Source organism: Tyto alba, unplaced genomic scaffold (assembly GCF_018691265.1).
Source record: "Tyto alba isolate M040663 unplaced genomic scaffold, T.alba_DEE_v4.0 Super-Scaffold_14, whole genome shotgun sequence".
NCBI lineage: Eukaryota > Metazoa > Chordata > Aves > Strigiformes > Tytonidae > Tyto > Tyto alba.
Genome location: NW_024881276.1, coordinates 51,086,937 through 51,373,254, shown reverse-complemented (window position 1 = coordinate 51,373,254; position 286,318 = coordinate 51,086,937). Strand labels below are relative to the sequence as shown.

Genomic DNA, 286,318 nt, shown 5'->3' with positions numbered 1-286,318 from the left:
CTACCATAAGCACCTGTCCATTTCACCATGACATTAGTTCCATGTCATCTAGAAATTTATAACTTTTAGGAAATTGGTAAAAGACTTCAGTCTATTGCATTTTCAACTTGAAAATTTTTTACTGAAAATCCCCACAGATCTTGGGGGTGTGGGTGTTTAGCCTCATACAGACCCAAATGTCAGCTCCTACGATTCTTTCCCCTCTCTTCCCTGGTCCATGAGCGCACTGGGATTGCTGGTACACCAGTAACCCTTATTTTAAGCAGTATTTCTAGCATAAAATGGGCAACATGAATGTGCTTTGTTTTATTAGGGCAATACACACGAAGGCTGGATGCTCTCACAGTACCTGAGCCAAACCTCTGTGAAACATTATTAAACTCTGTACCAGAGACTCGGGTACAGTTTCCCTGCTATTTTCAGTGAAGTTAGCTGAGAATACACAAGCAAAGTCATCTATACAGTGGCCTTCAGGTACCCTGTTTCCCCTCTGAGTAGTTGAACGCAGAAGTTTGCTGGTCACCCCTTTTTTTGTTCAGATGGTTTTTAAAAAAAAAAAAAAAAATAATGAGAGCAAGAGCTCACCTGTTTCATAAAAACAACCACCAAAATTAAAAACAAGCTCACATAAAACTTACAGCTTTCTCACACTTCATATATTGGCATGTCCAACACCAATCATGGACAACGACTGTAGCAGCAGCAGGGCAGGGAGGAGGCAGAGGGGGCAGGGAGGAGGCAGAGGGGGCAGCCATTTCAGAGGCGAGCAGCCACGGCCACGGCAGGGTCTCAGAGGATGCCACGAAGGGGCGTGGGTTTGCTCTGCAGGGCCATTCACCTTTCAAAAATACAAAGCTGGCAGGACCGTTCACAGCTTCAAAACACATTTTCCTCACTCTACCATCATCTTCTCTGTGCTTTTCTCCCTTAAGCGACTGCTCATCTCACACCCCCATGTTGCCCATCTGCAGGGAGCACCACTTCTCCCTCTGCCACCTGCACCCCTTACTGATTCAGCTTTCCACTATACAAGCCCAGGCTCTTTTGAGTCTCCCTGATGCTTTTGACAAACATCTTCCTTACAGCTTGAACATGCTCAGGGTGGAACTGAGAAGTCCAAGAACCAAGATGAGCTTCTTAACAGCTTGTGTAACTAACCTAACATCCCTTGCATCAGCCTACTCATAGCTGGCTGCTAGCTGGAATTAATCTGACAGCCTGCTTTGTTTTGAGGTGTGTATAATCATGTGAGGTTGCAACTACCATCACTGATATTCTTTAGGCACCATGGGGAGAGGGAAGATAGCTGAAAACCAGCAGCACTTACCAGGTGGAAGGAAGCACATCTCACCATGGTGTTGCAAAATGGCTGCAGCTGTGCCAAGGCCTGCTGGGAAGGAGGGGGCACGGCATACGGGTGGCTGCATGGGGAAGAGTGGAGCTGGTTTTTAGTTCTTAGGTGAGTAATTTTACTTTTCTGATTGTCTGATCAATATTTATGTGTTTTCAGGATTATTGGAGTGTTTCCTAGTCTCTGTTTCTTTTGTAGAAGAAGTGTGGAGTGGACTCAGCATGTAGTCTGGGGGTTGGGGGGGTGTGGTGTGGTGGTGTTGTGGTTTTTGTGCTGTATATTATATAATATAGCTATGGGTACCATTTTTGTTGATAAAATAATTTTAATAAAATATTTTAAAGAATTGCATCAGTAGGTGCTTATAGTATGCTTGGGAAATTCTGAACCCACTTTTTTTGTTCCATATAGCTAAGTATCATTTATATTCAACTTTCTGAATTTCTCCTACTTTGAAACGCTCTCTTTCCTTCCGCTTCCAATGGTACCAAAGCCAAACTGTTCTTAATCTCGGTAGTTGCTACTCTCTGTATTCTTTTTAGAATGACAGTTAATTTCCATTATGTTCCTCGTGTATGGAAACCAGGCTGAGTTTGAGATCTGAGGGTGTTGCTTAATAGCTGCTTGGGCTGGAGCAGAGCCTGGGGGATCTGGAAAACCCAACCACATTATATGAGAGGTGAAGGGAGAAGGAAAATCAAAACGAAAGAATAAAAATAGAGATGGGTATAGAGGGAGGCTTATCATACTGTCAGAGTATGGTTCAAGGAAAGAGAAAGAAAAATGAGGCCAGAAGAAGTGCCTAAGTATTGGGAAGAGAGTATTAAGTAAGAAACTGGAAAATGTGCCTTGTGTGCCACCTGCTAGAGGAGCTGCTTACTCATCACCAACTTGAGAGGCCTCTTTTCTTTTTAAGGTGTTTCAGGCTGTATTTTAAATTTGAATGCATGTATGTGGTTTTGTGGTTGAAATGTAAAGGCATATTCTTGTTGTATGTGTAAAAAAAAATAGATTTTTTAAACTGTATTTTTCTTTTTCAGCTGAATGCCTACCTGTAAAATATTTATCTATTTTATAAAACACAGGTTCAATAGAAAATTTTACAAGAGTCTTTGAAAATGAACCATTACTTGATGATACAGATTTCAGATCTTAATTGAAAGGCGAGTTTTTTGCTTAAATTTGTAAACAGATAGTATTATACAAAACTGAATATTTTGCTGTACACAGTGCTTAGAGAGTCTAACTGAAGTTTTATGCAGGTCACTAGCATACCTAATTTATTTCTTACATTTTTCTTTACTCTAGACCTGTAGGGTGTTCAGAGCAATTGGGGACTTATGAATCATCAGTGTGTTCTTTACAGAATCCAGTGAGTAAAGAGCATGTTGTTCTTTACCTAACTATTGACATGGGGTCTCTTATTCCTATTCAAATTACTTAGAGTATTTTATGTATTTACAAAAGAGAAATGTCTAAAAAAAGAGACATTTGCTACAAATATTTTCAATTAATATATATTTAAATTTTATATCAAAGTTAGTTTTATTTGAGTGGCTTCCATGGAGGGTTAATGATCTCTTCAACTAAATTTTATGATAATTCACAATATGTAAAACTATTTCAAGTATATTTCTGTAATGAAAATTAAGGTCATATGGAAATAATCAAGATTTTATTTGGGTACTGAAGAGGTAAGGTGAAAGACTTATGGTGTTCTGTAGAAATTCTTCCTAGTGCATTTTAAAGCTCTTCTGGCAGTGTCTAAAGTTAGTTTGATCTAATTACCACTGAGAGGCTGTGAGCTGCAGGAAGTTCTATTTGGCATCCCATGTGGTATGCTCTCCGCCAAAAGAACTCTGGGCGCAAATCAATAATTATTTTCTAGGATCAGTTTGGTATTTCCATGCCCCCAGATCACTGTATCAGTATTTTGCTCAGAATTATTATTTTACCCAATAAAAAGTCATGAATTTCCTGGCTTCATGTTCCTACCCTACTATATTGTAACAAGATGCTTCTGACCTTCGAAAAAGGAATGTGCATGAAAGTTGCCCTGCTGAGATTAGCACTACAGTCAGGAAAAAGTCCAGCCAGAATTCTTGAAAGCCAGTCACGCTTTCCAAGAAGTTAAAGTATAAGTGAGTAACACATTTTCACTTTTTAAAATTGAAAATCTTTTATTCTGTTTTGCTCTTTAATATTGCTGTCTTACCTGAGCAGTAGATCACTTACGTTATTGAAAGTGTCTTTTCTTTTACATATTTGTTTCTGCTATGTATGTTCCCAGCTGGCAAATCAATGAATGTATGGTGTCTGGTCCAGTATAAGAGCAGAAGCCTTCACTCTTGCATGCATTGAGTTAAATTCAGATCATGCAGCTCTTTGAAGCCCCAAACTCTTGCAATGCAAATTTAACCTTTCTACCTCTAGTGTAACAATTATAATTAGCCTCATTGTGCTTAATATACATAATTATTGTCTACTGGGAAGAACAGAACTGTCACCGGCAGTCTTCAGACTAGAAGTAATATTCCACAAATGTGCTTTGCCTACCAAGTGTTAGAATTTTGCACACGCATTATATTTTTACAAAGAAGGTAGAATTTACTACAATACCATGATATCTGTGCAATTTTCAAATGAAGTTTATTATTCATATTCAAAAAGACAAGCTTTACTTGAGGCTTCAAAACTGTCTCTAGGTTGCCCAAATGTTAATATTTAGACTGGCAGGAGAAAACGTACAAATTGGCAAATTGCAGAAGATTTATGGTGAATGAAATACATTTTAGAGCAGAACAGCTAATGAAATTTACATTTTGGCTTTGTTATGAGTGAACTATGTTTTTTTTGTTTTAATGATTATGATACGGTTTTTCAGCTGTGAATTAAAACTACACACAACCAACCAACATGATGGGGAGCTTATAGGTGTCTACAAATTCTGATTCATTGTGTGTGGGCCCAAATAACCAATTTTGTATTTCTTTAAACTTGTTTCTGTGCAAACTCAGAAGAATTCCTGAGTGGGTGCAAACAATTAAAATATCCTATGAGGAGAAATAGGCTAGGTGGCTTAACCACTCCAGCAGTGAAGCAGATGCCCTTACCTGGAATTCTGAGAACTTCAGTGCTGAGCAGTTTCAGAGAGAGAGATTCACACAGTTGAGTACTAGACAAATGGCCTACAGAGCTTTGATATATCTACCCTCTATATGTCTGAGAGCTCTTTGGATGCCTGTGTGTTTGCTCATTAGTTATCAAACTTGACAGTAAAACTCCAGGGCAGGGGGTCATTTGAGTCCAGTTTCACTTTGCTGTGACTTTCAATATGTCGCTAACCTGCTGTTCTGCAGTTCTTTCCCCTACAATGTGAAGAAACTTACCACCATTGTAAAAGTGCTCTGGCATCTCTATATAACTTGCTGTTGAATGCTTTTTTCTTCTATTTTTTTTATGTGGTGGGGAAGCCTTTTCATTTGCATCCTGGTTTTCAACCAGTTTCTTGGATGGGTTAGTTTGTATTACAGTTCTGTTGGGGAATAAGCCTTAGCCCATCTAATTCAATGCAGGTTTTAGGAGGCCTCTCTTATTGACATGAACACTTATGTTGTCATGGTTCTGTTTCTTCACTGTGATTTTACTGCTGAATGGTAATCTTCTGAAAATTATTTGATAAGACAATGAGGTAATTGTTACAGTCCATTACCTTTCTGTGTCATTACACCAGCAAGAATTCCCCTAAAAATGTCTTGGAGTAAATCTACAGCCCTCCTAACATTGATGTGTTACTGTAATCCTGGAGTATTTTGAGAAATCAAAAAACACACGTATGTATTTGTAAGCTTCATTTATGTTCTGAAGTGTCCTATTAGATTCTTGGTCTAGAAGATGGTGCTCTATTTATTTCATGGAATCAAACATTGTGATCACTCATCATTCTAAGTTATGTTCTGATTTTTAAATAGACCAAAATATGATCTGATAAATTGAATTAACCTCTTAGAAGTTAGGATTTTAATTTTACTTTTTTTTCCTGATCTGTGTTTTAGTTGCTAGGAATCCACATGCTCAAGTTACCCCTAGATATGTTTAGCACAGAATGATGAAGAGAATGATTAAATGATAGTTTTATCTGAACAGTCTTTTGGCCCAACAGTGGTAGATGGACATTGGGTCAAAAAAGGCAATGTGAGAAGATTCCTCTGTTGCTGTTTGCTGTGCCCATTTAGATCTTCATGTGGAGGAAGCAGACTACAATAGTGGCTTAGGAATTTTAGTGGAAAGCTGTGTGACTTCAAAGGAAATTAAAAAAAAAAAAAAAATTAGTGACTTTCAGCAAGTCAAACAACAACATTTACCCAAAAGTGTTAGGAAGTACAATCCTTTTTTGATGAACTTTAACCACCAGTAGAGGCAACTGAGAATATTTCCTTGTGAAGACCAAACTGTCTCTCGGTGAGAGTGTCTCAGTTGCAAATCAGTCAGCAACACAGAGAGACTTCTGTGGTTTCCAAAGTAATGTTCACATGGTCATAACAAGTATGACTAAAGAAGTCTGAAAAATTATATGTTCTCTTTTCTTCCCACAATGTACCATATACTTGAGATACATGCTCACCCTTAATGCTACATGGAAATCCGTAAGAGGCAAAAATTGTGATTGATACTCTGTGTTCTTTGTGAATAAGGTCTTGTATTAATAGTCATATAACCATTGGTGTGAAATAAGAAAGAAAGGAACAAAAGGGAAGAAACCTGCAGAAAGTTATTTTTTGTTATTTAAATGAGTGAGCAATATTGGCCTTTGAAACCTGGGGTAAATATCCTAAAGAAAGACCATTACAGTGTTATTTTGTTCAGTTTCAAACATTTTAGCAACATATTCCTGTACTATATTAATGACAATGCTTGAAAATTCAGTCCAGTTATGATAAAATACACAAGCTTATTTGGTATCGTTGGAGACAGCTGTCTTTAAAGACATGTAAGGACAAATGTACTATGGTTAATAATTTTCTCTGGAAATTTACTTACATTGTGCTAATAAGTTTATAAAGTAAAATTTAAAAAAGGCTTAGGTCTAGGGCTTTGGATATTTCTCCACCATTTATTTTGCTGTTACTGTTTCCCTGTGCTCTTATATCTGATCAGCATTGCCTTGTTTTACATAACAATTGTTTTTTCCTGTTGGGCAAAACCCAATGGAACTCTGTTCAACTTCTGCTTTACTTCACAGATGTTACCCCTAGAGAGCTGATTTTTATGTTTACTTCTTTTTATATTCCAGGCTTAATGTCTTTTTCTTTACATCAGGTAGCTTCTAAATAAGTTAATAGAATGGCACGAGTGTAATAAAGCAGAATTCACTTTTGTGCAATATACCCAGCAGTTGTTCTCTATCTACTGTATGTGATACCTGCCTTCTTAGAAGTGCTGCTACATGGAGTGATGCAGAACTTCCAATGCAAGGGCTGGAAACAACAGCAGCAAAGAGAGATATTTTACAGGGAGAGTGTGCAGGCCTGGCTGCCTTTTGCAGTCCTTTCCCTTTTACTCTCTCAGCATTGACAATTGTTGTATTAGGGATGTTAGAAGGTATATTCCTGCTTGATCCCTTTTGTATCTGTTCATGAACCTGTTTTCCATTAATTTTTTGTAATCTTTCTTGAATCTCTTGATACAGTCCATGGCTGTCTGTGGGAGTAAGTCCCAGAAGCGGGCTACCTGCTGCATAAAAAAGTACTCTTCCTCCCTCACCCCTATCTTACATCAGCCTTAGTTCATTAAGTGTCTTCTACTAATGTTAAGTTGCATTTGTTGAACAACAATTTTTCATTCACTCTATCTGCTGTCTTAGTGGCATCTGCAAACCTCTATCATATTCCTCTCTGCCTAATCCTCTCCCGGCTGGGATGTTCCAGCCACTTTAAGCCATCCTTTTAAGGTAGATGTTCCATTCTGATTATTTTAGCCACCCTTCTCTAATTTCTTGATGTCCTTCTTGAAGTATTGCAACCCAAAGTACGCTTAGTATTCAAGATGCAGCCATGCTATGGTCATATAAAGAGGCCAAATGTCACACCGTGAATTTTCCTAAAGTGCTGTGGAAGTTACAAGGCAAAAAGGAAATCACATAGGGAAATACAGCTTCCTAGACAGTTACAGTATTTGGACATCTTTTGTCAGCTTAAGCTCTTACTCTGTCAGCTTAAGGTCCAAGAGTCAGGATACAAGTCTTGATAGTTCAGGCATCATAAGATGCAGATCATGCATGTAAAGACTTACCTTGCTATAAAGCAGCTAATTGTACGGTTGGTGTAATGACTGTACCTGCTGGTCATCTTTAGTGTATCTCATTATTTTTGGATCTATATCCTTACCTAAAATGATGAAGAAAAAATTCCTTCAGGTGTACTTACCACTACTTATTCTTGGCAGATGACTTTGTTACATATAACTAGGATTCTTGAAGTTTTATAAATCCTTTTTTATTTTCCAAATTAATGCTTTAACACACTAATTGTGATGTCTAGCACCAGTTTAGTCTAACAACTGTGTGGCGTAGAATTTAGACAAATTACTCGATATTAAATCAGTTCACAATTACTGAATTCAGATTGCTCTTAGAGGTGAGTTTTACTTCTTTATAAACTTGCCCCATCAGCATCAGGTCACCATTTAAATGTCAAGTATAATTAGGCAAGAAACTGTTTTCAGTTCTTCTTGATTTCATTACTATTCAGCCTCCTAGTAAACTTCCAAGCCAAGCTCACCCAAAGTGGTAGAATCCTTAATTTACAATCAAGTTCGAAGTTTATCTAGGATTAGATCAGTTCTGTTGAGCTGAAGCTACATGGTACCTCAGCTAAACATAAATATAAATCACATCAAGCTAAGTATTTATCTTGAGTATCTTTTAGTCTTCACATATTTTATATTAACATATTCTGGTTGTGAGTGAGAATAACAAACTTGTAATCATTTTGGGTTTTTTTCCCTCACCTTCAATGTTGCCAACATACTGAGTGTGCTTTTACTTTATGTACTACCTTTAATAAAAGAGCTAATTAAATATAACTGTCTTAATTCCTTGCCAAGTTTGGAATGGGCTAGTCAGACATGCCTGTGCTTTTTAGCAAAGATGGGAAATGCTATTGAGTATGACCTGCTTCCACTTTCAGTTCTCTTGGGGTCCTCATTACTTTTATTTAAAGACAGGAAAATAGTAAATTGATCATACTTCAGTGTATAGGGCTTGCAGTTCAATATGCCATAGAACTTAGGGTTTGCAAAATTGCTTAATAGTTGAGTAACCTTTATCTCAATGTTTTGACAGCCATGTAAATATGTTAATAAAACATTACAACCACAAAGAAACTCCAGTCAGATGAAGACTAAGCAACCTATATTGACCGAAGAAAATATTAATATGCTTGTTATACATACACATACATATGCTTTGAATTCTTGTGCTGTGTTGTAAGTTAGCTCACAAGTTTCTCTCACATTTTAGTTGCCGTGCAGTTGTTTCTTAAATAGCTTTTCCACACAGTCACTGTGTGTAGTTTGAGAGAAAAAATTAGAAAATAATTTATACCACTTTCTCCATTGGTTCTGTTATAAAATAGCTATCTCATTTTGGGAGTAAGGAGAAAGTAGGAGCTTTTCAAAACTGAAATGTGCAGTGTGCATAGCCAATTTTCAGCTTTAAGTAACTGTGTGTTGCATAAGACTCCAAGCTAATATGTGTCAAAGCACAGTTAGACTGTTACAGCAGTTGGAAATATAGACAAGGTGGTAATTGTAAATAAACTGATCATACTTTCAACCCAAATAGTGCCTTCTGAAAATTCTAATTCAGGCATCAGTCCCCAGTGAAAAGACTTATTTACCACAAGGTCTCCAAATAAAATACTACTATGAAATCTTTTCAATAGCACTGTGGTAGACGCTTCTGTAAGTATGTTTGTTATGATCAGGAGTTTGAAAAAGCAGGTAGGGGGACTTGCTTTTTAAGACCATCTGACAATCTCAAGAATATGGTACTATTTGGCTTTAAATCACTGGTCAGACATCTGTGGAACTACAGAGATTGTATATATATTTCAAATCCATCTCAAAATCCTTAGATCTCTAAAAATGAAGCTCAGATTGCATATGAAAACAAAAGTACTTATGTTCCTCTCTTAGAAGCTTATCCTCATTTTCTTGGATGTACCAAGACAAGATTTTCAGAGATGTCAGCCACGTAGAGAGCTTTCATAGTGTGTCTCTGTATCACGCCACTGTGACATGGGCTCTGAATCTGCATCGGAGGAAAGAACAGCTGTTACAAAGAAATGGACATAGTGATGAGATACAAATGATGATGCAAAGAACAAAGAATCACTGAACCTGGAACAAAATGGGTTGAGAAAGCAAGAAAAATTAATAGGGGGGGAAAAAAAAAGCAATAATATGTATGCTTAAACAATATTATTTGACCTCGAGAATGCTTGGGCAAAATACAGAGGCAGGTTGTAAAAGAGAACCAGCACCTTTCTTTAAAAAAAAAAAAAAATCAGATTGTGTTCCAGGTTTTTGGACTGTCAAACTACTTCGTGCAACCAGAATTCTATATACTTACAGCACAGCTGAAAAGCAAAACAGGCAAATTAAAGACATGTGCCCTATTTGTCAGAGCAACACCAGACAGTTTCAGTAACTCGATGAGGCCCCACTCTTATTGCTTAAAAGTACAGTGCTTATAAAACATCTCAGTCAATTCCAGTATATGAGCTAATGTACTTTAAAAAAAAAAAAAAAAAGTGCATGAAAGCAATACTACTGTTTATATTAAATGTAGTAACTACTTCTCAATATCCATTTAACATCCATGGGTTTTTTCCAGCATTCTGCAAAGATGGTTTCAGTCCGCCCACAAACCATTATTTTTTTTTTTTTCTCTTGATTCCTGCATGCTTGACCATAGCATACTTGAAATGATCTCTTCTATCTATGGGACATCAACTATTGCCAACTATTGCATACGGTTATGAAGAGAGAACATGCTCTTCTGAGAGGGAAGGAGAATGGAAAGGGAGGAAGTAAGAAGGAAAATTACTGTTGCTCTATGAGTGGGGAACCATGGTTAATAGAAGTTGTATTGGAATACTACCTAGCGTAGTTTTTATGAGAATGATGAGTGCTTGAAAATTAGTGAAATAATACATGTTATTAGCCATTAGATCTTGCAGGTTCAGTTACAACAACTATAGCCAGAGTATAGGTAGCTACGTGAGTGTTGCACAGGGGCAGTAGGAAACAGAGGCAGTGTGCTCCAGAGCACAGGCTGTTGGAATGCTCTTGGAGGTCGCAAGTGTGACAGTGGTAATGATGCGCTATTCAGCAGATAAATCAGTCTACAAGACTCCCTTGAGGACACAAATCCAGAGAATCATTTGAAGAATATATGCTTGTGCATATCTACTTATGTAGGTTTATAGTGGGGGAGGAAGAGGCAAAATGGGGAATATCTCTCTGTTTTTGAATCTCTTTGATTTTTGCCTCATATGCTTCCGTAGCACAATCTTCCTGATATGTTCTACTTCTGCCTACCTCAGCCCATAAGTGAAGCTTTGGGTTGCTTCTCCATTCTGGCCTGGGTATAAGAAAGGTCTCCTTGGTATTAACAGTACTATACAGTAAATTTGCAATGACGCTTGGCAAGCACTTTTAGTGGGCACCTGGTTATCTACCTTGTCATGGTCTGATGGATAGTAGTGTGCTGTGAAGAGCTTAGAAATGTCATTCTCCAGATTTCAATTCTGTGACTGGCTCCAGGATTTAAAAGCAGCTGCTTCTAAGATTGTCATGATTATTTTATTTTCTTTTAAATTGTCCTGGGTTTGAGTGAGTGGTGGGGCTTTTTGGTAGCAGGGGAGGGGGCTATAGGGACGTCCACCTGTGAGAAGCTTCTTGAAGCTCCCCCAGCTCCAAGTCAGCTCCACCTCTGCACCAAAACTGAGCCAATCGGCTGCGCCTCTGCGATAATGTATTTAAGAAAGGACATGGTGATGAGGAGTTAGACTTGTGAGGAGGAGTTGCTGCAGCTGCGTGAACACCAAGGTCAGTGGAGGAACGGAGGAAGAAAGGAGGGGGGAGGTGTGCCAGAGCAGAGAACCCCCTGGATCCTGTGGTAAGACGGCAGAGCGGTCCCCCCTGCCACCCATGAGGGTCTACAGTGGAGCAGACATTGATTTATGGCCTGTGTTTTTCACATGGATGATCAAGGTGTCTGTGCCCGAAGAAGGCCGGGGTCTTGTGGGAAAAGGTAGCCCCACTGCTGTAATTCAGCACTGAGAGGATTGCAGCATGTGGGGGTGTCCCACGCCAGAGCAGCTCGGGAAGGGCTGCAGCCATGGGAGGGAATCCAGTTGGAGAAAGGTGGTGTCCCACACCGGAGCAGTGTAAGGAAACACTGTGGCCCGTAGGAGGGACTCACATCAGAGAAAGTTTGTGGAGGACTGTCTCCTGTGAGAGGGGGACTGTGATGGAGCAGGGGGAGAAGTTCCAGAAGCTCCCCCCACTGAAGATGGAAGAAGTGGCAGCACTGACTGTACCCCCCATTCCCTGACCCTGCGCCACTGGGGGAGGAGGTAGAGATATCAGGAGCAGAACTGAACCCAGGAAGAAGGGAGGGGTGGGGGGAAGGTGTTCTCAAGATGTGGCAATGCTTCTCTGTCCTACTCTGTTACGTGTTGTTAGTGTCTGTAATAAATGTATGTTCTTTTTTTTTCTTCCGCTAACAAGTCTGCCTTTTGCCTGTGACCATAATGGCTGATTTTCTCCTCCAGGTCCTATCTCAAATACCAAGCCTGGCTCATTTGTCCCCTCTCATTGCCGGAAGAGAAGGGGGAGTGAGTGGCTGCGTGATGCTTGGCTGCCGACCAGGCTTGAATCACAACATAAATACAGTTATAGCTGTGATTTCCAAAATATTAGTCTCTAAATTTGCAATTAGGAAAAGTTATTTTTTAGTCTGTATGACTAGCAACCAGTAAAGAAATGTTGAATTAATACAGGTTCAAGAAGAGGTCTGTTTAACTGTCTAATCCACCATATTAGAATGGGCCATTGTAGGTGTTGACTGCAGTAACTTTTTTTAACAGTGTGTCTCTAATTCACTTCTTTTCTCTATCAGTGTATTTATACATAGTACTGCCCTCTACAAGAGTCAATATAGGACTGCTCACATGTTTATGGTTAGCTATAGGAGGCTGGAAATCCTAGGGCTAATAACTAATAAACACTTTGAATCATCTTACGGAAGTATTTTTGGTTCTGATATCCACAGTGATCTGTAAAATGCAACCAACTGTGCTGATGTTTGTTTATGGGAATATAATTTAGACAAGATTAATCTGAATCCTTCTACTCAACCCTTAAATTAATAAATTGGAGGTCTTGTTGGATATGCAGGCCAAAGATGTTGCAAATACTTGAAGGGAAACATTTTGAGCAATATTTTTAAGTCTTCTGACCCTAGTAGGCACTCTTTAAATAAATGTTTAGCAAAACTATAATGGCTAAACATTTATTGATAATAAAAATTTGTTTAAATACTGTCTATTTCTTTGTAGTGATACTTCACTACTTTATAAAGAAACTAAAAGCAGGGGTTGCAATTAGTTGACCTTGCAGAAATCTATTCCAAAATGGTTTAACAATCAACAGTTTATGTAAAATTGAGCTTAGTTACAACAGAAGAATAGAGGAAGGAAGAGAAGACTTGGCCATGTACATATCTGGAAAACTGTCTTGCACTAAACCTTATTGTTTTGGACAAAGTCAGTAAATGAGCATCCCATCTGGTATAGTTTTAAAGAAAAAGCAAGTCCTGTCTTTTCTGAGCAGCTGTACTCTTGTCCTCAGTGGCAGGCACAAAAGGAAGGGAAGCAAACAAATGCAGTACTGGCAGGATTTTGGAAGAAGTAATGGAGATTCCAACATCTGCAGGATTTATTGAACCCATTGAGAATTTGTATAATGTGCTTGTGTTGTCCTTTCAGCTTCACTATCCTCTGCTTCAGCCCTTTGTGTTCATTTCCCTTGACAAGTTACTCGCAGAAAGATGGCTGCATATGATCAAACCAGAAAAAGTGGTAGAAAGTACTTTCATTAGAAGACAGTATGATGATGGTAAATTTGGAACACTAAGTATTTACCTTAGTACTGCTTTAAGTTTTCCCCACTATCTAAGAAAGCCATCGTAATTAGGACATTTTAAGTCCTTGTTTTAAGCCAGTGTAACTTTTGTGCCCATACTGAACATATTATCAAGTGTGGTTACGAAGACCAGTAGCCAATACTTGTGTTTTAACTATAATATTTAAGAAGGTTGATTTTTATATGATGACAGTACCATAATTATATGATTAAGGATCTGACAGACTGTCAGAAGTGGATGGCCAAGCCTCAAGAGTGGTGGTGATTGGAGTTAAATCCAGTTGGCAGCCAGTCACAAGCAGTATTCCTCAGTCCTCAGTGTTGGGGCCAGTTCTGTTTAATATCTTTATCAATGACCTGAATGAGGGGATCAAGTACACCCTCAAGAAATTTGCAGACAACACCAAGTTGGGTGGGAGTGTTGATCTGCCTGAAGGTAGGGAGGCTCCATGCAGTAATCTAGACAGGCTGGATCCATGGACTGAGCCCCATTGTATGAGATTTAACAAGGCCAAGTGCCAGGTCTTATACTTGGGTCACAGCCACCCCACACAATGCTACAGGCCTGGGGGAGAGTGGCTGAAAAGCTGCCTGGTGGAAAAGCACCCAGGAGTATTGGTCAACAGCTGGCTGAACATGAGCCAGCAGTGTGCCCAGGTGGACAAGAAGGCCAACAGCATCCTGGCTTATATCAGAAATAGTGTGGCCAGTGGGACTAGGGGAGTGATTGTCCCTCTGTGATCAGCACTGATGAGGCTGTACCTTGAATACTGTGTTCAGTTTTGGGCCCCTCGCTACAAGACAGACATTGAGGTGCTGAAGTGTATCGAAAGAAGGGCAACAAAGCTGGTGAAGGGTCTAGAGCACAGGTCTTCTGAGGAGCAGCTGAGGGAACTGGGGTTCAGTCTGGAGGAAAGGAGGCTGAGGGGAGACCTTATCGTTCTCTACAACTACCTGAGAGGAGGTTGTAGTGAGGTGGGTGTTGGTCTCTTCTCCCAAGCAACAAGCAAGAGGACAAGACGAAATCGCCTCAAGTTGCACCAGGGTAGGTTTAGACTGGATATCAGGAAAAATTTCTTCACTGAAAGGGTTGTCAAGCACTGGAACAGGCTGCTCAGGGAAGAGATTGAGTCACCATCCCTGGAGGTCTTTAAAAGACCTGTAGACCTTGCATGTAGGGACGTGGTTTAGTGGTGGACTTGGCAGTATTAGGTTTACAGTTGGACTCTATGATCTTAAAGGTGTTTTCTAACAGAACGATTCTGTGATTCTAAGTGGGTTAAAATCAGACAGCTAAAAGGTGGCTGGCTCTAAACAATCACTGCCAGATGTGAGTAGTTTATCTTCCTGTGTTAGGCTGAAAACTCTGGCAATTCAGCAGCACATCTATGACTCTCCATTGGCCTGAGGCCAATGCCCAGGGGCAATGCCAGTTTCAGACATTTGATCTTCTGCTGCTGCTGTGAGTTCTGTTTGGAGTTTCAGGCTGTGGACAGATATCCTAATCCATTTTCTTCTGTATTGGCTGAAGAGTTTGATTTGTCCATAATGACTTAAAGAGACATCTGACAAGCCATTCATCCAGAAGATTTGGGAGGACAGTGAAATGGAGTGGGAGTCTAATAATGAGAACCTGGGGACAGTAATTTAGTTCTTACTGCATCTCAGCCAACAAAGATGTGCCTACAACATATGTGAGATGTAGAAGGGTTAGCACTGCCTCTGTTGTTTGGTTAAATGTTATTCGAACACCTAGTAATTCAGCAAATGTATTTTATTCTACATTATTAGCTAAGAGTAAAGGATAGTTCAGTCACCCATTATGACAATTAAGTATTTTTTCCAGCTAACAGTACTTGGGCTATACAGGGACTAATCTAAGCCATTATGCCATGAATGTTTTGCAAAAGTGACAGCAGACAACTCTACATAAATCTGTCTTGATTTGCTCATTAAATTAGTGATAATTTCTCCGTAGCTTTCAAACTGTAGGTACACAATATATGTACTGTGAGTGAAGTCATCAGCCATTCTTGATGTAAGACTAATGTTCATTTGCAGTACATGCAGTTCCTAATGGCATATTTTTAATACAGTGAAAAATGCAAAACCTATTCCTGATGCACCATGTAGGACTGTCAAAAGACAATTTAGTCCTTACTAAAACTCTTAGTATCATGATGATTAATTTTGTCTTTATGACCTGCTTTCCTTATGTACTTCAGATTTCTCTCCTAGCAGTGGATTTGTTTTGCAGATGTAAGGTAAAATCACCTAGCTGGTTTTCCCTTAAATCTGTTTTATCCTTTAAGATTTGATTCCATTGTTTCTTTGACATGGATATCCAGGATAGGTTTTGGATCTGAAATTGTGAGACAAGGGTATGAAATTTTACTTTTGGTATCAGCAATTATTAGTCTATTTACAGGAGGGCTTTAGTTGTTGATAGTACTTTATTCTTAGAACAGGTTAACTCTAGCAGTAAGAGTGTCACTGACAGACTGCTATTTTGTTGTTTCTGGCTTAATACCTTGTCCATGCTGGAAGGGTGAATGATAAGGCTAATTCAGATCCTGATTTTGCTAAATGAAGCCTAACTGGACATTACCGTATCTGACAGGTGAATTTTATACATTTTCTAAAGTTATTTTCAGGCCTGCAGTGCTATTCATCTTAAAAGAGAGGTGTTTTGAAGCAGACTAATAGGTTGCCAAACCCAGACTTTAGGCCTAAGCAGGAGGTAAGGTCTGAAAACTAAAAATGTCATTGTATAATACTGTGGGGAAGCTGTTTGGTCCAGCCTTTCAAATGATGGTAACTCCTTCAGTGTCTCACAGTAACTATTTTCTTCAATCTGTCTTTTAATCTTTCATGGCTTCAGTCAGACCTTCAATATGTGGGGGTTTTATTGGGATGATCAGAGGGTGCCTGATTTGTCTTACTGAAGATCGGGACAATTATTTGAAACAGAATTTCTAGACTGGATTCGAGAATAGATGCACAGAAATTGAAAAGATATTAATTTGTCTCTTAATAAGGTCTGCTTAACAACTTTCTGGCAGTTTACAATAGTATGTAAGTTCAGAAAGTTTATGGAAAGTAGCCTTTCAGTATCCATGTCATTCTGGAAAGATTGTAGGATTTGAGCATGGAGATGTTGCAGTTTAAATGAACTATGCAGGGCTCACCCTGAATGAAAAAATTATTTCTGGCTACAAAGAGCAATGACCAAACCATTCAAAAGGTATAAACTGTGTCAGCATGATTCAGAGGGCTTTTTGTTTGTCTTTTTTCTTACTTATTAAAAGCAATTTTATGGAAATAACTTTATTGACAGAAAAGGCTGTTCTTGTAAAAGTCTTGGCTGGTTGGAATTTAATCTGGAAAGCCAGCTGACACACTTAAGAGCAAGTTTCTGTTTCAGCATTTATATTAGCAGCTATAACACTTTTATCTCTTGCAGCAGAAAATAGTATTGTCAAATGTAGGCTCAGCAACGTGGTTTCAATAAAATGTTTCTACTAATCAAGCTAACTGCTACATAAGAAATTAATTTGAAAATTCCTTTGAGGCATGCTTATGTATATGAGTAATACTGTGACTTAGTTCTAGTCAGGCTTACTTTTAAAACTCTTTCAAGCCTGATGTCAGGTAAACACTGACAGTCTGTGTGTTGGGTTTGTGTGAGTGATGGGGTTTTTGTAGCAGGAGAGGCGGCTACAGGGGTGGCTCCTGTGAGAAGCTTCTAGAAGCTCCCCTGGATCCAAATTGGACCCGCCTCTGGCCAGGTCTAAGTCCATCAGTGACAGTGACTGTGCCTCTGTGATAATGTGTTTAAGAAGGGGAACCTGGAGAGGAGGAGTTTTGAGGGAAATACCTATGCAAACACAAAGGTCAGCTGAAGAAAGGAAAGGGGAGGGGAGCTGTGCTGGAATAGAGAACCCCCTGCAGCCCATGGTGAGAGGGCAGGCTGTGCCCCTGCAGCCCATGGAGGTCCATGGTGGAGCAGAAGCCCACCTGCAGCCCGTGGAGGCCCCCACGCTGAAGCAGGTGTCTGTGCCCAAAGGAGGCCAGGACTCTGTGAGAGAAGCCCATGCTGGAGCAGTCTGTTTCTGGGAAGACCACAACCTGTGGGAGGGACCCCCGCTGGAGCAGTTCGTGAAGAGCTGCAGCCTGTGGGAGAGACGCACACTGGAGAAGTTCATGGAGGACTGTCTCCTGTGGGAGAGACCCCACGCTGGAGCAGGGGGAGGGTGTGAGGAGTCCTCCACCCGAGGAGGGAGAAGCGGCAGAAACAACAGGTAGTGAGCTGACCTCAACCCCCATCCCTTGCCCCCCTGCACCACTGGAGGGGAGGAGGTAGAGAAATCAGGAGTAAAGCTGAGCCTGGGAAGAAGGGAGGGGTTGGGGGGAAGGTGTTTTTAAGATGTGGTTGTATTTCTCACTGCCGTACTCTGTTCAATTGGTAAATTAGTGGTGGTGGTGGTCAGATTAAATTGATGTTCTTTTTCTTCCCCAATCGAGTTGGTCTTTTGCCCGTGACCATAATGGGTGATTCATTCCTCCCTGTCCGTGTCTTGACCCTCAAGCCTTTTGCTTTACTTTCTCTTCCTGATGCCTGAGAGGGAAGGAGTAAGCAAGCAGTTGTGTGGTGCTCAGTTGTCCTCTGGGAAGCCACAACAGTCTGTTACATCTAGACTTGGAATTGCACAGAAGACTGAGAGTATGATTCTGGATCCATTGGGTCCGTTCTGGATGCATTGCATGCTCTCTAAATAAGGAGAGTAATGCCCATTGCTCTAGGCTGACTGTTGAGACCTGTTGACTATTAAGGCATCTTACCAAAGTCACCAAGCTGAACAATCTAGATTATGGCTAAGTGAAGCAAAACCTCAGTATTGGAGTTGTGTTATTTGAAGCCTTTGCAAAGGCCATCTGTTTATTTTCTTTAGTTAAAATATAGCTATGGAAAAGCTGTTTGCAAGCTAAAATGTCCTCAAGGGGATGCTTAAGCATCTGAAATACCTTGAGTTGGCCAGGAAGGGACTACAGCCAGTGGACCCATTGCTCCCAGTTCCAAGAAGGGGTAACAGATAGATAAATACATGGCTGTGCTCATCAATGGTGCTGAATAGGCCAAAAAAATATGCTGGAATCTACTGACACCAAGGGAATTTTGAGATTCATTTAGTACAGTTTTATCCAAAATCAGAAGCCACAGTAATTTCCTTCCCTGTCTCATGGAAGAAAATTGGGTTAACTTGATATCTGACCGTTCAAAAGCGATTACATAACCTCTATTGCTAGTTTTTTATAAGAAAACAGTATTAACTGCTTGAACTGGTGCATGCCTCTAAAATTTACTTTATAACTTCCTGCACCCATTCTTAAGAATAATTTTATGGAAAGGACATAATGGTGTTTTAATTAAGTTTGGAACTCAATACCACCAGGTACTCAGTCATTATTATCTATAGGAATCTATGATACTTCCTTTTGGTTGCTTTAGAAATGACCAGAAATCACATCTTCAGATGTTACAGAGGTATTTGGGAACAGTGTAGTTCCACATCAGACCAAAGTCTTTTGACAAGCTCTGTGTTTTAGCCATGTCTCCTGTCAATAACAATTAGAGGCATCTGTCAATAGCAATTAGAAGCATCACAGGAATGAACTGAAGGTGCACGGAGTTTACAATAGTCATTTTAATCACAATTTTATTTGAGAGAGCAAGTAGTGCTCTTTAAGAAATAATGTTTGGTGCCTTGTGGATGATCAAAATACTACAGAATTAGTCACGAGACCTGCTGCAGCTTTACTTAACAGATAATGGTTAGAGGTGTAACAGGCTTGCATTTTTACCTATTAAACTGAGGTGGATTTCAAAGCCAGTAACCTGTAAAGTCATGTATGTTGACAGAGTAGTTGCATGCATGAACAGCTAAGTGAATGACAATTAGCATTCATATTGGACATGCAAAGGCTTGATGTGCACAAAGGTTTGCATGTTGAAAAGTCTGGCAGCTTGGGCTGGGTCATAGGTTTACTGACAAATATGCTTCTTTTAGTAATTTCTTCCTGGAGATTGTGTGCATGTGCTTCCGCTTTCATAATTGTTAGATAAGTTCCAGTTGTAGATTTCTTTTTGTGACTTTTAAGAAATGAGTAAAAAAAGATCATAGTTTGACTTTCAAGATCCTCTGCTGTAATTTTAGGACTGAGAGTTTAAAAATAATATATATCCACTTGTAAACTGATCTAGTAAAAAAATCCATTAAGCAGGGAAAGGTAATGCATTCCAGGACATTGTTCCAACTATCTTCGCAAAACCCCCTCAATGTTTTACTTGGTGAGGATGAAGCAAGAAATAACAGCTGGGTTGCATATGGGTTGCCAAAGACTTCTAGATGATGCCAGCTCTGACTAATATCAGTCCTTCTTATCTTCCTAAAACACCCAATTGTCCTCACAAACAATTAATTGTTTCATCTGTAACTGTAGACATTTAATTATGTATTCATAAGCTTTGGAGGTCATGAAACAAGCAAGTGGAAACTTCGAGAAATGGGAAAAGGATTATACAGAGGGACTGTATTTCAGTATGGAGATCACTTCTTTTCACAGATGCTGTGCAGTAAGCTGTGGAACTTTATTTTGGTAACAAATGACAAGTCAAATAAAGCCCCATTAGACTAAGCCTGATGGTAGTGTGGTGAAAGGCAGGAACTCTGTCAGTCTTGTTAGTGGGTAAATTGAAAAGCAGTTCTGGAAGCTGATCTCACCTTTCTACCAGGCAGGTGCGCTTGTTACCAATCTGGTGGCAAACTGTTTAAAAGGCAGTGTGCATTTAAGGATTGATAGTAAGCCAGTGGCGGCCAGTGTAAGCAGCTCAGTGGACAGCCTTTATCAGTTTATCTGGAGAGTCCTGTGGCTGTTGCATGAAGGCAGTATCTTCCTAGCATTGTCAGGGCTACTAAGAGACTTGAAGATAGAGGACTGCTTATGGCCCGAGATTTGTTTTCTTTCTGACACAGATTGATCCTAAATAATAACAAAGCTTTTTCCTCCATATTACCAGCAGTACAGGAGGAAGGCAAGTGTGCAACTCTTGAATAGTTTGAAAGACCAGAATCTTCTTTACTCACTTATCCCTGTGGCTTAGTGCTTTAGTGCTCTAGAAACATGTAAGATAAAGATGAGATTCTGAAGGCTTCTTAAAAACCCTTGCTTGCATGAGTGGATTCAAGACTGTAGTTTTAGTGGCAGTTTCTCTGAAGTGTGTGTGTGGTGACGTTAGTTGCAATGGGCTGATAACAACTTGGAGTTTCCTTTCATGAGCCACTTAATTTTCTTTTACAGTTTAGTGGGTGTTTACTTTTTACCCCAAAGAAGGTGTGAAATGAATTAAAACAATATGTATATACTTTTCAGTTTGCCTGTGATGCTTGCTACTAAATCTGTATTGGGTTCATAGAACCAGCAGTAGAATAGAGTATTACTATACAAATAATGATTCTTCCCAGTAGCTTCTTCATGTGTAGCAAAAGAGCAAGCAGTACTTGCTCTTGTTCATTCATTCGTTCCATCGAATGGAGATACTCTGTGAGATATAGATGTTGCGTTTTTCCTGCTCTTGCCCATCTGTCTTGAGTAATTAGAGTCTTAGACAAATTACAGCTAATCTCTCTGTATAAATACAGTGCATAGCACTTTGTGGCATGTAATAAGAAGCATTAAACAGTATATAGAAGGCCATGAAGGCTTAACATGAGTTAGTCTGTGAAATGCATTTATACTGTATTCTGAATTTGAAGAGCAGAATAGTTTAAAAACATGATCATATTAAGCCTTATAACTATTCAGAGATTTGTTGTTGTTTTGTCCAATTTAAGGGTTCCTTTCCAGATCTGAGTAGTTTATTTCAGTATCCTCTCCTAACAAGGGGTTTGTTTTACCTCCTTAAAGAGTATCAGGGCTTCCATAAAGCAAAACCATTGCTGCTCTTTGGTAAAACTTAACCATGGAGTGGGGTTGTTTTTGCCTCAAGTTTAGCAGTATTATTGTTCTATAATGTTTTAGTTTCATAGATTCCAGTTTAGGATCATGATACTAAATACAACTTCTTTTTTTTTTTTTTGGTATATGAAAGGCCTATTCCAACTCTTTTGGTGTATGTCTGATTTTTGTTCATGACTCACACGTTTCCAGTTTTCACATTATTTTCTTGTCATGAATTGTTGTATAAGGGTAAACAAATGTCTTGTTATTTCTTGCATATTTGTTCCTGTTACCATATGGTTTTGGTAGGTTCTCTTGTGACTTCTCTCGGTTTAAGTATCTGTATTTAAACAGTAGTGTTAACATGAGATGTTGAACGAAGAAAAATACTGAAGAACTAGGTTAATATTGCAGTTGGATTGGAGCATGTCTTCTGTTTTTATTAAAGAAAAATTGTCTTGAATTTCTATTACTGCTGAGTAAAAAAGCTACTAAACCTCTTTTGATGGAAAATTGAGTTTCTCAGATGAGAAGATGTTGGACGGTGTGATTATTTGTTTTGTCAAACTGAAAAGTTCTCAGGAAAAAATTCCCTTTTTTTGAAAGGGTCTGATCTGGTGGTATTGGTCTTTTGACAATAAACTGGGTAGTGTAAAATCACCATCTGCTTTGTGAGATTTTTATTCAAGATATCTCATGCCCATATTTCCTTCTGGATTCTCAGCCAACTTGTGAGTTCATTTTGAGGCAGACATTTTTGGGTGTTTTGCTTTTTTTGTCAAAGGAGTTGGTGAACAGAATGTCAGGATTATTTGCGGTTTATAGTATCAAATTCCTGATGACTTCATGTCTGATCTCTGCTGTCTGTTTACATAGTGCTTTATACCCCAAAAGGCTACTATGGAATTTCTGCTATCATTGGAACCAGTGTTCATCCCCTAAATTGGCACATGGATATTTTTGTTCATTCACTCCCTCCTGAATCTTCCTGGATGTTCCCTGCACCTCTTCTGTTTGATACCTGTCTGTGTTCTGAGATTCTGCTATTAGCCACTCTCTGTTCTATTCTGCTTCTAGCTCTTGCAGAATATTTTTTACCTTCTTTCCTCATGACTTTAGCAAGAATTAGTTCTTTATGTTTTCCTCTCTTGCATTCCCTTCAAACAACTTGAATTCTTTTCAGGTCTGCCAATATCTGGTTATCAAAATTTTGCCTTCTAGAGAATATGCAGAGTTGATGAATATTTTTTAAGACAGAAAATATCTTTTTACTTAAATATAAACAGGGGCTTGTATTTCATGTGCAGGAAGTCTCTCTGAATAGGAAATTGAATATGGAATATCATCCTATCAACTGCTGGCTATACAGAGCTGTATTAGCTCACCTGCAGTAATTTGTCTTCTGTCTTTCTATATACCCAGTGCCACTGGTCATGGCTGCTTGTTCCAATCCGTTGTCTTCCCTTAGTGTTGCTGAAACAACTCTCAGAAAGTTTCCCATGATGTTTTCCAAGTTAAAATTCAAAAGCGGTGTTTCACTCTTCTCCTTGTTCCCTCCTTTGCTTTTAATACTGTCAGCATAGTGTTCCTGAAATGTCGCATTCATACTCCTGGCTTATACAACTTTGCCCTTTGAATTTCTACATCTCTAATCACTCTTCCATCAGAATATTTTTTTTTTTTTTCTCTTCACTAGTCTCACTTTCCAATACAAATTTAGCTCCCCCCTCTGATGACAAGTCATAGACTTGCCTTTAGACCAAATATCTGTCCTTGGCAATATTGCAATCTTAACCCATTACTTTGTTAGCTTCTCATGAATGGGCTGCAGAAACGTGAGTAAAACCTGAGGCCTTTCATCCACTGCCCCTCTGATTGCTGTAGAGTATCTGTGCTGTCATTCTGCCTGTCGTTCACTTCTACAATCAAGGTATTTTTCTTTAGTGAGAGCTTTTCCCCAGGACCTCATAACTAGGTCACATCTAAGAATTACCTCTTTTTTTTGTCCTCACAGCTGGCTACTAACTGTCTAGACCAATAGTGTCTGGCCTGCAGCAATCTGTCATCTGTCTTTTTATATACCCAGTCCCAGTGGTTGCGATGTCACTTTTTTTTTTTTTTTTGAAAGGGGAGCAATTACGTAATTAGTTTGGATTGAAAGCCAAAACTGTTGTCTACTTGACATTTAAACACTGTCAGTTCTTTCTGTTATGATACAGCTTTCCTAATTCCGCTGCACAGATCTGCTCTTCTCCAGACTATTTTGTCTTAGTTATTAGAACATCCGTTTTGCAGACTCTGAGAGATGGGAGTCTTTTAGTGCTTATATTAATGCAAAATGCAGCTTTAAAAACAATTTCTGAGGCCACTGTTTGATCCCATCACCCTTTTATTAGTGTCCTTCCACTTGCTCCCACTCTGTAGTCATACCCAGGTTGCATGTCTTTTGTTTTCCTAGCCCTTTCTAGCTGGTTCTTGTGTTTCATTTAATTTCTGAAGTTTGTTTCATCTTGTTGGAGGTGAGCTAGCATAAAAATGCAGCAATATAAACACATTAAATATTTCTATTGTAGAAAATACACCCATTAACTATGCTAGTGAAACTTTTAAAAGTAGACTAAGCTTAGGACAGAGTGGGTTTGTGGAGGTGGAGGGAAACACAGGGAAGTAATTAGGCAGCACTGATCAGCATGATCTCAGCATATTAGCTGCTGACTTGAGATGCCAGACACCTTATAAGTCTTGTTGTTGTTGCTTGTGCACTGGGTGTTTTGGCTTCATCATACAGGCTTTTAAGTGGGCGCTGGGTTAAGTTTTGGACCTTTGTGATATGCAAGTATGTGTTTTGTTGTTGTTGCATAGGTGATTGATACATGTCCAACAGAAAAATTTCCTAGCCATAACTTTCGTTTTCACAATATTGAGAGTTGGCTTAAGGATTCCAGTAAGCTTTAATGCAAAGCATGAACTTGGTCCTGAGTTACTTTTTTTATACATCTGAGCTGGATTGGCCATGACTCTTACTGGATCAGCAATACTAACAGATGTTATCCCTTGTGTAATATCCAAAGACAGCCACGCTGGTTGACACTTTCAAATAATAAAAACAAAACCAGTCATGCTAAAAGATTAGCCATCGTTGCTGTTTTACACTCAATTTTATGTGGAGGGAGAGAGGTTTTCTTTAAGTGTGCTCATAGAACTAATGAGAAGTTATTACAGCAGTAAATTACTTTGCGGACAACAATCATGTTTGCTGTCAGACCTATGGAATGACATAATAGAAAGTCGTTCCCAGTAGTCATTCCTGTTTATCAGGCATAAGTAAATAAAGTATATTCTTATTCTATATAGCAGCTTACACTTGTACAGCTGTGAATGTACTTCTGAAAGTAGATTTTTCTTTTTTCCGACCTGTTAGATGATCCGTTAGGTCTCAGATAACCAGGGATCTGTGTCTTTGTTTGTGGGGTTTTTGCTGTTTTTTACTGTAGGTCCAAATTTTACTGAAATTCTGCCCAGATTTGATCTCTGAAATGTGAGGTTTCTATTGTCTTCTGCTAATTTTCTGATGCTAGCCATTGTCAGCCAAAATTCCAGATTAAATAGCCCATTTCTGTATTTATTTGACTGTATTTGGTGTGGCGTGTCGATCAGAAAGTAGTTTGGCTTCCAAAATGCTATTCTAGCTTAGAAAAGAAATTGATCCTGTTCAGAGCAGACAGGATTTTTTTTTTTTTATTTTATTTTTAAACACTAAGATTTATATATCGTTTTGTTTTGGCTGGCTGCATCACTTATTATCCATAGCACTTCTCCCTCAAAGCCACCACCTCAAGAACTTTAACATGAACTGAATGCAAATTTTATAGTTCACATTTTATTTCCAATCTACAAGGAAGAGAGTGATTTAAATACTGAGATCAGAAATAGCTGTCTTTCCTGGCTTCCCACTGTGGGGCAAACAATCTGGAGTTCATTGCCCATAAAGCACTGTGATTAGTGAGAATTACATTTGAAGAGAATAAACCTTGCAGAAAGCTTATTATTCTGGAGCATTGCAGTAACTGGACTTGAGGTTTCTCTGCGGTTGCTTTCTTAACATCTGTGGGAGAGGGGAAAGAGAGTAGTACGTCCAAATGGCATGCCTAAGAAAGGAATGTAAATTATCCTTTCTGTTTGTTTGCCTTTAAAGCCTGTCTGCTAAAGTTCTTAGCATTCAGATACCATTGTGAGAGGTGCATTATAAATAATATAATACCTTTTCACAGTTTTAGTCAAAATAGAATGTGTCCTCACCATTTCCAAATTTGTCCAAATGCTATTGCTATATAGAAGGATAAGAGATCAAATTAAGAAGGGAGACTTAGAAAGTTGTTGACTTTATCCATTTTTAATGAAGAAGGGGAGTTTTGTGTTTAGTAAGGCCCATTCCTCCTCAGCAAATGACAGAGGCAAAATCAAATTCAGAGGAAGAGCTTGGCTGCTGCTATAAAATAGGTGGAGAACTCCCAGTGCATACTTACACTGATGCCTTCTGCATCTTGCCAGGCACTGGAAAAGGTTTATAACGGTTTATACACTTTATCCACAGCAGTTGGACTTGGATTGAAGTTGGCATAGTATACTCAAGCACGCATCGAATAAACTCAGCTGTGCCATTTGAACAAACTAGTATCTTTAGATTATCAAGAAATAGTTGCTATTTGACGTTACCCAAATTGCTTTGCTATTCCTGTTTTTTCTAGTTTTGGAATGGAAAGAATACTGTTTGCCCATAAATCTTACGATATTCTGAAAGCTGAAAGTCATGCAGAACTAACTGCTGTCACGGCCAACATACAATAGCTAGACATGAGATAAAGAGAAATACCATATTATTATTCAAAGAGCCCGATTCTTCAGTCTTCCAACTCTTTGATACAGGCAACAAACTCAAACTCTGAGACAACCTGTGTTATGTTTGGGAGCGTACGATAGCCCTCTGGCCACCTACCTCAACAGCAGTTCGTATGAAAGTGAATGATTCATTGAGAGATTTTACTCTGCATAATGGATCATTTCTTTTTGCAGAAAAGATGTCTAGTCCTTGGTATTGAGTGTTTTTCTATCTGACTTGGCCCCTGTCGACAGACACAAGTTTGTTCCTCATTTGTATTATAATTTTAAGTGGGATAGACCTCCCTCACCCCAGCACCAATATAGTTACACAGCAGTGATGTATGTCCTACATCTTATCTTTGCAGAAGAAGAGAAACAAGCGATGTCGTAATAAGGCGGTTGTCCTGTGATGATTGGCAGCTTCAGTCAGGAAAGGGGAACAGTCCCTGCCGTAACTTTAGTAGGACTTTCAGTAAGGATGGCAACCTTGGTGGGCACCCAGTGTGTTTCTAAAGAGCCAGCACAGACTCTTCAGTGTGAGGAGGGAGTAAGTGATAGGAATCTCAAGACTGTGCCCTGAATTGGGCAAGGGATTAACTTTGTTGGACAGAGGAATGACAATTTAGTAAACTGTCCTCATTGTCCAAACATATGAAGTAATCTCTAGATGGTAATTAAGGGCGTCAGTTAGAGCAGTTATCTATGAGAATATTTGTGTCTGAGTTGGTAACTCTTTTGTCATGGAGGGAGAGAAGTCTGTCTCTCCTCAGTTCTTCAACCACTACAGAAGAAAACACTTAGAAAATGCAACTTTGTTGTCAACTCCTTATTCCTCACTTGGTTTTCTGCTCTATCCCTGACTGGTCTGAACAAAGAACTAGTCTTGTAAAATCTGGAAAATACCATTAGCCTATTGTCCAGGAAAGCAGCTCTTGTTTTGTTTGTGGGTTTTTTTGGGTGGATTGGTTTTAGGGGTCACAGGGGCAAGGAAAGAGGAGAAAGTTGCAGGCTTTCAAGGACCTGAAACAGCCTTCCTGCGTAAAACTAAGGTGAAGACCCAAAGACTAAACTGCTTGTATGTTCGAAGTGAGATACTGTTACCAATTGCTGTAAGGTGCAAGGTGACTGCACAGCTTTTAACACAGTTACCATTTGAGTTAAAACTCTGCATACCCGTGGAAAGTATGAGAGGTTAGTAATACAGATTAATGAAATAAAATGTTAAACACAATCGACAGCAATTTGTCTTTCTCCTTACTCTTAGCTGGTGAGCAGCTAATGAAATGAAAGCGTGCTTACATCTGAAGCTGCACTGTATGCATGTTAATGGAGTTGATATTTTCCACGAAGTATGGAATGTTGGTCAGATTCTAGGAACTTGCCAGCATACTACGCAAGCTCATGGCTTTAGTTAGCTCTCAAACATCATCTCTCACGGTTTAAGTATCTAAGCCTCTAAATTCTGGCCAACCACAGGTGCTACAGGCGGTTAGTTGCAAATTATGTAGAAGTTAAGTCTCATTCTAATAGCAATTTTCTAAAAATTCAACAGGAGTCTGTCGTAATGTTGTGCAATGTAGTAGTAGGATAAAATGTACTTTAATCCATATTCCCTTCAGTCCACCAGCATGAATGAGGTTCAGATGGTAAGTATTGGCTATCTTGAAACCTCTACCTACATTCTTTTTATTTTTACTCTGTAATTATATTCTGTTCATTGTGTGTTCTTGGACAGTGTAGTCCCTTTCATACCAGAACTGTAAAGTAAGGGGTCATTTACATGCTATTTAGCAGGCAGACACAAGCTTGCTCTTGCCTGTGCCTTGGGCCAGGTGGATGCTGGCCAGCTCTGAGCAGAAGCCAGGCAGTGGATGTGGAGATGCGCCTCAGCGGGCACGCTCTCCTGGGAGGCAGGTGATGGTATCTCGGGCCCTATGGTTGCATTAGGGTGATGTGGGCTTACAGCATGGACCTGCAAATGCATGACGTGGTGTGCAGAAAATCCAGGGTCTGAAATTAAATAACTCCTTTTTCTAGTGCTGGGACAAGAGTGGTACGTAAGGCAGATCTGTGCTCTGCCTCATTCAATTTCAATAGATGATAATCTTAGAGCATCCTGCCTTCCCTGTTACAAATTCTTTCCTGGATAAGTGGTGCTGTTGCTGATTTTATCTGATGTGATTAAAGTTCTTACCTGAGGGTTAACATACAGAATGAATGTCAAGTATGGAAGACGTACCCTGTAAATGACCAGGTTTCCAACAGACAGGTAGTGCAAAGAAATATTAGAAAATCTAGCTTCATTGCAGTATTGTGTCCAGCCACCCTAATGCTGCTGTTTCTTCAAGCAACAAAAGCCCTCTCCAGTTCTTTCAATTCTGCTGTCACTGGTGAACATATTGAGTCACTTCACTAAATGAAGTTTCAGAAGCAACTCGGTTTTTAATTAAATATTTTCCATTTTCTAAAGGAGTGTGTATATAGCCCATGCGCTCATCTGTGTGCACTGAGCCACGGCGCTTGATGTGCCTTCTGCACAGGTAAAACAAATGAAATAGAATTCTGTCGCAGACACAGAGCAACAAAGGCGATTAAATAGTGGTGGTAGAAATGAAATGAGGCTTGGAAGAATGAAAATATTTCAAAGAAACAGAAATACAAACTTTGTCCAGAGCTGGGCAACAGACAGGAGTGTATGCAATCAGGGACCGTCGAAAGAAGGTAGATACTGAGTTTGCATGTCTTTATGTTGGTTGCAAAGACTTTTAGTCAAACACAAGAAGCAGGCTTCAGGTCGATTTACTTTTTTACCAAGTTCAGATAACCTCTGGAGTTCAATGCCATAAAACACTTAGTGCCAAAAGAGTTTCCTAGAGCAGGTGATACTGGCCATTGACAGGTGGCGTGGGGAGTTCAGCGGGTTGATGCTTTGCCTCCTAGGAAGGCAGGATTTCATAGGAAAGCATTACGTTTATACTAGTTTCGTACAATTGTGTGCAAAGATTTATTAAAAGGTGTTTTAATATGTAGCTAATGTGTAGGTATTGCTAGTATTCTCGTATTTATACGGCGCAGTAGATGAGGGACTTCTCACTGGGAGCGCCTGTTCAGCCCTGCGGCCGAGAAGGTGGCTCCCCCCCAGCCCGCGCTGCGCACCTTCCCTGCCCGGTGCCGCGGCCCGGGGAGCAGGGGGTGCCCGGGGCTCGGAGCGGGGGCGCCCGGGGCCCGGGGAGCAGGGGGCGCCCGGGGCTCGGAGCGGGGGAGCGGGACGTGTCGCGGAGCCGATGAGGGGAGCGGGACGGGCCCAGCCCCGGCGGGGGGCGTGAGGAGGGGGCGTTCGGGCGGAGCGGGACGGGCCCCGGCGGCGCCTCAGCCCGCGCCTGAGCCTCTGGCGCCCTCTGGCGGCCCGGCCGCGCGGCGCTGGGGTCGTCTGGGCCTTGAGCCCCCCCACCCAAAAACGGGGGGTGGGGTGATGTGTTTCCCCGTGGGCAACCCGCCCCGTGGCGCGGCCGTGGGAGGTGGCTGCTGCTTGGGACTCTACCGCCCGCCCCGAGTGGGGAGGGGGCGGGGGGGGGGGGGGGGGCTGTTCCTGCCGCGCAGCGCGGCTGGCTGCCACCACCGGGAGGCCGCGGCCATTTCCAGGCACGCCCGTGTCCGTGTCTCCGAGGTCCCCGCGGTGTTGCCCCAGCTTTGCGTGCATGCTGTTTCAGTTTCAGAGATAACTGAAGCAGCAGTAATGAGGTAGGTACTTAGGTGTCTCCTGCACGCAGTCTGGATTGGACATTAGGAAAAGGTTCTTCACTGAGAGGGTGGTCGGTCACTGGAACAGGCTCTGCCGGGGAAGCACTCACGGCCCCAAACCTGCCAGAGTTCAAGGAGCATCTGGAACGATGCTCTTACTGATATGGTTTAGTTTTAGGTAGTCCTGTGCGTTGGCCTTGATGATCCTGATGGGACCCCTCCAACTTGAGATATTCTGTGGTTCTATTCCTAGTTCAAATCAAAGGTGTTTCTCTCCTCTTACAGCAGAATTGGAAAGAGCACAGTCACAAATGTAGCAGAGGCAACATTTGTGTAGAGAAAGTCCCAGTGTTGGATGACTGGTATAATCACAAATGAATTGATAGGTCAGATAAACTAGAAGGTAGATTGATTTTTGCATCGCTTCCAGGTGTGCGTTTGTTCTAACAAGCAATTATTTTATCTGATAGCCTTGTGCATGTGTGACACTGCTCCATATAGAACGTGATGAGAAGACAAGAAGTAATTGGAACAGAAATTGTCCCAGAAGCAAACCAGTAGCTGATGATACAATAGCAGGGAAACAATACACACATGTATTAGTATCAGAATCCCCAAGTACTTGTTACTCCAGCCTTTCTTGGTTTTCATCTTAAATTAAGAGAGGAAAACCAAATTTAAAAGTCCTTGTTTTAAGCTGTTGGGCTAGAAATGAGTAACACAGGAGTTTCCTGCCCAAGATTTTCTAGTGATGTCACTCACAGGAATGTTACAGCTGGGTGAGGGAGTCTCCTGAGTAGTCACAGTTCATTTACGACTTTGTAGGTCAAAACTGCTAAGGACTTTGTAGGTCAAAAGCCTGTTGCACTGGCACTACAGCTGTCTGACAATACTGTGGTAAAGAAACACTCTCCTTTTTACTTACGTGAAAGTTACAGTGGTTTGCACTCCTGTGCTGTTTACATGATGGCTGAATCTCTTTTGAAATACTTAGGATGCACAGCTGACTTGATACAGCAATGTGATGAGTGTTCTTTGGTTCTCTGTGCTTGCAAGTTAACAAACATACTGTCCCTCACTAGGCTGCAGTTAAGGTGAGCCTTACTGGAAAACTTCAGTGAAATCAAAGCAGGGATGCCCTGAAGTTCTGTTTGCTGGATTTGAGTTTGGTGGGGTTTTTTAACCGAAGAAATGAAACTTGATCCATGCAGTCTCTGTACCAACACACAGAGAATATTTTCACAAATGCAGGCAAAGTGAGAGAGTGATGGGTAATTCAGCTAATTTTAAGGGACAAAAACAAGAGATGGCAAAGGCAGATGCTTTCTTTTATGAGGAAAACGTGTTTGTGGTAACATGTTTTATGGGCTGTCAAAAATGCTACATCTGTTTGGGCTTGCTTAGTGCACTTCAAAATGTTGTAAGGAGAACAAGATACTGCTTGCTGAAGTGTATGCTGAACACTTTTTTTTTTTTTTTCCCTTAAAACAACTGTGGCATAACTAAGCTCAATGAGTATGAAGGAAAAGCTCTTCATCTTGTTGTGGAGGATGTTAGAACTTTGAGTCTCCAGAAGCCAGAAGCTGGGTCAATAAAGCCTGGAAAAAAATTTGAAGGAAAGGCCTTTAACCTACTTAGCAGTCTTGGAAGTAAAGAGAAGGTAATGAGAACAGTGGTGGTTTTGAGAATTACAACAGCATCCCTACACTGTAGGGAGGGGAGTTAGTTGAAGAATGGAACTGCAGGGAGCAAAAAGAGATGAGAGTCTTTAAAAGAGATGGCAGGAGTGGGACTTTGTCCAGTTCTTACCATATGCTTCATGACATAGGTATTTCTGAAGTCTTAGTCCCTGTGTGCAACTGGATGCTAACATCTTCAGGCGGCAAGAAGCAGTATTGATTCGTCTGTTCTTTGTGGGAAGTTTTAATTCGCCAAAACAGATTGCTTGCTTTTGCCCTGAAAGCCTGGGATTGGATTAAGACCTGAAGCATGAGGTTTCTGTTCTTTTTTCCTGCTTTGCTGCCACAGGCTTTTAGCTGTGGGTACAACAGATAACTTGGCGAGTTGGGCCAGTGGTTTTGAGTGCTGAGGCACTTCATTTGCTTGGCACTCCAGTAAGCAAGAGTGTAGTATCGTGCCACAGGGGCGCAGTGTAACCACCCAGGCAGTGGCTGTACCCATGCTGGAGCTGGATGTGCGGTGTGAGCACACCCTTAGGTGGTGCAGCTTGCTGCTGTGCAGCTCTGTGCTGTCTCGGCGTCTGGGTGGGAGCAGCAGTCTGGCCATGGTACAACTCCACTTTGTCCAGAAGGGCCAGCCCAAGCGTTTCTGCATTGGGCTTTGTTGTGCAATACAGGCATAGTAAATAATCCAGTGAGTAGAAATACTTTTATTACTCCTGAGTATGTAAAAATAGAATTTTGGACTCATAATAACATCTTGGATCACTAAAAATGGGTGAAGCTTAAAGATGGGAGTCATTTTTAAGTGACAAAAAAGGGGTTAGGGAATCCTTTGTTATACTAGGATTTCTTGTTCTTTTAACTTGGATGTGACAGCAAGATTTCTTACAGTTTTTTGTTTTGGTTTGTTTTTTTTACATTGTGGGGTTTTAAATTATTTTTTAATTATGTGTGTATCAGTTACAAGAACAATTTAGTTTGCCACAATCTTCAAGAAAAACAGCAGAAATGTAACCAGAACAAGTTAGTGGAGCAGTGATTGCACTGCTATGTAATGATGTAGGAACTAAACGCTACTTCTGTGTTGGTATTGGCCCTGTGTGACCAACAGTCATGTAGAACTTCTTGGAAAGTAAAGTAAGCCTTCCAGTTATCGTGGGAAGCAGATCTGTGGATCAGCAAGGCATTATCTCAAATACCACTGTCTTCAAACACATGCTTGTGAAATAATGGCAACTTTACCAATAGATAGACTGTTTTACAAGCTGTATGTTATTTAGTCAGGGCCTTATACATTGCCAGGATGCCACATAGGCCTCCTAGGCAATTCAGTAGTGGAAGTTACTGAACTTTATTTTTTTGTGTGAAATCTGTAGCACATCATAAAATGACCCAGGCTGACTACAGGAGGTGTTCCTTGTAATAGACCTTTTTGTCCAGCCACTATGTGATGGCCACTCAAACTGAGAGGAGAAATGTTGGTGCCCAGTCTGGACTAGAAGCTCAGCTTTGCATGAACAGGAGAAAACTCTCTGAATTATTTGTCATTTGCCATCAGGCATCCACTTTCCCCTCTCCTCTCAGCTGACTCTCAAAGCATACTGATGAGTGCAGCGTTGAGAGCTGATGGAAAGCACACCCCCAAAAAACAGGTACTGGAAAGCACACCCCCAAAAAACAGGTACTGGAAAGCACACCCCCCAAAAAATAGATGCTAAAAGAAAAAAGAAGAAAATCAGCAATAGGACATGCTCTTTTTACTTATGCTGCTGAAAGCTGAGAACATGGTACAGTCAACAGCTCACATATCCTCTCTTCTTGGGCTAGGAGACAGTTATGACTCAAGTTCTCATGCCAGCATTTGCATTGCAGTAAATCTTTCCAATTTATACTTGTGCAGGTTTACTCACATCACTTGTTGAAGTCCAGCATGCCAGCTCTCATCTTCTCTACACACACACGCTCAGCCCCTGCTATAATTAGCTCAGTGGCTACAGGTTCTTTGACCCTACATGTTCATTTGATCCTCGTCAGTACAAACGCAGTAATTTAGTTTGACTGCATGCAGCCCCACAACTGGAATGAATAGTCCTTGCTGCACTTAAAAGGAAAAGCAGCATATGGGTGAGCCGGAGTCTCCCAGCAAATGGGAATTATATACTACAATAAACCTAAAATGACCTTCCTTCTAACAGATTGGAGTATCAGTTGGAAAAATGGGGAGCTCCCATTCTTGCTGTGATCTGAGCATCTCTTGCTCTTTACAGACTTTTCTAAGCAGAAAAATGTGATTCTTGGAAGAAAATGATTGAGACTCTCATTTTTTTGGTATCCATATTTAAAAAAAATGTGTATGTGGGCCAAGAATTAATAATCATATTTAAAAGGAAGTAAGTTTGAACTTTGCCTGCCTGCACTTGGATCTAAGGGAGTGTCCTCTGCAAGATTTGAACATTCATCATCCAGAAAAATGACATGGGGAGTAGGCAGAATAGGGAGTATTTAAGTTTAATATTTGGATCAAACTGGTCGGTACCATTTTGTTTGCAAAAGGATGTTATTGTTAGTTTTTAAAAAGCAGACAAGCAAACAAAACTTCCTGCAAATGGGTAGTGCAAATTAATTTAGCTCTTCTGTGTTGCAAAATGGTAAACAGATTGCCTTCTAGCAGCATTCAAAGGATCAGTGATGTGCAGTTTCCAGTCAGAATTTTTCTGTTGTGGAGTTTGAGTAGAAAGTGGCAGCCTTCCCTAAGCTAATTGTGTAGCATCTTGAAAATGTCTTTCTCTCCTGAAAGACTTCAGTAGAGGACTGAGACACACATGTTTTCTTCTATAATTCACATTGCTCTGAGATACTGTAAATACATGGTAGTTTTATAGTCCTGTGTCTAATTAATTGCTCACCTAGTCTTGTTGAAGACAATGGTATGTCTTCAAGAAATTCAATTAATAACAGGATGGGTAACAGTAAAAGGAATTTTCTTCTTTCCACCCTTCCCTCTGTGGATCATCATGTGACAAATCAATTAAATGAATACTGCATCTCCACATTTCTCTGGGAAGCTGTCTTTTCCTCTCATATGTAATACAGCATTTGTTTTTCTTGAAAGTTATCATTGAAGTGGAGTCCTCCATAGTGATTTAGAGGTAGCAGTCTAGAGGTAACAGTCTAGTCTGTGGTCTGTCCTTAAGGCAGTAAATATTGACTACTTACCTGAATTTTTCCTTCCCACGTGCATCCAAACTTGTGCTGTTTCCTAACTAAAATAATATATTGGTTCTTTGAAGTATAAGTACCCTGTCTAATGCACTTCTAGGGCACAATGATAACACTGAAAAATACAATACTTTTTATTATTATTTATAGAAGTATAAAAGTAAATTACTTGGAGAAGCATGAATGAAAGAATATTGCAACTTCTCAGTTAAGTATCAGCCCAGAAATTCCAGCCAAGATAGCTATGTGCTGTCGGTTATCTGCTTAAATACATTTGACAGTGAAGGAGTAGAAGCAGCGTTGGAAAGGCAGGTGAGGGTTTCTCTGTGGTCCAAAATGTGGAGTTGACGTCGCAAAGCACAATCTTTGTGAGTTATGCTCTGTATATATGCATCCAAAATTTCTCAGAGATTAGGCTTTAAAATTGGTAGAATTTTATATTTGTAAAGTCATGTTATTCTGAGGTACCACAAATTTTTTTCCAGCCTGAAGTAGTAGAATAGATTAAAACTTTATGTCAGCAGAGTTGCTTTCACTTAAGTTTTTTCCTCAAGGTTACCCAAATCAAAAGACTAAATTGATGAAGTATTTGTTGAGCAGAAGGGAGGAGTCTCTTTCACTTCAGTTACTTTATTGACTCTTTCTAGCTTGCGTTAGTGACTGATTCGATTTGGTTTTAAAAATTTATTTTAGCCAGAAGAAGTTTGTCCATAAAACCAAAATATTCTTAATACTGTTAGAGTACCATAAAATATTTTACTATCACAAAGACTGATCTGTATTTGTCCTATTTCCTTACCAACAACAGTTATTCCTGCATGTCAAACAGGTGGACTGATACGCATTACATCAGTCTTTACATAGAAATCTTTCAGGCCTTTTGAACTATGTTTGCTTTTGAGACTGTTATTTTTCCCTTCTGTCCCAAAAAGTGAAAGGGGAGAGATAAGCACAATCCATGAAAAGAAAATAGCATGAGACTTTCTACACAAAACTCCTGGTAAAGGCTCAAGTTAACAAGCCTTCTTTAAAATAGGGAAGCTGTAGTGTAGCCACTCCAAAAAAAAAAAAAAAAAAAAAAAACCAAACAAACAAAAAAACCCCACAAAAAAATATAAAAAAAACCCAACCAACCAAACCTCAAAACCCAACAGTGCTTGCTTTAATTTTTATTTTTTATTTTATTTTTTTTTAAATGCACTATTGTAAGAAGTCTCCTGTTTTCCCAGCAGCCATAAGGTGTTGCTGGAAAGGCATCATCTGATTAATATTCAGATCAGTTGCATTTCAGCATGTGTCTTTCAGTCTCACAGTTGCTTAGTCGGATGTCAGTCTATTTTTATCAAAGGTTTGTCGCCAAATGGGATAAAGGGGCTCATCTGACTGGCAGGAAAGCTTAGATTTTTCCAGGCCTGCCGGGAAAGCATTCTTGTAATAGGGGGAAACCTTGCAATATGCCATTTCCCAAACACAGGGCTGACAGGAGATAATACTCGTAAATAAATGGATCAGCTCTTTTTACTCAGAAGCTGTGCAGGAATGATAAACCATCTGCTTTCCTGTTTGTCCTTAACAGATAAAATTAAAGAGAAGTTGGGCCGCGTTTTCTTGCTTATTCTTTCTAATGAGCTCTCTTCCTGGTAGTTTAACATCCAGTTTTTAAGACAACAATTATTAGTTATGCCACTTGTCATCTTGCCAGACGCTGACATCATGGTTAATGAGACACAAGGTGAACAACATAAATGCAGAGAATTTTCTAGATGTAACTTGAGGGAGAAGCAATACACATCTGGCAGCTGACAGTATTTTTCATAAATCTTTATTTAAAAAATGAGAAACATCTCAAACCCACAATTGGGGTTTGAGGTGTTTCTCTGCTTTGTTTTATGCTTACTGTTGTCCAGATCTGTTGGGTTTTGCTGGATTTTAGTTTTACTCTTTTGCTGCAATTCATTTGTACAACTTTTGTGTGAACATTCCTTAAGTGCTTAATTGCCCTCTGCAGCACCCAGATGAGGTACTGATGTTATCCCTGTCTAATTATTAGAGAAGCAAAATTAACAGATGGGGAAACAGGTGTACAGATCAGAATTGTTTGCCTTATGAATCTGAGCAAGCTGAGTACTTCTGCTGATTCTAGAGGGAAGGAACCAGGTGCTCCAGGCTTCTAGATACTTAGTAAGATAAGGTAGAAGGCCTGTGACACAGCTAGGGCTGTGACCTAGAGCAGAGAAAACTTAGCATGATTCTGAAAACTAAACGTACAAGGCCAGAGGTCATTTCAGAATATGAGAAGGGTGTGTGTGTGTGTGTGTGTATCTATATTTTTATATAACTGGGAGTGGGGTATAGCTCTCTGTGTTATTACATACATTTCCTTTTCTCACCTTCGCAGTTGTTTTCTTAGTTTTTGTTAAGTTTGGATTGTTGGTTTTGGTTTGGTTTTGTTTTTTTGTTTAAGTTAGCGGCACTAGTTGGGTAGGTCTGTTGGGTAGGTTTCGTGCTGGGGAAGCATGTCTGTTAACGGGATTGGGGTGGGGAATCATGATTAGAAGTGGCTCAAAGAGCTGATTGGAAAGAGTGCAAGGAAGTATCTACCAACAGCTGTGGGCAAGAGTTTTCCATTGGGTGTAGTGCAGACAGTGGGACAGCAAAGGACGGCGGCACAACATGGGATAGAGGTGGAGGTACAGTGAAGTGGTAAAATGAAAGAGCAGGTGAGTATGTTCCTGGAGACAGGATGAGCCCTGATAGAGCTGCGAAGCTTGTGGGGGTGGCAGATCTGTTACGGAAGTGTAACTGAAGCTACCTGCTGGGGGAACTATCTAAGCAGTACTACACTAAATAGCTCTGAGGAAATGAATATAGAAAGGCCTATGGTGATTTTGACAGCTGTCACAGTCAGGAGTGTTATGGAGCTGGAAGAAAAAACAATAAGGCTGGTGAGAGAGATCAGATTCTATCCAGGGAAAGAAATAGTGGGCATGGATTAGACAGGAGAGAGAGAAAGGAAAAAAAAAAAAATGCTGTGATCAGTGTCACAAGTGTGGTATCTCTACAGAAGAAGAATAATCTGAGATAATTTTTGGCCATGATGTATTTAAAACCATTACAGAATGTCTGGAAAAAAAAAAAAAAAAGAGATGCAAAAGTCAGGTGAGGATACAGGACCTGATAAAAGATTAATGAAAACTCAATTAATTCCTTTGTGTACACTTTGTATAATTTGTATTTGAACCACGTGAGTAGATATGATTTCTGAGGTAAGAAGCCCCCTTTGGACCTAACAGAAGAATCTGAGCCACTGGAGGAGCTTCCAGCATAACATGTGTATGTGTGCATGCATTAACATTCAGTAGCTTTGTCCCCTTTGGTCTTTGTTTTCACCTCTGTTTCAGAGAACATTGATGGTGCAAACTTGTCTGGAATATCTCTGTGTGTGTACGAAGTTATGCTTTTGTACGCTTACTACACAGATATCCTGATTTTTATGCCTAGTGAACCCAGTTTCATGTAAGTTTCTGTACCCTGAGCGAGGCTCATCTATATTATGGTAGTCGTGTACAGAATGTAAGGCAGAATTGCCAAAAGTGCATGAGGACAGATGGTGAAGGCTGAAGCAGTATGTTGGTTTTGTGTGGTCAGCTGTATTGGGGGTGCAAATGAGGACAGGGATGAAATACACACGCTCGTGCAAAAAGGTATTGCTGTCAGATGCCTTCAGGAGTGGCTGTCACGTTTTTCTCTTACAAGTTAAATTCAGGCGCCCCTTTTTAGAAAGCTGGAGGTGGGGAGAGTATCTGCGTTTGAGGACTCCAAGTGGGAGTGAGTTCAGGATCTGAGCAACCCCTCCAGAACCACTGTGGGATTAAACACAGGAATACCACTTCTCATTTGTTGTCCGTTTTTTTTAAGTTCACCATCAGGTCACTGGATCTCGTTAAATGCCTTTGTACACAAGATGAAGACACCTCCGGTTTCAAACAGCTTCTCTTATTACAGGTGAATAGCAAGGCAGCCACCTTTTCCTTATAGAATCATCATAGAATGGATTGGGTTGGAAGGGACCTTAAAGATCATCACGTTCCAACCCCCCCTGCCACGGGCAGGGCCCCCTTCCCCCAGCCCAGGTTGCTCCCAGCCCCGTCCAACCCGGCCTTGAACCCTTCCAGGGAGGGGGCAGCCACAGCTGCTCTGGGCACCCTGGGCCAGCGCCTCACCACCCTCACAGGGAAGAATTTCTTTCTTATGTCTAATCTAAATCTACCCTCTTTCAGTTTAAATCTGTTACCCCTCATCCTGTCACAACACTCCCTGACAACGAGTCCTTCCCCACTTTCCTTAGTCCCCCTGTGAGCACTGGCAGGCCGCTATAAGGTCTCCCTGGAGCCTTCTCTTCTCCAGGCTGAACAACCCCAACTCTCTCAGCCTGGCCTCACAGGGGAGGTGCTCCAGCCCCCTGAGCATCTTCGTGGCCTCCTCTGGACCCACTCGAGCAGGTCCGTGTCCTTCTGATGTTGGGGACCCAGAGCTGGACACAGCACTGCAGGGGGGTTCTCACAAGAGCGGAGCAGAGGGGGAGAATCCCTTCCCTCAACCTGCTGGCCACACTGCTCTTGCTGCAGCCCAGGACACGGTTGGCTGTCTGGGCTGTGAGTGCACATTGCTGGCTCACAGACAGTTTTCCATCCACTGATACCACGAGGTCCTCGTCGGGCTGCTCTCAATCCGCACATTGACTGTATTTGTATTTTAGTCCTTGTTTTCAGCTAAGGTCATGCTGTTGAACTTAGGGTGTAACAATGCAATCAAGGAAAGACAACTGGATATAAGGGGACAAAAAGTAGTGTTTAAAGTTGAGACACCTGAGATGGGACATGAAAAAATCAAGTTAGGTGCCATTCAGTATGAAAGGCTCATTCAAGTCCCAATTTCTGAAGGGAAAAAAATGAAAGATTATACCTATACCATAAGAAATGCAACAAAAGGGTGGAAGAAGTTGGGAAAATTAAAGGAGAAAGCAAAGAATCAGAAACTTAAAGTGGGGCAGGGAAAATTACAAGAAAATGGAGAATATACTATTAGCACACACACCTTTTGTCTGTGAGGATTTTCTGGTACATCTAATAGCAGTGCAGTCTGCAGTTGGTTGGTAGTTGTGTCGTCAAAAAGAAAAAAAATCTGCATTTGAGGTTTGTTTTATTTATTTATTTCCCGCTCCTCAACTGGAGACTGAGCTGAAAGGGTAAAGTCTAGGCATGCTTGTATCCATATTTTTGAGTGATTAATGAATGAAAAGATTTTGCAGTCCTTCAGACTTTGTCCTCAATAACTAAGAGGATGTTCCAGCCTCAAACTGTACACAAACATGTGTGAAAGTATTTTTCTCCCTTGCGCTTTCCCTTCTCTCTACAGAAGAGGAGACTGGAAGTCTGATTGTTTTCCTCAGATATTCTGATAGTTTGAGGTATTGGTAAGAATCCCCCTTAGAGGGCTGGAAGGGAATATTGTAAAATACTGAAGAAGCAAATAGTAGAAATTTGGCTGTGTAGTCTGCTAGTCAGGTACCAAGCACCCACTGTGAGTTGTTGATTATGAAACAACACCTTAAACGTGTAGGTTGCTGCCAAAAAGAGAAGTGCCACCATCCCTTGTCCTCATAAGGCATTCCCCAGCCCCTTGCCAGCGTAGTCACCAATGAAGCCAGATGGGCAGCTGGTTGATAGGATACAGCTAAAATGCTTGTTATGGCTTGGGCTTTTTTCTGGCTTGGGCTCCCCACTTCAGCTGAGCTGTGTAACCTCTAGCCAAGTCACGCTGGCAGCAGAAGTGCCCAGGTGGGCACGGGGAGAAGGTGCAGGGTAGAGCTTTTAGGTAGATTTAGCACCCTCGGCAACTGCCCCTGCATTACCCAGAGTTTCCAGGGGGGCGGGTACCGAAGGCTTGAGGGATCTGGTTTGCCTGTAGGCTCCACTCTCTCTTTGCTGAGGGCTCTTCTGTTGCATGGGCAGTTCCACGAGCTGAGAGACTTCCTCTGAAAGTGAAGGTCCAAAAAGCTAATATCTGGACCTCCCTGGCTGCAAAGTTAGAGGCAGCTTTCCTTCTATATTACTACAGAGGTAAATCAAGTGATTAGCACTTAGGTCTGCAATCTGGGTTTCAGCTTTCCCAGAAGAATGTTAGTGGATCCGTGGTTATGATGATGTATGCTCCTATGTGGACCACAGGCTTCTAAGAGTTTACTGCAGGGGTCAACGTGCAGATGAACCAGTGTTGGGTTCTGAGTGGATTGTGAGAGTATTTCTCTGCCTTTTGGGAAGCATAGTCCCGGAGGAGCTGGAAACAGTGGGAAGACACTGATAGCTTACTGTGCCTTTTTTGTGAAATGGACAGTTTACCAAACCCCTTGGGAGCTTTGCTCTGGTTTTATGCAGCCTCCAGTAAGCTACCTGGCCTGCCTTGCAAATGCCACTGCAGGCTGGTTTGAGCTGGTTTTGCAGGGATGATGCAGAGTCCCTGGTACCTCCCATAGCTCCTGGTTCACCTTTTGTTAGAGCAGTGTAAGCTTGTGGTGATGTTTTGTGGTCCCTTTCAAAGCAGACTTTGTCCCTTTATCTCTTTTTCAGGAGTCTGTCGAGTCTCAGCCAGCTTGTGATTGCAAATAAACATGTGTTAAATGGCTAATTAAGCAATCTTGCCTCCTGTCTGTGCCACAAATATGTAGAAGAATCTGAAGGACAAAGGCTGTGGATTAAAATCTTAAATGGATAAGTGCCAAGCAAATCCTAAAATGGGTTAAGCCTTTCTAGCAGGTGGCGGCTGACACGACACCGTCTGGGCCCGTGCACTTGCTGGTCCTTTTGAAATTTTGGAGTAAATGCTTATGCATTGCACTTAGTTTTGAGGAGAGCACCCCTTGAAATGTGCACATTAATTCACCGTGACTCCCATGGTGGTTCAGCAGCTGTATAATCAATAACATACAAGAACTGGAAGTGGATGGAGAAACTGTTACAGAGACCTAGGTGTACACTGTGTTTAAACTAGGGCCTGGAGCTTGGCTGTTTTTAAATAATGCAAACTGTTCTGCAAACTGTTCTCTGTTGTACAGGGCCATTTTTGGCCCTGAATATTTAATGACTTAGTAGTCACTAATGCTTTATTTTAGTACGTGTCTGTTTGGCCGAGTAAGGATAAAAGTTCAAACATACCTGGAAAAATCTAGTAGATGCATGAAATTTTTCCCTGGGACGTCCTGCCAAACAGTGCATCCAGACACAGGTGGTCAGACCAGGGAGCTAGTGTGACTGGTGTATGAAGGGACAAAGTATGATTTGTAGGATGATGTTTCTGGCAGATACTTGGTTTAACAAATCTCTCTAGTTATTTCTAGCTTTGTCTAGCTTTGATGGGTGTTAATCATACTGTGAAAACAGTCAAAGGAGGAATAGTAGAAACTCTTTGGTCTGCATTACCATGCCTTTGATCTGTAGTGTTCAAAGTGTACATGGGGTAATAAGAATACTTACTGGGGTTTTTTGATTAAGAGGCTACAAAACAACAGGTGCAGTTTTGTCAAGGAAACAAGAGATTTCTCTGATACGATTTGTGCTCCTGGTCATTATGTGATGTGAAAGTTAGCTGCATTCAGCCTTAGCCAAAGAAACACTACTTGCCCCAGGATAAAAACAGAGCTTTAAAGAAGGCAAACAAATTATCTTCTGACTATTCCACCCACCCTTCAGTTACTTGGAGAAGCTCCCATACGCCACTAACAAAGATAAGGTGTATTAAACAGCCAGTAAATTCTGCTGTGCAAAAAGTGATTTCTATATCAACTGAGAAGAGGAAACTCAGAGGATATTTATGTTGCTCTTAAGTTCAAAAGTAATAGTAACTACTTGCATGTTTCATACAATAATAATAATAATACTTTTTTTTTTTTTTAAATCTCCTTTCTAACTCATAGGGAGAAATTGGAACATGGGAGAGCAAACTTACAAACAAACTGGGTAACTCAAACTTGGACAGTACTCTTGAATAAAAAGGGTAATGTTCAAATGAACTCACTGAGGTATTCATGCTGATTACTTCAGGCTTCCTTGTTAAGGGTGAGCTGAGGGCTGCTAAATGTGAAGTATTTATAGTAGTGCTGTCATAGCAGTGATGGTGTAAGAATACAAGCAAGATAAAGGGAAGGAGAATATTGTTGCACCTGCTGCTTTAGGAGATGAGGAGGAGGAGGGAGAGCAGCAGATGAGATTTCAGTTTGAAAGCCATAAATCCTCCTGTTACCTGAAAAAGACTGTTGCTGGAAACATGGTAGATCATATTTTCATTTCTGATAGTGGGTGGTAGTAGTATTTGGCATTCAGCTGTCCTTGCTCCTCATGTAAATAGACTAGTTATACTGGGAGAAAGGGTATTCTGGCCCTCTTTGATCTCTACTGAGAAAGCCAACAAGACTTCCAGTTATGGTGGTGGATTTTGTGTGTGTGTGTGAGAGAGAGAGGGATACAAACACCTGTTTATTTTCCATGAAGTAGTAAGTCACCAGATGGTAAAGGTTTTTATCCATGCTGCTCTAGCTGGATTTGTACCAGTAAGTTGGAGGTGAAAGGTACCATATGGCACTGTTAATCCCCAAAGCAACCATTACTCCTAAAATAATTTTCAACACCTTTTAGCGTTGACATCTCTCTTTCATTAATGTCCATTCTTATTTATGTGGACAGTGTTCAGATGAAGTGTAGTATTGGGGTTTGTGTTCTTTTTATGTGAGTGTTCTTGAGATTCAGTGCCAACTAGAAAATTAAGTGTCCTTGGATAGCAAGTTGGGGGCTTATGTGAAATGAGTTGGTCTTCTCATTGCAGTCTCCAGTGGATGTGGACTGTCACTGGCAGCCTCAACAGAGGGGCAAACTGCAAATAAGCGTGACAACTTGGGAAGTGATAGGTGTTCTTGTGGATAATATCTAATTATTACTACAAAAAATGTTTTATTGTGAATGATGGCCATTGCCTATTGTCACTGCGGCAAGAATCTACCAGACTGGGATGAGACTTCCGAGGTTCTGGGAGCAGGGCTTATGTAAGATATAGGGAGGATATTAAAGACTGGACCTTTGTGATTGTTTGGGTGGGTGGCAGTATTGGAGGGAGATTCAAAAGAAAAGATCAGGGTTGAAATAGTTTCCCTAGACCACAAGATTTCGAGACTGGCCCATGATCAACTCTGGAGCCATAGAACGTGTTTAGGGATTCAGTGGCTGAATGTTCTTTGGGCTGGTAAGTGTCCAGTGGGGGACGTTCAGCCAGCTTTCTGCAGAAAGCACCCTGACTGCAACACACTGCCTCTAGAACGGGGCTGAGGCGTGTTTAATTTGATTGTAATGAGGAGAGAGGTTTAACATGACTACATCACCCCTGGAACAGCTTCCGCTTCACTATAGATATTGCGATGGTAGGTGCAAAACACTAGTGCTTGAATTAAGGCTGTTTGGCTGAACAGTTCTGCCATCTGAGGAATGTCTTCTTTTATAAAAGCATGTCAGTAAATACCATTTATGTATAAAGAAAGAGAACCAGAAGCTTTTAATCTTCAGAAACACCTTGCAGCAGATTTTTCCGAAACGTGTCAGTATCTGAGTTGGCAAGTTGCTTATTAAAAGCGATAGGTTTAAGCATTCCAGCATGATTTAAAGAAATCATTTCAAAGCAAGAAAAGTGTCAGAGCTTATGCTGACACTTTGAATGGGACGGCGTTTATTCCGTCTTCCTGTAAGAAGCAAAGACTGTACCAGTAGTTAATGTCTTCTGCAGAGCGGTCAGTCGTGGAACCAGTTTCTGCAGTACGGTATGAGGAGAGCTGTCCTCAGACCACACTTTTGTCTCTGTGCCTCAGTCCGGATCGGGAGGCACTGGAAAATGCCTGTTCTGCAGCTGCTCTGTCGGCGTTACCGTCCTTGGCAGTGAGCAGTGCCCAGCACCCTCCCAGCCTGCCTGGTGTGGAGAACCAGCACCCTCCAGAGCTTCTCGGCCAGCCAGAACTGCCCTCTAGTTGCCCGAGGGAGGAGCGGGCTCGGCCTCCCGACCCACGGGAAGGTGCGGACGGGGCTCTGGCTGAGAGGCCGCCCGCTGTGGGTGCGGGTGCGGTGAGGAGGGGGACGCTGGCCGCCCTGGGGGATGATCCTTCCCGGGCCAGCAGTTGCTGCTGCCAGCCCCGGTTCTCCAGAGCTCTGTCGCTGACCAAGGCAGGGGATCAGCCCTGACCAAGCTGGCACTTGTGTTTGGCCTGTGTGCTCCCCTGCTGCAGGCCGGGAGCCGGCTTGGCCGTGCACGCACTAGCTGGGTGCTGGAAGCAGCCTTCGTGGCCTCGCGGCCCATGCGCAGTAGCTCACCCAGGAAGGCAAATTAACCTGCACTGAACCTGGGCCTGCGCTTCCCTGCCCAGGATCTTGACCTGCAGACCACTGGCCTGAATCCACGCTAAGCCAGTGGTCTCCCCTTTTAGTCTGAAGTTGACTGTTTGTGGTCCACCTATTATATGGCAACTTTTCTGAGCTGAGAGTTGCTTGGCAGGCTGGGACTGCTTTTGGCTTTCTTGCTGATGCTCAGGAGAACCACGTATGTCCATATGGTATTTTGAAGGCAGCTGCAAATGAGCTTTGGTCGGTTGGAGTCAACCAAAAGCCTTGTAGCTAGAGTAGGCTGATACATCTCTTCTTGCTTCTTGGGATGAAGAATGAGACTCCAGACATGTCTATTTTGTCACCTTTTGGTACCATAAAAAGTAGAGGAAGTGCAGTATCTCTGCCGCACACCAACAGGTACAGAGGTGCAGACTGTCAGCCATGCCCCTGAATTGGAGTGAATATGAGAAGCGCTTTATACATCTGGCATCTTAGGTAGTTATCAGTAAAACAATCCTGTATCTTAGTGAGATCCTCTGCTGCATTTTGATTTTAAAAACAAAAACCACTCCACTACACCTGCTTTGGAAAAAGCTCTTGCAATATTTTATTACGGAAAGATCGAAAATGTTGACATGACTGGGTTGATAGGAGGACATTCTGTTCTCAGCCTCTGAATAAAGGAAGTTTAGAGTCAGAGTGGTAACTGGGAGCTGCTGTGGATTAAAGTTTTGCCATAGTGGCGTGCAGGACTGGAGTTTGGGGATAGGCATCTGAATGTGCAGTAATTATGGGTAAGGGATAAGAAAAATACAAAAGTTCTTTTGTGAAGTTAAGGAAGGAAGACAGCCCATCTTTTGGGAAAAAAAAAAAATAGTGTTTGCTTTTTCTTTCTATGTTGGTGGAAAATATGTGGAAAGGTAGAGAGATTTCAAACTGTGAGTTTTGGCTGTAGTAAAGAACTTGAGTGCTCTTCCCCTCAGCCCTTCCTCCCCCAGTTTGAAGGTATTCTTTGCCTTGGCTGTGGTTCATTTCAGAAGTCAGATTTTTAACTCTGGTTTTACCACACTCTGTGTGTGGAAAAACAGAGCAGAAGTTTCAGTGCACATACCAAACAGACGCAAAGTTGAAATTAGTATTTCCTAGAGTGTCTCGTGTCCCACAGGGGAAACGTCCCTCCAGGCTTCCTCCAAAGCTCGAGGAGTTCTGCTCTTTTCACTCCATTTGTGAAAATACATCTGTCCTTTGTCCTGCCCTTAGCAAGAGTCTTTTGAAACCAGAGGTGGACAGGACTGCTTGCTTTCCAGTGCTACAGTTTCACTTAGGCTTCTGTTTCTGACTTCTTGTTGCTGACCCAGTCTGTAGCCAAACTTTGTCTTTTGTCTGTTTTTCTCCCTTCTTTTGCCCCTTCTTCCCACCCTCAAAAGCACCCTGGAGTGGAATCCAGTTTGCACAGATGTAGAGCAGTATTGCTGTTGCTAGTGGGCTGGGTTGAATGCTTCTTTAGTTTGTAGCAAGTTCTAATTAGGCCCTTCCAAGCTGAAGGAAGGTACTTTGGTACTGTTTCTACTCGCTAGAGGGAAGAAAGCTCAGGGTGGCAGGGTTTTGAGGCAAGCACAGTGTGGATCCGCAGAAGTCCTGAAACGATCAAGTAACTCCGGCTGTGTGAGACAGCTGATGATCTTAGAAAATCCCATCCAAAAGCAAGTAATTGTATTTTGCTGTACCAGATCTGTTTTTCAGAAATAATTGCATGTGGGTTTTTGCATGGTCTGACATGTAAAACTGGACAAATACTTTTGGTTTTCAAATTTGGTCCCTGAATGCATCTTCAGTTTGCTGATAGACCTTTGCTAGATTCAAGGTTTCCCAGTTCCCAGAGCAGAACGGGGACTGTGCATGACCGTTTTGACATCACACGTTAAGAGGCTTGGTTAACTAGAGCTGTGTTTAAAAATGTTCACGAGACATTCACATGAGGGTTAAAGAATTCGTATCTTTGGTTTTCTGAATTACCGGGCTGAATAGCTCTCCTATTTTTGCTGTGTTTTCTTGTGGTTTTTTTTCCCCATAATCTTCCAGCTCAAGTTTCTAATGTTATAAAATCATCTGCTTTTTGCACACAAGTAATTAAACAGTGGGAAGTTTTGTTACATGTTAATGGAACATACTGGTCAGCACGGCTAATCAGGTTTTTATATCATGACGTGGGATACTGTGCAGTGCTCCATCTGGATAGAGGAACAGTCAGTGGTTTACGAGTTTGTTCACAGACAGCTGAGCGTACTTGATAAAAGACAGTTCTCGAATAGGTGCTGAGCAGTGAAGCTGCAGAACCTCGGCTACACTCAGTCACACGCACCCCTCACTAATATTGCAGAAGTAAAATTTTCCAGTTAACCTCCTTTGCAAACCATAGTGATTATGGGATGTTTCTCCTCTTCCTTATATAGAAAAACCGCTAAAAATAATAACCTGATCATTTACTTTGTTGCTCCTAACATGACTTCCTTCCTTCTTTCCAGGTTAAATGATCCCTTTTTGGAGACTGGTTTGTGCTGCCTGCAGGCTGTGCACTGGTTCTCTGCTTCGAATGCCTTACCACCAGCTTCCCTTTCCTTTTTTCTCGGTGGGTAAGTGCAAGGCTCTTACGCGCTTTGCCCTTTGAAAAATGTCATTGGAGTCATGGGGTGTGCTGAGAGATGGCCCCGAGTCACTTTCCATCTGTCTTGCTCTTAGATTGTATACCCACTGATTCTGCTTTCTGTTAGCTTGGCATATTCAGCGTTGCGGTAGACGTGACGTGTCCCATCAGGACCCATATGCATAATGCAAAAGATCTGATGCTCCTGAAAGGTCAGTCTGTGCCCCTGCGAGGCTCCCAGCCGCGTTCGCTGCAAGCCTTGGGATGGGGTTTCAGGGTGGGGTTGGTTGGTTTGTTTGCTGTTTTTAAGCCGGGTGCATGGGCTGACCTGGTAAATGCTGGTGTGGTGGGGAGAAGGGCAAAGTGAGAACTCCTTATGGAGGAGCTCTGTAGAACCACACTGCCTTCCCGCCACGGGGGTGGGTTTCCATCCATGCCTAAGGGGAGCAGGTAGAAAGCAAACTCTAAAAAAATAAGTGTGGGAAGATTTTTTTGGTTGTCTTTTTGTTGGTGGTTCTTTTGGCTTGTTTTTTTAAATCAAAACTTTAAATAAGAAATATCAAAATAAAAAAAAAAAAAAAAAAAAAAGGAGCGAGTTGTGTAGCGGACTCTGGTTTACTGGAGAACTGCATAAAGCATTTTTGTGGATCAAAACCGTCTGATCTTCCAGTCTGAAACCAGGGACAGGAACAGCAGCCCCCCCTTACTGAGAAGAAGACTGGAGCTGTGCCCAGCAAACCGCAGCCAGCAGTTACCTGTAGGTCATGCAAGGAGCCCGGAGCCCTGCGCTGCTGGAAGTGCTTTGCATCCCCCTCCCTTTCTGGGCCGAGAGATCCTGTCATCACTGTGTAATCCTCTTTAGGTGGAGCTGAGTGCCTTCCCTGGTAGCTGGCTCCTCTGAGGAGATGGAGGTCTTTCACACTTGGGAGTGCTTGTGTGCTCACTGCTGAGAGTCTGCGTCTTCCCTTGCCCTCTTTCCCCCAGCCACACGCCCGCATTACTGCATCAAGTTTTGATGTATGGCCGTATCCATTATTGTTCCTGCCTTCGTTTCTGTTCAAGCTACGTCAGCCTTTCCAGAAAGGCATAGTTTCCCCATCTGGTAATCAGCTGCAGAGATGCAATCGCAACTCCAGTCAACACTAACTCTGATTTGTGTTTAATATGAGACTTTTGAATAACATTTCAACCTCCAGTGATTTGGGACAGTATTTTTTGTTGTTTGGGTTGTATAATTGAGAGCTGGTGAGGGGGGCGTCCCTTATAAAAGGACAGGCTTTAAGTTGCTTACTCCAACTTATTTAATACAGAACCATAGTCCTTAGATGTGCTGACAGTAGAATTGTTTTTATAAAACCAATAAATCGGCATGCGTCCCACAAAGTTCCAGTACTGAGGGTATTTTTCATCCTGAAACAAATAGGAGTCGAAATCTGGGTTTGTGTTGAATTGGAAACTCAGGAAGACTTAAAAGCACAGGTTGTGAGGTGGTGTTCAGCTGGCTCCTTCGGAAGAGCTGTAGCACCTCAGGCGAGTTGTCATTTTATTCCTGCAACCTGCTGTCACCCTCCCAGCAATGCTGCCGGCTGTGAGCGTGTTTCCCACTGCGAAGTGCAGTGGGTGACCCAGGAAGGGGGCTGAGAAGCAGCACGGGCACATGCCCAAGAGGACAGGAACTCAGGTAAAATTCCTGGGGGTCATCAATCATCTGGAGTTAGGAGAGCCAACTAGTGTTGAAGGTGGCAAAACCAAAACTTCCCTGCTTGCACTGACAAATGAAGAAAATTTCCTTCCCTGGCCCAGAAATAGCTTTGGCTATTTTTTTTTCAGTTGAGAGACCAGAACAAATGGATGAATATCATGTAGAACATAAAGCACCTGTTCCCAAACTTGATCATGTTAGTGGAAAGAGAAGGCAGAAAAACTGCTGGTGGTGTTACACACTTCAAGTAAACAAAGTATTTAAAACAGTAGCAGTGCCCCCTCACATTTCCTGTGCTGTACCAAGTCAGTCTGTGTCTGTCCAACGGTGCTTACAGGTAGAGAGATAAATTGCTGCTGGAGAGTATTTTTGCTCTGTGTTTCAGCAGGTTGAGATGCCTGTCCCTGCGCACGCCTGCTGTCCCCAGACTCCGTGCGGAGGAGTGCTCAGTCCCCTCAAGCTCCTTTTGCAGCCTTCCACAACAAGGACCAATCCAGTCTGATGAGGAATGTGAGTGACAGTCTTGATTGTTAAAAGCTTTTTCTATTTAGCAAATAAGCTGTAAGTTCTTAAAAATCTAAACTTTATCCATGCTTCCTTGTTGTGGAGGAGAGAGAGAAGAGAAAATCCTAGTTTCAGCTGTCTCTGAGGACCTGAAGAAATCTGTTTTCTGGGACCCAGTTTGCTAGAAAGCTCTCAAATAAAAGGCAGGCACACAGTTCCTGAAGTGCTGTCAGTCTTGCAGCACGGCATGCTTGATCTCAGTTAGAATTTCCAGCCTGTTTTGGAATTTACCACTGTGGACTGGTGCCTTGAGGAACCCCAGAAATAGTATAGGCAGAATTTACACCCAGTGGATTTTGCAGTATGTGGCACTGGGGTCCAAAAGGGATTGCGGTATGTTTGAAATCCTCTGGCAAAGGGGCAGCTGGCAGAGTCCTGCAGGGCCTTATTTTCGGCTGTCTCAAGCCTTGAAAGGGGCCACAGAAGCTGATAGACCCATCCGTGTTCAGTAAATAACTGCTTTTGTCTGTGTTCTTAAATCAAGCCAAGTCCTTCAAACCTGCACTTCGTACTTTTAGCAAGTGAAAAACTGCACATTAACTGACAAAAAGTACTGGTAGATTTGTACACAGCTGGTTTTGTTTTGTTTTGTTTTATTTATGGCAATTTAGAGTTCTTTACCTTGGATTGGGAAGATAGCAAAGAAAGGAAGTTCATTAAATCCATCTTGGGGTGTTGTAAGATGCATCATCAAACAGTTCAGATGAAGAGGTTTGAAGGGGAGGGGGAACATTTGCTTTTGTTTTTAAGACTTCAGGATCACCTAAGTAACAGCATGTTTTGGCTCTTCGTTTAGAGCTGCAACGTCTTCAAAATGGGCAAAGAGCTCAGGTGAAAGCAAAGCACTCAGTTATGTGTTCTCTAGCATGAATTTTCAGAATATAGCCTTGTAAGTGATAACGAACTATATTTGGCACTTTTTTTAGCAAAGAAGTTTAACCAACTCTGTTTAAAAAAACACCCAAACTTTCTGATCCTACACGCACAACTCAGCGTGACAAAGATACCTTCTCTCTCCATAGCAATCTCACAGTCTCTACATTAATTTTACAGAAGAAAATATTTTGGAAATAAATCTTTATTGTAGTGAAAATCAGATACCATGATGTTCGTATGTATACACACACACACACAAAAAATTCACTGTAGAGACACTGAAATACCTCCCTCTCTGCGTAACCACCACTCGCCTCGGCGTGTGCACAGCAAATAGCAGAACAGCTTTAAAAGGTGCTGGACCCCAGCCGCCGCAGCTCCCAGGGCTGGGAACCCTGCGCCGGGATCGCAGGGCCCTGGTGCTGCCACGGGGGCGGGAGCTGGGGCTGGGCCCCAGCAAGCGGGCCAGCGGCTCCGGGAGCCCCTGGGCCACCCGGCAGAACGGTGCCTCTGTCTCCTGCCACCTGGTCACCACGGTATTTGGCAGCACCACGTCAGTCATTCCCTGCTGTCTTGCATCATTTGGGCTTACAGGGGTTAATGTAAGCATTTCTTGGACAGGCGTGTGGCTCTGATACCCGTTCCTGCCACCCAAGGCAAGAAGAAGCTACGCAAGCGATCCGGTGAGGCTCTCCCGCCCATCTAGAAGCATTGCACCGAAACGTGCGCCCGGGGAGCTAGGCTGCCTACAGCCCAGTAAGTGATTCTCACTCTTGCTTAACTCTAAAAAGTAGCAGGTGGCTGTTGGCACATGTGGGCCGAGAACTACAGACTTTGTAGAAATAACAAACAACTTGGCTTTGTCTGCTCACAGAAGGTAACATGAGGCTGAGTGCCCTGCCTACCCCTGACAGCTGTCCTAATGCCCCAAAGAAGAGACAGGGGCTGACTGAACAGAGCCTCAGCATGCAGTCAGAACTTTCTTCATTAACTGAAGATAAAACTCCGTTTCTGTACCTCCGAGGTCTCTACCTCAATTCAGCTATTTTAAAATGTTTCAGGCTGACTACTTCCGTTTAAGGAATTCTACAGTGACTTCTACTAAGCCAAGAATAATCTCTTGTTTTCCCTTCCCCGTAGGAAAGTGCTGCCATCTACCAAATACGCATGCACTTAAGTACCAGAGCCTGAGTCTGAAACAGAGCTCAGGGCAGGCTGTTGCCCAGTTCAGCAAAGAAAATTCAAATATTAGTTGGCTGAATTCAACACTGAGTAAACGCTAAATGTGTTTTTAAAAAGAACGGGCCCAAATGCCACTGTAGTATTTCATCATTAAACTATTCATCTTTCTATTTCAACAATCAAATCCATTATGTAAATAAGCTGGTAGAGAAATACACAACAAATAAATAATGTGTATTAACTTATAAACTAGCAAACAAATTGTCTACATACAAAAAAAAGTCAGTCACTTCAGCTTCGCTCAACGTTTGTGTAGAAGCCCTTTGTGCCGCTGCTTGTGTGTCTGCCAGGAACAGCTGGAGAATCAACCCTCCTGGCTTCAAACACGCTGCAGGGGGGCAGCGACAGGCAGGGGTGATGCTGAGTGTTTTGGGGAGAGCCTTCAGGAGGCCCGCAGTCACCCTGCCGTGGTCAGTTTTGCTAATGCCAGGTGACAAAATGTCCATCAGGCAGCTGTCCTGCAGAACAATTTTTCCAGCGAGGTTAGGTTTGTGTTTGTAACGGGAATGCCTTAAAATACTGCTAACCTATTTCTAGCACAGTAGTTCTCCCCTGCAAAGCATCTGCATGCAAACCAAATATTTGTTTCCACTAGTGCTTTATACCTGTGAAATCTCTACAGTAGCCTCCAGTGAGGGGATAGATGCCAGACAGGGATTTTAAATGTGCCTTTTATTTTGGTTGTGCATGTATCTTCTCTGACTTGAGGAGATCTTTTGCCTTGGTATAGAGATTTCCACTGTCTGTTTCAGAGTTAAAGAAACATGGACTTTCATAACCTCTGCCACTTCTGATCACCTCTTAAAAATTTCACAGAAAAGCCAGAAGTAATTGAGATAAACAGACATCTGTACATTTTAGCCATTCATTTAGAAAACATCTGTATCCATCCATGCAATGTTAAGACTATAAAGTAACTTTGCAGTTACATCTGAGCCCATTGCTATGGCAACATGGTAGTCTTTATCTCCCACATGCATTCTACTGATTTCTTTTTTTCTTAAAGCAGCTTCCTGAAATGAAAAACAGAGAAGCAATGATTAAGTTAGTCTCTTTCAAACACTGGATTCAAGACTTACGTGAGGCAGCCCTTACTACTTTCCAGCTGTGGAAAATTTAGACACTGATCCTTTTCAAGATGAAAAAATGAACTGACATGGAAAAATGTGAGCTGCTGTTATTTTCAATTAAAAAAAAGAAAAAGTAATATAGTTGATGATCTCGGAACTCAAGATTTTTGCTACTGTAGCTATTTTTAATAGGATCCCAAGGAGAATTGTACTACAGTCTTTCAAACTAACCTAGCTAGCTGTAACATGCTGCTTGCTACAGTGAGAGTACCGTCCATAAGAGTGTGTATGCTAATGATTAATTCCTTGATGGCCTTTGTTATGGTCAGCTTCCAGCAGAGCACCCAGCTCAGCTGGGTTCATTTTTTGGAATTGTAAGGTGTGTATTATGGTAGGTGCCCACCATACCAGACTAATGGTCCCTCGGGTTTTGGTCAGTTGCCAGGTCTTGAGAACTTAAGATAAACTGCCATGCTTTTAAATTTCTATTTTAAGTAGAACCCTAGGCCATAGTAACTGCACTAGGAGAGTGAAGAAGGTTCCATCTGTGCCTTCGAGGACCTAAACTGCTGGCAGTGCTTCTCTGACACCATTAACTTCAGGATTGCTCTTCACTGGTTTTAACATACCTCCTGGGGCTATCTACTTTTGACACTGACTATTTTAAGTACTTTAAAAGGGTTGAACCTCTTCAGAAAGCACGTTGAAATTTTAACCCCTAATGTCCCAGCATTTCTAGACGCTTCATGTGAAAAATATACTAATGTAGTAAAGGTCACATGAGAAAACATCAAAGGAGTTAGTTATGCAGGCAAGACATTTCACTCACATTTGGTGCTGCCTAACAAACTCTGCAAACTGCCGGTCTTTGGTGTAGAGCTCTATAATTCGAATTCTGTCCTGAATTTCCTAGAATACAAAAACCACAATTGTAAGTACATAATAGAAATTACAATACTACTGAAATAACTGATTTTTTGGAAAAAAAAAACTCCTATGCTTTGCTATTTTGAGGCATAGAGCTTGAAATTGGGCACTCCAATACTAAAATTCTTCTTTATGTTTTTGTCTTGTTTTTTCAAAGCACTTAATTGGAATCCAGTAATACTTTTAAATCAAACCCCGGGTTTGGACAGACTGTGGCATTTCAGCAGGCTTTAACAAAACCACTTTTCTCTCGTTGATACTTTGCCTACAAGCCCAGCTACAGGCTGGATTTACATCTCTCTCAGTTTCTTAAGGATCTGTCCTTAGCTCCTGGATGTAAATCCCTTCTCTTTAGCCTTATGGAGTAAACCCTGGATACAGGAGGAAAGGAGGAGGATGTGATCTAACTTGCATGTTATAGAAAGACCTGAGCTTTAAAAAAAGCAAGCAAGCAACCAACCAAAAAAAACCCCAAACTGTAAAAAGGCCTGGATGCACCGGCTTTTCACTGTATAACTACTCTTACATAAGGTAATTGCCATTAAAATCTAAAGGCTGTGTCAAGCAATATAGCAAGCGTCCCCGACTCCTGTGAACTTACTTGAGCAGTCAGCTCCTTTATAGCATGAAATTCATTGCGAGTCAGAACACAGCCAGCCCTATCTCTATACCTAATAGCAAGCAGGGAAAGAAATCCTTTCTCTCTTCTCTTAAGTAGCTGCAGCAGCCCTAGTTGGAATTTGTTTATCTAGGGCAAGGCCACCGAGGAAAGACCGGGCTGACCTCTCAGGGTACAGGTGTGGAATAAAGGTCTCGTCTACATGATCTTTTCCATGCCATTGTGAAAACAAGGTCATTTACCTCCTTAGTAAGCTCACTGTTTTCATAAATGTGCCTGATCTCTTCACTGCTGTAGTCTGTGGATGTCTCTACACTGGTAGAACTGTAGGACGTTAGCTGAGGGTACCGCCGGTAATAATGGCTGTAGCCAGTCGTATCACTTTCATACATGGGGTTGTATTTAACTGCGTTCTCAATGGACGAGAGGCTGTCACCCTGCCTGGGGGAGCAATAAACAAACTGTGAGCTTCGCTGCAGCCCGGAAGGGATTAAGGAGGCCTGGCATGTGGAGGCACCTGTGCCTCTTCTTGCTTGTCAACTGTGTGATGTAAGACTTAGGACAGAATTATCCTGATTGGAGCAGATGTGGTTTAAAATGTAAGATGGTGTCACTTACCCCTGTGAGTACTCAGTGTCACTTTTTGAGTACTGGTCTCGAAGTGTCCTGGCCAAGAAGAAGATGACAGCAGACGCCACAAGAAGGAATCCTGCCACAGAAGCAATTGCAATGCCCACCACCACTGGCTCAGACACGTATTCTTCACAGTGCTCTCCTCTGTACCACCAGTTCTCTCCCACACGACACCTGCAACAAAGAAATAGGGGAAATGAAACACCCACAGAAGCTTTAGTTCATATAAATGTATTCAGCTTCCTGTAATGATGTGCCCTCAGATAAGTCACCTCAGTAAATACCTTTGCATGTTCAAGCATCAACTTTCTTTTAGTATTATTACTATTAGTATGAACAGCCTTTTAGGTATAGAATTATAGAATGGGAAGGGACCTTGAAGACCATCCTGTTCCAACCCCCCTGCCATGGGCAGGGACACCTTCCCCCAGCCCAGGTTGCTCCCAGCCCCGTCCAACCCAGCCTTGAACCCTTCCAGGGAGGGGGCAGCCACAGCTGCTCTGGGCACCCTGTGCCAGTGCCTCACCACCCTCACAGGGAAGAATTTCTTCCTTATAACTAATAAAAATCTACCCTCTTTCAGTTTAAAACCATTACCCCTCATCCTATCTCACTCCACTCCCTGACAAAGAGTCCCTCCCCACCTTCCCTGTAGCCCCCTGTGAGCACTGGCAGGCCGCTATAAGGTCTCCCTGGAGCCTTCTCTTCTCCAGGCTGAACAACCGCAATTGTTGAATTGAGTGAAGATGGGTAAAATAATAAATGGATAATGCATTTGTGATGGAAAAGGCCTTTGGTTTTTGCAATTTAGGGTATCCTGTGATATGTTAAAACTGGAAGGTGTTTAGACTAAGTAAAAAGTTAGGTCTTGATTGAACCTTGGTACATAACATCTCAAACACTGTAAGGGTAGAAATCAGGTGTCTTGATTATATTGCAATGTAAATACAAATGAAGGTATGTTAAATAAGCAGAGTGCTTATAGCGTAGTGAACTCCACAATGGTTAAACAAAGGCATAAAATAAATTACTAGAAAGAAGTGTGCATCCAAGATTGTATCTTTGGAACGGTTGCCCAAACGAGCATTCAGCATTTCTGCCTCGCTGGGGTTTTGAACATGAGAACTGTAGTGTTAATACTGAATTTAAATATACCAGTGAAAATCCTATCTTTGCAGTATGTGTGTTTGGGAGTTCTTGCTATAAAAATTCAAGGAATTGTAAGGTACTGTGGCCACCCAAAACAGTGACCCGCATTACTACGAAACATGAGTAAATTAAGTCTTCTAACATCTGAAATAGTTTCTGAAACTAGTAAGCAATACTTTAAATTTTTCAAAAAGTTCTTAATAAATACTGGCCAGATCATGCTTGAAACAGATACTCGTCTGTTTCTAGTTAACGCTGTTATACAAATGATAAAATTTATACTACATCTGTGATAGTATCCATTTTTGTAGCTTCAAAAGTATTTTTATTTCTCCTGTTAACTGCTAGGACTCTAAGTTTGACTTCAGAGACATTCTAGGTAAGCTTTTTAAACCAAAAAAAAAAAACCCAACCCACACCTGAAGTAGCATAAATAACAGCTAGTAGTAGTCGTATTCTTTTTTTTGCAGTAAGTCTCCTACCTTTTGTTGACAAGTATATTTTGTTTTTAAAAATAGGCTGTTACATTGCTTGAAAAGGAAAAACTTAAGTGCAATGTCAGAGGGAGCATCAATTTGTCTCTATCTTGTACTAAGTCTTTTCTATTACCTGTAAAATATAGAAATCCTGTTCAAATGCATCTGTATGTTTTTTAAAGCAAAAATTTGAATCAGGGGCCCTGTGCCTTGATTTTTTTATGAACCACACAGGGTTTTTCCCAAATGACCAGTGATTTACTTTTATGACTTCTTTTTAACCAAGAGCACTTTTTAAAATACTTTTATGCTGTATGAATGTGCCTTTCAAATATAAATTTTTGTGATGGAATTAACGCTCTGACATTTTATGACCTTATCTAACGCTTTGCTATTTGAGAAAATCTCTGGAGATCAGTCACCTTCGTTGACCTTTGGGGACAGAATTTAACACCTGAGTATGTTCCATTAGTACCATTTCCCCTAGTTAGTTTTGTTTCCTGATGTTTCTATTCTATTCTATTAAAGAAATTTGTTACCATCTCATTTTGATATTTACAGAGGAAAACTGACAATATTGAGACTCCCACTCAGCAGCATAACGTGACTGATAATCATTGTCATCTCACTCGTTACACGTTGTCTTACAGAATACTGCACAAATCTTGTCCAGTGCCACAACAGAGGAGGAGATGACAGGGGGTTCTCACCCAGGAAGCCCATGCTTCACACAGCAGGGTGACCTACCTACAGATGGCCCCTTGCCCAGGGCTGATGTCGCACTTCCCGTCGTTGAGGCAAAAGTTTGGCTGCAGATCACAGATGCTACTGCACGGCAGCCCGTCGATGCTCAGGTACCCAGGGTTGCAGACGCACTCGGCTTCCCCACTCCAGCGATTTACTAAGCATTCTGAGAACTCATTGCAGGCCTGGAACTTGCAGGGATCTGCTTGCTCACCTGAGAATACACAGAGCAGAAGATAGTAACGATGGGGGCGAGCTTCCACTGAGGCGAAGCGCTGGCTGTCCGCTGCCATTTTCTGTGGTGGTCTCTTAGTTAAAATAATCCGCAAAAATCCAGCGTGTGTCTGTCCTGCGTAACAAAAGGTTCTGCTGAGGTGAGTAAGCACTAGGGAGTGTTCCACTGTCTGCACAGTGCATGTCGGTGCTATGGCTAAGACCACCCAACAAGCCAATCGAAAAAGCAAGTATAAAATGTTCTTTTTTCTTACTGGAACGTGCAGTACCTCAGATGTTCTCTTGTCTGCTGGAACTGTATTTTGCAAATGAGTAAAACACAGCTGATCTCCAGTATTTCTTGTTTCAGAAAACCTAGGCAGCATACAGGGGAGGGCAAGGAGACTTGGAGCACTCAGCACCTGCTGTGGGGTGATGTGCCTCTGCCTGCAAGGAACACAAGCTTGTCGCATTTGAGATCTCTCACTGGTATCAAGCTTGAGAGGGCTGGCATACAGTTAAGTGATCAATATCAGAAGATTTGTCATGCTAATTAGACCATCTTTAGAAGAGAGCTGCCTCAGAAGAACAGCTACCATTTGCCAACAGGTCAGCTGGGGTTTTTTCTGGTGTTTTTCTCTAACCTTTAATGGGAAATATTTCTGAGTTGCTTCTGTGCTAAACTACTGGCTAATCTGGACAGGGAAAAAACTTCCTCCCTGTATCAGAGGAGTGAACTAGGAGGGCCTGGAACTTTTTAGTGCTCCCAAGACCTCACCACAAGAGTGATGCAGCAGCTGTTACCTGTGCAGGTGCCCACCTGGTATCTAAAGAGGCCCCTGGCACCTGTGGGAGTGAGCACCCCCCCCCCCGTTCTCACCTCCCCCTCACTGCCCAGTGAAAGTGCAGTGGCATTACACAGAGTATTACATGAGCCACGTCAGGCCCCGTATTTCTATATAAGCCCTCTACAGTTTGCTCAGTCTGGGTCCCATTTTGATTTTCATCTCATGAGTCCCTTAACAGATTTGTATTTGTTTGAACTCTGTGAAAGACTGCCCAGCCTGTGAAAAGCAGGGGGCAGGCTCTGAGCTGCTGGGATCCTTAGTAAGTTCTTAAGCAGAAGTTGCTCTAAATCCCTTGCTCTAAACTGCATTTCCCTGCCCTCCTTACCCGATTCCACATCTAGGGAGTATTTATCGATGGCCAGGTTCATGGTGTGATATGCAGTGTTGCAGAAGTCTTCCAGGATCACGTACACAGCATTGGTGACGTTCCGAGGCACAGGTTTGGCAAATTTCATTCGACTGTTCACCACGATGCTGCCATTTCTGAAGTTCAGGATTTCCAAATTCTGGAAGCCTGTCAGATTTGACTGGAGGTAGGGCACCAGCTGCAACACAGGGGACGTGACAGAAAAGCTGAATCTTTGAATCTCTACTCAAGACAGTTGCGCTGTTATTGCATCAGACAGCAGGAGTCTGAATTATTTTATCCAAATCCCACAGCAAGGGCGTTAAAACTTTACCCAGTTGAGGCCCATGCTGGCAGCCTGTCAGGAGCCTGAGTACTTCAGGCAGTTCTTAAGAGTGTACCAATTCGCAGACAATTTTCAAAACCCCACGACTCAGTGGTACAATTCTCAGGACACGCGTGGTGTTCTCCCTTGATCTAAGCACCAGGCATTCTCGCCATTTCACAGGTATTTCCTTCAAGCCTGTCCCCCCTTCCCCCTCTCTCCTCTGCTCCCTTCGTCTCCCAAAACAAAATGTTCGTTTCAGTCAGGAGAGGGGAATTTCCCAGTTAAAATTTGGCAGTTGCTGTGGTGTAACTCCTGGGAGGCTTAGCTACCCACCAGTCAGTTTAGCAACAGGTTAGTTCCCTGAACTACCTCGAACTTAGGATGGATTGAGTGTGTTGCAGAAAGGTTACCTCATCACAGCCCAGATTTATTTACTTCTCTCTCCTGATAGACTAAATACAGAGCACTCTGGAGGTAAGTAAGGGGAGCGTTGTAGTGACTTCAGGGATACTGCTACATTTATTGACACTAGCAGAGCATTTGGCCCATAATGCTAAAAAGTTGCACTTTAGAGAGCCTGCTAACTGAATAGAAGACAAATGTTTAACACACCCCACCCGCCCCCATTTCCAGACAGAGTTTTTCCATGGAGGGACACAATACCTGTAAACACCAGACTTGAGTTGCTCTCTGCAAAAGAGAGCTGACAAACTTACTTACCAACAATTTTTGCCTACCTGGTACTGGACATTTAGCACAGAAGTGATTCTTACCAGTTCCAGGAATCGCTGCTCCAACGCTTTGTATTCAGGAGAGTTTTTATTAAACAGGTCCTCTGAAAACATCATGTTGGTGACCCGAAGACTGAAAAACACAACTAGAGCCCATGACGGGACAAGAGTATTACTGCGATTTTCATGTGTGGCCCAAGCCAGACTGGCCATCTCTGTGGACTGGACACGAGTTGTTAGCTCCACGTGACTTTCAGTCATGCTCCTTCCCTCCTCAGGCAGCTCAGGAGAGGAGTGGACAGTGCTCACACGATCCAGGTCCACTGAAACACCCAAGTCGCTCGTCGTTTCTTCTCCCACATTTGTTGAGGCAGCCACAGACGATGACGCCGTGGATCCCACAGGAGGGAGATGGGATGGAAGCTCAGCAGTGCTTGTTGTTGCACTCACTGTTACATAAGAGTTCATGACAGTGCTGAAGCTCATGGAAACATGTGTGTCGTGATCTGTACCCCCCTGACCAGCAAAGGCCTCTAGAACAGTGGTCTGATCCATTACAGAAGGAACTGCAGTTGAAACTTGAGTAGCAGTTGGCATTGCTGATTGCACTGTCTCATCTAATGAGTTACCTAGTACTCTGTCAGTGGGCCAACCATCAGCTGGTTTCATCACTGCTGATCCAGTAGTGTCTTGGCCTGCCAACGATGAATCTAGGGTTTGCTGCTCTTCTGTGGAAGCATCAGGGTACACCACGGAAGCATCAGGGTGCACCGTGGAAGGTTCTGCAGTCAGAATAGTTTCTGAAGAGCTTGTGTCCCAGTGGCCTATCATAGCATCTTCAGTTACACCTGGCTGCTCCACTGTGAATAGTTCTTCTACCATTGTCCTGTCTTCAGTTTGGTGGTCAACTGCTTCAGAAATGATGTTCTGACCTACACTGGACTCTGTGGGCTGCTCCATACTGATGGTCCCTGTAGATGTAAGGAGACTGCCTTCCACAGACAGACCTGTACTGTGTGGTGAGACAGGGATCTCTCCGGTTGGCATGTCTACAAAGGAATGGTCCACTGAAGGCTCTAAAACCAGTGATGGTTTAACAAATGAAGAATCATATGTGCTGAATATTTCTGTCTGTGTAGATGGCTCCACAGATGATGGCTCTTCTGTCTGTAACAGAGGTACCCGCTGAGTTGCAGTCTCTGGAAGGACAAATATTTCAGACTCATCGAGGAAATCTTCTTTTATATTGGCCATACCTTCATTCTCATCTTTGGAAGGATCATTATCTAATTTACTCTTAGAGTTAAGAATATAGTCTAAGACCATGCCTTCAGGAATGTCCTTAGTTCTGATTAACAAAGACTCATTGTCATCTTCAAGCCAGCCATCAGGACCAGGGTATAAAACTGGTTCGAGTGTTGCATCTTCCCAAGGCCAATTGCTTGATTCCGTTTCTTTTCCTGAACCATCAAAAGCTGAACCAGACCCATCATCATATATAACTCTATCTCCAAGATATATATGAGTTTCATCTTCCACGGGGTGTACTTCTAAGGGAAAAGGAATTTCTTCCACAGACTCATGCAACACAGAGTCTGCATCATTACTGCCTGCAGGACTACCCGGAGTTACTTCTTCCTTCTCAGCAGATGCTGTTTCTTTAATATCATTCTCTGTGACTGTTGAAGAGGCCACTGTTGGTGCAGAAAGCAGAGGAACTCCATAATCATCTGGAGCTGGAAGTTCTTCAGGCACGAGGTGAGGAGGACTTGAAGGCAAAAGGTTTTCAGATAGTTCATTATCTTCAAACACTAAAAATAAAAATAAATTTTCAATTAGTTGTTGCTTATGATAAAAAGTGTCAAATTACATTAATTATATTGTCTGTAGATCTGTATTCAGCATGTTTCCTGTAATATATCCTGGCCTCTAAATGCCAAAGTCAGAAGGACCCCTGCTGACCTCTCCCACTTTTCATTCAGATGTTCTATGGGCAGAGTCAAGATGTACAAAAATACTTCTGTGCGATTACAAAAGTATCATGTGTGTACCATTTCCTGAAGGGATAAGCAGGCAGTATTAGCCGTTACAAACATTCTACTTTAGCATATTGTTCTTGGATACATGCACACGTGAAAGGTTAAAAACTATCAGAGAAAAATAGTCAGTTTTTTAGATCTTTCTGAAAAGTCACCTTAGTGAACTATACCTTGGGTGAGTGTCAGGAAACACTGGCATCCAGATTTAAGCTTCAGTCAATGGCATTAACTTACCATCTAAGGAATTTGGGGCTGAAATCCATTCCAGAGAGTCCACGGAATCATGCCCTAACACTGGTGCAGTGACCAAATGAGGAGTCCAATTCCCATCCTCTAAATTCAGCCCATCGGGCAAAGAAGTGACATCAGCCTCTGAGAAGAGCAGAGCTTCGGCTGCCAAACTGGCCTCGGAGTCCAGATTTTCTGGTCTTGGCCGGATTCCATTGTCGTTGGACTGTTCACTATCTGAAGTAGAATCTGGTTTGGTGAAATCAAAGGGCAAGGTATTGCTGACAGTTGACTCATCTGCCGAAGGCCGTTCAGCTAAAAAGGTGCTGTCCTGGAACATAAACCCACTATTAATATTTCCACTATTACAGGGGAAGTACTGGCTGCCCACATTGGGCTGAACACATAGAGGGCGTTTACAGCAGCCAACACCAAAATCTGGTACTGCTGCCTCTGTGAGAAGGTAACGCACGGCAGCAGGAGGGGCCACGCTGGGAGGACTGGCAAATATACACCCTTTGCTAATTATGGGCACTGTACGTGTAAAATGGATAGCCTTGTGACATACATTTCATGTACAGTCATGTCCACTAAAAAGCGGAAGAAGCTGTTCAGGTGGGTTGCTGCTTCACTTATGGTATTAAGAGATTTACCATTTATACCCACCCAATCTCCTTCCCTTTGCTGAAAAAAAAGCATCTCTCCATTTCTGCTTAAATCAAAGATGAACGAGCACAGTACTGCCTGCCTTCCTAAAGAATGAAGAGGTCTTAGCTGTTATTCCTCAGCTACATAATCATTACAGTTATTATAATATTACTGTGTTATGTAGAACAGTTTAGAAACTGAACGCATGCATGCCCTATGGTCATTTATTGCTACCTTTTGGTATGTGGGTATGAGAACCCAAGAGGGAAACAAAGACCATGATGTAAAGAAGAGTGTTTAGAACCAGGAATAACTTTAGTCTCAAAGCCAAGATGCCTGTGCAGGGAAAAAAAAAAAAAAAAGAAAAAGAAAATCTATCAGCAGTAATGATGAACAACAAACAGCATGCACGATGAATTTGCAAACTGTTTGAAATATGAAAAATGAATTTGTTCTTAAATCTCCAATTTGCATACCATTTACTTACTACTCCATACCTCAATCATCATTTGGTTTACAGTTAGGGTACTTAGCACATTTCATCTTTGAATAGTAATCTACTACCACTGTGTCACATGAGGTAATTATATGGGAAAAACCAATTAAGAGATTAAGTTATTTGGTCAAGGCTACAAAAGCAAGCAGGCTGCCCAAACCCCAGAAATTAGCGCTCTCACATGGGTACCTGCCCACACATCAGTGCTGTGCAATGGTCTGATACGGACAAAAAAAAACCCTTGGGGTATGAAAAGCTGCCAGACAATTTCAAGAAGCATCAATTCACTAAGAACTAACCAATTGCTGATGGTGACTTGTAAAGTTAAGTGGGCAGTGGACACAGGTTTCTGTAATACATCGTACAGTTCAAAACCATTTAACCATTTCTGTAGCTCACCACTCCTGTCTCATCTATTCCTTTTACTTGACCAGCATGAATAAGAGGAAGATTCCAAATACTTTTCGATTTGAACTTTTACTCCTGGTTGAAATGTGAGTAAATTAAATTTTCAATTTCATTCAAATGGCATTTGAACACTTTAGAAACAAGCCAGGTAAGGTATTTTTATTAATTTATTTGTCTGTCTGTATTAATCATATTTTTATAGGCAGTTGTTATTCCGCCACAGACTCCTCATATTTTTTAGTTTATATGGTAGCAATCAGTTGAAAAGTATATATACCATATAGACATGTGTTCCAGCAATTACCTTTTTTGGCAAAATTGACCACTATAAATAAAGCTGAAAAAGAAAAAAGTTACTGTGCAAGATTAGAAATGAATTACATATATAAATTCCATGAAGAATGAATAAGGACTACCAGCAATAGCTTCTCAATACTTTTTTTTTTTTTTTTTTTTTTAATGTGAGCATTTAGTTGCCAGGGATTACACTTCATCATTTATTTGAATGTGGATAGATGTTCCTATGACAACTAATATTATTCAAAGATTCTTGTTACAGTGCAATATATTATATTAACAAGTTTAATATCATATTGGCAAGTTCTGGTTTTCGCTAATGTCTTTTGAAAGCCTTACAAATATGACAGATCACTGCAAACACAGAACCTCCTCCCTGATTTTCCATTTTCTGCTGCCAGAAAGGCATTGTATTCAGCAAGCCAGAGCATTCTACCTGTTACAACTCAAGAGAAATAACAAGAAAATACAGATTTCAAAAACTAGACTTGATTTCGTTTCTTCACTTAAGAGAGCTGTAAAACTCAAAGAAAAGAATGACTGATTAGTTGGTACCATCTGCTAGCAATTAGATGGTGAAGTCAGGATAGTCCCACATTATGTCATGAGTACGTATGATAACACAATTCCAATTTATTTTCAAATCAGCTAAGAAAAACAATAGCAAAATTATTTTTCATAGGTAATAGTTCTACTTAACAGTATCTACTTGAACCATAAAGCTTTGACATCTGTGGAAGTAACTGACTTGTTTCAGACTTGTTTACTGTCTAAGCACATTTATGGTTTTCTGAAGTTTATCTGACGTTACTTCCCAAATTATCTGTGTATTGCAGACTCTACACAGCTGTTTTTCAGATATACTCAATATCCTCTACATAATCAGAGTTTTTGACAGAAGACATAGATGACATTATTCATAGTCCATGATTAGAAAAACGTAACTTCCTGAATTTTTTCTTGTACATACTATTCCCTAAAACTGGTTTAATATTTATTATTGCAAAGCTACCTCTACTCTAAAATCTTCTTGCCTGCACATCTGTCAGAGTATCCACAGATAGAATGTAAAGAAGGCAGAATTCTTTGTCTTACTAAAATAAACATCTGCAACATTTTAATCTAGCTAGATAGGTCTAATAAAGAGAAAGCCCTTTACTGAAAGTCAACTTAAACTCCTGTTTATGCACGCTATGTTTAAGGCATTTATGGCAAATCCATATAAATTTGCATTTTAGACATCAATGATTAGTTTTTAAAACTCAGGGAAAACTGGCATGAAATTAAGGATGTTATACCTGCGACCGTTCTGACAAGAATATTTGGGTTCTGTGCTTCCATTGAAGCTATTTTGCTTCCATAAAGATTTCAGACGTTGGCCTGAAATTAAACGTGTCTGTGTTTACGACATCATCTCATAATTAACCTAGCAAAAACCTACCGTCAAGCATAGGTGGACATGAATTCTGTGGCATGAACTAAGCTCATTTCTTCTTGGAAGGCACATCCATGTTTCACATGAGACTGCAGAGCAGAAACCTACAGGATAAATCCTTAAACCTAGACAATGCTCCACCACTCAGAAATTGTAGCTATTGGCAGAACTGATTTAATCTCAGTGCTGCTGGCACCTAACTTGGTATCTCTGCTCAAAGCCCCTTTGCATTGTACAGACATGGTCAGGGATACCAAGTCTCCTGTCCAAGGGGGAACTTCAGTCTATGTCCTGGGTTGTTCCAGAGGTAATCAGAGGAGATAATTACAATTTCAAGAGGAAAAAAAAATAGAAACCACTGCCTATTATTTTTCTGTGTTTCCTTTGCTGGCATTAAGGGGATGGACATACTTTTAAAACTGAACTGAGAACTTCCAGTGAAAGCAATACAGTAACAAAAGGAGCCCATGAAACTTACCATTTTAGCTCTTCTAGCAGCCAGTTTTAGTGCTTACATCTATTTCTGGCTTTCCAAAGAAAGGTAGTTTTGTGGGAAGAATCATGTCTTTAGAGCAATTTACAGTCTAAGCATTATGGGAAAACCAGTCAGAGTTCCTGTACAGCCAGGAACACAGTACTGCCATGTAATAAAGATGATCACAGAAAATGGTTGTGCAACAGATCTCAAATTATCAGATGTGAGATTTCACCAGAGGTTTTCCTCCAGTTTGAGGTGTGCCTTCATTTCTACTTATCCTGCATGAACAAGAGGATAGAGATGCTCTGGGTGCTGGCTGCGATTCTGCCTTGCTGAGTTAAGATGTTCAAAAGCATCCAAAGGCCACTGCTCAGAACCATACTCACATCAAACTCTGGGTGCTGCAGCACAACTGGATGCTCAGTAATCCAGGATGGGTCTTCTGGTGTAAGGTGCAGTATTTCTTTCACTGTGGAAATATAAATACTTGGGATCTAAAGGCTGCAGTAGCAGTGTGAGGAAGTCGTTTTGGAAGGCTGACTGAAAAACCCTCCATCAACCTTGGATTTGTGAGCAAAATCTTTACAAAGAGTTTACCAGAGATTTCGTTTCTGGAAATGCCCCCAGACCACTGACGGGAAGTACAGAGGAAAGATGAGAACAGAGGGGTGAACAGCACTCCTCTGCCACCTCTAGCAGCATCGTTGAATATTCAGCAATAAACCAGGTATTTCCATTGTGATGCTCAAGGCCAACACAGGCATACTAAGCTGAAGGTCATCTTGGTGCAACATGCCTCATGTGAACCACGCTCCCCCCTTCTATTCCTGTTAATTTTTGGAAGCGTTACTGAAATTGCACACCACAAACCTCAGTGTCAGAGGAAAAAAGAGGCTAATCTAATGGATTAAGAATGGGATACTATGGCTAAAGACCTGGCCTGGTTAAAATCAAAGCAAAACAACCTACACCACAGTTGGTTTGGTTGTTTCTTTTTAATTATTCAGAGGGCAGCTGAATAATTCACTCATCTGAGATTTATTTTATAAAACTTTAGATGTGTGGACCACTGATGCATCATAATTAATACTCACCATCAGTAAATTGGAGAGAGTTAAAGTCTAAAGTCAAGGAATTGTTTTCAAGCAGGGCATTTTTCTGGAGGATTTCAGCAATATAATCTCGGAAATCACTGATGGTGTAGACAGCTGTTGGATTATCCTCTATGCCCATAAAGGAGTTGTCCTCCACCTTGTTGGAATGAAGGTTAATCAGGTCCCAGGTGGCATTGCTGATGGCTTTTCCATCAAATGTGACAGCACAGTGAACTTCCACCCCACTTCAGTTGTACAAAGAGAAAGAGAACACAGATGAGAGATGCAAGGTTTCCTGATGTATAGCAAACACTGTGATATCCTTTTCCCAAGAACCTGTGTCAATACTCCTTTTAAATATAAAAATATATTGCTTTCAGAGTTTCTAAATCAAACCAATTTAATCCTTTTCACACCCGTGTCTGCCTGCCTGTGCTTTCCACTTATGCAAAGTTCTCAAGAAAAAGGCTACCAGAACCTGGCATCTGGTCGGGTCCCAGCCCTGTATTTCTACTAGCGAATGGGAGACAGACCACAAGCAGACCAAACCGTTGGCTTTCTGCCGTCATTATTAATGGGCCCACCGGCATACAGCGGTGTGAGTGATGACTTTAAGACATGCCAATGATGGGAATGGCTCCGAGGTACGAAAACAGCCAGGAGAAACAGGCTGGCTGTAATAGCAATCTGCAGTAGCAGCAGGGAGCCCTGATCACTGTCACTGTGCAGTGTCAATCTGCTTGAAATAATGTCTTTAATAGAAAGGAAATGGTATTTAATACATCTTAAAATTCTGAACATTTTTCTAGACTCATTTGATCATTATTCTTTAAGTTCTATATCTGTGTATAGCTTAGCTTTTTCCATATTAACTCTTCCCCCCTTTTCTTAATTTTCTTTTCTTGAATACGTCTGCATGTCCTTTCCCACCTGACAGCGTAGGCAGCAATCAGATTTACCATACACTGGGCATACAAACAAGGGAGCTTTAGAAAAATATGTTTTGGCTGTACACTGGGCACAGCAAGAAAATGAAGTAATCTATGAAGTGTTAGAAGAATGTGCTCCAAAGACAGGTTTTCCTCATTCCACAGAGCTGGCCTGGGTTACCGAAGTAATGGCTTTGTTCGGAGAAGTCTCTAAAGCCCCAGCACCAGATAGTACAGAGACACAATCAGCAAACACACTGACTAAAAGTAGGAGCCTGCTGGAGTTTTGCTGCTGGCTCTATCATTGAAATGAGCCCACCACAGGCTCACCGTGGGCACTGACTGTCAGCAGAGGAAATAAAAAAGGACAGCGGTAGTGAAAAGGCACAGCAAAGATGGAATACAGTATGCTCCTCAAGCGTAGCATTTAGATTTAATACAACTGTGCTGTCAGTTACAGTTAATAATTCCTAACCAATAACTACAACACCATCATCTGTCTGGAAAGGGCTAAAACATCTGGTGCTTGGAAGATAGCCTTTGTGAATAGTTGCATGCATCTTAGCCTGCAGAACTGCAGAGTAGTAGAGGGTGGCTTTAAGTCACTGTTGTTTGTGAAGAGATTTTTGTTTTCTAGCCATTCTTCTAAAATTAAAGTGCTTATTCTCTGTAAAACTGTTTGTGTAAACTGGTTATGCATTTGCTGAGAAAGACATAAAAGAAAATAATACATCGATTAAGTTAAAGGCTGTAGTTAATTTTCTGTCTTGTGAAATTCTTAAAAAACAAAAGGAGGAAAATTTTGGATGCTTAACCTGCATGTGTCTGACGAAAAACAAGTCCAAACTGATCCCATCATCTGCTAAGGAACTTTTATAAAACTATAGCTAAGATGTGCAGCACCTCTGGCCTTGAAGTAGCTAAGCCAACTACCGTTGCTGAAGAACTGTGGTTTTCTTACCTGTTTTAATTTCTATAATAATCAACATCCCGTATCTATTCAAGACTTTGCTGCGAAGTATAAAGACCCTGAGTCATCATTAAGCAATTTTGTTTTCTCCACAAAAGAGACTCCTATACACAGGTTAGCCCAGTAGCTGACTTGTGTTTAGGAAGATTTTCCCCAAGTCGATTTTTATGATTAGGACTTCAATAAGCAAATTAGGTTAATCCATAATCAAAACAGATCAGTTACTTGCAGTTTCTGGTAAGACACCACCCCCCCCCCCTCATAATATTTATGCTGGATAACTATCTCGCTCTGGAGCCAGAACTACAAATCCCCAAACCAGTGTCCTCCAGCTAAACATGTTTTTCCATCTGTATTATGTCAGTATCTATAAAAAAAGTTCTCTTTTACCTGTCCTCCTCAGGAGAGCTGAATACAGAAACAAAGCAAAACACAACAGCAAAACCTGTTAAATCAATTTTATCATTTTCTTTAATTTGTTTCGGTATTCTACAGGGCACACAGATTTGAAGAAGCATACAGCAAAATAGTTTTACGTTGCATAGTTATTCTGCTACATAACAAACTGTTCTGCTTTTACTGAACTGGTATTTCCTATTGGTCACAAGGAATCAGCAGAGCAGAGCCATCTCACTGTATTGCAAATAATGCAGCTAACTTGCTGTCAGTACCAAGAAAATCAAGGCTCACTAATTCTACCTAAAACTCTAGCTGACAATTTTTTTTGTCATGCACAGCAGAGCACAGAGCTCTTTGCCAGAAGTACCAACCTTTTACGTGCCTTCTCAAATGAACCAATAGCTTCCAAATGTATTAGGCTGCAGATACCAAGGTGGAAGGTTTTGCTGCCTTCCAGGCTGGAAACTGAACATGGTGTAGGATTCCAACCATAAAACCGTTCTCACTATAGCTGCTTTGTTACCTGCATATATTCTAGCTAGAATATTCCAGCCAATAAATTCTAAGAAACACAGTTTACAAAGTCTCAAAGAAAACACAATTTAGCTTAACTCATGAACAGTCTCGTTAGATCCTGAAAATTATATCCAGTCCACTCAAGAAAAATAATAATTTGTAATCCATGTACCCAAAACTCAGATGTCAGATGTTTGATGGGTAATATGCAGGATCCCCTTTTTCCCAAAAATATCTTAGAACACCATTCTGAATGACAAATTGATTTGAGGAAACTAGTCTTTAAAAAAAGTATTTATAATTTATAAGAGAGTTAAAACATTGCATATCATTTATCAAACTATTCACCCACCTTTGCTGTGATTAAAGGGAGAAAGACCTTTACGTATCCCAAACACCAACCTTTAGAGTTATCCTAAATTAACACTAAGAAGTTGACAAAAAATTTAAGTACACCACATTTTTCCAAAAAGGTTTCTGTGTTGTTCCTTGTTTAATTCTAGGACATGTCAACAGTACTAAGAAGTATCAGCTAATAATTTTAAATTAGAAAATCTCTCTCTTAAAATTAAGATAGAATCTTGAATAAGAATGCCTTGTCTTAAAATCAAGGCAAGCATATCATGTGAGATTCTCTGGTGGATGCCAGGAGCAAAAAAGAGATGATTACGTTTCCATACCGTTCTGTATTTCTATTTCAACCTCTGTACATAGAGGTACCAAATATGAAAGCACTTGTCTTTTGGTTAGTACATCCTAGGAACTCCCATGCACATTCCCGACATTCTTCCAAGTGTGGTGCCAGCACATCACACCATCATACATGATAAGTTTCAGTCACCACATATGCATCAGTATCTTCTTACCTGTAATCCAGCACATGGATGCTTTTGTATCCCGGTAGTCCTTCAAATACACTTTCAATCTATTTTGAGGGGAAAACAAAAAATTAACACAGATTTACTCCACCCTACTCATTTAATGAAAAATCAGAAAGTACTGTCAACATTTTCTAAAATGGTATCTAAGCTGTTACATCTAATAGAAAGAACAGTTGAATATTCTCTCTTTTTATGAAAGAGCTTTTGTGGCACTGTTTTATTATTAGAAAAGGAAAAGTATGAAGAATAGCATCCAGCATCCCCCAAGAACTGTATAGAAACATTCAAAGGGGGGGAAATTCAAAGACTCTGCTGCAGAGATCTGCAGTGCCCATAGCAGACTACGTTCTTTCTCTTATTTATGCAGTGTAAACCCTTCTCTGCCCAAAAGGTTTCCATTACCTCACAAACTTTTCTGGATTAAAAAGAATTCAGGAAAATGCTTTGGACCTTATTAACTTAAACAAGAGGGGCAGCAACCGCCACAGGCACAGGGACCTGTTGGACTCCTAAGTGGCACTAATGCATTACATAGTGTAAAACATGGCTCATCTCCACTGCCCTGAACGTGCAAAGGGCTCAGGAGTGATTGGAAGTGCTGCTCAAAAAAGACAACTGAGGGCAGCAAAATGGCAGCACATCCAGGTCTAATTCAACAGTCAACCGTGTTACACGAGACAAAAACCAGAAATAGAATATTGAAAGTTCATGCCGTTTTTGTTTTTTTTTTCTCCCAAAAGATCCTTGCCAGTTGAGGATTATTTTTTACTCCTCAAATTCTTCTTCCCCTCCCCAATCTCCCTATTTTTAAACTGTCTCTGGTGAGACTTAAACAATCAAAGTACTGCAGACTTGCTCTTTTTTCAAGAGCTTCTTTATCCAAGCACAGAGAAAACCAGGCAAGGGATCAAAGGAGTGGAACATCTACGCGCCAGGTGGACCCTGTCCCATCTGACATTTCTTCCACACACACACACACTATGGCATTGCTACTTGGCCACACAACTAGGAAAATTAAGATGTCTAGCCTATGCTAGCAACTTGTGACAGTTGTGGTGATGCTTTCTGGCTGCAGTGAAGAGTACATCTCTTTCCCATCTGGCCCAGGGTCTGGCCCAGGGTTAGCCCCAGTGAAAGGGATTCAGAGAACCCCAACTAAATGGGATTAAGGAGGAAGCAAAGCTAGAGGAAAGATAAGCCTCATGATATGCTGCTGTGTGGCACCCCAGATGCCTCTCCCAAGAGAAAGGAAGACAAACTCTCTGCCCCAAGAAAATGATGGCAATAAAGTTACCATCATTATAGACAAAACAGAAAAAAGTATTGTAAACAACAGGTAGAGGAAAGTTAGGAGACAGCAGTGTGATCGTATTTCAAATATGTATTTGTATTTTGGTGGGCCAGTAACTTTATTTGTAGCATACAAATTAAAACATTCAATTTTAATTAAAATGAAATTAACTTGAAATCGAGTTTTAATAAATAATGCATATATGTGTACATGTATCTATATGTTTATACACACATGTATTTTTCCTTCGAAGAAGGTGCACAGCAGTCTAAACCATGGTTCGTTCCCACTGACTCCAATGGGATTTACACACGTGTTTAAGAACTGGCTGGAGGGTTTCAAAATGTGCTCACATACACTGCTGATTCTAGGCATAAATGAGGAGCAAAAGTTGTCTTGGCAGCCTGGATTTCAGAGAGTATCTCACTGCAGTGCACAACGATTCATTCAAAGAAATGTCGCTCCTGAGCTGAAATAATGACTGAGCTCTGCTGTCTGCCACTTTTTTCCCCCATCTATCACCTACTCTGTACAGACAGATTCTCTAGACTGATGCCAGAGTTTCTTCTACAGTCCAAAACCTGGACACCGTGTCAATGTTAAGATATTCTATATCCCGTTTCACTGCTCAGCCCCTTCAGAAGATGGACCTGTACGCCTTCTGCCTGCACTCCGCGTCAGCACTGTGCCATACCTGAATTGCTGGAGCTGCTTTCCAGCACTGCCTCAGCACTGGCTGATGGCTCTGAACCGCAGTCGATTCGTGCCCTGCCAGCTGAGAGTGTGGGCAGCCTGGTTTGCTAATTCCTTCAAATTATCTTCCTCACTCCCCAGTTTCAAACCAGCTACATTACAGAAGAATTCAAACTGGACAACGAGATTAGAAAGCACCAAAATAAACTCTAGGCCGATTGGTCACTAGGGAGATGTTAAATTTATCTTTAAAATTGAAGATTTTCAAGTTCTAAAAGTCTAAGAACTAATGAAGTTGCATCAAGAGGCAAACGAGAATCATGTCACTTCTCTGAGAGTTTAAAAGCTCTACTGCAGTAAGGCAGACAGGGAGAGGTACCGAAAAATTCTGACAGGATGGTAAGGCCAAAGTCAGACCTGGTAGAAATAGGTCTTTAAAAGGACTAAAATAAGTGGAAATGTTTTTCATTTATTAATAACATCTGGCTTAGTTTCTTTTGCTAACATGGGGCAAAGCAAATCAAGGAAATCAGAAAGCGGGGTGGGGCGGGGCAGGGGGAGAGAGCGAGCTGTCCATCAGAAAGGTTCCATTTAGATTATGTCCCCATTCAGGGGTTCAGCATCATTTTCTATTCCTCCCAAAAGCATACTTTTACCTCTTCTTCCTGCAAAAATGATTGCAGGCTATTTCATGAGCAACACAGAAAGAAAACTAGAGTGATTGGTCTTTGGCAACTGGTATGCTACCCACAATCAAGGTATGGCACTCCTCAGCTTCAGAAAGGCAGCATGTCAGACAGAATGGTGTATTCTCACAGCGGGTGAGTATTTTCCAGCCTGCCTCAGGCAGCAAAATCCCTAAGCTGGTTCTGCAGATCCCAGGAGAAAAAGGCAGCCCTAACACAAGTGCCATGTGCTACTATTGCTTTGCAGAGCCAGCAAAAAGAAAAAGGAAGTCCAGGAAGGTAATCACCTGAGGAATGAATTGTGCAGAGAGCAGCTGATGCTTCACAGCAGCTGGGTCGCTCAGTTCCTCACTGTACTTTTCACCAGCAATCAAAATGCGGAACTCGATCATCTGCTCAGTTACAGGTCTCACTAGCTTCTCATCCTCCTTCTTTATCTCATTATTGATCTGGAAGGCGAAGAAGAAGGGAGAAAACAAGAGGTGATTTAATGCCTTTTGTTGTTGTTTTGCCCTCTGTTTTTTTTTTTTCCAATTAAAAAAATCCTCGTTACTCACCACAGATCAGATTCCCTATCCTGGATTTTCTCCATGTTAAAAGCATCCCTAGGTATGTATGTACATATGGTCTGCCATCTGTCAACAGCACACTACATTCCTAAGCTTGGATCCAAACATCTGTCTTATATGGGCCAGAAACTGCTCCAGCTGCTGCAAACCTGGATGTTTCTCTGGCTTGTGATGGGGCAGAAAACCTGAGCCTTCTCCATAAATGCAGTACGGACAGGAACACATCAGGGCATTATTGGTGGGCCACACTGCCGGTCACGGATATACTTAGTGGCGTGTGAAAACTGCAGTCCAAAGCACAGCATGCTTACTTGAGCCATCAGCATACCCGTTTGCCTTGCACTACAATGGAGTTCTCATGAAGCCTCTAGGGACAGAGGTGGCAATTAATGAGGCAATCTGCTGAGCAAGAATATTTTTTTTGAGAATTCCTGTATTGCAGATAATTCTATTTTCCATTTGCACATCTTTACTCTAGTACAAGGCCGTCTAGCTGACCTCAGCTACAAAGGGAAATTGTGTGGGACGTTCACAAGGCAATTTAAAGTGCAACTATGGCTACACGAACAGCTCACTTGAGCCCAGTCAGCAGTAGGGTGATTCACCCCAAATTTACTAATTTTTCACAAGGCTCCTATTTACTATCCCACCTGGACAAGTTACCTTTGCCAAGTTCTACATTCAGAACACTCCCCTGTTTTGTTCAGCCTCAGTAAGTGGAGGATGCCCCTGGATATACCAGGGGGATCTTCAGGGTCCTCTGCTGAGCTAAAGGAGTGGGCTTCAGCTGGTAGGTCTGCACTACAGTTGCCCAAGAAGCCTCGCGGCAGTGGCTGTGCAATGCATCAGGGAAGTGTGTAGCTATCATGGTGACCACGGGCTGCAGCGAATTCCAAGTTTTAATCTAATTTGAATGACTGAGCAACACGGGAAGAACACTTTCTGCTTAGTTCCCTAGTATTTTACAACCAGCATACTATTCCTCATGGTACACTGAAAGACCAGATCATGTTTCAGGGTTTTGTTCTAAAACAAAAAACTGAGATTTGTGGGGGAGGGAAGGCTGGGTTAAGTTACCTTTAGCCAACTAGCCAAATGTCTTTGACTATTTACATGCAGTTGTTGCTTTCTCCCCATTAAAAAGGAAAAAAGAGAGCCAACAAAACAGACCTTTTCAGCAAAACTGCAGCCTGTGCTATGTATGGTGCAGGAAATGGAAAACCCTTTTTCCAGAATGTTTAGCTGCCACCAGCGAGCATTACACAAACTTATACATTGTTTAGGGACCCTCTAAAATTTTTTTAGTTAAATACTCTTCCCCCCCCTTATCCCATTTTTACTAGCTAACTTTGTTAAGGACTATAATGACTGGTACACTACTTAAAGGTAGTTAGCATTTAAGATACACATACTTAGCAGGCGTGTGTATGCTGCTGCTATATGGATGTTTGCAACACCACTTAGTTTCAATCATTTATCAGCCCCCCAAAACTAAGAGTGCAGAAGATGAGCTTTGCTCACTCTTAGTCCCGTAATGCGCAATGCATTTTGGCTGCACAGAGCAATGATGAGGTGTGATGTAACCGTACAGAGTGAAAACACTGTAGCAGGAGCAATCTCACTTTGGTTTCTTTCTGATTTACTGAAAGGACCTATTCTCTGCTCAGGCATAATACTTAAGGCAGTTTTGTTTCAAAAAAGAATAATGGTGTACATGGGACCAAAGCACAAGTGTTCCTGGTATGTAACATCAAGCCAGACCCTGGACTTGAGTCAGAAGCTGTCTGCCTATTTCATATTCAGTATTTATTCTTGGAAGCGCAATATCAGAGCTCCACAGTCAGCCCTGAAAGCTCTAGAAGAGAGTACAGTTTGGCCCAGCTTTGTTGCACAGCCACACTAGGTTACAGAACAGTGCACAGTTAAACCCAGTACCATAAATCAGCTTCTACTTATATGCAGCATGTACAACTCTGACAGCTTCTCAGTAAATCAGCTGAGAGTTTCATTTATAAGAAAACAAAAGCCAGCTAATTCATAGCACTGGTTTGCAAAATTTCCTTCAGTCGTGTAGGCCCATGAATACTGCAGATGGATTCTGCCCTGGGTTTGAGTGAGTGGTGGGGTTTTTTAGTAGCAGGGGAGGGTGCTCTAGGGGTGGCCCCCTGTGAGTGTGGCTGCGTGGTGTTTGGCTGCCGACCATGCTCAAACCACGACAGATTCAAGAGTTTGGGCTTAAATTTTAATCCAGAGGAGCTGCTTCCTGGAAGCAAATACTTCCCTGGGACCTACGTGGTGGTCAGCAATTCTGAAAGCCAGCTCACAGAGACATTTTAAGTACTTGAGTGGTAGGCTTCCCTGTGTCGGAAGTTTTGCTTAAATATCATGGTAAGGGTGACTGTAAGATGATAAAGAAAAGTGCATCTATGTCGGCAGAGGAAAAGGAGCAGAGGATCAGAAGGAATCTTCAAGGCTATCCAGGCCACCTCTCTGCTGTCCTACGCAACTGTACCACGTGGACCCCTGAAACACCACTACAGAAATTTAAGGTGTCTTGTGTTTCCATAGAAATAATAATGCTCCACATTCTTATCGGGGCTCTCAGGAGCCCTTGGCGTTCCCTGTCTAGTCCTATGTCACTACCAAAATCCTCACCTGACAGCTCAGCTGATCTGTTCTCTCTCACTGTCAGGGAAGTGGCATTGCAAAGCCTCTGCAAATGCAGACACACCTACCCAGGAAATGATTTTAAAACTTTATAAATTTCATGCCCTGTTTTTATGAAATCTTAATTTGTGTTAACACACTATGCTAACACCACCTTCAAGTACTAGGAAATGTAAATGACCACAAACAATATTATTCATGAAAGGCAACAGAATGCTGAACCAAATGAAAAAAACCACTCACAGTAATGTCTGCATCTTCAATCTCATGGACACTACCATGCACAGGACTCTCAATGGAGATCTCATGAGGGGGAGGAACAATGGCAGCTGCATCTGAGTTTAAAAGAGAGCAGTATTATTTGGGGGGTTTTTTGGTTTGGTTTTGTTTTTTTGTTTTTTGGTTTTTTTTTTAATACGCATGTACATGTAAATAGACACAGAAGCAGTTCAGCAAGCATAAACCAATGGCAAAATTTGATTCCTGTTCCCATCATCATGACAGAAACAACACAGGAAAAACACCTGAAGAGCCTGAGGAAAAGTACAAAATACGCTAATCAGAATAAAATCCTAATGCTCTGTCTAAGCAGATGTATTTGGGGGAACATGAAGTTAAGTGCAGTAAAAAGTGCACAGACCCAGTTTCTCTACCAGGATTTTCATGTTTCATATAATAACAAAATAATGTCAGCATATGACATGATCTCCAGATCACAAACAGCATTATTCAAGATGGAAAAGTTCACAGTTCGTTCTTAAATCCAAACACCACTGAGTTTCTCAATTTTCTATTAACTCAGAATCACCCTTTACTGGAGTTAGATGAAAACTGACCTCTCAATGTCGTAACATCAGCATCTGAAGCTGGAGTTGGAGTCCCACTACTGCTAAATAAAAATAAAATCAGAAATTTAAGTTGGACATGGTGAGAGAGATTTATTAGTTTTTGATTTATCTGTGATTCATGCTGCCACACTGAAAAGCATGTTTGCAGAATAAATCTTCCATGCTACTACTATGCTGGTAACTTCATAAAAATTAGGTTTTACAATATTTCAGTTGTTGTTTGCAACTTAGACATTGAGTCAGTTGCATCACACAACACATAGTGTGCCTCTCTAGGTTGCTAACCTCCTTATACTCCAACTGACTTGAAGTCCCACCCAAAAACACATTTTGCCTTCTAGAAGTTCTGTAAAGGAAGCAAATGCGAAGACCAGAGATAAAACACAAAGATAACCTGTAATATTCTATAAAATGCTCAGTTTTTAAAGTTTTCTCCAGTGCACTAAAACATCATCACTGTACTGAAATCACTGCAAGAAGATGGGTTCTTTCATCATGACTTTTACTCTGCTTTTTGGAAATGTTCAAAAGGCAGCAGTTTCTAAATCCAATTATTGCATTCACACACATATAAAACAACTCAAGGCCATATGTGAAAAATATTTCAGATAAAAATCAGATGAAGACTGTCAGCTTGAAGGAAAACTAACAGCTCTGACATGGCTCTTACAGTAAACCCAAGCTCCTTGGCCAATTCTCTAAGATCTGAGCAACTGTCAAGTTACCCAGAGCAGGAGACATACTCTGACAGAAACAAGTCTTCCCTGAATGAGAAAAAGCAATTTTTTAGGTTTGTCATATTTTCTATATGTACAGCCGAATCTGTAAGATTGGAAGTTTAAATGCTGGAAAGAAACTGAATTTCAGAAAATCATTGAAGTTCACTGCACAGAGGTATTTCTCTCACTTCTAAAGGAACTCTGTTTTTATTGGTGGTCATATTTGTGCCATAAAATAAGCAGTGCAGCAAGGAGTCTTCACTGTAATATATGCAAGCCCTGATACTATGTGAGCCATGGTTCCTGGCCTTGCCAGGTTTGATTTTTGATTTACGTACTAGATTACTGGTCTTGCAGTCTGTCCTCAAGCAAAACTCCACTCAGAGCTGATGGATATTTTGCCTCCTTCAGGACATATAATCAGTCTCTCCATCACTCACAAAAGCAAAGGCTTCCAGCACTGCCCAGACAACCAGATCCAAAGTTACTAAAGATACCCAGGCACAATCATATGATCAAACATATGATAGTTTCACAGAGTTAACATCTCAAACATTGTTTCTCCCCTTGCCTCTCAGATACATGTTACACTCACCAACAGACCTGAAGACAACTCTAATGAATTTGTAAGTTCAGGGAATGTGAAACTGACAGGGTGAGATCTATGTAACTATTATAAAATACTAGCAAAAAGTAAAATAATATCCAGATGAAAAAAGCAGAAAATACTTATTCAAGAGTTTAAATAGTACCTTCATGTATTTTCTTGATCAACTAAAGTCAATGAGCTCTATGCAAGATTTGAAATGTAGTTATTTGTGTCTGCTTCCACCTTGTGGACACTGGTACATGTTTTCAACCAGCACAGTGCAAGATAACTATCGAATCTCTGACAAACTCACTAAATCTTGGAATGAGTTCCCAGAATAGAAAGCCAAATTTTACTAGCAAGTGTAATTTAGATAAGATATCCTCTGTTATTCTCTCTGCTATTGCCATCACACATATAAAGAGTCGCATGTAATTAATTCAAAAAATATCAACTTCTTTCTGCTAAAAAACCTCAAACCAAAAAAAAAAAAAAAAAAAAAAAAGCAAACAACAAAACCCCACATTGAAAGTATTTAGGTTTTTTTTAAGAATACTGGTTGTATTTTAGAGGGATGTAGTTTCCTTACTTGTTTACCATCTCAAAACTGGAATAAAAACTCTTGCTTAATTGGTCAGATGAAATGTTTTCCAGTTAAATTCACCTAACTCCAAGGATGCATTACTCTTACCAATTTCAACAGGCATCTATACCAGAGTCTCACCAAATTACGGCATCAGTAAATAAAACATTTTAGTGCATCGTGTTTAATGATGGTATGTTCAGAAGCAAATATGATTCTACGTTTTAGGAGAGGTGAAACAATCTGGGATTTTACTTATTAAAAACTGTTTAGTGGAACACTAAGGCCAGAATAAAAACCTCAACAACAGCAAAGCAACGTGCAGTGAAACAACTCTGCTCCAGGACTTGGAATGTTATGTTCAGCTGAAGGGCTCAAATCCATATCAAAACATTAGCTAAGCCTTGTATCACTCCCCTGTTCTTCAGAAGGGGACGGCGAGAAACCCAGCTTACCGTGGTAGGCTCTGAGCTCAGCCTGAGACTCACAGGATTCGACCCCGATGCCCCCGGGGGGGTGCCCGGCGTGGGCTGAGGAGCCTCCAGGCGCTCCTGAGCTGCCCCAGGAGGCACAGGTCACCCTCGGGTCCCACGTCATCCCTGCCAGCCTTCTGCAGGGCCGCGCTGTAACTTAGGGCCTCGCAAAAGGACCTAAATGACTGTCTGACCAATGGAACCGAGCACCCAATTCTGCGGCGGGCTGGCCTCGGCCAAGGGCCAAACGCCCACCCACACGCTCTTCTCATTCCCCCTTCTCTACGAGACAGGGGGGAAAAATAAGATGAAAAAGCTTCTGAGTCAGCACAAAGATCGTTTACCAATTACCTCCACAGGCAAATCAGACTCAGCTTGGAGAAAATTAATTTATTGAATATTTAAATAGGCCTGGGTAGTAAGAAACAGGCAAACACTAAAACACCACCCATCCTCTGCCCTTTCCCAGGCTCAGCTTCACTCCTGACTCCTCTACCTTGTGTGGGCTCTGCAGGGGCAGCAGCTCCTTCAGGAAATGTCCACCTGCTCCAGCGTGGATCCCCCCCGGTCTGCAGGGAACACCCGCTGCGCCGCGGAGTGTCTCCCCCGCTTCTGAGCTTGGTGATCCCTAATCCCACCATTTCTCATTCTTTTCGTTCCCTCCTCCTCACCCTGGGCAGTGTTTTTGCCCTTTCTTACACACGCTTTCCCCGAGGCGCCACCGCCATGGCTGCGGGGCCCAGCCGGGCCCTGCGGTGGGTGGGCTGGGCCTCCCCTCAGCCCCCCCTTGCCCCTGGGCACCCAGTACAGTTGTGTTCACCACTGTACCCTGCAAGATCAATTTTAACTAAGTTGCTTGAGTTTTAAAAGAGAAATCCTCAGAGCAGACAAGAAAAAAAAAACAAAACAGAGGGGATGCTATGGTGCAAACCGCACTTTCAGAAGTGGAGCAGTTTGCAAATGGAAATGCCTAAAATTAGATTTCTGGAGTAGAGTACCACTCCTAGGTTAGATTACTGGTGACGGACGTATCAAAATAAAATTCTCCAAGTTTTAGAGGTCCCAGAAGACTCTCTCGACCACTGACTGAAATGAGCGGCAGCTCTCCAAGAGGGCACTCCAGTTAGTAATTCAACTTGGGCACCGCGTTAGCCATGTGGTGGCAACCACAGACCAAACGGGGCCATGGGGGAAACCACGAGAGTGCTGAAAAGCAAGGGGAGAATAAGGCCACTGTCCTTTACAGCGTAGCAAACCCATCACCTTAAGCAGCAACAGGCAACGCTCTTTGTCAGGGCCTGGTAATATAGTCTTACTTGCACTAAGGAGCTCTTAAATGCAAGCCCCCAATAGCTAACCAGTCTTCAGACAAAAATCCAGCTCACAGATGGCTGAAAATTAAAAGCCAAGGGCTTAAATAACACCTAGTGAAACCCTAACCAATCTAACCAAGTGAGACCAGTCAAGTATCAAATTTGGTCAAACTAACAGTTACCACTTCTTCTCAGGAGGATAAAAATACTGTTTTAAGAAACTGTGCTATAATCAACCTCACTTTATGCACAACATTGTTTTTTTCATTGCTTTACCAGAACAGTGAGGCTTGCTTTCTCTTTGCCTTCTACTTCCCCTTAACATTTTAATTTTTCAAATGCCCACTTTATTAATCTCCTAAAAAAGGAACAATAGTACTAGGGATCTCTAAGGAAGTCACTCAACATGCACATGACAATACATATACTCATTTGCCTGAACATACTGCTCTTCAAGGTAAACACAGATTCAAATTCACATTCATTCACACCACTTAAAATCTGAGGGGTTTTTTTTTGCCCCAGGATTAATCCGGGGCCCAGGCTTTATTTTTTAACTATACCTACACAAGCAAGCCACTCCAGGTGGAGGGACTATGTTCCAGCAACAACTTACTGTGAATTTGAGACACATACATACGAAATGTAATTTCTATTGTCCTACCTGCAGGAGTGATGCCCTGGACCACCTTGGCTGAGCATTAAGCAAAATATAAAAACATACACATATGTATGGAGAGGCAGGAAGGTATATACACAAGCAGATGTCTACGCAGCAGAACAAACAACACTGCACTGTGTTTCCTCGGCAGAAACAACCCGTTTCAGATCATGCAGCTCTGCTAGGCACCAGGATCTAGGCAGGTGTAAGACAAGACCCATATAAAGGCCTCTAAAGTTGATCTGAAGTAAATAGTGCTTATGGACAGTCTATGCGTATTAATAAAGCAAACACAGCTCAGAAATACAGCCTATATTCCCCTTTTTCAAACCCCAAGATACGTATTTCTGTGTGACATCAGTCATGTCAGGAAAAGACTCAACAGTTCCCAGTCCATCAAAGCATATACAGAGTCCCATTGACTTGTAGGCAACTGCAAAGCCTAAGCAAATTCTTTATGTGTAGCCATACTGTGTTATTAAGGAGAAATATCACACAGGACCCGTCAAACAGGGCATTGGTGATACTATTTCATGCACCCCCACTCCAAAATTTTATAAAGGTATTAGTAACATATGTTACTCCTCAAGGTTTAACAAAAACTCAGCTCTGTAGTTAGAGAAGGTAACTTCAGATTTGTACTACACATTCTGGGCATCCCTCAGCTTATCAATGATTGATATAATTGTTTATCAATTTGGATGTCCTAAAGTCTAATTTGCTATGTCAAGCATTTATTTTTCTTAAACATTACTATTTCAATGTTCTTATTGTACAAAGAGGGGAAAATCCTTTTATGGTCCAATTTTCTCCTTCTTAAATAGTTTAATCCCACAACCTTGAATTAAGTAAGTCTGTGATTTCAGAAGTATTTTTATATAAGTACAGAATGCAAGACTGAGCCTTGTACTCAGATTCTTTTCTTTTTAAATTGTACTTGCATTTATCTTAATTTTCATTTAAATAATTCTTGAATTTTGATCTCTTTTGGTTTTAATTAAAGCAGGACAAACATTTCATATTGGCTACCTGACAGTAGGGAGCACAAAAGGAAATACAAAACTGAAGAGGAGCAGTGTGGGACTCCTCACATTGGGTACAGATGCTCAAAAATTTCTGAAATGAGCAGTATCATTGCCAAGTCCACAGGCAGACAGTAAAGGAGCTCAGGTATGCTTCTACTTCACTGCAGGCAGAACTGCTGAACTGTTGAAATTATCCCAGCACACAAGAGAAACTCTTTTTCTTTCATGAAGCACATTTAGATAAACAGTACAAAATTTGAGTTGATACGTCATCAACCATTGTTGCCACCACTGATGAAACACCAATCTTAAATTTGCCAATGTATTTTGAAGCAGAGAATATGGCCAGAACAAAAGTTTGGACATGATTTATTGTGACTAATTTCAGTGAGTCCAGAATCAGCAAGTAGTAGTCAGAAGGGACACATGCTTCTATTTAATTCATTTGACATCAACAGCCATTTCTGAAAAAGTGAAAAACTAGTGCATTATATTAATCCTTTTCAACTATCCCATAGTCCCTATCTTTTCCTCCGTATGTTATTGTGCATACCAACACTCAAGCAAGGCTATGACATAAAAGCTGTAGTTTTCTACTGAAGCAATTTTGTGTTACTCCTTTGCCTTCAGTTGATTCTCGAGATGTCTTTTGACCACCCAGGAATTAGACAAAATGACCGTTCTATTGTCATGAGACATACTCCAGTATAAAGAGAGAAAAAAATCACTATGCAAAGTCCCAATGGCCTATTGAATAAATCAATCATTAAAAGTCTTTAGCTGATGTAGTGCTTCCAGACTTCCAACTGGGGCAAAACTCTACAATGTCCACTGGGCTGCTCTATACGTATCTGGATTATGTCCCATATATTACTTTTCCTTTGAGGTTTTCTCCTCAGTGGTACTTAGTTTAATCTCTCAGTTCCTTAAAAGGCCACACTAGCTGTGCATTTAATTTATATGAATGCATGCACTAGCCTTATGGGAACAAACTTTCATCCTGATGTCATGCAATTGTCAGTAATGCCAGATTGTGAGTTATTCTGGGAGGTAAATTACACAAGTACAAGCCACCTTTCTGTAGGCTATGCTAAAACTATCATAGCGTTTAATTGGCTGAAACCAGCTTTTTCCAGCTAGACACACAGTATTAATATCTAGGTAGGATTATGAGAGATGTAATAAATTATTTAAGTCACAGTATCAATTCTACAGCTGTTCATAGCTTTCAGCAGTTTTGCTTTAATCTAGAGGTGTAGTGTAGTTAAAATGACCAAAAGATATCAAGGGCCTGTCTTCCATTCCAGATCAGCCCCAAATTCAGAAATCATTTCACAGAAACAATTGTTGCACAGCAAAAGAAGATTGGTCATTGGTGATTAATTATTTTTTTCATAAAAAGAAAATACTCTTCTAGATTCTTGTGCCTAGGCTATGCTCTAGAAAACAAACCTACTGCCAAATTTCCTCTGTTCTTATCAGTGAGCAGACTGACAAATATGCCTACTTCTAGGCTTCCAAACTGAAATGACTGTTTCTGCACATTCATCAGAGAAACTGGAGTTCACCAGAGGCCAAGTCAGAGCACCCCTGCTACACCCCTGCTTCGAGGCATCCTCTGGAGAAGCCCGTCCTTCTCTGGCCACGTGGGAGCTTCACTTGACCATCTAGATTCCTAAAGCACCAGCTTTGGGTTAGTCGTGCCATCCCTTGAGACGTGAGACCGCTCTGACACAGACGGCACAGCTGTGGGGTGCGACAGCCACATTCATACCACAGCACTGCCCCGCACCGCCCCAGCCCCTCCCTGCACACGTGGGTCAGCAGGCGACGACAGCGCTGGCCGGGAAACGGCAGAACCTGCTCCCGTCTCCTCCTGGGCAGGAGGATTTCCCACGCCGGGCCCAGGGCCACTGAGGGTGATCCTGGGTCAGGTACCTACTCTGACTTCTCACAGAACATTTTAAAAAGGTCTTCGTTTTATTCTGGTGTGTACCAAGAGGTCTAGCATATTTTTGCAGGAAATAATAGTGTTGGCAGTTGGCAATACTGAGATGGCTCACTTACTCCTCTTGATGGAAGACATCCAAAGTTAGACGAGACATCTTCTACCCATGACAACCAATCAAGGCTTTGTTTTTACATGACCCTGGCTTACAAACTTCACATCTTAAACCATGACTGCTCTAAGATGTCCAGAACGCTCTTAGAATAAGTTTGGGTTTTTTAATATTGCCAATTATATTGCCAATTATTATTATATTAAATTTATATTAATTTCTTCCTGATACTCCATTATCTGGAGCAAATCTACATGTTTCTGTTTCACTGCTTCTGTCCTGTATCCCTCTCTTTATGTCATAAAGCACTATCATATCCAAGCACAAGACAAACAACAACTTTTAGAGGAAAAGATACAGTAAAACTGAAGTTTAAACTGACTGTAATCACAAAGGTCCCATCCTAAAACTATGAACAATCTCAAGAAACGTATACTGGGATAAAAGCAGTGTATTTTTGAGAGATGCAACACAGCCTCAGAGTTAATTGAGTTGGGTGAAGTTTAACAGTTGTCTACTGGAGCCCCTTTAATGCCTGTCACAAAGCACTTGAGAAGATGGCTTTTGTACAAGTACAACATTAATCACTCCCATCCAACTCTCAATCAAATGCTAGGCTCTTTGCATTGCTAGGTTGTTTAGCCCAGTGTATGCAGTGACTCTCAATTAATGAGCATTGACCCTAATTCCTTGTATATCTCTACATTTACTAGATTTCCTGAATGATCACATAGAGGGATACAGTAGGTTTTCAAACCCAACTTCTTCAGAAAAATGAATTTTTTCAGAGCCTTCAACATTAAAACTGAAATAACTGTATCTCTGAATTCACATTTTCTCATAAATAAGATGTGGTTCCATTCATGTAAAGAGCTAAGCTAGAGAATGACTGGTGCCAATGAGAAAGAATCAGACCCACAAAATTTACAAGGACAAGATTTTTTTTTTTTCTCTTTGAAAATAAAAGCATATAAAAGTTTAGTCAATGTTATTGTCTCAAAATAGAAAGTTCTGAACAGATGTACGCTACCCAGTTGACCTGGAGGCTCTGGGGTGTGCTCTTGTCAGAGGAGTGTTCAGCTCAACAGGACAGAGAGAAACCAATCTCTTAGGAATCACTTATGCCCTTATCGTCTCAAAGTTACTAAGTTTTATATATAATGTTGTGGTTATGAAAACATTATGAGTATACCTAATTTGAGAAGTTGTGTTGGTTTTTGTTTTTGGGGTTTTTTTTGTTTTGTTTTGGTTTTTGTTGTTGTTGTTGTTTTTTGTTTGTTTGTTTTTGTTTTTTTTTTTTTTAATCTAGAAAGTGATTACTCTTCCCAGTAAATTCATTACTCATATTTATCATAGCTTTATATGGCCCGTAAAGCAAGGAATTGAACCTGCCAACTTTTCAGATGAGTTCAGCACTAGGTTGTTTGGGTTTGAATTGCTCTAAAAATAACAGCTTAGATTAAGTTCTGAGTAGGAATGGAGTAATAATAATTTGAACTGGTTTTCCTCTCAGTTCAAATAAGACATGAAAGTAACAAGACAATTCAGGTTTGCTTTGGTAAAAAGAAGCCAAATTCGAACTAGTTTTCATTTTTATTGCCTTGTTAAAAGCGTGAGGACCCCAAGCAGCTAACTCCCCTTGTAACTGTTTTAGAGTATATTTTTCAAAAGTTTTTTTAGAAAGCATTTCAAAAACATTCCTCTTTCTTGCTTTTTGTAATGATGACCAGGACTACCTTAAAGCCTTTGGGAAAGGTTCATGAGATAACTGGAAGACAACTAACTATGGGCACTTTCCCAAAATAGATTTCTCCCATTAAACCTCTTCAGGTAAATAGCCTGCATCTGTGTCTGATGGCCAACAAGGTGATGACATACTTCAGCAAAAGTGCAAGCCCCAGATTGGTTGAGATATTTTGAGCATGCCAAGCATGCTGTGAAAGAGGTTCCCATGCAAGAACCACAGAATCTCTCCACCACACTTTTCTATATGCCCTTTTGCACAAAGGTGAATTTTGTTCATCTTCAGTGCACAAATCAACTCCAGCAGCAGCAAGAACTGGAGAAAAAAGAGCCTTTAAAAAGTGAAAATTACTTACCCACATGACCAATCAGCACAGGAGCTGACAAGAAAAAGAGAAAGAAGGTTACAAAATGTCACAACTCAGCCCTGCTGTTATCTCCAGAGAGAATAAAACGCAAGGAAAACACAGATGCTCACCTGCCCATTGTTTCCTTCATATAGGACTGTTTCTGGAAAACAAACAAACAAATCCTAAGTATTTTTGAGTATCATAAGGTGAAAGGAATTGAAATGCAGTTTATATCACTTTGTTTCCTCCCCTGTGACAAAATAATTCAATTTTATTTGCTCTATGTTCATTTGTTAAGGTCAAAATTTATTAACAAAGTCCCTGCTGAAAAGAAAGTGTGTCCTACATTTCCAAAATGCAACCAAAACTCAACAACAGATGTTGTAAAGAACACTAGGTTTGTCAGAAGATGCTCTGCATTTCTGCATTTTCCTGCATTGTTCTGCAGGAACAATGTTCTCTCACCTTAGAGGAGGCTAGCCATAAGATCCTTTTAAGCAAGTGGTCTTAAGAAATACAATATTACTTCCACTACTTGTCTGTAGATTTAAAGCAATCTTTCTGAAAGTACAGTTACAGCTTAAAGTAACACAGTGGGATTAGTCTGATGACTTTGTTTATGGTTATACAAGTGACAAGGATGACATTTTTCATTTATTGGTATATCAAGACTAAGGAGGGGCTACAGAGTTCACATTTTTTCATCAAAATTCTCATGGTGTTATTGCCACTGGTTCTCGAGAGGAGTCACAGGAATTTCTGTGTGGAACTCCACAAGAAAGAGAAGATCCTGAGCAGTTTGCAGCATGATAGCTGTTGAGGAATAGTGCTGTACCCTGCTGCTCTATCAGTGTGAACAGAATATAAAATATTTATAGAAGATTATTGTCCAGCTACAAAATTTCTGTTTCTTTCCGGTTTGGGGGGAAAAGGGATTGTTTGGCAGTTTGTTTATTAGCCTGGCTTTCCTTACATAATCAATACAGATATATTTTTCAGTAAAAACTCAACCCAAAGCGGATGAACTCAAATAGCTACTTTTAAGTTAAATTACAATAAACATAACACATACTATTTCCACTCTGAAAACTCCACAAAACACCCATATGTATTTAGTGACCTAAGGACTGTCACGCTAAGCTATCCTGGTGATTCTTTTTGTAAAAGAGGGATAAAAAGTCAAAAGAGACTCTTTGAGCCAGTTAGCTTGCTCATTCCCTTCACCTGTGTTTCTAAGGAACTGTACAAGTTCAGTCTTTACTGATTTGAAGCCACGTCAGTGACCACCTTTCTCTTCTTTCCAGGATATCTGCAGGCAGTAAGTGTGATCACAGCTAGAATGGCAGGCAGCCTGGATATCAGCCTGAGCAGGGCTTGCCAAAATACTAGCTTTAGTCAGTTTGTTTTTCAGCATGTCCTTTGGCCAACCTTTATCGTACAAGTTCATTAAATTAAGTATTCGGAGATACTTTAGTATGAAAAACTAAGACACAGCAAGACCAGTTTTAAGTGACAAAGAAACTAACAAGTCTACAGTGAAAAGTCTAACTCAGGGCCACTAAAACTGTACTGGACACTTTGGGGTACTTTTTAAGGGGTCATTACACTGCTCTATACTGCACCTGTACTCAGGTTTAGTGCACCGGGATCTGCAAGGAATAGAGAGACTGATTCCCTCCCTACAAGCTTTTGGAAAATTATACGTGAGTGGTAGCCCATACAGTAAAAGGTGTTTGTTCACTAGAAAAAGAGACTTTCTTCCACATTCAATCAGCCAAGGCAGTTTGTAGGTGCTACTGAAAACAAACCTGGTTATTAGGGGCCCCACACATCTTTTTAATACCACCTTATAGTCCGTACCCAGCAGCTATACTTGGCAGGTCTACAAAGACGATTGACAGCAGAGGTCAGTACAGTCCTGATCATTTCTTAGATCACCAAAACAAAGATGCCCCAGTGAGGGGTGCTCTGGCCAAAGCTTTCCTGCAGGGCAGCCTGAGGAGCTAATAGCACCCAGCTTTCCCAAGCCTGGGTCCCAGGACTTAATCAACGTGTCTTGTTATTTCTGAGTCGTGTATTCAATAAATTGTAAGAACAACTTATAAGAGCCAAACCTGAAATGCCAATTTATTATTTCAATGGCCAAGACCTAGAATATCAAACACGACACACTGTTTCCACATCTACATTTAAAAAAAAAAAGGCATTAAATTACTGAGTACTCATCCAATTTTGTAATAAACTAGCAAAGCCTTATATCGTATGATTAGCTTCGAATGACAGCCTCTGCATAGGGTAGCTAGATTATTCCTTAATTCATCACTGAAAATCACATCTTTTGTGAAATAAAATAACTTCAAAGGACTACATGCTTTAAATGACTGTTTAAGTGACCTGGCTTTTCACCATGCTTTCTCAGACAAAATCTCCCACTGGATACAACAGCAACTTTGAGAAATAATGGTAAAGACTATCATCCTTACATTTGGTTTCTACATAAAGCTGTGACGCTACTGCAAAAACAGCAACAACAAAAAAAGCATGAACTGTAAATGACAAATGAGTTGATAAAAGAAGTGTCAGTCATCCATCCAAACCCACATGCCAATGCAAAGCTTGCACTGAGATGACTACCATCTTGCAGCTTTACGTCGCAGGTAAAATCTTAGGTTTTACAGTAAATTCAAAGGGAAGTATGACATCAATACACAGTCTTCGGTTTCTTACAGTCTATAGAGGGCTGAAAAACAGATTCACACATTTTGGGTCAGTCTTACAGACGGATCCAATATAAAACTTGGTTTAATATAAAACTTATTTTTAAAAATGTTAAATGCATTCTTTTTTTTTCAACTGAGGTGTGAAAATGAAGCATCCCCCTATTGCTAAACTGCCATGGTCTGTAATAGTTTGTAGTGTGATTGCTTTCCTCTCTTCATTCCAGTCTAGGGTTGGGGCAAGCACTGACATACTTGAATTTCATGGCAAACAGGCATCTTTTTTTCTCAGAAACCAAGCGTTTTAGAGCTAATATTGGCTTGGTTTCTTATTTAGTACAGAACAGCATTTGCCAAATCACATCACCTCTCTGGCTCAGTTCCTTCATTAATGAGATGGAGTTTTAAACATACCTACGGCACAAGGATCTGCAAGGATTAATTAACATCTTGACCCTCTGGATACTTGAAGTGATCTATAAATAGTTCTACACAGCAGCAGCAGCCACACCAAAGTTCAAGGGGATGGCTTTTAATCAGTGAAGCTACCTTTGGCAGATGCTTTGTATAAAATTAGTTCTCTTGAAATGAGGCCTTCAAAACATTATTATACAAATTCTTCTAAAGTCAGAAGCTGAGTTTTGTGTCAGTTGCACTAGAGCTTCCCTTTCTTAACAGGCCACAGTTAGTTTTATATAAAGCAAAATTACCATGAATTAGTAAGAGTCCACAGCATTTCATACAACCTACACCACAATACCACAAATCACATACAGTACTGAGTGGATGGATGAGTTTCTGCCAACTTGCAAACTTGCAGAAAAGCAATGATATAGGAGATTCTTCTCTGGTCCTGAGAGATGATTGTTATGCACAGAAGACAAAATATCTCAGAGATAATTCCAAACAAGAAAAAAAGGTGGAGGAAATGTCAAAGAGATCTTAAATAATCTCATATTAGTTTAATCCCATGGGTGAAGGACTGTACCAAGCATGTTTGATTTAACCCACCTGTACACATCATTTCCAACAGGAAAGTCACAAAGGAACTATTCTCTCTTTGCTTATCCTGATTCCCCACCCTGGTGCATGGCAGAACCATGCTCTCACAGAGGCAAGGCCAAAGCACCGGGGGCAATTCAAGCAAATGGAAAACAATGTCCAGAACTGAAGCTGGAGGGAAAAAACAAGGATGGAGAGCAGTGCTCTGAGACATAAGGTGAAAATATGGTCTATAGCGAGTAAGAGGAGAGACATCAGGGAAAGCTTAGTGGAACAGAAATTGCCTTAACCATGTTCCACTTGAAATGAAGGCTAGAGATCCATGGAAAGGTGTCAGAAACGAGCTAAGGCTCCAGCCTGTCCAGGAGGAATCAGCCCCACATCAGAGGTGAACTCACAATGTAGAAATGATGCTTCAGTGTGTGTTAGACAGGGCTATGTAGAAATGAGGTGCAAAACAGGGAAAACAAGGAAGAACTACAGATTTGCAGAGTAAAGGAGCTGATCAGACAAGGATGAGGTGGATGAAGCATCAGTTCTGAGCTCTGCCTGGAAAGAGATGAGCAGGGGTTTCATGGCTGAAAGTTTCTGTGCTGTGCCAGCTGTCCAAGAGAGACTGAAAATGAAGATTTAGGCTGGAATTGGAGGAGAGTGACCAGAGAGAATTAACACAAAGGGTTTGAGAGATGAAAGGGAGATGACACAAGATTTGGAGAGGCAAATGGAGCTAATTAATCTATTTGCATATATGTGGTGAAGGTTTGGGGTTTTTTCTTTTTAAGTCAGAGGAGGCTAAAACTTGCAATACAAAAAGAAAGAACCAAAGTCAATAGGAGAATACTATACGTGAGGATAAGAAAGGGGGCGAATGAAATCTGACATAATGGCTCAAAGGATAGCAACAGAATATTTTTTTAATCCATAAACCAGAATGGGCAGTCTGAAAGAGCAGACAAGATCTACTTCTTTCCAGATTTAAAAGAAACTGAAGATGTGCTGTGCAAAGAAAAAATGTTAAGGTATCAAAAAGATACTGGAAACTGTGATCAGGACATTTGATTAAACAGAGAAAGACAACAGTTAGCAAGGAAGATCACAGAACAGGAAGAGGAGAGACAGCAGAAGAGGTCTTTCGGTCTCAGGAACCTTAGGTAGACAAAAACATCTACTTTGTGAGGTGGTCTGAAACTACACCACCAGGAGCTAGTGGTTACAAACGACTCACACCATTGGGGGGCTACATCCCACCTTTGAACACAGCTCAGAATTCAGGCAAAGTCACATATTTTACATTGCTAAGTGTCCATTTCAGCATGCTAAGGAGGTATTTTGTTATGCTATCCAAAGGCAGGGTTACCTTCTGCCCCTTCTGTCCTGGTCTCTGTCACTAAGCAGTTAGTCTGTGCTCCAAACACAGTGAAAGAGATAGAGCTGCTGATGGGCTGAGAAGTCAATACTAAACAAAAGTACTGCTGTGTCAACACAATTGCAGGTTTTGTATCTTGTCCCAAGCGCTTTTCAAGTTGAGTTTTGGTGGGTGAGTACCTCTTGTCACAGCTTTAGGGATTCCTGGGGAAACTGTTGCCTTTTGGTTCTCAAAGCTGCACTACCAATTCCTTTCCCCAGCTAACTCTCTTAGCTTAACTCTTGGCACTGAGCCCCACCAAAAGTTGCTCACAGCACGAATGTCCCTCTCACCAGCAAGCAAAAATCACACAGACCTTTTTCCTTTGGAAGGGATTTGTGACCTAATCCATGTTGTCATGTCTCATTTGCCCAACACTGTTCACATATCCTTTGTTATACACATGGGGCTGTATATGAGCCCTCAGCAGGTATAGCCAAGTAACTGCTCGATGTTACATGAGCTCCTTTATTTCTTCATTTCTCATGACAGCTTTTCTCAACACGCGTTGTTGTTTTACATTGTCATCAGAGCTACAAGGAACAGCAACTCATCAGAACTTTCTGAAATCTGATTGAAGTTCAGAGAAATAGAGATTGGGATGTGGAATCTGCCATAAAGGATGGATTTGCCCTATTACATGCCCCCACTGGAAATGCAAGATGCAGACAGATTTTTACAATGGAGGACTGCAGTATCATGCTTTAAGCTGCATTTTGCTATGGACTCGGGAAAGAGATTCTATTCATATTGGAAAGATGAGGATCTACCTACCTCCAACTTCCATTAGAGTCTCTTGGCAAGACCTACATTTCCTGAACTCTCCAGGAACTGTAAAACATCAAGTTTCAGGATCCTGATGAATTAAAAAATGGCCCCAAATTAACTGACCAACAGAACAATGACAAAGTCATGCAAGTCCGTGGGCCTCTGCTTGCTTTAAGCACTTTGATGAACAGAAAGGTCACAACAATTATCTCAGCCCACCATGACTTAACTGGATGGCAGTTAAACAGGTAAGTATGACCATCAGTATTTTAGGTTCTCTCCACCCAACAAGGAATATAATCAGACCTATTTCAAGATATCCACTGAACTAATAATTCATACAGACTAGCTCCTGCAGCTCTTTGTGGTGGCAGGTACTGCTGAGGTACTGTGTGTCGTTACCACATGGGAAGAGGCTCTACACAAACACAAACCAGGGTTAAGCAGCAGGCATGGCCCTGACTTGTGCCTCTTGCTCCCGCAGCAAGTTGCCTCTTCACTATTATCTACATTACCCTTGCTTGCTTATGTCTTTTCTCTTTTGGAAATAAGGATTCTGAGACTGCCACAAATAATAAATGGTCAAAGGCTGGGGAATCATGGAGTATGGAGATCCTTCCATGCCAACAGGAAGTTGGCAGCTGCACAGCAAGACTGGATGTATTCTACACTGTCATTGTCACTTTTTTATTCCTCTAGCCTATACACACAGCAGTCTATCTACTTGTTTTGCTGATTAAAATATATTGTCCAATAGAGACATCAGTGTGAGTTAGGTTCCAAGCACTCTGGCAATCAAAAGGGTATTAAACAAGAGGCTATAAAACTGGTCAAAGTAACCACACAAGAAAATGGCCAACACTTTTTTTTCCCCACAGCCAAAGGCCACATTCAACACATCAGCATATGCTGTAGCTCAGTGTTATAATACAGCTTCTATTACAAAACAGCAGAAGGCCTACATTCAGCATGCACATAAGTCCTATTCCCTTGTTTTCTGTTATATTATGTCAGACTAATAAAAAAAAAAAAAAAAGGAAAATAAATAATTTATAAGCATGTTATGATAAAGATTTTCTTTTATTCCCTAGGAAGCAAGTGTATTTTTTTCCTTCTCTTCTAATCACAGTACACTTACGGATTATATTCATAACAAAACTTGATATTGTTTCTTGTTATATGTGCATATGTACTACTAGTCAATGTGAAATCACTTGAGGTTCCATAAAAAAAAATGTAAGCAATCAAGGTATTTGCAAGGTATTGATAAGGTAAAAGGTACTCACCAATATCTTTCAACAGAAGCTGAATGTTTACAGTGTATTCTGCACATTGTGTTTTTTGGTTTGTTTGTTTTAAGGAACCACAGACTATATTAAGGATGTGCTTGACTTTACATCTACTTTTTCAAACCTTTGTAAAATATCTTTTTTCTTACTACCACCCCACATTTCTCACACCTTCTGTTTTTTTAGCTTTGTTCCTTCAAACTTAAACATTTAGTGTAACATCTTCTGATGCAATTTGTACAAATCGTTGCTTGTAGGACAGCAGGTGTCAAAACAGTTCAACCAACTACTCCAGAACTGCTGCATTATTTCAGAATCTTATAAAGTCAAAAAATGTGCCCCGTAGCTATGTGGGTATCTTACAAAGAATACCATATGCCAGCTGTAAATGCTACCACGAACAGCACAGATTGTGCTGGTTTGTCAGCAGTTCTTCAATCTCACAGCAAGAAGTACAAGGCTCCTGGGAAATCGATAGTTACTTTTGCTTGTGTTTCTCCCCTCTTGGATTTTTCAAAAATTATCTAGCACAAATGTGAACATGGCCACAGTCACAGAGCAGAGTCAGGCCAAGTTTCAGCAATATCACAATTCTAGACACACACGGCCCAAAGAGTAGAACAACTGCATGAACAGGATGAATGAAGACATTCTATATAACACAGTATACTCCTCTGAAATACAGCTACACAGTAAGGAACACGAGTTAATTTATCTGAAGGAAGGTCTATATAAAGAAATATACAGAGAGCAAAACTTCCCTTTGGACTAGAATTACCTTCTCCTTTTCTATTTCTGACAAGATTTGAAAAGTGATGGAGGGGTAACAATCGCACTCTTTGTACATCTACTTAATATCCAAATAAATTAAATAGGCTAGTATTCTTTCTATATAAAGTACTTTCTTTTAACATGTTCACATGGAAAGTAACATGAAATAATTTGAGGGGAAAAAATAGTATTTCAAATAATTATTTTATGGTTGGCATAAATCTGTTCATCTGCTCCTTCTGAAAATCTGGCAGATGATGTGCTTTAAGAATCTGATGAAAATTTAATATATGTATTATATATGACTGTATAACATGCATATATATATACACACATGTGTACAGGCAAGCCTCAATTTCCAAGACAACATATGGTGCATAGCTTGCTTATTACAGAGCAGCAAAAGCACTGCCTTCTGAGGCACACTTCCCGTACCAGTAGAAGCCATCTGATAGCAAAACTGCAAATTCGAGCTGTGTAGGCCTTCAGCTCCACCAAATTAGTCAAGTCTTTTTGACAGACTATTAGAGACTGAGCAACATTTTTCCTGAAGAAAAAAAGTATGAGAGCTGGAACTAGAGCTGGTCTAAGCTCCATCTGATATCCAGTAAGAAAGTGTGTCAAAAGCAAGAGAAATAGAATTCTTCTTTACATGAACTAAGCTGTGCTGGAACAGACATTGCAACAGGTGTGTGACTGATTACCAGGGATTAGAGGAAAGGGTAAGAAATAAAACCTAGGAGGAAGGCTAATAAATTGTCATTTAATTACACCGCTCAAACGAAACTCCACAATACAACAACAACAACAAAAAAAAAAGCATGAAAGCAATCACTTTGCCAAGTTATTGTTTGCTGACAGCAAACCTCATAGATTTTGCCTAATTTTCAGATAGGCTGAACTCCTTTTGAGAGAGAGGGAAAATTCATGGCATGCAGCCCCTCTAAAAATTGAGTTTCATGTTGCTATCTACCAAAAAGTAATACAGAAATACACTCTAGACTGACAGAAACTGCCAAAATGCATAAAACAAAACAGGTGGCAGATCAATGCTATGGCACTAACATCCAATATGTGCCAAAAGAAAAGCAGAAATACTTTGATCAGCTGTGGGGTCTAAACTAAACTCTGAAAATTAACCAAAGATGCTTCACAGACACTGGAGATTGGAAGAAGACTGGAAACAAGTGGTATTTCATGAGGCATGTATTGGCAAGACAAAGAACTACTGCCGACCACATAGGCCAATTTTCTACAGTGCCAGGCAGAAGTGAGCCTTCCTTTTAAGAAACTGAGAGTGTGGAGTATTCACATGTACCATACATGCACATTACAGAGTACTGTGCACGCTGTGGAATGATGGCAGCCCTTTGCTCAGAAGTGCTCAGCACTTTGTACGTCAAACCTAGGGAATTAAAAATAATAAATAAATAAATAAAAATGGCAACAGCTGACCATGAGCCAATAAATGACCATGCTGTAACGAGACGTGTGTAATATCCCACAAGTAAGGGAAAGGCTTAGCCATGCAACTTGGTCAACTTAGCTGGTGAAGGTGGAAAGAACAAGAGGGTAAGACACAGTGCTTCAGAAAGTCTGCTTGGTCCCACAGGCTGAGCTCCAGCTCTTACCACCACATTAGGCTGGAGCAAGCAACTAGGAGGAGAGAGGATGTTCTTAAAAACAGAGTCATAATCACTGCATCTGTTTGGACTTAATGTTCTCAGAGCTGCTTTAAAGAGGTTTCACACTGACAAGCATTTTGTGCGTGAGCACATAAGAGAAAGAGTGAGTCAGTACTAGAGTTAGCAATTAAATCCACACTCTGACCTATGTATTCAAAAATACACCATCAGACCTTCTGAAGTGGGCTGGTTGGGAGATGGGATAGAGTGCTCTTGCCCTCAGTCTTTGGTTCAAATATCAGTTGAGTTCGGGGTTTTATTTCAAAAAAAAGACTCCTGGTAGATCTGTGGCATTTTATGTGGAGCACAGTGGTGACAGCATTCCATTCCTCTTAACACAGACTAGTCTCCCATCAAATCAGCCCCACAACTGTCACCTTTTACCAACTGTGCTGAAAGCAAATAGAATGATGAACAGTCTTTTTTCAGAATATTGCAATGCTGAAGAGAATATATCCATCTACAGGAAAAAGGAAACCTAAATTACACATAAACCATCTGAATAAATCATCAAACACGGAGCACTTTATCTGACTCCACTGTAGTGCTGAAGGGCTATACCCCAAAAGGTAAAGCACCAGTGGGAAGTTAGATGCATCATCCCACTTTCAAGAATCATCTTGATTTCACTTAATAAGCTCCCACTATAGATCACCACACTGCCAAAATCTTACATAATGGAATGATACATTCCCTGGGCTTATAAAAAGTTCACATGAATTTTATTTGTCTCCATCTTTTTTGGAAGTCTTCTAAGAACAACAGTACCATCAAACATCAGAGGCAAATTCTGACCAGCATCCACCTGTGAAGACTAACATGCAGGCTCAGAAAAGAAACCCTGTCTCCATTATCCACAACAGTTTTCATACTCACATTCCTAGCATAGGAGTCCATAAAAAAGCAGAAAGGAGAAATGTCAGCACATTCATACTATCAGAATATTACTGATTCTATGGGATTATACATTTAAGACTTATCATAAATTTCATAAAACTATTCATCCGTTAGCTTGCAAAAATAGAAGACATAGTAATCCTAAAAAAGATCCATAAACCACCATACATTTTAAGACAGCCTGTTTTCCAGAGCCAATTAAGATATCTACTGTACCTTAGATGCATACAAAGTTAAGCACTTAACTTTAAAATTCACAAACTCCTGAAAAGACATCTTCATATTTTATTTGAGATAGGCTTCTTTAGTTTAGATTAATGCTCCTTTTATTTCCTTTAAGCTAAAACAAGCTTTCTTCACCTGAAATAACAGAAAATATACCAAGATTTTCAGCAGTTTTTTATTAAATTGTTTTACGCTCATATTCTGGTTTTAACCTCTGCAATTCCCCATGGTGACAATGTCATCAATCGCCTTCACGGGACACCAAAGCTTTTTATATTTATAGTCACACTCAGTCAGGCTGCAGTGCACAGACATCATAAATCTACAGCAACATGAAACATCAAACAGGTAATTTTGCCATACGCCTTGGTGGCATCAGAAATAAAGCTCAGAACTTCATGCTTCGAAGTGCCATTCAGAGTGAAGGCATCCCCGTGTGCAGTTCAGAGCAGGAATCCACATGAGGCAATGCGCCACAGCTTGCCTTGTGCCATGCTGCCTTTTCAGACAAAGAATCTAGATATCACCTACTTGTCAGGAACCTATCAAAGACAATGTTCTCTTCCTCATCGTTGCTTTTCCCTCCATCAGATCAGCTACAACTTGTTTTTTGGAACTGATCTCAGAACTACGGATCCCAGAGCTGGGATACTCATGCCTGCCCATTTTAAGGGCTCCACAGGTCACCACCTGCGATGTGCCAAGCTGTGTGCTGCAGTGGGACATTAGGCCCTTGCTCATGAGAAAACACCAACCAGGTGCTACACCCACCTTCACAATCAGACTCTGGTGCTCCTCAGACTGACTGAAGTTCGTGCCTATTTCAAAGATACTCATCTTTCCTTCCTCACACAGGCTCATCCAGGCGTGATATTCTTCATGCTCTGGCAGTCTCTCCCAGAATATCTTGAAGACCTCCCAGACTGTTTCCTGACACACTGTAGGCACAAAAAAGGTCTGGTGTTAGTACAACAGGAGTGCTTCCATGGCATGAGCGGCCAGGATAGTATTGTCCAAATCCTGTATTCTTTTCAGTAGATTAATATATAGAACGCAGTGACTACACACCTACATGTAAATGTGTAACGTGTTGAAGGGACTGACAATGAAGATCTTGTGGATCTTCCATGCTCATATTACTTAACTCCCTGTTTGTTTGTTTTTGGTTTTTTTTTTTTTTTTTTTTACTGAAGTAATTAACTACTTCATTAAAGAAAAAATTAAGAAAGCAAGAGAGAGTGCACTTGTCTCCTAACAACCATCAAGAATGATGTCTTCACCAAGAGAAACTGCCCTAGATCAATGAGTCAAATTGTTAGATAATTTAGAAAACCAAAATAGTGTGGCAAAGTCACAGAAAGTAGACCTGGAGCTTAATTTGTGAGAATGATAGTGGCATCAATCAAAGTTTTAGATGCTCTATCAGTAACAATTGCTTTGGACTCACCTTTTCCTGGAATTTAAATTAAATTTCAGAAGTTATAATCGCATTAATAATTTGAAAAACGAGACAGGATGACAACACAACAACATAATATCCCAAGATATAAGTCAATCTCTAACCCTACTGTATGCATGAACTGAGAAAGAACCAGACCATCTCTGACTGAACAGACAGTCTGTGAATTAAGGGTTAAATTATCCTGTACTACACCAGATGCTTTAGCCTCCCAATCTTGCATGTGCTCTTTGCCAAACAGAGCAGTTGGTCACGCAATGTTCAAGCAAGAACCTCTCTGTGACCCAGGATATCTGGAAGAGAGAAAGATTTATAGGAGACTGACCATGAATCTATCTTCAGAAAGTAACTTTCTTCAGTCAGTTTAAAAATAAGCTCCAGGCTGCCAAAACCAGTACCTTACTGCTATTTCTTCTTGATACTCTGTATTCTGAATTCCAAAACTGACTAAATGTACTTGTGTAAAACTTCACGCATAGGTCATGTATGGGAACATACTTTCATTCAACCAAGAGATGGACGTTTTTCTTAAATGCAAATGCTTTATAAAAGATTTAAGGAACTGTTTCACATGTAGCAGCACCCTTAAGGCTTCACTGATTCTGTCATGCTGGATGGCACAATGTAGAAAAATCTCTTTTCTCTACCCCCAAACTTCAGTTTATGAGAGCAATTGGGACTATTTCTCCACTGTGGGACTCTACAGATACACAGATATCTCTCATTGCCATGCCACACTGCTGACGGCTTTCCTACATTAGTCTTGTAGCTCATTTGATATGAATGACTAGTGAAGAGTCCTCAAACTCTGCATTATTAACTGTCAGTAGAATATTACTGCTCTAGCACCCCTCCAGCTTCCGGGTAGTTAACTTTATCTGTAAGACACAGCAGTTAGGTAAGGAGTATTGGAGATGCTTCCTATCAGGTTTGCTTATCCATCTTTATTAATCAGAAATAAATAGTCACATTTACAAGTACCCATGCACCCTCTCACACTCCCCCTCAAGCTATGATTGCTTCCTCAGCAGCTGAGGAAGCAAACTCTTTGAGGCAGAAACCACATTTTCATATGACCTCTGCACAGACCTCAGGCAATGAAGCCATAATCCTGCTCTGGGATTTCTGCTGGAGTGCTAATAAGCTTCCTGAAGCAGAATGATACCTGCAGTATCCTCTCTCCCATCCCACTTGTAAAGAATACCACTAACTCTCATTTCTTTTGGCAGTACTTGTGTCCTGCATTCTGACTAATGGATCTTTCACTCAGGTGTAACATTCTACAGCAACAATCCTGCAATGAAACTATTCCCTGTGGCAAGTCTTCAGCAAAGTATCAGTAAGAGTTGAAGCTATGGCAATAGCTTGCAAATACATTGCAGTAGCACTGTCTAATCCTACAGTTTTCAAATGGTAAGAGACAAAGGACTGACTTTCCGGTTGCAAGTAATTGGCAGTAATAATTGAAAGCAGTTTTCCTTAATGCTCTTAAATAAATTTAATCTCTTTTTTAAAATAAATGTGATGAGACAGTGTCTTGCCTGAATACAGGCTGCTGTTGTATGAACAGTAGTCCCAATCAGCTCCCAATAGATTAAGGATTTGTTGCGTGTCCTTTCATTTGGAATTAGACACCCCACTGAATTCCAGCCCCAAAGGCTTTGTGCCATCTGTGGGCTCCAAGCCCACTAAATCAGACCAAAGCTGTCAGAAGAGGGTCATATTTTCTGTGAAACAAGGAAAGGGGACATGGGGAAGGAGTCGTATTCTCTCCTCTCTAGCCTATGTCCTATCTAGCTGTAACCACTGCGGTAAGCAGTAACAAGTTGGACAACATGGTGCAAATTGCTTCTGTATTCAGAAGGAAAAGGCTGGCCCATGTCGTCCTCCTGAGTAGTCTGAGAGCTTGTTAGTTGACACACAGGGAAGGATTAAAAACTCCCAGCAAACAACTACGATGACTGCCATTTAAACACCTTTGTTAGCCTCGCCCTGGGAACTCCATCCTCATGCACGGTGAGTTGCTTACCACACACAGTCACCCCACAACCTTGTTGACACACAGTCTGTCTTGTCACTGTCCTGCTTTATTCCAACTGGCCAGTTTGTAAAGCAGGGGATTGCTTTGCAGGATATCCCAGGCTCTAAGGGCTCAACCCGAGAACCATCCCCAGGCACGCCTACCTATATGGTATTCAAGAGTAAATTCATAGCCTGGCTAGGGAAAGGAACAATTTTGTTTCTGTCTTTCTTTCCCATACCCCTTTTCAGTGTTTTGTAGTTAGATGTGAGCTGCCACTTCAAGCACAGAAAAAGAACAGCGCGGTTTCTTCAGTGTGGTTCAAATCATGCCCACGTAAAGAAAGAGACAAGCATGATTCTATCTCCCATCTCTCCTTCAGGTTTGCCAAAGAGGGAGCCGGTTCTTACCCTGACTTCATTGACCTGGCCACCCAGGGAACTGAAGAGACCACACCCTCACAGTGCATTCAAGTTCCCTAATAAATGTGATTAACCTTCTTTTAACTCAAAGGTGGAGCCCACCCATGTAGCATGTTTTCCACTATCTGCTGGCCAGGGAAGTTTTTCAAAGTTTATCATCAACAAATTATGGAGAACTCCTATATAAGAAAAACACGATTTTCATAACCAGATTATAAGCATTCTGACACTCTGTAGACAAATGTAAACAAAGTTAAACAGGACTTGACTGGCAACTTCAGTAAATAACTATATTTTACTGTATAAAAATAATTCCCTGTCTTTCTGACCTTCCGACAACTTGCTAGTATCTGTGCCACATATACTATCTACATATGCTGACAATACATGAAGCAACTTTTGACTAAAAATAGCAACTCCTTGAAACCAAAATAGAAAATAAATGAGAGTTGGGGGGTGTGTTGTGTGGTGGTGGTGGGTTGGACAAGACAACACCAACCAGGTTTACCAGTAAGCTTTTTGACTAGCAATGTAATTTTAAACTTTAAATAGAAAATATTTAAAGTATATAGGGAATGGAAAAAAAATGTAGCATCAGAGCTTACAATAAATTGTCAGGAGTCCAACAGTTCAGAGTTATGAGTGAAACTGCTTACTTAATACAACATGCTGTGTTAACATACTCCAACTATTAAGTAAAATAAATCTGCTGCACAGACTTTTTGTTATGATCTTTTCCAGAAATTAAGGTTCTAAGACTAGCTACAAAATCCTTAAAAACCAGCCAACCAAGCAGCCAGCCCTTCCAGGATCAGGAAGGCACTGCTGAGCAGACCCAGCAGTGCTGCCACACGCCACCCAAACCACAGATCAGCCCGCAGGGCATATGAGAACAGCCCAGGTAGATCTCATGCCAAACTTTCAGTAGCCTGCTACAGGGATAGCCACAGACACAGATATATGGGACAGCATTAGCAACACCAGGCCCTGGAGGAGACAGGATTTGCAATGAGGCATCTAATCCCTGGCAAAAAAAACTGATTAAAAGCATCATAAAATCGAGATCAATCTTTTAAGGCGGTGAGCTAAAAGCCTTGAAGGTACACGTGGGTGGGAAAGTAAGCTCCTCTAGGAAACTACTTCCTTCATTCCATGGCTGCAGTAACAAGTAACTTGTATTTTAGTGTTAACTGATCTCTCGGCTACTTTGCAATTTTCCTCTGAAGAATTCAAATGTTAAAAAAATTAAGGCTTACGAGATAGAGGGGCTCCCTGCTACAAAGATATGATCGTTCCAGCTGTCTACAGGAAAGGAAGCAGCTATGCAAAAGACATGTAACTGACTGACACAATAAACCAGAATTCAAACTGAGAACACAAACCATATGGCTTTTCCTGCAATTTTTCTCCAAAGTACATTTTGCATGCACATACTACATTTTGCATGTACTCCATTCCTGAAATAACTCAGAAGTCACTTAACTCATCACTGAAATAAATATCTTCAAGGTGAGAAAGGAGATAGGAAAAATTGAAAGATCAGCATGTTGGCCCATGTTCTTGTGCAAACTTCCACTTCAGCAATATATCACAGGCACTTAAAGTAGGCAAGGTCTTTACAGGTTTCAAAGGCTGCCTCAGAAATCCAGACGTGTAGTAAGACCATGTGAATCCCAGCATGCCTACTCCGGAAGCCAAGAAGCCCAGGCCTTGGGAGCTTATCTGCTTCAAATGCACTGTTTACATTCAAGTAATACTTATAAATAATAGAGAAATCCTGAAAATCTTAAGGCAAATTGTGTTTCAGCCCTCAAAAAAAATCCACACAGGTAAGCACAAGCTCTTCCCAGCCCTATAAATCTGCAGGAAGGGGTGAAAAGAAGTTTATTTGAAGGTTCCTTTCCTAAATTTTCCTTCATTGTTTTCAAAACCTCCAGCTAAAATCTGTGATGAGATGGTACCTCTCCCTCCCTCCCTCTCTGAGATATTCTCCTGTATGGCTACCTCTCATGCACCTGGGTACGATGCAGCATCTCTGTGGTTCCAGCTTTACCACTCAGGATGCATTTATCTCTCAAATGAGAGACAATTAGCCTATTACACTCAGTCTGTGCTCAGGGATTTCTGAGGTTAACAGAAGGGGCACCACAGGACAGCACTGGGCACCTAGCAGGGGATACGATGGCTTTCTGGCCAGTTGTGTAAGTGGGCAGTGCTAGAGTTTAATCCCTGTTAAATCCCTTTAGTGCTTCTTAAGAGTTGAATCATGTACAGTGTCTAGGAGCACCGAATCAGGCTGAACATTCTATTTTGAGGCAATATGAGGACAACTCCTTCTCCTCTAACAATTTCTTCACAACCTGAATGTCTTAATTGCAGTGGGTTTTGATAAGGATTATGACGACAAGGAGATTGACAGACACCTCCTACGAGATCTTTCCTGAAAAGGCTTCATTAGCACTTGCTAAATAAATTAATATGCATACATGCAGAGAAATTACTTCATCTATTGCTGAAATGCTGCTGTGTATGGCCTATAACATAGCAACCCTTAATATGCATGATAAATCAGGATTTCAAATCAAAATAGTTGAATGTGAATTAGCTAATCCACACAAAAGATTTTTTTTCTTTGAACACTAACATACTAAACTCTAGCATATAAACAATTCTCACCAGTAATATTTCAGTAACTACAAAGGACTGTCTTTCATAGGAAAAGTCAATCTTTTTGGAGGCATAAACTGACATCTAAAAATTCAAATGGAGACAGAACTAGACCTTCTACAAATAAGCTTCAGAAATTTATTGGCCAAGGATGAGCTATGCATAATATGTGCCAGGGCTGAGGGGGAAACAAGGAGAAAAGGCTCACTCAGCCAGACAATTTATTGTATGCTTGTTTAGCCAGGTACTTTTTATGACTTTTGACTGTTCGCTTTCATCATTACTCAGCAAAATTTGAATAATTTGTAACATTTAGGATTTCAGCATCAAATTGAAGCTTCACTCTTAACTCTATCTGTGTGCAGAACGTAACATCACTATTTCTAACGCCTCAGTAAAAAGATTTAGTGACCCAAAAAAGGGGAAAATGAGAAAGCTCAGCGCTATGCCCAAGATTATCAAATCTAGGGATTATTATCAAGCATAGAACTTCATTCCTGAGAAATACCTTTTATTCTTTCCAAAGTTTCAAAATGTTCTTGCCTCAACAACTATGACACACTAGCATAGAGTCTACTTCCTTCCTTGGTCACTATCTTTAAACAGCATCTTTAGATTTGCAGCTTCATCTGAAGCTCTGTCTGACAAAAACAGTTCTGGCAGAGACACTATCTGATCTACTCATGTGAAAAAGAAGATATACTAACTCATGAGCATACACTGAATTGTTGAAGACTGTGGATCACAGTAGGAAAAAATGCAAACAAAATTTAAGAAAGGTAGCCACCAGAGTAATCACATCTAGGAGGTGGCAAAGAGCAGCAGTATTAACCCTGAGCCATGGTGTCAAAATCCAGCAACCTTTGTTTTACCCAATTAACAGGCATAGGATAGGCAAATGGTGCAAGCCATGATACCTTGCAATCCTTATCTTGTTTCTATTTTACCAGCTAATTCAATTCCAAGTGTCCTCCACTTATGTACCTCTATCACAGGTAGTTGAGGGGTGACTGCAGTTAATGCACGTAACATGGATTAATTTTGAGCAAAACAAAGAACAGTTAAGTGTTACTGGCTAGACATAAGCAAGAAGCTTGCAACTCCTGTCAAACTGTCTATGTGATCACTGTCGACATCCCTCACATAATTCCACTTTGATTTCCAAATTCTTTATGTTTACTTTCATGAAACCACTCAGCAACTCCCCATTTTAACTGTTTTCCACTGATTTAAGTGAATAAATTGAGTTACCAGTGGGAGTTTCTTCTATAGTCAATCAAAAAAGTCTCATTAAATATGAGTCTCTGAACACCTTTGCTTCTCCTTTAAGTGACAGCAGCTTTTTCCCATTTCACCAGTTACACGCAAAAAAGTTAAGACACTATGAACTGTTTGAATACCACAATGCAGACAGACACAAATACCTGAAAGTGCTGCACAACCTCGACACCCCATTCCAATGTTGCCAGACAGAAGGATTTAAAATACATCATAGAGCTGTAATATTTCATGACATGAAAGAAGCCATTACTGGGAATAATTCAGCTTTTCAGAGAAAGCTCTGTCACACCAATATCTACATCTAAAAAAAAAAGGCTTCATCTCTATTATACTACAGCCTGATACACAGAGATTGGCTTTCTAGACAGAATATATGCTGCTTTGCACAACAAGCCATAGTCAAAAGTCACATGGCTGAGACACGAATGTCTCGGACTTGACTCTTTTCTGAAAGATCCCTTGGTGAATTCTACTAGAACTTGAAGAACACTAAATAAAAACAATAATCTCTGTCATTTAGCTAACCTGTACTTAACACGTATTTTTCTTAGCATCCAAATTGTTCCATGAGAAAAGATAAGTAATTATTAAACATTAACTGTGGTTTCAGGGATTGAGAGTTTTCATGATATATGAGTATAACCAGAAGGTGGGTTTTTAGCTCAGAACAGCTCTCATAAGGAAGATTATCACAGAAAACTAAGTTTCTTGGGTAACAATGTATTTTCTATGGCCTAGTATTTATTATGTTTAAAAGCATCATCTATTTTTTTTTAATAAATAAATATTCTTTGTCAATTATGCATTGAGACATACATTCACTTACCTCTGAGCTTGAAATATTTCAGATGGCTGGCAATAGCCTGCTCAACAGATTCATCAGGGCAGATCTTAATTCCAGTGGGAAACAGAATGGACCGCTTCCTTCGTAACAGCAAAGGCTTGTTGACCTGTTCAGCCTCCACGATGCCATTAAGCTTTTTCAACTCAAGAGGCAGAGGAGGGTTTGCCAACTGCCAGCCACTGAGCTGAGGGGTTAGCGAACCACCTTTAGCCTGTCCTCTTTCTGTAGCTGAAGTACCTTCTGCTGTAAAATGAAAACCACGCATATATTTCTCAGATTAGATAGTGATGCAGTTATATGTATCTTAATGCCATTGCTCTGCTCTCTGAAGGACATAACTGTGCTTTTTTCTGTTAACAAAGCCTGTCTGTATAATTGTACCATTACAAACAACATTAAGCTCTTTAGAGCATCCCATCAAATGGTAACACAACCTAGAGCTCTAACACTTTGAATGCTAATGTTTTTAATTTCCCTTCTGTGATTTGGCTTAAGTCAAGGGGACTGTATTTGTGAATAAACATGTACTTAGAAGCTTTCAGGGCCAGAAATTAAATAAGTAATTAAGAAATCCCCTTATTCCATACTTTCTTTCCACAAGAAACAATTATATCCCTTGCAAAAAAGAAAGCTACTTGAATCGACAGCTAGCAAGTACACCTTTCACCACTGTGAGATAGGTTCCTGCCCAACTGGAGCGGGGAAAGAAAGAAGGAAAAAACAGGCTCATCAGCTTTAGTTTTTTAAAAATTCCCTTGCATGTTAGTTGTTCCACATCACTCCAGAGGAAACATTACAGCTGATGCGAAAATGTGTCTATCTGGTTCTAGTCTGACAGTCTAATTCTCTATCCTCCAGAGTCAGCAGTCAGCTGATCTGAAATTAGTTAATTCAACTTTCTTCTTTCACTTTTTTCCTCAGAAAATAAGAATCACAATGAACCATTTATTAGAAAAAAAGAACAGTAATAAGCATATGGCATTTTTCATCCCACAAATTATGAGCTTATTCTGCAACTTCGAAGTCAATAGCACCTTTGACTTCGATGACTGAAAGGTGAAGAACGTGGCTATTTTGTCTGTATGTTAATAGTCATCTCTAGTGCAGAAGACCACCATCAGATGGTACATCAGAGGGAGAAGAGAACATAAAAAAGGTCACTAAGGCAAAAGCCCAATCTTTACCCAAACTGAAACATCTTCAGTGTCCACAAGCAGAAGACACAATCTCACTTTTTAAGTTTTAATACAAAATCATTAAGGAAAAAAAGCACCAAGTAAAAATCTTATCACTATTTAATGTTCCTCCAAGTTGGGAACCTTGCCTCCTGTAGCTACGGTCTACACTTAAAGCAACACAAACATACCATAATACCTCCTAGAAATCACACTAAGCATTCCATATTGACACTGATATGGCACAGATTTGACCAAACATTTCCCTGTACTACCCCCCTTTGTTATAATTAAAGCAGAAAGGTGTATTTATTTCTACATACTGCCACAGGTAAACTTTGAAGACAAGAATATAAAAAAGATTTCTGCATTACCTGCAACTATTTGAAGACCACCTTTAATCATTCCCAAAACCAGAAGGCAAAGAAGAATTTTCCAAATGGAGCCAAACATACTTATCTGTGGCAAAAAAAAAACTAAAACAAAAAAATATGCAAGGAAAATAAAAAAAAAAAAAAAAAGAAAATCCCCTTTAGCAACAGAGCTGTTGTCTTTAACGTATCCTTGAACCAACCAAGAGCATTGCCCTTCTTGAAAATATCTTGACGTCACATATGATTATCTTTGGAAAAAACATTAGGCAAAAAAAGTCAAACAAGACATCCCGGGAATGTTCTTTTCAAAGACAGTATTCTGCTTTAATGAAGAAACAAGAAAAGGTGATGGAAGTAAATTCCTTGGAGCTAGCAGATGGACTGAGACAATTTTTTAATTTTAATCTGGCCAGCTAAGCTCTTTACCAGAGCTTGTCATACCATTAACAGACAGTCCAAACAAGGACAGCACCTTTCACATTTAATTAACCATGTTTGTTCACTGGCCCTTCAATTTCTGCCCTTTTTTAAAATCATGCTGACCAAAAAACATCTAAGGGAGCACACTAGTCTCCACTGGAAGGTGTCAGCGTGTTTTGTCTTCCGCTTGTACAAATACACATACCTAAAAATGCACTGACTCACTTAAACACCAATGGCATATGTAGATACCACCAGAACAACCGTTCTGTAGGACTGGTTTTTTCTGGTGACAGAGCTAATACAGCCCTGCTGCATGAGTCTGTGCTAAAGGATAAAATCTTGTTGCGTTACACCACTGTCCCTTGCATCCCAGCAGTGGTGCTTCCCCCAGAGATAAACCCAGGGCAAGTTGGGATTCTTTCATCTCTGTTCAGGTATTATCTGACATGAGCAGTAGGAAAAATTTAGTACAGACACCTGAAGAGATGACCGGCTAAGAAGAACTGCAGAAAGGACAAAGTGCAGGAAAGCAGCAGTACACAGCTCCCCTCCTGTCCAGGGTCAGCTCATTGTGGAAACGTGTATGGAAGCTGTCCTGCAATGGCAGACTGCATCCAGACCACAAGAAAAACCCCGTCAGGGCTGCCTCCTGCGTGGCGTTACTCAGGACTTGCTGGCTACTGCGTTCAGATCAACCTGAGCAAACTGCTGGTTTGTCTGGAGTGACTATTTTTGGTCGTGGTTTTGCATAAATATTTCAAAGCTGGATTCCCAAGGCTTCCCAGATGACAGTCTGCGGAGCATTTGCACAGAGCTCCTTAGGTGTAACAGTGCTGACTCCTCTTTTCTAGCTGCTCTGCTGAACTCTCGGCAATTCAGATAACACTGGTAATTCCTGGTATTACACAGAGGACATTCACAGGAATCAAACAAAACTACCTTTGCTTTTAGTCTCTGCCTTCTAACATCTAACAGACTCTAGTTGATATTTTTCAAAACAACAAATTTTCCTTTTTTTTTTTTTTTTTTTCCCTCTTCCCACTACTGTATTACACTTTAAGTTAAACCACTGAACTGCTCTAACACTCCCAGTTTTCTTAGTATCAGACATTTCGGATCTATCAAACCAAGACTGTTCACCTACGCTGGCTCTGTCAAGCTAACTACAATACTGACAGCAGCACCAAATCCAGTACACCACACCGGAGCTGTGAATTGAACGATCCTGATGATACAAGGCACAGGAAAAACACTGAATTGGTGCTTATAAACTGTTCTGAAGTCCTATTCAGCATCTCTAGGTAGAGCAACTTTTGAGGCTGGATTGGGTACCTTCATTATGATCCTGAACTCAACAACACAGCCCAACTTTTTGTTTTTAATCCTCTGCAGAGGCTGGTGCTTTCAAAGTCATGAATGTTTTTGGTTGCAGTACCCTGCAAAAATGCAGCTGAATCAAGATTAGAAATACTATACACACTTATAAAGGCAACAGTTAACTTACCTCAAGAATGCATGACAACTAATCTTCTTAGAAAAAATTCTCAAGAATATCTGTGCTTCAGTAAGAGTATGAAATCCAATTAAAAGTTTTCCTGGAGAGTTTTCAGATTTATGTCATTGTGGCTTTTTTTATCAGCAAAGTATTCTAAGGCACTCATAATGTGAATAGTATAAAAACTACCTGCTTTATATCTCTGTCAAAATTAATCTTCTATGGTATGGCTATGTCAGCTTCTGTGCGATTAAATATTTTTAAACATTTACATTCAAGTTTATTTAGTTCAAGCTATCAATTTTAAATTCAACACTGATTTCAGCACTGAAATTCAGATTTATAACAGCTGAACATCTCCTACATTTATGATATCAAAAGTCATAACTAAAAGCACAATCATCAGTGAAAGCTTCTTTAAACAAGCAAATCTCTTGCAGTAGATTTACAGAATGACCTTGGCAAGTTAACTCCTCCATTGATTTGACTAAAAGCCTCTACAATAGTACTCTGAATCAGAAGATGCCTATTTTTTCATTTCCAGCAGCCAAATTGTACCTGTTCATAAGTATTCAGGAAAAGTATATTCTTGCTGGGGAAAAAAAAAAGGAAGTATAACCTTAATGATTTAACATGCCAAAGTCACATCAGTATCTCCAGAAATAAAAAGACAATTTTCTGCCAATTTTCATTTCTGAAAAGAAAGGACATGCACTTTCATGTAGCAAATGTGATAAGCTGAATTATAGTTTTCTACAAGGGTAATGGTCACCAAAATTCTACTACAGCACACATACTGTTCTAGATAATTGGTTTTCAAATGTAATTTCTTCAAAAGTTAAACCCATTTATCTGTAACTAAAAAAAAAAAAAAAGGGGGGCAAAATATATGTTTACTCCAATGAAAATGCCTCTAATGAAAACCCACATGATGGCAGGCACTCCTTATCTCCAAGCTCACACAACTTAATACCACCATTACAAATTGTCTCCTGTGACTGGACTACAGCAACTGACTTTATGGCATTTGATAGGATTCACCAACAAAATTCCCAATCAGTTCAGCTGAGACAATTAGGTTAGACAAAACCTTTTCACTTGTTCGGTTCCTGTGGCCAAGCATTTCATCATTACCACTTCTTGCTTGTGCTCCTGGAGAATTCTCTGGTGAACTGTCTCTCAAGAATAAGCAATATCAGAGGCTGTTTAGCATTCCAGCTCCGCAAATTCAGCCCAACATAGCCTGTTGTACTGCCATCTCTTCTATCATGTAGTATTGTAAAGTATTAAGAACAAAAAAATCAGGAAGTGAGGTCAACGAAATTAATGTAATACTTTATTACCTACTCTCTCCATGTAATGTAAACCTATTGTCAGCAGTCCTCCTTTTCTGAACTGTTGATCAGATAAGTTTCTCTTACCTTGTTCAACACTCAAAGATGACCCCGGTGCCTGTGCTTTGTCTTTGAACAGTGTTTCCAACTTGGTCGGACAGAATTATTGCTGTTGGTTTTTATTCGACCATTAATGGAAACATTTTCAATCCTGAGACCTTTCAAGTCTCATTCTAAAATTCTTGCTTTTCCATCTAGAAACCAGAATCTTTTTGGGGGGTGTTGCCAGAAGCGATATTCTGCCTCCCTGTCATAATCAAGATAAAAGTGTTACTACTGTGTCTTTTAAGTTTTTATTATTTTGTAAAGTGTAATATTGAGTAGTGCAAGCACACTTCAGAGTCAAAATTTAGGAGGCAAGTCCCACAAAAGGACAGATGGACTGCGATGAAGCTATGCCTGCAATTCCAGACAAAAACACAGCAGTCCACAGATGCTTTTTAAAAAGCACACTTGCAGTTTCATGATTCACTTCTCCAACTCTTGATGAAAACTAGGGGGATTTTTCTATTTTTCCTCAAAGATTTACTTCCTACAAGTTACTTCTCTTCCACCTTGTTTCATGTGTCTTGCTTGCCAACAGTAAGTACCTTAAGTGGATCTCCATGACTCAGATTTCTTCATGGAAGCCAGTTTCTGGTCCCACACAGCCAGAAGATAACGGTTTCTTTTAAAGAAATTGATAGCTACATTTAGCACTTCTAGTACAATTCGTTGCCTTGAAACCAAAATCACACAGTGTAGGGTTGAGAGCCACACAAAGACTGGTTTGCTATCAAGTATCACACCACTCCAGCATTTCAGTTAAACAGGCACTAATACAGGAAACTGAGATGCAGCTGTGCAAAAACATCCCTGAGTCAGTCTGGTGCCTTATATATGCTAAAAGTTATCTTTGATTAGTCCTAGCAACTAAAAAGTAAGCACAAAGGTACCTGGAGCATAACTTTTTCCAGAGACACTGCCTAGCATTCACCATGTATCCTGTTAAATGCAGATGGCTGGAATGGGGTGGGTTGTGGCTGGTGGTCCCAGGCATTTCACAGCCTAGTAATTCAGGCTGCCAAGACTGTCAGCCTAACTGCAGAAAACAGCTCTGAGGCTCCTGGGTCAAAAAGCAGCCTTGATTGCCACAAGAAGCTGTGAACTAGCTGCACGTGCCTTTATAAGGACTGGAGAACAAATAATCACTTTGATACAAATTTGGGTTAAGAGACACATACTGTGTGTATACCTTAAAAGCAGTAAGGTGGCCTATCTTACACTTAGCTCACTGGCCATTTGTAGCAGCTGGGAAAAGAATGGCAGCAATCACAATCAGCAACTTCTGGAGATCATTTTAATATCAAATGTATTGGCATTCAGGTAGCACATATCTAATAAATCTGCAAAGGCAATCCTTTAACCTTATAAAACCAATTTAGAAAAGTTTATACATGACTTTTGCTTTTAAATATCTATAAACTAATATAAAAAAAAAAAAAAAGAACAAATTACTTTATGAAGGCCCAAACTATTTTTCAGAAGGGAACACTGAAATTATTCATCAATTAAAAAGGTCTAGAGAAAGGGCACACATTTCCACATTTTATCCTTCATCTGTCTTACAATAAATACACAGACTATCCCTGTAAGTAACGCTGATGACGTGATTTAGGTGATGAAAGCCACAAAAACTCTGGGATGAGGGGGACAGATGTTGGTGGCGGGTTAGTGACAAACTACAGAACTAAAGTAGAAACAAAGAGAAAAAAAACATACAGTAATTGTGCTAGGCTGCTCACAGCTATACAGAAGGTAACTGCGCTCAGCAAATTATCTCTGTTTAAAATTGCCTCTCTTCTCCAGAAGGAATGCTTCCTGGTTTGAGAAACAATGGTGGGTGAGTGTTTTTTTTATGACTGTACAGAACCTGAAGTAGTAACTGGATTTTCCAAATGCTAGGTTTTAGAGATGTCCTGAGGGAAGGGGCCCTGAGAATTCTGCAATGCCATAAAAACATTCACATCCTTGGGTTGCCCTCAGTTTTTATTTTTACTCTCCAGCCTACTTCCAGCTTTAAAAGCTCTGGTTTTGTAGATATGTTTACAACACAGGTGGTTCTGGTGGTTATCTGACATGTGGTCCCTTCCAAAGGGTGCAATGACACTTAAGTTTACTTACAGTGGGGACCAGGAGAAAGCATCCTCTTAAAACAGTCACCTTCTATCATGCAGTAACTACATAAAAAAGTGTGCACATGTCAAAATGTTATTAAAGTTTTATGTGATCACTCCTTGAAGAAAAACTACATAAATACGTATTTAGAAAATAATAAACCTGTGCTTGTTTATCAAATCAAGTCCAAGTTCAAACATTCAAATATTCACACATCTTTACTCAATCCTCCTGAGAAAAGTATAAATCCTGTTTGTCTTTTATGTAAAGTACTTATCTTAAAGACACATTATATATAGCATAATGACCTTTTTGAATGAAAATGGCCTTATTTTTCAGTAAAACACTTCAAACTTCTGAGGTTGTTAAGCCACAAAGTGCTTGCTCTTCTAATGCAAGTGATGACATATGATTCGCAGGAATAACTCCCAAAAATACGTCAAATAGGATTAAAAATTTACTGCCTACATGTATTGTATGGGCATGTACTTTGACAGTAATATATCTTCTAAATTCTGGTAAGAAAAACAAATTATAAAAAAAATACTTAAAAAATATCCACTCTTGACTTCAAAATATTTCAGTGGTTACTCTCAAGTGAATGTCTTCCACTCATGGAAATAAATGTTTATGATGAAAATGCTCGGGAGCAAAAAAAATTTTAAAAATCAAAACTCAAGAGCCTCAAATCTTGACAGAATTTTCTAATAGACTACTTCTGTATATAATTAGAAACAAAAAATACATCTCAAGAGAGTCAATATTATATCCTTAAATTAAAACAATACATAGTATTCATACTATCTGTATGAGCTGCAAAAATCAAGAGAGACATAGTAGGGTCAAAATCCTGTTTCAGGCCTGACTCCTACATGATCATCCATGTTTATACTGAACTGTAAAGAACAGGCTCCAAAAGATTAAAGTGTTTTTATATCCTTGTGGCACATACCTGTACACAGCTTTCATATTCCAAGCAAAGAATCAATTAGCAATCCATACATACTACCTTTGACATACTTACACTTTTATCTACAACCTTCTCCTTTTCCCTCTACAACTGCATTCTATGACCACATAACTCAAATGAAAAATTCTTTCAATATATACACACTGAACAAACAAAATAATTCTTGTGTTTTTTGTTGTTGTTTTGTTTTTTTTTTTTTTTCTCCTTCCAAGGCAGAAAGAACATAAATGATGCTAGGCAGACTTCCAGTTACTTTATACAGCAATGTTCTTTGCCAGGTCTGGCTTATTAGATTTATCAGCTGCTGCTGCCACGATGCTGCTGAAAGTGCAGTTGCAAGATCAGGTCTCGAATTTCTTCCCTTTTGCTTCTGATCAGCTGACGAGGAAACCAATTCTCCAGATGCAGCGGCTGTTCAAAGTTAACTATGGGATTCTGGTAACAGAAAAAACAACATTTACAACATGAATTTCCTAAAGCAAGCTTCAAAAAGAATTTCAAACTCTTCCATTACTGCTGAGACCAAGGAGTCACAAGTTTCCATAAGACAGTGACAGGGTTCAAAGTCAAATTCCAGTTCCTCCATGGTAATCTCATATATACATACCCTTAGCACATGGTAAGAACACCAAACAGGTTATCATCACTTCTCTTAAAGATACATAAGCATAAGCACATATTCAAGGCAGATTCCATGTATTCTGATACAATTAGACATACTCTTGATATCTAACACGGGACAGATGCACTTAGGTCACAAAACACACACGTATAATTACACTACAGAGAAGGATCAAGCATAGAGCTGTTAAGCATGCTGAGGTTTTGTTGCCTCAGGCACGTGTTTTTCTGTCATAAGTTGGTCTGTCTGGCAGAAGACAATAAAAAAGCAAGAACACTGCTAGCAGTTTTAGCAGGACACAAGAAGGGGAGAATGCAGAACAAAAGAGGACAGCAAATTGAAATGACTGAGAAATGCTGACAGCTTTGGCAGGAAGACCACAAATCTACATCTGATTTGCCAAAGGAAATTTTTTTCCTTCTTCATTCTTTTGCCATGCTTACATTTCACCTTCTTCTCCCTTTGAGTAAAGTAGTATATGATAAACCAAAAAAGCTAAGCGAAAAACACATCACGATTTGTGGTCTATGAGCCCTGGTATGTTCAGGACAAATTGCAACCAAATTGCGCAGGCCTTGCTTCTGCAAGCACAACATGACCCCACTGTTAAAGAATGGGCAGCTCAAAAGCATTGGTAAAGAATTTAATCTTCCACCTACACAAGAGTTCAACTCATCAATCACAGAATGGTTGACGATTGAAAGAACTTCTGGAGGCCGTCTGGTCCAACACCCCTACTCAAGCAGAGCCACCTAGAGCTAGTGGCCAGGACCACATCCAGGCAGAGTTTGAACATCTCCAAGGAGGGACACTCTACAACCTCTTTGGGCAAACTGCACTTGGTCACCCTCACAGTAAAAAGAAAAAAAAAATGCATTTCCACATGTTTTCCTTATGTTTCCTTAGGGGGAATCTGCTGTGTTTCTGTTTGCATCTATTGCCTCTTGTCCTGTTACTGGGCATCACTGAAAAGAGAGGGCTTTGTCCATTTTGCACCCTCCCTTCAGGAATTTGTACACACTGATAGTATCCTCCCTGAGCCCTCTCTCAGAGTCCCAGCTCTCTGAACCCTTCCTCATAGGAGAGATGATCCAGTACCTTAATAATCCTTGTGACCCTTTGCTGGACTTGCCCCAATAGCACCATCTCTCTTGTACTGGGGAGCCCAGAACTGGATGTAGCACTGAGAAGAGGAGAAGGATCACCTCCCTTGAACTGCTGGGAACAGTGCTCCCAACATAGACCAGGATACTGCTAGCCTTCTTCTCTGCAACGACACACTGCTGGCACCTGTTCAACTTGATGGCCACCAGGACTCTTAGGTCCTTTTCAGCAAAGCTTCTTTCCATCTGGGTGACCCCCTGCATATATTGGTGCCTGAGGTTATTACTCCCTAGGTGCAGGACTCTACACTTCTTGTTAAACTGCATGAGGTTCCTGTCAGCCCATTCTCAAGCATCCCTCTGGGTGGCAACACAACCCTCTGGTGTATCAGCCACTCCTTACAGTTTTGTGTCATCTGTGAACTTGCTGAGGGTGCACTCTGCCCCAACACTCAGATCATTAATGAAGATGTTAAACAGGACAGGACCCAGTATTGAATCCCGGGGTCATACAGCCCATATTCTATCAGTTTCTCTATGAGGATCTTATGGGAGACAGTGCCCAAGGCCTTGCTGAAATCCAGGTAGACAATATCGACTTCCCTCCCCTCATCTACCAAGCCAGTCATTTTACTATAAAAGGTTATCAGGTGGGTCAAGCATGACTCCCCCCTCACTTTTTGAATCCATGCTGACTACTCTTGATCGCCTTCTTGTCCTTCACATGTCTGAAAATTGTTTCCAGGATTAGTTGCTTCATCACATTCCCATGAACAAAGTTGAGGCTGACCAGCCTGTCACTCCCCAGGTCTTCCTTTCTGTCTTTTTTTGAAGGTAGGAGATCTGCTTTCCTCCAGTCTTCTCCCAATCGCCAGGACCATTCAAAGATTATAAAGAGTGGTCTCAGAATGATATCAGCCAGCTCCCTCAACACTCATGGACTCCCTCATCCCACTAGAACCCATAGATTTAGGAATGCCCAGTTTAAGTATTCCCTAGCCTGATCCTTTTCCAGCAAGGGTATGTCTTCCTTGCTTCAGTCTTTTCCCCAGTCTCTGGGGCCTGGAACTCCTGAAAGCCTGTCTTGTTAGTAAAGAGTGAGATGAAGGTGGCATTCAGAAGCTCAGCCTTTTCCATGTCCTGTGTCACCAGGGCCCCAGGGAATTCAGCAGTCACTCCGCATCTTCCCTAGTCTTCCTTTTGCTGCTTAGATAATTATAGAAACCCTTCTTGTTGCCTTTGACATCCTGCACCAGATTAAACTCCAGTTGGGTCTGGCTTACTGAATTATGTTTCTGTATGCTTGGACAGTGTCTCTATATTCCTCCCAGGTTACTTGTCCCTGCTTCGGTCTTCTGTATACTTCCTTCTTATGCTTGAGTTTTGCCAGGAGCTGCTCCTCTATCCATGCAGGCCTCCTCACATCTTTGCTTTCCTTCCTGCTTTTTTGGATGTATTGTTCTTTAGCTTGGAGGAGGTGTTCCTTGAATGTCAACCAGGCTTCTTGGACCCCTGTTCCTTCCAAGGCCTTATCCCGTGAAACTCTTCCAAGCAGGTCCCCGAAGAGGCCAAAATCCAGGTTTGTGGCCTTGCTTTTTGCCCTGCTCTTTCCTCTCATGATCTTGAACTCCACCATCTTATGGCTGCTGCAGCCAAGCCTGCCTTTGACCTTTATATGCCCAACCAGACCTTCCTTGATTGTGAGTATGTGGACCAGCAGAGCACCTCTCCTCATTGCCTCCTCCACCACTTCGGTCAGGAAGCTGTCATGGATGCTCTCCAGGAACATCCTGAATTGCTTATGTCCTTCTGTGTTGCCCCTCCAGTAGATGTCAGGGTGGTTAAAGTCCCCCACAGGAACCACAGTCCCTGTGAACATGAGGCTGCTTGTAGCTGTCCGTAGGTGGCCTCTTGTTTTTCCCGATCAGGCAGCCTGCAGCAGATGCCCACTACTATGTCACCCATATTCTGCTCTTTAATCACTACCCATAAACTCTCAGGTTGGCTCCTCATCCAACCCTAGGCAGAGCTCCATGAATTCCAGCTGCTCTCTCACATCAAGGACAACCCTATCTCATTGTCTTCCCAGCCTGTCCTTCCTAAAGAGCCTGTATCCACCCATCACAGCACTCCAGTCATGTGAGCTATCCTATCAGGTCCCTGTGATCAACAAGTTCACAGCCCTGCAACTGCACACAAATCTCTAATTCCTCACATTTATTCCCTATGCTGTGTACATTAGTGCTCAGGCACTTTGGAATGGCAATCTTTTCTACTATAGAAGAACAATCTTTCCACTGCCCATGGGCCCACACAAGACTTTCCATGCACAGGACTCTCAGAGAGAACACAGATCACACATAAAAGCATCAGACAAGCAGTGACATTCAAAGGACAGAGCAAGAGGACACTGCACTGATCAAGGGGAAGAAGGGTTGTGGCCACCCTAAAAGACAGTGCCTGCAGCCAAGCATTTGCAGATGTTTAAATGTATGTGCTGAACAAGGAGAGGCTCCCTTAGCTCTGGGCATTCCCTGTTAAGGATTCCTCCTCCCTCTCTGCAGAAGCTGCTGCCTGCAGAGCCCCTGAAAGACCAATGCATAGGCTGACCAAAGTTTTAGAGGCTACAAGAAGATATGCACAGAAAAGGTGCCTTTGTAACATCTATAGGCAGAAATGTGTAAGCTACATAGACTCCAAATACATCCAAATCCTTAGAGATATTGAACGTGTCAGTGTAAAAGCAACATTAAACTACAAGGTCAGAAATGTTTGCCAGCAAACACAGATGAGAAACTGTCTGTGCTCCAGATACAAAGACCCCGGCCACTACTTGAAGAATGTGTTTTATCTCCTCTTCCTCAAATGACTTTGACACATTTGAGGCTGACCATTACAGGCTTTTGTGTCTGGCTATTTCCCTCAGAAATAGGTTTTCTTGTGTTTAAGGTAATTTTGGGAAAAGGGGAAGGTAGTTTCCGTTTGTACCTGGAAGAAGCTTTCCACATATTGCAGTAAATAGACCCCACAGTCACTGCTGTTATCTTGTTTAGGCACTCTGGGACACAGGTCAATCATTGTTGAATTATTGAATTCTCGATGCGTTTTTCGTTTAGCTTCCCATTCCATTTCAAGGTACCTACAAAAGAAAGCAAACAGATTAAATACTTGAGAAATAACTTCCAAGCTCAATGCATTTTGGGATACTCTTCAATATTGTTCTGGAACTGGCCAAAAAGCTAAAATAGCTTTAACCAATTTCTTTCTCATAATCTGTTAAAGAAATTCATACAAGGAACAACACAATTTCCACTATCCAATATTCTATCACACTCAGAGGCATGTCTACCACATAATATGCAATATACAAAACAGAAAAATGCATTATGTTATTTAAAAGGCAATTTATGTTGAGTTTCTTCAAGCTATTAGGATACCAGGACATTTTCAAACCTTAACTGAAGGAAGAACTCAATTAATCTCTCCTGGCTATCACACAGATTTTTGCTGGGTTCATCCTGAAAGGCCAGTAGTGGTTTTTTAACCTCAGCAAACCATTAAAAAAACCTTAGAATTCACCTTACAAACAACTTCAGTTACAATTGCATCAATATAGCCCTTGCAACCTACTAGTGTAGAAGGCATATAAAGACTTGTTAAACACCTTAAGAGATCTCTTCTTTAATGATTATGATTTAATTGTCATCAGGCTTTTATATTGTTCTTGTGCTTCAGTATCAACTCACTGACCCCACATTCTGGGCTAGCTACTGATTTTGAAGATGGGAATGAAAGCATAAGGGTCTGATTTTCACAGGCAACAGTTGCCTATATTTTTCTGCTGACTTTAGGCAGAGTTGCAAGGGCTCAGGGCTTGTGAAAATCAAACATAAGGTCTGACAATGTATAAAATTTCTATTCCCTAAAGTCAGACCTTGTGTTTGATTTCTAAAAGCCTTAAGTCCTTGCAATTCCGAGAATAAAAATAAATATAAAACACCCAAAACACCTTTTGGGGGAAAATGGCAACTGTGAAAAGAATGCAAACATGAAGGAATTCAAAGATGAAGACAGTTCAGCAAAGCACATTCCTTAGAAACTGCAAGAACCGATGACTTGATAATTAATCTGTTTGAGCCTGCCCACTGCCCAAAACACAACAAAAATCAAGGCAAGGAAAGAAGAGGTCACGGAACCCCTCCATCAGTGGACTTAAACTTCTGCTTTCAGGGTGTAACCGCAAATTGAAGGAATAAGAGGTCTGCTTCCCAAACCTTCCTGATCTCACAACTCCATAAATCACATCTTTTCTTTCTGACTTTTCATGACATCTCTCTGAACTCGAGGAAACTACCTACTCTGGAATTTTAATCCCCAGAGTAGCTCAAAGCACTAAGTTAATAAAACACACATGGTGGCTAGGCCTTTCTATCTAGGGAATAGATGGTGTCACAGAAAATTCTCTCTCATCTAACCCTCACATAGTCTTTTTAAGAATTTACTTTTACAAGAAGGAGGTACTATTTGGTTTACATATTTTTGTTCCTTTCAGTGAAGTACAAGGTATATAAAGACTTGCTAAAAATCTTAGGGGATCACTTCTTTAACGATTAGGACTTCTTTGTTATCAGGCTTTTCTATTGCTCTTGTACTTCAGTGGCAACTCACTGAACTGGCCACTGATTTTGAAGACAGGACTGAAAGTATAAGGGTCGGATTTTTACAACAGAGAACATAAAGAACAATTCTGCTCAGCTTCAAATATTTAATATTAGCAACTTTTTAAAAAGTTGTCAATAGATGTTAAAGTTGTTAGGAGTATGTAAAAATACTGAAAGTTTGAAGCTGTTCTTCCGATACTTACATACTTATCACATAAAAGATTTAATATATTTTTACTCCCACTTTTCCAAACAGATAATACCATTCTGATATAACTATACCGACACATCAGGCTTTTAGACAGCTTCAGTCTAGTTTCTACTTTTTTTTTTTTTTTTTTTTTTGCACATATATAGGAGTGGATTTAACACTGTAATTCTGTAAGCTCCATCAAAAAAAAAATCAGCCCTTTGGAAAATTAATAATTTAAATTTCAAGTCATTAATTTTAAAGAATGTTTTTTCTACCTTTAAAAACACCCTCCCTCCATTACTGAACTGGAGGGGATTAAAAGAAACCCCCCAAAAAAACAACAAAACAAACAAACAAACAAAACCAACAGAAAACCCCCAAACAAAACAAAAACAAACCAACAAAACAAACAAAACATCCTAAACCCTCTATTTTTTTTTTCCCAATTTCACAAAGACTATCCATTTTACAATTTTTGTGTTATATCAGGGCTGCAGAACAAAGACAGGCTTTTCACACAAGCCTCTGTAATGCTATTACAGTCTTCTTTTTTATGACTCTTTATGGATTTTCCTTTAGCGTTAGAAATGTACACCTTTATAGAAAAAAGTATTTTGAACATAGAAATATCACCAGCAGTATCTCTTGCTAGTAAACAGAAACTGTAGTTACTTACTCTCTCAAAACCCGAACTGTTTTCTGCACGGAACCAGCTTTCAAAGAATCTAAGATGAGTATACAAGGCCTGTACACAACAAAAACAAACCAATTATTGTAGTCTGTCATTACCAACACTACCGAAGCTAATTTTTGTTTGAATAAAGTTTAGTAAGAACATCAATATCTGAACAAATGTGGAAAAAAAATGGACAAGTCCCTGCAGCTGTGGCTTTATGACAAGTAACTGAATTACTGCAGAATTTCTTAATATAATTTAATGATGCAATATTAGTATGAAAACAGAAACCTACCTTTTACAAATTTGCCTTTTGGAATTACTTAGGGAGATCTGGGAGAAGAGAAAATAAAAATAACCTTAAAAAAACTCTACAATAATAATAAACTCAAACATCTTCACAGATTTAAATATAAAGCCAGAAACACTCCCATTTCAGAAAGGGAGAAACTGATAATTTTTAAAAACATGTGAAAGCATAGCATAGGTAACATAGGTTGGGAAAGGAGGACTTTAGGGCCTTGCACATGCTGCAGGCCATGCAAACATCAACAGCTCCTGCAACAAAGATGATGCAAAATCACTCGGTCAAGTCTCAGAGCCTTCAGAAACAGAGTAACATGTTTTTCCTCTAAGTGCAAAAAGGCACTTACTTTAGAAATACCTGAATCCAGGACTGAAGCAGAAGCAGCAATTTCGTTGCCACCTATTACAAAAGAACAAATTAAAAAGTCTTAAGAAAGTATTTCCTAACTGAAGTATTTTCATTTTCAAATTCATGATTATTAGTATATGATAGTGAAGTATAAACTAATTTTGCTTCCCTTCTGAATGTTTAAATAGCAGAGTAAGTGAGAGCCTATCTTCCTGATAAAATTCTTACTGAAATCTAAGAACCTTCCACTCTTGATGGGATCTGAGCCACTGATTTTACATGTCCCTTCCAGTATTTTCCAGAGTTGCAGACAAGAAGAATCCAGTACAGTCCTTGCTATGCTCAGTAATACAAAAGCATATTACATCAAACTTGATGTGAAAGGTACTTTTTAAGACATCATATCCCTCCTTCAAGGATTATGACACTATTAGAACTGTATATGAACTGACATAATTTTCTTCTAGATTACCTACCTTTTGTGAATGAACTTCTGTTAGCATCCATTTCTACTTCATCCTTGAAGTTACTAGGAAAGACCAACACTGAACCAGTTCTAGTGTTCCCACTCTCTGACTGAAGTGGAGACTGTTGAGGCTGGTGATACAATGAATTCTGATGTGGACAGTCCTCATACACAGCTGCTTCTAACCAAGGAAAACAGACAACTGCAATGTACCAATGACACCTGCCCAGCAGTGGGGAAAAAGTGGGGAGGAAAAAAAATGTCAAAACTGTGTGACATTTGCTTCTGAAAAGGTTATGAAAAGTTTTTATAACATAAAGAGCTCATGGACAACAGTTCTATAACACATAACCATCGTTGCCGTGTTCCTCCATGGCATCTCATACTAACCTTCTCACTTGTTTTTTACTCTGCATTGTGGCATAACAGCAAAAATAAATATCAATTACTTTTTAAAGAAACAACAACATCCCACATGGTGTTAAATAAATAAATAAATAAATAATCTGTGATGGTGATTGAAGTTTTGACTATAGCTGAAGGTTTGGCATGCCTCTAGCCTCATCTATTTCTGCAGCTGTTTAGCATATGTAACACTCAATGACTACTCAGTTTTACTGGAGTTTCCATGTGCCAGTCAGTTATTCAACCAGGCCAAGGCACAGACCATGGAAGTACTACTCCTGATCCATTAACACTATGAATTGCTGTGATTTCTTTATGGAAATATTATTTAAGTGCACAGGAATCATCATAATGACACACAAATTATTTTGAAAAATACATGAAAACAATTTCCAGTAAAACAAAAAACAAAGATGCAAAGTTTACTGAAGACAACTAAATAAAAAGTTTAACTTTGGAAGAGACTTCAAAATTACTCATTCCACACCTGTTACTACTTCAAAATCTAGCGTGTTCATTTCCAACAATACAAGCTTACAGACGTAAATCTTTTTATCATCACAACATTCAAATATTTAAATCTTTAAATATCAGAAAAGGTGTCTAGAACACATACTTACTCCTCATTCACAGGCACAAAGATATAATCTTTACTGAAGATGTTTATATGACGAGTCCATGTTCTTACTCTTCTGTGTCTTCTCTGTGCTGCTCTGCAGGAACCAAATGACAATTTGTTGACAGATTTGTTCTTTTTAGTTAAAGCAAGGTATAGGGATTAGTACTCCTACATCTTCCCAGTCCCTCAATGGGTTTTTCATTTACTCTTGAAATTTCCCCAACAAAGAAAAAAATTACAGCAGCACACCATTAAGCCCAAGTGACTAACAAATCACTTCTGAAGCGTCTTAAACTCTTCTGGAAAAAATCATCCACAGATTTAAAAGGATTTCTTGCAGTTATTTATCCAGCAATTATTATTTACTACACTAAACGCAAAAATCTCATCTAAACACCAGCCAGTGTAAAAACAGATCTATAGAAATTTCCAAACATGCATGAATTAAGCTTCACAGTACCACTTTTGAAGGCCTACCTAAACAATCTTATCTTTTGAAGGAAAAAGCTAAATACCTTGCACAGGGTCGTGCAACACACTCATAGCACTGCCAGACCTGAAACAGATTCCCTCCAGTCATGAGCTTTAAATGCTGGAGCATATTTCATTTCCAGTCCTACAGATATAAAGCATGAGAACAGAATACTACAAGAAGAAGAAAAATTTGAGAAGAAACTTAAATTTAGATATTCAACTTTCTTAGTTTGCACAAGTTGAAATAGAAACCAATGGTTCATAGAACTTTGTTCCAATGTGATCTGAAAGCAAAATTCACTCTATTTTGGAGACATCCCTATTACCATTCTGATTCCATCCTAATCTGTGATCAAGAAACATAACATCAGTGCAGGAAGAACGGGAGAAAAGGAGTGAGGAGTGAGGAAAAACAGGCAACTGTGGGACTCCACATGGGCCAGCATTAAGTGAAGACTTGCTGCAAACTTCCTCTGCTACATGACTCTAGAAGCACTGAGAACTTAAAAAGGGAAGGCATGTTTGCAACCTGGGAAAGCACCTGCAGAATGAGCTTTCTCAATCTACTGCCTAAGCAGTGGGAAGAAATGAAAGGGTCTTTAAGTTAATTTGCTACATCAGTTAATTTCATTTACAAGAGTACAGAGCCAAATTTTCCATTATCCATTTATCAAAAAAAACCCACATAAACAAACAGAACCCAAACCATCTGTAATCACCAGGTAAGTATCTAAGGCCAAACACACAGCTAGAATTTCCAAAGCTATCTCCTGGTCCAGAGCAGATACAGTGCTTGAAATATGGTGAATTAAGAGTCCCATTCCAGCTCCTCAAGGTTATGGACAGTCCAGACTTGTAAAAGGAATAAGATCAAGGCACAACAGCATTCTTAATATGGATAATTTTGTCTCCGCCTCCGAACATTCACGGTCAGAAGACAATAAAATGATGGAAGACATTCTCTCAAGAATTTTTGAGACATCTTTGAGAATATTACAGAAATTGATTTCTTTTTCCCTTTAACACAGCTTTCACCCATCAGTGACTGTAACACAAACAAGATGGCACACCTCTTTGAGCAGGTGGCCGTGTTTGCCAGTAGAATGAAAAATCTGGGGACTTCATGGATTACAGCAGAAAAATTAGTTCAGAGAGAAACAGAAAAAAATCTTCGATAAGCTGAATGATGAAACAGAATGAAAGTTGCTGGCAGATCACCAACGTAAGTAAACTGGCAGAGCAAGCTCCACTCTCAAACATCAGTGTTAAGAAGGAACGAAAAGTGTGTTAGGGATAGTCATACCCTTTATACAGCTGGAAACACATGATACACTGCTCTTGAGCTGTTAATGATACCTTTTTGTGAAACTCCAATTCCAGAGGGCTCAAGTGTTAGAAAATAAATGTGTAAACTCGGTGTGTAAGAAATTTTTCTTACTAAAAATGTGGACAATAATTTATTACCAATATGTAAAATGAAATATGTGGTAAATCTAAAAATATTTTTAGAAGTGTAGTTTCCTAAAGTGATGCATGCCTTGTAAAACTCTGAGTTTGTAACAAAAAAATAATTGTCTGAAGTAAAGATTCAAAGTTGGAGAAAGGTGATGACATTTTCATTCATGTTCAGTATAAATCACATGTAGGTTTTAATGAAAAACACCAGTATACTTAAATTGCGAGTTACAACATTTAACCACTAATCCTTTGGAGAACACTGATGACTATTTTATGTGCTAATTTGAAGAACTTCTAAGTGGTACCATTATTTCTGGTCATAATTGTATCTAAAATTAACTTACGAAACTTTGAGATCCCCCTCAGTGTTTTTTTCTGTCCTGGTTAGGCACTTGTAGAAGAAACTGCTAAAAATGTGTGTACGGTCAGCAAGATGTTTTGGCACCTTCTCCAACAACAGGTATCTACCAAAGAAAAAAAGAGGGAAATGATTAAATTCCTTTTCTAGGAAGTACCACTACTGATAAAAAAGAAGAACAATTACTTTAATGACAACATACTCAGGTTATGCTTACTATCAGTTGCCTTCACAGCCGCTAATTACGCCAAACTTTTCTCTCAACTCTATTTTCTCTATGCACGAGTAGACATTAGAGTATGTAACAGGCAAGCATCTACTAAGAATTCAGTTATTTTTTATCTAAGATTTGTGCTCCGGTATTAATGCTTCTGAATTTATTTTCAGAATTAGGTTTCCAGCCCTTGCAATTAAGACAGGCTTAAAAACCTAATCAAATATAAACCTATGAAGTGCTTTACTCCTGTGTGTACAAAAAGCAGAGAACAAGTCCATACTAGAAATTGCCCATTTTACTTCTACAGGTTACGCATGTGAAAGTTAAGATAAATATTCTACAAGTACTCATTCTGTATGGTTTTCCTGTTTATTATTTTACTATAAACATCAGCTTGAGTGTTCATTCTGTCATCCTAGAAGGCCAAAGTTCTCATAATTGCAGGCATCCTACACAAGGTGCCACCAGCTTCATCTGATGACTTGAGGAACACAGTCATACAGGAGACAGCTTACAATACAGTGAAAACTCAGAGTGTGGGAAGTCTAACAAATTTAAAAAGCAGAAGGGTTTCTGCAATGATTGCATTAAATTACTTTACTCAAATCTTCCTTTTCTTGTGAGATGAAACTACAGCTATTGAGAGGACCGCACTGTATGATTTATTTCTAGTTTAGAGCAAAATGCAGGGAGCTTTGCTGCAAAACCACACTGAAATACTCCAGTACACATTTCTTTTCCCTAATCCTCTAGACAAGAATTTTTAACTGGCTTCCTATTGTTCACAGTTCCTGCAGCCATGCTGGATGCCAAGCAAAATGGAATTCTTGCAGACAATCTTTGGAAGAGCCAGAATTCTGTTAAGGTTTAAGTCAGCACAGGGAAAATAAACATCAGCTTTAGGGAATGGTGGCCCACAATGCCAGTTCTGGAAAACTTGTTTTCAAAAACAACTTCAGCAGGATGGCATGAAGCAGGCATGACAAGCACAACTTCATTAAGAAGTATTAGATGTGTTCCTTTTTGCAGGAGCTGTGCATCAAAAGAATTACTGAACTCTTCCAAAGAATAGCAGAGGATGCTCCACTTCATGAAAACACAGTAAATAAATTACTAGTACAGACCCTCTATACTTTGTTCAACTGCGAGCTTAAAACTGCTTAGCGTTCTGTTCTGTGAGGTTGTCAAGAGGCTTTTTTTCCCCTGACTCTTCTATCTGGATTGTATCACAGCCCTTTAGAGGGACAAGAAGAATGGAATTGAAACAAATTAAACTGCTGAGAATACACTAAAGCTTTAAAGAAAGTCCGACTTATAAATTCATCACACTGTTACTTCTGAAATCGTTGTACCATATTTAGTGACCAGCATTTACAATAACATTCAAGACCAGATTAGGTCCCAGAAAGAAGGGCACAATTAAAGCTGTGATTACTTACTTAAGATAGAAATCAATGATGACATCATTGAGAAACTCTCCATATTCTAAGCACTCTAGGTCTTCTCTTGTGACTCCCAGTCCTCCTTTTGCAGGTGGGGGTGGGTAAACAATTAAACTAGAAAACACAGATCATGTTATAACAGTGACAAACTGTGTTTTACGTGACATTCTTCTTAGTACGGAAGTTCCACATGTAGAAGATTTTCTAGAAGTCCTATTAAAAGCGGTAGTTCTCAAAACTGTTGACTAACTCAGAAGTCCTTTACCGTTTCTTCCTCCAATAGTTAAGTGTTACAAAAGAAATATGCATCCCAATGCATACTGAAATTTTAAGAAAAGTTTTTGAAAAGGGGATTATTTTTGATAACAGCAACTGACAAATGGCTATATAAAATGGGAAGAAATACTAGGGGACATATTTTCAAATGGTATGAATGAACATTGATTTTCTATTTATTAAGACTCCAATAAGGACTCACACATTTCCAAGCAGGAAACTTGGGTTTATGCACCATGCAGCATATGTACTGTAAGTGGTTTGAAACTGCCCAAGTTACCTCTAACACTAGTAATTAAAAATGTTTTTTAAAAGCTCTAGATTAACAACCACATTACTTAACTGGAACCATGAACTGAGCTTTTTTGCTGTTGCAGAAACAAAACCAACTGATATATTGTCAATAAAAACAGTGACATCAAACAGCAAGAGTTCTTAAGAGCAATTTACTTCACTAATGTTTGCCATACTACAAGTATGAGGACTAACAGACTAGTGCAGACAGAACTAATAGCACTATCCTAGTATCTTGCTGCCTTACACATTTGTGTGTTCTGATTTTCTAGTATCTTTTGTTATCCATGCTCCTGTATTAACTAGTAAACTGTATGACAAACTAGTTAGAAATAGATTGCATGTAGCAGAACAGTGAAAGAAAACATTGTTTAGATTTAAAAAAAAAAAGCTCAGCTTAATTTAGCAATAGTTTTGCTGTGATACACCCTTAGATGGACACTCACAGAGGCCATAACGTCCCTACCCTCCCGTTGATTCATCCATTATATGACCTTGTAGTCACAGTTCAGGTATTCTCTAATTTCTCTGAGATCTTCTGTCATCCTGTCACATGCCCATTTTGTCTGTTAATTATTAGGATGGAAACAGGAATAACTCCATTCATACCTGGTGATATTTTAGATTTCTAGAGCATCTTTCACACAACACTTTCAAAACAACTAGAGAATGGTAGTTAAGCCACAGTTTTTACTCCTGCAATTTGTTTATTCAGTTCATTTTATTTTCACCTTCTAATTTATATGAAATATACTTACTTCTTAACTGCTCCGGTTTCTCTTACTTCTTTCCATTCTTCATTCAGTGCACAGGACAGAGAGATAGAATAGAAACCACAATTCTGTTTATTTGCAAGGGCGTAACTGGGCCTGCCCACTTTTGGTTTTGATTCCTACCAGAAAATATTCAAACAACAGTAATAATAAAAAGCATTATATAGCTTGATATGTAAAACAGAACACATAAAAAGCAAGCCTGAGGCCCACGAGTATCTTGCATCACTTAAGAGCAACCTTGCTGGAGTGCGTAAGTGTTTATCAGCATTTAGGCCAACATGCCAAATAAAAATTTACGTTCCTTTTAAAATGATGACAGGTTTTCATCTGTTCATAACCTCTCTCTAAAACTGTTTAAGCGTTATTCAGCCAACTGATGCAGAATTGGTTTGGGGGAAGAAACAGGACCTGGAAAGATGGAGGGAAGTATCAGACTGTCTTAAAAGGAGCTATGTATGCTTGGAAGGTTTGAAAATCTAGTTCTTAACAATTTGTCTAAAAACGATACAGACCTGAACTGGCTGGCTCAATTGTTAAGTTCCCAGTTTCATAGCCAGATTGATCTGTTGCCTCTGTGCTTTCTATTGATGGGAACAAACATAGGTAATTTCTGAAGTGACACTGATGTGGGGTTGGGTTGAGACATCTGTTCCTGAGAGGGCAGTGTATTAACACATTAACTTGCACAGCCCCACCTCCCCAGCAGCGTTAGGAATCATTTAGCATTTCAAGCTGTGGATCCCCCCACAAGAATATTTCGAGGTGTCTGGAACAAGCAAGATACACGGCTACTCCTCTGCTGCACCCCTTCACCTTCAGCTCAACTGAAAAATGGATCCATCATCCATTACTTGATTACTACCAACTTGCTACACTGGAGACATCACAAGGGCAGGAAATCCCTGTGGTTTCCAGGCACAGGCAGCCATGAGTTAAGCTAAAGCTTCAGTATTTGTCACATACAGATGAGGTGTATACACTACCCCTCAGTGGACACAACCTAATTTACTGCAAATCTTGCCCCATTGTGAGAGAAAAATAACAAACACGACTGTTTTTTTCTGAGCTATGGATTAAGAAAGAAGGCTGATCTAAGATTTACTAGAATGTGTGAATGCTGACAAGTAGTGATGAATCAAGCAACAGCTACACACTAACCTGAACCGCAGGCTCATGAGCATCTGAGGTATTCTCTTCTGGCATACACTGTTTTAGTAAACCCTTTCTGTAACTCATAAAAGAGCTCTCTTCAGGAGAAAGGTCCTTCAACAAGGGTAATGCTTGCTTCAGAGACAAAAACTCAAGGAGATCTGGTGCTCTCTTCTTCTTGCTCACATTTGTAATCAATTCAGTCAGTTCATTTTCTTTCCATTTTGTGAGTGGTTGGGACAGTTCAAGAAATACAAATTCACTAGATTTGGCTAGAAAAAGGGAAGAATAGAGAGTATTAATTATTAAGTTACGTGATAAAAACTTGTCGGCACGCCCACAAAGGAGTATAGAGAGACAAAGGCGGGAGGGGACGCCCAAATAATATCCTGCCACATTCAGCACAGAAGCCATCAGCCCACCAAAGGCCCACCTCCACAAGCCCAGGGGAGCACAGGGGTACAACGGCAGGCAGGAGCCCTAATTAAGAACTGGGAGGAAGGGACAGCTGGTCTGGGTCCTTCCCAGGAGAGCCTCAGCCCCAGAGTCCAGACCTGAAACCCATTAAGATGAGTCAACACCAGAGCACCTTTTGGACTGAGGAGGGGTTGCTGCTGAGGCGTATGGCACACATGATGGGATGCAGGGGAAGAGCATTTTGGGATTGTGCAGTACTTATGGGATGTTTAAGGGAAAAACCAAAGGCAAGCAAAGGGAGGCATTTAGTTAACTTGAGAGGGAGCAAATCCCTCTCAAAACATGGGAAAATATGGGGCTAAGGGCATAAAAAGTACCAGTCACATCTAAATACTTTCCTGGTCAACATGCTTGTGTGTCCACACCCTGTGGATTGATCAGCACATGCTGTCCTGTTGTCTTATTAAATTCCTTTCTAACTCTCTCCTGGGTGAGGAACTTTCTATTTGACATGTGCATCTGGGGCCCTGAGTGCAGCAAATGGAGTGAGTGCACGTGATTGCTAGCAAAGATCAAGCCAAACTAGGTGAATAGGTTAAGTGCCCTGGGAGCCAGGAGGCTGAGCAGGTCCTCAAGGGACAGCTCTGGCTGGGAGACTGCCTGTGTATCTCTAAGGATGAGAGCACAGCAGGGTCAGCTTTTGGGACCAGAGGCATCCTGGCCAGCTGTGTGCCTGTGTGCACATGACAGTCTGTACCAGAAACTGGCACGGGCCTCGGTGGCTTGTGTGTCCAGGTGCCAGCAACTGAGGAGACTGGGATCCAGGGCCAGCAGCTAGGCAGACTGAGTGTCTGAGCCCAGCTGACAGAGGGATCCGCTTTGTACGTATGTGCATGTGTATATATGTATTTTATCACAAGTGGGCCTCCATCCTGCAGGATGGGGCTGTTGGCACTGTCTATGTTTGCATGAGTGCTGTGTGTCTGTGTTATCTGGGTGGCCAGCTACATATGTACACATGTACACGAGTGCTCTACCTATTGGGACTAACATCTTCAGCCTTGATACTGGTTGGATGTGGGGACATGGAACTGCAGCAGCCTCACCCCTCTCAGGTTGTCAGATCTGGCACAATATATTTTCCTCTAATAGCAACACACTAAGACAGAATAAAATCATAGCAACCATTTCTACAATCTGTAAAACCATCACTGATTTGTTTCAACAAGTCTCTACATATAGTTCAAAATATTTACATTACTACATATTTAAAAGGCATAAAACATTCAAGCATAGAAATTTAGTAACAACTCCTGAAGGTTTCTCCTACAACAAGAATATAATCAAGGTAAACCTAAGATTAACAAGTGCCTCTTAGCTTCGTACACACATTTCACTCATTTCACTGAGAATTGTGTCTATAGAAGCTATCAGTAACTGATAAACTTATGTCAAATAAAGGTAACTCACTGCTAAAATTTCACTCAGCATCTCCCTTCAAACTACTCGTACTCCTCGTGTTAAGTTAACATTACTTACAATTTTTCTTCATACAGGTGGCATTTGCACAGAGTAAACATACCGTTAAAATTCACAAAGGCAACTCTGACATCATCATTTTGGTAGATGTCATTTTGCAATGATTTTGTTAGTGTAAAAACCTTGTGTGATTGCACCACTCTAAATATTTAAGCAAAAGTTATACTTAGTTTTACAGAGCTTCACAGCAGAAAAACACATAGACCTAGTCCATAATACCCTACAGACTAAATAGCCCTCTTTGACTTTAGTTGAAACTTTCACCAATAACAATGCCATGGCCCAATGCAGTCTCGTCAAAGATCAGATCAGTTTTCATCTGCCAAGCCTTTCAGCTAGCATATACATTACTTAAGTGTAAGGACACTTAAAAGATCCCATTTATTTTAGAAGCAGGGATACTTTATACACAAACCTAGTTTCAGAAAGCCTTCTCACACAGATTACAACCAAACTGTGTTACAATGTCTTTTTATTAAGTACCAGTGGGTTTGTATCACATTATGTTACTTTTTTCTTCCAAATACAGGTACTGCAAGGTACTTCAGAAAAGCAAAACTGCCAAACTTATGGTTAAAAACATATAGGCTTTCCTCTGTATTCCAGAAACACATATGTAAAATAACTGCTTTATTGGTATGCCATATATTAGACCTTTTCATTGCATTTCAAGGAAAGAGTTTACTCACATGGCTTGGTGACAACTAACTTTCCTAATTGAGTTTCAATCTTCTCCACATAATCTACAGACAACCAAAGGAAAATGATCATTGTTGAAGAACAGTCACTGTCAGCTCTCCACAAGCCAAACCTTCTCAGATCCAGAGTATCCACTGTCAGCTTAATATTCTTATTAAGAGCCACTGTAAAAGAGAGAATTTAAAATAACCATATCTTTCACAGCCATGGATAACTATGAAGTAATACATGTTACAATAATTACATGTTAAGATGTAAGGACGATATGAGTGTATTAAAACAGTACTTGTAGATTTTATTCCTGGCATTACATAAAATGTGTTGAGAACTTAATACTTAAATCAGTTATATCAAACTGTGTAAAACAAAGTTACCAAATTATAACTCCAAAAGCTAAACATCTACATGCAGGATTCTTAACGGAAAAAATTGTATTTCTGTTCAGTATAAGCATAATTAATACCTACAAATATAGAAAAAAATATTGCAAATCATGAACTCCTACTTATTTTTATTCAATCAAATTCAGACCTGCTCACAAACGTTCTCCAACAAGATGCAGAAGCCACGCATCATCTTTGCAAAATGGACTGACTGCACAACGACAGCTTTATTTCTCTTAGCTTTAGTCAACTCATACATTTTTGTTTAATAAACCTAAGGGCCTAAATTATATCTGAAAAGATTAACGTTTTAACTCAAAAACGTATAGTCACATTTACTATAATTCAACACTTAATATACACAGGAATGTGGGAGGCAAAGCCATTAAAACGCCAAGTTCACCTTAAAAGTTATGAAGCTGCTAAGTTATTAATGTTTACACTATAGACACTGATACTTTTATATACTGAAAAATTGATATTTTAAAAATTATTTACTGCTTTTGCGGAAGTAATGAGGTTATAAATTATTTATAATATAAAGATATACTAAGTATTTTAACAGAATGCTTTATAGTTAAGAGAAGACTAAAGAAAAAAATTCTTACCTTGAAATGGGATTGTAATATACTTATTTGTAAACTGAAATAAGATTAAAAAAATATAAATCAGTTTGCTTTTTACAAATTGATTAAAAAGAAAGTAGGAATTTTTAATTATCTGTACAACTTTCTTTGCTTATAGCCAAATCAACTGAAAATTATATCATAGAATCATTTACGTTGGAAAAGACCCTTAGGATTATCAAGTCCAACCATTAACTTAACACTACCAAGTTCTATATGCCTGGTTTGAGACTTAATATTGCTTATTTCACCTAAACCAACACTCCTAAATATATACTGCAGAACCTAAATGACAGCAAATGACTTCCAGAGGTGCCAAGTACTGAGAAATACGCAGAAAGTTGTGAAGAAGAAAAAAAACATGAGGAACACTTGGGATAAAAGGGGCTTAAGCACCCCATGATAAAGACTGTCAGCTGCACTATCTGAATTAAGGACACTATATAAATGGTCCAACACTGAGGTGTTACTTTGCTATTTACATTAGCTTTGAATTAAAGGTCTTTAAAGTTTCCACGTACACTGCTGCTATGTTAAAAAGACGGCTAAATAAAGAATGCTTTATTGTCACTTTGACAGAAGGTTGTCACATACACCAAGAGAAGAGATTTCTTTTACATTACTACAGTAAACGCAAAGTTGTTTTTTCCAAGAAAATTTTCACTTTCCACCTAAAACCAGTGATTCTGAAAATATCTCAACTCATCCCTCAAATTATTTTGCATATTAATTTAGGAAATTTCCATGAAATCTTTTAATTACTGCATGAGAACCGCAGCACAAAAATGTTGTTTTGTGAAAAGCTGAAATTATTATTACAATCCAAGATTTCAAAATGTCTTTCTGTAAGCAAAAATAGATAAACATGTTAACACATTCTTTTTTCAGTTGCAATATATAGAATAAGCCTGGTCAACGACCTGTTGAAAATCCTGCAGCTAGTACTCCATTTCAAATATACCTTCACTTATATTTCTACAACCTGTGAGCAGCACGTTGAATATGCACTAATGTTTTTAGTGTTGGTTTTATGCTCTTTAAAGCTACAAATCAAGAAATCTTCTGTTTAAAATGCAAGATTAGTGCATAATATATATCTAAACTCTGATCACTATGGATTACTTTATTCTAATATCCGTACTATTTCTGAAAAAAGTAATTAGAGTTTATGTCAAGTGACATTAACTCTAACATTGCCATTACTTTCCATTAGAATTAACGAAGAGCTTCCTCAGTGTTATCTCTTTCCCAGTACAGTCTTTATACAGAACCTTTACCCCTGAAAACTGGGGCCACAGAAAATCCCAGTTACCTTTCTACTGATAGCAATCCAAACATACAATGTAATGGACATCACAGTCCATTGTTTAGCCAAAGCAATTTGATGCAACGATAATCAAAACTCAGTGCCTCCACACTAAGTACTGCTAGCTTTGCTTAACCAGAATTTTAATTTTTAAATATTCTCAAAATATCACCATAGTAGAACAACTTACCCTAGCAGGACCTGTTGATAACCACTTAAATTTCCCAATGTATAGACTATCAAATTCAACATCCAATGCTGGGTTTATCTGTTTTTTAGGTGTGCTTCCAGAAGGTAAGCTGGTAGGACATTTATCATCAACTGACTCTGTTAAAAACTGGGGAAAAAAAGTATATTTACTACAGAGCTTTAAATGAGATACTTCTCTGCTTTAACCTTAGGAATTTTCTCTTCATGTTTGTAAGAATTTACTCTCAAAGCCAACTTCCATATAAAAATTGCATATTAAAAAGCTGTAAATGTTATTACAATCATTACTGACAATGTCTTTAAGGGCCTAACGGTACCTTGTTCCACCTCTAAAGCTCTCTTTATCAAGACATAACCTGTGCTCTTTACTAATCTAGAGCCAAGTAAAAACCTCAAACAACAGAGCAACAAAAAATACACTTCTTTTGATATCAAAGGTACAAGATCCAATTCAATGCAAATCAATCAAAATGATGCACCAGTGAGAAGAGGTAGCAATGGCTCAGAAATAACCAAAACCCAGGTCAACTCAAGCAGCACAAGTCTAATAAAGTCCAAAATGGGACAACAACCTTTATGGCTAGTTTTAGGTTCAAATTCTACTGCTAGTCAAACAGGAAAGGGAACTTTACCTTATCTCTGTCTGATGTTAACAAAGACCCTTGAACTTTCCCATACACCAAATTACAACAGAGGACTGGATGACAAGAAGAAACTACTGACTTGAGCAACCATCAGTACAAAACACTGTGTGAAAAAAAAAAAACCTTTCACAGACATACCTTCATCATGTCTACCTCTAGTTTAAGTTACTATTTGATCCTTAGTGCTTTGTAGTATTAAACATTTCCAAATGTTTATTTTCAAAATATGAAATGCATTGTATATCACAAAACCACTCAAGCTTCAGAGCCAGAGATCTTCTCTGAACTGCCCAGAATTCTATCTGTGAAATACATTATACTGCAGCTACTGCTTTTTGCTGGGACTAATCATATCTGTTATAACCATTTCACTTTTGTCCTGATATACAGGAAAAAATAAACACTGCAGAAATAAAGGGTTGGCATAAAAATACATAGGCCAAAAATTGGACTACCTGCTCTGTGTGACTTTCCATGGTGTCTTCCAAGTCCTTTGCTGAGAAACAGAAGTCAGACTGTTGGTCTATTTCTTTATTGTCAGTGATATTATCCTGCAGCAGCTCTGTGCATTTTGGCTCAGAATGTCCATCTTCATCATCACTGGAAAGGACAACTAAAGAGGGAAAAAGAAGTACACATATACTACAAGACAGACCTGAGAATATTTCATTTATTGTGGATTTCAGATGAGCAAAAAAATTCTCTCTTGCAGTATGTAGCATCAAAGTACACTGCCCAAACCACTCAAGGTCTGCATGCATGTAAGTGTATGCAACAAGTGTTGCTTTGTATCTTTATTAACACTTTTTACTCAAGATCCTCAAAATTATCTGACTATTGAAAGAAACAAGCTACAACATAACTACTTCAAAGAAGAGAGAATATTTTTTCTCAGTTTAGGCATCATTAAAAAGTACAAGCTTGATTTTCCATAGCCACAAAATCAGCTGCAAAATAAGGACTGGAATTTGAAAATCCATCTGTCTATCTTGTTTCTCAGGTACAAGACCCTCTACACTCAGTAAAGGACACTGGCACTAGGCACTGTTCTCTAACGTGCACAATGTGTTACACACAACATCATCTCTGTCTTCAATCTTTTGTTCCACACGTTTCAACTAGTCAAGTCACGCATGACTTCTAGTATCTAAGCATACTAACAGTAATTGGCAGCAGCACAGACACAGTACATACTTGGGTCAACTGAAACAAGTTGCTGATTACCCCTGCAGATTCTGTTCCGCAGCTTGCTCAGGTACTGTGATGTGCCCATCTTTAATTTCCTGATGGTACTAACTCGTGGTGAAATCGCATCCTCACTGGTGGCAGAAAGCTGTTTGTCTGGCAGATTTCCAGGGGGAGATTCTGAACCAGGTTCCACCGTGCAGCTCTGAGCAGGGCTTAGGTGGTTGTGGGTGGAAGCATCTTTACAGTCTCTCTCTAATGGCTGAGGAATACAGTCTGGCACCAGAATTGTATTAGATTTGCGATCCTGTCCAACCTCACAGGGTGTTTTGCAGCCAGGAGACTGAGTTGAATTCAGTCTTTGCACTTTCTAGAAAACAGGAATCAGAGACAGGATGTATGTTTATTTCTTGACATTTCTATGATGGTTCATATCAGTGATCGCTGAGACTTAGCTATGTGCTCGACAGAAAAATTACAGCTTAATGCAACTGCATTTAGAGCTCAAGTTAGGGTAACTTCTCCTTCCTCATATTCCAAAGGTTATTACATAAAGGCATGAGGGATAACCTTTTAAAAGTCTACTACGAGCCCCACTCAAACTAGTCATGGTTTAAACCCAGCTGGCAGCTAAACACCCTGCAGCTGCTCACTCACCTGCTCGTACCCCTGGGGAATGGGGGAGAGATTTGGAGGGGCAAGGGTAAGGAGACTCATAGGTTGAGATAAAAACAATTTAATGATTGACATAAAATAAAATTAAAATTATAATACTAGTAGCAGTAATAGAAAATACAAGCAGGTAATGCACAATGTGATTGCTCACCACCCGCTGACTGATGCCCAGCCTGTTCCCAGCTAGCGAACCCAGAGAACACAGAATCCTGAAACCACCATCCCAAAAACCCGAGTGAAGCTTCCCGATCAACCCTCATCTATATACTGAGCATGACTTTGTATGATACAGAATATTCCATTGGCAAATGTGTGGCTTGGTCAGCTGGGTGAAAAGGACTCAGCAACTACCTGCTTCTGTGGGGTTTTAACCAGAAGGTTACAGAGGTGCCTTTATTGTATTCAAAAGCTTGAATATAAATCACAGTTTATAATTGATTAGCTGAGTCCATAAGTCTTTCTCCCTTTTTTTTCCTTTTTTCACCAAACCTTAATGACAGATAAGAATAAAACTTCAGGGAAGGGTATGATAGACTGAGGAGGAAGGAAAATGAGAACATCTGCAAGATTTTAATAACCCCAGGTATACTTCATAATTTTTGTATCAAAGTCCCTAATTAGTTCTGTATCATCTGTGAAAGAAGCTTCACTTAAGTAGCTAGATGCCTTATTTCCAAAACTGTTTTACTCCATGCTCCTGTCTGAAGGAAACAGTGCAATTCATCTCTCAACCTTTCTGCTACAACAAGCATTTCTGGATATTGTGGACAGAAGTACATATACTCACTCTTCTTGATTCATCACTGAACTACTTTCCATCAACAGGTATAACAGTATCCCTAGATACCCTACTTATTAGTATAAGTCTTATTTTGGATGTTGCTACTGTTGCTACTGAAGTGTGTGTGCATGTGTGTACACAAACACATACATTAAAATTAAGTGCAACTTACAGCCAGTAGGAATGATTTTTCTGGACTGTGTGCATTACAATAATCAGAAATATGGCCACTTGATCTCCTTTTCCTTTTCTCAGAATCAAAAAAGACTGATTCCTTCTGACTAAGAGTAGTGCTGTTCATATTTCTGCTCCTTTTCTCCAGTTCATCATAGTTCTTGTTTTCTGTAGAAGAAAAAAAAAAAAAAAAGTGATTTAATGGGTTACCCTTAAAACCCTTTTTATTTCTTCATATCTGTTATGTCTTAAACAACATGCATGGAAGCAGATACCTTCCATGATAGTTCTTCCCTTTTTTAATTGCATGTAGCTGCCAAAATATATCCCTTAAAATAACTAAGGAAAGATTATTATTGCACAATTATTTAAGATGAGGGTATAACCAAATTCATAGTTCTCTTCCAAGTAAGAATTAGCACTCCATACCCCAGAGTCTTTCTTTTCGCTTCTGCTGGATGGAATATTCTCCATTGCCTGTTCTAATCTGCAAATATTATTAACCAGTGTTAAAAAGATAATATGTTCTCCCTGAAGACTCAGCACAGAGCTCACCATTTTTCAGCAGTAAACACAAATATAGCCATATAGCATAAACATTCCAGCAGGGTTCACAAACCATTTGAGCATTCTTAATGTATTACATTCTTGAGTATAAAAGACTCTTTATAAAATCAGATTATAATGGTGCAGTGGGGCTTCCCTCAGTCTCCTTTTTCTTCCACAGGTCTGATTCACCATAGCTTCATTCCTATTTTAAAAACAGCTGTTTGATACATTTTGTCATATCTGTAAAAAAACGCATTTTGAGGAAACACACACACTGCATGCAATACCTATTTCATTTCTGTGCTCTCCTCATAATATTAAACTAAAAAAAAAAAATCTCCCAACACTCTCCAAAATCCATATTCAAACGACAAATTATTGCTCACTACAAACCTTTCTTCTGCAGCTCTCGTCTTCTAAAAGTGATGACATTATTTTTTTCTGGTTCTTTAGGAGCCTTGGTCAATTTACACAGATCATCACCTGTCTTTCTCAGGCAATGCTCAGACCTGTAAAAATTATTAACCATAACTTATTTTTAATTTTGAAAGAATACTGAGTAAGAATCCCAACAGAAACAAGAGTTTGTTAGACCACAAAACTTCTGCCTCTCTCATAAGCATGTGGAGCTCAGCAAATGAAACACAAACTAATTAATTTCCCATTGTGGAAATACGGATACTACAACATTATTAATGAAATGGATGCTTCTAAAAGGCGCAAAGTATGAAAATCTGACACGCTTGAAATCAGACAACGAAATATTATTTTCCCATAAAGCATGACTGCAAGAACACGTAAGAAGAGAAAAAGAGAACAGTCAGTTGAGTGTATCCTTGCCTTTGTCATCAATGCAGTGGGAATGAGGCAATGCAGTGTATTTTTAAATTAGGTTTAGGACTGCTAACAGAATTCACTGATTAAGTTCCTGCAATGAGAAAAGATCTGAAATAGAAATTCCTGCTCAAGAGAGCCTGAAACAGTAACTTTGAAGGAGGTAAGAGGAGCGGACATAAATGAGGAAGAAACAGAAAAGGATTACAGTACGAGAAATGAAGCAACCTACAGTTATTAAGTTGAGTTTGCAGTTTCAGTCTAAAAAGAAGGATATGCAAGAAAGTAATCAGGTTTGGTTTGTTTGTTTTGTTGTTGTTTGTTTTGTTGTTTGTTTGTTTTTAAATTTTATTGTCTTTTATAAATAAGAGAATGCATTCCAGGAGGTACTGCTGAACTGAAAAGTATGACATCCTCACATCTGACATCTGATCTTGTAATCATACTCTCAATTTCTCTGGAAATTACAGCTAACAAAATTACAGCTAATTACAGCTGACAGAAGTCTACATAGCTGTAATTTGTGGATGCATTAGGATAACAGTTATCCTGAATGTGATATTTTCTCACATTACCTTAATGACATTCAGTATGCAATACTTTTCTCCTGAAAATTTATCAGGGTTACAAAATAAAGAAACTAACCTTCATAACCTCTGCTTCATTTTCTATGAGAATTGGAAAATAAAAAAGAAAATAAAGATTTCATAGATAAAGCAATTTAATGCTGCTCTGGAAAATCTGTTCCATTTCTCCTTCTGTCACCTCACTTAATCCAAAGGAATTTTGTGTTCGTTGTTTTATTATGTGCCTAACTCAGAATGTTGCCATCTCCAATTTGCAAAGAGCTAAGTGATCATCACAATGACCAAAATCACTGACAGCTGAGCCTGGACTCGTGAAGAACATCACCAACCACAGGACACTCTTGACATCTCTAACTAGACATGCAAAACTGTTGGACACTTTCTGAACAGATGCATATTCTTCAGTGCTGTATCTGTAGATTAGAGTGTCGTTGCTCTTTGGGAATACTGTAAAGATAAATAAAGATTGCCAGGCTGCTCTGATACTACAGTGATTAACGGTATATAAGCACCATGAAGAAATTACTGGTTATCTTTCCATTTGCAAATAATCATGAACTGGACCGTATACAGGAAAAGTGTTTGGTAAGGGCTATTATTCATTCTGTATATTTAATAAAACAAAGTCTTCCATAGATCAGGCAGCTCTAGTTCTGGGATAATCTCATTACAGAAGACTTGATTTTGGAACCCACACCTCTCTCACAACTTAAATATGTGTATGCCTAACAGCTGTATAGAATTGACTGCCTTAAAAGATGATACAAAATCATTAAGTGTTTCTTAGCATTTGTTTTACACCAACATCACAATTGAGGCATTTCAACAATAGGAAACATTTCAATAGGAATGTTTCAGCTAACAGACTTCCCTAAACATATTTACACAAATTCTGCACATCTTATTTTCACTTCCAATCTTTGCTGATTACTCAGTTTAAAATGCACCTCTTAACAGATACCTGAATAACCTAAGAAGCTAGGGCAGTATATACTAAAGTGTTCTCAACAGCCATAAGAAACAAGTAGGAAACACATTTTAAAACCCTAAGTTTCTTTACATTTAAAAACTACCTCAAATTTGTTAGTTATACTGATAGGTCAGGGGTGATTTAAACAAATGTGTTTCACATGGGGTTGCAGCAAACAAACCATGCAAAATCCACAAATGTTGTAATACCAAGACCAAGAAAGGTAGCAAGGAACAAACAGCAAGTTCTAGCTGCTGGAGAAAGGTTCACTTACTGGAACCCTGTCCTGATCACACGCAACTATTTGACTTAATCTGAAATTTCCATAGTACAAAACCAGCACAAATTTCAGTAAAGCAGAGCATACATTCTGGCTACTCTAACGATACAAAAGAATCTCTACATGGCCATGTGCATATATATGCACAACCATTATAAGGGGGGAGCTTTTACTCTCCTCTGAAAGAAGAGACCCCAAAACAATCAGTTCCAAGTGTATTTTATGCATAAACTTTAGTTACAGAGAGGTAAGCAGGACCAAACTATGCCTTTGGTGAAATAATTTATAAATTCTCCATTTCCCATATGATATCTATTACAACTTCCAGTAATGTGCTGGTCACTGGGGAGGGACGGAAAATCGTCCTAATGTTGGTTCCTGTTAATAACAAGCCTTTTACTTAATACATTAGGAAAGCATATCACAGGGACAGAATATTAATCCTTCAAACAATAAACCACTTCAAATCTAAAGCAAGTTGAGCACATCAACTACTAAAGAACTGACTAGTTCAAACCACTCTTGTGCCTAACATAAAACTCAACAGCCACCCTCCGGACATGAGGTTGGAAAAACAAGCAAGATGTTTCCTCAGATTTAGAGAGTTATATACAAGAGTTCATGTTTTCTTCTCTATGAACCCACTAGCTCCCATCATGCAAAACAACACTAAGTAGAAAAATTATAGATCTTAAAGATTTTGTAGTAAAACAAAAAACCACAACAATCCAAACAAACTCCCCACACTTCAGTCAGCCTAAACATATGGAAAACTATTTATTAGCAACAAACATAATACTTCTGAAATGAGACAGTCTAATAAACTCTTCTAAATCCTTCATTTAAATTGAAGCTTTGTCAGATTAATTTAAGTAGGAATTCTTACTAATTTAGGGTTTCTAAGATGCTGAGGTATCAGAATGAAGAATATAACTTCTCAAAAATTTTTAAGATTTCTTTAACCTGGAAACTGTTGATCATTCCTGCCCTCAAATCATTCTTCTCTTCCTTTATCATTCTGTTTTCTTTCCCCAGATTTCTTGCTATTTGTCCCTGTGGATAGTTTGCTGTTGAGCAAAGAGGTAGCCATAAAAGACAAGAGGAAACAGCTTACTCTGAATTCAACTGCCATCTTTGACCAAAACAAATGTTACATAATTCTAATATCTGATTTCTGCTAGTTTTCTATGTCAAGCATAACTGTGATGGTCAGTCAACCTCAATGTAGGAAGAAAAGAGGAAAATACATGTTAAGCAATGACAGAACGCACATACAGCCCTTAAACAATTGCACTCAGGAGTGAGACCACTGGTAAATTAATGTGTAAAGAAATGAACGATCAGAGAGGAATTTGGAGAAATTTTGCAAAAGAAGTTACTTGAAATCACGCCAGAACACATTCACAGCAACAGGAAAGCAAGATTTGGCTTCTGAACAAAAAAAAAAAACGTAAATGTGTTTGAATTACTTGACCATCTTCACAAATCAAAACACTGATCTATTGCAAATGGGAATTCTACGAAAGAAAAGTAGCCTATTAACATCAGGTACAACAAATCAGAATAAATGCAATGTTAAAAAAAAGCTCCCTGGAGCGGCATGTTAAGTTTGCACTCAGGAAACTGGTCTCCTGCTTCAAGACAAGAATATAACAAAAATTGTTTCAGGGAAAGTGTTTTCCATTGTGAAGTTATGTCACTTCAGGAAGACTGGCAAAATCGGCAGTGAGTAACATACCTTTCAGACCGGAAAGAGTTTTCATGAGGAGAACTTAGTATTTGACACGTCTGTATGCTGTCAACAGATGATGAGAGTAGTTGACGCGACTGTAATTTGTCATCATCAGATAAATTTGCATCAATTGTTACGTGGCTGTCTATGTATTTTCTTCCAATTTTCGTCCTCAGGACATTCGTCAAGATAACTGTGGGTTGCCTGCCGTATATATATATATAACAGTAAATCATAAATACTGCATTGGAATACATAGAAAGAAACTTCTTATAAATGCATGTATCTTAGAGGCTTGATAACCAAACATCATTATTTTCAGTCCCTTAGAGTCAAAAAAAAAAAGTCCCACTAAGGAACTTCAAATTCAGGGTAAGCAGATAAACACGAAAAAGCAACACGAGACCAGTGTAAGAAACGCTCGCCATATAATTTCACCTTATCCAGATACGATTCACACTGCATTGCCTCTAACACATCATCTAAGTATCATTTAAAAACTGGTAAACATTTATCTCTAAATAGCTTTCGTGTAATATCTGTACCCATTTCTCATAACTATGGAACAATTAATCTTGATTTTCCTGTGAACAAGAAGCCTCCAGTAAAATGGAATGAATTTGCTCAACCACTTAGTCAACAGGCAGAAAAGTAGCACCTACACAAAAAAGCAGCATTACATTTTGTTCCCCTCCTCAACTTCCAGGTGGCATTCTGCAGAATAGCAATAGTAAAGCTAAGAAAAACATTCACAAGTGTTAAGAGAGGCGTCAAAAATAAGTTAACCAGACATATGAAGATCCAACTGCCTACTTGAGCACACATCTCTAAGAGCAGTGCAGCTTATTTCATACAATGCCACTGCAGTCAGCTTGCTGTAGAGCCCCTGATTTACTCATTTAGTTTCTCAAACTAGGATTTAAATTCTACCACTTCCATTGCAATTTATTTTGGATTAGGATGTACTGTCATGACCTTCATTGAATCCGTTATGAACAACATTATCTTTTGGTATTGACTGCATAATTCTCCTGTTCTCTGTATTCATCCACAAAGCATGCTCCAGCACAGACTGCATGTTCTCTGGGGAGCACTCAGATCTCTTGCACCAAGATGTAAATTTGCTTTTAATCAGGAGACTACCTTACAGACAAGATGTTGCAGAGGCACAGAAGTGATAAGCAATGAGGGTATGATTGAGAGGAAAAGTCTAATATAGAAGAACACTGTAGTCTGTATGTAACTTCCAATACAGACGGTCCCTAAACTGTTGACCATCAGACACTTGGAGACAAAATTCCGTGAAAAAAGCATTCACTCTAGCCATAATTTTTCCTGACCACTGCTGGGGTGGGGAGGGAGGGAGTGGCAGGGAAGATATGGGACTTGAGATACTTTTCTTCTGACCCTTTATGCCATTTGTCCTATTTTCATAAGTAGTCAGAAACAGTAACAGTGAAAACACATCTTAATACCTTCTCTGAGAAAAGAAGGCAGTTAATTGCAAGCATATTCTCTTCACGAGAATTGAAAAAAAAAAAAAAAAAACAACCAACAACATTTTGAGAGTCCAATAGTTGAATCAGAATTAAATGGTCTTGACAGTACAGGACCATCTAGAAACCATCTGACCAGAAAACCCACTACAGCATGCCCGGCACAATCTCTCTCAATGATTATCCAAAGGAGCCAGGTACAATGGAATTCAACCAGGTCAGATGACATGAGAATATAGTTCATGAACAAGACAATCGTGGTACAACAAAGAGTACTTTCTCATGAAAAAACAACTGCAAGGAAAATTATTTTGTTTAGTGACACGAGGCAAAGACAACATACCTTTTAGACAGAAAAAGGCTTTGGAGAGTAGGGTTTAAAATTTGCCATATCTTTAGGCTGGCAGCAGATGATGAGAGTGGTTGAACTGACTGCAGCTTGCCAGCATCAGAAAAATGAGCACCAGTTTTAAGTTGCACGTGTGTGTATTTTCTTCCTATTTTCGTCCTCAGGACATTCGTCAAGATAACTTTGGGTTGCCTGCCGTACATATAATAATAAATTAGTAATTGGGTGCTGAGAGCTTCTTAGATCACACGAATTCAACAAAGCTTTTCAATGTGTTTACTGTATCTGCATCATACCTTATACCTTCAGTAGAATTAAGTTCACTTCCCTGACAATCTACAAAGTAGTTCTCTTTGGGAGAAGAGGAATCACAAATGCATCTCTTGATCAGGACAGCCTTTCATGGTTTCTTCTTCTGACATCAATGACTAATACATCCATATGTGATTCTGAAGAGGTAAACTTTCAGTGCACAAGCATGGAAATTTTGGTGCATCTTTTTATTGGAAAATGTTGGAAGTAGTGTCACTCTGGCCTTACAAAATAATCTGAAAGTATACACTTGAGCATTTTCAGGCTATGAAAACAAGTACTCATTGTGGCATCTTATAACCATGGATGTTACTAGTTCCCATATCACAAATCAGTTTATAATCTTGCTGAGGGAAAAAAAATAATCAAGAAGCTAGCACAATCTCCAAGTTCTGAAGCTCCAATTGATTTCTCATCAATTTCACTGAAGAAATCACATACAATTATGAATCATAAAGTTAGTAAAAACGCCGTATTGAAATTCTTTCAATATGTATCTATACATTGCTGATTCTGCTAGATTGGTATTGAAATCTTCACATGAAGAATTAATTCTGCAGCATGGCCAGTAATTTGGACAGTTTCCTTATAAGCTGATAAGCACTAAGTATCATAGACAATTTGTCAAGATTTACTTTATTTTCAAACAGATGAGAATTGGATTTGTTTTCCCAGGGCTGGTCCTAAGACAACACTGAAGTTCAGCCTCAGTTGTTGGTTTTAAAAGATTACTGAGGCAAGAATTGCTTTTTCTATTGCATAACAAACTAAACAATTCACATTATAGAGCGAGAATCCTTCTTTTATAACTACAGAAGACCTTTTAATAATCACACAGCTGTTACATGAATGCTACAGTGACATTTCTTAAGCAAATGACTGCTATTCCTCAGTGGGTTGACAACTGTGCAAGCATCTTTTAGGAAATTACAGCTGGCCCACTAACATGCTGCATTTAGTTCAACAGCATGGCTACATGGTCCCTAGTGGTAAACAAATACAGGCATGGCATGAAAAATAAAGAACATGTATGCTTGAACCTGAAAAAAAAAAAGAGATCTGGAGCTGCCATGCTAGTGAAATATGTTGAACTTAAAAAGACAGTAAGGTTCCTATGCACATCTTGTAGACCCTGAATATACACTATGAATGCTGGTCAATCCTGCAAGACCTCTGCATCACTGAATGCCATAACATGGATGCAATGAGCTGCTCTCTCTCAGAGCTCTGCTATGCATTTCCTAGACCAGCCGTCTCCAAACTTTTTTTGATCATACACCCCTATCAGTAAAAGTATTCTGAGCATGTACCTTCAACATGTTTGTTTAATTATAATTTATATAGATGTACTAATATTACACACATTATAAAACACCCAAATAGAAATGTAAAAAAGGATGCAATAAAGGTGAAATAAACATTTATTAATTGTACAAAAAATATTTCCTTCCTGCACCCCAATGGATTGTCTTGCACACACCACAGCTTGGAGACCACTATCTAGACAATGGGCAATAAACCTAAATGGTTCCCAATCAAAGCTAAGTAGCTTAAACTCAAGTGAAAGTTGTTTCTTCCACTCTCTGGGCCTCTCTTAGAAGTTTCCCAAAAAAATCTAAGTGGTACGGAAATAAAGTTTTCCCTCAAAAAAGAAAAAAAAAATGCTGAAGGATTAAAAAACCTAAACTCCTAAACTAAGATACTCTGATGCCAAGAATCTGGACAGACGAGAAAGTGTTGTATAAGGGACTGGTCCCAATTAGCTGTTGGAAAAACAATCCAGGGTTTCTGAAGTGAGAGACTGACTTTATGAAGGCAATGGGAAATCCTATGTAGAAAGACAGCCTCATTAGAAGACTGACCAAAACCACAGAAGTGCTCCAAAATATTTTAGGCAGTCAGGAAAAGGCAGGTATACATTTGTTCTTTTACCTAGACCTGTATATGCTCCATGACTACTAATGCAAAGAACTATTGTTTTTAAGAACCTGTTACAGAATCTGAGCATGTGCTTTGGCCACAGTAGACCTAAAAAAAGGTTTGTTCTACACTCCAAGGATCCAGATATTGGAGTTCCCTTTAAAGATATGCTTTAACTACTGAAAAGCTTGGAAAGTAAATACAGGTCATAAGGGATAGTTTAGTAACAGTAATGTCTTACATGGTGGAGCCCAACTGTAACAGCCTAGTGAGCATATATAAAGCCTGCAAAGTATTCTCTATTTAGCACAGGAAGCAGGAGACTTAATTTCTACCTAGATCTCCACTACATCAGAAGTTCTAGCTTTTTTCTGGGCTTCTCAAATGTTCAGAGTTGACACATTAACCATAGCTTAACATGTCAGAAGAGCTTACAGTGACCAGACTTTTACATCATTTGTTGTTTGTCCAACTGTAAGGCATATTAGGAATCAGGAATATCTAAGCAATATCTAAGGAAATAAAGAATACATACATTTAAGAAATGTGACAAAAATTCACAATTCAGCTAAACAAGAACCTACTAAGACTGTTAAAAAAATTTACAACTATTAAAGCAGTTAAAGGCAATTTCAAGGTAAAACTCATCAAATAACTTGAGCAAATTCATCTTATGAAACTAGACATTTACTCTTGTGCTTTAATCTCCTCCTTAAAGATAAGGAATACCCAAACTACTTTAGACGTCCAGCTAAAAAAGAAATGTAGTGGAAAGACATTTAATCTTTTGGGGTACGAGAAGAGATGAAGCAATGAAAGACTATGCCATATACTTCCCCTCTTCCTCTAACAGGACTTAAAATTACAAATCAAACCTTCAATTAGTGAAGTGGTATTTTTCCTCCAAATACAAAACAGTTGCAGAAGTGGGCCCTAGCAATATAAAGATGTGAATCAGAAATAGTTTCTCCTTAAAAAAATAAAAATGCTTTTAAATCATTACTGTAGAGCACCATGAGACAACATAAATGTGTTCTCTCTAGAGAACACTTCCGTTCTCCTGACTAGAATCATGCCGAGTGTAACAGCCTACTTCTCAGATCTAAATTCTTTCAGTTTCCTTGTTCCACCCTGTAGAAATGACAGATGCCTTTTTTTTTTCCCTTTCTATTTGTCAAACACAAGATACCATAATGAAATTTTACTGTTTAGCCTGAACTTGAAAGGTAGTCAGTTCAGTGGGAACATACATGGTCACAGAGTCTTTAATTGTATAATCAGGACTTGTAAAAATAATAGAAAATATTCCAACCTCTAGGGTCTTTAACAATATCATCATGACAGAGAAAGCCCACAGCAGGAGGTAGTCAGAAGCAGAACTTCTAGTGAAACTGGATTGCATTACTTATAGTTTGTTGGCCACCTTAGAAATTAAGGTTTGACATCCTTTGCTCACATACACATCAGGCTAGACCTTGACAGACTCCAAGCCACTTTGTAATTTGGTTTACTATTAGGTACAGAATTTGTAATGTTTCCCACTGCCTTGATTTAAATGGGGTTTATACATTTTAAGCAAGTATCTCAGCAAAAATGATCTTACAATTTAAAGCACGCACACACACACACACACACACCCCTGTACAACTAGCTTTGCACTGGAGATCTGTGCAAAGGAGAGAACCTTCAACAAACAAGGAAGAAAACAGTACACATTTGGCTATTCTTAAAGATGTCAGTGCCAAGTTAAGGCATTACTTCTTATGTGGCATCAGTTTTTGACTAAAGATCTTGATAGGACAACTGGTTATGACCTGATATTCAGAGCTGTACAGTGACAGAGCATTGGACAGCTGCCCGCTCCAAGGGAAAAATGGCATCTGGTGGCATTTCTTGAAAAATCATGTCATTAAGACTGGGCATAAAATAAATTCAGGAAAAACATCTACACATAAGCCCGACTGTACATCTGTAAACAATGGTTGGGACACAGATCCCTAAATTACCTGTTAAATTGTCCACGGTGAGCAAGTCATGTAAAAGACATTGCAAACGATAAAAATTAGTGTCAAGCAGAAAAAAAAGCAAGCAAAGTACACATTAAAAGCAAATCTCACCAGCAGACCCAGCAAGCAAACTGCACAACAGTAAGACTGGAGGCATCTTGGTAAAGGAAAACCAAAGGCAAATATTTTTGTTTCCAAAGCAAGCATCCAGTGTACCCCCTCCTGTCTACCTCCACAAAACAAAAAAGATACATATGCAAAGATAATGAAAATATACTTACACATATAAGGATGGAACAGACAAAAAAAATACATTATGAAAAATGCTGTTAGCTGCTCCTGGCAAGGCTCATATCACTTTTCACCGGCAAAAAAAGGATTATCCTATCTTAAAGTGCAGGGCCAAAAGCTATTAATTATTTACACCCCTTTGAGGAAAATGTTTGACCTCTATTTCACCCAATAATGAAAGCCGCTAGATCCAGTTCCTTTCTCAGTCATCGTATTTGTGTACATACCAATGTTGTGACCACTGGCTCAAATTTGTGCTAGAAAATGATCAAAATGAGACCTGGAAGCTACTGACTGCTTTTGGAGTACACCACCATCTTCATGCCTACATTTTTCTACCAGTAAACCCAAGATTTTTAAAATATTTTGACAGTGGGATGCCACATACCATGAGAGGGTCACCCCATCAGGTCCCATAAGAGCTGAGTATCTGTCCTGGGTTTACGGGATAAAGACATTGATAGACTTGAAGTGTATTCAGCTGTCTCAGCTTCTGCAGTACATTCAAGCTCAGTAAGTCCTCAGCCTTTTAGAGCCCCAGGGAATAACATGATGCACGACCATTAATGGGAAACTCTAAGTGACACATTCACTGACTACTCGCTGTTGAGAAGAAAGCCTGTCTGCCCTCCTCCTACTTCAAGATCCTGCCCTTTCACCAGCTGATTAGAAGTCCGTGTTTTAACAGCAAACATGAACACCCCTACTAATCTTCTTGATTTGCTGGGCCAGGAAGTTAGTGCTGCCAAAATGCACTTGTCAGGGCAAGGGGAACCAGTATGTAAATGGCTGCCACAGGGTCAGTACTTGATTCAGCTGTGAGATGTATTTCAATTAACATTTAAAATACTGAGCTAAAAGAATCACACACATGTTAAGTACTTCTCCCACCCTCCCCCTACAGAAAACTTAACAGACCAGGATGACAAGCTTCAATTTCAGAACAGTGTCCTATTTTCCATTTTTGTTTTTATTTCCCTCTTGGGAGAATGCAGGAGTAGTACAGAAGTAGATGCTTCTAAGCTCTATTTCCAGGTGGTGATAGCTACTCTTGCAATCATCTTATCTACTTCCTCTACAATACAAAAGTTTTGTAAGTGTAATACAAAACATTAACTGACCAATTACATAAAAACCATACCTAACTTTCTGCAATTACGCTAATAAATAGAACTATTTTTATCTCATGACAGTTCTAATCTGCTTTGGGACACAATTGCAGGACTGTGTGAGAGACCTCCAACAAGTAAGAAGGACTAGGGAACTAGTCTGCCCTGAGAACCCTGTCTGGGATCATGAACAAATCACCTGAGAGTGACCTTGAGCATGCCAGGAGCAGAGGTGTTCAAGTGAGAGCAGCTGTGGTTGCTGCTTCCAGACCCCATGGTCTCGCATCACAGCAGGACCAACAGAAGCAATCTACTACCAAACTTATTCAAACTTCAGTTAAAAACACAAGTGAAGTAGGGTTTGTGCTAATACATCCACTTTGTCCTTCCCAACTAAATTAGGTTACAATAAAAATGCTGAAGCAACATTTTAGATGAAACATGCCTCCCTAAACATTTGAGATGAACTCCTATCAGTAAAGACTGTTTTTAAAACATCAGGAGCTAACAGGAGTTTGGCATTAAGACTTATTTTCTGCATTTCAATGCAAATGAAAAATTCCTTATTGGGAAGAGGGAGCAGAGAAACTTTTGCATTAGAAAGATTCTCAGCATGTCACTTCATTCTTTCCTCTTCTGAGTTTTGTCAGTTCTTGGACTTTCACTCAACAAACACCATCTCTTCAGAACCTGTGTGCTCTTTCTAGTTACTACACAATGCAGTCAGTGTGTTGATTTTTACTTACTGAGAAACACCAAGTACCCAACTGGAATACTTAGAATAAGCTTTATTGTAGACAACAGATTTAAGTTTATTTTACAGAGAACTTCCAGCTAGTCTCTAGACAATGAAGAAGTGAAAACCACACGGGTTTAATATCTGAGTATTTCTGTCCCCTTACAGTCTAAATAATTTCACACTAATGTGCTGGCAAGAATTTTGGTAAAAATAATGGAACTTCTACAAATGGTACCTGAAAGCCCCTGACATATCAAAATTAACATATGTAACAGATCCAAAGGTAGCTTTTTTAAAAAAAAAAAAAAAAGCTCCTCAATGTTGAAAGGTCAGTTCAAAGTTTACTAAAAGACCTTTAGAGACTGGTATCTATCCTGGGTTTGAGTGAGTGGTGGGTTGGGTTTTTTTCGGTAGCAGGGGTGGGGGCTACAGTGGTGGCCCCTGGGAGAAGCTTCTCGAAGTTCCCCCAGCTCCAAGTTGGCTCCACCTCTGCACAAAGGCCAAGCCCATCAGCTGTGCCTTTGTGATAACATATTTAAGAAGGGACATGGTAGCATGAGTCAGACTGGTGAGGAGGAGTTGCAGCAGCTGTGTGAACACCAAGGTCAGTGGAGGAACGGAGGAAAAAGGAGGGGGGAGGTGTGCCGGAGCAGAGACCCCCCTGTATCCTGTGATGAGACAGCAGGGCGGCCCCCCCCGCCACCCATGAAGATCTACAGTGGAGCAGACACTGATTTATGGCCTGCGGTGGACCCCAGGGCCAACTAAAATGACTGTGCCCAAAGGAGGCCGGGATCCTGTGGGAAGAAGCAGCCCCCGCTGTTGTAGTTCAGTGCTGGGAGGATTGCAGCATGCGGGGGTGTCCCACGCCAGAGCAGCTCAGGAAGGGCTGCAGCCCGTGGGAGGGACTCAAGTCAGAGAAAGTCAGTGTCCCACACTGGAGTAGCGAGGGAAATACTGCAGTCCATGGGAAGGACTCAAGTCAGAGAAAGTTTGTGGAAAACTGTCACCTGTGAGAGGGGGACGAAGTGCCAGAAGTTCTCATCCTGCCTCCTTCCCCCAAAGATGGAAGAAGCAGCAGCACTGACTATACCCCCCATTCCCTGCCCCTGCCCCACTGATGGGAGGAGGTAGAGATATCAGGAGCGAAACTGAGCCCGAGGAAAAAGGGAGGGGTAGGGGAAGGTGTTCTCAAGATGTGGTAATGCTTCTCACTCTCCTACTCTGTCTGTGAAGCGTTGTTGTTGTTAATGTTTAAAATAAATGTATGTTCTTTTTTCTTCCCCTAACAAGTCTGCCTTTTGCCAGTGACCATAATGGGTGATTTGCCCCTCCCTGTCCCACCCTGAATCCCAACTCTGGCTTATTTTCTCCTTCTCATCTCTGGGGGGGAAGAAGAAGTAAGCAGCTGTGCGGTGCTCAGTTGCCCTCTGATCTCAGAGCACAACAATATCAGATATCAACCATTCCACAGTGTAATTAAAACTCAGGAAACTGCAATTAACATAGCTTTTAAATTCTGCTAGGTTGACCCTGTGAGCCACTCCCTCAGTTAAAGTTACTGAGGGAAACATTTTGAGGTAATTACATGTAAACTGACAGCTATGCCTCTGAGAAGATATGAAAAATAAATTCAGAATCTTTTATAAGTTCAGGTCTTTCCTGCAACAGTTTGAAGCATTCTGGATATAAAGGCCAGGCTAAACAACTATTCATAGGTGACAAAACCACCACATTCAGCAGTGTCAAAATCACCTGCTATCATTGAGCACTTTCATTACCTGTGCATTTTGTTTTTAACAGCCTCTCCTGACAAGAAATCACTTATGGTCAAGTTAACTTCCAGTCAAAAAAAGGGGCAGAGAATGCATACTCTTGTTTAGATTTGAATGACTTAGAATAACAGTTGCTTCATTAAGATAAATATCATGAATTTCATCATGAAGTGGTTATGTTTCCTAGCTGCTGTTAATGAATCTAATTCTACATTTTCATGTCTATTTAACAACCATGGCACTTACAGCTTCAAACTTTTCTTGGATAAGCAATTAGCTATCTGACATCTTCCCAGAAGATTATTTTAGATAATTTGCCATAATCTCAAAGACACCAAGATATTTGCTCCTGCCAACAGAGCATAAACAAGTGGCACATCAGAAGTCTTGTTTACTCACTTAGGTGTCTTGACTGTAACACAGAGGTGAAAAGTCTCATTTTTTTACTGTCTCCCCCTACTAATCATCATATTGCTTGGGTTTGGGGTTTTTTTGTTGTTTTGAAGAGTTGAGAAAGACAGGTTAATGACTGTGGACTACAGAGCAAAAAGTGACAAGCAAAAGAATCTGGGAAATTTGTTAAATATCTAACATATCTAGGGCTAGAATGATAATTTACACTTAAAGTAATGAACAGCTTTCAGGATTCCAAGCAGGTCAACAAGCAGTAATTCCCCTTGTAAGTGCTGCACTCCCATTCTGATGTCACAGCCTTGTGTAGTGTTAAAACAAAGAAAAAGTTACCCTTAGCATTAAATCACTGAAACATGATTCACTGAGGGTTGGCTACCTAACAGCTTGAAAACTATCTCTGCATGACACAAATAAGCTAAAGACCAGAAATACCAATCTTCAAGACAGATTACGGAACTCTGAATATGCAAACAAAGAACAACAAATTTTGAGATGACTTCTTACCCAATTAATTCTCCATCATTAGAGCTGAGTCTGTCACAGCCCTTTTGCCTTTTTCCTTTTGTGGAAGGCTCTCTGTTGTTGGCACTTAATTTCCACTGAAATAAAGCAAATAAAAATGGCAGGTTTCAACAGACATAAGTATGTCATAATGGATACTACACAAGAAGGGAACAATGCAACTGATCAAATAAAGCAGAGCTACAAAGAGCATAGACAACAATTTGGAAAGAGTTAATTTGCTTGATTTAAAGCACCCACATACCACCTGATCTTCAATGGAACTGTCTTCCTCCTAAAGAAATATGACCACACAGGACAATATAATTATTTCCCTATTTAAAAGGGGACTATCGCAAACAGACTTGAATATTAGGCCTGCTTTACATAATCACAAGTATGCAAAATAACCTCTACTTTCCTGAACTCCATGCATTTTACCCAAATTATATTCCACTCATACAAAATTATGAGAAGGAATAGGTATTTGAGGGTTTGGCACTTAGGTGTCAAAACCCACATCAAGACTTCATTTTTTCCAAATTCTCCTACCTTAACAGAATGAACTTCTATTTCCAAATTAAATAAATGAAGGTCCACCAAAACATACAGTTACTTCTGCGATTCCAGAAACCTAACTCCCTCTGCCATTACCTCTTCCTAATCTCTCCTCAATTTTTTTAATGTAAAAGATAAGCCAAATGGACATTTGAAAATTATGCCAGTCAGGCTGAAAGCAGACAGACTTATCTTCATTTCTGTTTAAGCATGGGGTGAAAGGACATCTGAAAAATTCATGCCCACATATATTTTACATAATTCAGTGAAATCTGAAAGGTGCATCCTAAAGCAATCTTTTCCCTACCAAAGAGGCTGACTAATGGAAAATACCTTCATCATTAAAACAGCTGGCAGCAAGAATTGCCTTGAAGGTGCTCTCCCCTCCTCCTGCCTTCAAACACCATCTAATTCACCTCATAGCACTGGTCTTCAGGCATGTTAGAGACCTATATGGCCAAATCACTGAAAGCTGCACAAAATTTTTCAAACATGAAGCAAACTCTGGCAACACTAAATACAACCAGGAAAGACCTCTCAATGGATATTTATTTTAATTACGATACCTCATGAGGAATCTTTTATTTTAAAGTAGAATATAAAGAATAGTCAGTGTTTAAAGCATACAAATCCCTCTATCATATGGAAAAGTCTGAAATAGATACAGGTAGGAAAAATAAGAAATGAAAAATTAGACCATATACACAAAATAACAAGGGGGGGAAGTTTTTGAAGATTTTTCAATTCACCCAGTGTAATCACTGTTTTTATAGAGGCAGAGAGAAAGACAGGAAGAATTCCATGCAAGTACTGTCTGGCTCTGCCTAAGAGGCTGCTGCTTGTAACCACCAGAGACATTACTTTGAACTTCAAAACCTGACTGTAACTGGATGCTCTTCTCATTTAAAATATTAACAGTATAGCATAGAACTATACAGTGAGTTTGTATTGCAGCATCCTCAAATGGCCAGGCCTTCTAAGAGACCTGGGTCACATCATCACCACTACTGTAAGTCAAAAAGATTCCGAACTTCCCTCACTAGGTTTTTACAACTCCTCTGTGCAGGAGCCTGTTTGTCCAGCCCCATGACTCTGAAAGCACCAAAACCAGCAACAAAAATCTCACTGCTGAGCTCAAGGAGTCAAGAGTAGCAAAATATATTTCCAAAACTTAGCATCTTAGAAAAACTTACTGAATTTGGAAAAGATTTATAAAAGCAAATATTTGCTTCCTTATGGGACAGAGATGATCAAGACAGTCGTTTATGATAAGTGTCATAGAAGTGCTCTTATGGTCTTTTGATCTTAATATTGACATCAGTTATTTCTGTATTATCACCTAAAATTCTGTCCATAGAGAAGAAACCCATATAACATTCTCCTACACACTTTACACTCCAAAGAACTTCTCTTTACCTCTTTTAAAGGGTAGTCCCAATGGTGGGAACCTGGGAGCCTTGCCAAACGGGACTGAACTTGAACATCCTCTGACTTGGTGTTTGTTTTCTTCTTTGGTATATGAAACTGAAAATAGATGATGTTACACACATGATAAAACTAAATTATCCACTGGAGCAGATATACCACCACGTACAAAGTTTTTTTAACTGTCAAGCAAAATAACACAGCTGCAAGGGAAGCACTGACCTGTGACTTTAATTTAAATGTGTTCTTCACTTATAACTTATCCTAAATCATGCATCATACCACATGAGGAGCTAGTTTTAAACACATGAACTGTCTGAAAAAGCTCTTCCTATTTCATTAACTTTACAACTTCAAACATGTGCCCAAAAGGTGAGAACCAATCTACTGGCCCTTACAGTTTTCTTAGTTCCCTCTGATTTATTTGCATTCAAGTTTAAACATCTCAGCTTAGAGAATAACAAAGAGAAAACAAAATCGCTGAATGTCACGATGAATGTCAAACCAGGTTTGCTCTCAAAAAAAAAAAATCAGGATAAAGAGCAATTATACCTTAGAACAGGATAATATTTTGGTATGACAATTTAGCATCAATACACCGTAACATACTCAAAATGGTTATCAGCTGTTGCCATTGTCAACATTTGCAAAAATGAAATCAGCGTTTTGAAAGTAATTATTGAAAGGTAAAGCAGTTAGTAATTCACAGAAATTGGCCAATTCAGAAAAAAATGTGTAGGAAATAACGTTCATTTATTGAAATGCACAACAAAAATGGTCAAATTAAATTCCTACCAGTTCATCAAGACAAGGGAAGAGGCTAACATTCCCTATCAGTTAATTAAACCGGTTAAAGTAATATCAACTGAAAGAAAAAGAGTGTAAGCCTTGCCATTTCTCCAGGTATCCTGAGAAGCAAAACCTTACATTCTAGTCTGGTTGTATTTGCAGTGTATCAGACAGGGAAAGCAACATTTACATCTTTCAGACAACTGAGTATCTCAGGAAAAAGCTGAAGCTACTCCACATGACAGCCACTATCAAGTGTATTATGAACTTAATTTTCAAGCCACCAGATACCTTTGTAACGTGAAATTACAAGCAAGGACTCTAGAACAGCAACATAAACAACTTAACACAGAAACTGTGTTCATTACCTCTGTAGGTAGTCCTTCACACAGATCATAATTGAAGCATACTGTACAATAATGAGATAATTCTTCAGTCTGAACTGCAAGTGCTCTTATTCCTTCTCTATGCTTCTTTGAAACAAAATTTTTTTTTTTAGTAATTACACCTGAATTTCTATACAGTACCTCAAACTGCTTTTGCTGATCAAGTGCTGTAGTAACTATACCTTTAATAACAAATCCCTCAAATTATAAAGGATGTGAACGTTACGCATAGGCACTAACTTCTAGTACAAGCACATCCCTTTTAATCAACATTTAAGTATTAAAGTAGACATTTTCTTATTCAAGAATATCTACAATTAGTTCATTCCATTTTTAATTTTTTCTTTTTTTTTTTTTTTTTTTTGTAGTGGCAAATTATATGTTTTATCAGTCTGAATGCATTCTTCCGATCTGCACCTTAATGGCTAGGTATAAATTTCTTACTTCAGAACTCTACCTGCTGCCTGACTAGTGGTTTCTGTTATGAGCTTCCTAAGAACATGTATTTATCTACAATTTTAACATGCATTTTAAGTTACAAAGGTTCCGATAACCTCTGTAATAGCACAGACACTGAGAACTGGTCACGTCAGACTAAAAAAAAAAAAAAAACAAAACAAAAACAAATGGATAAAAAGCACAAGATATGTTCATCTGCCAAGTTTCCACCTCACTGTACAGTATCTTCCCAACACTTGCGCTCATTAAGATGTTGGTTTGCAGTGCCCACAACTAACTTACAGAACAAGCACAAAGTCAAGAGGTAACCAACAGAGGTCTGTATGTACAGCACGTGCAACATATGCAGTTGTCTCAGCTTTTCCCTAATATGAAGTGACTAATTCAACACATACATGTGCATATGCATTTAGCAGACTCCTCATCTAAACCAGCAGTACTTTTCTGAAGGTTCTCACCTGTAGGAGCAAGGGTCAGAGAAAGTGTATAAACAAGGTGCCAGAAACAGCTTATTTCTAAAACATTAGACAGTCCAGGTGTTACCCGATCAAACTAGTTGCTGTGCCTACAATTTGTTTTCACCAGCGCTTCCACTGCTAGAAATAACTACTAACAGGGATATTTTAGAAAAAATAAACACTAGCATAAGCAGTTTCTGAACACATCTCTGCAGATAACTAAGTATTATGCAGTTATGCAGCTGCCTTCCTTACCTGAGCACTACTCAACATTTTAGATGTTAGCTTAAATCTTAAAATATCCTTGAAAATGTGCTGCTTATGAGAAATTGAATGTTAAGTCTATCATGTATTACTACATGCTCAAGAGCAGAAATTACTATTGACTGATACCAGAAGAAACTCTTTCTCAAGAAAGAATGCTCCAACAAAGTGAAAGCTGGACCACTAGAGAATGAATTTTGTTGTACAAATACATTAGAACACCCTAGGATACCCACAGCCCTCAAAGTAAATTGTTGCAAATTGTAGGAAGACTTACACTGACATGACTTGAAGATGATGTCATTCTTTCCGTACTTTCTCTACTGAAAAAAAATACAAAATAAGCTTAGCCATTTGTGTGCTACTTATTCAGAGGGAAGCAGGACCATAGCAATAGGTACTAAGCGAGAACAAGAAAATAACTTTTGAGCAAGCTAGCACAAAGAAACCTCATTCATCAAATGGTCTGGGTTGGAAAGGACCTTTTCAAGAGCACCTAGTCCAAACTCCCGGGCAGGGGCAGGAACACCTTTCACTAGATCAAGTTGCTCAAAGCCCCATCCAACCTGACCTAGAATACTTTCAATGGTGGAATGCCCACAACTTCTCTGGGCTACTTGTTCCAGTGTCTCACCACCCCCACCATAAAAAAGGTCTTCCTTATATCCAACCTGTATCCACCCTCTTTCAGTTTAAAACCATTTCCCCTTGTGCTGTCATTACAGGCCTTGGTAAAAAAGTCACTGACAGACACAACACAAGAGAGATATATGCTTGGGCAAGGCTCTGGATTGGCAGCACGAACAGAGCTGTTACTGAGATTTCCACTAGAATTTATCTTTAGTGAAGGCATTTACTGCTTAACTCCACCCACTAGCAAGTAAACAACTAATAAGCAACTCAAGCTTTTATTAAAAAGTGAAAAGGAGTCATAGAAAACATCTGTAACACTAGAGGAGCTCCAATAATAAATAAAATTCAAGGATTCCTGTTAACAGATAAACTTTTTCCTCAGGGGATGGACACAGCTTCAGAGCTTTGAGCATTTATAGGGGTTTAATGCTTTTTATAAATACTCTGACAACTCTGGTGTAAGACCTTCAAGCGTTACAACTAATCTGAAGTCTCTCAACAAGACCTTCAAGTCTGTGTAATTTCACTTAGCTCAGCGGTTTTTTAAGTTACAGCCTCAGTCCCCTGGTGGGAGGGGGGGGGGGGGGGGGGGGGGGGGGGGACACGGGGCAGTAACATCCAAGGACTATTAAAGTAAAACCAAACTCCTGCCTACCCCGACGCCCGCAAAGAGGACAAGCTGACAAACGGCGGCCTTCTGACAGCTCCGAGGGAAAACAGAGGCACCACCCGGGCTGCTGCCACCGCTTGAGCCCGCTTCCGCCAGGCCGGTGGCCGCCCCGCTCCCCCAATTCCCCGCGGGCCGGGCCGGGCCGGGCCGCCTCGCCCCCCCAGCTCCTCATCCAGCCACCGGCTTCTCCCACTACCCAAGGGACAAGCGCCCGCGGTCAGTAAATCCGCGCTCCCACACTCACAAGGCAGCCGCCACCCCCCGCGCCCGGCCGTTCACCGCCCTCCCCTACCGGCTTCGCCCGCTCGCGACAAACGCCACAGCCAGCGGCGGACTCACGGGGACGCGGCCAGCCCCCTTTATCTCAGCATCTCCCTCCCCTCCGGCGGCTAAAGGGCGCAAGACGAGCGGTAGCAACAACAGAAACCCCCCAGCTCCGCCGCCGCTGCTATTGTTGTTTATCCAGGCCCTGCCGCTGCCTGCGCAGCTTCCTCCCGTACTTCCGGTCAGGGCCGCCCCGCCCCGCCCCGTAACGGCTGTCACCGCCTCCCTATCCCCTCAGCCCCGCCGCCTGCCCTCCCGCTCCCCGGCCGCGATCCTGCCGGCCCCCCAAACCGGCCTCGTCCCCGGCCCCTCCTGCCCACCTCGCCCTCACAGCCGCGCCCCGCCGCAGCCTCTCTTCTTAAATTTCTCCCGGGTTTCGCCCAACACTGAGCACCCGCGGGGAAAAATGAGGCGGGGCAAACGATCGTGTCACAGGTGTGCTGCTGCGCACGCTTCCCTGCGCCTGGCAAACTGATGAGTAGTAACAAAACTAGGAGTGGTGTGAGCGCAGCGCAAGAGAGTTAAAGGAAGCACAGGCTAGCAAGCGTTAAGCAACCGGGAGAAGTCCTAAAACTTGCGGAAGGCGTCGAGGAAAGCTCGGTTATTTTTGAAGAGGCGGTACACAACCCAGCCGAAGCGGGTGTCCGTGGTACCGCCTTGCTAATCACGTTTCTCCCGTTAGACCTCAGCCCGCATGCCCGCCAGGTGCCGGCGGGCGGGTTAGCCCCGCACCCCCCGCGCCGCCGGGCGCCCTCATCCGCGGCCTGCGGCGCCCTCAAAAGCCCCGCGGCCTGCGGCGGCTGCTCCTGGAAATTCTCCCACAGCCGCGGCGAGACAGAGATTTGTTTGTTGGGTTTCTGTGCTTTGTTTTTCATTTATTTCCTTTTTTTTCTTCAGGGTAGCTTCAGAAAAGTAGGGTTTGGGCGTAACTTTCTGTTTTGTCCTCTTGGTAGTGCCTTTATATCAAGTAGTGGGAAGCTGTATAAAACTAGTTTTGATTCCTTCTTAGGTTCGTACTCAGGAGGTTTGACTTTAACTTATGGTCAGGTGTAAACTTCAAACGTGAGATGTTAGCTTGTAACTTGTGTGAGAAACAAGCCCACGTATATATAAAAAAAAGTTTTATTGGGGACAAAGTCAGTGGAGCAAAGAATACAGCGCTGGGCGCAATGGCGCGCGCTGGAGCCAAAAGGGGCTCCCTTTTGTTGTATAAATGGTTACATATTCATCTACTCTAATACATATGCATCACTACTTCTAAGGATAGGGAGGGAATATTACAATTAGTTCCGAGAAATCATTAACATATCCCCCCAACCCAAATTCCTCCCGTCGCGCTTGCGCAGTGCTCCCTGGTGGCCGTGGGCAGGGGTCTGCAGATGAAGGCTCGTAGTCTTCTTCACTGTGTTCGCTCGTTGACCCTTATTTCTGCGCAGACTCAGTCCTGTGGTCACGTACACCTTGTCCTTCAAGTCTGGGCTAATTTGTAGCTCTTTTGTCTTTATGGCTCAGTGGCTCCGGTTCCTCTCTTATCTCAAGAACAGGAGATAACAGAGAGGGCCCATCATGTTCTTTCCCATTCCATTGCAAAGGAGTTACCATCCTTTGATATGGACCATCTGGTGAGCATTCCAAAGGAAAAAGGGGGGGCTGTTGGGTTGGTGTTTCCTCTGATCAATCCCCCCTCTCTTCTCTTTTCCCACTAGTAAATTATTTTACTTTTCTTAAAATTTGTATCATCGTACTAATAACAGCTTCAGCCTAATTCAATAAAAGTAATTGTTTAATTACTTTTAGCGAAAGCAAAATTCTTCTATTATTTATCACACTTGGAACTATCTGAAAAGCCTTAGATGGCCTTAACTATCAGCAACTGATACACCTCAGAATAAGGCACAGGAAGTAACGAAACCTGAACTAAAATGGGTTTATTTTATTTCATGCAGAGAAGTTGTCTACCATCCCGGAGTGAAAAAGATTTACGTCTATGATGACAGATTTCACAGGAGAGCATAAGGTAATGTTGGGCTTTACTAGAATAGAGGAAACTGTTTGTAAATACAAAAATTCTAATAAAGAGTAATATTTTTACTGCAGTAGTGTTTCAAATAAGCCAACCGTTGCAAGAAATGCTAGCTGAATTTACAGCTGAAGAATCTTACAATCCAAACAGAAAAGTGGGAGGAGGGGAAAGAGGGATTTTTTTTCTCCCCAACAGTAATTTCTTAATATCAAAATAGCAAATATAAGGGCTGCCAGAATAAACACTCTTGAATAATGCATTTATATATATATATATATATATATATACAATGAAGCACAAGCAGCAGTCAACACTGATTTAGTGTGTACATTTTCCAAAAAGGAGTAAATGTATTATGCAGATATATCTAGAACAATCTGTAGCTGCAGCTTCTTAATTCTATAAATGGCATTACAATAAAACCAGTCCTCCAGACTAATAAGTACATTATTGTAAGGTGCTATTCAAGTGAACTCTTAAGTGATAACCTACTGTAAATTGCTTCGAAACTTTTCAGTTCCCACCTTGAAGGCAATTTTTGGAAGGGAGGTCGTACCTGTGCCTGATGTAATACAATTTTTTTTTGTTTCTGCTTCCTGCAATCTTCAGAAGCCTTTCTTAATGCTTTGTAAAGTAGATGTTTAAGTAGATGTTCAATATTACATACATAGGATTTAATTTGGAATCACATATCTTTGTTCTGTTTTGAAACTGAAAAAGCAATGTTGTTGGTAGTAGCTGAAGTGAGAGCATAGTAACTTACTGTTCATAGTATGCTGGGAAACTAGTCTTCAACCTTTTAGGGGTGAGGAGAGAAAGGGACTGAAAGAAGTGCTGCACAGCGTGCCACTCTGTAAGGAAACTGCATTTACCTATTCCTAATTGTCATGGAATGATTCCTCTGTGCTTACCTTTCTCCACAGACATCTTTCCTTAAACCATACCCGGTTTTCTCCCACTTCATTTTGTGGGGAAAACAATGTGAATATGGGTCATTTCCTCCCTATTAAATATGATCTCTCTTGTGTGAATTGCCCGTATTTCAGTAGTAAATGGACTGTCCTCCCGTCTCCTTTGTGTATTTCAAGCCTTCCTTCAGAATGAAAAAATCATAAATGAATACATTCGCTTGTAACTTCTTTATGCTGTTTCCATTCCAAGAAACTGGCAAGTCAGTAAATCGTTTTTCTATGATAGAATCTGATGGTTTTTTCCCTTTTCTATGTGTATGCTATTGTATGAGAAAAAAGAAGGTACCATTTCCTAGCCTACTCTCTGTTAATCAGAAGACAGGAATGACGCTGAGGAGATGACTTAACATCTCTGATTCAATAAGGATCGCTCAAAAGGAAAACGTATATGGTGTTTCTCTATTAAAAAGCAAAGAACTTTTTTTTGTTTTCTTCAATTTGGAAGTGTAAGAAATAATTTTCAATATGCTAAATGGCTTATTCAAGGAAACTTGCATTCCCTTAAGGAGATGGACTTCAACTCACGTCACTTCCATGAAAATTTTCAGATCATTTTGTGTCCTAGTAATTGGCTTTATCAGATGGTATAGTGAGTTTTAGCATAGCCAGAATGTAATTTACTGTGTTCTAAAAACCTCTGTTAGTTCAGCAAGAAAAACTTACAATAGCTTGGACCAATATATTTGCCAAATATAACTTCATGTTAACCATCTGCCAAAACAAAATTATTATGTTAAGATAATAAATTCATTTTTTAAATACTAGTAATTGTGGAAATTTAATGCTTGCAAATCTCTGCTTTTAGGACAAAATTCCTACAAAAGTAGGATTATAATCACACCAAAGGTTACCCCATGTTTACCATTCTACAGCCAGTGACAGTAGTAGATTGAATAGTTACTACGAAAATAGGTTACGATAAGCTTAATTTTTCAGTTGCATTGAGACCACTTCCTGGTATAATTCTCACCAGTTGATCAGTCATATGAGTTGAAAAATTATCTTAGCTGAAACTAGAGAACTCAATCTAATATAATGAAAATTTGCTGCGTGTACTTTATTTCATCCTGTCCCTGGATCACAGAGGTTAGCTTATTCTGTCATCCATTCCACAATTTTCATGTGGTAAATGTGTGCAAGGACGAACGAATGACTGGAGAGATTAGTATTAATGTACTGCTGTTGGAATTTAGTAACCGCAATCTGTGAGAGGCTTTACAAGCAGCCGGTTTGCTACAGACCACTGAGAGAGTCTGTATCAACAAGTATTTTCTTTGTCACTTTTAAATCTGAGTTCTAATACAACAGGCTTTATTTATGTAGGTGATGTGAAGGTCTATCCCTACACTGACATAGTCTTCTTACCTTGTAGTGGTTACAAATACAGCAAGAACTAAGCTTGAGGAAACTATTAGAGGGCTCAGAGTATCAAGAGGAACTGAAGTATGACTTCAATATAAAAGGGGAACTGAGGCATCTGGATACAAATGAGTCTTTTGTTTTCAATTATTACAAGAATGCACATGAGCAGAATCATAAACGCTATCAAGTTTTGGGACATTCGATTACCCAATATGTTTATGAGCTCCTGGAAAGAGTCTGCATGCTGCAGAAAGTTTATATTCCTACTGATGCTACAGAGGATGAACCACAAAGTTTCTTTTTCATGAGTGAGAATGCACTAACAAGTTCCTCTAACCTAATTGTCCTTCTTCAAGACAGTGGAGTTTTCCGTGCAGGACAGTGGGAGCAAAGGACGATTGTCAGCGTGGGCCTGGGGCATGGAACACAAATACCATTCATCAAAATGGCCCTTCAAAGCCACGGGGGAGTGATTGTACTGAATCCCAACGACAACTTTCTTGATTTGAAGACTGAAAAGGAGAGGTTAAGCTTTTCTACCTGGGAAGAACCACCGAATTCTACGCAGTCCGTCTGGTGGATCCCCAAGAGGGGCAGCAGCAGTCCTGAGGAGCATACCGTGTATGTATGGGATCATTTCATTTCAAAGAGCACAGCCAAGAACGTGGCCTTCATTGCCCATGGCTACGGTGGCCTGGTGTTTGTTGATCTGCTGGTGCAGAGAAAATGGGAGGTAATGAATAAAGTGTACTCTGTGGCATTCATCGACTCCCTGCACAACATACAGCACCAGACTAGAAACGATCCCCAAATACAAGAATGGATACAGAAGTACTGCTGTGAATGGGTATCAAGCAGCAAGCCTCTAAATAAACCTGTGGGTACTCTCATGAAAGTCAATTGTCCTACTGTCTCTGCTGGAACGGAAAAGTATGGTTTAGCACCCTCCTGCTGCTTATGTGCCATCTTTAAGTACCTGAAGAGCACACTGAAAGCCAAGACCACAACAGCCTTTAGGCGTTCACCTGTTAGAACCAGAAGCAGAACAAGTAGTAAGACAGGCAATAAATAAAGGTATATGGATTTGTTCTTGATAGTGGTCTCTTCCTTTCATAATTAGCTGTGAAAATTGGAGTTGCACAAAATAAAGATGTTAAGGTGTATCAAGTCTCACCTGTATCATTTTTTAAATACACATTCAGCAGTTATGGCTCTATAGTCAGACTAAACTACCAGAAAAATTCTCCCTTCTTATGCGCATAGCTTTAATTGAAAGGACAAATCTGGAACACAAAAAGCATGTAAAAAGATTTATTTCCTCCCCACTGTACACCATATAGTGTTTAAAATCTTTCAAGACCTGGAACATCTAACTTCCTCCGAGATGATGTTTACTTTTAAGTTGAATGATGCTTCAGGGAACTACATACTACCACGTTCCCTCCAGTCAGAGACGGTATGCCCCAAACATGATACAGTGAGCTAAAGCCATTTCCATTTTAAAGCTACCAAAGCCAGTGAGGTTACTGGGCATGAGCTGCTACAGAAATACAATATCCTAGCAACCTGTAACTACCAAACTGATGCAAAAAAATGACCTTGCTGTTTTCTCCCGGCTGTTTGATTTTAGACAGAGGTGGGAAAGAGACAGTTTTTAAATGTCCCTACTCAAGGTTTGCTATTTATATGAGCAGAAGGTCAAATAACCTTTAAAGCAAATGTAAACAAAATCATTATTCTGAATTTCCAGTGTAATCCTGTAGGAATTAAAAGTGCTCAGTGGCTGCAAGATTTTTAAAAGATGACAAAACATTGTCCTATACCTTGAGTTGCCGTATCAGTCAAAAGAAATTGTTGAACAGTAATACTGGGTACCAGAGAAAAGAGAACATCAGCTTCCCTTTTGTGTTTATATCCATTTCAGACATCTCTACTACTCTTTGAAAAAGCTTCCACCATGTTATCCCATAATGGGTGAAAGTATAAAAGTCCATTGGAAAGACACAGTCAGTGGAATGCTCCTGGGAGCATGCATAGCTTTTTAAATAAAGACACATTTACTGTTATTACATCTGAGTGAAAACGGTACTAAATAGACAATTAATAGAGTATAGAGTGCCTTAGTTCACTTAAGAAAGCTACACTGGAGGTGTCATCATTGAGGATGCATACAACCTGACTGTTTTGTAGGTGTTGGTCAGCATGCAACTCAAAGAACAGTCACTTGCATGAATTCTATGCGTGAACGTGCAGCTTTATTTACAAGAGAAGTATGAAGTGACAGAATGTCTGTCTTTGGAAGGAGACCAATATGATCCTTCAACATAAATTCTCAAACTGTCCCACGGCGTCAGAGGTGGCTAAAAATGCTTGAAGAGAAAACAGGATCTAGAACATAAGCCAGTTTTGTAATTCTTTACCTCAGGTCAGACTATTAAATTCCTTGGTAGAGAAGGTCGTATTTAGGAATGTTATTGGGGTCAATAGGACTTCTCACAATGAGCTTTCCACGCATTGCTCCACGGTAAATCACCTCAATCAGATCTATAAAGTCTTGCTTTGTTTTGAAGCTTCCTACAAATTTGGTATGATCTGGAGACCTAAATATAAGCATAAGATAAAGGCAGAATTGTAATGTTAAAGTGTTCAAAGCAAAACCACCTAAAGACAAGAGATGTATAATGACATTAGGGTTTCTGATCTAGTCATTCAGAAAGAATGAACCACACTGGTTATGTCACAAACAAGTCAGGAGTACGCTGTGACCTCCAGAGACCAAAAAGGTACAGTGTCATGTCAAGACTTTAACTGTACTATTTCTTCCAGAGTTAGTCATGTTTCACAGCTGACACCTACTTATTGCATCAGAGCGTATTTCAAAATTCTTCTTAATTTTGCATCCTTCTCACTCCCAACGCAAATGCTGGTAACCACATTATAGTTGTCAAATGTTACCTTCCCCAGACACAGTAACATGAAGAAGGACTGATAATTCTTACAGATATAGATAATGCCAGGTAGGATGACATACCCATAATCAACCTTCATGTGTTGTCCATTGAAGAAAAATACAGTAGATGGAATATAACTGATGTCAAAATACTGGGTGTACACTGGAACCTTGTTCACATCCACCAGGTAAATGACTGCCATTTTACTTAGGTCATGAGCTGTCTTTGCAAGCTGAAAAGAGTGAGAAAAGTGAGTGATAAATGGATTGAGGCACAAGTGGAAAAAGGGTGGCAAGCTTTATAAAGCCCATTTCTGAGGTTTTATCAGTTTAAGCAGAGCTAGAATATCATGTCTTATCTACTACAAGCACTTTGTACACCTGCTGCAATAACATAAACATGTGCTTAAATTTCAAACCACTTTATGACTAGAGTATTACTTAATTTTACATTTAATTGTCACCAAAATTTTCATGAGACAGCATATTAGCCAAAAGCAACATATGACATTCTCTCGTACGCAGCAGGTATACTAACAGAGTTCATTAAAAATATAAATAGATTGTTCTTACAATATCATCGAGCTGCAGACAAACAGCATCGCTATCTCTTCCGAACCGCAGAACCAAAACCTTCTCAGCCACGCTTTTTATTGCCTGATCCACCTCTCTCTTACAAGTCAGTTGGGGCAGCAGCAAACTCATCGTGACAGGGCACGGCTTAAACTAAAATCCCTGTCTGACAGAAAACAAAACAAAACAAAAAACAACAAGCCAACAAACAAAACTGAGTCAAAAGTAAGCGAAATTTCTTCATGCTATTACAAAAAAAAAAAAAAAAAAAAAGAGAGAGAAATCCCCGACCACCACACCGGGCTGACAACCCACCCCTCGGGCTCCAGCGTTCGCCTCACGCCCCAGCTCAGCATGGCGGCGGGCCCGGGCGCTACCTCACGCCCCAGCCGGGGTGGCGGCAGGGCCCCACCGGCAGCCCCCCCTCAGGTCCCGGGGGCTCCCGGCGAGGCCCCGGTGCAGACCGCCCCGCCCCGGGATCACCGTAACCTGCGGTGGGGGGAGAAGAAAGAGAAGGCCGGAACCTTCGCCGTACAGCCGCGGAACCCCAAGGACGGCCAACGAGCAGAGCGCCGCGCCCGGGGGCGCATGCGCAACTCCCTGCGCCGGGGGTGAGCTGGAGATGGCGGAGAGGCCGGCGATGGCGCCGGGCCGTCATTAGTAGTGGCCGCCACCCAAAGGCGTCCCCGCCCGGCCGGGACGAGGCGAGGCGAGGCGAGGCGGAGGCCAGGCGGGCTGGAGCGCGGCCGGAGCTCGGGCAGGTGCGGGCGCAGGCGCTGAATGGGGTGGCTTGTCCCGCCGCCGGGGGTTAACGGGGCGAGAAACACCCCCCCACCACCCCCACCACCACCACGCTCCCCCCGGGCCCGGGGCTGCTGAGGGGCCCCGCCGTGCTCCGCTCCTCGCCCCCCGCGGCGGCTCCCGGTGACGCTGGGAGCGCCCTCTCCCTCCCTGCCGTAGCGGGGTCCCCGGGCGGGCCTGTGGGGCGCAGCGCGGTGCCGGGAGGTGCTGCCTGGCTCGTCGCGCTTCGGTTCGGTCGCGGGGCTGGTTTCAAAGCGGTGGGGGAGCGCGTAGGGCCGCGCTCTCCGTGGGCGCCGCGTGGTACCCTGCCCTGGCGCCCTCCCCACGTGGGGTTTCGGCCCGCGGGTGTGCAGGGCTCGGGCCTGCCCACAGCCGCGTGTGGGCATCCGTGCCGGGGAAGAAAAGCGGGTTATTCAGTCTCTGAAGTATCGGTGAAGGACCTTTCTGTTCCGGGGATTAGTTACAGGGAAGTCATGCTGAAAAAAAAAAGTATCGAAAAAATACTTCCAGTCCTACACGTTTAGGCTATTCAAAGAGATTTAGAGTAATTATTGCAGTAGTGACTTTCAGTCGGTGGACACACTGAAAGGTAACTTGGCTTTTATCAAAAGCTGTCATCGAGTATTCAGATTGTGTCAATCTTCCCTTCAACTACTGACTTAGCTTCATTAATGTAAGTTAACTGAGAAATGGATCCCTTGATCCCAAGCTGGACAACATACTTTTTTTGGTTATTACTTTTGCTAGTATGTTTAACGCTTAATGTAAAATTATCAACACGTCTGTTGTAACACGAATTTTCTTTTAACTTCACGCTTGGGATTTTTTTTGCTCATTTTTTCTTAAAAACAGTAGAAAATGAAAGGTCAGCCAGCAATTTGACCAATTACAGTATTGTAGAATGCATGCCAGTTTCTATAATGTTTCTTAATAATACACAGCTCTTTCTGTGGCTCTTTATCGGGGCAGGTCTATACATAGCCCAAAAATTAGAATTAACTTCTTCTGTATATCAAATTATTTTCAGGTGGTGAGCTACTAGGGAGATTATGAATTTTGCTTTCAAAATCTGGAGCTACTTTTTATGTTTTGGCCAAATCATGTTTTCTCAAACATTGAAACTTCACTGATTTTACTTAAGTAAGTTTGCATGGGACAAGGAAAATATTAAACATTCTTTGGTGGTTTTCTTTCTGCAGGCATTTTACATTTAAATACAAATGTCTATCAAAGTAATGGGAATGTGCGTGTCATGTCCTTAAGTTTATATGCCAACATCAACTTCACAGGTAATTTGGGAAAAAGAGAAAAGACAGTTTTCTATACTCGTTGTTTATTCTTCCAGCTCATCTTTCTAGGAGGCATTGGTGAATCAGGCCTGGAAACTCATTTGGCTGGGATGATAACTACCTGTTTTTCCTTTGTCTGCCTCCTGGTTAGCTGTCCTGAAGATCAGGTCTCTGATTTGGCTTGTAGTACAGCCGTGTGAGCAGCTGTACTGCCAAGGGAGCCAGGAACAAGGGGCTCCCAGGACATAAGAGTGCCGTCAGTGGCAGTAGTGTTGGCTCAGCAAAACTATAACAGTGGTAGTTTCAGTAGTTCCAGTGACCTGCAACATGGAAATGCACAGAAGGGGAAAAACTTCAGTACTGAAGTTTGCAAATAGAGCTTTTCCAACATCTAATAGTAAAAGCAAAAATGTGATCTTCTGTGGTAAAGAGTCGTTGCAGAAAAATATTCCGAGATGAAGTGTCTTGTCCATTTTCCCATTATAGATTAGGTAGGCATCTCCAGATGTGTATAAAAACATTTACAGTGTTCATGCAGCATTTCACTTTGGTTGCAGAGGTTCTTATTTGTCATATGGTACAGATAATTGAACATTTGACCACATCTTGAATTGCAGTAAGTATAGCTGTTTTAAGCAGCAGAGCTCACCACATCTATTCACAGCAGTGCCCCGTACACTGTTTTTCTTTAGAAAACAGTAGAAAAGTAATAGTGGAAATAGGAATTTCTGGTATTCTCCAAGAAGTTATTGTCTGTCAGTGTTACTAAGGATGAAAATCTGTGTACGTTTTCTTAATGATTTATGAGAAGTTTTTTCCCCTCTTCTTGGTGTTTTGCAGATAAGTGAACACAGCACACGTCTAAGCATGCAGTCTGCTAATATGCTTCTGAAAAAAATTGTAAGAAGTTCCGTCATTCCATTTGCTGCACAACATGGGATGAAAAAGGATTTGTTTCCACTCAGCAGAACTCTGAGTTTATCACTTGGCCTGAAGCAGGACAATTCATGCAGTCCCGAAGGAAAACTAGATTTAGATGCGTGGAAGAAAGTAATGAAGTCTGGGTTTCAAGAAGAAGTCAGTGAGACGGTCTCTGAGCATAAGGAGCTTTCCACTTTGGCTGCTGCACGTGAGATTATAGACATGTGGAGACTAGCTGGCAGATCGGTTCCAGAAAATATCAGTGAAGAACAGCTCAAAACCTTTGTGGAATGTCCTTCCAAGTCAGCCCAGAAGAAGTATTTGAAATTTTTGCATCTCAAAGAACTGTACAGGAAAAATGACAAGAGAAAGATGGATGAGAAAAGGGAAAGGAGGCTAGAAGCAAAAGAGCACGATAGAAAAGCTGATGAGACCAAAAAGAACTCGTTCATTTGTTTGTGGACGAGCGGTATGGATAGAGCATACAGTTGGAGGGTTGCTCAGTCTATGATCTTTGGCCAACCTCTAGTGTTTGACATGTCTTACGAAAAAGATATGTCCTTCCGAGAAACCACAAATACAGTGAGACAGTTAGTGTTCAGTGAAGCCTGCAATCGAAGATCTGTGGATCCGTTCCACATCCACTTCTGCAACTTCAAAGATGACAGCCTCTATCATAAGGAATTTATCAAGCATTACCGAGAGGCATGGAGCAAATTGCTTGTCACTGTGACAGACCAGTGCTACACAGAACTCTTTCCAAAGGATAAGCTTGTCTATCTGACTGCTGATTCTCCCAAAGTAATGAAAACATTTGATCATGATAAAATCTATATTGTGGGGTCAATGGTTGACAAGAGCATAAAAACAGGAGTCTCTTTAGCACGGGCAAAGCGATTGGGGCTGGAGACTGCTGCCCTTCCGTTGGAGAAGTACTTGCTTTGGAATACTGGTGCCAAAAATCTCACACTGGATCAGATGATGCATATTTTATTAACCTTGAAAGATACTGGAGACTGGAGGAAGGCTCTGGAATTTGTTCCAAAAAGGAAATTCCATGGCTTTGTAAGCAAGCCTGTACATGAACTGAAAAAAACCTTAAACATAATCAACACAATTAAAATTGGGAAGAGACAGGAAGAATTGCAAAAGCAATTTATGAAAAACTACTCCAAGAAGCTAAGGCAAAAGTAGAGTGATGGGGACAAGAAATAATTTTTTTTTTTTTTTTTCTAGGGGCAAACTGTGCCCTTGAATGCTCTAGTTGCTCATGACTTCTGCAGCTATAGTCAGCTTTTTAATCTCTAAACCTGCCTTTGTTGGTTAAGTTTGAAAGGACTGTTGTTAGTGTTGGTTTGTTGGGTTTTTTTTAATTACGGTAGTATTCTAGCTGTTTGAAGTCATTCACACATTACTGAAATGATGTAAGAGAAAGGAGATAATCTGTTCTAAAAAATTACTCTGTACAATGAATATCTGTCTGTTCAGTTGAACCATGATGGGAGAAAGGTGACTGTAACTGAGTGCAAGGTTCTTGCACTCAGTTCTTTGGAGAATACCTCAGTACTTTGGGTTTGCAATGGGTGGACACCATCCACAGTCTGAAAGGTTAGCGAAGACGAAATAAGAGACCTTTCTCTGTTACTTCCTGAATCCTCTTTTGATGTGTTGATGAACTGACTTCCATAGCTGAACTAAAAGAGTTAAACCTAGCATGGGTTTGGGGAGTTGCGCAGTTTGTTTCTTGATGTTCTATCCGGAATGATACCAAGACCCTATTTGGGAGGAATAAGCCAAACTTCTTGACCCTGCCAAAAAAAATACCCTGTGCACTGTTGTATAAAACTTTTTATCCCTGAGTGCCTGTGTTTTCAGTCCACATAATGTGGATTTCCCAAAGTGCTGGAACTTTTGAGATGATAAACAGTCCTAAGAGTAAGTACCCAGAGGAGCAGAGCGCTGTTTGGTGTTTCTCACAGCTGACAGTGTGTTGACTGGCCTCTCTGTGAAACCCTGTGCTCAGGCTGCCGAGCTGCCCACGGGCGTGTTGTTACATACAGTTCCTCCCGCTGTCCGTAGGATGAGGAGGGGTTTCTTCGCAGGCGCCCCAACTTTTTTGACGGTGCCTAGTTGCCTGCCCCGGCGCTTCGAGTCAGTGAGGGCGGATGGTGGGGTTTGTCCTGAAAATTCAAAAACTGGGAGTGGGGGATTAGAGGGGTGTAATTTCAAAGAGTAGGCTTCGCTTCGCCCCCGGGGGTTGGGGTGCCGAGGGCCGGGGTGCCTTCCTGTGCCCCGGGGTGCGAGGGCGAGGATGGGCAGCCCCTCTTCTTCCTCACACTTGCCCCCGGGGCCTGCCTCCCGTTGTTCACCGTCTGCCCGTTAAAAGCAGCCATCTTCTCATCTGTGAACTGGGTTGTGCGTTGGGAAGGAGAGGGAAAAAAAAAAAAAAAGTAGTCGCTGCTCTCTTGGGCTCACGTTGGGTGAAGCAGGGAAGGTAATTGTTAAACGCCAAGGGAGCACGGCAGCTGCCAGCGTTGCGTGAGTGGGGTTTACCTGCACGGCAGTGACGTCAGGGTCCTAAATATGACAGCGGGGGCGGGGTGTGTGACACTGAACCGCCCGCCCTGCGGGAGGGAAGCGGTATCGCAGCGCCGCGTCGCGTCGCGTCACTCGTCCCCCTCACACCCGACGTGCGGCTGAGAGCTTTCCCGCCCTCCCCGCCAGCTCTGGCTGGCAAAGCTTCCGTTACATCATACCCGCTGCGCCGCAGAAGGCGGGGCTTCCCTGGCCGCTCTGGCCTCCCACCCGCGCTTACTCGATGGTCGGGGGAAGGCCGGGGGGCGGGGGGGGGAGGTGCGCATGCGCGGCGCGGGAGGTGGAGGCGGGGGAAAATGGCGGACGGCCGAGCTGAGGGAGAGAAGGCGAAGCAGCCGCAGCCCGGAGGAGGTGAACATGTAGCGCCTCTCGCCGCGTAGCTGCGGGGTGGGCAGGGATCCGCCGGGGACGGGTCACCAGGGCTGGGAGTGGGGATTGGGGCTGGGGGGGGTCCGAAGGTGTCGCCCGGGGCCGGGCGGGCCTGGGCCGGGCTGGGCCGTGTCCGGCCCTGCGGGGAGAGGGGGCGGCCCGGGGCTGGGCCCGCTGCCCTCACGCCTGAGGGTTAGCTTCGGCCTTACAGGAGCTCTTTTTTTTTTTAAAAAAGAACAATCGAACAGCTTCTCCTCGTCCACGTAAATGCGTTATTTCTCTCTGTTAAAAAAAAAAAATATGCGGAAAGCTTCTGCTGTGTCTTGAGAGAAATTTGACCGTTGCTGCTGGCAGGGGTGAAGATGGCCCCTTAAAGATTAGCTTTTAAGAACTGTGTTACCTTTCAAAAACGGGTACAGAGATTATTCCTTGTTTGCCGTTTTAAGCATCCTGGGTTTTTTGCTTCGTAGCAATCGGCAACTTTTTTGTTTGGTTTCATAGAATTTATATTATGACTAGATATTCCTGTCAAATTCTGTATTACTTAATATCAATTCTCCTAAAGATTTTAATCATAAATTTCTGCTTTCTTCCCCTGACTTAAAATTGAGAAGACAACGTCTTTGCAAAGATAAAGCTTCTCTTTCCTGGTTTTTATTAAGGATATCTGTAGGAACAGGGCATTTCTCTGATCTATGGAAAGATTAAATTAAGCTTGTGAGCCAGTTAGGATGGCCTCAACAGTGAGTGTTGTTTCTGATAATCACTAAAATATGAACAGTAGTACATGATTTTAGGTAGTTCCTTGATCCTTGGTTCTCTGTTGTTGGGGGTTTTTTTCTTTGGTTTGTTTTTTTTTTTTTTTTTGGGGGGGGGGTTGTGTGTGCTCTTCTGTTTGTTTTGTTTTTCCATTAGTAATACGGTAACTGGACAACATCAGGATGTCCATTATCCATAGTGCCTGGTATACTGGAACATCATTTTAACATCATTTTAATCAGTTATGGTACTTTGGCCCTAAGGAAGCATAGTCCATCCCTGATGATTTCTGAAAGCAGTTTAGAGCCTTTAGTTTTTACAAAGATCAGTGGGATTTACCTTAAAGTTAACTTAATTGTGATTGGTTTGTTCCCACCACCACCACCAATGGTTGCACTCTTAGGGACAAGAGATCCTGAAAGGCTGTGCAACTAGCATTGTTAGTCTTGTCACTTAAACCACCCAGATAGTGGAAGTTGTCCACTTACATAGCTTGTTGGTACTCATGAGAAAAACTAATCTGTGAAGTAGAATGCTTTTTATTACTGTGATCCATGAAAAGAGCACTGATCAGACTCATTTTCAGAATCGTACTGGTGCTTTCTGTAGGTGAAATGTGACGTCTTCAACACCTCTAGGAAATAATAAAGAAGCCTTAGTGTCTTGAAAAAATATATATGGGAGAGACCTGTTTAATGGATAATATATGTCTGCATTTCTAACTGTTGCCTGCAGAAATAGAACAGCACAATGGCTCCTTCCCCACCTACCCCAGTTGTCCTACACCCTTTGTTGCTCCTTCAGCAAGTAAGAATATTTCTGTCTGCAGTTTATCCTAGGTGGAGCCTACTCAAAATAACATTCAGAATGCAGTGGTGGTGGGAGCTAATTTTGAGAGAGAAACTATTTAATGTTTTGGTGAGAAAACAGATATTGGTAGATTTTGTTAGGCTTCCTCTTGTGCTTAGCAATATTCTAGAATTTTCAACCAAAGGAGTAAGCTGTAGTATAATGAGCTTCAAGCTAGCATTAGCTTGGGAAACTGGACTGGACTGATGTGCCCTGAGATTTGGGCTGCTGTGGATTTTGTATTTTGTGAAAAATAAGACTTTTAGGCTCATGGTTCCAATATTTTTAAGGCAAATGAATCTTCTACCTAGCCTTAAATCACTTTACAGTCTTCAGTGTACCTGGACTGGAATTGTAATTGAATATTCTGTTTAATGTATTGTCATGGACTAGCTGTGAAGAGTTCCTCATAGCCTTGAAGACTGCTGTTTGGGAAGCTGTGCTAAGACAGCAGCTGGTACCCAAGGTCACTTGTGTAAATTTTGCTTGTTTCTCTTTCCTCTGTTGTTTTTCACTTTTGTATCTATATGTTCTGGGTCAATTTTTTTGTGGTGCAGATTAGTACAATTTTTTTAATAGAGTGAAATTGATTACAGTTCTTAATTTTTTTTTTTTTTGTGATCTGCCATGTTTCCAAAGGTGAATAGCAAATCCATTTTTGTTCCAATTACTTATTTTCTTGATACCCAGAAGAGAGTGGGGTAGAAACGGTATATTCTGCTGCTTAACATTTGGAAAATAGCAGAAAAAAATAATATATATACATATAAAAATGGTGTCCCTGCTTGTTTTTTCTCCTGATGTTTGCTTCTTTTTTTCTGAGATGCAGTCTTGTTGGCCCCTGGTTCAGACTAGCTTCTCTCCCATTGCTCTATCTTACTTAGTAGCTTTTTGCTGTTTGAAAGCATTGCAGAGAGCTTTCTTCCCTGATTAGTGGATATGCTGTGCATGGAGGGTCCTGTTCTCCACTTGATACAATGAGGAACCAGTGCTAGCTCCAGTTTTCCTTAGACTGATAGTATGAGCACTTCCCTGTCCATTCACCAGTGCATGTGTTTTAGTGTTTTGTTTGTTTTTGTTTTTTTTTTTTTTTTTTCTCTGCTGCTGCAGTGATTTGCTTATAGCAGCAGCAGAGAAATGCATTTTTGCTGAGGCATTTACTATGTTCAATGTGAGTTTTCCAAGGACACCTTTGTCTTTTGGTGTAGCTGGAGAAGCTGAGTGTATAGGAATGAAAATGTGATTTGAGTGCTTTTTCTCTGTGGATCGTTGTTCAGCTGCTATGTTTTCCATGACTTTATATAAAACCAGAAAAGGTAAAATCTATATATATGTTTTTCTAGTGCTGATTCCTTCCTCAAGCAGAGCTTGGCAGATTTATTACAGATGAGATGCGGACAAGCAGTGACTTGAAACATGATTGAGACAGCCGGCCTCACTGTAGTCACTTCCATGATTTTAGAGTTGTGCCAGACAAGCCTAGAGACTGGCATGGACATGTTTTTGTAGAAATTTAGTAGAATTAATTGTAACTTAGATTATCTACTCTAGATTTGGAATTGGGATTCCAATTATGAAAGTTTATCTGTGGCAACTTAAACTCTAAAAAGATTTAGTCATCTACATTTAATTTACTACATGAACTTTGACTTCCATACTAAGTAAAGAGATGGTGCTTCAAGATTGTTTTCCTGGCTCATACACAAGAAGTTCCTTACAAGTAGTGGAGTGCTTGCAGTTTCTTCTCCTCTTTGTGTTTTGCTGTCCACTAAATGTACATTGGTGGAAACTGCTGTCACTAAAAACACCTTACGTATTGCACTCAAAGTATAATGCTTTTTGAGGTTGCTGCTCCCATCAGTCTGCTCAGTAAAAATAGCTCATCTTGGTAAGTTGTTTCGACTTCACCAGGACCTGAAGAAGAGGCAGAAAAACCTGTGAAAACTAAGACTGTTTCTTCCAGTAATGGAGGAGAAAGTTCGAGTCGCAGCGCAGAGAAACGGGCAGCTAATGAAGAAGCTGAAGACTTCACCACAAAGCCTGCTCCTGCCAAAATGTCCAAGTTTGGATTTTCCATAGGCAGTCAGACAGCAAAGAAGGCATCTGCAATATCCATCAAACTAGGAGCAAATGTAAGTTGTCCGAGGGCTTTTAATTTTAGGGAAAGTACTTTGGGGAGGCTTCCTTGCAGAGGGAAACCCTTGGATTACGTGAGGGTAACTTGGATAAAATTCAAAAAAGCATTGCAGGGCCAGCTAATAGTGCATGTGTAAGTACTTCATGGTGATTAATATCAGGTCAGGTGTCCCAGGTAGCATAAGACTTGATTGAAATGAACTGTAGATCTTTGAACATACAGAATAATTTTGTGATGAGATTTGATAAGACTGGAATGATTTCCTGGGGGAAACGAACAGACTTGTTAAGCTGTTTGGACTACTTTGAAATGAGTGCTGGGAGCTTCATTGCATAGGATGCTTAAAGCTACAAGAAAGCAAGTACTCTCCTAGATAGCTTAATAGGTCATCTTTCACTCCAAATATCTTATTTTAGCATGGGGAAGAATAGTTTATTTTGCATGACTTTGCCTGTTCTTTGCAAGGTCAGTGTGATTCATTTATACTATATGCAAAAGTTGGGGCTTCGTTACGTAGGTTTCTAAGAATTCTGATCCCCTTTACTGTACAGTACAAGGTATCCTTGTGCTTGTTCAGATGTGAATCTGATGCTTCTCTTCACTACCAAAGTTAGTCTTCTACTAGCTTGGGCAAGGACAAGCCAGATGCTGCATCTCTATTTAATACAGTTAACTTACACTTCCCACGTACCGCTGTGGTGGATTGCTTGTCTGGATTAAATTCAAACTGTAATCATGAAAGGCTTGCACCTGCAATGCCAGCATTTTACAGATCTACAAAAGATGAAGAGAGTGCTCTGTTATTTTGAGATGGGAGGGAGATGTGGGCTGGCAGCATTCTAGGGTATAAATGCAATCAGGTCAGCTCAGACTTTGGAAAAATTGACAAAGCTGCCTTCTCTGAGCTGTTGAGCAAGTTCTGATTTCTCATGTAGAAAGATACATCCAGTGACAATAAATTTGGCACAAAATTTTTGGCTCACTGAATTCAGTAGGTGACTGTCAGTGTACCGCATTGGATGATGCTGAAACTTGTTTCTTTTTAGTCAGTTTATTCCCATAGTATGTTACCCATTCCTGTGGAGCTGATGCTTTAAGAAGTGGCACAATATTTCTACGTTATACACTGTTGGTGAGGAATAGCTGTAGACAGTTGCATAAGGACTCTGCTGCAGTATCAGCTTCGAAACTATGAGTGTGTATGAAATAATCACCAATAAAGTCAAAATGGTGGAAGAACTGTATATGATTGATTTAGATAATAGGTAGTACTGTAGAAGCAAACAGTTACTGATGACCCAGTGCTTTCTTAGTGGTCTCAAAGTTACTTTCTATATCTCTGCTGTATTATGTGTAACAGTTGTGAGTTTGATAGCTTCTTACGCTTCAAATAGATGAAGGTATTTATTGGAAATGAAAATAATACTCTTTAAAGGATCCATGTATTAATCAGTCTGTGAGATGCACACTGGTGCTAGTTTAAAAGTATGGAATTGTTTTAAGCCAGAAAGATGCTAAGTTGTTGAAAGGCAAGAAAGTAAACATATTCATCTTCCTGGCATTGATGAATAAGAATACTCCAAAAGAATAATATAAACAGTGACATAATAAAATTTTGAATACTACAATTTATTCAGGTTCTGATTTAATCGTTCATGTCATGCACCAGTGGCTGCATACCCCTGCAGTTTAAGACTTGTGGGGACTTGTAATATGAGAGGGCTTGGCTTGCTTTTCAGAGTGTATGTCACACAAATTGAGCAGCCATTTTCCTTTTCATTAGAGAGAAACCTTTATCTACTTGATTCAAAAAAACCCACTTTTCCCCCTCATTGCCCATTTCAATGAAGATGTTTGACTTCATTTTAGCAAAATATTTAAAATACCAAGGGTCGCTTTTTTGAATTACTGGACTGACTTTATGTGTGCATTTGGTCTTTTTCAGAAGCCTAAAGAGCCTGTTCCAACTCTTGCTCCAAAAACTCTTTCTGTAGCAGCAGCTTTCAATGAAGATGAAGATGTGAGTAGTAAGCCAGTGGTCAGCACAACTTAAAGTACCCTTGGTGTGGTGTTACAGTTAGACAAAGAGAGCAGGTCATCTAAAGTTCTTCGCATAGATGTCAGGGATTTTCAACCTAGAAACATCCCTTGTGTTTGTTTTAGAATGTATAACTTTGTAGCTCTGTGTTGGTTCAAGAAATCATTAAAGTGCTGATAACTTTTCCCTGAAAATGAAATGCACAATGTAATTTGAATTAATGGTTGCTTTCTCTGGGCTTGATAAAGGGGAGGTGAAGAATTGTGCTTCCTCTGGTTTGCTAAATATTTTATTGTCGTGTTACTGCTCCTTCTTACACAGAGGTGAACAAAGGGCTTTGTATTTCTTTCTATAACCTTGTAGTTATACCTCTGTTTTCTCCTATGTCATTTCGCTTTCCTGTAGGGCTGTTGTAGTCCATACTTTATCTGTCAGGCATTTGAAATGTTGAAGAGATAGTGCCCAGCCACACTCTAACCTCCTTTCTCTCTGTAGAGTGAACCTGAAGAAATGCCTCCAGAAGCCAAGATGCGCATGAAGAACATTGGAAGGTAGGTCAGCTTTTAACTGTGGTTTGGAGAAGGGTGAGTGTATGAGAATACCTCCTCCTGCACAGGTCACATCTTGCAGATGGTTTAGAAATACAGGAAGATAGAATAGGTTCAAAAAGTTTTTCTCCAGAAATTAGAAAATTTTAATACAGATATTTTCAAATGTTTCAGCTGTAGGCTAGAAGTAATACATTTATATTTGCACTTTAAATCTTATTTACCTTCTTTATAAGGAAGAAATTGAGTCTGTATTAAATAGAAGCGATTTTTCTTCTTCGAAAGGCAATAGGTGGGAGTTCCTGCTTGCTGTTAAACTTTGTATCTGTCTAATTCTCCATTTTATAAATTGCCCTGAAATAGGGCAGTTTGGTCAGATTTTTAAACTCCCATGCAAGGGGAAGATGAGAATCATCTCTTTCAGAGAGTCAAAGAATCACTTGTTTGCTTTTGAAACAAATACATATAATTCTTCTGCTCGCCAGAAATTTGAGACAGTATAGGGCCAATAGGGCCAGTTTCAGAGGAGGTTTCACTTAGGGGTGAATTTTGAGCATATATATTTTAAAGATGTTTATCATGATAAAGTGCTTTTAAAGTCAGTCCCCTGGAGGTTCCCTATTTTTTAGTGTTTTGTTTTGTTTTGTTTTTTCTGCAGTAGCAAATTTGGATACCCAATTTTGTAGCCATTGCTACAAATTCTTCTCGGCTGGCAGTAGTTACTGCCACCCCCACCTCCTCTGCTGCCCCATCTCATTGCTTTGTCTTGATGTGCTACAGAGAGATCAGTTCTGTGGCCAAATTACACTAATAGTGAGGATTCCTGATGTAACAGAAGGAAACGTGTGGTAGTTTCTGGCGGCAGGTTGGACTTGAAATTGGTGTTTTCAGTGTCATGTTGCACAAACTACTATCGTTGAGCTGACTTTCTCAACTGATCTTGTTTTACTTTTCACAGGGATACACCAACCTCAGCAGGACCAAATTCCTTCAATAAAGGAAAGCATGGTTTTTCTGACAACCAGAAGCTATGGGAACGAAATATAAAATCTCATCTTGGAAATGTCCATGACCAAGAAAATAACTAAATGATGTGGATTGAGAGTTGGGTGTTTGGGGGGAGGGGAGGGTGTAACATTAAAGGAACAGTTTCCTTTTTTAAGAATGGTATAAGACTATCTTTGGAGCCACTTTTTTAAGATTTTGAGTGGTACACTAATAACTGAGTTTGAAATTAGAGGTAATTTATGTTTTGTATACAGATTTCAAGGCATTTGCTAATTTTGTAGTTCCATGTGATTAGTTTCAAAAGGTTACAGATAATAAAGAAATTGGAGTGGTACCTTTTTAAGATTTTTTTTTTTATTTTAATTTTTTTTTTTTTTTTTTTTGGTCAGTGATTAATTAAGGTGGATGAAAAAGGTTACTGTCTCTTTAATCAGGTTAACACTGAATGCTCTCGCATTCTCACTTCTGGCTCCCTCTTCATAACAGGAGAAACAGCTGACTCCTAGGAATACTGCTAAAGAGAGTGAGCATTGTCTTGTGCTAGAAGTGTTACTGGACTATTAATTTGAATATAAATTTATGCAGGAAATAATAAAAATCTGGATTTTTTTTTTTTTTTCTCCCTGCAGTCACCTTTTGTTAAGTCTCTGCAAGCTAGGAATTATGTTGCTCTGAGTGGCTCTGGTAACTTAGCTCTAATTTTGTTCAAAACTTCATGTAGGATGTGTAACCTTCTGTGGCCTGTTTCATCCTAAGGAAATGGGCCTTGTCTGTATATTAGATACAGTCTGTAAAGAATATTCACTGCAAAGGTAAATCAGTATTTTCAGTGTGCTCCTCTTACATCATTAGCCTTGAGTAGTGCTTGTCAGCATTTCCTTGCAGTACACAAAAGCCACCACCAAAAAAGACAAGCTAATGTACATTAAGCTTCACATTTGGTTGAAATATTTTTCTTTACTATGCCTAGAAGGAATAAAAGCCACACCAAAAATTGATAACTCACTGCTTAAGTATGAAAAAATCTAAGATGCACTTTCCCTGTCTTGCCATTTAAAACAAAACGCCTTGCTGCCTGTGACCTCAGTGGACACTATCAGGCTAAAGAAGAATACTGTATTTGCAGTCCTAATGCTTCTAACAAGTGTCAACTTCAGAAGTACAACTCGATGCTTCCCTACCTGTCTGCCTCTTGCAGTAATTTTCAACAGTTAATGTCATTGATGGACTAATTAAACTGTGTGGTCAGTTTAATTTCCTGGCTTTCATACTGCAGAACAGTGCTGTAGGATTTCAAACCTAGTAACAACTGCTTAAATTTCAGTCTAATTTAGATTGCATATTTGAAAAATATTTGGCTAGCAGAACTGGTTAAACTGAAAGTTTTCAACAGCAACATGACCCCCCACAGCCCCCCGAACAAGCATAGGGTTCTTTTTCAACTCAAATACCTGATAGTGTCAACCACTAAATTACTTTTAGCCTGGAACTGGTTGTAGAATTCAATGTTAATTGCTTTCATCCTGCCTCTAAAACCTTTCTTCATCTTAAAGTTGAACTTGCAAGTGCAGAAAGGAAAGTGCATCTTGAAGTGTTTTGGGTTTGTTTTTTTCTTTATTATTTTAGGAAAGCTCTGACCACTTAGACTTTTGAGTTTGTAAGTTCTAAAAAGTATTTTTTTGTATTTTTGTATTGTATGTGTAATCTTTCTTCTTTTGAAGTCTGATGCAGTTGAATACCTGTAACTATTTTCTTTAAAAGACTTGTTATAAACGTAACATAAAAACGTATACCTTATTTTTTTCCATAGCAGGAATCTTTGGTTTATTCAAAACAAAACACACTTTCAGAACTGATTTTCAGGACTGCCAAAACTGATTTGGGCATTACTGGAACTAGGCAAGGCAAAATGAAGCATTTACTTTTCACTTATTTTTATCACGTGTGGTTATGTTTGTTGAAATAAATCCCTTAAAGATAGTGGTAATTCACAGTGAATAACTATTTTATCTTGTTCCTTAGTAGTTACTTGATACTGTCTCGGTCACTTGTATTAGGAAAAAGCAAAAGGGAACTTTGGCTAAGAACAAGAGGAGGAGTCTTGAGACCTATTCTTTTTTAGTTAACCTGCCACCAACTATGGTTTCCACATATTTGACTGAAATAGACATTAATTTCAACAGAATTTCCTGGTAAAATCCTGTAAGAAATTGCTAGGCAGAGCAGCAGTCACACTAGGAGATGCCTTCCATGCAAGTGAGAGAGCAAAAGTTAGATTTCTCTAACTCCCGTGGTCAGTAGGTGTAATCCTAGACCTGGGTGCGAGGCTGCAGCAGTGCCTGGGTCTCATCTGAAGGTGAGCAGAGATCCTGCCTCCCTCGCTGGGCGGGTTCTGCTCCTCAGTGCTTCGTGGAAGAAAATGGATCAGGATGGCCTGAATCCACTGGGGACTGATCGCCTGACAAGCTTGGCCTTGTAGCTGCAGGGGAGCTTAATGTCTGACGCTTGCAGGAAAAGATCTGATCTGAAAAGTATCGTCGTGGCAAATGTTGGCTAGACCTTCACTTGAAGTTCTACGCTTTTGTTACAATAGTCATGGTCTTTGCTGGAAGACAGACTTGGGGTGGGGGAAGGTGTGATTTTATTTTTTTTTTTTTTTTTGGTTCTTTTTTGAAGAATATTCAGGAATCCTAAAACTCAGGGTAGACTACCTGAGTCAGCTAGCTTAAGTGCTTCCAGGCGGTATGCTGAGACCTTCAGCTGCTTAGCATAGCAAGGTATGTATACCCATCAGTGGTTGAAATGTCTGTCCGTGTAACTTGTGCAGCCTTATCTCGGGAGGCTTACCCTTGCTTTGCAGTAAAGCTTTACTTAGCACCTGAGCAGCTTGCAAAACATTGAGTACATTAGGTGAAGATAAAAGTAATTGCCCAGTAACCTCTGTGCTACCCTGCAGCTAGGCTGCTTCTGAACCTGCTGGGCTGTGAATGGGTCCAAACGTCTAATGCTAACTATATTCAAATAATAATATTTAAAAAAAAAAAAAAAATCCCCGAAACAACATAAAACGAGGAAACAGTGCAGTCAATTCCTGGTGGCCGTGTTTGAGGCGATCCCGGCTGTCGCCCCTTACACACCTCATTTTAGTCCTTTCAAAGGGCGGTTACGTTACCCGGTGCACTCGCTGTCCGTATTCTCAGAACCTGTATTTTATCAGCAGAAAGAAGTTCCCTGCCAGCCTGCCTGTGAGGTGAACCGTTGCGCGCTGGTTTCCCTTCGCGGGCTCACTCCCGTGTCGTGGATGACCCGGGTACAGTGTTCGGGCAACCACCCTGTGCCGGCAGCAGGCCCAGCTGCCGTCGGGCCCGCTGGGCTCCTCGCCAGAACCCACCGATGGTGCTGAGCTCTGCGTGCTGGGGGTGGCTTTGCCAGAGCTTTCTGTGAGAGGAGGAAAAGTCAGCTTTTGAGGAAATGTCGGCTTCTGCTTCCTGAAGAGGTTTTAAGCCCTTGGCAATCACAGGTGTAACTGGAATTCTTTATAGGCTGCTGTAAGGTAAGAAGATAAATGTTTGGAGAAGCAACTAAATCTCAAGAAGGCATTTTATCTAGTAGCCTTAGAAAGTGTTCTGCAACAAGAGGTGGAGTCTTTTTTTAATTCATTATAAAATTACAAATTGAGGAATGCTGAGTAGTTCTGCCCTTAAGCTACAGAAGAGACAGTTGCATTCTAAAATCACCATAATTTGTCAAGTTCCTCTGCCAAGAGGCAGTAGAACACCGTAGAAATTGGACAAGCAACAATTTGATTTTTTACTCTATCCTATTAACGTCTTCCTTATTTCTTCTATTAATGAAGTGATCTCCAACTGTCTTCTCATTTTGATATATTGGCATCTTAAAAATGATGTAGAGCTTACTTAGGAAAGCTGCTCGTGTTTTGTGATCTGGAGCCGTTGCCTCAGGGCAGATGCATAGCTAGCTCTAGAATTAAAAGCAGGAAACATGAACTGTCGAACTCTGTATAAATTTCTGTTTATGAACCTCCATTTAAAAGTCTGGAGTGGTGTGAGTCCAAGCGAGATTTAGTTACCAAAGCAAACGTTTAAAACTAGAGCGCACGCTTTCTGGGGGACCGGTACCTGTGTGCCCAGCTGCCCGTCAGGCGAGGTGGGGCGGGTGTGAGCGGCCGGGACTGTCACCGCTAGCAGGCAGGGCGGGTACTTTTTCATTCAGTCGCGTATAGTGAGGTCTTAAAAAGCTTTGCTGATCTTGTGACTTAGTTCTTAAATTTGGTTCTTGGATTTCCTGATGAGACCGATGCACAGATAAAGCGTCTGTGGTTCTGCAGCAAGAGCTCCACTGAAACCTCATGTCACGAGCCTTTGTTTTCCTTACAGTACAAGCTTATTAATTTAAGGTGATGCAAGTCATAATAAAAAACATCATTATCTCTTCTTCTGTCCCCCAGCTTTCCATAATTTGGAGGCATAGTAGTTGCATATAAAGTGTTGGCTGACGCTCAGTAGCTTGTTAGAAAATAATAATTCAGCCTTTGCTTTTGTGAAAGAAGTGTGACTGTGGTAGCCTTTCATATTCATACCTACGCCGACCTCCACTATATAGAATTGCAGGCACTGAATAGAGCATTACTGATTGCAAAACTAGCATGTATCTTAGGCTGTGCCTTATTCTTGTCACTCACATGCTTGTTTAACCACAGTCCTGTTCAAGTTAATACTGACCTTACCATCTGTAAGATGGGGCGCTTTGCCTGAGACAAGAAATACTGCCCTCAGGAGGGAACTTGCCATAGGCATGCAAAACAAACTGTTAATTTCTGGGAGGTCCCTGCAGTGTCACACTGGATTTGTGTTCCCCCAGAGCCCTGCACCCACGGGTGGCAACGGCAGGGCCGGGGGCCTCTCGCCTGCTGTACCTGCCTGAGAAGAGGTCTCAGTAAAGAGGTGCCTGAGAGGCACGGGCTTCCCACTGTGTTGGCAGCAGCAGCTGCTGTGAGGCCGGCTCCTGAATGTTAATCGTATTAAATGTATATGCAGTTCCAATGCTGTAGAAATGTACGGCTCTTCCTTTAGCAGCCAGGAATGACACGGTTCTAGCTCCGGTAGGAACAACGCAGGGACAACACTACCCCCACGGCACTTTGCTGTTTCTCAGTTGTAGTTGCATCCCTGCTGAACAGCAGTTGTTCAGTGGTAGGACGCATTCCTCCTTCAGCACTCGGCCTTCTGAAACTCCTGTTTTATACTTAATAACACACTTCCCACTTGGCTCGGTTACTTGTAGGGGCTCAGAGAAGAGCTAGTACGCTAAAAAGCTCCTAGCGTTTCCCCTCGGAAGCGGGATGAACCACCAAAGGCGATCAGCCTTTCTGCAACACTGACGTCGCCTGCAAGTTGCTGTAACAGCCAAGGGAGAGGCAGAGGATGCCATTCGCCCCCCCCCCCCGAGGAGGGAGGCAGCAGTACGGCTCAGCCTCCCCCCGGGAGAGGGGCACTCCCAAACCACAGCCCCCGCTCAAATAGTCGCCCCAGAGCAAAGGCCGAGCCAGAAGTGCCGTCGGGGGGGGGGGGGGGGGGCTGGCAGTGTTGGACAGGAGCCCACAGCAGGAGAAAGAACGTCTGAAACAAACTGCGGGGGTCCCAGCTGGGTAGCAGGGGGCTGAGGGGGTGCCTCACCCACCAAGAGGTTGTGCAGCCAAAGTGATTTCAGTATAAATACACACGGCGTTCTGTTAACGTTGCGCTCTTGCATCGCCGTGTTCTGACACAATTTAGGAGGGCGGTGGGTTTCCTTTTCTCATACAAGTTAATTTTTTGAGCCTTAGGCAAAAATTAAGAAGCAGGTGTTACTGGAACTATTCAGACCAGACATCTGTCTATATAGGGGAGGTGAAATGCTGAAGAGGAACACAGAGTTCTGCAACACACTTCTTCCCCTGAAAAAAATTGCTTGAATGAGTAATTCATGGCAATGCTCAGTTTATTTAATGACAGAAATAACCGTAACTTTATACATTTAACACTAAATAAAACCAGCAGAATGTACAAATCAAAGTCATTATGTACAGGAAATCACTAGGAATACTTTAAAAATGGACACTTCTCACAAAGTTTATTTTTAAAACAAATAAAATTAAATAGTATCAACTGCATATTTGCAGCCTGAATTCAAATAGATTGCAGAAGGGTAGTGAACATCTTAAATTAAGTCTAAAGAAAAACATAAGGCAACTTCACACATACAGGAACAGGAAAGCTCAGGGTGACACTCCCTACTTACCTCACGCCCTTCTGAAAAGGTGCAGAATGTTAGGAAAGATGTGCCACAACACTCAGCTTGGACATTCCTGGCTGAGTCTTGTTTAGGAAACAACCTTTTGTGAGTTTTTGTTTGTTTGTTTTTAAATGGCAGGCCATCAAGTCAGTTAAAGCATTTTTACAGTGGGTAACAAGGCTCTGAAATTCAGATTCAATTCTGCTTCTTCTGGGCAAATAAATAAATGCACCAAAAATTAAACTCGTATATATAAAGGTGCTCATAATACTCTTTTTGTAAGGTAACACACTAAATATACAAATAATGTTCCAGCGCTATTTACAGCTATTTTTCCTTGAACATTTCCTCACTTTAGTGATACATAATTATTTGTAAGATACAAACACTGAAGTAAGTTTTAAAGTTCACCTAGTGCTCTTTTAATTTTTTTTTTTCCATCACAATGGCAGTATTTTAACTTTAAGCAGGATGGCTATCTCCAGATTCTTGACCATACAAAAATTCAAGTTACAGCTAGCGGTTTTGTGTTTGGTTTTTTTTTTTGTTTGTTTTGTTTTGTTTTGTCTTTTTAATTTTGTTTTGGTTTTTTTTTTTTTTTTTTTAAGTATTCATATTAGTTTTACTCCATTTGGTAATTAGAAAAGAACAAAACTGTAAAGGGCTGCAGGATATATAACTAACTCGATTACTCCTCTGCAGGAAGACCGTGACCTTTGAAATAGTCATCTGTAGATTAATTCAGATCCAAGGCAGGAACTCAAACTACATATTGCTTAAAAAATTTTCAACAACTGCTTATTTACATGCTTGCAAAGTATAAAAAGAACAGTCCATTTTGTAGCTTAGTAGAGGGAGTCTCATTAAATAAGATGAAAGGTAGAAATACTAATTCAAATGAGGTGGTTACTTTGTCACAGATTTTGCTTAAATTTTGTTCAGTGGATCCCTTTCACAGGTAGCACAGAGTTACATGCATGTAACTTACAAAGTTTACTCTGCAATATTACAGGCTCCCAGCTCCTCCCATACCTTGCTGCTGTCAAAGCTGGGAAACGTTTGATAATACTATAGACTGAGAGCAATTTACAGAATACAGTTCTGATTGTTCACATGCGTAGCACATTGTTACCTTGACAGGCATGTTTCTTGCTTAAAACCCACCCAAACGAGCATCAATGAAATGACCCACCCCTAGTACAGACTAAGAGGTGCACTGGTGGTGGTATTACATCAGGGACACTTGAACGGGGGCCAAGCACAGCCGTGATTCATGCTTACTCGCAGCAACACCCAGTAAGAGTTCTTCCATCTATGTGGTGTATCACTGGGTACTTAGCTTGCCCTAGAAGTATTTTCTTACAGCAGCAGTAATGAGGTCTTCTGGAGACTCTGGTAATTTTGATAGTTCCCTATCCTGATATTGCTAGGTGTCCCGTCTGGGAGTTAACAGGGCTCCTCCTTTCAACGTGATACATGACAAGATCAGATCATAACTAGTTGGACTTCCTCCGTATTTATATTTATATTCCAAAACAAGTGTGACATTAGACTTTTTTCATTTGAGAGTTTCTACCTCAAATGTAATGCAAAACTGGAAACATCCATCATTAGGTCACCTGCTTTGGATACATACAACGATGCAGGCGAGGGCTTCCTTAACACAACCAAACATCATCAAACTAAAACACGGTTTGTGCATAGAGGCTGAAGTGCAAGCTCCTCACAAATAAAAAGCAGTTTACTCCTCTAAGCAGGCTCCCTGCAGTGGGCCAACTTAAATTCACAATCTGTCTCAGAGAACCACTTCCTCAGACTTCAGCGGACCCCTGCTCGTTCTCTGTAAAACATTTTACAGTGTTTTGCTGAACTTTGGACCCGCCACCCACAGACTTGGAATTTAAGTTCTTCAAAACTGGGATTCACTTAACTGCAGATGGTACATCTACCCAAAGAAAAAAGCCTCAGGTGTTCTCTATGTTGCATGAAGCACATGCTGCATGAAGCATCCTACCATCCCTTTTTCTTGGGGAATAAACACACAGAATCCAAGGCAAGTAATTTGCTTGCAAACTTGTGAAATGCACATAAACCCAAAAGTTTAAAAAATGCTACCAATAGTTGTGCATTTCTAGTTTTTAGTGCAGCCACTATTTTTTGCCTTTTTGTTTTTTAAAAGTTACAGCATGATACTTACTCCATGACACATAATTTTTTTTTTTTTTTTGTGTGTGTTTTTGACAGTTACGGCCAGTGCAGAAATCTTAGCCTTCAAAGCCTTGGCCCACCCTGAAGCATCTTAACTTTTTCCCTGTAATGCGTGGTACAGGATTTTATCACCAAGGTGATTAACTGTTTGAAAACAGGCAACACTGTAAGCCTCAGATACCCAGTTAAATACTTAGCTCCCACGGACCGCAAGACCTCGACTTTTTTGCTCTCTCATATACTATATTCAGTCTTTGTCACATGGGCCACTTCTACTTCTACAGTTTCAATGGCCTGTGTCACTTCGGCCATTTTCTGTCCTTGCTGTTGCGCCAATACGTAATTTACCACCTGCATGATGCTTTGGTCAGAAAGGGTGGAGACTGATGTACATTCCTCAGTAGCTGCAACTGCTCCAATGGCTTCCAGCGTCTCTCCTGTCACTACCACAGTCTCAATCTCACTATCATCAACTCTAATCTTGGTTTCTTGTTCCTGCACGTCTGCTGCCAAAATGCTGATGGCATGCTCTACCTGAGTCCCCTGGTTATGAAACTGAAGAGTATCTTTTTCCAGCATAATTTTGCAGGGTATGTAGTCCCTGTGAAACTTGGTCATGTGCTTCCGCAGCGTCCGGGCATCTATGTAAGCTTCGTTGCACACTGGACAGACATACGGTCGTTCTCCAGTGTGTGTCCTCACGTGGCGCTTCAATGAACGTGCATCAGCCCAGGCGACTCCACAGGTCAGACACTCAAATGGCTTCACACCTGTTCCCGGAGGGAAAGCAAGGAGAAGGTGACTGTCAGCGTTTGTAAATATGCATGAGCCATGATGAGAAGTGACAGAGAGCGCAGCAGTAGAAAAGAAGAAATACTATCACTTTTTCCATATCAAACAGATCTTGTTCACCATTTCTGTACTATAATACAATGCAAGCATAATATAGTAGTATTAATATAATGTAGTATTAACATAATGTAGTATATTAATATAGTAGTATAATATAATGGTAGTATTTTCTACAGGTGCTCTGCCCAATCTAACATTTTACATTTAAAAAATTTTTCTTCTCAAAATTCCTTATAATGCAGTTTTCCCCCTATTTTAAGTGATACCACTTAATAAAATTATCTTTTTTTTTTTTTGCCAGTGATGCTTTTCTGAAACCATGTTTTATTTCATAGAATTTGTCACATTCCTAGTCACCCTTTGTTTCTGTAAATCCTTCTATACACCACTTGTCAAAACAGCACTTACTCTAGTTAGCTTGTAATGCCATCTACAGCTTTTTCCCTTCTCCTCCACACCATGTATGTTCGAATATATGCACCTGATGCTTGTATTATCTTATTCTCCCTTATAACATCTGAGCCTGTGGTCTGTACTACCGAAAGGGGCATGTGGGTGGCGACAAACACTATTTCAATACTGGCTTTGTAACAGTTACTGTAGATTTAGGCTAAGCACCTATGACAGGACACTTTCTCTGTTTAGAAACACAAAATCTCTATTTCAATAGTTAGACAGCTATTAGATTTACTCATAACAGCTCCTTAAAACGAGACACGCTTCGAAAAAGTGGTTTTTGCCCTGAGACAGGAGTATATATAGACTTCCAACATAGCTGGAATGCTCAAATACTCAAAAATCACTATCATACTTCACATCTAAAGTAAAAATGCACATATAGGTGGTTTTTTTTTTAATTATAAGATGTTTTCATATTTTCCCCAGACATCATATAATTTACTCCTTGTTATAAATCAAGAGGTGGATCAACTTCCAACAGTCGTTCTTTTTTAAAATTCAGGCCAATCGCTCTCCTATTTGGAGAATATTTTGTTAACTGTGTGCACCCTTCAAACTGGAGAATGCTTTACTACATCCAGTTCTTTGCCAGATACACCTCTTTTAATCACTTCTAAAAAATTCCTCTTCCATTGAAGTCCTGAGAAGGACAAGTTGTCACTGTCCCTGTGTGCGACTGCAGTTTTAAGAAAATCCCAACAGCCACTTCCAGGAATAACTGGAAGCAAGTTAACAAAGCAGGACTAGCATAAAATATAGAGAATCTGTAAGAATTTCTATGCATCTTGCAACGCAGGACATACACAGACTCAAAACAACAATTTCCCTTTTCTCCACTATGCTTTTAGGGGTTGAGGGATGTCACAACTACAAGCTTTCTGCATACCTTCATGATTGTTCATGTGTCTCCTATATTCCCGGAGTTGTGTGAATTTTCTTCCACAATGCTCGCAAACTCGTTCCAAATTTTGTTTTGCTCTTCCTTTTTTACCATGTGTGGCTTTCTTTACATGTCTTCTGTACAAAGCTTTCTCATAAAATTCTTTACCACATATGTTACACCTAAAATGCGTTAAGTGAGAAACCTATTGAAACCATTATTCTATGTTTATGTTACATTTTTTTAAACCAAAATACACTTTAATTATAGTAGGCAAAGTTTAATGGGAATAATGTCTCATATGACAAGCATTTACATAATTAGAAATAATACTGCTGGACTGAGCTACATTTCCTCTTACTCACAGCCACAAAGTTTCCACTTACCATTCCAGAGAAGTGAGATCACACACAACGCATTTCTAGCTTCATCAATGATATTTATCCTCTTACAACTTCCTTTGTATTAGTTCCAGGACTGTGTGAGCAGGTTAACAGTTGGACCACACTATGTGAAGGCACCCATTTGTTCTCAAGACCCAAGTCAACACCAACAAATTGGTACTTTAACAATGGACTAGACAGTTCCTTGTTGACTGACTGTGGATCTATATAACCTCATATTGATTAGCACATTTCAGTTGTTAAATCAATTTCCTCTTACCTATAAGGGTCTGTGACAGAATGAGACTTTACATGAGAATACCAGTCTTTCTTCCAACTGTAACATTTTCCACAGAACTGACACTGAAATGGCTTCACACCTAAATGTTTATTCATGTGCTGCCGAAGGTCTCGAGCTTCATAGAAACTCTTTTCACACCTGTAACAGTAAAGATTATAGCATCCCATATAAGAAAGATCTTGTTGATCCTGATTTCAAAGGCACCGAAACCCTCCTCTTTAATGGCAACTGAAGACATTGAGAAGACAACACCTATTGCATCATCAGTATCTGTGTAAAGCACAATCCATTTCCAAACCAGGAAAAATTAAAAGGAACAGCAGCTTATCTGAAAGTCTGGAATATAACTTGAGGACCTCTGAAATACTTTTGTCTGTTATGGGTAACTATATTCTTTCTGTTATTTTTATGGGGAATAATCAAAGGCAAACTGACTGGAGGACATCAGAAATTTGTATTATACCATATGAACTTATGAGGATAGTATCAGCTGTTTCTTCCCTTAACCAAAGAGGATTAATTATCTATACAAAGATAACTAGGATTTCTTGTTTGTCATGCTCAACTATATTTTTTTAGAAATTAAACAATCAAATTCAGAATCCTACAAGAAAGCATCTGAAAGTAGCAATACTCATTCTTTAGCTTGCTGCTTGTATACATCTAAACCCAGGCAAACTCCTAGCTTTCCTTCACTTATACCTTGCCATAGTATGACTATATAAAATTATAAAACATTAGCTCATCTTGGTATGAAAACTACAGAGGTCAGTCTAATCAAAGACGTGCATTCTCCCTTTGAAAGAAATTCTGCTCTTCAGACATCTTTGCCTGATCATCTGAATCTCTTCCTCATGTAACATCATATACCTGTGTGACTCAAGAAAGGACAGAGGCAGAGAAATGCCAGCAAGCAAAGGTGGAGGATTCACCTTCTATAGCTGATCAACCTCTGGAATGGGGAATCTCAGAATTCCCAACCTCCAGTGGAATCTGAAAAGAAAAAAGCTTCCATACAGGAGCAAAACTTTTAATATTACATTTCCTGAAGAATGGGCATTCAGGAGAGGAAAAGTGCCATCTTCAGTTTTGAGGGGGTGGGGGGAAGAAAAAAAAAAAAAGTGATGGTCCCTGAGCCACCTGAACAACTTCCTCCTCCTAGGCTGGAAAAACTGACAGCTCCAGTTCCAATGGGGCCTTCAGGGATCCTGGGATTGCTGATCCACATCAAAAAGTATCGCAAAGACTCCTAAAGGTCTTGAATACCTATCTGGAAAGGCCATTAGAGAAGTAAAAAACTCAAGAAACCACTACCACCACCCTCTGACACTTCCATGCGCTACTGCAATTTAATCGAATATCTACTTCAGTGGACAACTTCCACAATCATTCTAGGAAAATAACTCATGTTCAGCTTTGTAGAACTGGGCCAGAAGCTCAAACTGGCTGGGAGATTTGAGCCAGACTTGAAGTCTGGCAGGGAGATCTACATACCAAGCCATTGAACTACAAAACTGAAGTCTGGTTATTACTTACTGAAGCTCTCTAAACCATTTGTGACAACGTGAATTACATTCTTGGTAGAGATCTTTGCTGTAGAATAAACAAGGACTACGTCTGTTTTGAAGTAGTTGGGGAATCAAACTATCTTCTCTGTCAAGGTGATCTTTTGCATCTATGACTGCACTGCCTGGTGTAAAAAATTTTTATTTTTTAAATATATTTCTCCTTCAAAACCAAAATTGCCTTCTCTAGTACGTTTCATTAAACAGGGTCCACAACAGGGACAGAACTATTAGCTCTGTTCTTTGTATTTCTAGGACTGGCAATTTTAGCATTAAAAAGCACTAAATAAAAACATTTCTGACAGATTTAAAGTGAGTTTTCAGCAGCTGGAAAATACTGCTTTTGCTACCACACACCAGCACTTCCAGAGATGCTTGGAACAATATTTCAGATTATAGCTTTCAATAAAACCATGGGTTGCATATAGGCAATCACATGAATTGTGCAACTCGTCTTAATACCCGAGAGAGTTTTCCAGAGACCTAATTGTTACTTTGGAAATTAAGCAGCATTTGTGCTTTTGCGGGTCACCAGAAAGGTTCTCTTATAGTCTGCTTGGTCATGGAAAAAGTATCCATGTTCTGCAAATGCACTAGCAGACACGCCTTTCCAGGTACAGTTTCTGTTAAACTGAAGTCCATAATGCAAAGATATTTATTTAAGTGGTCATGTAAGTTTTGTAGTCAAGTTAACTGAAAGAATCAGTGAATCTTCATTTATGATGTTCCTGCAAAGCTGTTTGGTAAGCACAGTGTGTATCGCAGTGCGCACAAGTACCTGTCATCCCATACTGCAGAGGGAATTTTCAAATGAAACTGAAATCAACTATCACAGTAAAAGAGGGCAAGAATAGGCTGAAGGCCCTTCACCTTTCACAAGCTTACCACTCTTCTACCTGTCCTACAAGGGACATTTAAAACCACATAGCTACTGATTACAGCTACAAGTGCAAACACACTCATTAGGAAACAACTGTATGAAACTAGAGCTAGGTAACAAAACACAAGCTTCTGCTCTCCAGTCCATGTATTAACAAAAGTGCATTTTTTACTCTTAGGTTTTAAAAGTCTTATTCCAGGACAATGAACAGTTTTATGCTACAGCAAGAAGCTGCTTTTAATCTTTAAAACTACTAGGATCATTGCTGTTAAGAAAAAAAGCCCACCAAAAAGACCCGCCAACCAACTTACTGACTACACTGATATCCACGAACTTCAGGCTTTGGCTGGTGTTTCTTTATGTGTTTACTGAGTCCTGATGCCCTGTGGAAAGATTTTCCACAGATGGAGCAAAGATACTTGGATTCTCCTGACAAAAACAAAACAGAACATGTTACAAAGCCAAGCCTCTGTATCCCTCAAATGCCCTGTGTTTTTATCTTCTCATATAATTTATCTTAAGTAATCAGAGCAGTGCTACAAAGAGAAGTTGGTTTAACTACATTCAGATGGAATTTTTAATGTATTTTGTATGTGCCAATGTAATAATACACAGAGTGGGGAGTAGCAACTCTAAATTACTTTATTGCATGTTTTTAAACACAGGTACAACATTGCAGCTACTAATTAGTCATGAAATGTAAACAGCCTAAAAAATTGCCCTCTTGTGTGAAAAAAAAAAGTCCAGTTGCCTGTGTTCATATAATATGCAACTATTCCAGCAATGCAGCATGGCTTATAGACGACTTACAATCTTGAATTTGTGGAACACCATCTTAAAATAAAAGTTTTCCATTCCAGTTCATCAATTTAGGAGTGCTGAGTACAAATATAAATCCCTTAATTTCTTGAACAAATTGGCTTAGCAGAAACAGTCTCTTACTTTTGATTCTGCCCAACTCGGGAAACAAGAAACACAGCCAATTTCCACACTTTATAATTTTAAAACTCTGCTTGTACTAAATCATTATGCTGTCATCTTTCACATGCTAGGATCTTTCAAGATATCAGGTTTTGTAAAATTTTGGTATTAGTACAGCAAGCCCTGTAAAATATATACGGAGATTCTCAGATTTAACTTAGCATGTTTTCCTCTGAAAGGATAGGCTAGAAGTGTAAGTGCTCCAGAACGTTCCAGCCTGTTGCCTATCTTTGTTGAATTGACATTATACAGGAATTAAATATGTACATAAAAACATAGGGACAGCACAACCATGATTCTCTGATCTTGTACAGAATATTTGCATAACATTAAACTATGGAAAAATAAGCTCAGAAAATAAATGTAAAATGACTGTTTACCTGTATCTCAGCTGCCTGACCAGTAGAAGAAAAAGGAGAAAATACTATTTATTAATTTTTTTAGACAGTTCCCTTGACACTAAAGAACAGTGTTAAAGTTCAGCAGCATACAACGGCCAACCATAGTTAAAGCATCCTCTTTCTCATCACTTACCTGTATGAATGCTCATGTGTTCCTGAAGACTTCTTTTTGTGACAAAAGACTTTTCACACAAGTCACACTTGAACTGTTTCTGTACTTCATGGAGAGCTAAGTGCATTTTTAATCCATGCTTATATGTAAAGGTCTTTCCACAAACCTAAAAAAACATCCAGATCCAGTGGAATAGGACAAAAAGCTTCATTATCTAATAGGTGTTTAACTTCAAAGACAACAAAACCTCCTATACTTCCTGGGAACCAGGACGGCCAAGCCTGTGATTTTGCACCAGTGCCAGAACTGGTCCGTTAAAAAAAGAGTATTCAAGGTAAGACATTCTCCTAGACACAGGAATATGAACATTCATGATTCAATTTCATCCTAGTTTTCTCAGTCTTGGACTACAAGAATTTTCATCAGGAACGTTACAGTAGTTTTCCCTATTCTGAAGTGACCTAAATTAACCTAAATTTTAGGACAGAGTATCAATACTAAAATATCAAGAAAGCATTACTAATTTGATTACAGAGTAAAAGGACTTTCTCTTTACCTTGCACGCATGTGGTTTTACACCTGTATGTTTGAGCATATGTATTCTGAGAGAATAGAGCTTAGGTAGAGTTCTCCCACATATATCACATACAAATTCCCGTTTGGTTCTCCCTTTCACTGAAGACACGCCTGTCTCTTCTACACTAGCAGCTGCAGTGCTCACTTCAGTCTTCCGAGTGTGCCGGACAAGATGGGCGCGCAGGGAGGCACCATACTGGAATTCTTTTTTACACAACTGAGAAAAAAATACATTACAACTTTACTCTGCATTTAATACTCCAAAATTATTAAAACGACAACAACAACAACAAAAAAAAAAAAAAAAAAAAAAGATAATAAAAGATAAGCATAGTAATATGATTTGCTAGGTCTATAGCCTGACTCCAACAAGCATTTCATCTCAGGTTAATTAGTAGTTGTAAATTTTGAATTTTATGGCTACCGATAGAACCACTGATCACTTCCCAGTGAAGCTAACTTCCAGGCTAATCTAAACACAGTTGCAAATTTACTGGTAAAGTTAAAAGTAAGGCCTACTCCGGCACTCTCGAGCAGCTAGGGCACTCCGTGGCACATGGTGCTGTCAGGCTATGTGACTGCACCACTTTCCACCCCACTCCATCCAGAGCAGAGCTGCAGCCATCTCTAAAATCCGTAAGGTAAATTAATACACGTACAAACAGAGGCAAGAAAAATAATTACTAATGTCATTAGTGAATGAATGTTCATAAAGAAGAAGGCTTACAGAAAAAAAAACACACACACACAAAAAAAAAGAAAACAAACTTACTGGGCATTTATAATCTTTAGATCTTTCATGTTTTAGTGTGTGCATTATAAGTGCATAGCGTCGCTGGAACATCATTCCACACTCAGTGCATTTGTGCTGGTCTTCTACTTCATTATTTTCCATGATGTCTCTTTTGGGCTGTTTAATTTTTTTCCCTCTTTGTACCAGCTTCATGGCAACCTAAGTTGAAAAAACATAACCTACAAATGAACTTTACTACACCGTATTTTATATTTCCTCTGCAAGTTAGTACCAAAAGCTGATGTTTCTGTGTGTTACTACAATACCATCAAATTTTGCTCAGTTTACTTAGTTACCCCTTTCAGTTCACTGCAAAACTACAGATCTCATGGTGGGTGAAAAATTGATCTTGTTTTAAAACCATAAACTGATTATAGACAGACAATGAATTACCAGTTCAGAGACAACTAACTATTCAGCCCTGAGTAACTGCCTAGGTAAGAGCTAAGGGATAATTACAGAGGAACCACAAAGTACTGATAGTCACATTTTCTATCAAATATTTCCAACCCTTTCCTAAACTCCAACTTTCCTTTCCAGGACTTACATTTGCTTTACTATAAGCGTCATCAGATGGAAAAAAAAAAAAAAAAAAAAAAAGTGGCCTAATTAATTTTTACCAGTCAGCAAAAATTGAGCTATTAATAACCTGTAAAAAATTACAGTACTTAAGCAAAGTTCTTTCTAGTTAAAAGCATTCCAGCTTTACTAGTGTTTTTTTCTATTCAGGCACTAGCATTCTTTTGTTAGGCAGCATTGGCAGCGCTACCTGGATCTGATAATCTCATTTTCATTTGTAGAAACTTGCTGTCAAATTCTTCAGAAGCAAAATTGTGAGCAGGCTGAAATTTGTTGAATCAGGTACCTCCCCTTCAGGTTTCTGAGAACAGGGCAATGGAAAAAAGCATAATGCAACCCCCCTTTCTTCCTCTTGTTCTCTCAACAAGTGAGGCATGTAACAGTTTTTGAAAATATGCTATCACTTCCATGTGTCTCAAAATCAAACTAACTCAACACAGGGACATTTCCTTTTTTTTTTTTTTTTTTCCTTATAATTTTGCTGTTGGTCTGAAAATGTATGTAAACTTGGCTAAATTGTGAAGCCACAAAAATAGTTCAGTAGATGATTAGTAAAAGCTTGGAGAATAATCCATTTATACAAAGCATGCTTCATCCCCAACATCTCCATGCCAATTGCAATTATGGTAATTCAAAAGTCAGCAGCATTCTTCCTGCAACCTCTCTCTCTCCTCTTACTCTTCCAGCATCAAAACTGGAAACTGAGGAAGGAGTGTCTCCTTCCCAATGCTCACATGGCATCCAGTGCCATGGAGGGGCAGGGGGGTAGCTGAGGGATGCAGGAGACAAAAAAGCTAAAAGCTATGAAATGAGTTAGGAAAACAGAAACCTACTCCTAAAACCAATTCTGATAAATTGTTTAAACCCACTTCTGTTTTCCATAGATGGCTGCTGTCTGCAGACCTTATCTTGTCACGGGGCCAGATTTAAAAACTGCAAAATAAGTTAACAGGAGCTGTTCCCAAAGGTACCTATTGCCCCTCCCAAAACAGAACAGAAACTTGTCATTCTCCACCCATCATAAACAGCTTGCTCAAACATTCTGACTGTGCTAGTTTTCACATCTGGGCTTTAAGTTGTCCATCTGTAAAAGGAGACTAATGCTAAAATTTCTATCTACGAGGGTGCTGTGATATCCCCCTGTGTGGGACTGGTGGCTGTGGTAGGTAAATGTCTCACAGAACACCTCTGAAAATTAACAGTTCTGCATAAGTCAGCCAACGTGGAATGAGTAAGGCAAAGTGTACTCTGTCACAAAAATTAATGTATTGATGCTCAGTGAGGTGAATGTCAGGTCTCCATAGGCACTAAAAGAGGAAAGGCTCCTGAAGGGGAAAGAGTAAGAGCTTTTCATTAAAAAAAAAAGATAATAATTGAAACAACTAGTTCAATTACTAAACATTTAATATGTCTGAGTGCTAGCATTTTTAATACCAGTACTCTTGGAACCTTTTTTTTAAAAAAAAACCTGATCCCAGTCTGAAGGTAGCAGGACTGCATTATTGTAACTTATGACTCTGTCTTAAGATCTGCATAGAATGTCAAATTTTTCATCCCCAGTTCTCTGTTTTCAAGTCTTAACAAATGTAGGGTCTCACTTCTCTGACAAATAAATACATTTGTCTATGACTGACATACACACAAGCTAGTTAAGAATTAAATTCTCAGATCATGAATAATTTTAGGGAGAAGATACACCTTCTGTCCAACCATAAGAAGCTGTGAGAAGATACTCAAGCTGGACTACGGTCACTGAGCATTCTAAAGATATTCAATATGGAAGAAATTTTGATGCCAATGTTTTCTGGGGTTTTTTTTGCACAACTGTCACATCTCAGAAGTTACTTCAGTTTGCAGTCGTGTTAATCACTCAGAAAATGAAAACATTTTCCAGACAGTGCTTGGAATTGGGAAACAGTCTTTTCAGATTGGTCTCGAAACACTGGACGATTACTGACAACAGGCCTAAATATAGATAGAATACCTGTTGTACTGCAGACTTAGGATTTGTCTTTCTATTTTGCAGGGTTTTTTCAGTTCCTTTATGCAATCTGATATAACCCCCTTCACTAACAGAACGCTGACGAAGCTTGCTTTTGTAAGTATCATCCTGGCTGGAACCTAGGCTTTCAGGTTGTGAAACTGAAATGCTCTGTTCTTTACTTTGCCCGCCACATTTTTGCTTAAGTGTTTCTGAGGAGTCTTCAGAAGCAGTGTCCACATTCGCTTCACCACTTTCATCTTGATCTGTCCTAATTTCCATTTGACTTTGTGTGACCATAGCTTCCACAGCTGATGGCTCAGCCTCTACGACAGACACAGTGCTATTTGAAACACTCTCCAGCAGCTGCGTCTTGACATAATTTTCTATTGTTTCACACTGCTCCACAGGCTTCAAAAGATCGTCCGGAGCGGCCTCCGTAGGCTCTGGGGGCTGGAGGTCAGGCTGGGGTGCTGCTGCGGAGGAAGGAGCTCCATTCACAGCTGCTGGCACTTTACTGGCTGCCAGCTCTGGCTGCTCAGCACCGTTCACGGGCTGCATCTCAACTTCAGTCTGCTCTGCTAAATTTTGTGCCGACTCTACTGTTTGAATATCTCCCTTTTGGTACACCGTAATTTGTTTCTCTTCCATCTGTTTGTGCACGTTTTCACAGATTTCGAGGACCTCTGACATGAAGAGATGCCGGGCAAGCATGGCCACTTCTGCCATACTACAGAAGTCAAAAGTTAACTCTGAAGTATAAGCAAATTCCAGTAGAGGCAGGAAACTGGACTTGCAGAACCCTATCAGGAATAAAACAAGAGATTAGAGAAAACACTGATGACCCTGAATTACACCAAAATATCCCATGATGGACACAACAGTTCACCTCTGGTATAGTTAAGTCTGAAATTTAGAGTGAAATGCACTTGCAGATAACACTGAAGCCCCTCCACTGGGACTTAATTGTCATTTATGCAAAAGCATCCTCCTTGTGTATTTTCTATGTGGAAGCAGGCTCAGACAACTTTTCCAATAATTAAGTAGAATTGAGGTAGTTTCACAATAAAATTCACTAGAAGAATGTTTTGAGATAGTGGGCGAGTCACGATATTTTTGAAGCAGATGGACCCTAATTTAATCAGTCTTTCTGGACTTGCTACATTCAGAAAGTAGTCAGGATTTAAGTAGCAACTGATGTGGCAGAAATATAATACAAGAAAGTGGATAATGAAAAAAAAAGAACAACAAAACAAAACAACAACAACCACCTGATATTGATATATAGATAGAAATGCTTAAAAGTAAGCATGTGGCGTAATTTTCCACAGTTCTGTAAATCATAATTAAAATAACTATTTTGAGGGGCCTTCTACACCATCATACTGGAAATCTGTTGCTCATTCAGAGACAAACACAGTTAAGAAACTAATGAGACAGCAACACAGTAGGTGTATGTTCTGTACAGTATTCTTCATCACTACAAAGCTATTTTTAGAACGTTTATTTTAGGATCATCTCCTATCTTTAAGGTACCAGAAGGTTTGAGAAATAATCAGAAACATGTATAACAGTGTTTCCCACACATAAGAAACAATTTAGCAATTGTTCAGCTAAAGAGCTGAGAAGCTAGTTAACATCCCCTCTTGAAGTATTCAAGCATTTGATTATGATCCCTTTTTTAATGTTTCTGACTAATACAAGGAGAAAACAGGCCTAATCAAAGTAAAAATCAATCCGAGGCTTCTCAGAAATTTTAAGATGAAATCCCATCGTCCATTCAATATGGAAGATGAGATTATGCAAAACCAAAGCGATCACTTTAGCATTAAAATCCACACGAAACACTTTAAGATTAAAAGAGAGAAAAAAAGCAAGATAAAATATTTAGTTGCCTTGAACACTCAAAAAAGACTGAATTAAATACTGTACACCTTAATTAGGATATTATGATTTCTAGCTTTGAAACCCACAACAATTCACCTGACAGATCCACTACAGCTTCATGACTAGAGACAGCTCCCTTTTCAATGAAGAGCTCTCGGAAGTACTCGCTGTTGGCTGCCAAGACAGATTTGTGAGCTTTGTACTCCTCTCCTTCAATCAGCAGAGTCACATCACAGAACTGATTGGAAAGCCTCTGCTGATTCAGTTGGTTTAAGACTGACAGACAATGTTTGGAAGATGACTGCTTCACAAGGCCCTTACTGTCAACCTGTCATAAACAACATTATGAGAACTTCATTACATTTAAGACTGTGCCTTTTTAAGCATTCACGCTGAAACACAGAAAAAGATTATTTTCTGCAACCGTACAATCAGTTCAAGCCTGTATAATATAGAGCTTAACTTTACTATTGTTTTCTTTCTTTAAATGCATCCAGTTTCACCCTCCCTCCAAACACAGTTAAAACAAACAACTGGAAAAATGGGAAGACATGGACATTCAAGCAGTTCTTTGACTGTATTTTTCAATGCTACTGTCCGAAACAGTTTCTTGATTCAAAAGTATTTACATGCATCTGAGGCCCCATTTATCAACAAGAACTTTACATATAAATATAGCTTCATTTATTAAGTATTCCATGAGACTCTTGTATGTGATACTTTACTACTTATACTTTCACCATTCATTAATTTTTCCCTTGAGTCCCATAGGCATAAACAGGAGTCGGGGTGATTTTATTTTCCACAGATGACGTACTAGAATTAACGTCATGTCATATACACCAGCAACCCGTTTCCACGTATTGTGTATCTCTGGCAAAATTTATATCATTTTATTATTACACAAATATCGTAACAATGGAAAAGAAGTACGTGACTAATACTTTAACAAACATCTTAAATACATTCAGAGGTAAACAATGGTACTTACAAATACAAGCTCGTGCTTTGCTACGGGCTTCTTCACAGGCTTTGGGGTTGCAGCTGGGATTGGCGCTGTATTACTCAATTCATCATCTGTTTCATTACTGTCTTCATGAGATTTTACATCCAGTCCTAGTTCCTCCAGTATTTCAGAAGGATCTGACAGAGATCTAGAGCGGTCTAGCTTTTCCTGGCACTTGCTGCATTCTTTAATGTAATCTTTAACCTGTTTAAGAATACCTAAGAAAAAATAATGGAGCTTAATTAGGCTTCTGATTTTAATTCAATTTACCTTAAACACGTAATCAAATATGTAGGCGATCAGTGAAACAGTATTGCACACTTACTTTTTTAAGTAAAAAGTCAGTCACCTACACTTTCCTTCTCTGACTTTTTTACCAGTTCTGCTTCCCTCACACCCCTGTATGATATCGTATGCCACTACTGCAATCCACTGTTAATTTGAGGTAGCCCTTTTAGAACATCGCTATATCAAGCCAACCCTCCTAGAAAGATTTTTAAGGCTAGAAAAAATATTTGTATTTATACATTCACCCTAAGGAGCCCAAGGCAATGAAAGCTATTACCTAATCCTGCATTTAGCCCACACAAGCACATTTCAGCTTGTCTGTACTGAAGGGGACGAGAACTGGAAGGCTCACCTAAGGGCTTTTGCAAAATTGGGACCAATCGTGTTATAGGCAATAACACTGATATGCATCATTAACACCAATTTAAAGCAATTGCTTATGATTTGGGGACTTAAAGAAATTGATTTCCCACCAGGACTTCAACTGGTGTAACTCAATAATTTCAGATACTCAATAGTTCCCAAGCTCAGGGTCCTCTTCTAAGTACCAAGGCATTTTCAGTGTATGGCTTTCAACCCAAATTCATTTTCTTCACTAGGACAATATGAAAGCATACATAACAACAGATGTGTCTCTGTAGTTCAAAATCTAGCACAGCTCACAAACTTGGCTGACATTAAGAGTTAGACTTGCACTGGTCACACCTTTTCAGAACACGAGACGCACTACCATTACATGCCTATCTCTGTAAGGTTCACGAAAACATAGACTTCAGGCAACCCAGGACATTCCAACCCAAGATTTTCAGGCCCATTTCCAATCTCTTTGTTTCCTTGATTTCATTTGTCTAGTTCTCAGGACAGAAGGTTTCTGGTCTTTAGACTCCATATCTAACACCCTTCCTGGCCACTGGGGCACACCACAGCCCATTGCCTCCCAGTTACAGAGCTGACAGACACAACAGACTGGCACCCATCTCAGGAAGATGACCAGGTCAAAGCTGCTGTCCACCAGCAGCAGAAGAGTCTTATAATGTCAGAGGAAACCAATGTTTTCAAGGAGACACAGATAAGAAAGAAAATGCTTGAATGGAAAGCAAGGCATGCATTTCAGTATTCTCAGTGCAAAAGAAGTAAGAGAATATAGGTCGTAGAAATAAAGGCAACCAATAAGATTAAAAGATGCAGAATACAGAACGTGTTCCTCCGACAAACAGAAGGTGTACTGATGCCCCTTAAGGAAGTTTCCAGCATAGGATGACAGTGGCTGCCAGAAGAGTCCAATATTTGGCAGATGATGAGAACCCAGATAAAGGCAAGATGACTGTCATCCAGAACACACGTATCAACTTCCAAATCCGTCTTCACATCAAAGATCTTCATTCAAGTCTATGAAATCTGGACAGGAAGGATGGGCTGCAGCTTGAGCAAAAGGCCTCCAAACCAAGACAGTGAAAACTAAAGCTGAAATGACCAATGTGCTGACTGATGGACCAAAACAGCAGAACGGGAGAAGCAGTACAAATAGAAACTGGGCCCTGGGCAACCAGAAAGCAGGATATTTGTTCAGTGGATACATATGACTAAAAGTAGAGTGCCAAATCCAAAGGGAATACAGATACTGAGTCACTGGCTCAGCCAAAAGGCTGGGAATTATTTCTGTTCATACACTACACAATTCCTAACAGCCGTGACACCCCTCGGGACCCAGCCGAGAATGAATTCGGTCTTTCTGGCTTCTCATGGGAAGAGAGAGAGACAACTATCACAGCGAGCGCACGGACCACTACTGGCAGCTCTACAATTTAAACGTGCCCGCCGCCCACGCGCGGGCTGGAAAAGGTGCGGCGAGGTCACAGAGCAGAGCGGCGCCCTGTACCCACCGCAGCCGAGAAACCGCGACCTCCCGCGGGGCCACAGGCAACGCTCGGATGGCGACGGCAGTTTTCCGCGTCTTTAAAGCGCCGCAGGGGCTGTAACCCCCACCCAGGATGTCCCCCCCCCCCCCAATACCATCCCCCCCATTCCCCCCCCCCCCCCCCGCCGGGGCTCACCTCGCCACCAGTACTTCTGCGAGAGCCCCTGCCAGGTCTGCAGGCGGGTGCGGTGGGCGCCATCGGGCGCCAGGTGGGCGGCGCGGATGAGGCGTACGCGGCGCTCGGCCTGCAGCACCACCTCCAGCTCGGCGAAGCGCGGCTGGTCCCGCTGCCGCCGCTGGTAGTAGAGGGTGCCGCCGCGCACCACGTAGCAGGCGGCCGCCTTGCGGATCTTCCGCTTGGCGTTGCCTTCCGTCCCCGGCGCGTAGGGCTCCCGCTCGTTGGTCAGGTAGCGCAGGATGGCCAGGTAGCTCTCCTCGCTGGACATGGCCGGGCGGCGGGAGGAGGAGGAGGAGGAGGAGGAGGAAAGGGATGAAGGGCGGCCTCCGCGCTGCTCCGCCTCCCGTCCTCACCGGCGGGCAAGGGCGCGCCGCTCTCGGAGGGCCAGAGGCTCACGCCGCCGGGGCCGCGTCTCCACGAGGGTCCGGGCCCGTCGGGGGAGAGGCGCCCCGGCCCTGGCCGGGGGGTTCCGTGGGGCTGCGGAGGCGCCTCGCGGGGCGGGGAGGGCATGCGCTGCCGGGGGAAGGAAGGCGGGGGGGTGGGGGGGGGGGGCTCCCGCGGCGCCGCCGGTCCCCTCGCCCGGGCGCGGAGAGGGCGGGCGGCGGGAGCCGGGCCGGGGGGGGGGAACTGGAGTTTCGCGGCCAGCGGCGGCGGGTGGGAGGCAGAAGCTCGGGCAGCAGCAGCAACGGAAAGGCAAAATGGCTGCTGCACAAGAGGAAGTGAGGTCAGAAGGCCGCGCGCGTGGGAAGGGGGCGGGGAAGGGGCGTGTGTTCGCGGAAGGCGCAGCTCGCAGTAGGGGGGGGGGAACGGGGCCGCCATCTTGGAACCGGGCAAAGGAGGGAGCCGGGCGGAAGGCGAGGGGCGGCCATCTTAGAGCCGGGCAAAGCCCGCGGGGACGGGCAAGGCCACGGAGCTGTGGGCCGGGGACGCTCCGAAATAAATACCTCGACAGCCCCAGCTCCGAAACGAGCAGCCCCCCGCTCCAAAATTGCCCCGGGAAGAGGAGCTACGAGAAAACTAGGAGCGTGATGCCACGTTGCGGTGTGAGCATACCTACCAGGAGCGGCACAACTGGCGACAGCCGCACCAGGGCCGGCAGCGGGGCGCGGCCGCTACCTCTCCTCTCCTCGAGCGCGCTCCTTTTTATTCGTAAAAGGAAAGAAGGAAAACATTGTGAACGTCAGCTGCTGGTTTTCCTTGTCTGAGATTTGACCTGATGTTGTTTTACACCCTTAACAGAGAGATGAAACGCGGGAGCCGCAGGATGCCCGTGCCCAGCAGTGACCGACCCTTCCCCTGTGCTTCGTACTTGCAAGACGGCATCTGGAGTACTGTGATCCCCCCAAACCCAAAGATACTGGCTGAACGGAGCGAGTCTGGCCAAAGGTGGTCAGGGATCAGAGAACGAGGGAGGAGGCGAGGCCGAGGGCTGGGTGTTTTTCAGCCTTGGAAAGGGAAGGCTTTGTGAGAACCCTGCTGCTGTCCACAGCTACCTCACCTGAGGACACAGAGATGGAGGCAAACTCTCGTCAGAGTTGCATAGCAGTAGGCGACAGGCACAGGTTAGAACACAGGAAATTCTAGTTATATATACAAGGATTTTTTAGATTTTTTTTTTTTTTTTTTAAACCCTGGTGGTGGTCAAATTACTGGATCAGGTTGCCCCAAGAAGTCGTGGAACCTCTGTCTTTGGAGTTGTAAGACTCAGCTAGATACTTGGCTGAGCAAACTGATGTAAATGGACATGCTTTGAGGAAGGGGTTGGACTAGACCTCTGGAGGTCCTTTTCAACCTAAACTCTTTTGTGGGTATATGAAACATCTAAGTATTCAAGTTTTCATGATAAATATTTAATAGAGGACCAAATATGTTGCATTAGGTAAACACAAGGACTGGTTTATTAATTTGTATTAATTCATGGCATTATATTTACGTTTGAGTTGAATTATGTACAGTTAGCACCCTGAACAGCCTGCCTCACTCACTTGAAGGGTAGTTTGGGAGAGGAGTAACCTGATGGACTTTTACTCATAAAGCAAAGAAGTATAATCTTAAAGCATTTCTGTGCACCTCTGCAGTAGCACCAGGCAGCCAAAGCCTGCTAACTTCATTAACAAATTCTGTCTTAGTCATATCTGACAATGAATTCCTAGATACCATTAACAGTATTTCAAGCAGATCGTGAAAGCTCACCTTCACTTTCAGCGTTTTAGCTGGAAACTCTCATAGGCATCTTTACAGTGTACCAGGTGCTTTATACAGGACACTAATATAATCAGCATTTTATTTAGTTGTCACTAGCATAGGTGACTTTCAGTGGTGTTTTCAGCCTCCAGTTTTAGATTAAAAATTCCTTTCCCTATAAGAAGCAGTCTTCCTTCCCCTCATTCCCCCTCCAGTTTCTCACTCCCTCACTTTCAAATGTTAACCAGTTTAAAAGCCTTCAATTTAATTCTCAACATGCGTAACTCCTACACTTTTTTTTTTTTTAAATAGCAAAAATCGTAATTGTTTGGAAAGATAATTGTGCAAATTCCACTAACATAATCAAGCTAGACCTGTTTTACATGGGTTGCAACCTTCATCCAGATCCCTGTTTCATTAATAAACCCAAAGTAAAGTATGGTATCACTCAAAATATAACCCATAACCCAAAGTGCCCATTACAGCCCGTGTGTTTTTGAAGCCCAAAGAACTGAAGGAAACAAAACTATGAAGAGACAGCTGCTTTCTTGACTAGTGTAGTAAGTTAACAAAGCAATCCCTCAAAGGTAACAGGCGCTAAGATGTGGCATCAATAAACTGAGAAGTAGCCAATCCAGGAAATGGAGGATGTTCATTTTCTCCTATGCTTCTACGAAGTTAGAGGACATTGCTTTGCCAAGGCTATTACTGGCCATCAAAACTATAGCCGCGTTTGGACACACTGTCTATGCAGTACAATCATTGGACAGATACATACTTCACATAAAGAATTTAACAAATGGCCACTCCCTCTAAGGGTGGGAGGGTAGGGAATTACTAAGGGAACCCCTATCTGCATTCTGGAATATGAACCAAAATGGGCTTGAAGTGTGTACTGTCAGGGGCATCTGAAGCTCATTCAGCTTCCAGAGCCATCCTTTTCCTGATGACAGCTTCCAGCAGTCCATCATCGTTACTTCCCGACACAGGAGTTGCATTTGAACCTTTGTGTATAACAGCCCTGTGGTCTGTGAAACCATCCACCCCCTTTTCCGTCTATGCTTCCTTTGATCCTCTACATCTTGCTACGTGTTCCACCACACAAGTAGTGCATTAGACTTTTTAAGTCACTTACACACACTACTGCTTCATACCCTCTCTAAGTTTGCATCTCTGAGCTTAGAAACCTCTTCTAATGCCATTTGTTGTAGATGTAGAAAAACCTGTACTCATGTGCTGTTTTATCTTTCAGGCAGGAACAGCTTCTCAAATACCAGCTCCATCTTCCCTGCCACCCGAGTCATTCACTGAAGACTTATGGAATGTATGCTAATACAGCAGATTGTCTAAGAAACCAAGTGGTTTATGGCAAGATGATGTTTTTCAGTCTGCAAAACCAGACATGGTTATTTCACAGATTGATCCTCTTCAGTATATCTCACATAGTTGAAGATGACATGGCACAAGTTATCAAAGTTAGTCAGATGTTTATTCAGCTTGACTAACAGTTTGACAAGTTAGCGCTTTCCACCAACACGGGGAGCAGAAACCTTGACTGGTTTCACAATCTTCTGCTTAGGTGCTGCCTTTGTAGGAGCCTGCAGAGAAATAACAAAGTATGAGCAAAGAGAAGCAAGTTATCTGTGGTCCCGAAAGTGTCACTGTGTATTTAATATTCTTGATAGAAATTAGGGAATTTATGTTATATCGGATGAGAATTATAATAAAATTACAATCTATCAGATCAGAATAATGTTAACGGATGGTTACACAGATACCACTGGAGATCTACAACATGTATGATGTCAACATATGGTATTAATTCGTAAGTAATAATGACATACATGCTAGCACTCATCGATACATTGTTACCAAGTTCCTAGATAGTGAAGATGTTACATCCAAATTTTTATTAATCAAGAACCTCTGACATATGGTCAGAAAGCTCTTTCACTATAGCGTTTATCCCTTCTGTAAAAAAGGTTCATTCTATTCAGCTGTTTGGGTATGTTTAACTTTAGTACAAAAGTTTGGTCAGGGTCAAAACAGAAAAGCAAATGCTTCTTCCAAACACAAACGGGAATTTCCAAGTAAGTGCTGCAACAGTATGTTGTGTTACAACATGGTATGTTCCATTTCAGTATTTCTATCCACCTACTGCATCTTACCTTTGCAGCAGAAACAGCCGTTTTCTTGGTTGCCTGCTTAGCCTTCTTGGCTTCTTTTGCAGCCCTGTTAATTCACATAAAAAGTGTTATCCATGTCTGCCATTCACTGTTTCTTTGCCTCAGCATTTTAAGAACTCCCTAAGATCAAAGGAATACATTATTTCAGATGTATCCTCTGCATTCAGTACCCTCCAGGGAGACTATATTTTCACAAAGGGAGAGGGCAAGAAGAGACCCTTCTCTGCTGCTATTATCTCATACTGACATTCCTCAGTATTACCTCCAAATATACTCATAAAAAAAAAAAAAAAAAAAAAAAACAAACAGAAAACCAAACCCCCCCCCCCCCAAAAAAAGCTTGTAACACATCTAGAATTTAAGCTCTTGTGTGAAAAGCATTAACAATGTTTGAAAAGCTTGGGATAGCTCCACTTATCTCCAATTTCGCACCTAATAGCCTGTTCCCTCTGCGCCTTTCGTACTTCAGGCTTCTGATTTCGTTTAGCCATAATCTCAGCTAAAGATGCGCCAGTGATAGCTCTCTGAAACTTAACAGCACGACGTGTGCGCTTCTTTTGTATCTCTTCCTAAAATGGCAGAAAATGAAGACAGACAATTAGTATCACAAAACACTAAATAAAAGGCTAAAGGGAATTACAGAAACAAGCTGCTATTAAGATTGAAGCTATTATAAAACTCTATACAGAAGTGGAATTTTACCTTTCACTTTGGAGATAACCAGCATCTTGATTTGCCAAAGCAGATTAATAGCCAAGAAAGGCCAATGTATTCTCCTATCCAAGGTATAAGAAAAAAGTCTTTTGGAAGAATGTCAGCAGCTCAGCTTTCTGTAACTTCCCGGGAAAAAAAAGGGGGGAGGGATAAAGTCCACTTTGATGGAATCCTCTGACAGGAAGACCCTTCCCACCTGTTTAAAGTGGGAGCACAGTGCTGGGCAGCAGTGTAAGCCATGGAGCATTGACTTTCCTTCTCCGAACAAACTGGTAAAAACATTGACTTACAATACACATGCAAGCCTTTCAAAATACTCTTTTGCTGGGCAAGTCTAAACAACAGCAGTGAAAATACCTCATGATACATGTCTTATTACTTTTTTCATGCAATGACAACTATGTAGGAAAGACCTCCTACCAAGTTACAGCCCAAAGCTTTCAAGTTCCCTCACCCTTTAACACCCAAATCAGCTCTCTGTGCTATCACCATTCAGGAAGTTTACAAGTCCAAACTTAATAGAAAGTCTGCATGTTAAACAGCATTACCCACTTCCTCTAAAATTAGTTTTTTAAAACATATGCCATTCATATAGTCGCTGAAATCTACTGAACCTACTGTGATTCTGAGGGGTCCCTCAAATAAGTGATACAATATAAATACAATGCTTTTGCTGAACTGGTTAACTTTCAAGCATAAAGCAGCATATAAACTCACGTAAATGCGCTCACATTTTCAGCATTACTAGCCAGTCTTCATCCTAGTTATAAGGATTGTGCTTCTGCTGAACACCAGCACGCTGAAGTTACCTCTATTCTAACAGACCAGTGACCACATCTTTCAGTAGAAAACTCTGGAGTGCCATAAGCTGGTATATACTTACTGACTGTCCTTTCTTGTGTTTCCGCCTATAAAGAACAGTCCAGTTGATTTGACGGGGGTTTCTCTTGGAAAGGAATGCAGACTCACATTTTGCATTCAAGAACTGAAAAACCTAGGAAAGTAAAGTATTTTGTGTAAGCTTTGTTTCCATGAAGGACATTACCACAGTTTAGGTTAACACATCAAGTAATTCTTTGATTCAGTGTTTTCAACAGTGATGCTTTTGTGTTTTTTCACACAGCTCTGACAATTAAACATTTAAAAAGATAGATTAAAAAAATTTTAAGTTTGCAATTTTGTTCCACTGATCAAACTGATCTCTTACGAGGCACTCTGAAGCAGCTTAATTTTTCTGAGGAAGGCTCGAATTACCGCTTGCATCCACTGCTGCATGTACTCTAGGCACAGCATGAAGAGCCACAGCCAGCATCCCACTTTTCAAGTCTCTGTCCTCAAGTAACTATGCACTGACTTCCTCTATGTGTAAGGGGGTCAAAGCTTGGCCTAAGGAACACACAGAGACCAATACTCTGCCCAATTCCTTCTTGCATCGTTACACTAACCTTCCTGCCTAGAATAACAAGCAGAATTAGCAAGCTGATTTGTTACTAGCTATACAATTCCATTTAAAATGTAAACTCCATCTCAGGAGAGCACCTGAGGATTCAGTCAGTCTGTTTACTTAGCTGTCATTTCCCAGGAGATTTGGTACAGCAAGATGACCGTACTGGGATACCCAAACCCCCAACCCCTTCCTTTGTAGATACAAATAGCGTATTTCTGTTTATCATAGTCCCATCCGTATGGAATATGAGAGCCTGAAAGGGCTCTCCTCCTTATTTTATCCAAATGATCCGTACCCAACCTGTCTCCAAGTCCAGTTGTTTGCTTCAAGAAGCCTCAGCATTAGCTGCAGTATGTCTCAGCAGCACTTTCTACGGCACGTTGGCAGGTCAGACCAGGTGCTTTTAGACACCCTTCCTACACCACAGCCCAAACCCCGGCTCAGAATCCCAAGCCGCGGCACGAGCAGGCTGTCCCGCGGCTAGTTACGACACCGGGACACCGGCGGGGGCAGAGCGATGCTCCTCCTCTCACACCGCTCCATCCCGAGCGGCTCTGGGCAGAGGCTTCAGCGACGCCGCCAGAGGCCCCGGCCGGCACCGAACCCTCCCAGGGCGAGGCCTCGGCTTCCCCCGGCACCACGCCGGCCCCTCTCTCAGGCCTACCGCCCCCCCTCCTCGGCAGGACCCGCTCCCCCGCCCCACAGCGCCCGGCACCGCGCCTGCAGCCCCCCCCACGCCCCCCGGCCTCACCTTGCCGTCGGTGCGGGCGTAGCGGCGGCCATGGCCCGGGTAGATCTTGTACCCGCTGAAGCTGCACAGCTCGACCCTGCGCGGGAGAGAAGGGTTAGAGGGGAGCGCGGGTACGGGGCAGAGGCAGGAGCGGCGCCCCCCCTCACCCCGCCGGGGCGGATGGCCCCGGATGGGGCGGCGGTGGGGAACCGCCGCCGCGGCTCTTACTTCATGATGGCGGCAGCTGCGAGGCGGAAGGGAGGAAGGGAGGAGGACGGGAGGCGGTGTGGCGCGCGCCGCGCGCAGCACGCCGGGACGGCTCGGCTCGCGCAAGGCCTGGCGGGAGCGGGTGAGCAGCGCCGCGCCTCCCCGGTCGGAGAAGGGGCGGGGGGGGGGTCACTCTGCGGCAGCGTTCGCACCGCCCGGGCCTAGCCGCTCTGCGGTTAAAATCCCGCCGGGCGGCCCCGCGCACGGGATCTTTCGTCCCGCCGAGAATAAAAGACGCGGTTTTGCCGGCGCGGAGCGGAGCAGCCGGTCGGCGCCCGGTTGTTGCCTGGCGGCGACGGGGAGCGGGAAGCATGGCGGCGACAGAGTTTGCGGGCAGAACTGAGGCTGTCCCGCCGGCTGGAGGAGGTACGGGGGAAGCACCGGGGACTGCGCGGCCGGGTTGCGGGCGCTGGGGGCCGGGCGGGCGGGGGTTTATCTGGGGTCTCCGTTTTGTGCCGCGGGCGGAGGGGTGGGGGCGCGCGGCGCCCGCTGGGAGAGGTAGTGCCGCGAGGGCCGTGCGCCCTGCGCCGGCGCGGGGTTCGGACTACAAGTCCCGAAAGCCCCCGCGGCCCTCGGGGGAGCTGTGGCGGTGTGGGGGGGCGGGAACTTGCCCCCTCTTTGGGGCGTGAGGGGACAGCTTGGCTGCTCTCTGCTTCCCTCTCCGCGCTTCTTCCCGTGTTCGGCCGGCGCCGGTGGTCCCCAAGGGGGGCTGGACGCGGTCAGGACGACGCGGGGCGAGGGTGCAGTTTCTTGCTTCCTGAATCTGTCTGAAAGGACCTATGCCTTATCATAACGCACGTCTGGCATTAAGGGCTCAGCGAGTGAGCAGAGGCCGGAGTAAAAATTGTGAGCTTCTGAGGTACATAGCTGCCAAACGAGTAATAGGTAATTCTGGAATGTCTTCTTGGGTATTTGAGAGCATGTTAGGAAAATCTCATTCGCAAAGTATTATACCAATGAGTCTTTACAGCATTAAGTCTATTAACTTTCTTAAGAGATGTATGTATGTATACTGAATAGTCATGCTTAAGCAAGCATCACCAGCTTATGAGGAAGAAAGACCCACTTGAAATAGGGACCTTTACTTCTCTAAATCTTAAAGCTGCCCACAAAGGGTACAGGATGCGTCCAGACAACTGAGATAGCACCAGCATCCTGGCTTCTCTAACACCTCTGTGAAACCTTCCCATTGTCTGGCATCATAGATAAGTAACTATAGCAAGACTGACTCCAGTGATGTTTAGGTCAGTAGAGAAGCAGGTGGATGATGATGCCATAAAAATACAGTTTCTTTGTAAATTGTAGCATATGTGTGTGTGTTAAGTAATGATTAGTCAAACCACGTTGTAGCTGAGCACTTGAAAGGTATAAAGAGCCATGTGTAAAACCACATTCCGGGTGCCCCAGTTTGAATGGTACACTTCATGTGCATGAATAAAAGTATTACTCTTGTAATTCCATACTGTGGGCCCTAGCCTCTCTCTCCTTGGTCAGCATGGGCCAGTTGTGAATTTTTGTAACAAGCCCGTGAATAAATGGGTAGATGCAAAATTTCTCTGTTAAAGTGACCAAGTGGTTGCAGAGACAGCTACTTAAGGGAGAAACATGCAGTACCTTCTCCCTGAACATGCAAAGCCAGGAGTGTGACTGTTTCTGGTACTGCTGGCTCTGCATTGCTGTTCTTCAGAGCTCTTTGGGTGGCTGTGGATTTGAGAAGCAATGTAAATGTAGCAAATGTCATCAGAGATGCTGCTTAGAAAAGCATATTCTAGAGTTGACAGAATGGTCCACCAAAAGTGTTTGTCTCCATTCTTAGCATAACTAAACATTAAAAGCTTACAAACTGTAAGAATATTAATATATAGTACATGTTAGGGTAAGAACACTATTCTGGATTATGCTGCTGAAAAAGGTAGTGTTATTTACTGAGCAGATAGTAAGAAAAGACCAAGCACTAGAATGCTGCATGTATGTGAAACACCCAGCAGAGGTTTAATATATGAAAGTTGTTATTAGCAGGTGTCACAGTGGGTACCCAGTGATTCAAGTTCCATGTAGATGGCAAATGTTTTCCTTGTAAATTTATATAGCAACAGTTTTTTCATGGAATGTTTTAACTGTGTGTTCCATTAATTAAATTGTATGCTACCCTATTTACAATTTTCTCCTGCCTGAATGTCACCAATACTGTGGTATGGCTATATGAATGGGTTCTTTGTTCTGACTTTTCACTAGCTACTTTGCTGGAATATAGGACATTTAGCCTATTAATACAATTTGGGGGTACAAGCACCAAAATCCCAAGCACTCAGGGATTTGGCCAGTGATGTCTTGGGGTGGAATCTTTGGCTCTGAATTAGAGACATTCCCTGCCCAATAAGTTAAGATAGTTAAATAAATACTTAAGATTAGGTTTTGTAGCAGCCAAACTGCTAAAAGGGAGCATTTCTTACAATGTCTGATAGGAAGTTTAAAAGAGAGGGTTGAACTGTAAGTTCGTTTGTTCTCTGAAGTTTAAGCATGCAACTTCTGACAACAGCAAGGTATCGATTTTGGTTTCATAGGCTGAAACTTCTCTTTGAGGTTGCACCTAGAGTGCACTTTCAAAATAAAGGTATAGGCTAATAATATATTTCCTTTGAAATATGGAGAAGGGGGGAAAAAGAGAAAACTGCAAGCTTTTATTCAACGCATTTTGAGGACTTGTTTACGATAAGACTGTTTATTTTCTTCTGATTGAGGACTATCACATGATTATTTCACATTTATGCGTGAAGTGCTCTAATCTTCAAATATTTTAGCAGGATGTTTGATGGAACTCTACAGGAAGGTAAGGTTTGTAGGTTTGCATTCTCATCAGGTTTTCCACATTCTGACTGATGAAAGGATGGGTGATGCTTACCCTTTTCCAGACTCCTCCCCTTTTAATTTTTTTTTTTTAAGTAACAGGTATGGTTGTTGTTTTTTGTGGAGTGTGATCCTACAGATATGTGCTAGGCACGTTCTGGGTTTGCCTACAAGCAGGAATTTTGATGGAATGCCTGCACATAGATAGGTAGTTGTCAAGCTGCTCAAAACTTGAAGTATTTGAAGAATTTAAAAATATGGGGGCTTTTGAAATTTGATGTTTTGAGGATCACACCTTTAAATTCAGCTACCAAAATTTTGTTCTACTTCCCCCTTCAGAAGATCTGTTACTGACGTTCCCAGAAGTCTTTATTGGGATGGGGCCTGGAATTCATATCTTCCAGTATCTAGATACGTTACTCTAATGTCTTTGGCCTGAGGTAATTTGTTTCAGTTTTGCATGGAAAAGAAAGTTAATTTGTATTTGCAAATTAGCTTCATGTATTATAAAACAGATATGTTTATCTTGCTTTGCTTTTTCAGTACATGTTCTCATACATAAAATGTTGACTTCGGGGCTTTTTTGTTCTTTCCTTTCTTCTCCTTTTTCTTCTAAGGCTTGGTAGTCAACTGGTCAGGTCAAGGATTGCAAAAACTGGGTCCAACCTTACCCTGTGATGCTGATACTCACACTCTGATTCTGGACAAAAACCAGATAATTAAATTGGAACACTTGGAGAAATGCAGGAATCTGATGCAGGTCAGTGTTACTTGACTTGATTTTGTTATGAAATAATGGTACTGTGATGCTAATTAAAGTGCTTCTGGTTTAAGGCCATTTTATGTGATTGAAGTACATTAGCAGTTACTGTCTTCATAGAAAAATAAATGATGGCTAACAAAAATAGGAAGCTTTGTTTTCAGTGTAGCTCTACAGTTGATAGTGGGAGAGGCTGTTTTGCTAGTTACCTAGGTAACTAAAAATGAATAAATAAATTGTAATGGGGGTTGTCATAAAAACACTTAGAAAAATCACTGATAAACCAAATTTTGGCAGTTCTTAGCTTTTGAATACTTGAGCTTTGTAACCTTAAATAACGGTTTTATCTTTCCTCTCTGTAATTGTAAACATGCAGACATGCATACCTTTCATGTTTCATGGTATCATCATAGAATGGTTTGGGTTAGGAGGGACCTTAAATATCATCTAGTTCCAACCCCCCTCTGCCACGGGCAGGGTCACCTTCCACCAGACCACGTTGCTCAAAGCCCTGTCCAACCTGGCCTTGAACCCTTCCAGGGAGGGGGCAGCCACAGCTGCTCTGGGCAACCTGTGCCCGTGCCTCACCACCCTCACAGGGAAGAATTTATTTCTTACATCTAATGTAAATCTACCCTCTTTTAGTTTAAGTCTGTTACCTCTCACCCTATCACAACACTCCCTGGAAAATAGTCCCTCCCCAGCTTTCCTGTAGCCCCCTTTAAGTACTGGAAAGCTGCTATGAGGTCTCCCTGGAGCCTTCTCTTCTCCAGGCTGAACAACTCCAACTTTCTCAGGACTCTTCTCTCCATTTGGATTTCAGAACTCTTCACAGAGGAAGATGATTAGTAGCTTTAAATTTACAAGAAGAGAAGCTGCGTGGATTGGGTTAAAATAGAAATAGCAAATGAAAGAATGTGAAGTGGAAGGGATCTATGTAGTCATGTTAGCATACTGATTCATGTAGGCCCTGATGTTGCTGGTGCTTATCCTTAATTTTAATACTAGCATCAGTCCCTTTAAGTTCATTGTCGGGGGCAGCCTGGTCTCTCCTTCTAGCAGCAAGGACGTGCTCAACTTGGCGTCTCGTAATTTGCATACTCTGTAAGCAAACTGTTACACCCCTGGGGCTAAGGACGATTTCTTCCAGGAGGGCTGGTTTCTTAACTAGAGATAAGCACGTGCTATAGAAACAGGAGTAGAAGTCGTTAAGGAGAAGAATGCTGTGAGCTAGCAGAAAATTAACTGCAGAAAAAGTCAAGCTGACCTTAGACATTAGCCAATCATGAGCTCAACTTTTGTAATATGTATTAGGTGATTAACCATTGTGCCAATCAGCTTAAAACACGTGTCTCTCTTTGTCTGTTTGGAATATAAAATTGGTTGTTGTGTTCAATAAAGTAGATCCTGACTTGCATCGAGCTGGGTCCCCGTCTCTCAATCGCGGCAGTTCATGAGGATATTAGTGATAACAGTGTTAAGTGCGTGCATGGTGCTTGCAAAAATCAGAGTATTAATCCCTCCGTGATAAAGCTGTACAAGTCCACCTTTATTGTCACTGGAAGTGCCTCCAGGTAGACTTGAAGTCACCTAATAGCTTCTAGTGAGAGGTGGGGTTTGTTGCTACAACTAAACCTTCACCAGTCTGCCAGCTTATTGGTCATGTTATTAATGTGTATGCCTAATCAGGATTTATCCTTTAAAAAGTTTGAGCTATTACAGTTAGCACAGGACCTTTCTGAGAATCACGTGAAATATATTTTGTCCTTTGCCCTATTGACAGTAGGTATGATTTTACACCAAGAATAGTGCGGCAATTTGCACAATGATTTGGCAATTCTGATTTTAAAATCCTATTTTCATATGACATGATTCCTCATTCATTCTCTTTTTATTTAGCTGTTGCTTAGAGGATTTCCTCTTAAGTTTGCCAAGTGAGTTGTGAAGACCACTTTCTTTGATCAGTAGTTTATTTCCTGGCTCTTGCAGTTTTCCCTGTGTGTTATTTGCTTGAAAATGGAATACGTAGATGGAAGTAGTTCCTGTTGGATTAGATTTTTAACCACTAAAAATAAAATCCTATTCTCTCTGTGCAGTTTAATACTTAAAACTATTTCTTTTATCTGTCTGTCAATCTGCAGCTCTCTGTAGCCAACAATCGTTTGGTGCGAATGATGGGTGTAGCAAAACTGACTAAGCTCCGGGTGCTAAACTTGCCTCATAATAGTATTGGATATGTGGAAGGGCTGAAGGATTTGGTGCACTTAGAATGGCTGAACTTGGCAGGAAATAACCTTAAGGTAAAGTATTTAGCCTTAATACATTTTTCCAGAATCCTAGTGTTTGTAGAAATTTGTGAAATGCTGCAAAGAAATCTGAATCTATTTCTGGTTTTGATTGGAACACATGTTGAAGATTTGGCTACTGGTTTATGAAACAGAAGAGGGCAGCTTTTGAACAAGAATTGTGTAGGAAAAAAATTAAAGATTTTATATCAAAATGTAATGAGAATTGGTAAATAGTTCCCAAAATAGCAAAAGAATCATCATCTTTGAAATGAAACTATGTAAAAACATGGGTTTTGTTTTGGGTTACTTATTTGGTTTTCTTAGCTTTCAAAATAATTTATAGCGGTACCTGGTTTTACTTAATGATTAGAAAAGATTTACTGTGAGTAATTGACTACTTTTATTTTTGTAGGCCATTGAACAAATCAATTCCTGTCTGTCTCTTCAGCATCTTGATTTGTCAGACAATAACATAGCTCAATTAGGCGATCTCTCCAAGCTTACATCACTGAAAGTAGGTGCTATTTTACCTCTGGTTTTGTTACATTCTTTGCATAAAGAAATTTGGTTTGAAAATTACTGCCTTTTAAGCATTCATTATTCAAACACTAGTTCTTAACGCGTTTTAATTAATCACTAATTTCTAGAGGGAAGCATGTAAGAATTCTTTTTGTTGTTTTCAAGTTGCAGGAACTGAGGCAGTGGTTTTTCTATAACTACTCTAATGATTTTGATAAAGATAACATGGTGAGATCTTGTTCATAGCTCTTCATTCTCTTGTCTCATGTCATGAATTGTGACAAAACATAGTTTTAACTCTTTCAGCATGAGCGCACTGTAGAGAAAAAGTGTTTCCAAATACATTTTGGTTTTTTTTTTGTAATTGTGACTGTGTTTCAGTTCTGCACTTTATCATGAGAAGGTTTCTCTCTAAAGTATAAAAATTAGTCTTCCCTTGCTGGAATGAAAAATTTTGATGATACCAGAAAGTCTTAATTATAGTTCTTTTGTGTGTATTATGCAGGTATTGCTTGAACAAGAAATATGGGGGTTTGATGAAACATACGTTTCATCACCATGTTTTTATTTTATAGACTCTCTTGCTGCATGGAAATATTATAACTTCACTTCGCACTGCCCCTGTTTGCCTACCTCAGAATCTGACTGTTTTTTCTTTGGCAGAAAATGAAATCAGAGACTTAAATGAGGTAAGATGTAGAAGATATGTCACCCTGTCTTTAGGGAGACTGAAAGAAGATAGGTGGATAATTCTTTTGAGGATGTAACTGAAAATGGGCTCTCTTCTTTGAAGCAACCCATGTTGACAGAAGTAATTTTTAATAGTTTATATGTAATAACTATACTTGCATTAGCTGCACAAACTTAGATGATGCCTTTTGAAATTTATCCTTCAAAGAAGCATTGCCTTTTTTATTTTATGTCTTTATATTATTCAAGGTTGTCAGAAGAATACTTTAGGGAGTAAATTCATACAGAGCTTTTCATAATTGTTTCAAAGTTAAAAGCTGAGCTGATTAACTACTGCAGAGGGCTTCTGCAGCTGCTCTGTTTAGAACAGAGTTTTGAATTGCACTTGTTGCAACTGAATGGATTTGGGTCGATGTCTTATTTAATCTCTTTCTCAAACACTATATGAGAGAAACAAATATTCTGCCTGTGATTTTTGTCTTTATTCTTTTGGGGGTTTTTTTGTATGTTTGTTTGTTTTGTGTTTTTCCTTTTTATCAAAATCTCAAAGCCTATTGTAGTGAACTAGAATCATAGAAATACTATACCTTTCTATACATGAAGGTCTATTCCCAGATTTTAAGAGAAACTAATACTTTCCAAGGGCTGTAGTATTTACAGGAGAATTAACAGGAAAATGGCAGTAGTTGATAGAAGGTCCTTTGAAGATGTTCATGTTCAAAAATCAAATGTGATTTTCAATAGATTTGCAATTATGTTGTTTTGTGTGAGATGCCTAGCTGTAACTAGGACAAATGTGGTATGTTCTGTAAGCATTTAATGTGCTCTTTTCAGTTAACAAATATATCTTATTTTCTTAAGGTTTCTTTCCTGACCTCTCTTCATCAATTGGAACAGTTGTCAATTATGAACAATCCTTGTGTGATGGCCACACCTTCTATCCCTGGCTTTGACTACAGACCATATATTGTCAGCTGGTGTCTGAACCTTAAAGTTCTTGATGGATATGTGATTTCTCAGAAGGAAAGGTGACATAATAGTGTTAAGTCTCTAAAATCATTAAATAAAGTCTGGCTGAGCTGAAATTGCGTTTTCATGTAATAAAAAATTGGGAAGGCGCTAATGATCTGAAATTCTGCTTGCTGATGGCCATATGAGATACAAGCCAATTAACATTGTTGCTTTTGCTAAATTTTTAATCTGTTACACTGGAATTATTATGTAAGCTCACAAGTTTATTTAAGTAGAAGTATGAAGTTAAGATGTTGTGTGGCTGCTCAACTCACAGTAGCACTTCTACAAAGCAAAACCATGGTAGCAATTTATCAATGGTCTGTTACCCCTTCTAAGCTTACAGCCTATTGGACTTTGCAGAATGAGACAATCAGCAGATACTAAAACTGCTAGTTTAGGGGAAGCTCGAATGTGCCCTTTTGTAAAGGGCCTGATTTGCATGGGCATTTCTAGATTTGTCATTTTTTTGTATCAATTAGTGAAATATTTTGCTCAAATCACTTGTCACTGTATCACTGTGGCCAATCACTATATCTGTACGAGAGTAGAGGTGTCTTCTTCAAGTTCATGACATCAGAACAGTCCAAGCATAAATATTATCCAGTATAAACACATTCTAGTCCAATACTTTAGCATATTGCAGGTTATTAATGTATTTTTTCCCTGTTATGAAAATTAAAAGCTGCCTTTTTGGTCAAAGGTAAACCAATTTTGTTCCTGCTTGACCATAACATATTATGACTTTCCCGAATAGTTGCCTGTAAGAATTCTAGACATTTTTTTCATGACTAAGGGGGTTTTCTATATTAACTGTATTATTTTAATTATTTGTAGGTATATTATATTAAATGTTCTCAGACTGAAGAGCATTTAATTTAAAAACAGATTTCAGTTGCTGAATAGTTTCAGCAAGATTTACTCTCTGTGCCTATTCTGCGCATTTCTGTGAGCTTTTCTTTTTCTGTGAATGCTTTGGTGATTGTTGATTCAAATGTGTTTTCATTGCTCAAAGACTACACACAGACAAAGCAGAGATTGCACAGTTTTGCTCAGGGTTTTTTCTTTCACTGATGCTTACGTGAGGGAATACTTTATTCATTATTCTAGTGATGAAATTCACAGCTCCTCTGGGCAATGCACGTGTTGGAAGTTTTGATTAGATTTGTAGGTTAGCTCTTAGGTACCCAACAGAAGAACAGTAATCAAAGGACAGTTAGGGGGTTTATGCCATGCGTTAATGGTGACCTTTTTTTCTCCTTCCTAACAGTTTGAAAGCAGAATGGCTCTACAGTCAAGGTAAAGGAAGATCGTATCGACCTGGACAGCATGTTCAGCTAGTCCAGTACTTGGCTACTGTTTGTCCTCTTATATCTACATATGGTCTTCAGACTGAAGAGGATGCCAAACTGGAAAAAATACTGAGTAAGCAAAGGTGAGAACTTGTTTCTCTGTTGTTAAGAGAACATAATTCAGAACATAATTGTATGTGTTAGATATAATAAGATTTCCTTTTAAGTGTTCCAAAGCAACGGTGAGGGCTGGAGATGGGAAGAGTAATGGAGGTACAGGATGTGTCCCAGAGGGCAATGAGAGTGTTTTCCTGCTTGCTGTGCCATGTAAGTCTGTGATCAAAAAAAATCTCAGTAGGTAGTTTGTTTGTTTTGCCATGGAGGAAGTGAGGAAAACCTTAGAAAGGAGCTTAGAATAACTTTTGTTCTAATTGTACATGAAGACATTTGTGGTACACTGGTGTATTAGCCACTTTTTTGTTGTTAGTGTGTTCTTTCTTGGTTTTAAAGTTAAGGTTATCCTTTGAGGGACACTGTTCCCAGTGTTGTAGCTTACAATCTCTGTATCTGGCACCTTGGATCTGTCAGCAGAGGCCTCTGTAGAGCCTGCTGGTTCTGCCAGCAGTAGCTGTGTTGTTAAGGTCTATGCAAGTAGGTGAGGAGAGTTACCATGGTGCACTCTCCTCCCATGAAAAGGTGAACTAATACCGAATAAAAGCCAGAAAACAAAATGCTACAGATGTCCCTATTCCCCAGGACCTACTGACAGACTTTTTTTGTAGAGGGTCAAGAGCAGGAAAATCAGTTCAAAGGAGCAGGTTACATAGTCTCATAGTGTGGGTAGAAAGTTGGTAAACAAAAGTGTTGTGGTAAGCAGAAGGGTGGCATCTCATCAAAAGGGCTGGAAGCCTGAGAGTAACTGGAAGGAGCTACTGTATACTTAGTGTAGACTGACCTCCAGGAGGAAGTTACAGAAATGTTGGGGCCATTTCAGAGAAGAAGGTACAACTAAAACATATTGGCATTGGAATTTTTAGCTAAGTGCTCTGACATTCACACAGTGTTTCTGGGGAAGAAACGTCAAGTTGGCTTGCAAAATATAACTCTTCAAAAATTAAAGTCTTCACCAAAAGAACAACACCCCCCCGCCCCCCCCCCCCAAAAAAAAAAAAGTATGTATATATGCACACACATATGTGTTTTATAAGGCAGTTGGACTTTCTGATGTTTACCTCATGATCTTTGAATTTACCTGGGCTGAAACAACCTGTGTGTTTTATCAGTTTATAAAGGATGATTTTATATTTGTGGCAATGTTTGTTGATTTGTATTAGGATTTTGTCCCTTTGGTAACAGAGACCCCCTTTCCTTGATTGATTCTTTTTCAAATGTTAAAGACACTCCCTCCATTCCTCAAACTCCTCTATGCATACAAGCATGATGTATCCTGCAGTAGATCTGTACAATATCCCCATACTTTCCTTGTGTCTAGAAATACTTAATAGTTTTCAGTTTATAGTCAGAATTGCATGTTGGAATTTTTTTTTTTTTTGTAACAAAGAAAAAGGGGCAGGAGGAAGGGGAATAGGAGCAGTCTGTGCAATCCCCTACTTTGTGAGTAGTCCTGTTAATGTCTTATAGGTATAGGGTTCTGCATAACTAGTCTCTTGTTTAGAATGGTTTGATCACTTGTTTCCTTTGAAGTAGTTGATAGTTTCTTTTAGATGTCTTCTGTACTGATGAAGTTTAAAAGAAATATAAAATCTGTTGGAACCGTGTGCTTAGGCTCCACCAGAGGCAGTTGATGCATCAAAACCAAAACGAAGGACCACCTACATCTTCTACTCCCAACAAAACCCCGGCAGTTACTTATGAACAGAGCAGTCCAGTCCAGCCACCACAGATAGTTCTTGAAAGTGGTAAGAAGCTGATCTGCGCCTGTGATCTAACCTGTGGAAATACGGAAATACTTTTTTTTTTTTTTTTGAACATAGATAACTTTGTGGGGAGGATTTCAGAACAAGGCCCTGTTATTATTTTATTCTATTAATTTTTGGAGATTTTCAACTGAAGTTATACTTTGTTTTCTAAAAATACATTGCATGCTTATTCATGTCTTGAAATGCTAGTAAGATTGCTAGTTGAAAGGCACAATCTCATAAAATAAAGAGTAATTACTTTGACTGTTCCATATGATAATAGTGTTACTTCTTCAGGGGGAGGCAGTTTGTGCAATTAACTGTACCCAGTATTTGCAAAGTTTGTGGATGTTACTGTGATAAGTAGTTACTGTGTTATTGCTATATAGAGATAATGGTTATCATTACTAGCATTTTAGATTTTCTTATACACTCGGGTTCTATCTAAACCAAATTGTGAATCCCTATGAATTAAATGAAGCTATGTTATTGAAATAGTAAGACACTTTTGAATATGGCTTTATTCTTACCTAGAACCTATGATCCAGAAGAATTCCTGGGTTGGACCAAGTACAAATGATGATCATTCCTATGCAGTAAAGAACACTTTTCTTCTTGAAAGAAGTTTTCGGAAGGATCTATACCTTGAAGATATACAGACAGATGAAGACAAACTAAACAGCAGCCTTTTATCCTCAGAGTCTACTTTCATGCCAGTTGCTTCAGGATTGTCTCCAGTGTCTCCTACTTCAGACCTGAAGATACATGGAATCAATTTGGGCCTAGAAGATGATGATAATGATGATGATACAGTGATCGAATGTGTGAGAGATGTTAATAGTGGAGAAAGAGATAACAAGCAAGAAGCTTCAAGTGTTAACAGAGAGCACTTGAGCAGAGCAGTGGGAAGTTTGGAAACTCAAGGGAATATCAAAGAGAGCGTGCTGTTGCCTTCTGATCCAGTAACAGCTTGCCTGACTGCTAATACTAGCAACTCATCAGCATCCTCTGAAGACCAGGTTCTGCATAGTCACCCCAGCACCTCAGTAGGTGCTGAATTGGGAATTGCAGCTCTCTGTCCTGACCAGATGACAGGAGAAGGTTATGATTCATTAGCTGTTGTCGATCAAGGTGCAACTGAACTGCAAAGAATGACTAAAGCAGCTACCAAGCTTCAAGCCTGCTGGAGAGGATTTTACACAAGGAACCACCATCCCCGCGCCAAGGAAGTGCGATATGAAATTCGACTGAACAGAATGCAGGAGCACATCATTTGCTTAACTGATGAAATACAAAAGTAAGTTGATGTCATACTGTATTTTCAAATCTAAGTATAACTACTGTTACAGGATATTTCAGAACAGGTATAAATGGGTCTTGATGTAACTGCTCACAGTAGAACCTAGCATCAGTAATATAAAACTGTGATTACAGGAGAAGATCACTTCCTGGAAGATAAACAGCTATGTGCATAACTGTGCTTATACTCTCGAAATACCTTCGATGACTGTCTTGGGTTAGAATACATTTTTCTATTCTTCCATTAGCAGGACTTGCATGTTTCACTGCCTAACCAAAATAGAAACAAACTAGAAATTAAGTGTGATATTTTTTTTTCCTTTTTTTTTAACTCATCTCCTAGCAATTAGAGTCTATAAATGAAGTGTCCATATTGAAAGTCATTCCTCTGTTACCAGTGAAAAGAACTCTCTGCCTTCCATGATACAATTTCAAAATGTGATTCTGTGGTTAGTTCTGTTTTTTGTTTGGTTGGTTTTTGCTTTTTTATCGTATGAATCCATGTTTGGAAGAGGTTATTACCACAGTTTCTCAGTTTGGGAGATATAAATTGCAGATTTAGTTAATATCTTTCTGGATCAGCCTGGGAACTGGTCCTCTGACAGGCTCTTTTTCTTTACTGTCACAAGTGACAGAAGTTCTCTGCATCAAGTTGAGCCCTCAGTGAGCCTCTAGAAACTCCCAATGCTTATACATCATACCTACATCCAAACGATGTCAGTTGGGGAGAGCATAATTTGAAATAAAGAAACACTATTTTGAGGGGTATTTTTGTGTAGGAAAAAGAAGCATGTCTACCTGAAATGAAGAGCTCGGGTTCAGTTTATAAAAAGACACTTAAAGTATTGGGAAGTCAATAAATGTGCTGCAGCGAAAGGAAGCAGAATTTTAATGTGACTCTGAAAAAGAAACTTGAGATCTGCAGCTGGATATTGATGGCAAGCCAGACTGCAGTAATGTCTTAATGTTAGGGTCTGTTGTATCTTTCAAGAGTGCTGCTATAGAAATAGGCATTTTTATGCATCCTTGTTGATCTTGTTACCCAAATGTTGTTTATTTAAGCTGCATAAATTTGGATGTGTCTTTTTGCAGACTAAGAAAAGAAAGAGAAGAAGATAAGATTCAGAGGCTTGTACAGGAGGAAGCTGTTAGATTTCTTTGGGATCAGGTAAATAGTTTTAGTCCTCTAATTTTTCTGCTTACATGTGAATTTCGAAGGCATTATTTCATACTGTAGATCCTGAAGAAATAGTCAATATGGTTCGTTTTTTCCAGTCATGACTTGGGTGGCTTATTAGAATCTAGCTGCCATGTTGTTTGCTATACTGGTATTCTGAGGGGAAATAACATTCAGAAGTATTAGTGCAAGAACACTGGTTTTGTAACAAAAGGCTGAATTATAGCCTGGTATGAGGAGAAGGTCAAAATGCAAGGGCAGCTAAATTAATGTAGCAGAAGTGTGAAGAATGATGTGACTGCTAGATGTCCAGGACAAACTACATTGCTTGTCAGCAGCTCACTTCTAAAGTAGAAGAGTTATTAATACTAATAAGTTATTCTTCCAGAAATAAGTCTGACTGTTTTTTTTTAAGCATGGGTTATTTCATAAAGGTTCGCATTCTTATTTTAAGAGCAGATTCCTTTTTCTTCAAGGTCTTGAACAGGGAGGCTTGTGGGCTCTGTCAATGTTGGGCATCTAGGTTTAAAAGCCATTATTTAACAGTGAAAAGAACATATTTTTCCTAAAGATACAGTGAACCTTTTGTTAGTTCACTTGATCTTAAATTTTATACTAGAGCTTTGTTGCTGATTACAAGAAATACTCTAGAAATCAAAGTACTTTTAGTTGCATTTCATAATGAAATTCTTTCTGTACTTTTACAGGTTAAATCCCTTCAACAGTGGCAACTGTCAGTGACTCGAAATTTAGGTGCCACTTGGCAACCTGGGATCCCTTCAGTCAGTGCTGTCTGTCCATCTGAACCATGTATTCAATCATCCACACTTGAGCAAGAAACCCCACCAGATGTTAGTTCTGCTTTGTTAGTTCCAGCTAGTGATGTTCTTCAGGAAAAGTCTTTGTTGCAGTTCCCAGATTCTGGTTTTCATTCTTCCATGGCTGATCAGACTCATGCCAGTGACTTGTATAGCTCTGAAAAGAGCTTGGTGGAAGGAACCGAGAGCTCTCTTTCAGTGGAAACTGTCAAACAATGTGGCAATTCTGTTTCAGTGTATTACTCAGATGGGGAGGATGGCCAGGGGGAATGTGGGCAGAGTAAAGAGAGCTTTAGTAATGAGCAGGACAACAGACTAATACAACAGTATTTGAAATCTGTTCAGCAGCTGGAAGAGGCTGATGAAGGGACACATTGCAGCGATGAAACAGAGGGTAGCTGGCCACAAATTGCTGTTTCAGCAGAAAGCCAAGAGTCTTCATCTGACGCTGTCTCTGTAGATCTCTCTCAAGACACATCTTCCCCTGCTCGAAGTGAAATCAGTCAGACACCAGAAAGCTGCAAGCTGAATTCAGGAATAGTAGAAGGAAAGCAAACAGACTGTGATTCTTCATTTCAGATGCTGCATGTTGGGATAACTGTATAGTAGGCTCAGTTCCACAAAGGACTAGGGATTCCATTTCCCTTTTCTCTTTTTGCCATTTATACAAGACTTATTTTTCATGCGTGCTGTTTCAGATTTTGACTCATGTTACCAATTTGTGTTTTCATTGGTATTTTATTGATGTTGCTGAGGACTGACACTAACTATGCTAACCTGAAATTGGCAAAGTTCTCAGTGATAATCATTATGCACTTTAGTTTCAAACATAAACCTGATACCCTAATAACTGGCTTCCATTAAATTAATTCTTAAGATTGGGGGTGCTGATGGTATTTCCTGTAAATTCACTTCAATGAATGTGTTAGGAAATCTTGGAATTTTTTTCTAAAAAGCAGCACTGAGTTCCTACTTTGCAAAGAGAAGGAAACAATATGGGAAGAAACAGGATCAGTATAGGCTCTGTGTGTGTGTATATGGATGCAGCCTCCTGAGAAAGATGAAAGCAGTTGCCTTTCAGACTTCTTTTGACTTCAACAGGAAAAGTTTGGTCATGTTTCAGAGATGCATTCCATGAAACCAGTATCCAGTCAGTGACTTCTTTTTGTTTACTTGAAGCTACTGGCTAGGAGTTAAGTCATTTACATATGCACTGAAACAAGGACTTAGAGGGCAAGACCTTAGGGAGCTTCAAGTAATCTTGGACTTTTGTTTGCCCTGGGGTTGAATTTCCCTCCTTTCTCAGGTAAGACTCAAAGTGGAACCAGTAGCAGCCTTTACTAAATAAGAATTTCAAAAGGGCATGTGATTTGGGAACATCATTTCCAAGACTACACTGCTGGGTTACAGCAGCAGACTTGGTGACCTGTGTTTTGCCTCCATAAGGATGCTGATGTCATTGTGGGATTTGGATCTGCATGGTTTTCAAGACATTAGTGCATTTGATGGATCATGACTACTTCTATCTACAGGTAGAAATACTAAAAGCAAATGCCATGACTTAAAACTATTTATTGACATCTCTATTGGGTTTTTTAGTGTTTTTTGTTTTTTGTTTGTTTGGGTTTTTTTCCTGTATGTCCAGTATTTGACATTCTAATTAGATGTGGGTAAAAAGCTGTATTTCTTCCCTGTTGGCAAATGGGCTAAGATACCTAGGATATGCTTTCTACTTATAAACCATATTGTTTGCCCAGTGTTTATCTTGCCTAGTCATTGCTATGTTGTTTTTTTTAATGGTAAGAGATCAGGTATCTTAGTATACTGAACAAGTGGCAAGGGAAATCTGTTTTGCTGTGCAATTTGTGATGGACACTAGTAAAATAAAATTGACGTTGTGACTTCTAGGGGTCAGTTTGCTAATACTGCATTTTGCAATGTGTACTGGAAGGCCGGTGTTTCAGTAGTTTGCTAATATTGACTTCTCAGATATGAAGACATGCATATTATAATTTTTTGAATCCACAGGTTAACTTCTGCTGCTATGGTGTCATTAAAATCAACTAGTGCTGTTTTAAAGTGACTCTTATGGCCATGTTACCATGTAAAATAATTTAATTCTTGTAGAAGCTTTGGTTGCTTGTCTACTTTAGGTTCTGAGCTGAAAATTACAGCTACTCAGGAGTTTGGCTTGAGGCCAGTATCTGCTTGAGGACTCAAAATAGCCTTTATTTAGAACATAAATGGTATATTGGACTTGTAGCAGCCATATGCCCGGTGGTGAAGTTCACCTTGGAAGAATAAAGCTTACCTCTGTGTATAGAATAGGTATCATCTCTTTTTCCCCACTCCTCTAAAAAAAGTTGCAGGGCACTAACTTCTCAAAAAAGAGCTGTCATAGCAATCAAGCTGACACTTGACTGAGCCTTACATACACGAGAACATTTAAAACAAAACAAACACAAAAACAACAACAAAAAAACCCCCAGCAACTGAGGTGGTAGATTTTTAATGTGCTGTCTTTTTAACTCAGTCCTATTACAGCACATTTGTAGCGTAACCATATTCATTATTCTTAGAGCATGAGTGTGCCTGGGTATTGAAAGTAGTACGGATGCATTAATGTACCAAAACATCTAATTAACTGTGCAAAGAAGTGTTTAGTCTTACATGATCATATCCTTGTCCTCTGAAGTTTCTCAACTTGGATTTAAATCTGCCATGCTTGGAGATCTCTGCAGTTCATAGGATTTGGCTCTTTGACTGTTAATCTGTTATTAAAAACAAATAAACAAAAAATCTCATGTAACCCTCTAAAGAGGCTTTCTTTGGGTTTTGAGAGGGAAATTAGTTCTATCTGTGAAACAGTTGTTGGACCTTACACTCTGGAGGCAGTGGTTAGGTGTAATAAAACAGTGAGTTCTCTTTTGTGGCAGAGTGTTTATTAGCATATGCAAGACCTGGGAGAAACTAGACCACTGTCTGGATAAAATTGTTTCACTTACTAAAGACACTGAGGGACAATATATATTTTGCTATTTTGTATTATTGTCACATTTGCTGCAGAATTACAGGAGAAACAACTTTAATTTGGGAGGTATCAAAGGGGGAAAACTTGATGAGTGTTATTTTTTCACGGAAGCCCTAGATGTTTATTGACGTTTCCTTTGTTATTAGGGCTTGCAAACACAAACACAAGATGACTTATTTTAACCAATGATTAGGTCAACTGTTGGCTTTTTTTTTAACTTGTAACCTGTATATCCAAAGGTTATTTTATGAAGGTATAGCAAAGTGTGTACTGACATATAAGTTTTATCTTATTCTTTTGAAGAAGCTGTGAAATCTGATTTTTTTTTTTCTGATGTTCTGAGAAGTTTCTTGCATGTGTAGAAGATGAGTTGCCTAAATATACAGAAATCACAAGAAATTGTGAAGTTTTGGATTAGTTTTTACAGGATTAAATGTAATTAGTTTGTATATACACAAAATATTTAATTCTGACCATTAAAATACATACAGGGAAAGACATAATGGGGGACAGAGTGGAAAAATAAGGAATTAAACTGGATGCATACTTAGAAATGGCTTCTTTCAGTCCATTTTGAGCTCTCAAGGAATCAGGATATGGAAATATAGTTTAATCTATAGTTTAACGTTTATTCTTCTTTGTATAAGTTTTCTTAGTCTAGGTATGTAATATTCTTTTACCTGGATAGAGATGCACAGCTCCCTTAAGAGATGATGGAAATTTCATATATGAAAATCCATGTCTGAAATATTCCTGTATTAATGTTGTATGTATTTCAGCATCTTCCTTTTGCAAGGCTTCATATTCAACAGAATAATGTACTTTATAGGAGGAAAGCTTGTCTGTACTTTGTCCTGGGCTGATCCTCCAGAGTTGATGGAAGAGATTTCCTCGTGGTTACTTGTCAGGCAGCGTTGTCAGCTCAGCCGTGAATACAGTTTAAGTGCTTCTTTAACTTGCTTCAGATAGATCGGCTAAATATAGCTCAGACGAACAGTTTAAACTGTGCCACACAAGTAGTTTCACCCCAGATGAGGTGGTTGGCACATGCAAACCGTTTTCAGCTAGTCTGGCAGAAATTACTCTTTTGCCTGCTTTTCTGAAGGTAGGGACAAGGGGGAAGGTGGAAATGCATTTCTGCGTGTTTTCAGGTTTAGTCTGTGATGGCAACACCAGCTCTTTTATGATTGCAGGCCTGTTCACATTTTATAGTTCAAGGGGTTTGGGTTTTAGGTTTGTTTTTTTCAGGTGTTTGGATTATATTGATTCCTCTCTGTTAGATAACTTCTTTACAAAAGGGAAATGCAAGGTAATGCTTCATTAATGACACTAAGTAAATTTATGTTTCTACCTTCTTCCATGAACTGACCTTAATGGTCGCAACTGGTTTTAGTACCTAAAACCATAATTTAAATGCATGGGAGATTTAGCTGCTGAATGAATGCAGCAAATGTAATATTTGGGTTTTTTTTGTGATGACTATTACTGTGTGGTGCTATTTTGTAAACAACGTACCTGTGGCAAGGATGGAATTTTTACAAGGTACTGAACATTGGCCTAACTCTGCTTTCACATCCTTAAAAGCAGCAGGGTCGTGCTTAAGTTGAGTCCTTGTGAACTGGCTGTCTAAACTGGGATTTTACCTCCAGAAGTGTTCTTGTACTACAAAGCAAGAAGGCATTAAGACTGCAAATCTTACTTTGTTGCTTCTAAAACACCGATATCTTTCAGCAAATACTTGAGAAAGTCCTTGTTAAACTAAATCGCAGAAGCCTAATTGTTTATAGTTAAGTTCCTTAAACAACCATAGATTATACTATTTGCATGCAGCAATTTAAATAATGCACTTAAGCAGCCAGTCTATCTGTATATAAGAAACTACTTTGGCTTTTTTCTGAATAATGTTTGTATGTTATTGAGGTTGCAAATTGTTCCTGGTTTTTATGAATTTGTATATATTGTCTGAAGAATTCCAATCTTAATTTCTACTTGTAGCAGGTTGTTTGATGAACAAAAATTGAAGATTGATTTCTTTGAGACTACCTAGGTACTTTTTACTGGACTTGAAGTTACAGTGTGTCTCACACAGATACAGTTTTTCTTGAGAGGGTAGAATTGTAGCATTTAGTGGAGGGTGATGAATGACAATAAGTAAAAGCTGGTTACTTCCCCTACTTTTAGCTAGTGGAAAAGAGACTTTTTCTTTTTTTTCCCCTGTTGTATAAACTTTTTTGTTTTTTCCTTTGAGGACTGTGCCACCCAAATAAGTAAGCATCCAAGTATTCATGAAGTCTTTCAAAAAGTCTTTTTTTTTTTTTTTTTTTTTTTTTTTCTTCATAGTTACAGGAGTTTTTTTCCCATTTTAGCTTTCTAGGACAAGTTACTGAGAAACACTTGCTTTCTGTATGCCTGCTGAAAAGTTGGGACCTTCTGTGTATTTTTAAGTGCTTTCTTTATGTCGGTAATGGAAAAAGCACAGGATCCTTTACTTGCAAAAGCATAAAACAGTATTTATCGGGAAGGGTGCTTTATCTCTTGGAAAGTGCCATGTCAAATTTTATTGTCCAAGAGCTCTCGATAAGAAACTTCTTTCTGGCTTCATTACCTTTATAAGTATATGGGCCAAATTCACTTGTAGCATAATTCTACTGAACTAAATTTTGAGTCTCTCACAGTAGTATTCTACCTCTAAACTACAATCTGAAACAAGAACAATTAGGCAGTGATTTGTCTTTATACTTTTCACTATTTTTTGTGAAGAATGGTGGGTGGTTAAATCGGTACAGTTCGTATATTTTCTATAAGTGTTTACATTTCTGGATTTATTGTTTCTTAAATATTTTGTTTGTACTTCTGAGTTTTGAATTTTAAATAAATGATTTGTACGTTTATTGAAAATGTTAATTTGTACGTGATCCTGACTTGTACGGCTAATTGTCATTGTCTTACAATTGGAGGGTTCTTTTGGAGATGGAAAATATAGAAATGCAAACCAATGATGACAAGGTAAGCATTAGCATTCAGCACTTGGTACAGCTGAGGCATCTAGTGGCCCACTGTTTTAGTGTTGAAGACAGTAAGACTGCGGTAGGGTACCTGAATTTGTAGGTCAGTTGATTAGCAGAGGCCACTGAAATGGGTATTCATGATTTACAGTTCTTTGTTTCTATCATTGGCCGTCTCAGTGGTGGTGTTAATTCCCTACTGTGTTTAAACTAAAAGATGTGGCAGTATTCTGTACAGAACTTTCTAGAAAGAGAGTTAAGGCTATGGGATTCTCAAGAGAAATACAATTGCAAAGCATGTTGTTCCCTCTCCTACTATTTTGGTTTAGTCAGATACCTGCTGCGTGCTTTAATAAATTAAGACTAATTAAACATCTTTCAGGCTTTGACAGACAAACAGCCCAGGAGCCTCATACATATGAAAGTAATGTTTTACTGCAGGACTGTCATTCCAAAGGGTGGGAGAAAAAAATAAAAAAAAAAAAAAAAGGAGGAGAAGGGGTCAAAAAAAATACCAAAAAAACTTTTTTTTACTCAGCTGTCATTTCACACATGGAGGTTAGTAAAGCATTAAAAATGCCCCCTATGTTTACACTTCATTACACTGAAGAAATTAGCTGAGGTTTTTAAGTGAGAATCTTCTTGCTCTTCTGTGAAGATATTTGAAAGACAGAAATAAGCAAAGCTAAAGTGGCTTCACTTCAATTCTTAGAGCAGTGCTGTTTTCGCTTGGAGTAGAGTTAAGACCTTAAGTCTGTACTATTAAGTTTAAATGCTGTGTGGTGTAGGGATAGTAACCATAATACTTCAAAAACTCAGGTTGAAGGCCCCTCTCTTGTCCCTGTTTTTGATTCATAATTGTAATAAGATCGTTAAAATCTTTGGCTAAAGTTTGAAAAGAAAGGGATAAATATATGTAGTGGATAGACCCAATTTTGTTCAGATAGAAATAGTTAATTTTCATTTTATGGGCTGAAATCCTTACATATGCTAGCAGCTGAGTTTCTTTTGTGTGTGACAGTGTGGTTTGAAAAATGCCTGTTAATTCTATATAACATCATGTCCCGATGATAGGTGAGGTATTTTGCCCCTTCACTCGGGTGTTACAGTGTGAACACTTCTCTCAACTGTACTGATACAGCTCTGAAAGCACAAACCACTGTGTCCAAGTATAGCTTGCATCAGTACATGGTTGATTTCAGGCCATAGTGCTGCATTTGTGAAGGATCTGTGGTGATATAATGCATCAATTTGGGGTATAGGTAGAAGGAAGCATTACTTTGGCCTGCATGGGACAGCACATAGAGATCTTGATGGACCTCTAACATGTGGGCTTCCTCTGCTTGACTTGTATCGCTGATGGAGCTCATGCTCATGTTCTGTCTATAGCTTGGCACAGGTTTTGCCTGTACATAAGGGTATTTTCAGACATGTGCCTCATGACATCCTATTGTAACTTCCTTCTTCCTTCTTCCTCCAGCTTTATATGCTGAGCACACCACCATACGGTGTGGGACATCCCTTTGGCCAGCTGGGGTCAGCTGTCCCAGCCATGTCCCCTCCCAACAAAATGTGCACCCCCAGCCCACTTGCTGGTGGGGTGGTGTGAGAAGCAGAAAAGGCCTTGGCTGTGTGAGCGCTGCTCGGCACTAACAACAACATCTCTGTATTATCAACACTGTTTCCAGCACGGATCCAAACCCTAGCCCCCTGGTAGCTACTATGAAAACAATTACCTCTATCCCAGCCAAAACCAATACAGCTGCTCTTTCTGATATGTGCAAGGCAACACTGACCACGGGAAGAAATAGCAGAAAATTGTGTACAGGATGCCCAAATGAAACCAGTCACTGCTTTTGACTTCCAGGACACTTTATTCTGAGAAAACTGGAAAGCCCATGATTATGAAAGATGCCCTGGAAAATGTAAAGTCTGTGGCATGTTGTGTTGAAATTGTTCATGTGTTGTGCTGAAAGCAATGAACCATTACACAAGCCTAAACAATTCTCAAACAATGCAGGGTTGTGAGGAACAGCAGTCTAGCAGCCAGGGCTGTTTTGTTAGTATTGTGCTAAACTGCACTCAGGCAGCAGCCTTTGTGATGTCTCTTCCTGTCCATTTTTGTCACACCAGCTGAAGCTCTCCACTCCTTCAAGAACCCGCAGCACGTTTTCTGGTGTGGGAAATGCATGGAAAATGAGCTGAGGAGGTTACTGTTGCTTATGTGTGTAGAGGCTGTGGGACCTGAGGAGAAACATGAGACACTGAGAAACTCTACAGACTGAACTCTTCCTTCCATCGCTTGCTCCTACAGCCCCTTCAAGTTGAAGGAAAATGCACGTGCTATTGGAGCCCATATTTTCAAGACTGGCTCCGTGGCTGTCTTGTAGTGCTGAGCTCCCTGTGTTGGAGTTCATTCACTTGTCTTCTCCTTACTGTGGCTTGCTTGCTCGCAGTCTCGATACTTTTTCTACAGCAGACCGACCGTCCTTTTGGTCTTTGATTCTCTGGCTTTACTCACAGGTAGTGAGAGTCTTCAGCGCACAAAATAGCTATTCTTCTACTAGCAGGACAGGTAAGCTGCCCTTCTCACCCGCTTTTTCATATTCATAGCTGCCTGATGCTTTCCCTTCTTTGGTGTAGCAGTGCCAATGTTACACTCCAGGCCGTGCACTAGGCAGCCTTTGGCTGAGATGGCTGTGCCCACACCCACTGTCTGGGGGGAAAATGGAAAGCGAGCCCTGGAAAAGCTTCTGTTAGTCCCACAGGGGAAGAGGCTGCCCGAGTGGGGGGCGGTGGGAAGCTGTGCTCTGGCCCACGTGGCTGCCCGAGGGAGGATCTGCAGCAGGTTTGCTGGTGCAGAAGGAAAGTGGAAAGGCTGCACAGTGCCTGTAGGTAAGCTTCTCTGTAACCTTATGGGAAAGGACTTGAGGAATCTGGGAGAGGACTCTTCTGGCAAAAACTCTTATCACTTTACAAAGTTTAGATGATGTGAAAAGGCCCTGGGCAGCACCAGATCAGTAAAAGACTTTTTCCAACTGCATCAAATATACCTTGGTTGTTGCTACACCTGAAACCAGGGGACACGCCAAACTTCTGTGCAGGGTCAGAGTGAAATTCTCTGTTCTAGGAACTGCGGGGGGACAATGCCAGATGGTTGTGTTAAGTGAATAATAGTTGGAGAAATGAAAGAGGGGTAATGTGGCAAAACGGGACTGATTAAAGATGTGTATAGAAAAGGAACAGGGTGGGTTGTGTTCTTTATAGGCTCTGTCAATGCATTGTTCCTTAAATTTCATCATGCCTAAGTATAAATGTGTGGTTAGTTTGCCTCAAGGGGTAAACAAAAACACTCCCCAACACTTGCCTGTAAATAAGAATCAGATTAGTGATCCCAGATGTATTATTTCATATACTGTGCATTATCGATGATTATTTGCAGGTAAGGTAGAGAAGGGCAATGGGGCCAAGGGCCCAGCATAACTTCCAACTTCCTGCATGTAATTCTGGAAAAATAAATAAGGAAGGATTGATTCTTTTTCATTATCTATCTTTCCATACTCATCTCAAAATAATTGCCAAGTGCTTCTGATGTGGTAAGCCAGGAGGGATGTAAGGTAACAGCTACTGAAGCTGTAGTTTTTTGGGTCTAAGGACATCTAGATGTTACATGTGGAACAGACCTCACCAAAGCCGTTGATATTCAAATAGCTTAAAACCAAACAGCCTTTTACATGGTCACTTCTACGGAGTGTGGGGGCAAATATTTGGTGATTGGTTTATGGCCTCTATGCAGAAGAGTTTAGCATGTTAGAGATTAGAAAAGCATATTTGATTCATTATTAGGTTTTCATCAAGATTAGCTACAATAATTGAAGAATTTATGAAGAACAGTAGTGTGGGGATCCCTTCCCATCGCTGAGGGATGGTGAAATGTAAAATGTGGCAGGAAATAGCATAGCAGTACCTATTTCCTGTGAAAAGCACAGGTTTTGTCATTGTCCTCTTCCATCCCCTCAGCTCCAACATCAGTCCAGTTATATTAGAGATGGGCTATACCTGGCATTTAGCACACAAATTGAATAGTTTTGCCTTGGATCTCACTTTGAACTAAAGAGCCTGTAGGAAAAATTGATGGACTGCATGGCCTGTGAAGGGTGAAGAGAAATGAGACTGCTATAAAATTGATAGACTTTATATATAGAAAGGGAAAAAAAAAAATCAATACCCAGTATCTTTCAAGATACTGGTTTTTTTTTTTTTTTTTTTTTTATTGTTCTGCTTATACAGTCAACTGGCTTTCACTTCTTAACCAGAATTCTTATTCCAGCAATGTATAAGACTAATCTGGTGCCTGTTGAGACTTTTGGTTTCCACTTCTCCCAGGCAATCACCAATTGTAATGCGGGGAAAGGAGAAGTAGAAGTGAGGTCACTCAACTCAAAATGGCCATGGCTGCTGGGGGTTGAGACAGGAGATAAGAGTAGGCATTTAATATTTATAATGGCTAAGGTATTATGGTCACAGGAGTATGTCAGCTGTTCTGTCTCTGTTCCTGGCTTCAAGAAAGCCAAGCATTCCTTAGTAAAAATAAGATTGAGCCTTTAACCTGTGCTCATGCAAACAACTGCTAGCAGATGAACATTTCGGAAAGAGGCATTCTCAAATTTATGCAGTGTTTACAAGTGGTGGCAAATCCAATTGCGGATGTCCTGTTGCCAGATTGAAAGTGCCACAGGGCGCTGGTGCAGGGTGCTGACCTCCACACTGACTGCCTGCATCTCCTCAAGCATTTTGAAGTCCTGCCTTGAAGGCAGCTGGCTCTGCCCAATTCCACTCTCCTGTACCCCTCTCCCGAGCTCCTGTGGGCCAGCCTCTCCACCCTTCACAATCTTATTGCTGTTCCAAACGCTGCTGCCCCAGCTCCCTCCCATATTCACCTCCAGAGCCAGGCTCACCAGGGTTTGAGCTATGCAGGTTCCCATCGCAGCCTTGTGTCTCGACCGGGGGCGCAGGTGGGGGGACCCCGGAGAGGAGCCTGGTAACGCCGCTCGGGCCATAAACCTGGACTCTGCACAGGCCCCCGCTCCAGCCTTGTTTGGCTTCACCGACTGCGACTCAAACATTACAAGGACTTTTATTTCCCTCCCCCTCCCCCTTCATTACCCGGCACCCTTCGCAGCGAAAAGGATGCCCTGAGCTGAGTGCGTGCGGTTTTACGGTTTTCCTTCCCCTCAGGATGACAACTTTCAGCGCGGCTGAGCCGAGGAGCTCCCCCTCCCGCGGCCGGGCCCTTCAGCCGCGGCCTGCGCTGGCGGCCGGGGCCGCGGGGCCAAGGCCCGGCCGAGGCGGCCGCCGCTCGCGGGGCGGGCCCGGGAGGCGGTGCGGCGGGCGCTGCCGCTCGGCTCGGGGGCGGGGAGGGAGGAGGGGCGGCGGGGCCGGTCGATAGACGGCGAGCCGCCGCCTGGTCCCGGGGGAACGGCCGGGGATGCGGTGAGGGGACGTGGGGTGCCGGCGGCGGGGCCTGCGGTGCGGGGGGTTTGTGTGGGGAGGGGGGGGGGGGGGGGGGGGGCGGCGGCGGCAGCGGGGCCGGGGCCGGGGCAGGGAGGAGGCCGGGCGGCGGCCGGGCGGCCTCGGTGAGGGCTCCCGGGGGGGGTGTGTGGGGGGTATGTCCCGCTTAGATCCCCTCCGGTGGCCGGGCCCGCCTCCCTCGGGGGTTACCTCGGCGGCGGGAGGCGCTTCCCGCCGGTGCGGGGCCGCGGGCTGGGGCTGGCAGCGCCCCGGTGCCGCTGCCCCGAGCTGGGAGAGCGGCCGGGGCAGCCGCGCTGTGCCCGGGCTGCTGCGGGTGGTCAGAGGAGCGCGATAAAAAGTACCTTCAAAGCAGTGAAATAGAGCTTTACTTTTTTTTTTTTTTTTTTTTTTTTTTTTAATTTTTGTTTTTTAACCCCGCCGCCCCGGTCCCGTATGCGGGTGCATATTCCTTGCCCGTGGAGGGGGGCAGTGCTGGCAGCGCGGGGTGGGAGCGGGCTTGCTTTCCTCGGCCGGCGGTGCTGCAGGGAGCTGCCGCAAAGCCGAGCCCCCGCCAAGTGAGCTGGGCTGACCCCTGAATGTCCGCCCGCTGTTTTGGCGGGGAGGGGGGGAAAGGCTGGATTCGGGAAAAAAAAAAAAAAAAAAAAAAACAACCCAAAAAAAAAAAAACCCAGGAGCTAAATCTGGTTTCCTGCGGCGGCAGCAAGGAACGCAAGCGCCTAGCCTGGGAGCCTTCTGCCTGCATGAAACGGTTTTGGCATTGCCGGAGTTAGTGGCTCGTCTGCCTCAGCGGTATTTGCAGGGCAGCTCTTTGAGGTAGTTGCACCAATACGTGCTTTTGTAACGCTGCTGGCTTGGAGAAGTGTTGGGAAGGAGAGCTGATAACATTTGATGACTGGAGGGGAAAAAACCCCAACAAAATAAAAGCAAGCCACCAGAAAACCCCAACAACAAACACAAAAAAAACCCCAACCCCAAAAAATCTTGTAATTGAGCATGAGAGAGCTTGAAGACTGTTCAGTAAAACCTCACTGAGCTGTTTTTTGGTTTTAGCCTTGGGCAAAATGGGGTGTGTAATAGCAGGGAACAAAGCTGAAAGCAGTAATATTTAACAATAAATAGAAGAAAATTCAAAGGTATAGGACTGAAGTTAAAACCAAAATGTTAAAATACTTAAAAATAATCCTTGAATTATTGTAGAAACAAAATTAATTTTACAGGTAAGGAGTCTTAACTGCCATGGTATTTTGTGTCACTGCAAACAAAACACCAATATGAGGTTTTATTAAAAAAATATTTGTGTGTGTGCATATATATATACACACATGGTCTTTTTTTTTCTGTATTGTTTCCAGGGTTATTTTTGGCCTTTTGCGTGGATGGCTTCGGAGAATGCTCCAAGAATAGGGTAAGAATTTAAGGCTTTTTGGCGTACTTATGTGCTTCCGTTATACAAAAAATTAACTCGGTCAATTTTTCAGGGGTGATAGAACTGGAAGTATGTTAAGGCCTTCAGTATAAAGAAAGCTCTAAACCTGTACATTTGAATGTTTTGGAACATGTGCTGTTTACAGAAATACAGAAAATTTTGAAGAAAAATATGTGGGAGTAGCCTCCATGGCCTTCTTTGGTGTATAAAATTACATTTATTAATTTTCAGTGTCTCATGTTTTTCAGTGATTAGAAGAGAGTTCTCAGCAACAAAATCAGAAATTCCCTTTTTCTCTAATGTGTTTGGTTTTGTTCCTCAAACAGTTATATATGTCCTTAAGCTATCATTTCAGTGTATTTAGGTATTTTCATTATCAGTTATCATTTAAAACCCAACTTGATATTTTATGCAAATTTATACTAGCACAGAACTGTTCCAACAAAGCTGCATTTTTGTTGCATTTTGTCAGTTTGACACTTCTACTTTAATGGATGTCTTACTCTTTCAATGCTTGTTCATTAGTCAGAAACACAATCTCTGTAATTCTCAGCAAAGTATTCGAAGTTATAATCCCTATAATCCTTGTTTAAAGCAATTTGACGTGTGTTCATTTTTAGACTGTTCTGGTTATATCGGTAGTATATTTCAGTTTTCTAGTCTATGTCCACTTAATGAATGATTTAATTAGCTAATTTTGATATTTAAGGTATCATTATGTTTAATTTAAATTCATACAGCATTCTTCATATAGTCTTAAATAGTATAACCTCTTAGTTACACTATTTATAGAAGGTTGTACAAAGTTTATCTAATCGTTTGACTATGTTGTTGTACTTGGATGGTTGTATGAGTAACACTGCTTTGAGAATATTAGGTTCGAAGAGACTGCTGTCTTTTGACTGTCTCTCCTTGCCATCTGTTGTCTGTTTCCAAGTTTAGGGCTTCTTCTGCAAGAACGGTACCCTTTTTGCTTGCAAGATGACTGCCTCTAAATTGTCCCTCTAAAAAAGAAGATAGGAGTCAAACAGAACAAACATTAAGCTGTGAGAACTGTTTGTCAGTGATTCTTAAATCTGTGACTTTTATAACGGATCAGCTATCAAGCAACCTCAAAGAAACAATGTATTTCATGAAAGTTAAATTTTATTAAAAACATGACCATTATTATATTTTATTTAAAAAAGCAACTCACAACAAAATGAACCCCTAACACCTTGCATTCTTCCCAGAAGTCTACTTTTTTTTTACTATTAGAGCTGTGTAAGAGTACATGATATAAAAGGAGTGTTAAAAAAAAGCCGAAACAACGGGGAGGATGTAGTCTAATGTTATAGAAGGTTTCTGAAGTTCAATTTTAGTGCATTTCAACTCTGTTAGAGATCTCCTTTTTAACTGATAGGTGTTGCAGCTATTTTTTTTTTTACGCTCTCCACAGCAGAAAACTGGAAAAAGTATTTTCTATCTTGCATGTCCAGACTTGTTTCAGACCCTAGTCTTTAATAACAACTCACTGAAATCTCTAATTAGGTAAATAGGGAGATGTCTAGAAACACAAATTTCTGTTAGAAGTCCTGGGTTCGTGATGGCTGGATGGTGATGGTGTGGCCTAATAGATAAATAGGGTGGGGTTTTTTTGTTTTGTTTTTTTGGTTGCCAGAAAGAAATCTTCCACACTTCTTTTGCTTTTTTGTTTTGGTATCAAATACAGGTGGGACTGGCTTTATGATAAGGTTGTGCCTTGGCATGCCCAAGACAATTAAGTAACATAATACTGTTCAGATTAATGCTACAGAAATATGTCTTAACAGTTCTATTGTGCCAGTTGTTGCTGTGTGAAATTCCACCATTTATCTGCTTTCAATGTTAAACTTGACTTTACTTGTAATAATATTTTGGGGATTTAATATAATTTTTTGTAAATGTATTTGCAGGAATGAAGTGGAAGTCAACTGAATTCTCTTGTGCACTGCTGAGACGAAATGACATTGATGTTTGTGGTGAATGGAAGTCATGGCAGAATCTAACATGGGAGCGAAAGACATGAATGGACAATGTGGCGTGACTCGTTCAGATTGCAGGTCTTCTGCCTGCTTATGGCAGTACTGGCTGTTGTGGTGCTGGTTCATAATTTTTTTCAGTTAGAGGTAAGTGGAGCCTGTTTTGTCTCCAAGAGGGCTTGAGCAGCATTCCTCCTCTCAGAGTGTAAGCTTAGAATTGTGACTGGCAGCATTTAGCTACAACTTGGAATCATAGAAATTTCAGAGTGGAAGGGATGTCTGGAGGTATTTAATCCAACATCCTTCTCGAAGGGCTAACTTCAAAGTCGGCTTGGATTGCACAGGGTACTGTTGAGTTGAGTTTTGACAGTCTTCAAGGACAGTCAGATTTCACAGCCTGCCTAGGCAGCCTGTTGCAGTGCTGCACCCCTCTTATAGGGAAGAATGTTTCCCTTCTGTGCAGGCAGAAGTTGCCTCTCTTAGTGTGTGCTTCTGTCCCCAGTTCCGCTGTAACTCTCCTTTAGGGTAGTGAAAGACTGCAATAATGAGTCATAGAATGGTTTGGGTTGGAAGGTCTTTAGACCCAACCCCCCTGCCATGGGCAGGGTCACCTTCCACCAGACCAGGTTGCTCCCAGCCCCGTCCAACCTGGCCTTGAACCCTTCCAGGGAGGGGGCAGCCACAGCTTCTCTGGGCACCCTGTGCCCGTGCCTCACCACCCTCACAGGAAAGAATTCCTTCCTTATAGCTAATCTAAATATCCCCTCTTTCAGTTTAAAACCACTATCCCTCATCCTATCACTACACTCCCTGACAAAGAGTCCCTCCCCACCTTCCCTGTAGCCCCCTGTGAGCACTGGCAGGTCGCTATAAGGTCTCCCCGGAGCCTTCTCTTCTCCAGGCTGAACAACCCCAACTCTCTCAGCCTGGCCTCACAGGGGAGCTGCTCCAGCCCCCTGAGCATCTTCGTGGCCTCCTCTGGACCCACTCGAGCAGGTCCATGTCCTTCTGATGTTGGGGGCCCCAGAGCTGGACCCAGCACTGCAGGGGGGGTCCCATGAGAGCAGAGTAGAGGGGGAGAATCCCCTCCCTCGACCTGCTGGCCACACTGCTCTTGCTGCAGCCCAGAACACGGTTGGCTTTCTGGGCTGTGAGTGCACATTGCTGGGTCATGTTCAGTTTTCCATCCAACGATACCCCCAGGTCCTTCTCCGCAGGGCTGCTCTCAATCCACTCACTGCCCAGCCTGTATTTGTGCTTGCGATTGCCCCGACCCATATGCAGATCTTCTCCAGACTTTAAAAAAACCCCAAAAAACAAAAAAACAAACTAAAGGTCTGGTTCCCTTAGTGTCTCCTTTCTGTCGTCTACTCCAGTCCCCTAATCATCTCAGGAGTTCTTAACTGGTCTCTCCAGTTTGTGTCTGGTTTTTGGACACCCCATACCAGAGTCAATGTTCTACGTATGGCTTCACCAAGGTCAAGTTGAGGGGAATTATCACTTTGCTCGATGCTCTTACTATGCTTTTGTTGCCACAGTGAATTGCTGTTGACACGTGGTCAGTTTACTGTCCACCGGAACCCCTAGGTCTTTTTCTGTCGAGCTGTTAGCTAGCTAGTTGGTCCCCAGTCTGTACTGATGCAACTTTTCTTTGCCTTTTCCTTTTTCCCTCGGCTGTGTCCGACTTGCGTATTTCTTCATTTTACTTACCACTTTAGTGCAGAGGTACTTTCAAACTGCATTAGTCAGTAACTCCAGACTAAAGTCAAGACAGATAAAATTACTGAGGATCCGTTCTGGGAAGTCTTGGAAGCTGACCCTGCCCATTGGCTGCCTGCCTGGCCAGACTACCCACTGCAGCACTGAGTGGGTGAGCATAATAATTCTTAGCCTAATACCTTGTTAAATTATAGCTATCTTTTATGCTTGTTAGCCAATCAATAATTGCTTTATGCTTTTAAGTTGTGTGTCTCCTGCTCATGGAGTCTTTTTTTCCTCCTGGCTAGTGATACCCAAATGAAATGATCCAAAAGAGAGGGGCTGTGAAATCCCTCTCACCCCCAAAAAAGGAAGAGTTGAATTGGAAGAGGTTCAGATAAGGGTAAGGAAGATGTTTGAGCAGTCTAAAATCAGAAATGACATGGGATCAATAACTAAAGAATGAATGTTTCTTACCTATTCCAGTACCAGTGGAGACATGAAACAAAAACTGCAGATGGTGAATTCAAAGGAAGCAGAGGTGTTTTTTTATGGATTGTAGAAAAGCTGCAGAAGTCCTTGCAGTAAGACTGTGTAGCTGCTAAAAGCATATATTCAGAAAGTCTGGATCAAATCACAGAAGAAAAATCCATTAGGGGATACTAAATCTTAAAGATGTCAACCCTAGTGTTTAAGAAGTCTCTAAGTAATGAAGTGCTAGAAACTGGATTAAGTCTTCAGGAGGAGGCATCACAACATGTTTGGCCTGTATTCTTTTCCCACATACCTGCTGTTGGAAACTTCTGGAAATCAAAATACTGTATTTGAGGGACATTTGGTTTGAGTTAGCATGATAATTCATTATGTAACATAGAAGGTAGCTTTTCTTTTGTTGTCTCTTTCTGTGTTGTTGTTTTTGTTTGTTTTTGGTTTTTTTTTTCCTAGAATGTTCCATGAAGAACAATCTTGATATTTTGAATCTTAGGCTATTTTATTTCTTTTTTAAAAATTAAATTTCTTGGAGAAAAAGGCTCTGGCAGAGCTTCAAGAGTAAAATGAAAAATGCATTATGGGTGTTCACTCTGCTTTTTCTTGACATTATTTGTGATAAGTAGCTGCGTGGCTTTGTTGACCTTTACATATCTGATATTCCAAACTCAGTTAAGTATTGTGTTGCTGGTAAATCTATACCATAACATGCAACTCTAACCCCTTTGTTGTCTTGACTTTTCTGAATGGACCTGCTCTGGTATTTGTCTCTGTCTTTGTCATAGCTTTCCAGGAAGTCGAGTATAGGTATCTATACTGATTCTTTTTAGTCAGAGAGCAAAGCCAGAAAAAAATCTTAGAAATCTTTCACAGAATATCTGAAACCAAACCCGTTCAGACTCTGGAAGGAGGGTTTATTGTTGGTTACTGTTGAAAACATGTTTGTAAATGCATCAGACATGCTTCTCCTCTCCAAATCATCTGATCTAGCTGGCTAAAGCCAAAGAGCTAAGGCAACTGTCAGCTATCCCTCAGCTAGCCTCCCTGCTTTTTCTCTTTAGAATTTTTTTCTTTTTCATGATGGAATATTCCTTCTTGAACTCTTAAGTTACTAACGATACCATCTCAACAGTCCTACCTATGTCAGAATTTTACTTTTCTTACCTTGTGTTTAAAAAAAAAAAAAGAAAAAAAATCAAACTTTCCACAAAACATTTGGTGGCCTGCTTATTGTTTAATTTGCTTTTTAGTATGGATTAACTCCTGCCTTGAGGTCCACAGCTGACCACTGCATTATAGATAGACCTGCATGATGGGGTATCAGGTTGCTGCCAAGGAGCAACATCATGCATTTAGGATACAGGAGAGTTTGTATGTGTGTACTAATTGCCTTTAGAGTGATAGAACCACTTCAGGATTGGTTGTGAGCATTCTTTTATTTAAAAGCACTTAGGAAAAAGAGTGTATGGAGAGAGGGGAAGTTTCTTGCAAGGATGAAGAAATGATGTGTGGAATCAAACAGCTGACACTGAACAAAAGCAGTATGTAACAAAGTTTTTTATTCTTGCTGCTAAATTGCAGGTGCCTACAAAAGATGAAGTGCATCATCTTTGGATTATTGCTGAAGCATTTGTCTGTCAGGTGATGGCTTTTCAGGATTGGCTTTGACATTTAGAGTAACAGCACCCACTCAGTGCTGGGAGACAGTAAAGACAACGAACGGATCTTATACCTCTCTTAGACAACAAATAGGCACAACAAAGTACTTGGATTGTAAAATTACTGAAAATAAGATGATTTACCTTCCAATAATTGGTATTTGTTCAGTTTCAGATATTGTCTGCTGCATAAATTAAGACTCTCTATTGGGCAAACTGAAACTTTTCCCCCCTGCTGTGCTTGTCACCTGGGAATCTCCTGTGATGTTTCCTGCTCAGTGTTAGTGACATATGCAGGTTTACAGAAATTGTTCGGAATGTACTAGGCCAAGCTAACAGTTACAGCTGGTGGAAGATAATTGGGCTTCGAGATGGATTTCCACCTTTTCAGCAATGATTGAACTACTTAACATTTTTTAGCAGCCACCAACATTCTTGCATTTAACTGAGGACAGGTGTTCATTGCAGGTCTAACCAAGTATCCTGCGACCCTTCTGGAATATCTTTGCAAGCATGATTGCCTGCGTGGGGCTATATGTTATATCTTATTTTTGCTTAGTTAGCAGCGAGAATGCTAAAAGCTGAGTAGTTGAACTGAAACATTCATTAGTTCTCCTGAAAATACAGCTTCCTTTTTTCCTTTTTATGACAACTCTCATGCACCAGGAACAGCTTGCGGATTTGTTTATGCTTAATTGACATGTAATCTGTCTGTCCTGCCTGTGTTACTTGGCAGACATCCATTAAATTACTTTGTGGTCACGTTTGGGTTCTTGCTAACTTCAGAATGCAGCAAATAAAAAAATAACAATAATAAAAAAAAACAAAACAAACCAAAAAAACATGCACACACAAACAAAAAAACCCCAAACAAACCCAACAAATGAACACACAAAACCCCTTAAGAATCGTACTCAAAATTAAGACACCTTGCATGGAGTATATATGGAAATAAGAAAAGCAGGGCAAGTGTTATTCAACATGGGGACTATTAAAAACTAAAAGAATCTGTGTCATAAAGGAAGAGAACTCTTGAGAAATCTTGCAAAATGTTCTTTATCTGCCCTACTTAAAGAAAATTTATTTTGTTTTGGCAACTAACCAGAGTAGAGAGCCCACAGTTCTGCATGGGCTTGGTATGACTTCTTGAGGAGCCAGAGAGATTCGGAAATGCCAGTGAAAGAGGGGGAAGGAAATGGAGTGGGGACAGGCGAAGCTATTAATCTGCCTCAGGACAAGCCATGTGTATCCATAGGGATGGAATAACTTGAGCACTTGTTTGGAGATGAGCCTGGGAAGCACTTAAGCAAGGAAGATAGTTTGGAAAGCTTTTCTATTCCAGTCAAGCATCTTTGGTATATTAATTGACTCTGAAGCTTTCCCTGCTGTAACTGGGAAAGGAAATCTGTAATATTTTCTTCTGTGAATAGCATACAAGTTATAGCTTTCTTTCACATGTAAGCTTATATTTCTGCAATAAGACATGGTCCTGTTTGGGCTTGAGAGAGGGCTGCAAAAATGAATAAGGATGTTAGAGAAAGAATGGTCCTTCAGGGTGTTGAAAAAGCTCCGGTTTTGCCTTTGTAGAGATTCCCCACCACCAATCCTTGAAGATTAACTGTGGAAATATTTGTGGTATGATCTATACTGCTTAATGGGTCATAACCTAGAGTTGTGGGAGTTGAAGTGACAGTGCTTGTCCGGCACTTCAGCTGCATCCAAGTGAAGAGCTTTGGTCTTGTGCTTTGCTAAAAAGGCTGTCTAGGTGCACTGTTTTAGAGACATGGAACTATGTTCTCTGCTGTGTTTTCTGAATGTATGAGTTTGTTGGCTTGGTGTTCTCTGCACCCTTTTCCATTGAAAGATATAGGTATGCCCTTGGAAAGACTTCAGAAAGGCTAGCTAGACCCTAGATGGCATCTACTACATGTCTGGCAGAAAGATCAGGTCAAAAACCCTGAATAAATTTATAGAAGGTTAAAAATAGTGATAGGTCTGTTTTTAAGGCTGCCTTGAAGAGCCATCTTTCTCTTGCATTTGAAAGGAATTTTTTTTTCCATGCCTGGTCCGCCCTGAAGTACCAACCATTGAAGAACCAACTGAAATATAGTAGCTTTCTCTTGAGAGCTTACAGTGAACACAAGAATTAATCAAACACGTGTGTTCTTCTTCTCCATCCCTCCTTAGTAAAATACTTAAATATTTTAGTTGACTGAGATATGGTTACCAGCTTGTTAGATGCATCAAAATATATAGATAACTTAAAAATATTTCCATGCAGTATTTTCTGTGTTATGTATATGCATGAGCAAGTGAAAGGAAGAAGTTGTGAAGGTATCCAGAAACAGAAACTTGGCTTAACTCAAGAATGCATGTAGGCAAGATTTAAAGTAGAACTGTGCCTGAGATTCATTCTCAGCTTTGCCTAAAATGTACTGGATTAATGAAAGTAATGTGCAATGATGTTTGCATTTTTATCGGCTGTGATGGAAAATAGAAACAATTGCAAATTACCTCAGATGGGAAAATGTGTTAAATCCTGGGTGGAAATGTAAAACAGAAGCAAAAGCGTCTATTGTGATAATAACATTTTGTATATCTGTGGATACATGTCAATTTACATTTTATAATTAAAATGTTACAATTTACAATGTCAGGTTTTATAGTTAACACAGGTATCAAACAGAAGATTCTGTGTATCCATCCTGCATCCTAGTGTGCTCATTATCCTCTTAAGCTGATCAAAACCAACTTCTTATGTAACAGGCTTCAAAACCCTGTGCATTTCTATTGCTTGTGAGGTTTATCTTTCTTCTTTAAAAGTATATTGTATCTCTTTGTTGTTGAAATTACTTCAAATTTACCAGCAAATTCAAATAAAATGTAGTGTGAGGGGGAAACTACTTAGTATGTACATGTACTCTAGGTGATATGACAATGAACTACGAAAGGTTAGTAACAATAAATAAGTCTTTAATGTAAGTGCTGGGAATTTTTGTACATTACTGAGCAGTTAAGGCAGAAATAAACAGAAAACTCTAGGGTTTTGGTAAGTACAATGATCTTTTTAAAAATTTCAGATAACCTGGTTTTAATTTTTTAGCTATCTTTGATATCTAAATTAGCATATTCTCTGATGTCTTGTACATTGTATAATTTTACTTTTTGCTTGAAAATCAGTTTTGCTTCTCTATAAAATACGAGTGTGGATAACTTCTATTATATAAACCTCATAATTAAGTACTCCTTAACTGCTGATTTTGTGCGTATTTGAGGTCTAAGTTTGGGTTTGCTGGTTAGAAATGTCACAGTTAGCTCTGGTGATGACTGTGCTATTTTTTAAATTTCCCTAATCCAAACCTGCAAAATTGTGTGATGTCATGAAGAAGATGGTATCTCTGCAGTAATTTGCATAAAAATAGAGTTTTGGACACTGATCTCAAGTCATAGCAAAAGCTCCTGCTCTTAGTCTAGCATTGTATTTAACTATTTTAATTTTTAAACTCTTGTGTGGATTAGTGAATGCTTTGCTTCTGTTTCATTTGGCTCTAGAAGAAGCTGCACATAGATTTTAAAATTTTAAAAATAAATAATTTTTTTTTCCTGTTTAGTCCTAGCTTGTCCTAGATTATTTTACTTGCCCCCTAGTTCATAAATTCATTGCCTGTGAAGCATTCCTTCCTTTTCTTCCATTTCTTTCAATCTGTTAATTACAGAGAAACCCACATTTCAGATAATTAGGTAAGAAGCAATGTGAGTGTGACCGGATAAATGACTGCAGCTGCTACACGCAGCACACTTCTCTAGAAGGCATGTGCAGGGGGTGCACCAGCTTCATCTGCAGTGTAATGTCTCAAAGAAACCCTATTTCCTTGCATTATATTGGGCAGCTATTAGACCCCATTGTGCTCGAAGATTTAAAATGTTACTGCACTAAGAAAATAAAACGTGAGTTACAATTTAGAATTTAATCATACAACCTTTTGTAATTTTTTTCACATTGCTGATACTTACAGAATATATCGGTAGGCAAAATACTGCCACAGAAAATATTGAGTCTGATTTATATAAAAGCCTCTTTGCCAGAGCAGGGTAACAACAGGTTGCCCACCTGTTTCTTTAGAAAGCCCATGGTCAAAGTAATAGATTTCTGTCTTCTGGTAAAGTTGCTTCGTTTGGTCAGCTTCAAAGGTCAGTAAAGCAAAGCCCAGTTCTTGGGATCATTTCCTGTCAAAGCGTCTGTTAATCGTAGTGTTTCATTTAATAGCACAGTTTCATGTAATCTTTTTTCTCCCCAGCACCTGGATGATGACACGATTTCAGGATTGAATTGGATAACAGAAAACAATGTCCAGCATTCCCTGTCACAGACAACCAAAACTACCAGGAAGCCTTATTGTGGTTATAAGCAGCAGACTTTGTCCAAAAGAGAACAAGCAGAACAGGAATCATTGCTTGCTGCAATACAGTGGCCAGCACCCCCCGATGGCAAAACTGCCTTTGTACAAAGCACTGATCCCGCACATAGTGACTTTGTGATTGTGAAACCCAACGGGTTCTTCAGGGTGGGTGATCAGTTAGAGGTACTTGTTCGTATGAAGGATTTCCATGGAAAACCCAAGCAGTATGGCGGAGACTATCTACAGGCACGAATTCACTCTCCTGTGCTGAAAGCTGGAGCAACAGGAAGGATTGTAGATTGCCATAATGGCCTTTACAAAGTCTTCTTTACCTTGCTTTGGCCAGGAGAGGTCAAAGTTTCTGTGTCTCTTGTCCATCCTAGTGAAGCAATACAAGTCCTCCTGCGTTTACGAGAAGAAAGGCCAGATAGGGTCTATTTCAAAAGCTCCTTCAAGTCTGGGAGGTATTCGGAAACTACTGAATGCAATGTTTGCTTGCCTGGAGATCTTCCAGTCTGTAACTTCACAGATCTCTACACGGGTGAGCCATGGTTCTGTTATAAGCCTCGAAAACTGTCCTGTGCCAGCCGCATCAGCCATGCCAAAGGTGGATATCAAAAAGGTCTTCTGACACAAGAAGAAAGCCTCTTCTTCCAAAGGTATGTATGTTGTTGAATTTACATATACTCAGTAATTATTTTTTTAAAAGACAAACTTTAGGTTATTGGTGAAATATGACAGATAGCCTTAGAAGAGGTGTGCATCTGTAGGAGTAGGTGTTTGATGTAATTTGTTGAATACTTTCTTCTCCTCCATTCAGCTGTGCGAGAACACAGCAATCTTAAACTAAAGAAACTTGGAGCGTAGTTCTCTGTGCTTTGAATTCAACCCTGGTGCACCTGCTGAATTTCCCAAGAGCATGATGTCTAAATCTGGTGGTGGTTTGGGGGATTGTTTCCTTATTTTTTGTTTCCACAACTATGCCTGCAATACCAATGACAATGCTTTGAGATGTATTTTTGGCCAAATCTGAACTACCTAAAAAAGGTCCAGGTTTTAGGTGTTTTTTTACACAAAATACCAGTTGCTTTTATCCTAAACAAAAGTTATCTTGCGTGTAATGCAATATGTTCCTTTTTGCTCAGTACAACTTTCAGATGTTTAGGAATAATTTTATGTCAGTCATGAGGAAAACACCTGGTAGAAAAAATTGCTGAGCAATACCCATACGAATGTAAATGATGTGTGCGTGTTATATAAAGTGTCAAACTGAATTAGTTTCACAGTCCTCTTTTTCTTCTGCATATAGGATTTAAAAAAATACACATCTCAGTGCATGGGTAGATGTGGTAGAACTGCTTCTATATATACCCTCAGCTGAAATTAGACGGTTAGCTACTGTGTAGTGTCAAAATTGTAGTTGTAGGCTACTGCCTTGCTCTCCGAAACAGGTGTTGAAGGAAAGTGTTTCAGCAGTATGTCCACTTGAGGCTTAAATTGGGAAAGATTTTAGATTAGCAGCTCCAAATAATTTTATTAGGAAAGTGTGTGTGCATGTTTGTAACTGAAGACCAGAAATCAAAAATATCAGTGGAGTTGTTTTTTGGCTATTCCTTATCAAGTTTGTAAGTGGGTCTTTTGAATTCCTGTGCTTCAGGCTGTTCACCTGTAAAATATGGCTGATACTGATTGGTGATGTTTCTAAATGGGAGTGGGAATTTTTTTTTGCTTGTTTTGTTTTGTGTTTGTTTCATTCAGCTCTGAGATCCTAGACTGAAATCGCTTATAGGAATTCCAAATAATTTATTTCTTAAACGGAGAAAAACATGAGACGGGGATTCTCTTCAAAACATCAACAAAAGACAGAACAAGAGCTTAGTATTAAATCTCTGCAGCTGTCACAGCTGTACAGTAGTGGTGTGTGTCCAACACAAAACGATCAGAATTCACTGATGTCCACCAGCAAGTACCTCTGAGGTCTCTTGGTGTTGAGGGGGATGAGCTTTGTTTCTGTATTCAGCGGATCCCTGTCCTCCTGGAAGACCTTATTGCTGGGGATCTCGGCAGTTGGCTGGACACTGGCTGGTGCTACCTCCTCCCCCAGAGGCAGGGGAACACCCCTGTGGCCGGAGTTCTAGTCTGGAGCTAGAGCTGCAGCTTGGTGGTGGCGCTGGACTGCTGCCAGCTGCGCGGTGTACCGCGGAGCAGGCAGGGGGTTACGGGGGCTGAGAGAGATACCTACCGCCACGGAGGTATTTACTGGGGGGAGCACCTACAGAGAGCTGGCAGAGCTGGGAGCTGCTGCTGCAGCACGCCCTGGCAGTGGTTTGTCCCCTGGCAGTGGTTTGTTTGTCCCCTGGCAGTGGTACGCGTACCACAAGCTGGGAACTTCCCATCTTTGCGGTAAATCCCCCAAAGCTTCTCGCAGCCCTTTGATAGCTTTATCTAGGTTTGTGCCAGTAAAAACGCGCACAAGATTGGTGTCCTAGTGCTATGAAATTTTGAACTCTGATTCAGAATAGTGATAGTGGTCTCCAGGAAAATAATACAGAATGAATTCAGCTATAGGAAGTAGAGTAAACTTAAAGTAGAAACATTCTTGGTTTGAGTCCTGTGTACTTATTTGAAGTGGATTAAGAAAGAATGAGATTAATATTACTTTCAAATTCCACAGTAAATTTTACAAATACTACTATTTTCTGTTCAAGTGATGTGAATATCAAAAGGCCAATACTCTCCAGCGGACCTGATTCAGTGACTGTAAAACCCAAGGCATTTACAGGTAAAGTGTAAGTACAGGTAAAGTTATAAGATTCTTGACTGTAATTCATAATTAAATTTATAAAAAGAACAGTAAGCATGAGGTAGTAATTGATTTGTTTGTTTTCATAGCATGGAGTAGAAATTAACTTTTATATTAAGAAGCTTTTGGGTGTTAACTGTAAGACAAGTTTGGTACTAATAACAAAATTATCTAAAATTACATACATAAATGGGATTATTAGCAAAAAAAAATAATTTAAAAAATAAGTTTGTTCTCTTGCCAAAAGTGTCTTTTTTTCTAGCATTTACTCAGGGATGTAAAGTGTCTTACAGTAACTGCTCACCAAACTCTCAAGTTATTCTAGCAAAACCAGCTGTGTGGTGTTTCTTAATTTCTTTCTTTCTTAAGAATCCTGTCTAACGGATTTTGACAACTTGCATTTAACTGTTACTGTCATTTGTGTTACCAGGGAATGTCAGAGCCTACAGTTGTGGACCAGAACCTAATTATTGTCTATCCTATCTAAAAACAGAACAAAAAGACAGTTTGTACGAAGTTAAATTTAGAGGTTTTATCTCATTCATACCCATGTGTCTGCTTTTCATGCCTCTAGAAAGCCTGCATAAAATGTGATACATGGAGAATTACTTCTTAATTGAAAGCTTTTCAGATTTTTTTGTATAAGGTTATAGGAGACTAGACTTTGGAGGCAGAGTTCCTGACCTGAGCAATAAAGTCTTAACAGAAAACAGCCTACAGCATTTCTTGCTTTTAGTTTTGTTCTTCACTAAAAAAATAAAGTGCTGCTATTAGGCCAGCAGCACTTTCCCTTGTTTCTTTCTCCAGTTCTTTTAGAGGATGTTTTTTGTTGCTTTTATCATATGTATTTCCTTTCAGAAACTGCTGCAAATTTAAAATTTGTTTTTATTGCTCTTCTTTCAGGAGTTAGAGGTGATCAAAGCCTGCCTGCATTTCCTGAGTGTTAATGCTGGGTTAGAAAGGGTTGATAGGAGTGGAACAGTATTCCTCAGGGAAATTCCTTCTAGGAAGAACAGTGTCTGAAAAAATAATACATTGGTATAATGGTCGTGGATGTATGGATTTGTTAGCATTAATGGCACACTTGAATTAATTGTTCTGCTATTGTTTTTCTACATACCTTTCTGTTTGGGGGTAAATGTAGATTAAGTTGATTTTTAAAAAAATGGTTTTTTTTTCCGAAATGCAGGCTTTTATTTTTACTCTTGGTTTGTAACTATTCAGATTGTAGTTTTTATTCCAGTCTATAAGTAATAGAATCATAGAATGGTTTGCGTTAGGAGGGACCTTAAATATCATCTAGTTCCAACCCCCCTGCCATGGGCAGGGACACCTTCCCCCAGCCCAGGTTGCTCCCAGCCCCGTCCAACCCGGCCTTGAACCCTTCCAGGGAGGGGGCAGCCACAGCTGCTCTGGGCACCCTGTGCCCGTGCCTCACCACCCTCACAGGAAAGAATTTCTTCTTTATAGCTAATCTAAATCTACCCTCTTTCAGTTTAAAACCATTACTCCTTGTCCTATCACTCCACTCCCTGACAAAGAGTCCCTCCCCACCTTCCCTGTAGCCCCCTGTGAGCACTGGCAGGTCGCTATAAGGTCTCCCCGGAGCCTTCTCTTCTCCAGGCTGAACAACCCCAACTCTCTCAGCCTGGCCTCACAGGGGAGCTGCTCCAGCCCCCTGAGCATCTTCGTGGCCTCCTCTGGACCCACTCGAGCAGGTCCGTGTCCTTCTGATGTTGGGGGCCCCAGAGCTGGCTTTCTGAATTCTACAGCAAAACTGGTGTGATACTATACACCGATTTTAAACTCTGATGATAGGTTTAGTATGAAGCACCAAAAAGTTCTTCTAGTACCGTTTTTATCTATCTATCTATCTATCTATCTATCTATCTATCTATCTATCTATCTATCTATCTATCTATCTATCTATCTATCTATCTATCTATCTATCTCTGTTTATATCTATTTATCTCTGTATCTAGCTATCTCTATATCTATCTATATATGTGGGGTAAGAATAAATTTAAAAGGTAATAAATTGAAATGTTTTTACATCAAAACTTAAGAAACAAGTGAACTGAAGTTGTGAATTCACATTATGAATGAGTCTTTAATTATACGACCATGTGAAGGGATTTTTCCTTTTCTTTTTAGGATTCCCGTTTCATATATATTGGATGAGACAAAATTACTAGTTGGGTTTTTTCTCTTCCTTGATTGTCCCTGTTGCCTGATTTATAGAATTACCCACAGATAAAGATTTTTAATGGCTTTTTCTGTGGTATTCGTGATTATAGTCTTTGTGTTACACAAACACAATAGTAATGTCTCTGTGTGGTCTAAGGAGGTTAACATCTACTAATGCAAGACACAGAGAACATTTGTATAGAAACAGTGAGACCAAAAATGCCTCTTAGGAGTGGGTGTTTCAAGATGCTTATGGTCTGAATTTTTAGGGTGTTGAGAGTTTGGCTACAGCTGTGCTAAAACGATGCATCCACCAGAGGATGCTTCTGGCCCCTGGAATTCCACTGCCTGTACTTTTACATAGTTAGAACGGTCCCTGGCATGATTTTGGCTGTGCCAACGCATGCTTTCTCAAACAGCTGCAGGTAGGACAGGGCAGGGATTCTTTGTAACAGGTAGTTTCCAGGCCAAGGTGGGTAAAAGTGTTTAAACAGCACAGGCAGGTGGTGTTTGTGCCAGGGAACATCTCAGGGCTTGTTTGGTTTAGGCATCTGAATACTCATGGAGGAAAGGAGGAATCTAAAACTATCTCACGGAAGTTCAACGTACTAGTATTGCGCTGGATACCAAGAGAGATAGGGCAATGCTTGACTGACGTAACCACGAGATTGCAGTTTTTCTACCTGTAATCTCTGGCCCTTGCTTGCAGTGTGTGGTCCAACTTCTGCAAATTAAACTGGCGTCCTGCGGAGCAGAGCTTCCCCAGTGTAGTCATGTTACTCCTCGGGGGCCGCCTGTCCCAGGCAGTAAAAAGGGAAGGGGCTGGATAGCAAAAAGAAAGTATGAAATCCATGGAATTAGAGGTTCTCATACCTTCAAAGGGCATGTATAAAATTCTTGGTCATAGCTTTAATTGGAATCCTTATGATTCAGACTTCACTCTTCTAGCGTGTGTGGTTGGAGCCGGAGTGTCGGTGTTTGTGTTATTCCACAGACGGATTTTTATAATTTTTTTTTTTGGGGGGGGGGTAAATTTTGAGTGGCACCAGGTTGTCACCGTGGGGCTGGTGCCCCGCCCCGGGTGCCGCGGCGGGCCGCTAGGGGGCAGCAGCGCGCTGTGGCGTCAGAGATGCCGTTTAATTTAAACTAAATTAAGCCGTAATTGTTCAGCCAACTCTGTCAGCCGTGTCAAGGTTTTGCTGCAGAAATAGCGGGTGAGATACCTGGGCTTACAGGAGGGTGATGCATCGAGCTTTTTAGTCTACATGGCACATCATACACTGTCGCTTTAAACTAGGGAAGGCGTTTATACAGCACTGGCCATACCGAGGCTGCCTTTCTTGTATGTTAATTTCCAAGAATTTTTCTCTTCCAGATTCAAGTAGTATGGACAGAGCTGACGATCCCACGGTTTCCCCATCTGGCTATTATTATGAAGACCAGTGGAGGCCCAGAACGCACTGGATCCATCATTTTAACAAGTCGGATGATGTAACCAAGTGCTTACAGGGAAAAGTAATCCACTTGTTTGGAGACTCTACAATAAGGCAGTGGTTTGAATATCTAACAGCATTTGTTCCAGGTTATTTTTTTAAATTTGGTTTTGTCCTTAAAGACCTTTGCAAAGCTTTGTTTCTCACATCTCAGATACAGAGTTGATCTTACTGAATGACAATAAGAAAACAAAGGAAGAGGAAAGACAAAATGTCATCAGAAGTCCTGGCAGAAAGGCAGTTAGTCAAATATTTGAGCAGACACTCTAAACATGTAGGCTTTGGCAATGGGGCCACAAGGTGTTCTGCAAAGTTGTCCTTGTAAAACGTTCCACCACTGAGGACCACTGCTGAGGCTGAGCTGAGGTGGCCAGCTGGAGGGCACGGCAGGAGTCACTTGGGGTGCCTGCATAAGGCCTTGCAGCATCCCAGCCACACGAGTGACTTCAGAATGAAGTAGCAAACAACTTCTGTTACTGTTGGTTGGTTTGGGGTCCTTTCTTGTATTTCCCTTATTTTAACTTAAATTACAGAATTTCAGTAGCCAATTAGATATTCCTCCCTTACCTCTGAACCAGTTAAATTGTATTGGAACACAGACTTTGAGACACCTTAATGCCTACAAATTGAAGTCATCTTTAAATTCAGTGGAGTCCTCAGGTTGCCAGAAGGGTTCCCATGAACACTGGATTCATGGGGCAGCAATGACTGAAGGAGCCGATTTGGAAAATTTCTTTTTTACGGGAGAGAGAAGAAAATAATTTGAGAAACTTGGAAAAGTCACTGACAGCCCTGTTGAAGTGTGCTGTCTTGCAGATTTCAACACCCACAAACTCCAGTCTGAAATATGCAGCTAGCACATGTATGATGCTTATCTTCTGTTTCGTTTTAGAGTTCTTAGAATTATGTTCAGATTTCCTTATCTACTGCTACTTTTGCCCCGTGGTCCTAGCCTCTTGTTGATAGATTTAATCTCCTGTGCCGTCTTTCACTAATGCTTGTTCTTGGGATTTCAGATCTAGTGGAATTTAACCTGGGGAGTCCTAAGAACGTGGGCCCTTTCATGTCTGTGGACCTGAAGCACAATATCCTACTGAAGTTCCGCTGTCATGGGCCACCCATTCGCTTTTCAACAGTCTTTAGCAGTGAACTGCGCTACATTGCCAACGAACTGAATGGCATAGTGGGTGGGAGGAACACGGTGATAGCTATAACCATATGGTCCCACTTCAGCACTTTCCCTGTGGAAGTGTATATCCGGCGGCTGAGGAACATTCGGAGATCAGTTATTCAGCTGCTGGATCGCAGCCCCAAGACTCTAATCATCATCAGAACTGCTAATGTTCAGGAGCTTGGGCCAGAAGTGAGCCTCTTTAACAGTGACTGGTATTCCTTTCAGCTTGATTCTGTCATGAGGAAAATGTTCTCAGGAATTGCTGTGCACTTTGTGGATGCTTGGGAGATGTCTCTGGCTCATTACTTGCCACATAACTTGCACCCAAAAGAAGTAATTGTCAAGAATCAAATAGATGCATTTCTATCTTACGTGTGCCCTCTGCAAACTTAGCACGAGCAGGTATCCCTTATGTCATCTTTTGCTGTGGCCGAAGTAAAGCTGCTCCTTGTCGGAGCTATCGAGTTGTGCTGGATGGCACGGAAGAACTCTGCCTATTGTACTTGCATGCAGTGTTAGCGGGGTGGCCTTAAATCTGTGTGGCTGTGAAGGATGGTAAAGAGGAGTTGACTGTTCAGGCCATATCTTCCTTCAAGGTTGATTCCTTTCAACCTTACCATTCATATCTGAGATTATTAGAGAGCACCTTAAATTAAATTGGCAAGATTCAGTAAGAAATTATGTGGGTTATTAGCTTTACTGGTTGTCTGCACTGTATGCTTAATCTACTTCATAATTCATATGACACTGATTGTGTTGCCAGGGTCTTGCTGCTTAGAACTGTGTATGAGACCTGGGAAAGGTTTTGGGAACGGTCTTTCTCTCAACATTCCAGAGTTTGAGGGATGTCCTCTCCAGCTGTATGTCAGAGAAGCACAGTGTCTGTTCTTCTTTCAAAGCCCTAATTAGAAATACAAAGCGAGTGTACCAAAATCACCAATATCAATCAAGGAAGCACAATCAAAATATATACAGTATTTAAGTCATCAAGGATTTGCTCATATTTAATAGAGCACACTAGTTAGGCACTCTTGGTGTTTACAAATGGCTGCTAAATAATGCAAATAGCCAGTATTTTAGTTTGGTTTCCTGTACTACTGAACCTCTTCTGAGTTTTGATACAGTGTTTACTTCTTGATTTATCTGTAATGGAGAAATGTGTATATTATGACCTCAGTGAAGACACTGTCTCAGGCAGTTTCTGCAAGTTCAAGTTGCAGGCTTGCCTACTTGAAGCTTGAAGCATTTACTAATCAAAGTGTTTCCCTTCCCTGTAAGATAAAGCTATTCCGTTAGGCTCTGGCAAAGCTGGCCTTCTGACAATTACTCTTGTACGTCGTTCATACGTTGTGTCTGTATGGAGGAGCCAAGTGACCGGAATGCACTTGATGATGTTTGGCAATGGGCAACAGTAACGAACACACTAGTGTCAGGGCCATGCAACCATGCCCCTTCTGTGTTTGGCATGTTACCGTTTATTCAAGAGCTTCACTGCTGCCAATACAGAAGGTAAAAAAAAAATCTCACCCAAAAGCCAAGCGCACACGGGGTTACCCTTCATACAGATGCTTGGTACATATTTGCAGTTTTGCTGGTGTGAAAGCTGGTGACTCTTGGACCACCTCGGCTTGGTGTTTTCTGCTGCTAATTTGATTGAGCCTGTCTGTAGTTTTAACTGGTAGTGCTTTGAAAACAAAGTTTTGATGAAATTCAGCTCCCAAATTAAACAGCAGAGAAGTGTTCCATGTTGTCTTTATTTCTGGTCCCGCTCGGGCCAAAGGCAGTCTTTACCAGGGGATTTACTGAGAAATGTGTCACAACCATAGTGGAATGCTTCTGAAGAAGCTCATCGTGCTTAAGGATAATACAAAAGTTGAGTCTTTGTGAGCAAACTGGGAAGATTAATAAAGCAAATTGGTAGGTCGCACAGAGTGGAATAATTGAAATGTCTTCATATTAGAAATTCTTACTCTTTGCCAGGTTTGCTGCTATTTTAGGAAGGTTGTGCTCTTATTGCTGGAGCCCCAAGAGAGCTAATGCTACCAAATACAGGAACAGTGTTTTTTGTTTTGTTCATTTTAAAGGACAATTGAGAACTGTTTTAAAAACAAATGTAAATGCTTTTAGCATGTAAAAGCCACCAGTAGCGTCCTTCTATAAACTTACCAATTTAAAAATGTTTAAAAATTACTGGAGGAGTCACATGCACTGAACTACCATTTATTCTTAGTTTTTCGAATCAGAATTAAGGATGTCCTATTTGTCAGTTCCTGTTGGCAACTGCCTCACATAGTATCTGTCCATACATTAGCTTTAGGTAACTATTTCTTATTTTAATATGTTAATGGCAATTTATTCTCTGCTAAAAGAGACCACACCAATTCAAGTCTGGGAAGGTAAACTACCACAATGCAAAATGACCTTTCGTCTTTTCCAGGTGTGTTTTTTTTAAAATAGGTAGAGTACAAGGCTTTTATCCTGAATAACAAAGCTATCCAAAAAATGTTAATGAAAATAAGACTTCAAATTTTTAACTTTGAGGGAAACTACTTAATTTGTGGACTAACCATTTGGTTTTCCTCGTAAAGCCATATCATGTGTGCAAGTGTTGTGGCAACATGTTTCTTCTCCGAATGTTGTAGTTGCTCACCACTGCTCTTCAGCAGCAACTTTATATCGCTGTTAGCTACCAAGAACAGATAGAGAATAACGTATTTTTTTAAATGCTTTGGCAGATGAGGGAAAGAGAACAGGACTGCTGTTAGAAAAGCTGTCTAATCACCTTCTGGTAGAACCGCTCCCTTTTAGGTTAATTAGATTAATTTTTTAATAACAGATTAGCTATCTTTTAGGTAATGTATTTGAGGGAACTTGCCAGTGGATTTGGAATGAGGACCAAAATTTCATTTCTTTGGGCTCTGGAATAGGGAGAAGAAGGGGAGAAACTGAGGATTTACTCATGTTTTAAGATGAAGACTGGGGACACTATGCTTTTGTATGTCATTCAGTTGGACTATAAATTATTTTTCATGCCTATTCTCATCTTGTTACCAGTTGCACTAGTTGTGTATGTACTGTATATGGAAACATAGAAGCAATAAAATATTTTTAAATCAGTTTCTTCAAACCTTTAAGCTTCTAAATGGATTTTTAATAGGGACTTACGTTAAGAGGTTGGTTATTTTTCAAGTTACTTAATATGAAATAGGACTGGAAAGGAATTTTTCAGTTGTCAGTTAAGTATCTTCCTTCACATGTAAAAATTTATTTAATGAGATTTATCAAAGCCCTGTCCTCCTTTTCTTTCCATTTTCTTCACTGGAAGGGAAGAAATTATATTATTTTTGATATTTTCTTTCTCATCCTGAGCCTTTTGATTATTAACCTTTCAATACAGGGATTATTTTTCCTTTTTAATTTCTTCATTCAGAGTCCAGCTCACTCAAATCCCAGTGAAAAAGACTGTATTTTTATGGTGTTTATCAGAAGGTTTCAGAGCAATTTATTTATAAAATAAATAAGCTTCAGTTTACAGATTAGATTGATACATGGTGATCTTCTGCACCTCATATTTTGAGAATCTTGTTTTTCATATATATCATGTTAGGCTGATTTCTTTGTTCTAGAAATTTAGTAAAATTGTTAGTTGAATTGTTGAGAGGATAAAAAGCAGAAGTTTCCCTGTTTTAAAGTTTTCAGTTGCTTCTAATTTTATCTGCTATGTAGCACTATTGCAGCTCTGTTTTATGGGATTGAAATTATCATTTGTCATTGTTTTACTTGTTAGAGGTAAGCATTTGAAAATGGGAACTTCACTTACTAGAAGGGTCTGTATGACTTTTTATATACTACAGGTGACAATTCCATGTTTATGTGACAAAAATGAAGATTCAGAGTTGTCTCCCAGGAAGGGTGAAGGTATTGGAGTTTTGCTTTGTTTTTGTTGCAGAAGTGTGGGTTGAAACATTGTTCCACTCGTGGCATCTTAAGTAACAACAAAAAACTTCAATCACAAATGCGTATTTAATTTACAAAGCACTTAGTCATTAGTCCCAGATCACTCCATGCTGAGTTTCCACTCATATATATTCAGACTGTTTGGAAGGCTCTTATTATCTGTTGGTAGCAGCAAAGGACTCTGTGTGTTAGAGAAAGAACTGGTTTTCAAAGGTTTTTTTTTCTATTATATGTATATTGTTGAAATGCTTACAATACAAAGAAGGCTCTAATGTCTTTTATTTCCTGATGAAAAACAATTTAAATAGCCAAAAAGCTCAAAGAATAAGTAGTTCTTAATAAAGAGGGCAAGTTTAAGTAAACTGCTTCATCTGATTTGGTCTCAGTTTATCTCGTTTGCTGTAATGCCACATACTTTATATTTTTATAGTTGCATAGTAGTTCCCTTACTTCTACCTATTAGATTTTTGTGCTGTGTGTTGGATAGAACTTTCACACTGTGGTTTATAGATTAAAATCCCTTTAAAAATGTTTTTGTTTGTTTGTTTGTTTGTTTTGGGTTTTTTTTTGTTTGTTTGTTTGTTTATTTTGGTTTGGTTTGTTTTTTTTTTTTTTTTTTTTTTTTTTGTTTGTTTGTTTTGTTTTGTTTTGTTTTGTTTTGTTTTGTTTTTTCCCTGATGATGTGTGTTTGGAGAGGAGTGATCTGTGCAAGCAGTACAAGCCTGACATGAGACCTAGTGCTGCAGCGCGCCAATGTTTCCGCTTGTCGGTGTTATCAGGCCTGACACACAATAAAAGCTTGTACATAATCTAGGCTTTCTTCTTTGAGGGCTTTTACAACCCAACTGGCCCACTGGGAAATCCGTAAGCGGCTTCATTTCAAGCAGCAGTGTGAAGAACAGAGGAGATGCAGTGTGGTCATCGCTCCTCTAGCTCACCAACAGCTTTTACTTTAAGTAACGGAAGAAAAGCCGAGGAGATGTCCGTCGGTCACTCGGTGCCTCCAAGGGCCGTGGGGCATCCAAGGCTGCCTGGCTGCGTGCCGGCCGCCCCGTGAGCCCGAGAGCTGCGTTTGCAGAGCCATGGGGAGAGGGAGAGAGTGGCAGCACGGCACAGACCCCGCGAGCCTCGGGGGGGGCCAGGCTGGAGGAGTTGGGGGCTGGCTACAGGCTTGCCTTGGGGTGCGGTTGCCGCCAGGATTCACAGCTGGGAGAGAAGTAAGCAGGGTGCGTTGCCTGGTGTGCTGATTTCCTGTACGTAGAGCTAAAAATAGGCCGTTCGACGGGGAAAAATAGTGAACTACGAGTTCCTGGAAGCTAGAAGAGAGCACACTGAGGAAGTATTGTTAAGTGTTTGCTCTGTTTTTCTGTTCCTCCTCTCATTCGGTGGTGACCGCTGGAGGAGGCAGGGTAGGGGGTGACGGCCGGTGATGTGATCTAGGGTGCTGCTCTTACCTCCCTCCAAAACAAATTGCTGAGCTCCCGCCCCAGCCTGCTCTCACCAACACCCCCTGCCAGCCATTAGGCAACCGGGCAAAAGCCAAGTACCTTATTCCCAGCACTTTGCTCTGGAAACTGAAAGTGAAATGTACTGCCATCGTGTCCCACCCGTGACAGCCTTCACTTGGCCCGAAACGGAGGAGTGAGGCTGCAAAGCACGAGCTGCTTTTCAGTGCGGCGTGAGATCAGGCCCCAGGTGTGCTTAGAGGGGGAATGGGAGTGAGGGGTAGGAAAGAGAGGGGGTGCAAAGCAGGGCAGGATGGGGCCGAAGGAAGGACAGCATGCAAAGGTCTTGCCCTGTGACACCAAGGAGAGGGAGGAAAGTTTGGGATTTGGTCATGTGGAGGTTTCCACAGGCAGTAGCGTTTGTGTGGGACAGAGTCACTCCTCGGATATAGCGCACTAAAATATACATGAATTTATTTCTCCAAATGTGTCAAAAAAGGAACATTTCTTCCCACCCAGATTGCTCACCCGCCTCTTCCTCTACCCTCTCCCGACAGCAGTGTCATAGCAATCACGTGTTAGGTACTGTTCCAAATTTTCTGCTTACAGCTGGTTTGAAGCCATGTATATTGGGTTTTCACATGTTTGTAGATGTGACAGATAGCATAGGTGGGGAACTTTTTAAAACAAAACCAAAGCATTTATAACCAGAATAAGGAGGAGTGTAGAGGCAGGCTTTCGTCGTGTTGTGTGCTCTTCAGAGCCCGTGGTGACTCAGGGAAGGCATGTAACCTGCCAGAGATGGCACAGGTGCTTGGGAGGGAAGGGGCTTGAGCCTCATACAGCCAGACAGAGGGACAGGGAGCTCACCCGGGCTGACAAAGAGCCGGGACCACATGGCTTCTGAGCTGGTTGGAATGGGGCTTCTTGTGTTCATCCCATGGTTTAGCAGTGCCTCCCCGATTAGCAAGGTACTGTGTAACTTCTATCATTGCCTGTCCTATTTACAGTGCAAGACCGATGTATTTGAAACCAGAAAAATGTTTTTTATCTCTCTGAATCTGGATCTTTGAGTCTTTCCTGAAATGTTAATTCACCATGGTGCTTGTCACCCAGATCTGAACTCTCATAGAAGGTAACTTAGCTCCTATCTCTGCAGTGACTCTCTAAAACCCTGTCCAAATTACTGCGTCCTCCTTCACTGCTGGTGTTACTAGCCTTTCGCGGGCATATTCAATAGCCTTTTGAAGGGTGAAATAAGCTGGTCTGCTCTTTGAGTGTGTTGTGCTGAATTGCACAGAAGCTTCTCTGCCTGGAATGAAAGAGAGGGGTTCTGTGGGAGGACACTAGAGAATGAAGATTGTGTGAGTTACTTTCTGTGAGTGCCAGATGCAGAGTGAGCTCATCACGAAACCCAAGCGAAAGTACAACATGCCCTCCCCCACATCCTGACTGTGTCAGCTGGCATGAGTTTGACAGATTAGTGAATCCTTAACGAACGTGGCCAGAAGAGGGCTTTGAGGCACTGAAAAAGAGCCTGGGATGACTCTGAAATGAAAAACGTAAGCCACAATGTAATAGTCTTGGTGGTGGTTTGTTTTCTAACTCCTGGGTAGCTGTGTTTTGGGAACAAATGGCATGAACACCACTGGGTGAAGCTCTTTCATTCAGAGTTCATTTTAGAGTGAAATTCAGTTGTTGACATAGAAGTTGATAACTTAGGTTGGTTTAAGACTGTCCTCCAGAGGATGATTTTTTGGCCCTAAATATTCTCTTAAATATGACCTTTTTTTTTTTTTTTTTTTTTTTCCCCCCTAAAGTACAAAAGGATCCAGAGGACAAACCTTTACTGGGATAGAACAGTCCATCCCAAGTCATTTTTTCCTGTAGTGTGGAAGATTCAATGGACTGTGTGGTCTGACAGCAAGACCATGCTACGGCAGTCAGTGTTCCCCATTTCAGCCATCCATTAAACGTTTTGTCTTGCCACTCCACTTATTATTCTCTCACTTCCCTGGCCAGCTCTGAAGAGACAAGTGCTTTTCATCCAGTGCCCTCATGCTTGGGCCCTCTGTACGAATCTGTTCTTTTTTGGTTTGGTTTGGTTTGATACGGGGCTCTCTCTTTTCACCCTAAATCTCTGCTGCAGGTTGTTTGCAATGATTGGGACTAGTTAGTTACATGACGAGCACTATTGTTTTGCTGTGGCATGGCAGCCCACTCTGAAGGATCTCATAAAAGAGCTTCCACGTGGGATGTGCCCATTGGAGTTCAGCAGGTGAGAGGCACAGTGAAGGTACTTGCAGTGAAAGAACAATGACAAATTCATGTTTGTTTGTTTGTTTTTCCCCCCCTTGCCATCCTGCTCTCAGTTCTTTCTGCTCCTTTCTACCCTCTGGTTTTCCCTGGGCCAGGGGAGTCATGCTTTCCAGTCCTGCCTGCCCTCTTTTTCTGCCTGAATCAGCTTCTCTCAGGGAATTGTCGTTTGCCGCTGGCAAGGCAGCTATTTCTGTCTTTAGCTGTTTCTTCCTTCTAATGATTTCTTCTCTTTCTGTTCCACCTTTATATTTTTTGCCATATGTATTTGTATTATTATTACTTGCTTCTGCTGTGTCTTGGTTTTTCCTTTGCTTAGGTAAGGAAAAATAGGAAAAAAAGAAGTTACTTTACAGAAAAAGGACACTGTCTTAAAAACCCAATGAAAAAAATACAGAAGTTCCAGTAACAAGCAGATATTACAATTATTTTACATTGTTGTAAAAAGTGTCCAATATGTATGTATCTTCCGATCCCAACAATCTCATATCTGCTATTTGAAACATAGGTTCTCTAAGCCAACAAATTTCTTCCCGGTGTCCTGTTGTCTCTGTTCTTCTGTGCAACAAGTAAATATTGTGATTTCTGACCAAAGTAATGACTTTTCATCCTGCCCTGCCACGCATCAGTTCTTTAGCCGTGGCACTTTTACTCAGCCTTTCCGCGCCTCGCTTTGTTTCTTGTATTTGGATTTTCCTTTTCTTTGCAGCAGGGATTGCCTGTTTGCACAGGTGAGCGGTGCCCAGGAGGGGGCTGACCTCCAGTGCATTTACAGCTGGCTAACAAGCATCCTCCAGGGCTTTAGGTGCACAAACACCTGAGCTGCCGTGATTCAAGAGGCAGCCACACCTGGGAAGAAAGGGGTGGAGAGGCTGGATGAGCTGAGTGGGGCTCCAGGTGCTGCTCCTACGGCCTGTGATGTTGGGCCATCCGTGCCCCTCTGGGGCTGCAGCCTCCCCTCTATGCAAGGAGAGATCTTGGTACTTTCTGAAGGCACCCAGAGGCCTCTCGGGGCCCCGGCGGCAGCACGCTTTGCTCCCCAGTTGCTGCAGGAGGGAGCGGGGCAAGGGTCCGGCCGGGGCACTGCCCCGCCAGGCGTTAGACAAGGCTGAGGGCACCGTGGGCCTTTGGCGAGCAACTGATCAAATACCAGCCCCGTCTGGAACAAACTGCCCTTATTTCAAAGAAAAGTATTGAGCCCATCAAGATTATCAGTTGAACATGTTCCAGTGATATAATACATCTGCGAACAGGAAGATGGAGCCCACGCGGCATTTCCTGCCTGCAGGGGGAAGGTTTCAAAATGATCACCTTTGGGAAGGAGACGTTTTCTCCTCCTTCCCTCCCTCCTGAGCTTTCTGGGGCAGGGTGAGGGTGGGGGGTAAAGTCTGAGGGGTTTTTCTTTCCTTATTCTCAGCATCTACGGTCCAGTGCAGAAGGCATTGGAGATGCAAAGGGCAGGGGAGTAAGCGGATTCAGTGCTTGTACCTTGTTGGTGCCAGCTGCCGGGAACCATACGCATTGACTGTGCTTGGGAAGAGGTAACAAAAAGCACTGAAGCCAGAAGAGTGTTTACTCTGAGAAGATTTGGGTATCCTGTCTTTTCTCACCATGTTTGATAAGCACGGTGAATCCTGGCCCGTGCCACTGCTGAAAGCAGAAGAAAAGGGAGTATGATTCAGATGGATCTGCTCACCTTTTAGGAAAATTCTGGAAATGGCTTCCATGCTCAAGTTTATCATATCTGCCGAAGCCAGTGACTATTTTACATCTGATATATCTGTGACAAAGGGAAATATGTTTTTTTGGTTTTATTTGGTTGGTTGTTGTTGTTTTTGTGGGGGGTTTTTTGTTTGTTTTGTTTGTTTGTTTGTTTTTTTAAAACAGCAAACCCACCCACACACACACTTTTAATCAGGTTTCTGGCTGTATGGAACTTTCACATTAACTGATACCAGCCTCCATGAAACTCATTCCGGCCTTTCTGAGGGCAAAACCCCACTGAAATACAGGCGGTCACCAAGGAGAGGTGTTTGCCCTGCTCCACCTCCCAAAGGCTGGAGCTGATTTTTTGATCTGTGGGACACTGCATCCCTTGCTTCTGACCCCACTGCTATGCAGGCACCTGATTGTCCAGGTTAACCTGTAGTGCCAAGACAAAAAAGGGCTACAAGATGCAGCTTGAGTGCTTGTGGCCATACGGGCAGCACTTCAGGCAGGAGGTGGGCAAGGAGGAGAACCTGACTCTGCCAGGAAAGAAACCCTGACACGTTGTACACTGCAGGTTTCTCTTCCCCGTTTTTTTGTACTGCCCTCTTTCATTGTTCTTGCTGTGAATCTCACATCAGCATCTTTTAGACCCTTTTTTGGCAGCATTACGCCAGCCTGGGGTTTTCTGCCAGCCTCCTTGGCAGGGGAATGTCCCCGCCAGGGCTTACCCCGCCTGGGAAATTCCACCGCACAGAAAAAGTCCAGAGAGCCATGCTCACACTACCCTCCTCCGCCACCCTGCTGCTTCCTCTCACATGTCATAACATCCCCCCTGGTTAACCAGGGCTGAAAGATAAGTGGTATGTGATCCACTGCAATAAAAAGAGCCCCATGGGCATTCAGCCTGCAGTGGTAATAAACCTGGGAGGGATGATGCTGTTGTTTAGGGTGTCTTTTTTTTTTTTTCTTTAATGTATATATTTTTTTTTCAGTGAACAGAAAGCCAGACTAAGCAGGACTTTTGTGAGGGAGGGGAAAAAAAAAGTTTCCTTGCTGTTGCTTCGCTTCTCTGTTTCATACCGTTAAACCTCAGAGGAACTTTTCAATCATTCACACAGACGTTGCCATAAGGAGCGGTCAGTTGCCAGTGGAGTGCAAAGAACTGGCTTGTTTTCCATAGAGCTAATTCTAACTTCACTCCTCCGATATGAAGGTACACTGTTATCATTTTATTTGCTTTATTTCTTAAAACCTGTACTTGATTAGAACAATATTGGCTTCTTGTTATTTTTATTTTTTTACTTCTAATAGCCTTGCATGTGGCTTGTGCTGTAATTGTCCATGTGTGTTTTGAGGTTGGATATGAGAGAATGGCTGGCTTTTGGAAAGTAATGGCTAATAACCAAATGTAAAGAAGCCACAGCGAGTGGTGGGATTTTTGAAAGCTCACAGTGGATCTAGGGACAAAATACCCCCAAATAGCTTAGTTGTTTTGCATAATTTTCTCTGAAACCATCTTCTTTTTTCAGGGGAGGATGTAGTAGCTTTCCAGAGGTAGGATGCATGGATAGGAAGCTAAGCTCTGAGAGCACCGAATGGAAGAAACAATGTTAGTGGAAGCAGGTGTTTTGTATAAACTTGATTATAGTTTCTTTCCTGGCAGCTCCTCAGTAATTTTGGAGTAGCAGAGCATCATCAGCATACAAGCCTGCCAGCTTCAAGAGGACAGGTGTAAATTGTCACGGTGCAATGTGAGACAACCCAGGGAAACACTTCTAAAAACAGGGATCTATGCCTACTTTCTTGTAATTTAGCAAAAAAAAAACCCTCAGTGGGAATGAAAAGTAGTAAGTTTAATGAACTTAAACTTCACTTTTAAATTTGTTATGCTAAGGGGTTTATTAAACCAAATCATAAACTTCTTTTCATCACCTGGTGAGGGTTTCTCTGGCTCACCGCACGAGGTTGATTATGCAGCACCCCAGTTCATTACCTGTGCCAGTATCTGGCAGGCAGGGAAGGCAGCTCAGTGCTAATCTTCTTGCAGAGGGAGAAACATGGCCTGGATTTTAGACCCCCAAAATCTGGGGGTGTGCTTGTACCATGGTGTCATCGGAGACTTGCGTATGGCTGGGGCTAGGTAGCTTGAAAGTGCTTTCAGATAGGGGCCAGGTGTTTTCAGGTGGGACATTGTGGCTCGCCTGGAGGAACACAGGCTGTAGAGAAAGGGTGATACCCTGGGCTTTCCCTCTGCCAGACTCGGCGACACCGGTCAGGGACAAATGACACGTAGGGATATTGGGAGGAAGTCCATATTTCTGCTCCAGACGAAACTCCAGTATCAGCTTGGTTCCCCGGGGAAAGCGATTTCTTTTTGGCTAGTTAGACTTTTTATTGACTTTCTTTCTTTCCACCACATGCTTTCCATTGCGCTTAATGGCAGTGGGTAGGAGGAGGGGGTGTGTGGGGAGGCTGTGCCCTCTGCCTCGGGGGGCCAGGCACTGGCTGAGCCTAAGCCCTGGGCTGCTTGGGGCAGCCGAGCAGCCTCAGCCCCGCACCCTGCCCTGCCTACACCAGGGCTCCGGAGTCGGTGGCTGAGATACCACCACCATCATCATCAACCAGGTGCTGGAAACAGGCTTCCAGCAGCTCTCCTGGGTGCTGGGAAGCTTCCCTTCCCACCCTGGGCTGCCTGGAGCAGCGGGGGGCCGGCACAGCCCCATCCCTCCCTCAGCTCTGCCTCCCGCCGCAGCCCGGACGGCCTGACCTGGCTTTGCTTCCAGCCCCGGGCTTCCAGGGGCAGCACAACTCAACCCTGACGGTGCTGCTGAGAAACCCCCCTGTGACTTTTTGTGTTCCTAGTCACGAGCTCCTGAGACAAAACGTGCAAGGCAGAAACAAGAGCTGCCTTTACTCAGGCTTTCTTCTTAAGAAATTGCCAGGAAATTAAAAGGAAACTTAAAACATTCATGGGCTAGCTTCTGTGAAGAGCAGCGTCCTGTCAGACAGGATGCGTCTGCTTCGGTCGGTGTCTTTTCCCAGCTAAGAATGGGAGGAGGGAGCTGACGCCTGGGAACAGAGCTTTGCACCGTGCCCCACCAAATCAAAGAGTTTATTTCTAACTTTCTTGATGTTTTATGCTAACTCGTGCACGATTTGCATATGACTGAATTTGTCATTACTGTCATGGATTTCTTTCTAAATGTTTAGCAACCGGCTGTTAAGTCTGTAGAAGCAAGCAAGAACATGGTATTAGTATCCATTCCAGGATATTAATATCCTTTATGGAGGCATGGGGCATCTGTGGTTGAGATTTATGTGTCAGCAAATTGACCCACAGATGGAGAGGTGTTGTCCCAGCACACATTTAACTAAAGATAAACTTGCCCTAGTATTTGCAATTCATGCAATTTGCAATTCATTACAAAAAATTCATCCCAAGCACCAGGGAAGTTTTTGTACCGCTGCTTGGAAGTAAGCTAACATTTCTCCTACCATAATAAAATTTTGTTTGGCTGCCTTGGCTTAGGTGCTTTTTTAAATGAGAAAATTTCCTGTTTATTGAATTTTTCTCTGACTAATGGAGGACAGGTCTACAGCTGAGTTTCAGGACTTTCCCAAGGTCAGTCAGCCATGTGTTTTGAAAGCTGGGATTTCTCTAGTGAATGGAAGTCTGAACTGAAGGCATTTAAGCTCTATAAACTGGAAAACGCAGTGAAGTAAGATCAAGACGTAAGATGAGGGCATTCCCTTCAGTGATTTTTCCAGGGTTGACATGGTACAAGTGTCTTTTCCCGTGTTTGTCTTGTTTCTGCCTGGGCTTTCCTACCGATCTGCACCCTTGAGCTGACGGTATGCTCCCGGACTGTGCAGGATTGTGCAAATAGGTGCTGAGGCTTCCTGCAGGTGTTGATCCTGCCATGCAACCACAGCTCAGGCGATCTGCACACGTGCTGACACTGTGCCTGGGATTTCTGGGCTAGTCAGCCCAGTTAGATCTGCTGCCTGGTAGATGTGACTGGTTCACTATGACCAAGAAGCAGGTAAATTTTTAAAATCTGCCTGGACAACCTTTCTGAGTGGCAAAACATGTGTTTGGGAAGCCTGAATGTATGGCAACCTTAACCTTAGATAGGTTACTCATTACTACAAATAAATTGAGAGAGAAGGAAAACAGGGTCTTGGATAGATTGCTGTTCAAAAAATCGTATTTTTCCGGGTTAAAAATCTCACTGAGATAAAGCAGTTTTTCCTCCCATTCCTGTAGTAAAGAGTTGAGTGGTGACGCTGCATTGGGACACCTCTGCCGTCCCTGCTAGAAAGTGGTTGTGTTTTACAGGTGGTTGAAGTAGTCTTTGTGGAAAGTAGGAAGAGTGAAATTGAAGTCCACCAGAGCCCGACTCAGCTGCTGTGCTTACAGCACAGGCTCCCGCATCTGACAGCAGAAAATAAAATCGATATGGACTCTGAATGACAGGTTTTGGCCCAGGTTGGTCACTTGAGTTAGGAGGAAGAAGGTCTTCAGCGTGAGTCTCGAGGAAAACTGATGCTTACCCCTTCGGACCTACACTGAGACTCCCTAACAGCACTGAGAAACTGCGCTAACTCCCTTTCTAAACTGGCAAGAACGCGCACTATTTACCTCATCTGTGTACACACAGTATCCTCTACAGGTGATGTATGACGTTGCCCTTTGCTATGGGGAAATGGCCTTCTGCTCCGTGTTTACACACTGTGACATCAGTGTTGCGTGTATCTCTTAGCCACGCGTACCGAGTGCAAGGCGCAAATGAACTATGTGATATGTAAGCTTATGAGAAAACATGACTAACCAGGGCAGTGAGTATGTTGTGAGGAATGTCCACAAACACAAGGTGTAGGTACAGGGAAACTGTTCACTTGTACAGAAATCAGATGCACTTAGCCAGCTTTGTAATGCTTGCTGGGTTTGGGGTTTCTTTTCCTCTGCACTGATGTCAACTGCTTTATATACACAGTCTGAAAGGACCTACTTAGGAGCAACCCACTGCTTTTGGGGTTTTTTTGGTTGTTTTGGATTTTTTTTTTTTAATATCAAACAACCTGGGAGAAAAAAGCAGAATTGAGGGCATTCTTCAGATCAAAGGAGCAAGCCCAAAAGACATATGTTAAATAAATAGTCTGAGTTTTCCTTTAATATGAAGTTATACATGTCCCCTTTTGAAGTTTAGGCTAATCCCAGAATGTCAGTCTTGGAGACCAACGTCCAGGAAAAAAAGCAGCAATACAAGTACAGCCAAGAAGGAAGAAACACTGACTCCTCTGTACTGGGTTTTAGATCAAAACCGTGTCACGGACCATTCCCAAACAGCTGACGTGTGTTCTCCTAAACCGTTAAAGCAAACACAGGTATTGATCCTGAATAGTCTCTAGGAGTGGGATAGTTACTAAGATTTTACCTCAGGTTTCCTCGATGCTGTTCTAAAAGCAAACCGAGCGTCCTGCTGGATGGCTCGGGGTTTGCATGCTGTGTGGAAACGCTGCTGGGGTACAGAGGTGTGGCGGCCGTGTCTGCTCACCTCGACTCCGGCTCTGCAGCAGGAGGCTAATTAAACCCATCGCAGAATAAGGACCATTTGACATCCATACAGCAAATATTCACTTGCATTAAGCAACTGGATTGTAAACTACCGTTTTCATTTCCAGTTTAAGAAATGCCACAAAGGTTATACTGCCCCAAAAATGTGTTGCAAAACCAAGTTCTTGTTACTGGTAGTTTGTGCTCTGCCACTTTCCCTAGAGGCTGACCCTTGTCCTGCACTGCTGCTTAGGAGACAGACCAAAGAGAGGTGTTTATTCTGCTCCCATACCCGCTAAACTGTGGGCTGCTCCGAGAGCTGGCGTGTTCCTCACTCGTGGTTAGGAGCAACTGCGTGCCTGGCAGAGTGACCCTGTGCTGCTCCACAGGGAAAGCAAAGCTCCACTTTCTGGGCTTGATTTATTTATGGATTTATTGATTTAATGCCTACGTCCCCTACAGCATTCACCCCAGTACGTGCCCCAGGCACCGAGCAGCACAGGCACACCGATGCCGTAAAGGCTGGCCCTTTCCTTGCAGCCGACCGGCCGCATCCACACGGTGTAACAGCCCTTTCTCAGCCTTGGCCACCCCTGAGCCCCGTGTGGCCTCCCCGGGACCCCTCTTCTGTTCATTTGGGCTTTTTTTTTCAACTGCTGCATGTGTGACTTGGAGCTACAGCTTCAAGGGGATTTTGTGAGGGGGGAGAGGAGATAGGATGCCTTTTTGGAGGTAACACAGAGGGAGGCAACTGGCAGAGTCTTGCTTGTGCTGCCTCTAGGGAGCAGCTCTGGAGCGAATCATGCCCAGGCTTCACCCAAGGGAGCTAGTTTCTCTCACCAGAGATCCCAGAACAGAGCTCACATAAGAGCACCGTTACCAGTCCTGGGACCAGGATATGAGGGTAAACTGTGGGGCCACATCGTTTGACCATATAGAGGTAGGGACTAGTTAAATCGGGGATTAGACTGGCAGTGATCACTTACATGCAAAGCTATAGGGGATGGCATAGTGTGCTGGGAGGGTGTCATTGCGAGCAGGCACAGATCTGTGCCTGAGCTTTGCAGCCCAAATTTTTCGGAGCTGAGAGTCCTCAACGTGTCTGCCTGGTACCCCCCCTGCTCCCTCACGCTGCGTGTGGGCTTTGCCGGGCGGCTCACAGGCAGTTTGGGTGGAGGTTTCCTTTCAGCTGCCTGGCTGCCACTCCGCAGGGTGGTGGTCCAGAAAGCCCCTGCCCCCCCGGCATCGCAGCTCGGGCTGCACAGCTCGTGTCAGAAAGGATAAACCAGAGGTGGCTGAAAGCTGGGCAGCAAAATTTCTCTCTTCAGTCCGAATTTCTGCTGTTGTTACTGAAATGCTGTTCTTGATACAAGAGCGCAGGTATGAGAGAAAATCTCCACATTACAATTTAAAAGGGTGTTGAAAAGATGGAAGTCTGTTTTAACAGAGAAACCCCCAAACACTGAGCAGGCTTTTTGATTTTTCTTTGGCTTAGTGCAGTAGCACAGCTGTTTCTATGTACCAGGACACAGTTAGTGGAGGTCTAATGTGGAGGGAAGCGCAGCACGGCAGGTCCAATGCATCTTTCCTCTGTGCTGGCTGGCTCTGATTAAAATGGCGAAATGGAGATACCTGACCTCGATTAGCCTAGGTGATTAGTTGGTGGTGAAAGTCTAATGTGTTGACTTTCACCTGCTCTGACTTTTGCAATGAGACCCCTACCCAGCTAGTGCAAGTTCTGAGTACACAGGATTTTTTTTTTTGTTGTTGTTAACTGAGTTTTGAGATCTCTTCAAAGGAGCTCCTGGCTGTGCACAAGTCACGCTCTCAAAAGCTCTTTTGGAAATCAAGTATATTGGTATAACCTAAACCAAGACTGATCAGCTTTAATTCCACAATACTTGTCCAAGCTGTGTTCTGAAGCAGGGGAAAAAGCAGAGGTTTTGGAAACAAATGCATTTTATTTCTTATTTTTGCAGCTGTCTGAGATACCAAGGTAAGCACCTCTCCCTATCTGCAGGTGTATGTAAGTGAGGTTTCAGGACGAATGTTGCTAATATTGGCCGCTAGTTGGCATTATTGATACACCCCAGCAAATGGACGTGGTGCAATAAAAACCTGGGAGGGCAGCGCTCAGGGCGCTGAGGCATCCTCCTCCCGGCCCGCCTTGCAGCTTTCCCCAGCTCCACAGGTTGGTGGGTTGTGCTGAATTACAGCTCGGCCAGAGCAGGCTGAGACCGCCTGGGCACCACAGCCCTGCAGCGCCTTCCCGGCTGACCCCCCTTTTCCCCAGTTTGTTGCCGTCTGTAGGGGCTGCGCTGGGTTCCCCATCAGGAGAAGAGGTGAGAAGCCCTTCTGGTCACCACCCTGCCCAGGAAGAACTTTCTTAGGCTGAAGATGCCTCACGGGGTTTTGGTCACCGCGGATGTTACGTAGTGTTTGGGCCAAAACCCAAATGCTCAAGGTCTGCAGCATTAATAATTACAATTTGCAGATGTAGCAATAGTTTACCAGGAACTTGCATGGAAGCGCTTTGAGAGCATAAGGCTGCTGAGAGCCAGCTGAGCTCATCTTGTGCAACCGATGGGTGTGTGTGTATTTTTGAAAGAGTCTTTTGTTACAGAGCGTGGTGGAATTAGACTTGTCTTAATCTGCTTTGACCGGGAGTAGATTTATTCCAGAAGACCTGATAAATGTCGCTGATGAAACAAGTACCGGTCGAGATATCGAGCGTTGCTCGAAGTGGATTTTGCTTGGTAAAAGAAGAGCAAGACAGTAATTCAGCCTTCAGGAGAGTAGAGATTTTTGAATAGAAAAGAAATTCCTCACCTTCTTTGAGACAAAAACCTCATTAAATTGTTTTATAGAATAATTTGCATCCATACATAGAAACTAATCTTCAGTTAAATCCATTTCAAAATCGTTACTGAATAGCAAGGACAAAGGTGCTGTCTGTCCCTGCCCGAGCGTAGTTTAGGGACCTTCCATGACACAATAGGACTGCCATGAGAAAAATCCACTTTTGGTTTGAAGTCCTCTTTTAATCTTGACAGTTTTTAAGGGAATTGCAGCCAACTCTGATGCCAAAGTAATTTTCTCGATTATAGACTTCTCAGACCCACATTACCATTTGCTCGTTAAAAGACAAGATCCGTTTGCTGCAGTAGTTGCGGACCCTCCTGGCTAGATTAAAACAACTGGTTTTCCGGGCTGCCTGGCAGGGATGAGAATGCAAAGGTTGATCAGTCAGATCCGCTTTTGGAAAGCTGGCTGGTGGGTCCTCCCACCAGCCACCGAGCGTGCAAAGGGCGTTCGGGGGCTGAAGGATCCCAGCAGCAAGCGCTTTTCAATGAGGAAGTACTTAACAACGTCTACCTAAGGCTAAGGTAGCATAACTGTGATCCAAGGCTTGAAGAACAACAGAGAACCATCTCCTTGTGTGTTTAAAACGTACGGCCTGATTTCACAAATCCTCACTTGCATAAAGGCGTTCGTTAAATGAGGGAGAAGGTGCACTTGGGAGGTAGCTGCTGATTAGGGAGCAAGTGAATTTTTACTTTTAATAGACTGTGCTATTTCTGGCACTACTTGACATCTGATTTCATTTTATGGGTTACATTTGCAAATTTTACTGTGACTGCATAAATTCAACCTATGGTGTAAAAAAGCCTCTGGAGTAGAAAACTGCCTAGCTAATTCCCAGTGAAACCCTTCCTTCACCTGACAGCAGGAGAAATATTTGAATAATATAAAGTAATTCCCTCCTGACTCCTCATGGGCTGATTAATATAATTTCACGTTGCACCTGTCCCGTGTTTTTTTAATAGAATTAAAACATGTATAATGATCTAAATTATAGACCTCCAATTTGCATAATATACTTTAGAAATACCGTGTTGTTTTACTACATATTTTTGGGAGCAGCCACGGTGCTAAAAACATTCTAATTGCAATTAGAAATACCGTGTTGTTTCACTACGTATTTTTGGGGGCAGCCACGGTGCTAAAAACATCCTAATTGCAACCTCGTGGACAAAAACGCGTGCTCGTATTTTAGAAGATAGTGACCTCAGTGGGCATGAAGAAAGCAGAAATCTTTTGTTTGAAAAGTAGAAATCTGAGAAGCCTCCCCCACGAACCTCGGTAGTATCTCAGCAGCTTTGTTAACAGTAATCGCAGGCACGTGTTGTTTGAAAAGTAGAGAACCGGAGAAGTCTCACCTGTGAATATTGGTAATAGCTCAGCCGCATTGGTGACAGTAACGGCAGGCACAGGGTTTCGCCCACTTTTCGTTTCAGCGTTGTGTTGCTTACCCGCTTCTCCCTGCCGGCCTCGACCGAGAGGTTTTGCCACCGCAGCGTGTGGTGCAACCTAAACCCAAAATAGCTTCCGTGCCTGCCCGCTTCGCGCTCCGATAACAGAGGAAGAGAGATGACTCACCGCGTGAGCTGGGAGTAACCGCTCACGTTCCCCTTCTCTCTGGATGCTGCCCACTTGTCGCACATGACCGAAAAAAATCCCGGTCCTCCCAAGCCAGCCGCCCAGGAGCCGAGGCCCGGCCAGAGCGGGGCAAAGGGGGCGAGGGGTGCGCGCGCACGGGGACGCGAGCCGGGGGCGGGAGGCGGAGGGCGATGCCGGCGGCTTCCGTCTCCGCAGCTGCACGAGAGGATGGAGATTTGGGGTCACGTGCCCCGCGAGCCAGGCCTGCAAAAGGTGCGGGAGGCTTCCGGGGGGAATCTGGGAGGACGGGGGGGGGGGCGAGGTGGCATCCATCCCCACCAGTCCCGTCCCCATCCCCGCCGTGCCCATCGCCCCCCACGCCGGAGGGGCGGGGCGCCCGCATAGCCCCGCCCCCCCGCTTCGCCGCGTCCCCCTTACGGGAAGCGCGGCCCCGCCCCCGCCCGCGCGGGGGGGCGGAGCCGCTATAACGGCCGTCGCCACCGCCGCCGCCCTTCAGTCGCCGCCGCGCCCGCCCGCCCAGCCCTGGCCGTGCCCGCGCCCGCCCCGCCGCCCTCCGCCGCCCTCCGCCGCCGCCGCCCGCCGCCCCGCGGCACCGCCATGATCGTGGAGAGCAGCCGGGACGCGGCGCCCGATGGCGGCGACGGCGGCGCCCTCAGCAGCCCCATCAACCTCGCCTACTTCTACGGGGCCTCGCCCCACTCCAGCGAGGGCAGCTGCTCGCCGGCGCACTCCGCCCCGGGCTCGCCGGGCTCCGACTCGGACCTCTCGGTGAGCAGCCGCGGCGGCGGCCGGAGGGACCCCCGGGGCGGCGCCCGCCCCGCGCTGCAAGGTACGGCGTGCCCCGGCGGCGGTCCCGGCCCCCCTGCGCCTGGGGGAGGGGGGAGCCGCGGCTCCCGACCCCGGCCCCTCCGCCAGCGGGGCCGGTCGCGGACCCTTTTGGGCCGAAAAGCTCCCGAAGCGGTGAAAAGCGGGAGCTCCGCGTCGGGCGGGAGCGTTTCGCCGGGGTGTTTCCAGGCGGGGGAGCGGCACGGAGGGGATCCCCGGGGTGGGAGGGTGCGGGGGGCATCGCCGCGGCTCTCCTCTGCCAAACCGGGGGTTTGGGCTCTTCCACATGCGTCTCCGGCTTTATTCTTTTTTTTAAATTGAAAGCAGAGTCGGTGGCTTAAATCCGCGTTTTGTTTTCGTGTCTCAACAGTTGAGCAGCACATGGGGGGGGGCAAGCAGCACAGAGGACCTTTCCAGGGGGTCCGTGTGAAGAACTCGGTGAAGGAGCTCCTGTTGCACTTCAGGAGCAGCAAACAGATGTCCTCGGGCTCTGCCACAGAGGAAGGCAAGGTAACCAGCATTTTTCAGTGCTGACATAATTGCTTGTAGGGGTTACTGAAGCTAACAGAAAAAAGGCACGCGATAACGCTAGAAGTGAGCTCGCTGCCTTATCTGATGTGGATGGAGTCAGTATTTTCCCTTTCCAATGCGTAATGGAAGAACAGAACTGGGAAGAAATTAGTGAGAAGGTTTCCTGCGGGAGAAGGAGGCACTTAAAAATGTTCTTACTAAGCTTTATTTTCTGAAGGGAGTTTGGATAAAGATACGTTTGTGTTATGAAACCTCAGAAACTCCCTGTTAACTTGAATGAGGTCATTCATTGTAAGAGTTGGGGAATCTTCTCAGAAGAGAGTTGTTTGTCATGCTATTGTGCTCCTCTGTGTGGAGCACCACAGTATAAAGGCAGACCCTTCCAGTCTGGAAAGACAGCAAAAGGAAAAAATATAAGAAATTCTAGGAAGATTAAAGGGGATTTTTTTTTTTTTTTTTTTTTTTAAGGACAGTCTTTCTGAGTGTGTTTGTGAGTTTACTAGATAAGTGTTGTCACAGGAGGATTTTTTTTGCATAGTAAAGTTGACATTATGGAAGAAATATAAAATTGGCTGGCTTATGTTTTAAAAAAACCAAAGCAGTCGTCAGTAAGGAACAGTATCTTTCTCTAGATTTTTTTGAATTTTGTGGTATTGTAACAAACAGATTTAAGAGCCTTCAGAAAAACGGTGGTTTTCATTTAAGTTCTGTAAAAGTCTTTACATTTTCTAACCTTAATTAAAGGCAATTAAATTAGGGTTAGGCAATCATGTACTAGAATTGTTCTAAGGTATATTCTGTGTTTATGGAAGCAAGTTGCTGCTGCTTTCTTTGTGGTTTTGTTTTTTTTTTTTTTCCTGAAATAACCTTATAGTAATGGAATAATCTGAATTTTTCTCAAAAGGCACAAGGAGGACTGGTGAACTACGAGCAGTACACAGGTAAAAATCCCCTTTTTTTAAATACCCTGCAATAAGATTTTAAAAGTTGATTGTAAGAGTAACCTCCAAATGGGTTCTAAATTTTATTTTCTTCTCATCAGAGCTGAAGAGCATACTAGGTCACAGTGCCAAAAGAAAGGCTACTGAGCTCCTTTCCGATGGACCTTCTTTCAAACGCCAAGCTAATGTTCACCCACACCTCCTGGTAAGCCTGTAGTAACTTTTCCTGTGTCTTTATTTTTCAGTTTGCTTTGTGTGATCAGAAACTACCAGATAAAACTACACCTCTTAACTTCCTGGGACTTGTTTTGAATTTTTTTTTTCTCTCCCCTGACAGACGCCACCCCAGACACCAACGTCGATGGATAACATGGAGGAGGCTCATAAAAATGACCCAAAGCACGACAGCAGTTCTGACCTGCTTCAGAACATTATAAACATCAAGAACGAGTCGAGCCCCGTTTCTCTGAACACGGTGCAGGTTAGCTGGCTGCACACTGTCTCCAGTCACAGCTCACCCGGCGAGCAGTACCAGGACAGCCTGGGAACACAGGCTTTCTCCCCATCCCAGAAGTACCAAGCATTCCAAGATCACTCCTCCCAGCATATGCTCGAGCCGCCACAGCATTATCAGTTCCCTCCTTCTCAGAACCAAGATTTGTCACAGAGCTATCCTTCGGAAGCCTCCCTGGAGTACAGGCCGTTTGCTGCCAACGACCACTCTCCTGGCTACCAGCAAAATACCTTTGAGAGCCATGAACTGCAGTACTGCCCCTCGCAGAGCTTCTCCTCCCTCTTGAACGACTCCGAGGGCTCGGAGGGCATCTCCGCTCCCCTCCAGCCCCTGACCAGTGCCCACCCACAGGCTGATGTTGACCCCCAAGCTCCGAACTTCAGCTTGCTTTCCAATAACATCTGTGCTAGTCTGGAGCGCAGTGTCTCTTTGGCTACTTTGAATGTCTCTCTACCTGACCAAAACATTGCCAGAAGCACAACGCAGCTGGGCAAGTCATTTTTTCAATGGCAAGTGGAGCAGGAGGAAAACAAACTGGCTAACATCTCTCAAGACCAGTTCCTTGCGAAAGACTCAGATGGAGACACGTGAGTGCTGTTTATTTTGGTGTTTCTGATGTGGACGGTTGGGGAATGTTTTTTTGGGGTTTTGGTGGACTGTGGGGTTGTAATGGAAAGCAGTTCACTACTAGTGTTTGTGTCATGGGGTGCAGTAGTTTCGCTGATCAAGTGAAATGTGTGCTCTTGCTGATGGGCTGCGATGCACTGAGTTGCAGCACACTGAGCAGATAAGGGGTTTGTATTGTCTAGTTTCGGGTACTTATCACTTCTATCTCATAAATGGAGAGAAAAAGATTCTAATTTAGATGCTTTAAATTGCCCTGGGAAGAAGGTACCTGTCTTAGTCATGCAGAGGAGGCCTGAAGCTGGCAGCGTAACACCCCTCCCATATGTTTGGATCTCTGTAATGACTTGAGCCCTAGTTTGTATCGTGGTGTAACTCTGTGTTTCCCCTCTTTCCTGCAGCTTCCTTCACATCGCCGTTGCCCAGGGCCGACGAGCGCTCTCCTATGTTCTTGCAAGGAAGATGGCTGCCCTGCACATGCTGGATATTAAAGAACACAACGGCCAGGTGAGGTTCTCAAAATCTTTGCACCTGAGTGCTTCTGTGTATCTGGACCTTGAGGGAGATGTGGTGAAAGGCTTATTTAATATTAACCCCGAGATTTAGCCTGCATACTAATATTCACCTTGAGCTATTAATAGTTCTTGTGATCACCTTGAGCTGGTGAAACTATGTGCTCTGCTTCATTTGCCCTGGCTTCCTGGTATTCATAATCATTGCTTAAATAATATCAGGTATAGACTTTTTATTTGGTTTAGATGCTCTTTCCTGTTAGAGATCAGATGACTAATAGTTTAAATTTTCTTCTTGATGTTTGCAGAGTGCTTTCCAGGTTGCTGTGGCTGCCAATCAGCATCTCATTGTGCAGGACTTGGTTAGCCTGGGGGCTCAAGTCAACACCACAGACTGCTGGGGTAGAACGCCGTTGCATGTTTGCGCTGAGAAGGGGCATGCCCAGGTCCTTCAGGTAAGAACCAGATAGGCGTAGCTCTGCCCTGACCGTTAACGCTTGTACTTTGTATTAGTTATCTTGGGGAAACTCTGAAAATGCCTCCATTGATCTTTCCCTTTGCGTAGCCTCGTGTGTCTCAGGGCTCTACAGTAACGGCTTAGGTGAGACTGACTTTCAAGTTAAGCTTCTCATCAACCTTTCGGAGTAATTTGGTGGAATCCTCCAGTCTATGAAACCATTGTCTCCTCTTCATGCTATTTTTTATTGCAACTTTGTTGCAGTAAGACTGTATACAAGCTTGAGGAAGCAATATGTGGTTTGGATAAGACCTAAATGCATACCTGTTCCTGTTTTTGTAGGCAATCCAAAAGGGAGTAATGGGAAGCAATCAGTATGTGGACCTTGAGGCAACAAACTATGATGGTGAGTAGTTAAGAGTTTATAATTCACAGAGTTACTGGATGTTACAATGTTTTATAGCTGCTGATGTGAATGTTATCCTAGGTTGAGAAGCAATAAAACGGAGCGTATCTTTGCCAGGTTGAAATTTACAATTACAGCTGAAGTTGCATTACAGTTGGCATATCTATCAGATAAAAACATGGTTAGTCTATGCTTGTCTGGGATCTCTTTGCTCTTACATGCGATTGCCGTGTTTGGTGTTGAGACTGTACGTAGTAATTGGCTACTGTTTAAAACATCTGTGTGCTAGAAGCCAGATTCTTTGCTACCAGAGAGTTGTTTTAATTGAACCTCTTCTCCATATAACAGATCTTTCTAGTGTATGTTTTGTAAAAAAATACATTAGCAATTGATTCTTTCATTATCTGCTGGCTGAAAGCTCCCAGTAGGTGGTTACTTGACTCCACTGGTGATGGACAGCCCAAATCACAAGCCACACAGGAACAGTCACTGTCACTTACAAATATGGAACTGTCCCTGGGCTTCGTTGGGGCAAAAGTTCCTTTACTCGTCCTTTGAAACAAGGAGCCAGTCAATACTTCTGCATTGCACTTGTTCATTACTGATGATTTTTATCTATTTGTTCAATGTTAAGGTTTGACGGCATTGCACTGTGCTGTTCTGGCCCATAATGCTGTGCTGCACGAACTGCAAAACAGTCAGCCGCCTCACTCCCCGGAGGTCCAGGAGCTTCTGCTGAGAAACAAGAGCCTGGTAGAAACCATCAAGACTCTGATACAAATGGGAGCCTCTGTTGAAGCAAAAGTAAGTGAAGCGGCTGTGTCTGAAGTGCCAGATCCAGAGAGAATGTGGTAGCAGAACATGTCCCTTTCTCCCATGCCATGTTTCAGCTTTATTACAAAGGAAGCAGACTAATTTGAAAGCTTCCCTACAGCTTAATTTACCCGAGTGAGAATGTTGCATTTACTCAGAGCGAGGTATTATCAATGCAAATGAACCCTGGGGAAAGAGGGAGGTGACACTCTAATTTCTGGATTGGAAATGATGCTACACTGGCTGCAGTTTGTTGTGTCTTAAAAGTAAGACTATATTTGAAGCACTCTAATTAAAAACTGCTTACCTGTCCAGGTTAGGTCTGTGCTGGGCCAGACCATTACTTGATAGTATTTTAACTCTGTCAGCTTACTGCTGAATTTCATCTGGTCCATTATTCATTAGCTATTCACACTGAAATATATATTCACATTGACTTTCAATGAACTGTAGTGCAGATATGTTTGTTCAGCACTCTGCAGTTACTCTGCTTTGTGTTTAGTTTATCTGCATGTTCACTCTGGATAGATGAAGCACCTGCATGGAGGCCTAACAGTTTCTTTTTTGATAGGATCGCAAAAGTGGTCGCTCTGCTTTACATTTGGCAGCAGAAGAAGCAAACCTGGAACTCATTCGCCTCTTTTTGGAGCTGCCCAACTGTCTCTCTTTTGTTAACGCAAAGGTACGGTGATTTTTCTGGAATGCAGCTGTAATCCAGGATGTGCAGACTCGTGCCCCTGCCTTTCCTTCACGGAGTTACTTTGTCTTCTCCAGGCTTACAACGGCAACACAGCACTGCATGTGGCTGCCAGCCTGCAGTATCGGGTGAGTCAGTTGGATGCTGTGCGCCTGCTCATGCGAAAGGGAGCTGATCCAAGTGCCAGAAACTTGGAGAATGAGCAGCCAGTTCATCTGGTTCCTGATGGCCTTGTAGGAGAACAGGTAAAAACAAAGAAAAAAACAAACCAAACCCAAACAGCCCTCTCCTCTGCTCCTGTCTGTCCCCGTCTACACAAAAGCCTTATTCCTCTCCAGAA

At 41.1% G+C, this 286,318-nt stretch overlaps 11 protein-coding genes and 1 long non-coding RNA gene across 36 annotated transcripts in view; 6 read left to right on the top strand and 6 right to left on the bottom strand.

The window, feature by feature from the left end:
- Window positions 1-50,996: 50,996 nt before the first annotated feature.
- IMPG2 (interphotoreceptor matrix proteoglycan 2) lies at window positions 50,997-109,578 on the bottom strand. Of its 7 annotated transcripts, none has more exons than XM_033005248.2 (21): window positions 108,702-109,577; window positions 107,135-107,395; window positions 99,231-99,397; window positions 87,829-87,860; window positions 87,707-87,730; window positions 82,526-82,555; window positions 78,173-78,225; window positions 77,580-77,671; window positions 74,388-74,549; window positions 71,416-71,474; window positions 70,025-70,042; window positions 67,736-67,980; window positions 67,028-67,110; window positions 62,886-63,210; window positions 60,655-62,423; window positions 59,533-59,752; window positions 58,150-58,360; window positions 55,763-55,951; window positions 55,387-55,585; window positions 54,428-54,507; window positions 50,997-53,541 (listed from the first exon to the last, which is right to left on the bottom strand). In XM_033005248.2, exons 1-21 carry the CDS (start codon window positions 108,778-108,780, stop codon window positions 53,529-53,531), a joined length of 4,311 nt encoding a protein of 1,436 aa, XP_032861139.2. In that variant the 5' UTR covers window positions 108,781-109,577; the 3' UTR covers window positions 50,997-53,528. The 7 variants fall into 7 exon arrangements, 6 of the variants coding, with proteins under 6 accessions (XP_032861139.2, XP_032861142.2, XP_032861141.2 ...); XM_033005251.2 differs by having other exon boundaries at window positions 78,173-78,222; XM_033005250.2 differs by having other exon boundaries at window positions 107,135-107,392.
- A 3,760-nt stretch (window positions 109,579-113,338) lies between these two features.
- SENP7 (SUMO specific peptidase 7) lies at window positions 113,339-161,620 on the bottom strand. 6 transcript variants are annotated; one of them, XM_042788696.1, is made up of 25 exons: window positions 161,469-161,620; window positions 160,104-160,149; window positions 159,500-159,562; window positions 157,462-157,569; window positions 155,491-155,585; window positions 146,415-146,612; window positions 144,582-144,779; window positions 140,566-140,681; window positions 139,622-139,791; window positions 138,003-138,363; window positions 137,264-137,421; window positions 136,145-136,291; window positions 134,631-134,664; window positions 133,630-133,803; window positions 130,994-131,256; window positions 129,818-129,951; window positions 128,487-128,603; window positions 126,817-126,936; window positions 124,542-124,634; window positions 123,527-123,738; window positions 123,049-123,101; window positions 122,691-122,728; window positions 122,396-122,464; window positions 119,854-120,004; window positions 113,339-115,575 (listed from the first exon to the last, which is right to left on the bottom strand). In XM_042788696.1, exons 3-25 carry the CDS (start codon window positions 159,527-159,529, stop codon window positions 115,438-115,440), a joined length of 3,177 nt encoding a protein of 1,058 aa, XP_042644630.1. In that variant the 5' UTR covers window positions 159,530-159,562; window positions 160,104-160,149; window positions 161,469-161,620; the 3' UTR covers window positions 113,339-115,437. The 6 variants fall into 6 exon arrangements, with proteins under 6 accessions (XP_042644630.1, XP_042644633.1, XP_042644632.1 ...); XM_042788699.1 differs by having other exon boundaries at window positions 138,033-138,363; XM_042788698.1 differs by lacking the exon at window positions 159,500-159,562 and having other exon boundaries at window positions 161,422-161,620.
- A 285-nt stretch (window positions 161,621-161,905) lies between these two features.
- On the top strand, window positions 161,906-166,892 carry LOC104356767 (putative protein FAM172B). Of its 2 annotated transcripts, XM_033005132.2 has the most exons (3): window positions 161,906-162,102; window positions 163,400-163,470; window positions 165,820-166,892. In XM_033005132.2, the coding sequence occupies exons 2-3, from the start codon at window positions 163,441-163,443 to the stop codon at window positions 166,879-166,881; spliced, it is 1,092 nt and encodes a 363-aa protein (XP_032861023.1). In that variant the 5' UTR covers window positions 161,906-162,102; window positions 163,400-163,440; the 3' UTR covers window positions 166,882-166,892. The 2 variants fall into 2 exon arrangements, with proteins under 2 accessions (XP_032861023.1, XP_009968184.2); XM_009969882.3 differs by lacking the exon at window positions 161,906-162,102 and having other exon boundaries at window positions 163,116-163,470.
- On the bottom strand, window positions 166,435-169,959 carry TXNL4B (thioredoxin like 4B). Of its 8 annotated transcripts, none has more exons than XM_033005136.2 (5): window positions 169,648-169,907; window positions 169,333-169,498; window positions 168,841-168,992; window positions 168,230-168,409; window positions 166,435-166,521 (listed from the first exon to the last, which is right to left on the bottom strand). In XM_033005136.2, exons 2-4 carry the CDS (start codon window positions 169,462-169,464, stop codon window positions 168,244-168,246), a joined length of 450 nt encoding a protein of 149 aa, XP_032861027.1. In that variant the 5' UTR covers window positions 169,465-169,498; window positions 169,648-169,907; the 3' UTR covers window positions 166,435-166,521; window positions 168,230-168,243. The 8 variants fall into 8 exon arrangements, with proteins under 8 accessions (XP_032861027.1, XP_032861026.1, XP_032861025.1 ...); XM_033005135.2 differs by having other exon boundaries at window positions 166,440-166,518; XM_033005134.2 differs by lacking the exon at window positions 166,435-166,521 and having other exon boundaries at window positions 167,094-168,409; window positions 169,333-169,494; window positions 169,857-169,959.
- Window positions 169,960-170,011: 52 nt separating this feature from the next.
- TRMT10C (tRNA methyltransferase 10C, mitochondrial RNase P subunit) lies at window positions 170,012-174,299 on the top strand. Its single transcript, XM_042788711.1, has 3 exons — window positions 170,012-170,093; window positions 171,333-171,422; window positions 172,263-174,299. Exons 2-3 carry the CDS (start codon window positions 171,402-171,404, stop codon window positions 173,535-173,537), a joined length of 1,296 nt encoding a protein of 431 aa, XP_042644645.1. The 5' UTR covers window positions 170,012-170,093; window positions 171,333-171,401; the 3' UTR covers window positions 173,538-174,299.
- Window positions 174,300-175,208: 909 nt separating this feature from the next.
- Window positions 175,209-184,633, top strand: LOC104367506 (PEST proteolytic signal containing nuclear protein). Of its 2 annotated transcripts, none has more exons than XM_042788752.1 (5): window positions 175,209-175,289; window positions 178,827-179,047; window positions 180,998-181,072; window positions 181,586-181,641; window positions 182,597-184,633. In XM_042788752.1, the coding sequence occupies exons 1-5, from the start codon at window positions 175,235-175,237 to the stop codon at window positions 182,724-182,726; spliced, it is 537 nt and encodes a 178-aa protein (XP_042644686.1). In that variant the 5' UTR covers window positions 175,209-175,234; the 3' UTR covers window positions 182,727-184,633. The 2 variants fall into 2 exon arrangements, with proteins under 2 accessions (XP_042644686.1, XP_042644687.1); XM_042788753.1 differs by lacking the exon at window positions 175,209-175,289 and adding an exon at window positions 178,259-178,803 and having other exon boundaries at window positions 178,879-179,047.
- Window positions 184,634-188,628: 3,995 nt separating this feature from the next.
- ZBTB11 (zinc finger and BTB domain containing 11) lies at window positions 188,629-207,865 on the bottom strand. The gene is made up of 11 exons (XM_033005227.2): window positions 207,127-207,865; window positions 204,770-205,002; window positions 203,875-204,106; window positions 201,895-202,694; window positions 199,311-199,490; window positions 198,519-198,755; window positions 197,984-198,128; window positions 196,780-196,897; window positions 194,003-194,161; window positions 193,346-193,521; window positions 188,629-191,918 (listed from the first exon to the last, which is right to left on the bottom strand). The coding sequence occupies exons 1-11, from the start codon at window positions 207,434-207,436 to the stop codon at window positions 191,383-191,385; spliced, it is 3,126 nt and encodes a 1,041-aa protein (XP_032861118.2). The 5' UTR covers window positions 207,437-207,865; the 3' UTR covers window positions 188,629-191,382.
- Window positions 207,866-210,822: 2,957 nt separating this feature from the next.
- RPL24 (ribosomal protein L24) lies at window positions 210,823-214,753 on the bottom strand. The gene is made up of 6 exons (XM_033005151.2): window positions 214,658-214,753; window positions 214,451-214,526; window positions 213,136-213,246; window positions 211,971-212,107; window positions 211,521-211,584; window positions 210,823-210,950 (listed from the first exon to the last, which is right to left on the bottom strand). The coding sequence occupies exons 1-6, from the start codon at window positions 214,660-214,662 to the stop codon at window positions 210,870-210,872; spliced, it is 474 nt and encodes a 157-aa protein (XP_032861042.2). The 5' UTR covers window positions 214,663-214,753; the 3' UTR covers window positions 210,823-210,869.
- Window positions 214,754-214,765: 12 nt separating this feature from the next.
- CEP97 (centrosomal protein 97) lies at window positions 214,766-232,244 on the top strand. The gene is made up of 11 exons (XM_042788974.1): window positions 214,766-215,062; window positions 218,161-218,303; window positions 220,445-220,603; window positions 221,004-221,105; window positions 221,686-221,799; window positions 222,662-222,828; window positions 224,082-224,246; window positions 225,889-226,022; window positions 226,557-227,319; window positions 228,414-228,489; window positions 229,206-232,244. Exons 1-11 carry the CDS (start codon window positions 215,008-215,010, stop codon window positions 229,920-229,922), a joined length of 2,595 nt encoding a protein of 864 aa, XP_042644908.1. The 5' UTR covers window positions 214,766-215,007; the 3' UTR covers window positions 229,923-232,244.
- An 8,292-nt stretch (window positions 232,245-240,536) lies between these two features.
- On the top strand, window positions 240,537-264,700 carry NXPE3 (neurexophilin and PC-esterase domain family member 3). Of its 4 annotated transcripts, none has more exons than XM_033005170.2 (7): window positions 240,537-240,556; window positions 242,237-242,289; window positions 244,245-244,457; window positions 252,454-253,214; window positions 255,264-255,337; window positions 258,921-259,127; window positions 260,055-264,700. In XM_033005170.2, exons 3-7 carry the CDS (start codon window positions 244,365-244,367, stop codon window positions 260,603-260,605), a joined length of 1,686 nt encoding a protein of 561 aa, XP_032861061.1. In that variant the 5' UTR covers window positions 240,537-240,556; window positions 242,237-242,289; window positions 244,245-244,364; the 3' UTR covers window positions 260,606-264,700. The 4 variants fall into 4 exon arrangements, with proteins under 4 accessions (XP_032861061.1, XP_042644566.1, XP_042644567.1 ...); XM_042788632.1 differs by lacking the exon at window positions 240,537-240,556 and adding an exon at window positions 240,772-240,845; XM_033005171.2 differs by lacking the exon at window positions 240,537-240,556 and adding an exon at window positions 241,386-241,697.
- A 12,332-nt stretch (window positions 264,701-277,032) lies between these two features.
- LOC116964761 lies at window positions 277,033-279,983 on the bottom strand. Its single transcript, XR_004408932.2, has 2 exons — window positions 279,638-279,983; window positions 277,033-278,411 (listed from the first exon to the last, which is right to left on the bottom strand). It is a non-coding gene; the product is annotated as an uncharacterized LOC116964761 (long non-coding RNA).
- Window positions 279,984-280,173: 190 nt separating this feature from the next.
- The window catches only part of NFKBIZ (NFKB inhibitor zeta), an 8,278-nt gene continuing 2,133 nt past the window's right edge, over window positions 280,174-286,318 (top strand). Inside the window, exons 1-11 of one of the 2 annotated variants that reach the window (XM_042788992.1) lie at window positions 280,174-280,487; window positions 280,854-280,993; window positions 281,919-281,955; window positions 282,057-282,160; window positions 282,293-283,056; window positions 283,495-283,600; window positions 283,914-284,060; window positions 284,405-284,468; window positions 285,103-285,272; window positions 285,853-285,963; window positions 286,056-286,223. In XM_042788992.1, coding sequence (XP_042644926.1) covers window positions 280,256-280,487; window positions 280,854-280,993; window positions 281,919-281,955; window positions 282,057-282,160; window positions 282,293-283,056; window positions 283,495-283,600; window positions 283,914-284,060; window positions 284,405-284,468; window positions 285,103-285,272; window positions 285,853-285,963; window positions 286,056-286,223 — 2,043 coding nt within the window. In that variant the 5' untranslated portion in view covers window positions 280,174-280,255. The remainder of the gene's footprint in view (window positions 280,488-280,853; window positions 280,994-281,918; window positions 281,956-282,056; window positions 282,161-282,292; window positions 283,057-283,494; window positions 283,601-283,913; window positions 284,061-284,404; window positions 284,469-285,102; window positions 285,273-285,852; window positions 285,964-286,055; window positions 286,224-286,318) is intronic. The other variant, XM_042788994.1, reaches the window with a different exon arrangement.

Coding starts and splice junctions, on each gene's coding strand:
- IMPG2 (XM_033005248.2), bottom strand. CDS start 108,780: ATGTTTGGCTCCATTTGGAAAATTCTTCTTTGCCTTCTGGTTTTGGGA. Junction 87,861..99,230: donor ACCAGAGTCTGATTGTGAAG/GTGGGTGTAGCA, acceptor TTTGTTTTCCAG/AAACAGTCCTATATGAAGGA. Junction 59,753..60,654: donor AGCAGCGATTCCTGGAACTG/GTAAGAATCACT, acceptor CCTGTGTTGCAG/CTGGTGCCCTACCTCCAGTC.
- SENP7 (XM_042788696.1), bottom strand. CDS start 159,529: ATGAGGAGTCTGCTAAATGCATATGCACAT. Junction 138,364..139,621: donor AAAAATCATTCCTACTGGCT/GTAAGTTGCACT, acceptor CCTGTTTTCTAG/AAAGTGCAAAGACTGAATTC. Junction 131,257..133,629: donor GTTAGTTGTCACCAAGCCAT/GTGAGTAAACTC, acceptor CCCTTTTTCTAG/CCAAATCTAGTGAATTTGTA.
- LOC104356767 (XM_033005132.2), top strand. CDS start 163,441: ATGATGACAGATTTCACAGGAGAGCATAAG. Junction 163,471..165,819: donor ATTTCACAGGAGAGCATAAG/GTAATGTTGGGC, acceptor CTTACCTTGTAG/TGGTTACAAATACAGCAAGA.
- TXNL4B (XM_033005134.2), bottom strand. CDS start 169,464: ATGAGTTTGCTGCTGCCCCAACTGACTTGTAAGAGAGAGGTGGATCAG. Junction 168,993..169,332: donor GTCTGCAGCTCGATGATATT/GTAAGAACAATC, acceptor CACTCTTTTCAG/CTTGCAAAGACAGCTCATGA. Junction 168,410..168,840: donor CACATGAAGGTTGATTATGG/GTATGTCATCCT, acceptor GCTTATATTTAG/GTCTCCAGATCATACCAAAT.
- TRMT10C (XM_042788711.1), top strand. CDS start 171,402: ATGCCAACATCAACTTCACAG. Junction 171,423..172,262: donor TGCCAACATCAACTTCACAG/GTAATTTGGGAA, acceptor GGTGTTTTGCAG/ATAAGTGAACACAGCACACG.
- LOC104367506 (XM_042788752.1), top strand. CDS start 175,235: ATGGCGGACGGCCGAGCTGAGGGAGAGAAGGCGAAGCAGCCGCAGCCC. Junction 175,290..178,826: donor GCAGCCGCAGCCCGGAGGAG/GTGAACATGTAG, acceptor CGACTTCACCAG/GACCTGAAGAAGAGGCAGAA. Junction 181,642..182,596: donor CGCATGAAGAACATTGGAAG/GTAGGTCAGCTT, acceptor TACTTTTCACAG/GGATACACCAACCTCAGCAG.
- ZBTB11 (XM_033005227.2), bottom strand. CDS start 207,436: ATGTCCAGCGAGGAGAGCTACCTGGCCATCCTGCGCTACCTGACCAAC. Junction 202,695..203,874: donor AGCTGTAGTGGATCTGTCAG/GTGAATTGTTGT, acceptor TATTCCTGATAG/GGTTCTGCAAGTCCAGTTTC. Junction 198,129..198,518: donor TAAAACCACATGCGTGCAAG/GTAAAGAGAAAG, acceptor ATGTTTTTTTAG/GTTTGTGGAAAGACCTTTAC.
- RPL24 (XM_033005151.2), bottom strand. Junction 212,108..213,135: donor AACACAAGAAAGGACAGTCA/GTAAGTATATAC, acceptor CTGCCATTTTAG/GAAGAGATACAAAAGAAGCG. Junction 210,951..211,520: donor CGGCTGTTTCTGCTGCAAAG/GTAAGATGCAGT, acceptor ATTTCTCTGCAG/GCTCCTACAAAGGCAGCACC.
- CEP97 (XM_042788974.1), top strand. CDS start 215,008: ATGGCGGCGACAGAGTTTGCGGGCAGAACTGAGGCTGTCCCGCCGGCT. Junction 221,800..222,661: donor AAATCAGAGACTTAAATGAG/GTAAGATGTAGA, acceptor TATTTTCTTAAG/GTTTCTTTCCTGACCTCTCT. Junction 226,023..226,556: donor ACAGATAGTTCTTGAAAGTG/GTAAGAAGCTGA, acceptor ATTCTTACCTAG/AACCTATGATCCAGAAGAAT.
- NXPE3 (XM_033005170.2), top strand. CDS start 244,365: ATGTGGCGTGACTCGTTCAGATTGCAGGTCTTCTGCCTGCTTATGGCA. Junction 244,458..252,453: donor ATAATTTTTTTCAGTTAGAG/GTAAGTGGAGCC, acceptor TTTTCTCCCCAG/CACCTGGATGATGACACGAT. Junction 253,215..255,263: donor GAAAGCCTCTTCTTCCAAAG/GTATGTATGTTG, acceptor TTTCTGTTCAAG/TGATGTGAATATCAAAAGGC.